Below are 288,358 nucleotides of genomic sequence, written 5' to 3'. Positions count from 1 at the left end.
CCAAAACATGTGGAAACCCTAGAAGAAGTATTGTCCACGTTTTTTGGCATAAGGGTTCCTTAAATAGTGAGGCTATTAGGGTTATCTAACAAGGAAACCCTAATTTGGATGCTTAAGCCCTAAGCAACCCATGGACTCCTTTCCTTAAAAGCCTTGGACGATTTCTAATGGGTGTCCCCATAGAATTCGTCCACTCCTTAATATAAGGCAATCCATAGCCCAAATTGCAATTATCTTATAATTACAATTCCAGTCCCTTAAGTTTAATTAATCTCTTTTAGTCACAAAACTAATTACCAATTAATTCTTAGCTAATATTAATTAAATAATATGCTTTCTCCTTTAATATATTATTCTCATAATATATTAATAAATCATATTTAATCCTATCAAGTTGCTTTGGTGAAGGCAACCCAAAAGGACCATGCACTATCGGGTCAAGTACATACCAAAATAGTTATGGACTTAGACACTAATCCAACAACTTGTCATGAGGCAGCACAAATGGTTGGACATGTTTAAGGATTATGACTGCGAGTTCCTTTACCATCCAAGTAAAATGAATGTGCTAGCGGATGCTTTGATCCGCAAGTCAGTTGGGTCTTTGGTTAGGGAGGTGTATATGAGGATATTCGTTGATTCTCTGCTTTTGGGATTGATCAAAGAGGCACAAGCAGGGGAAGTTCGGAAAGAAAACTAGAAAAAAGAGAGGAATAAGGGTGAGGTTGATAGGTTTGTCATGGATAGTCGAGGGTTATTGACCCGTTGTGGTCGGGTTTGGGTTCTAGTTTCTGGTGGGATCAGGTAGATTGTGCTAGAGGAGGCTCATAAGTCTCATTTTTCTTTACACCCGGGAGCCACCAAGATGTATCGGGATTTGAGATCTAGTTACTGGTCGTTGTGTGTGAAGAGGTAGATAGTCTGGTATGTAGAGAGGTGCTTGACCTACAGGATGATCAAGGCCAAGCATCAGAGGCCGCATGGTAAGCTTCAGCCTCTGGAGGTTTCTGAATCTTACCATGTGGAAGTGGGAACAGATCACCATGGATTTTATCACCACGTTGCTGAAGACGACCAAGGGTTTGGATGCTATATGGGTCATCATGTATCGATTGACCAATAGTGCCCACTTTTTGGCCTTCCGGGAGAGCTCTTCGGCCGAAAAGTTGGCCAATGTGTATGTTTGGGAGATCGTTGCTCTTCATGGGGTTCCGGTCTCCATTGTTTCAGAACGTGATGTTCGGTTCACTACCCATTTATGGCAGAATTTCCACGAGGAACTAGGCACGAGGTCACATTTTAGTATTGCATATCATCCGCAGACTGACGACCAGAGTGATCGAAATATTCAGACCCTTGAGGATAAGTTATGGGCCTGTGTTATTGATTTTAGTGGGAATTGGGGTTCCTACCTACCTCTTGTAGAGTTCTCCTACAACAATAGATATCACTTAAGAATTGTTGCCCTATCATTTGAGCTCTCGTATGGTCGGAGATCGCGTACCTTGATTTGTTGGGGAGAGGTTGGCCATAGGGTTTTGGGAAGGATCGAAGTGGTCCTTCAGACGACGAAGCTTATTTAGCAGATCAAATAGAGACTGCAAAACGCTCAAAGTCGACAGAAGAGCTATGCAGACCGGTGTCGATCAGAGTGGAAGTTTCCACGGTGATATGGTGCTCCTAAAGGTCTCACCCTGGAAGCGTGTAATATGCTTCAGGAAGAGGGGGAAATTCGGTCCCCGGTTTATTGGAACTTTTTGGGTGATTACCATGGTTAGAAAGGTAGCTTACAGGTTGGATTTGCCGAGCGAGTTCAGTCAGATCAACAAAACTTTCCATGTCTCTCAGTTGCAGAAGTGGGTGTTGGACAGCGAGGTAGTTGTTTTGTTGGATGATATTCAATTCGATGAGCGTCTGAACTATATTGAGAGACCGGCGGCTATTCTGGAAAGAAATATGAAGGTCCTACGCAATAAGGAGATACCTTTGGTAAAGGTACAGTGGCAGCATTGGAAAGGCTCCAAGTTGACCTGGGAGCCAGAGGCTGAGATGCTGGAGCATTATCCGAAGTTATTCGTTGTAGTTGACTTTGAGAACGAAGTCTAGATCAAGTGAGGGAGAATTGTAACATCCCGATGATAAGGTACTTCTAATTTTGACCCTATAATTGAATTATATTGCATTTTGGTCCCCAAGTCTAAGAAAGACTGCAATGAAGGCCCTAGTGGCATTTCCGTAATTTGGGTGTTAGGGGAGTACGCCATGCATATGTGTGTACGCTGAGCATACTAGGGTGCGCCCTAATATGTTGGACGTACATATGTACGTAGAGCGTACGTGCCAGGCATGGAAACCCAAAATTTTAGGTTTGGCTCATATTTAAACCCCATTATAGCCTTATTTCCCCTCACTTCATCAACCTCCATCCTCTTAGCACATTTTTGCAACCCTAATCCATCTTGTCAAGCATTTCTAAGCTTGAGTGTGTGTGGTTTGTGCTTTTGAAGAAGAAGGAAGGAAGGAGAGACCACCTTGGAAGAGTGAAACTCCTTAGATCTAGGACCACACCACCTTTTGACACCATTTTGAGGTATCAAGTTCTAAACTTGGTGAAGTTTCATTTAGAATTTATGTTGGAATGGTTTTTGGTCCTTTTTATCCCAAATGTGGAGATTCATGAACATAGCATGTTCTCGAACCATTAAGTTGTCCTTTCAAACCTTTGGAAGGATCTTGGGTCATAAAAATGGGTTCCAAATGGTTGGTTTTTTTCAATGCATCATTTAGAAGGTCTTAATGGATTAAGAAGTTGAGTTAAGAACTTAATCGACATGCAAAGTCATAAAGTTGGAAATTTATGACTCTTGATATTATTTTAGCCATGGATCTGAAAGATAGACATGAGAGCTTAAGCCATTAAGCTCTTATTGATGATTTTGGAAATCTATGAGTACGCCCCGCGTACCTGGAGTACACATCGCGTACGAGCTCAACCACCCTGATGGTGGTCAACGCTCGAGTACGCTCAGCGTATGTTTGGAGTACGCCCCGCGTACTCACTGTGTGTTGACTCGGCTGAGTTGACTCGACTGGGTTGACTCAATTGACTTAATTGATTTGACAAGTTTGAATTTGACTTTGACCAAGTTTAACCAAGTTTGAATTAAGGGTGTTTTGGGTATTTTAGTATTTTTATGATACTGATCATTTGGCTGGATAGCTGACAGTTAGAGTTGAGATTCGGAGTCGAGACCTCATCTACTTTTGTCCAGTCTGTTAGGTGAGTTTTCCTCACTGTACTTACGGGTCGAAGGCACCAAGGCCGGCCAATTGGATTAGAAATCCTGTTATGTGATAGTATGTTATCTTGTTGTAGTGACTTGTTAGATCGGTATCCTGGTATATAGGATGATGTTATGATTAGTGATTTGTATATCTGCTTGATTGTCTGTTGACTGGTTATATGTGTGTTTATCTGTTATGTGTGTGTCTGCATATTGTGTGTGGTTAGGTTGAAGCGGACCAGTGTAGACTAAAGGCCAAGAGATCTAGGGTGAACCAGATAGACTAAAGGCCTGAGAGATGTACTAGTCAGGACGAAGGCCCAGAGAACGATTCAGATAGGTTGAAGGCCCGGTGAGGCGTTCCAATCATGCTGAAGGTTCTATGAGGAGTCTAGATAGTCTGTAGGCCAGTACAGCATTCCAGTCAGGCTGAAGGCTCTGTATGCATGTTGTTTGTTATTTTGTTTATATGGTGATACTTTGAGGGAACTCACTAACCGTTGGCTTATAGTTTTTCGGTTGGTTTCAGGTACATCGGATGATCGCGGGAAGGTGAAGGCGTGACCGTACACATCCACTTGTTTATGGCTTATGATTTTGGGAGACTCTGACATTTGGAAATATTTTGAAAACTATGATTTGTATAATTTATGATTTTGGTTGATTTTAAAAGTTTAAATTTCGTGTGATTTTTATGGATGTTACATGGTAGGAAAGCTGATTTGAAGATTTGGAAGCCAAGGAAGATTGGATATCCGGTTGACAGAATTCATTCAGTGTTACCTAATCTTGGCGAAACATATTTCTTAAGAGTTCTTTTAAACAAAGTGAAAGGACCAAAATCATTTGAAGAAATTCACACAGTCAATGGTGAAATATATCCTTCCTTTAAAGATGCTTATTATGATCTAGGCCTCTTAGATGACGATAAAGAATACATTGATGCCATTAAGGAAGCAAGTCAATCTAGACCTGTTATTATCTAAAGTTCTTATTCGCTACAATGTTTTTTAGAGATACATAGCGAAACCAGATTCACCCTCTGGATCCGATCTGATCCAAAAACCGGATTTCGTCAAAACTGGTTTTAACTGAACCAAATCAATTACAAACCGGGGACCGGATTCAAACCGGTTTTAGTTTTCGGATACCAAATCGGATTTACCGTCAGATCGTAAACCGGTTTCTCGCCGAACCGAATCATAAACCGGTTTTTTGTTACCTTTAAAAGAAGGGAATTTTCAAAAAAAAAATTATATTTTTTAGAAAACGGTAATAAACGGCAATAATGCCAATTGTTTTGTCTTTTTTAACCCCCTTAACACATAAATAGATGGTATTTGCTAGATTTCAACCTACATATATTATCAGATATTCTTAACAATAAAAAATTGAGTTCAAGAATTCTACCGCCGCTGGTGGTCAAGAATTGGATGTATTGGTGGTGAAAATCTTACCAACTGGTCGAAATAAAGAAGTGTGAGAACATTTTTATACGTTGCTATTTTCGAATGGGAAGGAAAAATTAATGCAAGAAGTGCGAGTAGTAATCGGTAAAGATGGCAATAGTAATTTTAAGAGTCATGCAAGTAAAACTTGTCCGATTGTAAAATGTCAAGGCGATTTGGATCAACCGAATATTACTCCTCGCAGGGCGATTTTTATGTACAGCAATGATGATATTCGTCAAAGATTTTGCAAGTTATTGATTCAAGAAGGATTGCCTTTCAACCACTTCAACAACCCACGGTTGACATGGATTTTGCAAGAAAAAATGCAACCTTAATATCCGTAAGTAAGTCGCACTACTCTTAGACGTGATGTTATAAAGTATTAGTGTATAGCCAAAAAAAGATATGCAATTGAGATTTTTAAATATAAAAAACGGTGTTTCTTTAACGTGTGATGTTTGGTCCTCTACCGGAAGTTATCCCAAAAGTTATCTTGTCGTCACGACATTTTGGATAGACCCCTCTACTTGGGTAATGAACTAATGAGTTATTGGTTTTGAACTTTTTGTGCATCCTCATATGGGGGCACAATCATTTTCAATTTTAGTAAGCGTTATAGAGACTTATAATTTAAGCAAAAAAAATATTCTCTATTTCTTTTGACAATGTAAGTAACAATACCGTCGCCGCAAAAGATTAATTGCAAAATATAAACCTATTTTGGATGGCTCATTTTTTCAAACTCGATGTGTTTGTCATATAATTAATTTTGCGGTACAAAATAGTTTAAGAATGATAGATTCTACGATTGAAATTTTCCAAAATGTGTTAACAAGAATTTTTAGAAAAAATAAAGCGACAATGGAAAATATCAACATTTTGTACTTTCCATCAACGTAACTGTCCTCATGGGGATGTTGACACTAGATGGAGTTCAACATGCATGATGTTTGAAAGTTTGACACGTCAAAGAATCTCTTTGAAATTATTTTACGATACAATTTCAAAAGGAAAAAACCGGGTTTGAGATTTTGATTGGGACTTGATGGAAGAATTTGTAGACATGTTAAAAGTCTTTAAACAATCAATAATTTTTTTTTATCGGGAATGTATTATCATACAAGTCCTTTGTTACTAAATGAGTTATGGTTGACGTCCTCACAATTAGAACGTTTTGAACAAAGAAGTGAAATATTTCTTTTGGTTACGAAACCAATGAGCGCAAAATTAGTCAAAAATTTTAAAAAGATGCCACCACTTTTTATTTGCGCCGCGACTTTAAACTCTTGTATCAATGTTACGGCGTAGAGGATTTAGTTACCAAAATTTCCATCTCTTTAATTTTGCAAAAAGATGATTCTAACTACATTCGTAACCAAATCAATGATTTCAATAATATTTTTACTAATTTGTTTGACATTTATGCAAGAATATTTGGCGAAATGCCAAACTCTTTTACCGATGAATCCGACACTACTAGTGGTGCATCGGGTAGTAGTGGAGGTCGAACAAATTTTCATATCGACCTCTATAACTACCTTTTGGAGGAACAAAACAAACGAGCATGCACATTAACCCCTAGTAGTGAACTTGGAATTTATATGGGTTTAAACTTTTTAAAATTCATGAGTGTACCACAATTTAAAATCTTGGATCTTTTGGCTTGGTGGGGAGAAAAAGAAACACACTTTCCTATTCTCTTCTTCATGGCCCACGATTTGCTAACCGTCTAACCTTCCGTGGTAGCTTCAAAATCCACTTTTTCTTTTAGTGGTAGGGTTTTATCAAAGTTGAGAACGAATCTTACCTCGGTTGCGGTGGAGGTTTGGATTTGCTTGAAGGATTACATAGATTCGGTGGAACGTATACAACACTTGGCATCACTAGAAGGCCCACTAGCGGATAATGTTGAACTGGAGATAATGGAACAAGAATATGAACAAGGCTTATAACCGCCTCCATAACTAAACAAAGACGATGATGATAAAGAGAAGACGAAGATGAAGAAGATGGTATTGACGACACCCATATCTATTTACATGGCGGTTGAAGAACAATTTAGTGAAGGAGACAAGAAATAGAAGACCACAAAAATTGAAGACTATTTGGTAAAAATGTTATAACTCCACCTTATTATTATTATTAGTTAACTAGTTTGATATGTGATATCAAAACTCTTTATATTTCAATGTTTGATGTATGCTTTAAGTATTCTAATGAACCTATGTTGCATTTTGTGTTATATTTGAATGTTTAAAAATGTTTTTTTTCAAATTCAAATTCTGGATCAGATTCAAAACAAATCGGGTTAAACCGATTCGGATCAGGCATCTTCAAATCCGGTCAAAACCGGTTTGAAACCGGTTCGGATTAAGGTCAAAACGGATCGATTGTGACATCAACAAAACCGGATCAGATCGGATCCTATTTGGCCTTTATACATCTGTAATATTATTATCTAATAGCTTGTGTAGACTGGATTTTGTTTGGGAAAATACATGTGAATACTTGTTGGATGGAATTCTTTACACTCAACAACATAGATTAAAATCTCCAGGCATTATATTATTGTCTATTTACTTTCACCTAAATATTTTTGTTTTAATATACACAATTATTTTATAATACTAGAAAATGTATTTTTTAATCTATTGTAATTATTCTACCATTTTCTTACCGGTTTATACTTAATGAAGATCAAATGAAGAACCTGATTTATTTTGAGATTGAAAAATTTTACTTCATAACTATTCAAGTCTCAAAAATTATACAACGATGCCTTACCTTAATGTCGATTCTATGTAACACCCTGTTCCGAATCGTTACCCATTTGGGTGTGGGTGATGAAATGTTGATGTTCCGGGCATTCGGATTTGGGTTTGGAGCCAAGGGGTATTTTGGTAAATGGCAACGGGTTGTTATGGAAATTGGAATTCATGTTCTGAGAACTTTAAACCAAGTATGAGTTGATAATGGTGTTGATCTTCTCAATACCTTTTCATGGATATAAGGATGGTCGGAATCGGAGTTGTATCAAAGAAGTTGTGGCCTTCGGAATAAATTAGGGTTTGAGGGAAGACCCTAGTATGCTAGTATGTGGGGCGTACCAAGGGAGTATGTTGGGCGTACTCAAGCGAAGGGGACTACACCATGCGTAAGGGGGAGTACGTGTAGTGTACTGCGAGGCTGGGATCGGGGTGTGAGACCTCGTACCTAGTACGTTGGGCGTACGAGGGTTAGTTTGAAACCCTAATTGTTAGGGATGTACCAAATATAAGCTTAATCTTAGTCCCTTTGGTTCATTTCGAAGCTAGCCTCCACACCCTAAAAACCCTAAATCGACCTTGTAGCCTCTTGGTGGTGTTCTTGAGCTCTTGGAAGGCATTGGTGCTCATTTTTACCATTGGGAAAGAAAGAAGAGAAGTGTGAAGTTGTTTTGCTTGTTGGGAAAGCTTTGGATCCAGAATCATCATCTTGTGGGGAAGCTTTTTGATGTATCAAGTTCTCATCTTGGCTTGTGTATGATTAGATCTATTCATGGCTAGTTTGTTATCATTTTGGTCTCCTTTTTGGGTTTATGGATGAGTTAGGTTGCTTATGAGTTTATCCTTTCAGATCTAAGTTTGTTTTGGTATCCTGGAGCTTAAAGGTGCAAGCCTTATGTATATTGTGGAGTCATTCATGCATTAAGTTAACCATTAAGTCCCTTTTAAGCTTCAGAGCTTCTTTTAGCCATGTATGAACATAAAGTTGGCAACTTTACGTGGTATTCCAGCTCAAGGAGATCAGATCTGTGTTTTGGAAGCTTTTTCTTAATGGATTTAGTGAAAATCAAGTTTGGGATGAATAAGGGTGAGTACGATGGGCGTACAAGTAGGTACGCTTAGCGTACAATCCTTCAAGCGAGTAAGCTGTACATACATGTCTGTACGCCCCGCGTACTCGGTCTGAATGGGCTTGGTGTCTTTCGGCTATCTTTTGGGCTTGGTTGCTTGGGGATTTTTGTTGGACCATCTGAGAATATGTGTTTTGGATTAGGAAAAGTTAATGGGCTTTAAGGTAAGGCCCATGTAAGGGTTTAGGCCCAATTTCGAAAATTGGGCCATAAGTGGGCTTTGGATGGTTATTAGTTGTAGGCCTTTATGATTGGGAATTTTGGCTTTAGTCTTGGTCCAAACTAAGGGAAGGGTAAAATGGTATTTTTAACCCATATATGGACTATTGTATTTGGTTTGGAACCAAATTATTAATTGGGTGTTATTTTCTTGATAGCATGAGGATTCTTGCGGACCAGCAGCCAAAGATTTATTCATGGGTTCAGCTGTTGTGGTGAGTCTCCTCAGTGCTTAATGGGTCGAAGGATCCAATGCCGACCCATTTGGTTTATGTATTATAAGAAGACCAGGGGTGCCCCTTGTCATTTTCATGAAAGACTAGGAAGTGGCTCCTAGCAGATCTTTATGCAAGACCCGAGTTTGGACTCTGGCAGTTAAATAGATAAGTAGATGTAGATTAAAATGCTAGCTGTCTTTGTGATGCTTGCATGGAAGACAATTAGGTGGCTCCTAGCACTTGTCTGTAAGACCCATCGTTTTGGTCCCCAACTTGGCAAGGAAAGACCATGATACGTCTTGTGGCATAATAGCTAGACTATGGTTGGCACATAGCACCTCCTATTGAATGTGGGATATGCATGTGACGTTTGGATCGTATGTTATGTATGGTATGCGGTATTTGGGGAACTCACTAAGCTTTGTTCTTACAATTTGTGGTTTATGGTTTCAGGTACTTCCGGTTCGAAAGGGAAGGGATCGGCTTGATTGTTGCGCAAACACCCATGTTTTCTGCAACTCGTGATTTTGGGAATGTACTATGATAATTGTTTTTATTAGAAATACTTTTAAATGTTTGAATAGAGGATAAATGGGTGTTTTGATTGTATTAAAAAAAAATTATATTTTGATTTTCGAGACGTTACAAGCTAGTATCATAGCCTTGGTTTGAGGGATTCGGGCATACTCTTGGGTATGTATGGACTCAAACTGAGGGTTTGGAGAAAATTTTCATAAAATAAATGTTTATTAAAAGGGGTTTCTAATCAAGGAAAGGGGTGTGATGCGTGCAATCGGCCGAGCACAAGTAAGTGGTTCCCAAAATACCAACACATGTTTATTATGATATGTGATAGGATTATAAGAAATGTATGCTAGATTAGGGCTAAGGATCTACTCAAGATTTTATTATGGAAGAGATGCCTTTATATGCCTAATTGTATGAGCGTTTAGAGTGCATGCTTGTTTGGTTTCTAGATAGGTGGATAGAATGGCCTGATTAGTGTATGTTGCTTGCTTTGTGCTTTGTAGGACTCTTAGTGATGTGAATTGGCTGCTAAGTGAATATGCTAAGTCACATGTGGCACAAGTTAAATAATCTAAGAGTGATGGATTTGACCCTATTACGCATCTCTTGTTTGAGTCCATCCGTTCTAGGGTTGAGTCTTTTACTCGAAGGATTATCTGATCTCTGTTGCATGTGACTATATTCATGAGGTAGATAGTTGACATTGGTGGGAATCTTTTAGTAACTAAGGGTTGGGTGAGGTCGGGAACCTAGGAAAACCTAGGATATGCTTCAGTGGGTTTGGTGACACTGTTTAGTGAATTTTTGGTGCATCAGGTTGGGTAGGTGACTTAGAGGATTTAGGATGATCCTTGAGGAAAGTATGGATAGGTATGGAAGGTAGTATTGGGCCCGTACTACTCAAAGTGCAGGATCCATACTCGAATCGGGGGGAGGAATCTCGGGTATGTTCTGATCATTTGCATGTTGTATTTCAGTTTGTTGATGAGCACTCAAGAAGGAGGTTCTGGTTCTGGTTCCGGCTCAGGTGCAAGTATTGAGCCGATTAGCGAGAAGATGTGGGAGTTCATCTCATTGGAGATTACCTGCGGTATTTTGGAGTAGACTGCTGTGATATTTGATTCGGTCAAGGAGGGGATTCTAGAGATTCTGGATGAGCTCTTAGGTGCGTTTCGTATTGAGGTTATGGCTATCATTTGAGCTCTCACTCTTTCTTTCTGTGTGTTTCGTGCTTGTGGAGCTCACACGTTCTCTGGGGAGAAGGACCCCATTTCCAGTAGGATATGGGTAACGGATATGGTTAACGTGTTCAGGACGCGTTTCTACCCCAAGGAGGCGAAGGTCAAATATGCTTCCTACCTTTGAAGGACAAGGCATGTGATTGGTGGGAGGAGGTAGGATGTGACGTCGGTGATGATGCAGTTGATTCCATGTCATGGGATGATTTTTCGACCAGGTTCCAAGCTGAGTTTGCACCGGTGATTGAGGTGCAACATTTGACATGAGAGTTTCAGGATCTCTGCCAAACAACTGAGACTATGGAGGAGATCAATGCCAAGTTCCGGGAGAGGGATTTTTTTTGGTTCTGCGGTATGCAGTAGATGAGGAAATGAAGAAGGTGAGGTATTATGATATGTTGCAGGATGATATCAGGGAGTTTGTGAATATTTCAGGGTGCAAGACCCTAAATGATATGATTTCTAGATCCCAAGAACGGGAGATCGATTTGGATCACATAGGGAAGAGGGGGCCAGATCAGGTGCAGGTAGTGGAGGGTCCTGGGAAGAGACCCAAGACTTCAGATCAACGATTGATGGGCTAGTAGGGCCAGAGTCAGGGCATCACGTGTGAGAAACTACATGATGGGGTTTGTCATTCTAGGGGTATGAGATGCTACAAGTGTGGCAGGGTTGGTCATGTCAACAGGGATTGCCCTCAGGGGGCAAGCCTGTTATGCTTTCACTACAACCAGGTGGGCCACAAAAATGCCGACTGTCCGATGTTGATGGGAGGAGCAGTGATTGCACCTGCTTCGGCTACTTTGAGATATACCGATGGACATGAGGGTAGGGTCGGAGCCCCAACAGAGAGGATTTAGATATTATAGTGCCAGACAGGGGAGGTCAGGACTCCAATAGGCATCATTGTGGGTATGTTATCTTTTTCTTTCTTTTTGGTTATTATCAGTATTTATGATGTTTGGAAATTTTTGTATTGGTTTGGGTAAGCGTCATTTGTGATTTAATTCCCGGTCATTGAATGAGTTGTATCATTAAGAATGGTTATATGTCGTTTGCATGCCATGAATGATTGTTGGGTCAGAAGGGGGTTTCATCTTGTTGAGCGGTTTTCAGTATGTTCGGTTGTTATTGTGGTTCTTAGTCGAGATCGGCTCAGGGGTATCGTGTGGAAGGTTTATGGTCGGGTTTGTGACAACCCAAGTTGTTCCGTTACGTTTCCCCATTACCGTTAACGGAATATTCCACTGTATAAAAGTTCCGTTAATTAGAGGGCGTCAATTTAATAAACATTCCAATTGTTTACATTTAACATGCCGTTAAGTCGTGATAAAAAGAAATAAAAACACATAACATACATTTCCATTTAATTGGAAAAAGTTAGTTTTTATTATCACAACCACTAAATCGGGTGCGACCAAAAGCCCCGTTTAACGGCAGTATTGGGTAAAATTTCACTGAGCCCCGACTCGGAAACCTATATAAAGGTGAGTGGAGTCCATTAGAGACTTTTTACACTCTCTCTCTCTATATACTCTCTCACTAGACCCGTTTTCGCCCCAAATTCGCAACCAAACGCTTCCAAACTGTAAGTCCGCTTACCCTAGCTTAATCTAAACATATGGATTTGTGTTTATAGCTAAAAATCCGGACTTAGAAGCTGTTAGAATGGAGTTTACGGCCTAAGCCCCTCCTTAGGCCGTAAACCCCTTAAACAAGGCCAAAATGACCCAAACTTGTCTCTAATGGCTTGGAAATAAATAGAGGAATTAGCCTAGGAGTGTTTGCACATTTAAAACATTCATTTTGGGGCATAAAAGAGAGTTTACGGCCCAAGCACTTGCTTAGGCCGTAAACACCTCTGAACCTTGTCTAAATGTCCCAAATACACTCCAAAATCACCCTAGGGCTTAACACATAAATTAGGGGCTTATCCTTTTGGGTTTAGAACACTTAAACATAAAGAATGAGGGTGTGAAATGGAGTTTACGGCCCAGACTCTTGCCAAGGCCGTAAACACCTCACTAACATGCAAAGGTGCCCCTAACACACTCCTAAAACACCCTTAGACTTCATACATAATTTAGGGACTTAGTATTTGGGTTTTTGATCAATTAAACTCAATAAAATGAAGGAGTAAAAGGAGTTTACAGCCCATACATGTGTCAAGGCCGTAAACACCCTTAAACATGCTCAAAACATTGATTTAATCCCCCAAAATGGCATCATACTTCATTATAAATTACTAGCAAGGCAATAAGGGCTTGAAACTTCACCAAACTAAAGGGATGAGAGTTTACAGCCGTAAACTCCCTTAGGAGTTTCCCTAGGCCGTAAACTCCAATATAATGCCCTTAGGAGCCTTAAACCCACTCACGCCTTTTTGGAAAAGTACTTAGAACAATCCCATGAACAAGTAGAAGCCTTAAAACACACTAGATACCCTCACCATGAGTTTACGGCCGTAAACTCATGGTGAGATGTCCCTGGGCCGTAAACACAACTTTGGGAGTTTACTCTCGGATAATAAACTCCATTCCTTAGCCATACACACCTTTAGACGCTACCCGGGACACCCAAACACTTAACCAAAGTGTTTTCCGCTCCTGTGAGCGCGTATATTTGTTTAATTAGTATTAAATATACTAATTGTATGTGAACATATGTTATCATATGTTAAATAGGTCATTATGTGTCTTCAAGTCCTTGCGTGACACCGAACGCCCAAACGACACCTTCGTCGGACCTACTTACACCAGGTGAGTTCATACCCCTGAATGAACCTTTTAAATGTTTTTACATGTTTTATAGGGGGGGAATACAAGTTAGACATGCCAGTTATCATATCAATCACATGTGATTGATAACCCGCATGCACAAGATTTTACCACTGTACGCTGTTTTACTGAATAGGACACTATAATGGTTTTCAATTGTTTCAAAACTCTTACTTATACTGTTTTATCTAAATTCATTCTAAAATGGTTTATCAAAGATTTTCTAAGATTTTCAAACATATTTTACAAAAGAATACAAATTGTGATTTTCTCCGGATATAAAGGTTTTTCATCAAAGTTTCCCTTTTTCGACGTATACTTTTACTTGTTAAGTACTGCTGCTTCGCTTATACTTATTTTATACTCCTACTCTGTAACGCTTTCACTTATACTTGAAGTCACTTATACCTGATGGACGCTTATACTTATTCACAGTCTTACTTAGTGATACGATTCTATTTCGCTTATACTTGATATCGACTCTACTTCACTTATACTCGATAGGCGCTCTTACTTCACTTATAGTCGTCTCTACTTCGTGATACGCTTATACTTGATCGACACTCCTACTTCACTTGTGACCATTTCTACTTCACTTGTTCGGCACTCATACTTCACTTGCGACCGCTCCTACTTCACTTATTAGACACTGCTACTTCACAAGAATCACTTCTACTTGATACACACTCAGTCGTAGTTAGATATATGTCTGTGCTTATATAGGTACATATAAGTAATGATTGAAAGACTTAGGAAGGCTCGTCCGCCCTATTTCCTTTTCTTCGTTGAGATGTGGTCTGGTGGGATCGGATGGCGGTCTGAAGGTCGTTTGAATCATTAGTTATATATTATGTATATGAGTAGGGACATATAGGAATTCTCTAGTCAGTTCAGTTAAGAGTCTCTACCTCTAGTCTACACTTACATTAGAAACCCACTAGTTGGAAGTCTTTACCCACTATTTGGGATGCATCTTCAGGACACGGCCTTCTCCGTCGTCTAGTTGGTAACCAGAGTCTCATGTAGGGAGAGCGGACATTGTGTGTATAGATCTATACGGGATTGACAACCCCGCACCCACACTGCTAGCTACAGTCCCAGCCTACCAAGCCAACGGGTGACAAATGTCACATTATAGACACTTGTAGGGCGTCTGGTACTCTAGTCAGTATGGTTACGAGTATCCCGGGTTACCTTATAATTCATTGGCTTTAAGGTAACGGTATTTCGCCAGCAATTTACACTGTATGCTAGTAATTCATTTTCAGAGTCACACTGTTTTGACCTTACAAGACGTATCTTTCATTTGATATTGTCTGGGGTCTGTCTCCTCTATTTTGACCTTACAAGACGTATCTCTCATATGATGCTGTCTAGGAATGGCAATGGGGCGGGTTCGGGGCGGGGCATGGATTCCCAAACCCGCCCCGATAACTTTCGGGTATCTTATCGGGGCGCCCCATTGGGTTTCGGGTTTCCCCGTCGGGTTTTGGGTATCTTATCGGGTTTACAACAATTGATAACGAAATCTTTATTCTCTTTTAGGGTACCCCAATGTCTTATAAAATATACATGTTCTAGCAACTCCTTTAAATTAAAAACATGATGCATCACTTTAATAAAATAAATTGGACGTTATATTAAAAATTATTTGATTTAAGTTTTGTTTAATACGTCAAAACACATAAAAATGATCATTAACACCAGATTGTTAATAACTAAAAAAATTGTCCACAATAAGTATTTTATATTTGAACGCGTACAATTAACAGCAAAATTTTTTGGACATTATGTATATATATATATATATATATATATATATATATATATATATATATATAATCGGGGCGGGGCGGGTCGGGGCGAGGATAACCCACTCCCTGCCCCGAACCCGATAAAAAACCCGATAACGACCCGTTACCCGACCCGAAATGATCGGGTTTCGGGTTTCCCCATCGGGTTCGGGGTCTGTATTCACTAAATTCACTATATTCACGGTATTCACTGTTTTAGACCTTGCGAGACGTATCTTTCTTTTGATATTGTCTGCGGTCGGTATTCACTGTTTTGGACCTTACCAGTTGTACCTTTCATTTGGTACCTTCTAGGGTCTGTGTCTCTATTTGTTAGACTGAACCAGGCATGTCATTCGTTCGATACTCTCTTGGAGTCTATGATTCCTGGCCTTAGTCAGCAGTCCTCACTGCTGAGGCATATGTTATTCCCTAATGTCATTTGCTTTCCTCGATAATCAAATTCAGTATTTTGATAATGATAGCAATTTAGGGAAAATAACTTTTTACCACATAACACTGACCAGTCTTGGTAGAAGGCTGCTTTTATTAAAGAAAATATAGGATTTTCTGGAAAGGACTCTAATGCACTGAAATCTCTTAAACTAATACTTTTATTAAAGTTATTTGAATGAAAACGTCACTAAATGCTTATGAACTCACCAGCATTTGTAAAAATGCTGATACTCGCTTTTCAAATAACTTGTATTCTCAGGTTAGCATTAGACAGGTACATCTCGGAGCTGTTGATGAAGATAGCTTAGTATCATGTTGTATTTATTCTATTACTTGTATTACTTTGATGTATTAATGTAACCATGTAAAACTATTACTATTAATGCAATGTTTTGTTGTACTTTGATTACTATAATGCATGTGTTGTGATACTTGACATGACGTCATCCACCCCAAAACGTTTCCGCCGTTCCGGTTTTGGGGTGTGACAGATTGGTATCAGAGCATTGTTTATAGTGAGCTAAGTATATCAATTCATAAAAGATATACAACCTATAAACACAAAGGGATAAAACACTCTGATCAAGAATTATACTTTAAAATATAACCATATTTTATCAAAGTATAATAACATCCAGAATCTAAACACTCGAACACAAGTATCACAAGAACAACAAGAATAAAAGTCTTCGGATGTTGAGCATTATCGTTAAACCTGGGCAGTTATGTAATCGTAAGCTGGGATAAATGTAACCTGATCAACTACATTTATCCGAGATGCGATGAACGTGTGCTTGGGAGTGATAGTGGTGTACAACAGGTCTGAAACTTACCAACTAGGATTGCTAGAGCCAAACATAAATTTAAAATACTATAGGAGTATTTTAGAACGCTAAAAGATTCACACTAATCCCAGAATCATAATCCAAAGATAAGAATCAAACAAGAATTAAAATACCATAGGGGTATTTTAGAATCCATAAACAACCTTGCGTGAATAACTAAAAAGATCCTTATTGATATACCTACAACTACAGAGGGTGTACTCCCAAGGTTATATATAATAACGATCCCATAGGCTAAGAATGCGTGGTTTCGCTCTACTTCCTTTTCCTTGTTTGGATGTGGATTCCGAGTAGTATCACATATTCGATGGCCTATCGGATCTAAGTTATATATGATTTGTATACCCTGTGTAATCGTAGCAGGACTCGATATGGATCATACAATGAAATGTTAATAATCTCTTAGGATTCTTTAGACATTTCCATTCTCGCACGAACCCTGTAGAAAACCCTACCCACTTCAGTGCTCGGCAGATGAGTTGATACAGACCCATAGAAGGTTCATTGAGAAGATTTCCTGTTCAGAAATAAATGAACTGGTTCGAGACTATTGAATTCACCAGGTGCCTATATTCTTTTAGGGACATCGGTGAGAGATTCGCCTAAACTTCGGAGATTCCCAGTCATCCATCATGAAGTGGTGACACCCATAGCTGGAATCAGAAGGAAGGCGGAGTAGAAATTCAATATGTCTTCACTAGAAAAGAACCCTAGGTAACTACCCGAAGGAAACCAATGCCGATTCCCGTCAAAGATACGAGGCAGACCGAGGGAGCCAGTACATGGAACCCGGAAATTTTCTTTTCCTCGTGTTCGTCACACTAATAAACCCTTAAAATAATACAATCTAGTGAACTAGTGGTTACACTACTCACTCTATGTGTTAGGTAAATCGTCGTTTCCCGTTGCCAGATACACGATTAGGGCGGCTTCCCGCATCTCTATTGAGAGAATTTAGTCATTTGCCCTTGTGAGCCTTTCTTTCCGCAGTTTTGTTCCGAACCGTTCTCAAATCTCTCCAGGCCGGAGAGTGAAACCTTTCCCAGTATAAAGGTAACTTGGTAGGAACGACTCGCATCTTATGGCCTTTTTCTGATACTCATACGCCCACTTCGATTACCAGGACTACATCATAGGGATGTAGGTCGACACTCAGACAACCAGTACCCGAGGCACGGGAAAAACTTATGCCTAATACGTTCAGGACAGAAATGTCCAGGGTTAACCATCGTCTCTCATTACCTTGTATTCCTTTCCGTGTAGGAAAACCATGCCACCGAAGAAGCGTAACCAATCCACAAGCAAGAAACCTACCTTCTTATTCGATGAAGCTACGTTCCAAGTTGCAGTCTCAGTAGCCGTAGCAGCTATCATGGCTCACCTGAATGCTAACACCGCCAATGTTAGCAAGGGCCCTGTCGGGAATTCCAATCCTGGCGATGGACAGCAGCAACCAACACTTCCATACTCAGCCACCCAAGAACCTCACTCAAAGGCACTAAAGAGAAAACTCAAGATTGAGGAGGGAAGTACCTCGGCTCAAGGGCCTTCCGAAGGGCAACGAGCTGAGACAGCCTATACCCCTGTCAATCCTTCCCTCCCGACTCCAAGAAGACCATACCTAGGAGACCTTCCCCACTGCAACAAGTGTAGCTATCATCATCATGGTGTCTACCGAGAGCTCTATTGTGCTAGGTGCCACATGTTGGGGCATACTGCTCGCTTTTGCAGAACCCCGGTTGAGTTCATTACATCAACCACCAATGTGGCGACCCGTACAGTTTGCCACCTATGTGGTAAAATGGGACACTTCAAGAAGGACTGCCCAACTGAAGGGAAAGACAAAGACAAAGAAGGAGCCTGACACTACTGCTTAGGGAGAAGCGGCAAGGAACTCGTTAGATTTTGGTACGTCTCTCGATCTCGGATAACTAAACTAAGAACAATAAAAGACTAATTCAAATGTAAATTCTTCCCAGTAAGGCGAAAGTCGCTGCACTGTTATAAAATTTAAAATTCATTAGGTAAAACTATAATGGCTAAACATATATGTTACGGCCATGTATATTTAAGATGGACAGACCTAGAGTGAGCGAATGCCGCCTCATTTCCTGTTCCTCGTTTGGTTGTGGATTTAGGGCGGGGTCGCTCAGTCAACAGTCCTCCCCACCTTAAATATACATGACTAGTATATGTTAGGCGATTATAGGAATGCCTTGTGAGAATCCGTTCATGAAAAGGTACTCTATTCGGAAACACTTAGAACTCTATAGTTCCGCGTTGACTCTATCGGTCCAGGTATCCGCGGTAGTGATATATAGGATGAAACTCGAGACGCCTAGAACTTGTGTGCCTGTTCGGCACATGACTCTATCGATCTTCACTTTATATCATGTCGGAGTGTGCCAACTTCGACGACTCTATTGATCACGGTTTGACTTCGTGCAACCATATGTACATCCTTAGTGCTGTGTAAAAAGAACTTTCTCCATAGCCATGTCGGCAAATAAAGGTTCTTCCGAACCTGAACATAACACAAATAATCAAACCTAATGCGATCCGTCAATCGTCTCTCTTATCTCAAACCTTCCGAAGTACCCAAGAAAAGGTACCGTGCGCCGTTGACCGACCCCCCATAGTCAGATGAACACCAAAGAGAACGACACTGCAGATACTCCAGAAGAAGACAACCATCCGAAGCGTACTTCATAGTTTCCCCAAAAAGACCCTTCGCACCTCGCACGTCAGCTTCGTAAGCATAGAGATCAGAACTCATGAGACTGACCACTATAACTAGGTATATGCGTAAAGGTGGCATATAATTGAGATTAAAAAGATTTAAGGTGTGTGTTTCCTCCCTATTCCCTGTTCCTCGTTGGGTTGTGGGTTTGGGGTGGAGTCGCACAGCTGAACATCCTGCCGACCTCAATTGTATACTGCCTGCATACACCCGGTATTTGTGGTTAGACGAAGCATGAGCTCTACCACGAACCTCTTTGCAAGACACTTTCACTCTATTCCATAACATAGGAGCCAGAGTCAAGAGAATCATTGCGGGTTAAACTAGTAAAGTTTCGAGTGATGAGACCCTATACCCACTAGATTTGACCTAGACCGAGAAAACTCAGAACCTTCGGAAGAGTAGTTGCGGTAGATGTTCGCACTACTTAGGCACCTCGTCCACCCAGTTATAGACAAGTGGTGCTTATCATCCTCCACCCTCTCGCATGGAGGAAATCGGCGTCGCCCTGTAGACGATGAAATACACTTTCCGAAGTGAACACTAGGATACTGAGAACCACAGGATAACCTTCACAGCCAAGAAGACTTGGTCAAGAGTGAAAGTAGTTGCGTTAAGCCTCATACCCTGATCCCGAAGAGGTTATAGACTTGACACCAGTCCTGGTGTTAGTTGAAGGGTTATGCAGGAGCATACACTTTCCACGCTAGAATAAACCACATTCTTAGAGATTCATTAGACTATTAGGTGTTCCACGAATACTATCTCACGCAGAGATAGTAAAACCACCTCCCGAGATAGTCCAACACTCGTCTGGTGAAACCTTATATTCCCGACCTCCAGGGTTTCCGCATCTCAAGCTTCGTTAGTGCAGGTCCATTTTGCACAAGCTTGAGATAGACACTCTACAGCGAACCGATAACCATAGTCACACAACCCACTCGGCGATCTAGAAAGTCTCTATCAGCCAGTTGACAGAAAATACGAAACCAAAGACCACTCGAGATTCTTAAGAACCAACCTGAAGGACTACACGCACAATACGAGTGAGAACGTTAGGAACTTTGGAATGGCAATCACGCCAGTGATGATCTTGCCATAGAAGTACACTATGTTTTGAGTACTGAAAAGCCCTACCATTCCGAGAGCTTAGGACCATATGAGAATTCTCATGGAGGTTTGGTCCAACCCTATTCAGGCCGCTACTACCTTCGGATATACCGCAAAATTCACACCCGGTCGATCCACTTCTTAGACTTGATATGTGATTTCCCGACAACACTCTTCGTGCCTCACTCATCTTGATAGAATCCGTTGAGAACCCTAACCTTGTTGATACATCAGTTGGAATCCACTAGCTACACGAGACGGAATCCGTATCCCGTACGTGAAGGTCTGTCGGAATGACAAACACAGACTAGAGTTCACTTGGGAATGCGAGGACAACCGTGTAGGAAGTACTCTCTTACCTCTACTTGGCCATTCATACCTACTTCCTTGCCTAGACCTGAATTTCGGGACGAAATTCCCTCTAACGGGGGGATGATGTGACAACCCAAGTTGTTCCGTTACGTGTCCCCGTTACCGTTAACGGAGTATTCCACTGTATAAAAGTTCCGTTAATTAGAGGGCGTCAATTTAATAAACATTCCAATTGTTTACATTTAACATGCCATTAAGCCGTGATAAAAAGAAATAAAAACACATAACATACATTTACATTTAATTGGAAAAAGTTAGTTTTTATTATCACAACCACTAAATCGGGTGCAACCAAAAGCCCCGTTTAACGGCAGTATAGGGTAAAATTTCACTGAGCCCCGACTCGGAAACCTATATAAAGGTGAGTGGAGTCCATTAGAGACTTTTTACACACTCTCTCTATACTCTCTCACTAGACCCGTTTTCGCCCCAAATTCGCAACCAAACGCTTCCAAATTGTAAGTCCGCTTACCCTAGCTTAATCTAAACATATGGATTTGTGTTTATAGCTAAAAATCCGGACTTAGAAGCTGTTAGAATGGAGTTTACGGCCTAAGCCCCTCCTTAGGCCGTAAACCCCTTAAACAAGGCCAAAATGACCCAAACTTGTCTCTAATGGCTTGGAAATAAATAGAGGAATTAGCCTAGGAGTGTTTGCACATTTAAAACATTCATTTTGGGGCATAAAAGAGAGTTTACGGCCCAAGCACTTGCTTAGGCCGTAAACACCTCTGAACCTTGTCTAAATGTCCCAAATACACTCCAAAATCACCCTAGGGCTTAACACATAAATTAGGGGCTTATCCTTTTGGGTTTAGAACACTTAAACATAAAGAATGAGGGTGTGAAATGGAGTTTACGGCCCAGACTCTTGCCAAGGCCGTAAACACCTCACTAACATGAAAAAGTGCCCCTAACACACTCCTAAAACACCCTTAGACTTCATACATAATTTAGGGACTTAGTATTTGGGGTTTGGATCAATTAAACACAATAAAATGAAGGAGTAAAAGGAGTTTACGGCCCAGACATGTGTCAAGGCCGTAAACACCCTTAAACATGCTCAAAACATTGATTTAATCCCCCAAAATGGCATCATACTTCATTATAAATTACTAGCAAGGCAATAAGGGCTTGAAACTTCACCAAACTAAAGGGATGAGAGTTTATGGCCATAAACTCCCTTAGGAGTTTTCCCTAGGCCGTAAACTCCAATATAATGCCCTTAGGAGCCTTAAACCCACTCATGCCTTTTTGGAAAAGTACTTAGAATAATCCCATGAACAAGTAGAAGCCTTATAACACACTAGATACCCTCACCATGAGTTTACGGCCGTAAACTCATGGTGAGATGTCCCTGGGCCGTAAACACAACTTTGGGAGTTTACTCTCGGATAATAAACTTCATTCCTTAGCCATACAGACCGTTAGACGCTACCCGGGACACCCAAACACTTAACCAAAGTGTTTTCCGCTCCTGTGAGCGCGTATATTTGTTTAATTAGTATTAAATATACTAATTGTATGTGAACATATGTTATCTTATGTTAAATAGGTCATTATGTGTGTTCAAGTCCTTGCGTGACACCGAACGCCCAAACGGCACCTTCGTCGGACCTACTTACACCAGGTGAGTTCAAACCCCTGAATGAATCTTTTAAATGTTTTTACATGTTTTATAGGGGGGGAATACAAGTTAAACATGCCAGTTATCATATCAATCACAAGTGATTGATAACCCGCATGCACAAAATTTTACCACTGTACGCTGTTTTACTGAGTAGGACACTATAATGGTTTTCAATTGTTTCAAAACTCTTACTTATACTGTTTTATCTAAATTCATTCTAAAATGGTTTATGAAAGATTTTCTAAGATTTTCAAACATATTTTACAAAAGAATACAAATTGTGATTTTCTCCGGATATAAAGGTTTTTCATCAAAGTTTCCCTTTTTCGACGTATACTTTTACTTGTTAAATACTGCTGCTTCGCTTATACTTATTTTATACTCCTACTCTGTAACGCTTTCACTTATACTTGAAGTCACTTATACCTGATGGACGCTTATACTTATTCACACTCTTACTTAGTGATACGATTCTATTTCGCTTATACTTGATATCGACTCTACTTCACTTATACTCGATAGGCGCTCTTACTTCACTTATAGTCGTCTCTACTTTGTGATACGCTTATACTTGATCGACACTCCTACTTCACTTGTGACCGTTTCTACTTCACTTGTTCGACACTCATACTTCACTTGCGACCGCTCCTACTTCACTTATTAGACACTGCTACTTCACAAGAATTACTTCTACTTGATACACACTCAGTCATAGTTAGATATATGCCTGTGCTTATATAGGTACATATAAGTAATGATTGAAAGACTTAGGAAGGCTCGTCCGCCCTATTTCCTTTTCTTCGTTGAGATGTGGTCTGGTGGGATCGGATGGCCGTCCGAAGGTCGTTTGAATCATTAGTTATATATTATGTATATGAGTAGGGACATATAGGAATTCTCTAGTCAGTTCAGTTAAGAGTCTCTACCTCTAGTCTACACTTACATTAGAAACCCACTAGTTGGAAGTCTCTACCCACTATTTGGGATGCATCTTCAGGACACCGCCTTCTCCGTCGTCTAGTTGGTAACCAGAGTCTCCTGTAGGGAGAGCGGACATTGTGTGTATAGATCTATACGGGATTGACAACCCCGCACCCACACTGCTAGCTATAGTCCCGGCCTACCAAGCCAACGGGTGACAAATGTCACATTATAGACGCTTGTAGGGCGTCTGGTACTCTAGTCAGTATGGTTACGAGTATCCTGGGTTACCTTATAATTCATTGGCTTTAAGGTAACGGTATTTCGCCAGCAATTTACACTGTATGCTGGTAATTCATTTTCAGAGTCACACTGTTTTGACCTTACAAGACGTATCTTTCATTTGATACTGTCTGGGGTCTGTCTCCTCTGTTTTGACCTTACAAGACGTATCTCTCATATGATGCTGTCTGGGGTCTATATTCATTGTATTCATTGAATTCACTATATTCACGGTATTCACTGTTTTAGACCTTGCTAGACGTATCTTTCTTTTGATATTGTCTGCGGTTGGTATTCACTGTTTTGGACCTTACCAGTTGTACCTTTCATTTGGTACCTTCTGGGGTCTGTGTCTCTATTTGTTAGACTGAACCAGGCATGTCGTTCGTTCGATACTCTCTTGGAGTCTATGATTCCTGGCCTTAGTCAGCAGTCCTCACTGCTGAGGCATATGTTATTCCCTGATGTCATTTGCTTTCCTCGATAATCAAATTCAGTATTTTGATAATGATAGCAATTTAGGGAAAATAACTTTTTACCACATAACACTGACCAGTCTTGCTAGAAGGCTGCTTTTATTAAAGAAAATATAGGATTTTCTGGAAAGGACTCTAATACACTGAAATCTCTTAAACTACTACTTTTATTAAAGTTATTTGAATGAAAACGTCACTAAATGCTTATGAACTCACCAGCATTTGTAAAAATGTTGATACTCGCTTTTCAAATAACTTGTATTCTCAGGTTAGCATTAGACAGGTACATCTCGGAGCTGTTGATGAAGATAGCTTGGTATCATGTTGTATTTATTCTATTACTTGTATTACTTTGATGTATTAATGTAACCATGTAAAACTATTACTATTAATGCAATGTTTTGTTGTACTTTGATTACTATAATGCATGTGTTGTGATACTTGACATGACGTCATCCACCCCAAAACGTTTCCGCCGTTCCGGTTTTGGGGTGTGACAGGGTTCAACGAGTTAGTTCTCTGATATCGTCAGGGTTCCGTGGTATTAGCTTTTATGCTTGGTTGTCCACTGGGAGTGCCAAGGGAAGCGGTCTATTGCTAAAGTTTTGGGTGCTGTCATCAGTTCAGTTATGTCGGGATTTCAGGGAGTGTTCATCTGGTCTTCAAGGGGTTGTGCAGTTTTTGGGTTTGGCTTGTATTAGAGCATTAGCATGGGTATGTGCAGGTTGTCGGCGGTAAGATGGATTGGAAATCCTTCAAATCTTATGGGTTGGAAGAGGTTTGTTAAATCAAGTGGGGGAGAACTGTCCGGATATTCGGGAGTGGAATAAGGTGTGAAACTAGGATGAGTTTCACTTCCCCGTCGGGGAGGACGGCGGCTTGAGTGGTCGTCTGGGTTGAGGATTGTGCGAGTTAGGAGTTTGTGAAACATACCAATAGTTGGTTAGCGCCTTCTTGGTAATGGATAGTAGGCTTTTGGTGGACCCAGGTTGGGGATTCCAGTCATGACTCGAGTTCAGTTTGGGTGCATGGTTGAGTGCATGTTCGAATCTAGATGTCTTCGGATTGATAGATGAGCGGTAAGGCCATAGGCGGTGGTAAAGGAAGTTAGTGTGGAAGTGTTGTAAGACTGTGGGGTGGCCCGTAGCATTCAGTTGTTGGTAGTTAGAGTAGAGTGTTGTAAGACTACGGGGTGACCTGTAGCATTCACTAGTTGGCAGTTAGAGTAAAGTGTTGTAAAACTGCGGGGTGGCACGTAGCATTCACTAGCTGGAAGTTAGTGTGGGAGTGTTGTAACACTCTGGGGTAGTCCGTAGCATTAAATGGTTCCTGTGCAGCGGTGAGGTTATGGCAAATCCATGATTGGTCGCGGGTTCGTCCAAAGGATTCGACCAGGAGGGTCCGTTCGTAAGACTGTGGGAGGGCCACAACATGCTTGGAATTAGGAAGTGGTAGGTCGTTGGAGACTGGATATGATATAAGACTAAAGTTGGTCGCGTAGCATTCACTTTTAACATTGGATTTGGAGGCGAGACGGTTTAGGCAATTGTTTCCAGCAGAGATTTTCTTTCAATAGATGCGTGGGGAGAATGTGTGTGTGTGTCATTTAACTCGGCAACCGGGCAAGAGTCCGGTGTTTCAGATAGTTGGTACACAAGTTGGGAGCAAGGAGGTCTTAGATGCTTTTGGAAAGCAGCTAGGGGCAACAAGATGAGTCGGGGTGGTTTCAGTGATTTGGGATTTGTGTGTGGAGTCGCTTGTTATTCGGGGCATATGCTAAGTCACTTGCAGTTGGATTAAATAATCTTAGAGTGGTTGATTTGACCCTGTTGTGCAGCTCTTGTTTGAGTCTAACCGTTGCAAGGATGGATCTTCTACTCGAAGGATTATCTGAGCCTTCTGTTAAGTATAGGTGTTCTGCGACAGTATATGGGCAGTGATTTTGGGTTCCCTATGGAAGCCTCAAAGGTTGGAAGTGTTTTGTTTTGTATGGAATTTAATGTGGAAATGGCATGGTAGTGGTTCAGTGTGGGCAGTCTGTCGGGGAGTCTAACCAATTTTAGATTTCGGGTTTCGGGAAAGGTTGAAGTGGTTTTCTGCAAGGGTTTAAGGTTCATTCTTCTTTGGGTTAGGTGAGTGATGTTAGGGTTGGTTTCGGTTGCCTTGGGAAGGGTGTGGTATTCTCAGGATTGTGGTTGTGTTGCTCGGGATGTTGGCATGTTGGGAAAGGTAAGGGCTTATTTCGAGGACAAAATATAATTTAAGTGAGGGAGAGTTGTAATACCCTGTTCCGCATCGTTACCTATTTGGGTGTGGGTGATGAAATGCAGATGTTTCGTGTGTTCGGATTTGGGTTTTGGAGCCAAGGGTTATTTTGGTAAATGGCAGTGGGCTGTTATGGAAATTGGATTTTGTGTTCGGGGAACTTTAAGTCAAGTATGAGTAGATAATTGTGTTGGGCTTCTCGATACCTTTTCATGGATATAAGGATGGTCGGAATCGGAGTTGTATCAAAGAAGTTGCGGCCTCCAAATTGTCACACCCCAAAACCGAGAACGGCAGAATACGTTCTGGGGTGGAGGACGTCATGTACAGTATCATAACAATTGCATAATAGTAAAAACAAGCGACAACAACCATTGCATTCATATAGTAAGTTTAATTACAAGTGTGTTCTGTATAGTTTAATAGACACCAAAAGTATAATAAAAATAAAAGATGGGTCTTGTATATGCTCCATCTTCTCCAAAAGCTGCACCAGTACCTGTCTATCTTTGACCTGAGGATACAAGTTATTTTGAAAACGAGTATCATCATAAAGCTGGTGAGTTCATAAGAATTTAGTGTCGTTGTCTGTGTAAAAGTGTTTACAAACATGTAATATAAAAACTAAAATTTATGTTTGTGAGTAGTAGAAATCCCTAGAAAATCCTATATTTTCCAGAAATGTACATTTGTAAGTTAAATCCTTTGAGTGTGTATAGTATTATTATTGAAACCTTCAGTTATAAAAATGAAGTAATAATCTCATTTAAGTAACATAGATGAGAAAAAGTTATGCCAACTGACTGTAGTAGTGTTGCAAACTTCAATTAGTAATAGATAATTATTTACTTCGGGATATTATCTTAGACTTTAAGTCTTGGTGTGTTAATTTAGATATGGGTGTAACCCTTCATGTAACCAATTGTATGATAATAGAGAGCCCGATGACCTTCCCGGTCACACGTAGTGTAGTGATGTAGTGCCACCCCTGGGCCTAGTCGGCTCGGACTGTAGTTAACAGTCGGGATGTAATAGCATTCGTCTTGTATAGATCTATACATGTAGTGTTGCTTTCCTTCCGGGAAGCCCTGGTCACATGGTGTAAGCGCGGTAGAGTGCCTTATAGAGGGATAGTATGTTATACTCTGGATTAGTGTCTTCTCTTGTGTTATAGTATAGTAGACTTTCAGTATAGTACATAGAGTGTTCTCTTATACGTATATTAACTTGTAATTGTAGCATTTATAGTGAGTATAGTAGTAATAGAGGTAACGAGCAGTAGTCTTAACTACACCTATTATAGTTAACTAGAGTGTGTGAATTCCTGCCTTTGATCGACAAAGGTATTGAATAAGATGAAGACTTTCATATCTAACACAAATATATATGATATATAACTAAGAAATCAACGACAGTCGGATGGATAACAGATACCCTAAGACCACATCAAACAAGAACAGGAAATAAGGCGGGCTATCAGTCCTAAGTCCTTCAAGTCTTACTTATATAAATATATTAGTGTAGATATATATTTTAAAAGAAAAGTGGTTTAAACACGGTTTGAAAATAGTTTAACAACAATTTAATCTTAAAAACGCATTTGATAATTATTTAAAACAGTTTTATTGGTATGTAGCTAAAAGTATAGAAAATCCCTTTTTGATGGTAGGTTATCAATCACATATGATTTGATAATAAAACTTGTTGCATTATACTTGTATCCCCCCCCCCCTAAAACATGTAAAAACATTTGAAAAAGTTCATTAAGGGGTATGAACTCACCTGCAATTGAGTAGATCGGGTGGAAGTGTCGGATGAGCGTTTGGTGTCAAATAAAGATTTGTACACCCTTTATGACCCTAGTAACATATGAAGACATATGTTTACAAGTAATTAGTGATTTAAACTCTAATTAAACACATATATACATCCTAATGTTAATAAAAGCTCTATGGTTGAGTGCTAGAAGGATAATGGGTTGCTAGGAAGGAGTTTTAGGCCTCACTATGGAGTTTACTCCTCACAAACCCACCTTTGGTGAGTTTACGGCTGGGAGACCACCTCCCCCATGAGTTTACGGCCGTAAACTCATGGGAGGAGTGTAATTGAGTGATTTCAATACTCTTGTGGTTCTAGAAAGGATTCCAAGGCAATATACAAGGCTATAGGGGTGTTTAAGGTTCCAAAAGAGCACTCCCTTGGAGTTTACGGGTCCTAGGACCACTCCTTGGGATTTTATGGTCGTTAGCCACATGGCTTAGGCCGTGAACTCTTGGACACCCTCCATTCTTCGATTTTGAGGTCCTTGGCTCATTCCTAACAATTTCTAGTGAAGGTATAAGGCTATTTAGGGGCTTAAAGGTTCATTTGGCATGGTTTATGGGAGTTTACGGTCTAAGCATATGCTTGGGCCGTAAACTCTTGTTTACCCTTCAAGTGATAGGATTTCGGTGTTCCAAGTCCGAAATTGCAAGTCCCTAAGTCATATCTAAGCCTAAATGTGGTTTGGGAGGGTTTTGAGGCTTGATTTGCATGTTTAGAGGGAGTTTACGGCCTAAGGATGTTCTTGGGACGTAAACCCTCTTTCAAGCCCTCAAACTTGTTGATTCATGAATCAAAAGGGGAGAATTCGGGCATGTTTGGCATCATTTTAGGGGTTTACGGCCTAAGGATGTTCTTAGGCCGTAAACTCCTTATCTATGGCCTTCTTGAATGATTTTTGAGCTATAATGACATGCAATGGGTTGTAGAACAAGTTAGGGTAAGGGAACTTATGTTTTGGAGGCTGAAACTTGCGGTTTTTGGAGAAAACGACCTTGAGGAGAGAGAGTAAAGAGAGAAAGAGTGTCTAGTGTGGTAAAAAGGTCCAAAGGAGTGTCCACTCTCCCTTATATAGGGCTTGAGTGTTGTACCCGGTATACAACTACCCGATACTGATGTTTAACGAGGTTTAAAGTTTTACCCGGTTGAATGGTCGTAATTAAAAATAAACTTTTTCCAACTAAATGGAAGGGTAATTCACGTGTTTTTATTTATTTCATTACGACGATAATAACATGAAATGAAAATTAAATAAAACATTTATTGATTTGTCTACCCCAAATTAACGGAATGTTTATAAAATAGGATATTCTATTAACGGAAACGGGTTATAACGATGGAATAAATTTTGGGTTGCCACACAAATGAAGTAGGGTTTAAGGGAAGACCCTAGTACGTAGGGCGTACTCAGGAAAAGGGGGCTACACCATGCATAAGGAGGAGTACGCGTAGCGTACTACGAGGCTGGGATCGGGGTGCGAGACCTCGTACGCTGGGCATACGAGGAGTACGCTAGACGTACGAGGATTAGTTTGAAACCTTAATTTTTAGGAATATACCCTACATAAGCTTAATGTTAGTCCCTTTAGTTCATTTGTAAGCTAGCCTCGATTCCCTAAAACCCCTAAATCAATGTTGCAGCCTCTTGGTGGTGTTCTTGAGCTATTGGAAGGCATTGGTGCTCATTTTTACCCTTGGGAAGGAAAGAAGAGAAGCTTGAAGTTGTTTTTCTTGGTGGGAGAGCTTTGGATCTAGAATCATCATCTTGTGGGGAAGCTTTTTGAGGTATCAAGTTTTCATCTTGGCTTCTGTATGATTAGCTCTTCATAGCTAGTTTATTATGATTTTGGTCTCCTTTTTGGGGTTATGGATGAGTTAGGTTGGTTATGGGTTTATCCTTTCAGATCTGAGTTTGTTTTGATATCCTTGAGTATAAAGGTGAAAGATTTATGTGTATTATGGAGTCATGCATGCACTAATTCAACCATTAAGTCCCTTTTAAGCTTAAGAGCTTCTTTTAGCCATGCATGAACGTATAGTTGCCAACTTTACATGGTATTCCAGCTCAAGGAGGTCAAATTTGTGTTTCAGAAGCTTTGTCTTAATGGATTTAGTGAAAATCAAGTTTGGGTTGAATAAGGGTGAGTACGCTAGGTGTACAAGTAGGTATGCTTAGCATACAAGCCTTCAACCGAGTACGTTGCACATACACGCCTGTACGCCCCACGTACTCAGTCTGAATGTGCTTGGTGTGTTTAGGCTTCGTTTTGGGCTATTTTTTGGGCTTTGTTGCTTGAGGATTTTTGTTGGACCATCTGAGAATATGTGTTTTTTATTAGAAAAAGTGAATGGGCTTTAGGGTAAGGCCCATGTGAGGGTTTGGGCCCAATTTTGAAAATTGGGCCATAAGTGGGCTTTCGATGGTTATTGGTTATGGGCCTTTATGGTTGGGAATTTGGGCTTTAGTCTTGGTTCAAACTAGGGGAGGGGTAAAATGGTCTTTTTACCCCATATATGGACTATTGGATTTGGTTTGGAACCCAATTGTTAATTGGGTGTTATTTGTTTGATAGCGCGAGGATTCTAGCGAATCAGCAGCCAAATATTTATTTGTTGGTTTAGGTGTCGAGGTAAGTCTCCTCATTGTTCTATAGGTCGAAGGCACCAATGCGGGCCCATTTGATTTATGTATTATTGGAAGATCAGAGGGTGACCCTTGGCATTTGCGTGAAAGACCATGAGGTGGCTCCTGGCAGATCTGTATACAAGACCATAGTTTAGACTCTAGCAGTTAAGTAGATAAGTAGATGTAGATTAAATGCAAGTTATCTTTATGATGCTTACATGGAAGACCAGGAGGTGGCTCGTGGCACTTGTCTATAAGACCCATGGTTTTGGTCCTCGACTTGGTAGTAAAGACCATTTTACGGCTCGTGGCATAATGGCAAGACTATGGTTGGCACATAGCACCTCCTATTGACTGTTGGATATGCATGTCATGTTTGGCTCGTATGTTATGTATGTGGTATTTGGGGAATTCACTAAGCTTTATGCTTACAGTTTATGTTATGTATGGGTGTTTTGATTATATTAAAAAAATGAATTTTATATTGTGATTTCCGGGACGTTACATTCTAAATCTTAGGGGTGAGCGCGGTGCGGTTCGGTGCGGTTATTAGACAAAACCTCACCACTAACCGCAAATGTGGTTAATCCATTTTCAAAACCGCTTGGTGCGGTTATTTTTGCGGTGCGGTTTTGTTTTTTCTGTGTTGCGGTTATTAACCGCATGGATTTGGTGCGGTTATTTTGTGTGATTTTTAACCACAGTTTATAGCTCAAAAAGTTTTAAGAGTTCAAATATATTACTTGTAATAATAAAAAAAAAATCATAATGTATAAGACACTTAACTTAAATCACAAACAATTAATATTTTAAAAATGTCAAATCAATAGTAATTAACAATAGATTTCTTAAAATTGTCTAATTCATCATTTTTCAAAGCTAAACATAACAAAAAACCATACTTTTGTCTTCTAGTATTTTATTCATTTTTCATCCATGAAACTTGTCTTATTTTTAATATTTAATATATTAATAATTAATTAAAAAAAACTTGTATATAATATATGTAGTGCGGTGCGGTTTTTTTGCGGTTATTGAAAACTAATAACCGCACCACACCGCAAATTTGCGGTTTTTGAAAAACAGGAAGCCTCACCATCGGTTTTTATTGCAGTTGCGGTTTTTGCGGTTTACTTTAGTTGCGGTGCGGTTTTTGCTCATCCCTACTAAATCTTCTTCAAACAATCGTCCTATCACTTAGGAGCTAGATTATGGTATACCAAATTTAAAGAACAAGTTTGATCAGGTATCTATTGCATTAACATATGAACAATGACATATTTTTGATGATATCATCACTGCAAATAGAATAATAAATGAGGTGTTTTCTTTGTCTACAGTTTTGGTGGAACATGTAAAACCTATATTTGGAAGACATTATCTTTTGCAGTTAGATGTAATGCTGAAATTATTTTAAATGTTGCTTCAAGTGGGACTGATTCTTTATTATTAAATGAAGACTGGACGACACACTCACAATTTATAATTCATTTGGTTCTTTATTGAGGATTATGTTTGTTCCATAACACCAAATGGTGAACTCGTCAGTTTATTATAAAAAAAAAAACTCATTGATCATTTGGAATGAAGCACCCATGATTCACAAACATGCGTTTGAAGCTTTAGATCTAACTTTGAAAGATATATTTAAATGTCATAATCCTAGAAACTCAAATTTGCCATTTAGAGTAAAGGTGATTGTTTTTAGAGGAGATTTCACACAAATTCTACCTATTATCCTAAGTGGTAGTAGACAAGGCATTGTTAACGCTTCTGTAAGTTCATCATACTTATGGTAACAATGCAAAGTCCATTAACTAACCAAAACCATGAGGCTAGCTATCGGAAGCGATACATCTGCTGTTCAACAAACAATATGTTTTGCAAAATGGCTTTGGATATAGGAGAAGGCAAACTTGGTGGTTCTAACGATGACGAAGCAAATATTGATATTCCACGTGATCTTCTCATTAATGATCCGTGTGATCCTATAGGTTCATTAATTGAGTTTCTATATCCTTCAATTCTTGAATATTCCAACATTCTAGGATATTTTCAAGAAAGAGAAATACTTGCTCCAAAAAATGAAGTTGTCAGAAAAATAAATGATCGATTGCTATCATTATTTCCATGAGATGAAATCCAATATTTAAGTTCAGATAAACTATGCCGATATGAGTTTTTCATGATCAATTTGATGTCAATTTATACTCACCTGATGTTTTAAATGGTCTTAAAGTCTTATGTCTGCCTAATCATAAGTTAGTTTAGAAAGTCAGGGTTCCAGTTATGTTACTGAGAAACATTGATAAGAAAAATGACTTATATAATGACACTAGACTACATATGATATCTTTGGCAAGATGTGTTATTGAGACAATTATCATATCTGGAAGTAAATATTGGAAATCAGACCTTTATTTCAAGAATGTCGTTGACATCATCTAAAAAAATCTCATTCAAATCCAAAGAAGACAATTTTAATTAATCGTTTGTTTTGCAATGATAATTAATAAGAGCCAAAGACAGTTCTTATCTAAGGTTGGTTTGTTTCTCAAACATCCGATTTTTACACATGATCAATTGTATGTTGCCTTATCTCGAGTTCAAAGTAGATAATGATTAACATTGTTAATTGTAGATAAGGATGATAGACTTACAAATAAACTTTGTAATGTCGTGTATAAAGAAGCTTTTAGAAATTTGTAAATAATTTGTAGAATTTTATTTATTATAACATCTTTTATTATTATTGTAATAAAACTTTATTGTTAACTTTTATTTTTAATTTGTTATATTTTTTCAAATATATTTATTTTAAAAATTTAGTTTTCCAATTCGTCATATACCAATTTTCATTTACTTTACTTGCGGTTGTTTTATTTTTATAATAAATTTAATATTTCATTATATACTATCATTATTATTTTCATTAATTCATAAATAAAAAAATGTCTTATATATCTTGAAAAATAATTTCATATATTTATTTGGATAACCGATTATAAATCTACGCAACTAAGAAAACATATATTTCTTAATTAATAATTTATTATAAAAATTTAATTAATTTTATAACCATAATGATTTCTATAGGTTATAACCTAATAATCATTATATTTTAATATTTCAAAAAAAATGACACTTTGATAACACCGTAATATTTACACAAATCAACTCCTATAATACTCTTCAATCTATATAGCAAGATTATATTTTGTTATTTAAAAAACTGATGTTGCACATGTACAAAATTAAATATATATATATATATATATATATATATATATATATATATATATATATATATATATATTTATTGAGCTTATACATAGAAATATATTAACTTAACCCTTTGTAGTGAAACAAGACGTTAATGGTGTGTTTGGCAAAAATAACTGTTAGCTTGTAGCGGTTAGTAGGTAGCTGATAGCGGGTAGCGGATAATGTGTAGCGGGTAGCTGGTAGCGGGAAACTGTAGCTTTTATTTGTTATATGAGTGTTTGGCAAAAGTAGGTGAAAGCTTTTGAAATATATAAAATTACATAAAATGATAACTGTTTAAAAATAAATAAATATATAAATAATTTTTAAGGGTAATTATGAAAATTGATTTCAAAAGCTCAATACCGTTTTGTTAAACGCTACATAAAATAACTTTTAGATTTAAATCGTTTTGTTTAAACTAAAATCTGAAAGCTCGTATTCGTAAACAAAGCTTTTTGTATAAAGTTTAATACACTTTCAAAAATTTGATACCAAACGCGTCTAAATAAGTACTGCTTTTGATGTGAGTGGTCGATTGATCATGTCATGGATCGGTCCCGAAAAAAAAGACCATACAGAGCCCAAGAATTGAGCCCAACGATATGAATATACACTAGAACTTTCCATCAAAGTTGACAGTTTGCAACCAAAAAAAAAAAAGAAAAAAAATCCCAGGCAGGAAATGGCGAACATACTACGACGTGGTTTCGGAGGTGCCCGGTGCCGGTGGGATCATGGATCGGTGGTTGCCGCCGTGCTGGGGAGGAGATCTTGCATGTCTGACGCTTTGGTGGAAGTCAAACCCGGTGAAGTTGGAATCATCTCCGGCATCCCTGAAGAACAGCTTCGGCGAAGGGTCTGTTCGTTATCACCTTCTTTTTAATTATTAGAATTGCACTCTATTCATCATACCTTTTTACTCAGAACATGTTTACCTGTAGATGTAGGCATCATATACTTGCTACTCATTGCTCAATTGAGAGTTATGTGATTGATATAATCATAAATCGAAAATCCGTGAAGATTTATTCCATTTGAGGCCTTAGTAGAGCAAAATCACATCAACGTAGAACTATTTGCGACAGATATTTTGTACTTTTCAAAATTTGGAAGGGATTTTTTGTCGGTTTAGGCAGTTGTTTGTCAAATTGGTATTGCATCCTGATTAGTATTCCTCATTCTCATCTAACAGTTAAATCCACAGATTTTTTTATGTGAAATTGGGATTTCTATCAAATATAAAGATCTAATTTTAGTAAAAACCTTCTGTTAATCTTAAGATCTGCCTCAAACTTCCCTAAACTGCTTGAACTTTTTAATTATGCCTTTCAGGTCTTGATTTATTCACCTGCGCGAACTGCATCTCAACAAGGCTCTGGCAAAGTCGGAAAGTGGAAAATCAATTTTTTATCAACACAGAAGTATGTATTTAAGAATATGGATATCTCTCCTATTCTAATTCACCTATAATTCTTGATATATGACTTTAATTAAACCCTAAACCCTATTTTAGGTGGGAGAATCCATTAATGGGGTGGACATCGACTGGAGATCCGTATGCTAATGTTGGTGAAGCGGGACTCAGTTTTGAAAGTGAAGAGGCTGCCAAGGCATTTGCAGAGAAGCATGGCTGGGAATATGTGGTATATATATATATATATATATATATATATATATATATATATATATATATATATATATATATATATATATGCTCTTACCTTTCTTCTTTTATTCAAAACAGAAAAATATAAAAGTATAATTGGTTGATAAATGTAACAAATAGCAATTTGCTTTTGTTGATATGTTTACTTTGAAAAATCCATCCAATTATAGCAATGTCAATTTTAATGTCCTAATAAGAAGAAATTAGGAAATACAATGTTATATGGTTGGCTTTTTATAAATAGTAAGAAATAAATTAAAGGAAAACAAAATGCTACAATGAAAAAATAAATAGATGTATGTTGCTATTACTATTTATTGCTTTTAAATTGTACTAAATCTGTGAAAATTTGACATTCTTAAGAGAAAATGAACATACAATGCTGACATATCTTGTATCGTTTATACAGGTCAAGAAGCATCACACTCCCATAATCAAGGTGATATTGCAAAATCAATTTGTTTTTTAAAATTATGATTAGTTAAATTGTTATACATAAATTTCCAAAACGTTTTTTGCTTTTAGATGTTGGTAAGTTGAAAAAGTAACATGTTTTTTAATGTTTCAAGAATTTCGACTTCAAAGAAAAGCCCAAAAACCAAAAATAGGTTTTTAGCTAGAAATCATTTTTTTATGGCATCATGGCTGCTTATTTTTTTCTACTGTTTATATCTGAAAATAACCATAGATTGGATGATAGCTGACTTCTTTTTCAATCCTCTCTCTCTCACTGCAGGCTAAAGCATATGCAGACAATTTCAAATGGAAAGGACCACCAAAAATCAACCAAAATTAGAACTCCTCATATTTCTAGCTAGTACTTTCAGGCTTCGTGAAATAAAAAACTAACGACAAAAATAAAAGCTGTACCCTTTTTGATGTAACAAAAAAGTATTTATCATCATCCTCTAATATAATTATAATTATAATATATAATATATATATATATCTACTTTTTATAATCTAATATAATATACACCCTACATAGATACTGTCCTTTGACTTTGACTATATCAAGTCTCTTTCAGACTCCGAAGCTTTGAGTTTGAACCTCCATGCGAATGCGTAGTCCTTTGATTCGCATGTTAACCTCTTCGCATCACCAAAAGCATTCACCAAATTCTTCTTCCCATTCACTCCCCATTCGATCCTCGCCCAACACGAGAACCCACTTGACGAAATTGAAATTGGATTCCGACCATCGGAATCTTTCAAATTAAGCACCACCTCGCCGCAGATGCTCTTGCATGTATCACCGCCGCCGGCGCCGGTCATGATGGACTCGAGCCACGGGCACTCCGGTTGCCCTACCATTTTCTTGTAGGCTGAATTCACTAGTCGGACTTTGTGTTTGGAGTCGGAGACGAAGGCTGGTAACACCTCTGATTCCAACTCTTTCTCGACTTCCTCTGCTTTTTTTACTCCAGTCGACGGAGACGGAAACCCGGTGTTGTTTTTTATGGTTTTGATACTGACGGTGGAGGAGATAAGTCGGATTGGCTTTGGGGAGATGATATTTGTGGTGGGGTTTTGTAATTGTGCGAGGAGGTCTTTCTCTTCTGGGATTTCCGCCGCCGTGTTGAGGTCGATGACATTTGGTCGCTGCATGTTGTGGTGGTGGTGGGGTGAAGAACAAGGGAGAAGAGGGAGGGTGACGAGGGTGGGGTGGGAGGTCGGAAAATTCGGAATCGAAGCAAACCCTTGAATTGATAAACTTCTGGGGGTGGTCGGTGCAGGAGCAAGCCCTTGGAGGAGAGTCCTAGGTCTTTTGAAAGCAGGCGGCGGCGGTGGTCCAAGCGACGTCCGCCCTCTCTTCCTGGTTCTCGTCGGCCTTGACTGCAAATGAGGCCAGATGTTTCTCAGGTAAGGCGACTGCCGGATGGTCGGAGACATTGCCGTCGGCGATGAGGAGGACCCAGGACCTGAACCAGAACCAGAACCAGATCCCGATCCCGATCCCTCCGCCTCACATCCACCAGCACCGCCGCCATTCGGCCTTGGTGCTATTGGCCGGTATCTGGCCATGATTTGGGCGGTTTTGGCGGTGGAGTTGTAAGGATTCAATGTCTGCAACATTTTTTTTTTCCGGTGGGTTTGATTTTGGAGTTTTGAGTTTTGATTTGGTTGGTGAGGATGTGAAGGAATGAATGGGGGGTTTGTTTTCTTTAAGGGTGAAGGTAGGCCAATAGGATTAAGGCAACATAAATAAAAGGGAAAAGGAGAAGGTGACACTTGGAAATGTAATGTGGGTACGTGTTTTCTAAAACTTACACATGCCTTCATGCTCTCACTCTTACTCTTCATTCCTTCGGTTACATAAATTACACTCTCATCGCATCCATCCAACCAGATTAAAACACGACCACTTTAATGTTTCTTCATTAACTCCGTACATGCATTTTGTCAATACTTTCAAAAAAAAGAAATCTAACTTTTTACTAATTTGTTTTAACATTTGTATATCCATCTTGGATATAATCTCATACGAATTTTGATTGTCAAAAGACAAACACAAGACAAGTAAAATCATAAAATAAATAGATAATGAAATGTGATTTAGTTTTTGGTGTTTGAAGAAACCAAAAATTAAAAAAGAACCAAAATGGAAGGCCCAAATAAACATTGTTTATGGTAAAATAAATTAGTTATTTGAAATGTGATTTATATTTCCACTTTCCATTCCAATTGTCATAATCCTATTGTAAATTAAAACGAATGAAACTGTAAACATGAATGAGAGTATAAACATTTGTTGCATAGTAAATTAATTAGTTTAGAATGCAAATGTATTTTATAGGTGATATCCTTGACTAATTTGTTGATGATTGAAGCAAACATCGAAAGATTGAGAAAGAAAATTGAATGATGGAACAAATTGGTTTTCGTGGGTAATAGAAATTAATTATTTTATTTATTTATTTTAAATTGGGTTTTGGTTTTAGACAAAAATATTGAAATGAAATGGGTTCACTGATACTCGAGAGGATAGAACAAACAAACTGAGAAACTTGTCAAAAGAATTCGGTTAAAACTATATGTTGCGTAGGGCAGCTAGAACTAATATAAGTTGTACACATAAGTAAGAATGTGGAGTTCATTTCCTATGTTTTCTCTTCGTATGTTAAATTGCGAAGTTTCATGGTTGCCCGAAGATGTGACCAACACGACAACTTAAGAATATGCACAATAAAAACATTGATAATAATGCATTGGCTTATTGAATTACACACAAAGTACAATCCAAGTTTTATCCTGGAGGTAACTACACTGTAAGTCTCATTAGAAAGAAAAGAACAAATATTGGGTCCACAACAAATGCGTTCGTCTTTTAACTGGAGTAAAGATGCGTCAGGTAAAGTAAATTGCTTCATCTGGCGTGCAAAACAAGACAAAATCTCTTCGGTAGTTGCTTTATTATCAAAATGAGTTGTTGTAAACTCATCGTATTGTAGTGCATGCATTAGGGGGAGGAGAATGCAAACCATATTTTGGTGCAGTGTCCGTTTGCCCCAGTGATTAGAGAGAAATTGTTCTAATGATGCTGAATACAACATACATCATATAACTCGATCAATGAATTATTGAATTTCGTGGAGTCATGGGGTGGTAGTTTGAAAAAACGTAATCGGTTCCTCACAATATGCTATGGATTACTATGGAATGTATGGAAATACCGTAACGATTGTGTATTCAAAGCAATGTTTATCAATCCTACAACCGGGATGGAGCTTATCAAATCGATGCTGTATTTCTGGATCAAATTTCCCCTTTCGATAATTTGTAGCATTGTACCTGTTCTGTTTTTTGTTTTGTTTTGTTTTTTTTTTTTGTTTTGTTTTTTTTTCTTTGTTTTTCTCTTTAGTACTCTCGTTGTATTGTTATGTTCGGTCCTCTTCTAGTTTCTAGCTAGTTTGGGGGACGTTTTATTAATATATTTGTTGTTAAAAAAAAAACGAAATAATTAAAGTATGGACTAATTTATTAGTTCCTCGATAATAAGACGCTACTTAATTAGAGACCAAAAGTCGATGGATTTAATATGTAATTAATGATATAGTTTGGATAGTTACCATATATTAATTAATATTTATCATATTATTTGAATTTCAAATAATTACTAATCAAGGGAACAATACAAATAACCCCCCCCCCCCCCCCCCCCCCCCCCTGCTCCATTGTTCACACGTCACCAAAAGAATAGATACTTAGAGAAACAAAGAGCAAACTCCATTTCTGGTTATCTTGCAAATTCAACAATCATATCGTTGTTTCTATTTTGTGTTAGACAACAACCTTAGTGTGGATTTAGTGTGCTTAACTTATGAGCGTGGACTAGTACCTACAAGAAGACTGATTGATATTTTGGTGTGCATGCATAATAGAGGAAATCTATTTTGGGTTCGAGAAGATCATCCACTAAGCGTTGATGTTTATAGTAAATATTTCTATGGCCATTTTGTTGCAAGTTATTTGATGTACATAGATTTGTGATGATATATATATATATATATATATATATATCTATATATATATATATATATATATATATATATATATATCTATATATATATATATATATATATATATATATATATATATATATATATAGTTTTGTTGCTATGTTCTGTTTTAAACTATCACCATAATTCAATAGTGGTTTCAAAGCCACCTACGTATACATGTTTCTTACGCTATGAAAATGTTGTTTTTAGAAACGTAGATATGATCTTGTACACATAGTTAAGATCTTGTACACACGTATAGATGTTTCTTACACTATAAAGAATTTGTGTATATAAAATATACACACTGATTTCTAGGTTTTTAAACAAAAAATGATTTTGTTCAATGAGTTTGAATTTTGTTTATTTTGTTTTCCGGTATATTTAGATTCACTTGTATTTCCAGCTAGGGCAAGCCCCTCGGATCCCGCTAGGGGCGCTTGTTGGGTTTAATAGTATTGTGTCAAATGTATGCATAGTTTACTTTATTCCGGTTTGGGCCTGTCAATTCTTGGATCCACTTTGCAGTTCAGACTATATATAGTGCATGCATGTCACATTAGGGTTAACGTTTTTCAACCCTAATTTCCGTTTGTATGCTCTTATAGAGAAGTTCTTGAGAACTCTTCTAGAGTCGATTAATCAAAGCATTAGGCACACTTTTGATCTTTGCTTTCTTGTCATTTAATTCACATTCTTTATTATAGAATCTATCGATCGTATTTATTGTTCTCATAGTGTTGCCCTTAGACCCCGCCAAAGGGGGCAGTGCCCTTTTGGAAACCCGGACCCAGGAGTGCTGCCCCCGGACCCCCGACTTGTCGTCGAACCGCCTTCTAATTCGATCTTATACATGCGGGCATTTTGCACAAACCCTACATATATTAGAGTACAAATTATGAAGCCTCATAGCTCACATGTTAGTTCCAATTACATAAAATTACATGGTGACACTAAAATCACCAACAATCAGAAAGTGTTGCCTTTGGATTTTGTTGCAACATTAACATTGGGGTTTCTTCGATTTTTGATGCAAAAATTTTAAAACATTGTTGTAGTAGTAATATCTAGGGATGAGATTTAAAACCGGAAAACCAGACCGAAATCGAAATCAGACCGGAACTGAAATATATAAAATCGGTTATGGTTCCGGGTTTAAAGAATAACTTTATTTGGGTTTCGGGTAATCCGGGTTTGGGTCCATCGGGTCTGGGTAAACCGGGTTTAAGAACTGAAACCGGTGTTAGGAACCGGAACGACTTTTAGAGGCCGAAACCGGTTTCTGTGAAAAGTTTAAAACATACACATCTCATTCGTTCCAAATTGGATTGACATGCCGTTTTTTCCAATGTGTAGTTTAGACTTGGTACAAGACTTTAGACTATAAAATTGTCCATTTTAGTTTTAGATTCATTGACTTACACTCCTCCAAAATCAAGATATCAAAGCTGGAAATTTTTAGTTTTTTTTAACTTTTTTGTATTCTATGAAAATTTTAAAACATACATATCTAATTTGTTTGAAGTCGGATTGACATGTGTTTTTTCCAACTTGTAGTTTAGAGTTTGTACATGAGTTTAGACTATAATTTTGTCATTTTTCATTTAATACTCAATGAATTAAAGTCCCTAGAAGTCGGGATATAAAAACTGAAAATTTTCAAATTTTCAACTATTTGTTTTTGTACTTTGTATTTTGTGAAAATGTTAAAACATCTATATCTCATTCGTTTAAAGTCAAATTAACATACTGTTTTTTCTAGAGTACAATGTAGAGTTTATATATGATTTTAGACTATAATTTTGTCAATTTTAGGTTCATATTCAATGAGTTATAGCCCCCAAAGTCGAGATATCAAAGCTGAAAATTTTTAGTTTTTCAGCTTTTTGTTTTCTGTGAAAATTTTAAAACATGCATATCTAATTCGTTTGAAATCGGATTGACATGCAACTTTTTCCAACTTGTAACTTATAGTTTGTAGATGAGTTTAGACTATAATTTTGTCATTTTTGGTTTTGGTACTCAATAAATTACAGTCCCTCGAAGTCGGGCAATCAAAGTTGAAGGTTTTCAACTTTTTAACTATTTGTTTTTGTACTTTGTATTCTGTGAAAATGATAAAATATGCACATCTCATTCGCTTAAAGTCAGATTGACATACGATTTTTTCCAGAGTATATTTTAGAGTTTGTACATGATTTTAGACTATAACTTTGTCAATTTTGGGTTCATATTTAACAACTTGCAGTCCCATTAAATCGAGATATAAATATGAACATTTTCAAAGTTCAACCCACTAAGTAGCAAGTAATTACCAAAAAAAATCTGGTTTTTTCGGGATTTCTAGTTCTAAACCCACTTTACTCGATTCCACCCTACCCACTTTGATGTTTTCGGGTTTTCCGGTTCTAGACCCACTTAACCTGGTACCGTACCTAGAATCGAACCGGAACCGTTTCTTATATACCAGTCCAGTTTTCGGTCCTACAAAATCATGTTACTGGTTCCTGGTTTTCCCATTTCGGGTCCATCCGGGCTGGGTTTCGACCCACTTTCATCCCTAACACTATCCAAGGTAAAATTATTTTCTATAGTGTTACATTTTATAATTTTTTTTTTTTTATATTTAACATATAAACTTGATTGGAAAGTTTATCATATAAGTGTAGGTTACTCTTCTGAATCAATAAATATAGTTGCATGATAAGATTAAAAATTTTACATCATCAACAATGATAGGTTTTTAGTATTCTTACATGATAGGCATACCCCCCGGAGCTCGAATAAGAGGTGAAGTTATGAAAGAATCTTTCATTTGATGAATATATATATATATATATATATATATATATATATATATATATATCTTATTATTGTCTTCAGGTATACAACTACAACTTCTAGCCTAGGTATCCAAATTGTAACATCTCGATGATAAGGTACTTTTAATTTTAACCCTATAATTTAATTGTGTTGCATTTTGGTCCATAAGCTCAAGAAATTGTGCAAAAAGGGCCCTAGTAGCATTTTCGTAAATTAGCCTTGGGGGAGTACGCCATGCGTATGCCAGTACGCTAAGCGTACTGGGGCACGCCCTAGTACGCGGGGTGTACTTTCCAAATATGGAAACCCTAATTTATAGGGTTTAGCTCATATGTAAACCCTATTATAGCCTCATTTCCCTTCACCTCATCAGCCACCATTCTCTTAAAACGTACTTGCAACCCTAATTTGCCTTGTGAAGCTATTCCAAGCCTAAGAGTGTGTGTTTTTGTGCTTTGAAGAAGAAGGAAGGGAGTAAAGCTCACCTTGGAGGAGTGAAGCACTTTGGATTCGGGATTTGTACCTCATTCACAACCTTTTGAAGGTATAAAGCTTGCAACTTCATCCCTCCATAATATAGATCTAGAAATGGGTGTTTTAATGATGTTTTTTGGTCCCAAAATGTTAGATCTTGAGCATGGCGTGTTCTTGATTCCTTAAGTGTATTTTTAGATGTTAGATGGAGTCCTAATGGTTGGGTTTTGGTCCCATGCATATCATTGAGAGTCTTAAGGCATTAAAATGTTGGGTTTCCATGGATTAAGCACGTATTGAGCATGTAAGGTCATAAATTAGAAACTTTCTGACTCATAATTACGTTTTGACCTTAGATATGCATTTAGACGTGTTAAGTTGTTATATTAAGCACTTAATGGCAAAAAGAAGAAGACTAGGTTTATGTTGAGCGTACATGGGAGTATGTCGAACTTACGCGATCAACGGCCCTGATATGGTCAATGGAGGAATACGCCCATCATATGTCTAGAGTACGCCCCGCGTACTTACTCTGAGTTGAATCGGGTGGGTTGACTCGCTTGACTAAGTTGATTTGACTAGTTTGACTCTGACTTTGACCAAGTTTGACCTTAAGGGTATTTTAGGATTTTGATTGAGATTGGTTATTTTGTTGGAATAGGTGTCGGTTAGAGCTGAGATTTGGAGTCGAGACCTTATCAGCTTTTGTCTAGTCTGCGAGGTGAGTTTTCCTCACTGTACTTACGGGTCGAAGGCACCAAGGCCGGCTCATTGGTTTTATATGATGCTATATACTGATATGTTGGGTATGGAATAGATATGCATGCTTATGCTAGTTAGCGATATGCTAGTCTGGTAGCTCTGTAGGATTACCTGTGTTTCTGTCTGCATGATTATCTATATATATGTTGTTATATGTTATATGTCGATATATTGTGGTGGGTTGAGGTTGTACTGCTTCGTGTGGTAGCCAACAAACCTTAGAGAATTCCGGATATAAGCTGAGGGCCAGGTAGGGCATGCCAGACTCATACTTAGGGCTTAGGAGCATTCCAGATACGAGATGAAGGACTAGGTGGTATGACAGACTCACACTGAGGGCTTGATGGTATTTTAGTCCGATGACTGATTTGGTTAGGGAGCAAGCCACACCTAAGCTGTGAGCCCGAGGGCAAGCCAGGCTTATGTTGTAGGCTCAGGGGTAATCCAGTCTTTTACTTGTAGACCCAGTACACGTTGTTATTATACATGTTATCTGTTTATGTGTTGGTACTTTGGGGGAAACTCACTAAGGTTGGATTACAATTTTAATTTGTGTTTTTTGGTACTTTGGATGAGTGTGGGAAGGCGAAGGCGTGACTGCATTCAAATCATATCTTGATGGCTTTTGTTCAACCATGCATGACTTATTGTTTATAATATGAAGTTAGGAAGTTAGAGGTTGGTTTTGGGCTTCTTTGAGCCATGAAAAGGCATCAAGTTGTCCACTTTATCAGTTAAGACGTTCCTTAGGTTGAGATCCCTGAGTTGGACAGAAAGTCTTTAAGCATTAAGAGCTTAATAGCAATTTTTGGGCAGCTGACAAGTACGTTGGGCATACCCTCTAGGTACGCACGACATAACAGGTTTAGCCTATGTCTCCTTTCGGTGAATGTTCAGTATGCTGGGTGTATGCATGGTGTACGCATGACGTACTCACCTGAAGCCTATTTGGTCCATTTTAGGCCTTGGGCCATGGTTTGTTGGGTCCAAATTGGGAAGGGTAAAAAGGTCTTTTACCCTTTATAAGAGATATTAGTATTTTGACCTTTATTTATGGGTTGTTACCATGAATAGTAATTAGGGTTTGTTTGAATGTTTTCAGTGTGAGGAATCGTTGTAGCAGCACCTTGCATGTGTGATTGTTTATCATCAAATTAAGGTGAGTCTTCTCACAGTGCTTGTGGGTCGAAGTCACCAATGCTAGCCCACTAAATTTGTTATGTAGGTTGTTAGTTGTCTTTGTGTGAGTACTAGAATTAATGTGCAAGGACAAGGTTTGAAAACTCAAACCCTAAGTTAATCTTTAAGATCAATATCTGCTCTTAATTAATGGTTTCAGTCGAGTCTGGTAATACCATTCAAGACTTGAATGAAATATTCAACAAAGTACTCAATATTAAATGAAGTAAACTAGGAGTGTAATCAATGTAAAGACATTTAATGAACAAGAAGAATGTTGTGAAAGATCTTGACTTGAGAGAGAAGTGAAAGAGAATTAAAGAGAATTTTAGCTATCTTTGGAGTAATAATACTTGTATTTCTTATCATTCAAATCACTTGTTAAATAGAGTAAGGAGGAACATCGTACAAACTTGGAAACATTCCTAGGACTGGTTAATAATCAGTCACTGACAATTGATTATCTAAAAGATACAAAAAGGAAAAGTCTTATGAAACATTACATCACTAATAAGATAAGAAACATTAAATGTTTGAAAAGAAAACTAATCTCGGATCTTCACTGCATCTTGTAATGATCTCCATCTCGTACTCCATCTCTATCTTAGATTTCATCAATCTCGAACTCTGCTGACTTCGGATATTTATTACTTGTGATTGCTAGAAGTTCACTTTTTATGTTCCAACAATCTCACCTTAAGTGAACTTAGCAATCAGGTTAGCTTAGTTGGCTTCTTATTGGATGAACACATGAGCTCTATATAGCTAATTTCGGACTTCTAGATACCCTTGAAGTTGGCTAATAAAATTTGTAACGACCATAAAAATTCAACCAATTTTAACTTTTAAAAAACAACCCATTTTCTCAATGTTATTACAAAAAGGTTTTCAATACAATTTTTATTAGAGTCTTCCCATAATCACATCATAAAAGGTAATCATGAGGAACGGTACGATCACGCCTTTGCCTTGCCACGGTCTCCTGAAGAACCTGAAAAAAACATTAAACCACAATTGTAAGCCCGAAAGCTTAGTGAGATACCCCCAAAATACCAACCACATATACCATACATGCATAACATGCCATATCATATCAGAACACAGAACAGCCATGCACTTCGGGTCTACTGTCTGACTGGTCTGCCACACCGGCCAACAGTCCACCTGGTCCACCCTCTGAGTCTAGCCATATACATCGAGTCTGCAGTGTGATTGGTCCGCCCGTACCGGGCCTTCAATCCACCTGGTCCACTCTCTGAGTCTACAGTATGACTGGTCCGCCCGCACCGGGCCTTCAGTCGGCCTGGTCCACTTTCCGAGCCTCGGCACGTCTGGTCCATCCTCTAAGGGCCTACAGCCTATCCGGACCGCTCGCTGGGCCTTCGGGACAACTGGTTCGCCCTAGGTATCTTGGCCTATAGCACAAAGCAGGACCCGCCTCAACCCAACCCCAGTCCAAACAACCATGTGCACATAAACATACAATCATATGACAATTCACAGTCAACAAGCCGATCTAGCAGATCACCTAACATATCATCATCCTAACCAGGATACCGACCTAACCGGTCACTAGCATAGCATCATCCTACATAACAGGATACCGACCTTAACCAGGTCTCTAACATATACCATCCTAGATACCAGGATGCAAACATATCAAAGCAATAACATAACAACAATACCCAGATCTCAATCCGATAAAGGGCCGGCCTTGGTGCCTTAGACCTTGTTGATATAGTGAGGATAACTCACCTTGCCACTGCCGAAACTCTGAACTGAAGAAGCAGATTCTCGAATCACCGACTCACCGAAAATCCTGAACTAGCCAACATAGCACAAATAATCATTAGGCTAAGCACAATACCCTTCCAAGGGTAAATTGACCATTTTACCCTTAACTCAATCCAGCCCAACACTAGGTAAGCTCTTAAGCCCACTGATGGCCCAAAGACCAAAAGTCCGAAGCAAAGCCCACTATTGGCCCAATTTACTAAATTGGGCCCACCACACCAAATGGGCCTAGACCCATGGTCCATAACAAGTAATGGGTCCACAATACTTCATCCATAATGTCCAGTCACGGCCCAAAATTCAGCAGGCCAATAACAGCCCAATCCCTAAGGCCCAAAATGAAAAACCCAACAGAGGGAGTACGCTGGGCGTACCCTCCTTGGTACGCTGGGCGGACATGTTGATTTGCGATTGGGGATTGAGGCACTGACCCACTACGCGGGGCGTTCTCCTCTGTTACGCGGGGCATAACTTCGCTGCCCATTAAGTCCTCATAACTTCTTAATGGCTTAAGCTCTTAAGCCCCAACTTCAGATCCTTAGGCCAAATATGCCTAAGATTCATAAAGTCTCAAACTTTATCACTTTGGACGTCCATAAAGCTCTTAATCCATTAAGACCTACTTATCTCACACATGGAGCAACCACAGCCCTTGGGACCTCATTTTTCTCACTCAAGACCTCTCCAGAGGTCTGAAAGGATAGATAATCTCGACCAACTCAAAACATGCATCAAGATGAGGACTTTTGGGACAAGAATGATGTCAAAACTTCACAACACTTAGATCTATGCAATATAAATGACAAGCAAGAAGCTTTATACCTCAGATAGGCTCCAAAGGATGATATCTTTCCAGATCTATAAGCTCCAGCCACTCAAGTCCTTTTTTGACAGCTTCCTCTTTCTTCTTCTAGCCTCTCCTTTGCCAAAATAAGCTTTCTAAGGCCAAACACACCCAACAATGGAGGTGGAACGGCTATCTAGGGTTTTGGAGGTTAAGAGAGAGATTATGGAGGCTAGGGTATGAACCAACATGTTCCTTATATAGTGGCTGACCCTAATTTTAGGGTTTTAAAACTCTGAGAGTACGCTGGGCGTACTCGACCCTGCACCCGCGTCCATTTATACACTTACTCTAGGCGTAACCCAGCCTACGTTGGGCGTACTCGGCGTGCCCCAACTTTCATATTTGGCCCTCTCTTCCACTTTTCCCACAAAAGGACCAAAATTACCCTTCCTCTTAAATCCCGGGGACTCACAAATAAGTACTTTTAGGAACGGGGCGTTACAAACTTGGTCTTCACATGCTCCGGGGCTTCTAACTTGGCTGCATTTGAGATAAACATTTGGAGAACTCTTGAGGGAACGAGATGCTTGTCTAGGACTTGGAAGAAGTCCTTTTTGTTTGTCTTCTTCTGCAAGTTGACGTATGCCAACACAGGTTCATCAATTGGCCCTTTGGCCCAAAATTTCAGTTTCAGACAACTTGTAGTCAATCTTTGCCAAGAACTTTTCAGTTCCGAAGAAATAAACAAGTTCGAAGTCACATCTACAAAACCCAACAACATAATCCTTGAGATAGTTCATTGCATCATTGTAGGAAATAATGCTCATTTGACTGTCTTGACGAGTTCAGAAATGAGAATCAATAGTCAAGACGTCATTTGGATTAACGGAGTGGAATTCGGTGTTCGTGATGGTGAGTTGTGTTGGCTTGTTCCGATAGATGTAGTAGCTTTGCAACAGACAGTCTAAGTCAAATTTCGTTAAGAATTTTCTTTCGAACCCATATGTCTTTGTAATCCTCTTCCGAGACCAAACTTCTTTTTGGGGACGTGCGTTCAAGGAGTAGAATGTCTTCAATCTTTCTCTTTCGGTTCTGATGATCATTTGAGGATCATCTTCTGGGTGGAGAGGAGCAAACTTGATGTAGAACTTGCCACAGGGAGAGATAGGGAGATAAAGATGGTCTGAGTCTTGGGTTGTTAGATCATAACGCATGAATAGAATAATGTCCAAATCATGAATTATTCCTTCACGAAAAAGTGGGGGGCAAAGCACTAGCATTGGATTGGGGTTATCTTTGAGAGCTTAAATCTAAATGCTCTCTTCAAGGGCCTGATCTATTTGTGCTTGAGACCAACCATCGAACTTTTTGGGGGCCTGTTTAAAGTTGTGGAATGCTGAGATAGGCTTTTTGCCTTTGTATTGTTGTTTGTTCAGAACAGAGATGACATGCTACATATTCTCATCGATGGTGAGCTCTAGAGGTGGAGGAATCAGAGGCTCTTCTGGAATTTTTTCAGGTTTCCAAAATGGAGAACCTTCATCAATTGGAGCTATTTTTAGTTAGGTAATTGGGGTCAATATCGACTGGGTAGCTCGGAATGCATCAGTTATGAGCTTAGTCTTTGCGTTATCCATTTCACGGCTTCTTTGTAAAACATCAGCCAAGGATGATGGCCATGAAACAACAAACCATATCCTTTGTTCTTCCTCAGAAAGAACTTTCGCCGGAAATTTTCTCGGAGCTTGAATTCCTACCACAACATTTGTGATGTACTTCACATCATCATCATGATCATCAGATGGAATACCTGTGGAAATAATTTGAACAAATTCATCTTGGATTTTGAACTCCGAGGCAGGCTTCCAAGAGATAATATGATCTCTTTTTCTTGGTCCTTTTCCGCCTCTTACATTAGATGGCCCGACAACCGAGGCAAGTACAGCTGAGCTTTGAAATTCCAAGATCCTATCAAACACCTATTGGAAACAGGTGTTCGTCTGCAAAGTGAAGGCATCATAGGCTTCAGCGGTTGGAGCATGAGCTTTCAAGTGATTGAATAAAGTGGAAAGAATTGAAAGCATTTCATCAAACTTGTGGTTCGGAACGTCCACTATATTCCAGCAGGCTCGGAGGAGTTTGTTGAGGACTTATTGCATGATGAGATTCATTTCATCTTTCTTTTTAATCTCTTTCTCCATCCTATGAATTTGATTTTCATGCCTGACATTGGTTTGTTTTATCAGCTCATTGGTGGCGCTGATCATGTCATCATGAACCTTGAGCATGGTAGTAACTGTGTCAAGGTAGTGGTCTAGACTCGAGTTGTATTTTTGCACAACCTCCTCAATGGTGTGCTTGAGTCGGAGGGAGATGAGTTGATCCATCTGTTCTACCCTTTCGACATCCGAGGGCCCTGGTTTCTTGACTTCGGATAGGGAGAGAAGAATGACATCAAGCTTAGTGTCAAGACTAGATACTTTGCCATCAATTTTAGAATCAAGATGGGCAACTGACTTGTCTAAGGATTCCACTTTAGAGACTGTAGCAAACACGTTGTCTCGGAGTTCCAACAAGGAAAATGGATTAGCATAATTTCCAACTGGGTATCTAGTGTCCGAGGTGGAACTCTCAGACTTAGCTTTATCACTCTCTTGATTGATTGGAGGTTCGGAAGGGCCATGATTGTTGGCAGTGGCTGTTTGATTATCCTAGGGAGGATTCATTTCTGTTTCACCTCCAAGTGTGTGTTGTACTTGATCATGAACTTAAATCTATTCATCAACCAGATCTGATGAAGATGATGAAAGACCAAAGTCATAGATGGTCCTTGATGATGGCTTCTATAGAGTGTGAAAAGAAGAGAAGACTCGAGGAGCAACAATGGAGACTCTGTCATCATCCAACAAGAATTTAGACGAATGTTAGTCATCAAGATCTGGTTGTAATGCATCAAGGAGGGGAGACTTCAGAATGTTGTCTTGATGGGTCTCTCCTGATGCAAATTCTTGATTGCTGACATCATCAGATGGAGGAACAAAAGGTTTGTTGCTCTAATATCTTGATTTCTCATAGAGATGAGAGTTGATTCAACTTGTTCGAGTGAGCTCTGGATGCCGTGTGTGAGCCCTGCTAACAACGTCTAACCAATTGGGATCGTAAATACCTGTCATTCTTTACCTGATCCAGGTATCAGAACAGTTGTGGCTTCCGAGGTTGGAGACTACTCCAACTTCAGAAATCTTAGGATCCAAGACATGGGTCTCAAATCGTGCTTGTGTAGAAGAAGAAGGAGGGATATCTGAAATGACTTGTAGGTGTGCTCCAGGGGGGTGTAAGGAACTTTGTTTAACACTAACATCACCTTGTTGGGAAGGTGAGAGTGGATTATGTGGAGACTCCCCATGAGTGTGTGCAGGTGGTTTTGAAACTCTGAAGGGTACTTCGGAAGAGTGGACAGGTCGAGTGAGAGGATGACCAAAGTCATTCAAAATGTCTTTGATAGATTCCTTTTGAGAGGAAGTATCGACTTTAGCTCTCTCTTTGGATTTTGGTTTAGAGGGAGAAGTCTTTCACTTGGCTACCTTCTTTTTCTTTCCACCAGTCGAGACTGGCTTGGCCACATCCGAGGTGGGCCCAGTAGAGACTTGGGTAGACTGTGTAGGGCTGTAGACAGTCAAGTTCTCTAGATGATATTTCAAATGAAGGGACTCGGATGGTAGAGTAGCCAACATATGTTGTGGCAATCTACGTGTAGGTCTGAAAGATGCTTGGTCTGGAAGGCGATAAGTTTTAATAAATTTCAAGGTCAGAAATACCTCTTTTGGAATGGCGTCAACAGGAATTGGTTGTCACCTCTCTCGGTAGAGTTATTGAATGGTAAGAGCCCAGAATCTCAGACTTAAAATCTCTTGAGGCTATCTCTTCACAGCAAACTTCCAAAAGTCTTGCCACAAGACTTTAGTTAGGTCAACCGCATTTGTCTTCCCAAAGTAGATGCTACAGAAGACGTAAATCCAATCTTTGCTTATAGTGTCTGTTCCTCCATGTTTGCCTGAGAGACCTCGAAGGATGAGGTGCATGAGTACTGTCCAAAGGCCAGGAACAACTGATTTCTTGAACTTTTTCTCCTTGAACTCTTCTACATACCCAATGTGGTTAAGGAACATCTGAAACTCTTCAGACGATGGTTGTTGAATGGTAAAACCCTTAGGGTTTTATGGAATCAAAATAGTTTTTAGAAACGTCTGTTTTGAGACAGGAACATTGTGATCTCCAGGTATTCGGATTTCTAGAACTCCATCTTTAATCTTGATTCTGTCAAATGCGGTGCGAAGGAGACGAAGTGGAATTGGTGGATCGGGGATTTTTCTGAGAGGAATGGTGATGGGATGACGGGGTATGAAATCGATCATAACCCGGATGGACTCATCATAGTTCATGGGATCCAGAGAAAGCAGTTGTGTGGTATCACGGAAAAAGGTTCAGTCGAAATGGATGAAGCAGAACCCTTGGAGGATTTCTTCTTAGGAGCAGTTTTGGAGATCTTATGGGCATTTTGGGAGGCAGCCATAGTTACAGGTTTTGAGAGCTCAAAGAACAGTTTTTACAAAGATAAAGTGATGAAGATGATGAGTGCGTAAAAGGTATCAAGTGGATTTTGTGAGCCTTTTATAGTTTGAAAAGAAAGTGGGCCGAGTTTAAAAAAGGTGTAATGATTATACCCTGTTTTGGAAATGGATCACATTAAATTTGTTGCCACATCTGGTATGAGTTGACCGACAAGGACGAAAGAATACAACGACAAGATGTGCAAAATGGAAACCGCCGTTTGATTTGAAAATATGGTTACTTTATTGAGACATGTGCAAAAAGTGCGATTTTCAAGAATTAAAGGATAATCATCATTAAAAAAAATAACCAATTGAGTTATTAAGAGAAATGTTTCAAAAAAAAAATAATAATGACAAAACCTTTAGAACTTCTTTTCAAGAAAGTGATCTCGGAGCAAGAAAGTTCTGAGATGAATTGTCAAAGTGATCTTGGAGCAAGAAAGTTCCGAGATGAATTGTCATAAGATGCTTCTGAGATGAAAATGAAAATACTTGTACATGATATAGAGTTCGAGATTGCACAGACTTAGATTGAATATCAGAGGTAAAAGGTAAGAAGATCTTAGAGGACATATTTTAAACATATTTTGTGATTCCGAGACATGAAGGAACATATCTCGGACAGATAAGAGGCAGATAAACATTACCGTTTCAGACTTGAATTCTGAGATGAACTTCTTAACACACTATTGAAATAGGTTCCAAGATGAGTTCAACCAAAATACCAATGTGACTATATTGGTCATGAACTTAAAAAGACGAGGTAAGCTAAAAAAGTTAAGACTAAAAGAAATGGTTAGACAAAACGACATGTAAGGTGATCTTATTTATTCCGAGATGAAAAACAATTTGATAAGTTATAAAACAAACGTGAAGATCGATTAGATCTTTGTAACAGGTATTGCAATGAACACAAAACAATAAATAAGACAAGAGTGGATCAAAATATGTCGAATGATTAGATCAAACAATCCTCAGTAGAGCTCGACTAAGAACTTCCGCTGTAGAGGATTTAGGGTTACAAGAACGATAATAAACTTCTGAATTAAGCTTTGATCAATCTATTCTATCGTTTTCCTAAGATGCATGCAAACACCTATATTTATAATAAACCCTACTAAACTCACGGATGGACAAGCCCATACCGGAGATACAAAAATAGACTAGCTAACGAGCCCAATAGACGCAACATATTACAAAACATGACCCAACAATCTCCCCCTTTGCGTCAAATTGGAGCGAGACTACTTCTTCTTCTTGCTTGGGAGAGCAGCGGAAACTTTCTTCGTAGTATCAAACAGACGAGAGATTAGCGCGAGAATAGTCTGTCTGAACCGAATGTACCATTGAATCATGTCATCGAAGTACTTGACATCATCCGCTGTGTTTTGCTTGCATCTGTGGATGATCCCCAAAACATGCTCTAAGCAAGCAGTGGTGTAGAGGTGTTGTCAGCCAAGGCAAAAAGACATTTCTGTCCTTCGTTCCTGGTGAACATGACCGAATTCCTTCTCGAGTCAATTTTACCCATCTGCATTTGGTTAAGATCACTGGCAGAGCCAACAGGAGATATTGTTGGTTTCTTCTTAAATACGCTCGCTATCTCCTGATCCATCAGTGCAACTTCCATGATGTAGCACACGAGCATCCTCTTGAAATGGTCGATGATCGGACCGTATTCAGCTTCGTTTTTGAGTAGGATGTTGTGCAAGATTATCCAATCATAGGGATTAAGGTTGGGAAGATCTGCAGGGGAAATGGCATGTTCGGTTTTGGCAGATCCCCGAAGTACCTTGAACCGAATGTTGATGAAGTTCCCTTCACTGTACGGCTTCAAGACCCGAACGTTTACAATTTTCTGAGCGCTCCAAGTCTGATACTGAGGTTAGGCGGCCTTCAGATAAAAATTGATCAAGTCCCGATCAACCTGTGGATGAGGATGAGGGAAATCTGAAACGTTGGAGAAGGCGTGAAAGATGAACGCCTTTCGGGTCAGTGACATGTCGAACTGTGAGTCGACAGTGTTAGAACAATCAAGAGAGATTACAGGTTCCAGCCACAAGATACTCGGTGTGTCAATGGCTTCCTTTATCATCCTCTCGAGAGTCCAGGCAGGAAAAAGAGTTTTCCTACTCTCAAGAAGGTCGTAGGCTTCCTTCTGTTTTCTTTCTGCTTCTTCAGCCTCTCTAGCCACACGAGCACTGATATCAGTCTCATCGTTTCAACTTTTTTGCTTCAACAATTCAGCAATTGTTTCTTTATCTTCATCTTCATCCTCCTCAGCAATCTTCTTGCCTTTATCTTTCACACCAGAACCGGAGGCTTGGCCTACTGGAGGAGGTTCGGTTGTGTGAGTTGCCTTTGAGGTAGGAGGTGGTTGAGACATTGATTCCTTCTCTCCCCCTTGTTTCGGAATGGACACGAAATCAAGTAGCCCTTCAATTTTTCTGAGCAGGGAAAGGGCGGGAGCGAGCTTCTCTGCAAGGTCACGCCTCACAGTGTAGTTTAGAATGGGATCATGTGCCTCGAGGATGTTGGAGATTGCAGAGTGGACATCTGAAACACACGACTTTATCACCTCCCTTTCGGACCGAAGAGAGTCAATCTCCTGTTGAGAGTTGGAGAGTTGAACACTCTTGACCTTCAGAGCGGTGGTCTTCCTGGCTAGAACATCAATAAGAGAGTTCTCGGCAGCCAAATCTTCTTGTAGCTTCGAGAGACGCTCGTCAATGGTTGTGCGAAAGGCTGAGTTGTCATCTGAAAGCGTTTGACGAAAAGAAGCGAACGAATTCAACTCAGTGGAGACTGACGTTGCCAGCTGATGGACAAATTGGTTCCAACATAGTCTTGGCAGCATTCACACTCTCCTGTAAAGACTTTAACAGGGAAGAGGCATCAGAAAATAGTTTATCGACTTTTTTGGTCGCAGCCTGACAGGCTTTTGTTGAGGCGTCGATGGCGGAGGTTGCAGAAGCAATGGAATCTTGCTGAGCTTTGGAGAAAGCGTCCATAATCTTCTGAACTGCATCTTCATAAAGGGATGACTGAGAAGTGGAAGAGGAGGCGATGAGCAAGTCAATCTTGTCATGGAGCTCCTTGAGATGTCGCTTGGTTACAGGAGCGTCGTCATCATCATCACTCTGCACTTGAAACGGACTATAGTAGACCGAGTCAAACATCATATCCTCCCCGCCAAGGAGTGGTTCTTCTCCCTCTGAAGCATGACCTGGAGAAGGTGGTGGTGGTGAAGCTGGTGGTGCAGTAGTATGGGTAGGTTCGGGTGTTGGTGTAGGTTCAGGTGATTTTGTGGTTTCAAGTGCTGGAGTGGTTTCGGGTGCATCAGTATGAACCCCCGTATCAGATACGTTGGCTCTAACATCTGCAGTGGATGTTGTGGTTGCGTCGGTGAATATTGGTGGTGGTATTGGGATGGAAGTGGGTGGTATTGAAGTAGTGGAAGTTATGGGGGGAATATAAATAGGAATGGTTTTAGGTGGAGAGTGAATTGGAGAAGTAGATGCACGAACTTCTGGGGTAGGAGATCTGGGTGGAGTGTTGCCACATGGAGAGTCGTCAGAATCTAAACTCTCACCCTCATACTCTCTTGAGGAGGAAGCGATAATCAGCTTTCACTTCAGCTGAGTTTTTCTTCTCTTTTGCTGCGGAGATTGAGCAGCCTTGGTGGGTTTCCTCTTCTTTGGAGACGGGCCTTTTGCTCCTTTTGCCACCTGTTTCCCCTTATCAGCCTTCTTGCCTCTTGGAGCAGGCTTGTCGGCGTCATGTATGGACTTCAACATCTCCGGAGTAAGATCCCTCGGACCAGAACGCCTGAATTCCTTGTATGTCCTGATAATCCGACTATCAGCAGGAACATCACCATACATAGTTTCCGGAATAGAACCGTTGAATGGAAACTTTGAAGCGTCCGACACAATGATCTTCGTGGTATGGAAGGTACCAATCGAAGACATTGGAGCACCAGCGACAATGGGGACGTGGTACTAGTCCATCACCCATTTCGTGATAAGAGTCCAGAACCTAGCGTACGAAATCTCGGAATGTCAGGAGGTAGAGGAGAGACTCTGGATGAGTTGTTGCCATAGAACAAACCCATAATCCATGTTGATTCCATTATAGATCCCATACATGATGGAGAGAAATAAACGACTGGCACCATCAGATCCAACACTTCTTTCAGATAACCCCTTGAATAGAACAGTGAACATCCCATTCCATTGTGGAGGTAGGCACGACTTCTTGAACTTCGTGACCGTAGTAAGCACCTCCGTATAACCCATGTTATAGAACATGTTGAACAAGTGACCCATTGGAATCGTTTCAGGGTTAACCCTCGTTGAATCAGGTTCAAACCCTAACAGCGAGCAAAACCTTTGCTTTGAAATTGACGCCTTGTGCTCAAAGACATCAAAAAAGATTCTGTCAACGACCTTGTCGTAGTGAGCAGTCGCAAAGATTTGTGACAAGAAATCCATCGGAACAGATTCAGCTCTTGTAAGTGCAGGAGCGATCGGAGAAAACTTCAAACACTCGATGATGGGGAACATGAAGGCGTCGTAAGCATGAGGAGTTAAATCGATGATTAGGCTTTGTTGTGGGCGAATGGGCAATATGTGGGATGTTGCGTGAACAGAAGATGAATCTGCCATTGCTTGAAGAAAGTGGAGAAGATGATGAACACGGAAGGATTAAGGAATTTTTGCTCTCTAGGAATTTTAATTGCAGTAAAGAGGTAAATGAAGGATTATGTTGCCTTTGATATTGGGATTTAAGGAGAGAGAAAGATCTTCCCAAATCTTCGATTGAAAATTGAAGGGTTTTTCGGAGTTGACTGATGTGTGACAGTTGGGGTTGCCGATGATCACGCATGAGAGAGAATGTCAGACCCCTAATAACATGCCTTCCCATCAGGCGCCATTTGGAGACGAAATGGTTGAGATTCACACGCGCCCCTCTTGCGCCGTTTGGAGATGAGACGGTTTCGATTCGCACGCTTTCCCTTTTCGCGCCGTTTGAAATCAAATCGATTAGACTCCCGCCTGAGTCAGCACGTCGTCATCTTATCTCTTTAAATTGTAACGACATCTTTTGAAAAATGCTCCCACGTGGATTAAAATCAACCACAACCTTTAATCAACCGCCAATCCAAGTAAAATGCCTTGTAATTAATAGAACCTGAATTTAGGAAAATCAAAGATTTTCGTGCTTAGGGTGTAAAAGAAAAGAAATAAAGAAATATTTTTGGGAAAATATGTGATGTCAATAAAGACACGAAACAAATGATCCCGGGCACGGATCTCTTCCTTCAAAGTCAAGAGAGACCTTAAAGTGTTTGTGTGGTTTCCCGTTGAATAACGATCAAACACTTATTAAGAAGTGTTGAAAGACTTCTTTTAACTAGGCTTATTAGGGTGGCTTTGGTTTCGATTCAAAATTCCTAATCTTGATATAAGATAGAAAGTGAACGAAGTACTTGTGAGACCGGTGTAGTCTATTGAACAAGTTGGTTGGAGATAATTTAATTTGGCTAGGAAATATATATATATATATATATATATATATATATATATATATAATCTCAACAAAAATTTAAAACTGGATCCCAAGGGAAGAAATGTTATTGGTTTTAACAATTTCATAGGAATCACACAAAAGAAAAATTTGAGATTTCATGAAGGTACGTCCGTCAATTCATTAGTGAAAACTAGAGCAAATTAATTGTTCACCGTCAATTCGTATTGGGTATTTAATTTTTGGGTTTCACTTAGCTCGTAGTGGCATGAAACTAAGATCATGAACACAGTAATTGTGTAACCATAAACCTCAGTGGTAATTTCTGAGAGTCTCAAGGGTTACGTTTGTGAAACGAATGTGATGGAGAAATGTAATGTAGATGGTGTAAGAAATCAAAGTACCTCTGCTGTGAAAAATAGGACCAAGAAGAAAACTCTTATCTCATGTGAGAAGAGAGTTAGGTAGCTCATGATTAGAATAAATGTGATAGCCTAATTGGGAAGACAAGGTTTGTGTATACCAAGTCATTAAGGCTATTATTCAGAATCAAGTGAGGCTTCGGACACATACAACATCATGCTTCTAGGGACACTTAGCTAATTCAACAATTTCCCCATAAACGAACACACAAATAAAATTAAAGCCAAAAAGAAAATAAAGAACAAGTATTTTTGGAGTTTTTGAATTTATATAAAAAAATATTTTTGGAATTTTTGATAATAAAAAGAATAAAAAAAAATAAGACATAAAAAAAATACAGAGAAAAAAAATTGGAACCAAACCCGAGCGTTCGGTTTATTTCGGTTGTGAAAAACTTTGGAACCGAACCCGAGCGTTCGGTCTGTTTCGGGTGAGAAAAATTTTGGAACCGAACCCGAATGTTCGGTATATTTCGGTTGCCAAAGAAAATAGGTTTTAAAAAGAGACAATAACTTTGACAATAAGATAAATGTATTTGGAATAATTATACATAAGATCTACAACCAAGAAAACTACCTTTGATTGATGAGCGAAAAGCAGAATATTCAACCGAACCCGAGCGTTCGGTTCATTTCGGTACATTAGTACAAGACCCAAACCTGAACGTTCGGTCTATTTCGCTTCTTACTTTTGAGTTTGAGAGGTAATTTTTGGTACTGACTCCGATTCCATCATACCTAGCCCTTGTAGAATTTTGTTGAACGACGCTTCAGGAAGAGCTTTGGTGAAGATGTCAGCCAGTTGATCAGTGGTTCGAACAAAATGAATTTTGATGTTCCCATCTTCCACATGATCCTTAATGAAGTGATACCTCAGTGTTATGTGCTTAGTCTTGGAGTGTTGCACTGGGTTATGACAGATCCTAATTGCGCTTTCAGAGTCACAATATAGTGGGATCTTTTTCATATTGAGTCCATAGTCCCGGAGTTGACTTTGGATCCAAATCACTTGAGAAGTACAGGAGGCAGCTGCAATGTATTCTGCTTCAGCTATAGACAAAGACACACAAGTTTGTTTCTTTGATTGCCAGCTAACTAACTTCCCGTCAAGGAATTGGCAGCCTCCCGTGGTGCTTTTCCTGTCTAGTCCACAACCTCCAAGGTCTGCATCTGAGTAGGCTTGAACGAAGAAGCCTGAGTTGGATGGATACCATAGGCCTAAAGAGGTAGTTCGCTTGAGATAACGGAGTATGTTCTTCATTGCAAGCATATGAGGTTCACGTGGATTTGCCTGAAATCTAGCACAGTAACAGACAGAGAACATTATATCAGGCCTGCTAGCAGTAAGATACATCAGAGAACCGATCATCTGGCAATATAGCGTAATATCTACTGCTGGCTTATCCAAGGATGGATTGAGCTTGGTGTCGAACGCCATTGGAACTTTAACCTTTGAATCTCCCATCATGCCAAATTTTGCAAGGAGAGTCTTCGTGTAAGCTTCCTGATTAATAAAGATGCCTTCGGGTCCCTGTCTAATATTTAAACCAAGGAAAAAGTTAATTGGACCCATGGAGCTCATTTCAAATTTAGTTTCCATCAGCTTTCTGAATTCAGCCGTTAAGCTAGGATTCGTTGAGCCAAAGATGATATCATCCACATAAATTTGAACAATCATAAGGTGGTTACCTTCCTTCTTACGAAAGAAGGTTGGGTCAACCGAACCTTGTTTGAATTTGGACATCTTTAAAAACTTGGTTAACGTTTCATACCAGGCTCTCGGAGCTTGTTTCAGTCCATATATAGCTTTGTCCAAAATGTAACAGTGATTGGGGTACCTTTCATTGACGAATCCAGGAGGTTGCTCCACGTACACCGTTTCTTCAAGTTCTCCATTTAGAAATGCGCACTTGACATCCATTTGGTAGACTTCAAAGTTTTTGTGTGCAACATAGGCAAGAAATAATCTAATGGATTCCAGCCTAGCTACAGGAGAAAAAGTTTCTTCATAGTCGATTCCTTCCTCCTGACAATATCCTTTCACCACCAGACGTGCTTTGTTTCGAATCACGTTGCCTTCCTTGTCCATCTTATTTCTGAAGACCCATTTGAGACCAACAACTGAGGCATCTTGAGGAGTTGGAATGAGGCGCCAAACTTTATTCCTTTCGAATTCATTCAGTTCGTCTTGCATAGCTTGAACCCAATCGGAGTGATCAAGAGCAGTGTTAACTGTCTTTGGTTCAACTTTTGAGACGAAGTAGTTAAACATACAAAATTCTACTTTTGAAAATAAGGAAGTTTGTTTTGCCTTTAGTTGTGATCGGGTCAGAACCTTTTCAGAGACATTACCGACAACCTGAGAAACAGGATGATCTCTGGTCCATTTGACAAGAGGAGGGTAATTTGGATCATAAGATGGATCCAATTCAGCGTTTACCATCTCTTATAGTTCAGATTGACTGTCATTGTCATAAAGCATATCGGCATTCTCCCCCTCGACAAATAAGCTTTCAGGTGTGTCTTGAGTTTCCAGAGCTACAGGGGTTTCGGGTGGTGTCGAGCGTTCGGGTGTTGACGCACCTTCGGGTGTTGTAGCACTTTCGGGTGTTGTAGTGTGTTCGGGAGCAGCTTGAGAACTATTCTCCCCCTCAACATGTGAGCCCGACTGTGGTGATGAAGAATATGGATCCTCCCCCTCAACTGAAGCATCGTGCTGTGGAGGTTCATTGGAACTTGATCCTCCTTCATTCATTTGATTGGCAGCATCTTCGATGAGTTGCTTCAGATGATCTACTTTGTTGTCTGTCTCACTGACATCCGAGAGAGTAGCCTTCTCTGGTTCATTGAATAACTCGACAAACTTTTCAAATAGGTTTGCGATCGAGGCTGTGACTTGGCCTGTTTGAGAAAAGATTTCTCCAACTGTGTCTTCGTTGGCCTTTAGCTTTTTGACATAGCTATCATCAAAAGTCACATAATAAGTCTCTTCTATTTTCCTCGAGCGCTTGTTTAATACCCTGTACGCTTTAGAAGTTAGAGAATAACCCAGAAATATCCCTTCATCGGCTTTGATATCGAACTTGTTACGATGTTCTTTAGAATTGAAGATGAAGCACCGTGAGCCGAATACATGGAAAAATTTGACATTTGGCTTCCTGTTGTTGATGATCTCATAAGGAGTGAGAGTGAATCGCTTATTGAGATATGACCTGTTCTGCGTAAAACAAGCTGCAACAATAGCATCAGCCCAAAAATATAAAGGTAAAAATGCAAAACTTAGCATGGTTCGGGCCGCCTCACACAAAGATCGGTTTCGTCTTTCGACAATCCCGTTTTGTTGAGGGGTGTAGGGAGCTGAGAAGTTGTGACTGGTTCCTTTGTCGGCTAAGAATTCTTCGAATTCTTTATTTTTGAACTCCAGACCATTATTGCTCCTGATATTACGAACGACTTTCTTCAGCTGTACTTCAACCTGCTTGATAAACATCTTTAGCTTGAGAGTCGCTTCAAATTTGTGCTTCAGAGAGAACACCCATGTAAAACGCGAAAAGTCATCAATGATGACAAGAATATACTTGCTACCGCCGATGCTTTCGATAGATGATGGACCACACAAATCAACGTGAATTAACTCTAGTGGTTCAACAACTTTAGTGTTTACAACTGATGGGTGACTTTGACGACTCTGCTTCCCCATTTCACATGCAACATAGAAATGTTCTCGATCGTACTTGAGCAATGGAAGACCTCGAACATGACCTCTAGTGACAAGTTTGTTGATATCTTTAAAGTTGAGATGAGAAAGTCTTCGGTGCCACAGCCAGCTTTCATCAGATTGTGCTTTGGATAACAGGCAGATAGCTGAATTCCCTTTGATGGGTTTGAGGTTCATGGGAAACATTTTGCCTTTGCGCTCCGATTTGAGAATTACTCTTTTCGTTTTCTTTTCAATTATTTCCGAACCCTCATCATCGAATGAGACTTTGAGACCAGTACCTCCAACAAGCTGAGATACACTGATGAGGTTGTGCTCTAGTCCTTCAACGTATGCGACCTTCCTAATCGTAAAATCACCATTTGTTATCATTCCATAGCCTTTTATTGTGCCGAATGAGTTGTTCCCGAACTTGACATTTCCACCGTTTGAAAGAGACCGAAATTCCCTTAGCTCTTCCTTCCTTCCTGTCATGTGACGCGAGCAGCCACTGTCAATATACCATGCTTCGTCAAACTGCTCGTCACTGATAACCTGCAAAAATTAAGCAAATTTAGGAACCCAAAGTTTCTTGGGTCCACGTGAGCCTTTCACAGGAACATGAATAGTAAGAGAGATGTCAACAAGATATGTTCTTTTTATTAACGTTGTTTCCTCTTTCTTTTTAATGGTGAAAACCTTAATTTTATTGGGATTTGTTGCTTTTGGTTTGGATTCCGGTTTAGGTATTTGGACTTTGGGATGATTTTGATTTGTATCGACTGATGAAACCTTCGATTTTCCTTTCAGATCTGTTGAGGATTTAGGTTTTTGAGTGCGAAGAGAGTTGAATTTAGAATGTGGTTGAGAGGAATTAGAAGAATTAGAAGAAGTAGAACGAGAGAATTTAGACTGAGAGGTTTTCTTGGCTTGAGGTTCTAAGTGACCCTTTTGTTTTTGATCATTAGTGGGACCGAACCTAGAACTTTGGTTGCTTTTGCTCTCAGAACCGAACTTATGCTTTCGGTAGCTTGTGTTTTCTGAACCGAACCTTTGCCTTCGGTTGTCATAATTTTCAGAACTGAATGTATCCTTTCGGTTGTTATGACTTGCTTGCGATCTAGCAGCACTTTTCTCTGACTTTGAATTTCTGTCATGATAAGAGAAATGGGCATTTTGAGATTGCCAAAACTATTTTCGTTGAGAGAGATTCTTCTTGTATCTTTGATTCCTTTGCTGCTTTTGATTTTTCACCTGCTTCGGCTGACGATGGATATTCGCTTTTTGTTTTTGCTTTCTATCAGCTGGTTCATTTTGAACTGATAATGTTTCGCTTGAAGGACTGACTTCTTTTGCAGAAACTTCTTTTTCTTCAGGAGCATCTTTTGTATCGCTAGTACTTGGCACGTCGAAGCTATCAGGTTTGTTCAATGGCTCTGGCACATATCTGCCTTTGGTTTTCCATGACGTCCTTTCTGATAGACCAATGGTTTCGTCAGCATTGTCAATAGGAGCGGACCAGAAGAACTCATCACAACCATCAACATTATCTTCGTTTACAATGGCTGTGAGTTCGGCTGTCTGATGTTCGGTTACACTTGGGACCTTATACACCTGATTTGGAGTGGTTCTTACCTTTTGGTATACTACAACCTTTTCTTCAAGGATCGGGGACTTTTGTTGTGACAGTCGAGCAAACTCCACAAAATTTTCTGAAATAAGATTCTTGTGGTTTTTGGGTTCGGTCTTGACAAACTCTGAATAGTCAACTACATCCTCTACAGAAATTTCACTCATATCATCGTCCTCATTAAGCTCAGGTGCATTTTCAACATCAATTTTATTTTCTGAGCTCAAGTTGGCACTCAATGAGTCAAACTTTTGTATGGTTTCGGTCCTTAGTTTTAGTTTATCATTTTCATCCAAAAGTTTTTTCAGCATGTCCTTATGGTCCTTGGACTTTATGAAAGATTCGATTTTGTCTAGACCATACATATATGTCGGATTTACATCCTCAGACGAAACTACACTTTCACAATTATATGCTTCAGCGTCGATTTCATCCTCCTTAAACTCAAGGAAGGGCAAAATCATGCGATGAATTTTCTGCCCTATTTCACAGTTCAAATGAAGTTGAGTGATATTAGTGTAAAGACGCTTAGCAATTAAACAAAAGACATTTCTCTGTGTTAAAATTTTTAAATTGTCTCTTTGTAAATAAATGTTTTCGTCCTTGGATTTGATTAACTCCGACTCCTTTCGCTCGATCCACATCCTCCGTTCCTCACTCTTTGAAGACACCCTGCTTATTTGGTCAGTTAGGTTAGAATTGGTGACCCGTGTTTGAGTTAAACTGCTGTCTAGATGAGAGATTCTTGAATTTACATTTTTTAATTCTTTTTCATCTGAACTTTGTGGGACTTCGAATGAAACAAAAATGGATTGTACCTTCTTGATTAATTCATCAAGCTCGTTAAACTGCACGCTGAGAGGTTTTGCTGTGAAGCACAAGTCCTTTCGCTCCTTTGTGTCTTCATTCGCACCGTCTGTGTTGTATCCCCTCATTTGAGATACATCCGACACCATCAAGCACTTTCCACTGCTTCCTTCATCTTTCGCAACATAAGCCTTTCCATGAGATGGCTTCCTTACTTCATCATCCTCAGAGTCGGTTGACCAGACCTCCATGCCACCGAACTCATCATCTGCTACCGAACCCTGCACAATTAAAGCATTCATTGAAGGGGTAGTGACAACTTTCTTTTTCTTGATCTCTTCCAGCTTTTTCATTAACATAGCTTCTTCATCTTTCTCCTCATCCTTTTCTGCCATTTTCTTGAGGACAAAATCTTTGGCATAATGGTTCTTTCCTCCACAATAGTAGCAGTTCACACCCGAATCTCCTTCAGCTTTCAGTTCCTTCTTTGGTTCTTCTGCCTTCGGTTCTTCCCTGACCTTTTCAGAACTATAACTTCCTTGCCAATTTCGGTTCTTATTGGTAGGAAACCTTTTCTTGATGAACCTCTTCGGGTTTGACACCATCATTGCATAGTCTTTAGAGGTAAGGTCATAATCCTCTAAGTTAAGGTCTTCATCTTCCATCACACCTTTGCTTTTGGACAGAAGGGCCAATGATCCCAAGCTTGAAACCACATTTTTCTCCTGCAAGACAATCTTTTCTTGGGATTTCAAAATCCCTACCAGCTTTGCCAATGAGTAAGATTTGAATTGCTCATGTGCTTTAACAGTGGACACAACCGCTCTCCACTCAGATCTAAGACCGTTTAAAAACGTAACCTTTTGTTCAATCAACTTCCTTTCAATATCATGTTTAATCATCTTACTAAGAAGATGATTGAAGCGATCGAACGTCTGAGTTACAGTTTCTTCAGGACTTTGCTTGAATTCACCAAACTTGGACAAAAGTAAGGTTTGAATGGAATGCTTGAGATCTTCATTTGTGGAATATAACTCTCGCAGCCCATCCCATATTTCTTTAGCAGTGTTGCACGAACTCACTAGCCTGAAAGTATCAGATTGAAGAGCGAATCTGATTAGTCTCAATGCTTTGATATTGCACTGAAATTTATCTTTTTCGTCTTGAGCAATATCTTTTACGTCATTCAATAGATCATTGTACTCTTTCTGAGTTTTAATGATTCTTGATGTTGCTGAATGAGCGAATGGTCCAGACACGACTGCTTCCTAAATAAGATATCCGTTTTCCTCAGATCCAACGACATAATCTTCAAAGTGATGTGCCCAGACTTCGTAATCCTGGGTGTAAAGGATGGGAATCTTCGTCGTTGATCCAATGCTGTTTGAGATGTTAATGGGATTTGACTGAGACTCATCCATGCTTGATCAAATAACCTGTTTAAAAGATCAGATGTAATATATTAAATTAGGGCAACACGAATAAATGCTGAGTTACGTCAATTATGGGATGACGGCTTAATAAATATTAGTTAATGCGGAATAACCCTAATCACAACCTTTTTCACAGAAAATATGTGTATGAATTACACAGCCTCTTGCTTTGATACCAATTGATAAGTTATAAAACAAACATGAAGATCGATTAGATCTTTGTAACAGGTATTGCGATGAACACAAAACAATAAATAAGACAAGAGTGGATCAAAATATGTCGAATGATTAGATCAGACAATCCTCAGCAGAGCTCGACTATTCCGCTGTAGAGGATTTAGGGTTACAAGAACGATAATAAACTTCTAAATTAAGCTCTTATCAATCTATTCTATCATTTTCCTAAGATGCATGCAAGCACCTATATTTATAATAAACCCTACTAAACTCATGGATGGACAGGCCCATACCGGAGATAGAAAAATAGACTAGCTAACGAGCCCAATAGACGCAACATATTACAAAACATGACCCAACACAATTTGACTTTGGAATTATTTCACTTCGTGATGGTATCATCAGAGAGTGCAAGCCTCTTGAAAGAATTGAGGATCGGGCAACATCATACCCATTTTGTTCAGAAAACCATTGAATTTTGTTTTGTCTAATGCCTTAGTAAACACATCAGCAATTTCATCGTTAGATGTAACCAAAATAAGTTCAATGTTTCCTTTTAAGACATGATCTTAAATGAAATGGTACCGTATATTAGTGTGCTTCGTCATGGAGTGCAGAATTGGATTATATAAAATCGTAAGGGCACTTTGAGAATAACAATAGATTGGAATTTGTTGGAACTGGTAACCATAATGCAAAAGCTATGATTTCATCTATAGAAATTGAGAGGTGCAACTAGCAGCAACAATGTATTTCGCTTTGGCTGTTCAAAGTGCAATGCAGTTCTATTTCATAGATGACCAACTAATTAATCTTCCACCCAAAAACTGACAACCACCATAGGTGTTTTTTTTGTCCAGTTAAAGACCACCATCATTCGAATCAGAATATGTTGTAGGAGGAAACTCTTATTTGCTGGGTATCTGATTCTGATATTCTTTGTACCTTTGAGGTATCAAAATATTTTCTTGACCGCCAAGAGATGAGACATCTTTGGATTGACCTAAAATCTGGCACACAAACATGTAGAAAACTGTTGGATTAGTGTCTCAGTCCATAACTATTTTGGTATGTACTTGACCCGATGGTGCATGGTCCTTTTGGGTTGCCTTCACCAAAGCAACTTGATAGGATGAATTATGGAGAGAAAGGATTAATTATGATTTATTAATATATTATGAGAATAATATATTAAAGGAGAAATCATATTGTTTAATTAATATTAGTCAATAATTAATTAGGAATTAATTTTGTGGCTAAAAGACATTAATTAAACTTAAGGGACTAGAACTGTCAATTATATGATAGTTGAATATTGAGCTAATGGACTCCATATTAGAGGGGTGGACGAATTCTATGGGGAAACCCATTAGAAATTGTCCTAGGCCTTTAAGGAAGCAGTCTGTGGGTCGCTTAGGGCCGAAGCAGTCAAATTAGGGTTTCCTTGTTTGATAACCCTAATAGCCTCACTATTTAAAGGACCCTTGAGACTCAAAAACGTGGTGAACTAATTGATTAGGGTTTCCAACCATTTTTGGGTGTCTCCTCTCTCCTTATTCTTCATTCTCTTGCTCTTGGTGTTTGTGAACCATTAGAGGAGTGACACTTGTGACTTTAAGCTTTTTGAAGTCATTACAAGGAGGATTTGAGATTGTTATTACTACATAACAATGAAGGTAAGATCTAAAAACCCTCTCACATGTTAATATGATTAATTGTATGCTAGAACTAGGTTTTAAAGTCTTGGATGAATTGCATGTACAATAGAGATACCTAGATACAAGCATTAGGGTTTGCATGAGCACATAGGATGTTCTTATGGTTAAAACCCATTAGTGGTATCAGAGCCTTGATTGGTTTCTATTCTATTGATGCCTTGTTTATTTTTTAAAGCTGTAAAATCGATTTTTGGCCCCCTGTCTGATGAACTCGGCGAGTTCCAATGTGGACTCGGCGAGTCCATAGAAGAACTCGGCGAGTTCGAGCGTCAGAAGGAGGTAGTTTCGGGATTTCTTGCTGTTTTACTTGACGATACTTGCCTTAACTATTTTGGGTCATTAAAATCCGATTTTAAACATATATTTGAGTATATCCTTGACCAAACAAAAGATAATTACCAATTGATTAGATAATAACTTCCTTATATGCTTAAAGATTGATTATTTGTATTAATTGGGTAACTTATCTTGTAAGAAATTAAAATTAGGTCAAATATAGATAATGACCAAATTAATTGTTTAATTTGTATTATTTGTTATTTGATCTTTATGTTGTGAAAAAGTTTCAATTATCTACCTTTTAGGTTTTACAGTTTAAATTTGAACTTAAAGGTTTTGTTTTGAAATTTAAATAGTTAAAACCCTATTGTTTTGAAATGTTTCAAAACTTGCCCTCAAGTTTTGGAATTTAAAAGTTGATTAATAGTTTAATTTAGAAATGTTAAATTCTAAAACCCTAGTATTGTTTTGAAAAGTTCATATCACACCCTTATGGTTTTATTAATTAACGTGTATAATTATTAAATTAGACCACCTAGTATTTTAAAAGTGTAAAATACACCGTATACTATATATATCATTAAAAGTCTAATATTATATATGTATGAGTAAAGTGTCAAGTCTTACCGTTAGTAGGCCTCATTCACGAAGCTGGTCTATAAGGGGTGTTTAAGGAAATTGCCTATAAAATGGCGATTGAATGGGTATTCACTCTTACCCACCGCACTTTTGACTAGTGGAGGGTCGTTAGCCGAACGGGTAGGATAGGAAAGAAACCTTCCATTATAAGTATAATGAAGTACAAAAGTAACTAAATGATTTTATAAAATTCTCAATCTTAGTTACTTTAGGCAAAAGTGAATTGATGCAATTCCTTGAAATTGCACTTTGTGCCCTTGCGAAGACGTTAGTGGAGCATGTGTGGTTAATCGGCACACTAAATGATTCTAAGCAAAGGTATCAAAGGGTGACTCAATGTTTGCCATAGTTCGGTGGAGCGTGTGTGGTTAACCGGCACATCAAATAGATGACTGTAACATGTGGGGGCACCATGTAAGTTTGCATGGTTATTCACACCCGCTTTGTGAGTCACAAACTAGAGGGGCATATCGAGATTTAAACATGCCTTTGAAAAGTTCAATGAATCTCAAAAAAAATCTAGGAATTTTCAATAGATTTAAAACTTAAATTTCTTTTTCGTTTTTCATGGTGGAAATTAGTGAATCGTCATTCACTTACCTTCAAATATTCTGCAACTAGATTACGACATCCCTTTTCTAGGTTGTAGAGTATTGTGTTGGGTCCTAGCATTAATATCTCTTTTGGATGATTTATTAAGGACTCAATCAATCAACTAACTTGAATTTAATTTTTCTCCCATTTTGTAGATGTCAAAGTATGACAGCTATGGTCTTCCCAAATCCCGTGGAACAAGCTTTTCACATGAAGATGATATTCCACGATTCGATCCAGGAACACAAGATCATGCTTCACTTCCTCCAGCTCCTCCTATTATTCTCCCTAGCCCACAAGTTCAAAAGATTGAAAAGTTCAAACTCACTCAAGCCCTTTTAGCAAGTAAACATGAAGAAGGAAAGTCAGTGTGTGCACACATCCTAGAGATGAAGTCACACATTGATAGATTAAGAATGTTGGGATCTGTTGTGTGTGAGGAGCTGGCTGTTGACTGGGTTCTTCAGTCACTTCCTAACTCATATAGTAAGTTCGTAAGAGAGTACTATATGATGAACCACGACGTAACCCTCATTGATCTCACCTATATGCTTATTGCTGCTGAATCAGCAATGATTTGGCACACTGGAAAAGCAAAGTTGGTTGGTGGATCGGCCTTCCAGACCTCTATGGATATAGGCAATGGAAACAAAAGGCATGCCATGATCGAAAAGTTTGATCATAAGAGAAAGGAAAAGTCAGAAGTAGTTCCGTGTGTTGTTCCAAAAGAGTCAATTTGCTTTTATTGCCAAGAGAAGGGGCATTGGAGACGAAGCTACCCTATTTACTTAAGAGATCTAAGAGATGGGAGAGTCAAAACGTATGGCTCTGCTTTAGGTAAAATCCATTAACTAACTCTCTTAAGTTCCTATGCTAGATTCTTAATACATGATATGATAAGATTACATTTTGATGTCTTGTAGGATTGAAGAAAAGAGAGGAAGCTTAACGGAAGAAGTGAGCGGAATCTAATCGTGAAGAAATGGATTTCGATCGCATTACTTGAAGATTAGAATCTTGAGCTACTACTTGGAGTTAGAATAAGATTGCTATGAAATATGTATTAACATAGTTTTTCAATTGAATTGCATTGTAAGGATAGATTTTTTCCGCAGTAAAATAAATTTTGATTTTTATATTATTTATTTATCCTTGCAATGGCGTGTATGAAAAATTGATGTTTGAAAGTTTCTATTATTAGCAATAATGGATTTGATTCTTAATTATGTTATTTGTGGAAAGGTCAAGAATTTACCAAATAGGGAAAGTTTCTCATCGCGCAAGTTTCAATTGGGTAGAAACTTGGAATCATACAACAAGTATTGCATGATGAATGAGAAGTTTCATATTTGGAAATTAGACTAATTCGTTGACAAAGTGTCAAGTGAAGGACTAGGAGATCAAGTACACAAGGTTGTGTGTTGATCAAGTCCACCACAAGAGTAACAAAGATATTCGTCATGATTTACTAAAGGTTTAGAGTATATGATTATACTTATAAGATTAAGTGTAATTCCGAGTTGATTTGAAAGAGTTTAAATCAATAGCAGAACGAATAAGAAGAATCAAGTAGGCAGAAAAATAAAAGTTTCTCTATTCTAAGAAGAAGGGAGAGTACCTTTATTATGTTTTATGATAGGTCTTAATTATTAAGAACCATATCTGAATTGATCCTCTAAGTGAGTCTTAGTGCAATTGTATGTCTGAGAAGAGGAATCAAGAATTGAAGAAATGGTTAAATCAAGAAGTCAATCATACTTCGTTCCAAAACCAAGTCTTAGAGTTAAGATTGTGACAATGAGTGACAAGTCTTAAGAAGGTTTATAACATTCATCAAATGTGGAATTTGAAAAATGGTTTTCTTATTACTGCACATTTGAAATTGGAAAGTTGTGATGTCTTAGGTAAGACAATGACCAACTAGGACCAATTTTGTGAAGTGTCTTGTCTTGATAAAAGCTACACTAACTCTTGAATATTTGTTTGTCAAGAAATGTTTATTGAAAAAAGAATCTTATATGTCAAGGAGTCAGTGGGAGTCTTAATGGTCTCGAAAAGTTTCAAGAACTAATCAAGAATAAACCTTACCAATCATCACTAGCACACGAGTTGAGGTTTACAACCTATTGTGTTGACACTATCTTGTTTTTGTGCGGTTCCAATTGAGTTAATTATGCATGTGAGTTCTATGAGTTCTCATTTGAACGCATAAAAGGCAAGCACTTTGATCAATGAAAAGTACATTGATAGGAAAGCGTGAGCTACTTAACTAATTGGAAGACATGGTGGGCAGCCGTGTTACCATAAGGCAAGAGATCAAGATTGAGAAGGTTCGGTCCATATGAATTTGGATTTGTCGCAACTTTGGTTTTGACGAATTCGCATGGATAGGAACACATACACCATTAAAATCTAAGTGTCATAAGATTTCCTCCTTCATGAAGAGGACTATGAGGAAATGCTTTCACTAAGAGAGATTTTAAGAAGATAGTGATTGTGAAATTGTATTCTCGAATTCGATTATGATTACGGTATCCCTTTCCATGATTCGAATTGTGAGATTTGGCAGTTAGTCTGAATTGTTTGGACACACATATGAGCTATCTAAGGCAAAGGTGTATAAGTCTGAAAAACTTAGATAAAGGATTATCAAAACATTAGGTATTAGAAATATGAACTTAAGAAATTCAATAAGTATTGTTTTCTGAAAGTTAAGCTATTTTCTAAATACATGTCAAGGCTAGTGGGAGCATAAGTGTTATGCTTATATGGTAATAATCATCATGATAGTGGGAGCATAAATGTTGTGCTTGTATGATTATTAAGGCAAGTATTGCAAGTTAGCAATATTAATTATAGAAAACAAGAGTTATACTTTACAAAGTCGTAAGGGTTGAATAGTTGTTTTGCTATAATTAAGGGAGAGAATATTATGCTTCATTTCAAATCTAAAGGCTTAGGTTGTGGAATGTTAATAAATTTAGTCAAGAGTACATAGTGCGTTCTCAAAATTTTGATTATGATTGTGAGAATGTGACACATAAAATATTATGGCAAAAGATTGATATAGTATCGTATCTTTATGTAAGACATTATGCATTGTATCCCACACGCTTCGGGTAAAGGATCGATTGCAGATGCTATAATATTTGACCATTCTTAAATTTTCCAAATGTCTAGCGCATTTAGAGGGAAAAAGGACAAGAATCGGTTTTGACTAAGATAATTAAACAACTATCAAAGGACGATCCAAAGTTCGCTGAGGATTGGTCGCTTGTGAGTAGTTGGAAGTATGGTATTGGATGGACCATATCGACATTATTATGAATAGATAAGATTCTATTAAGAATGAGTTGTTATATGGCAAATATGGAAATGTTTCCATATTGGGAGTTGGATATTGAGAATCTATATCTAGATTAGAAACTTTTATGCAAGAAGGATGTTCAAACGAATGTACTTTGAGTGAGAGACATCATATCTATAGAATTGTTTCTGATAGAGATTAGTCAAGTCTTGATGATTTTGAGCTATGAGTTTACGAAAGAATCATTGCATAAAATGTTAGAATCTAGCATAAGTAATAAGAAGTTGATATTCTTATATTTATGATAAGGATTGGGAATTGTGAAATGAGTATGATTGGAAATGTGTTCATTTGATCTATTTCACAAAGTAAGGACTGAGGTAAACATTGTGTGCATGCTGAGAGAATGGGACAAGTGTAGTAATAATTTAAGTGAGAAGTTGATTACCCGAAACAACAAATATTGAGTAATCAATATGGTGATTAAATAAAATGTTTTATTTATACCCAAAGTTTGTGGCCATATGGGATTAGTATTATTCTTGTGTTTCACTTTGCATGTTTTGACTTCCTGAATAATTAAATTGGTTCAGAACAATCAAATTATTCGAACGGACCACAGTCGTTCATATGTTGGAAGTAGGTATGAATGAAGACTGTCGTGAATTGGTGTGTGGATTGTCTAAAGTGTATTAGACATAAGCAAATGTTTGCTGTAACGTTCATGAGTGCTTATGAATATGATATGAGCATTGGATTAAACCCACGATCACTTGGATCACTTCATGGATTTTATCACGAGCGATTGGTGAGACGATAACATCTTATATTCTTGAAACTGAGATGTGAGAGTTGGATCTTGCGAGTCGGTTACACATTGATAATATGTAAATGCACTAGTAACTTGGTGTCATAAAACATATTATTGTGTGTGATTTGGTAAGTGAGTGCAAGCAAACATTGAATCAAAGTTTATCGGTTCCTTTTATCCAAAGTGGGATAAAAACGATATCTGTGGGCCCCTCGATGATTTAGTGATGACATCCTAAGCGCTTGGCCAAGCCGGGACTAATTTGATGTGTTTAATTGTAGTCTGTTGTCAGTCATCATAAATCGGAAATCGGGAAACAACACATAGATGAGAGAATGATTTAAATCCATTTCTCAGTCTATACGATATCTAGAATGGAGGAATATATGATCCCTTATCTAAAGGACGTGTATCTGATAAGATCAGAGTTGACAGCGGATTTAGAAAGCTACGATTGTAGATCAGGATCTGAAGTCATACGCAGAATAGTTATTAGACTTATCCAAGTGGGAGACTGTTGGATTAGTGTCTAAGTCCATAACTATTTTGGTATGTACTTGACCCGATGGTGCATGGTCCTTCTGGGTTGCCTTCACCAAAGCAACTTGATAGGATGAATTATGGAGAGAAAGGATTAATTATGATTTATTAATATATTATGAGAATAATATATTAAAGGAGAAATCATAGTTTTTAATTAATATTAGTCAATAATTAATTAGGAATTAATTTTGTGGCTAAAAGACATTAATTAAACTTAAGGGACTAGAACTGTCAATTATATGACAGTTGAATATTGAGCTAATGGACTCCATATTAGAGGGGTGGACGAATTCTGTGGGGAAACCCATTAGAAATCGTCCTAGGCCTTTATGGAAGGAGTCTATGGGTCGCTTAGGGCCTAAGCAGTCAAATTAGGGTTTCCTTGTTTGATAACCCTAATAGCCTCACTATTTAAAGGACCCTTGAGACTCAAAAACGTGGTGAACTAATTGATTAGGGTTTCCAGCCGTTTTTGGGTGTCTCCTCTCTCCTTATTCTTCATTCTCTTGCTCTTGGTGTTTGTGAACCATTAGAGGAGTGACACTTGTGACTTTAAGCTTTCTAAAGTCATTACAAGGAGGATTTGAGATTGTTATTACTACATAACAATGAAGGTAAGATCTAAAAACCCTCTCACATGTTAATATGATTAATTGTATGCTAGGACTAGGGTTTAAAGTCTTGGATGAATTGCATGTACAATAGAGAAACCTAGATCCAAGCATTAGGTTTGCATGAGCACATAGGATGTTCTTATGGTTAAAACCCATCAAAAACATGATGTCCAAACGACTTGTTGTTAGGTAGATTAGCGATCCAATCATTCCTCTATACTTCTTTTCATCAACAGAAACACCTGATGGGTCCAAAAAGATCTTATGTCCAAAACCCATAGGTACCATTGTAGAGGCACAAGTGTCCATTGAGTATTTCTTGAGGAGCTCAGAAATGTATTTCTCTTGGTGAATAAAGATTCCTCTATTGGTTTGTTTTACTTGGAGACCAAGGAAGAAACTTAGTTCATGATTCATGCTCATTTGGAATCGACTAATCATTAACTTGGTAAAATCAACAACCATTGATGGATCCGTGGATAAAAAAATAATATCGTACACATAGATTTGAACAAGCAAGAGATGTTTTCCATTTGATCTTCAGAACACGGTAGGATCGATAATTCCTCTTTGAAAACCAGAACGCTTGAGAAAGTCAGTGAGAGTCTGGTACCAAACACGAGGAGCTTGCTTGAGGCCTTAAACAACTTTTCGGAGTTTGTAGCAATAATTTAGATAAGAGGGATTGACAAAACCGGGAAGCTGTTGAAGATACACTTCAATATCCAGTTCACCATTAAGAAAATCACTTTTGACGTCCATTTGGTAAACTTTAAAGCCTTTGTGATCTGCATAAGCAAGAAAGATTCTGATGGGTTCAAGATAGGCAACATGAGCAAAGGTATCTTCATAATCAAGTCCTTCAATCGGTATGAATCCTTTGGCAACCAATCTTGCTTTGTTTTGAACGAGAACTCTATCATCATCTAGCTTGTTTCGGAACACCCATCTCGTACCAACAATGGGATGATCCTGAGGAGGTGGGATGAGAGTCCACACTTCATTTTGGTCAAAATTTTCCAATTCTTCTTGCATGGCTTAAATCCAGTCAACATGTTCTAGTACTTCCTTAATGGATTCTGGTTCAATTATTGAGATAAATGCCGAAAAAGGACATTTATTTTGGATGTTGGTGGCAGAACGAGTTTGAATACCAGTGTTTGGATTTCCATTAACTTGGTATAGAGGATGATACTTGGTCTAGATGTGTAGTCTCGGAAGCTCTTGTGCATTAGATGATCCAACATTAACAATAGGGCTATGTTTCTCCCCATGAACAACTTAGATTGGAGGATGATGCCCCCCTGAACTTCTGAAACAGAGATATCAATGTCATTTTCGTCTGGAAAGTCAAGGAAGTTGGCGTTTCCGTCGTTGTCCAGAATAAGATTGAAATAAGAAAATTGATCTGTTGTATCATGGAATCCTTCAAAATTTGATTCAAGAGAGGGAAGAACATTCTCCCTCTCAACCTGAGAAAGTTGAATTGGTTCGGAATCAAGTAGAGGAAATGTGGGTGTTGGATCGGAAACATTTTGGAGCTATAGTTCATGAGGATTGTATTGATCGATATTCCAAATCAAAAGCTATTTCAGATGGTCCGAATAGGGTTTCAAAATCGACTTCATGAATTATTTGAGGATTCGTACATCCTGGCAATGGAGCATCCTCCATGATATGGGTTGTGACATGGATATTGCCAAAATTCCGAACATAGTTGTCATCGAAGGTGACATCAAGGATTTATTCAAGAACATGAGTTCGATGATTCAAAACTCGATAAGCTTTTGATTTTTCTGAGTATCCAAGAAAAATTGCTTCATCGGTATTCAGATGAAATTTTGTGAGCTAATCATGATTGTTTTGATAAAGCATCGATAGCCAAGGACATGTAGAAAAGAGATACTCGGCCTACGATCATTCATGGCTTCTTATGGTGTCATATTGAGGCGTCTATTGATGATGCTTTGATTATGAGTGAAGCAAGTAATGGACACAACTTCAACCCAAAGATAGAGTGGAAGGTTTGCAAAGTTAAGCATCGATGGAGCAGCTTCAACGAGGGTTATGTTTCTTCATTCAAACACACCATTTTGTTGAGGAGTGTAAGGACTTGAGAAATTGTGGTCAATACCTTTCTCGGATAGGAATTTCTCAAAGGTGACATTGGTAAACTCCGAACCATTATCACTTCGGACTCTTCAAACAGGCAGTTTTACAAGAACTTCAATTCCTTTGATGAAATTAATAATTTCAGAGGCGGTTTGTGAATTAAGACCGAGGAAAACCACCTAGGTGAACCTTGTAAAATCATCCATAATCACAAGAATGTATTTCTTGTGATGTAGACTTTCTTAGTGGAGGGTCCACACAAATCTATATGAAGCAGTTCCAATGGTTCGGAGATTGATTTCTCGATGATGATAGGATGAACTTTCTTCGATTGCTTCCCACATTCACATGCAACACAAAGATGATTGTTTTCAAACTTGAGGAGAGGCAGACCTCTGACCATTTCACTAGAAACAAGATCATTCATATATCGAAAGTTTAGATTAGCAAGCCTTCGATGCCATAACCAACTGCCATCAAGAACTGCCTTTGATAGTAGACAGAGTTGAGGTTTGCTGATGATCATTATGATGTCAAGAGGATACATGTTCTTTTTGCGATTTGACTTGATCAGACATTCTTTCCGGTCTTCGGTCATAACATAGCTATGTTTCTTGTAGAATTCAACTTGACGATTTGCATTTGTAAGTTGAGCCACGCTAACTAGGTTATGCTTGAAGTCAGCTATGTATTCCATGTTTGATATAGAGAAGTTTCCATTGGTGAGGATGCCATAACCTAAAATCTTAGAGTTGGATTTGTTGCCATACGTCACATAGCCATCATTTGGTGAGAGTTTGAGATCATGCAGAAAAGCTTTCTGCCCCGTCATGTGCATGGAACAAGCACTATCAATATACCTTATTGTATCTTGTTCCGAAGCATAGAGTGCCTGCAAAAGTTAGTGAATTTTGGAGTTTTTAGGCTCCGAGTTAAGTTTTGGGACTTGGGCACAGGCTTTGGACTTGGATTGTTATTTTGAGCAACAGATGTTTTGGAGGGCTTGTTCTGAGATCCTTTGGGAAAGAAGCAAAATCACAAAGTCTTTTCATTGATCTAGAAATCATATTCAACAACAGGGTGTTTCGGAACAACTTTTCTCATACCAATAATTTTTGGAGCTATAAGAATCACAACGTTACTTGGAGTTGCAATTTCTTTTTCAACACTTTTAGCTCTCCACTCAAATTTTTGTTTTGAATTATTTGAAAATTTTTGAATGTCAATGTTTTTTTGCAAATCGTTCTTTGTTTACTTATTTTGATGTTACATTTGGTTTTGAAAGCTGTTGAGGTTTAAAAATCATACCATTATATTTAGCAATGAACACTATGGAAAATGTCTGAGAAGAGTTAGTATTAGCAAGATGAGTATCAACAAACTTTTTTGGAGTAGGACTGACAACTTTGGTTTGAACTACTGAACTAGGAGGAATGGATGGCCTTTTGAGAATCTTAATAGGCGCAAATGTGTTATGGTTTCTAGGGATTGTACTGGCAGTCAAATATACTTTCTTATTGGAATTCTCAATGAACATGGAGCGTCTTGTCTTGACCTAATTTTCTTTTTGAGTGCATTTTTTGGCTTCTATCATACGATTGACGATATCTTTTTCTATTTAATGAAGGTTTCTTCCTGGAGTCAGATGATGACTTGGAAGTTTGGCCAGCACATGGGTTGTTAAACTTGGGTTTGATTGGCACTAAGGTGGTTTTTGAAATCACTTGAGAATTTGAAACACAAGAATCAGATGAGTATTCTACTATGATTTCTTCTTCAACATTACTATTAAAAGATGCCCGGAAAAAATCTGATATATTCGAGTAAGATCCAGTTGTCTCCGGAATAATTTCCTCAATAACATAATTGTGAGGAGGACTGTGGTTTGAAATTTGAACAACAGTTTTAGGAATGCTAGAAGAAATTTCTGAGGTTTGATTTAGCTCCAGGGGTATCAGAGGCGGAAGAGGCGTGGGATTCGGAATTTTGACAACTATTGGTTGAAACTCAGGAATCAGGGATGAGAATCAGTTCGTAATCTCAGGAATGGGTGACAATGGTGAGATGGGGGTATCTGAATGTTTGCAGTTCAGAATGTCTCCCATAAAAGTTAGATTTTGTAACTCCTTCAATGGACAAGCTATAGGTTTCAGAAACTCGCTTCCGAGACAAGGTACTTTAGACCAAGGATGACAAAAATTATGAGTCATCCGTTTATTTGCTTCAAGAATATCTATGACATTATGGAAAGCATCTATTTTTGCATTGAGACATTTGTTATCAGAAATTAAAACATTTCTTTCAGAATAAGTGATTTCGCATTTGTCCTTAAGAATGATACATTCATCTTTTGACATTACAAGTTCATGTTCTAAATATTGTATCTTAAGCTTCTTATCCTTGAAACATAATCTAAGACGACTTAATTCACTCTCCATCTTCTCACTCAGTTCAATCGCAGACTCATGGGCTTTATAAATGATGTTCATATCTTATTTGATATGGGTTAGATATGGTTCAGAAAGAGATAAATCAAAATTATTATCAATCATCATAGATTTTACATGTTGAACGATCCTTCTGCCCGGTGGGTCGTTGGTTGCCATGTAGCAGTAGTTCGGTTCAACATCATCATAATCTTCCTCTAATGCATATGAATAGTAGCCTTCATCCCATTTGATTGTTTGTCTTGCCATAAGAAACATGTTTCTACCAGTACTCACATCATCTTCATCTCCAGATTGACCAGTATCCTTCCGTATCTCTCGACATAGTGATAGTGAATGCTTTCTCACTAGCAGCCATCTCTTGAGCTCGACGTGCATAGTATGTAGAGTCCTTGATCTTGGGTTTTTGTGATGTTTCAGCCAAGCAGTCTTGGGCATAGTGATTTGCATGACCACACTTGTGACAAATGATCTTTGGTTTTTATGAGTTCAGAGTCTCATGAGATTCCAATGTATGATTTGGTGTAGAGATGTTGGGTTTATAAGCAGGTGGATTTTCTAAAGGTTTAGGAAATGGTTAGGGATTACTTTGATGAGGATCTTGGAGATGGTTGTGATATGGTTTGTGAGTGGGATTGAAAGGACGCTTATATTTCATGGAAAGTAATGCAAACTCATTTTGAAAGCTAAGTTCAGAGTCCATTGCTTCAGGGTCGAGGTCTTCATCAAACTGATAGTTTGAACTAGCAGGAGCAAGTAAAGCAGGTGGAGAGGGTTTAATAGGTGGGATAGTTGGGATATCAACTTTGAACACGTCTGAAATATAGGGGTTCGAGATATGAGGATCGAAACAACTAACAAGAGTAAAAGGACCTCTTGAGAGTTATCCTAAAGTTTGTGCAACATTTGATTCATGACCTTGAAGTTTGTCAAATACTTTGTAAAGCTTTAACTTCTTCAGAGATCCATTGCTCTGAAGACACGATTTCACATTTCCCCATCCTTTACCAAGACTATTGATGAACTTGAGATTGTATTCTAGTGGAGTTCGGACAATCCCATGAGTTGTCATGTTGTTGACGACTATTCGATATCTATTAGTGGTTGAGGAAACTGATTCACCAGGAGTTGTGGTGAAAGTATCGAACTCGTTGACGATGGAAGTCAAACGCTTATCCTTCTTGTTTTCTGATCCCTCGAAAAGGTCTTGGAGTGTGTCCCAAATTTCTTTAGCATATTTGCACAACTTAATATGCTCAATGAGAGAAGGAGGAACATCGGACAACATTTCGGAAAATGCAATTTGATCTGCATGTAGTTTTTCGATGTCTTTAGCAGTGAGAGGTGCTTGATGTTGTTCTTCCTGTCCCATGAGAGTTGCAGCAGCATCTCTCACATTTTGTCTTACTGTAACATGTGGAACTTCTTTTACGAATCTCTAGCTAGCTTCACCTTTTTCCTTACCAAGTACGAACCTTTTCATTCTGACTTTCCAGTGATCATACTCTTAAACAAATAGCAATGGGGCATGAGAAACGTAACCCATGATATTTGCTATTTGCATTGAATACATCTTTTGAATATACAGAACAACCATTGAAGTTATGATATTATAGCATAACCAAGTAATTTCAAATCAACTATATTATGTTCTTATGGATTCAAAGGACAACCACTCAAGATCTGATAGCAATTGTGAGTACTAGAAGTAATACACAAGGACAAGGTTTGAAAACTCAAACCTTGAGTTTATCTTTAAGATCAATGTCTTCTATTAATTAATGGTTTCAGTCTATTTTGGTAATACCATTCAAGACTTAAATGAAATATTCAACAAAGTACTCAATATTAAATGAAGTAAATTAGGAGTATAATCAATGTAAAGACATTTAATGAACAAGAAGAATGTTGTGAAAGATCTTGACTTGAGAGAAAAGTGAAAGAGAATTAAAGATAATTTTGGCTATCTTTGGGGTAATAATACTTGTATTTCTTGTCATTCAAATCACTCCTTAAATAGACTAAGGAGGAACATCGTACAAACTTGGAAACATTCCTACGACTGGTTAATAATTAGTCCCTTACAACAGATTATCTAAAAGATACAAAAAGGAAAAGTCCTATGAAACGCTACATCACTAATAAGACAAGAAACATTAAATGTTTGAACAAACAACTAATATTGGATCTTCACTGTATCCCGTAATGTTCTCTATCTCGTACTCCATATCTATCTCGGACTTCATCAATCTCGGACTCTACTGACTTCGGATCTTTATTAATTGTGATTGCTAGAGGTTCACTTTTCATGTTTCTACACTTTGTGACTCTTGCATGTTTGTATGATTGGATTGAAATAAACCCTAGGTATGGGCCCATTATTGTATGATTAGGTTGAAATAAACCCTAGGGTTGGACCCATGAGGATGTGATGGGTTGAAAGTGAACCTAGGGCTAGGCCCATGATTGTATATTTGGTTAGAATATACCCAGGGCTAGGCCTAGTTATATGTTTGGTATGTGTTATTTTGGGGATCTCACTAAGCTTTGTGCTTATGGTTAAAGTTTATGTTTTAAGTACTTTCGGTTCTAAGGGGAAGAGGTCGACTTGATTGCATGTTATCCACCGGTGTTCTGTCTTTTGTGACTTTATTGTATACTATGATGATTTGACACTATTTTATTATTGGATGACTTTGGTAATTAAATGAATGGATTGTTGTTTTGTGGGATTTTAATTGATTAAAAATAAAAATTTTACTTAGTATTTTTTGGACGTTACAAGTTGGTATCAGAGCCCATGTTTGAAGGATTCGGGCACACTACCAGGTGTATATCAACTCAAACTAAGAAATTGGTAATCTTCTAAAAGAAAGTGAATTTTATAAAATGATTTTTATAAAGAAGAAGGGGGTCTGATGCGTGCAATCAACTGAGCTCAAGTAAGTGATTACTAGAATACCCATCCATATGTTATGATATATGTTAAGAGAAATGCATGCTAGATTAGGGCTAAAGATATGCTCAGGATTGTATGATAGAATGCTATGTGAGATGCCTTTATATGCCTATTGCTTGAGCTTTTAGAATTACATGCTAGAATGGAGTTCATATGTTAGATAGAATGGCCTGATTAGGTGATGCACTAGTTTAGATTTCTCGATGCCTTAATGATGATTGCTTTGTGTGGCAACCCGAAATTTCTATTCTGTACAACATGTGAAGTCAATAGAAGTCAGAACAGTTACTGTTAATTTTTAGACTTTTTGGAATAAGTTTGAGTATTTCAGGATTAACACTTTAGGATATATCAGGAGAGAGGATGCCCTAGGGTTTATTGTGCAACAATAAAGTCCCGACACATCAAAGTTTAGAGTTTACGACCTAAACAAGGAGTTTACAGCCGTAAACCCTAAAGGAAAGTGGTATAAAGGTAACACTTAGTTATTTTTACCAATTTTCCAACTTTCATGATCCAAATCTCAAACTCTCTCAAGTATCATCCAAGTTTTCTTCAAGATCTTCAACCTAGTAAGTGTTTCTAGCCCTTTCAAGTTAGTATATCACTTAATCTAGTGATTTAACACACTTCTATCCATGAAATCTTTCCAAAAGGTTGAATCTTCAAGTTTCACCAAGAACACCAAGAACACACACTAGTGTTCTTGGCCTTTTGGTACCTTTCAAGATTCTAAATAGTAAGTACTCCTACCCTAGTGTATTGTAAAGCTTGTTACACTTTTATATATCAAGAAAACATCCAAGAAACAGCAAGATCAAGGTGTTTACGGTCCAAGATGTTCTTGGACCGTCAACCCAAAATGGTGCCAAAATGTCCCTAGCCCTTTACTAAGACTTGGTAACTTGCATAGAGCCATTCCTTGATGTGTTAAAGACTTGAAAACATCAAAAGACCAAAACCCATAGGGGTTTACTACCGTAAACCCAAAGGGAAATGGTCCAGGGACCGTAAACTCCATTTAGGAGTGAAATGGTGTCGTAAACACTTCCATAGGTTTAAGCATGAAGAGGGGATACTTATAATGGCTTGTAGAACTTCAACACAACCAATGGTCAAAAGAACATGAGTTTACGACCATAAATTCATGTGTTTACGGCCTTAAACCCATGGGTTTATGGTCACAAAACCGTAAACTCCAAGGGAGTTAACCCTTGAACCCCAAACACGATAACAAGGTCCTATAACACTTAGATGCAATCCTTATGACTTGTAGCATTTATATAAGGTGTTTTACATGTCCTAGGATGTCTTAACATTGTCAATTAGTAGTTTAAAGACTAATTGGATACATATATGTTAACTAGGATCATTGAGTGAATACAAGTCTTCAATTGACACCTAGCATCCTACCTTATCTGTTCATCCAAACCACCACCTACATGCGAGTTCATACCCCTTAATCAATGTTTTAAATGATTTTAAATGCTTTAATGGGGGGGGGGGGGGATACAAGTAGAAAACAATATGTTATAGAATCAATCATGTGATTTATAACTGTGTTTTCAACCAACTGATTTCACATACTTCAAAATGTGATACATGAAATGGTTTTCTGTCTTAAAATACTTTGCTATCAAATGAATTACTTTTGAAATGTTTTATAAAATGACATCAAGTCATTGTTATTTATTGTTCAAAACTCTTAAATGTTTTACAAAACCTCTTTCATCTTCTTGATCAAAACAATATCTATACACTTATGTTCATATATATATATATATATATATATATATATATATATATATATATATATGTATGTATGTATGTATGTATTGATATGAGAGCATTCATTCTTTGCTCAGTTCCCACACTCATGGGTAGCAAGGGTGTATAAACCTTCTAGGACATCTATTACATTCCAGTATATTATAGGGATAGTTTAGGGGATACAAAAAATTATTCCTATTACAAGGAATTTCACCGATGTCAGTTCATTCATGAGTCTATACTAAATGCTATATGAAGAGATACACTTACATGGATCCTCTTACATGGATAGACTTACATGGATACTTGTACCTAGATACTATATGATGAGATACTATTACATATTATACGTGTAGATTAGATCTTTCTATCCTAGTAGAAAAGGATACTATACGGGACTAACCATTCCTACCCCTGCTGTTAGCTATAGAGGACAATGCACATCTACGGATGCCTACGGTTAATGCTATTCGACATTTACTATGTCGTGTTTATCCTAGTACCAAAGGATAATACTTAAATGAGTATATTTTCCTTATTACTTTTATTTTGTGATATGCTCACATAAACGATGAGGTAGACTATATATTGTTAATAGTAGTCATTCTAGGGAAAAACCATCTTTGTTACATTCAAAACATTCAGGTCTTGGTAGAAGACTACTTTTATACTAGTAGGAAATATGGGTTTTTCTAGGGTTTTCACACTTATATCAAATGACTCGTTCAAATATTTACATAGCATTCATAACAGCTTTCCAAATCAGAGTAATGACACTTAAATACTTATGAATTCACCAGCTTTATGCTGATCTACACTTTCACAATAACTTGTATTCTTAGGTCACCAGTAGACAGGTACGATGACCAAGTTTTGAGAAGACGGAGCACAAACAAGACTCGTGTTTTATTTTGATTACATATTTTGGTGTCATATTACTATGAAAGAACACACATGTATTAAAACTTTACTTTTAATGCAATGGATGATGTTGTTGCTTGTTTACTACTTTGCACTGTTATGATACTTCACATGACGTCCTCCACCTCTGAACGTTTCTGCTGTTCTTGGTTTTGGGGTGTGACAGCTTGGTATCAGAGCTTTGTTTATAGTGAATTAAGTATATCAACCCATAAAAGATATACTAACTATAAATACATTGAGATTAAAAGACTCTGACTAAGAGTTTATACTTTTAAATAATAAAATATTTAAGTAAGTATACGTGTTTGCATTCATACTAAAATCAGTGTCTCAATGACAAGAAAAAAAGTATTACAATTGTTGAATATCACAAGTAAGCTTGGGGATGTATGGTCAGTCCTGGGAATGCCATAGCCTAATCAACTATGCTGGTCCGGGAAGTGATTAGCGTATGGCCAAGAATGGTTGTGATGTGGCAACAAGTCTAAAAACTTACCAACACAACCACAAAGAAATACCATAGGGGTATTTGGTCTTACTGTAGTTACTTATCTGAGAACTAAATAGATTTTTATTAATATGTCAATAGTCGTTTAGTGGGTACACTAAAGTTATATGTACTAGGATGTCATAGACTTAGAATCTATGAAATCTTTGCCTTATGTCATGTCCTCGTTGGGTTGGGGGCTTAGGGTTAGGGTCACTTATTCGAAGGTCTATCCTATCCTAACTACATATAACTGGTATGCACTAAAAAAGTATTGAAGCAACTGATAAAGATCATCTTATAATTATCTTAGTTAGTTCGTCTATTTAGTTATTTCTTATATCCCTTTTCTCGTGTAGATATCATGGCTGGATTCTATCCTCACGGCGACCCGTACTTCCCAAACCATGGCAACGCTGGATGGCAAGAGGAAGAACCAGAAGATGATCACCCAATCCCTTTGGATGATCACCATGCTGTGGGCTTTTATGATAGTTTTGACTCGGAGCCTGAAGTCAACAGCCTACCTCCAGCTGCTCAAAACCCAAACCTGAACCCCCGTACCGCATTTCAAGGACCCACACCTCTGTGGGCCACAAACTTGAATAGCTGGAGTCAGGAACAGGGTCAACCTATCCCCTACAATGGAGATAAAGCTTCTACAACCTCACTGAGGGAGGTTCTGCTGACAGGGTCCTACCCATCATGGTTCGTAGGATTTCTCGGAACACGATACTGGGTCAATCAACTATCAATCAAGTCGTGGAGATTGATGCCAACTCTGGCGTTAACACAGTCCACATTCACCAACTAGAGTCTGATCATGAAAGGACTCTAGTCCGCAATGCAGCTCTGCAGAGAGAACTTGCTGAAACCCAAGCTAAAGTTAGGGAACGCCTACTATCGGGATCAAGAACTCATGCTAGCAGTTCTCGTCACCGATAGAATCTCATCGACTCATCTTTTGGATATAACTTAGTTTATGTAAAAAATTTGGTCTAATTTCCTATCCTTATAAATCTTAGACCCGTTAGGTCTTGATCTAGTCATAGTTCTGTCAAAATTTTCCTATCATGGTTGATGTAAGGCCTACTTCTAGGCCATTCTTCCCAAACTTGTTACATTTGTAATTCCAATATTATTGACAAATATCTAATCATATGGAAATTATTATCCAAATGCTATCATCTTCATTCAAACATATTATTCCTTGTGTTGTTGGACTATGGAGAGTTACTCCATGAGTCACTCTCATTATTCATTTATTCTTATCCATGTTGTCATCCTTTAAAAGGTATAGTTAAAAGATGCCGCCTCGCAGAAATCCTAGGCGTAACCCTAATAACGAAACACCGATACCATCACCTCCTCCACCACCTCAAGCACCTCCTCCTTTTAACACTGCCATGTTCCAAGCAGCCTTCACGGCAGCAGTAGCAGCTGCCGTGTCAGCCATCAATACTCATGTCCCTAGTGGATCGGGAATAGGTGCACATCCTTCAACCACGACGAGAGCCATGGCCATCCCAGGGAATGCACCTACAAGGACTTTACAAATGCTAAACCCTGAAACTTCAATGGAACTGGTGGGGTTATGTTCTTAAGGCAGTGGATTGAAAAGACTGAAGCAGTCTTTGAGATCTGTGTCTGCCCGGAGGGCAACAAGGTCAAGTTTGCTACTTGTACCTTTTCTGACAGAGCGTTAACTTGGTGGAATGGCCATGTTAAGTCTCTGACTATTGTGATGGAAAACTCTCTCAGCTGGGAAAACTTGAAGGCCATGCTGATGAGAGAGTATTGTCCTCGAGGGGAAATTCAAAAACTCGAGCAGGAACTCTGGGGTCTAGAAATTGTTGGTTCCGACATATCAACCTATACGAATAGATTCTGTGATCTGGCAATTCTATGCCCTGATATGGTTGCTCTGGAGAGCAAAAGAATAGAGAGATACATCTGGGGACTGTCATCCCAGATCCAGTCAAGTGTGTTAGCATCTAGGCCTGTTACTTTTGACAATGCCAAAGAGCTGGCACAATCTCTCATAGATCACGGGAAACACCAGAACCCAACAATCCTTACACCCAGGCCACAAAAGGACAACAACAACAAGAAGAAAAAGGTGTTGAACAAGAGGAAAAGTGGGGCTTCGCAAGAAACCTCAAAGAAACAACAACTTGTGGAAATCAATGCTGCCACGGTAACCCCTGTTGTCCCTAAAAAACCCCTTACCAGCAAAAACTTATGCTGGAAATCTTCCGAGGTGCAACAAATGCAACATCCATCACCATGGACCTTGCAAGGAAATGCAGTGCTCTAACTGCAACAGAAAGGGGCATACAGCCCGTTTTTGCAAAATTCCAGCAAAGCCGACCGCCCAAGTTCCTAACGCCGGTGTGGGCCAAGCTTGCTACGGTTGTGGCGAGGGTGGCCACTACAAGAGGAACTGCCCTAAGGAGGGGATGGCTGGCGGAGTAGGAAGAGTTATGGCCATAGGCCACGAGGAAGCCGTAGCTAATCCTACGATAGTTACTGGTACATTTCTCCTCGATAACTCAAATGCTTGCACACTTTTCGACAGTGGAGCAGAGAAAAGTTTCGTAATTCATAAATTTGTACACCTACTTAAACAAAAAGCATGTGCATTAGATAAATCATTCACGGTAGAAATGGAAAACGGGAAAACGAAAAGTACTAATTGCATATACGTAGGTTGTACTGTAACTTTAGACGGTGATACTTTCAAGATAGACCTCATACCAGTCCCAATTAAATGTTTTGACGTTATTATCGGCATGGATTGGTTGAGTCTTCTTCGCACCGACATCATGTGCTTTGAAAAAGCAGTTCGTCTTAAGTGTAACATCCTGAATTCACAGGTATATTATTTTATTTAATTATTTTGGAATTTGTGGAGGAACTCAGCGAGTTGGAGCCAAGACTCGCCGAGTAGGGTCGCGGATGTTCATCCTGGTTCACGTCTGGACTTGGCGAGTTCACGCTAATTAATGAAACCCTAATCCCTTGCGTTTGTAGCCTATTTAACGGCACTTATAGCCTCCCATTGCGGCTACCAGTCCCTTAAGAGAACCCTAAGTGAGCTAAATCGTTGTGAGGGAGAAGAAGTCACTTTTGATCCTTGTACCTTTGGTTTAGCAAGAAGAAGGTGACAAGAGCAAAGAGGAGGCGTGATTCAAGCAGTTCCGAAGTTTAGAGACTTCATTTTGAGGTAATAGTTCGAACCTCCTTCAGTTTTGGTGTTGATCTTTAGAGTTATGGTTTTCTAACCCCTTTGGAGAGTGATTATGTGGAGCAAATGGTCCCTCTTCGAGTTTGTGCCTTGGATCTGGACTCAAAGAGGTCCAGAGACCTTAACCCTTGGAGTTTTATGGATCAGTTTGGGGTTATTTGACTTAGGTTTCCATTTTTGGGACTAAACCTCCTTTTGATGCCTTGTTGTGGTTGTACAAGCATCAAGTTTCGAACTTTACGTGACATTCATGCTTGGGGAGGCCAGATCTGACCTCAGGAGGTCAATAGAGTTTGTGCATGGCATGAACTCGCCGAGGTGTTCTTGAGACTCAGCGAGTAGGGCTAGGGTTTCACGTAAATTGTTTAGTGAGTAGACTTGCCGAGTTGGGGGATGACTCAGTGAGTCAGGAGGGAGTTAGAGGACTGGAGTTCAAGGCGATACTCGCCGAGTTGTTCTTGAGACTCAGCGAGTTGAGTCGGGGTGGCCCCGCGATTCATGACTGGGATGACTCGTCGAGTATAGGGAGGGACTCGACGTGTCAAGCGGGACAAAGAGTTAAAGGACATATGAGAACTCACCGAGTCACCAGGGTGCACTCTACGAGTAGGGTCAAAGTGGGACCGTTGAATTTTGTTGACTTTTAGGGTTGGATCATCAATGGAGTCCTTGTGACAAGAGGGGAGGGTAAAATAGTCTTTTAGCTTTCTGAAGGTGCCAATGGCAGGTTGAGTGTAGTCTCGAGAGTTATATTTATAAGAGTATTTATTTAATGTGAATAGGCGGAGGCTAGGCAATATTTTCCATCGAGTCAGAGATTTACCGAGACGCCTGAGGTGAGTCTTCTCACTGTACTTTACCTAGTGTGGTAACCGAGTTATGTGACAGAGTACTATAGAGTTATATGCCAGTGTATTTGCTTGTCATTTATGTGTTGTGATTTATTGTGATATGTGATATGCATGATTCAGAGTTACAGAGATGGGACTTTCGGGTCCCTAGAGTTAGGGCCAGAGGGCCCACATAGAGTTGGGGATGGAGGGCCCCACTGAGACACATTGACCAGAGGGTCGACAGATTTACAGCCTCGAGTGGCTATTATGTGTTTGATTGGTATTTTGGGGAACCCACTAAGCTTATGCTTACAGTGTTATGTGTTATGTGTTTCAGGTACCAATGATGACCGCAGGAAGGTGCCGGCTTGATTCATACACATGCACACCGGAGTTTATATGTTTTTGATCCTGGGGTTTTGTATTGAGATAATGTTGATACAATGTTTCGAAAAATGAATGTGAATGATAGTTTATGTTTTTTTAAAAAGTGAAAAAATTGTTTAAAATTTTACGGTGTTACAAGTTGGTATCAGAGCCTTGGTTTGAGGGATTCGGGTGCACCTTCGGGCGGATCTGAACTCAAACCAAGGATTTGAGAAAATTTTGATAATAAAATAAGTTTTCAAAAGAAGAACTTACGAGACAAACAGAGCAGAGTCGTGTGTACGAACAGCCAGCGCCCGAACGGTGATTTCCCAAAATACCATTATTATAAGTGTTATAAGATATGATGTGATATGTTATATGATGAGCTATGCTATGCATGCTAGAGTAGACTAGGTATTCTTATTAGGACTAGAGTGGCCTGATATGTGATGCATGAGTCTAGGAGTCTTGCTGCTAGGAATACTTCAGAGTGTTTAGGTAGCAGTGAGGAGGTTGTAAGAGATCTGCTAGCGAGTATCATATGATTACAGAGAGTAGAGTACTTGTGATTTGGGATTCTGGGATGAGGACTCGGGGTGGATGCTGATGCGGTGATGCCTTCATTTTGAGGTAATTGTTCGAACCTCCTTCAGTTTTGGTGTTGATCTTTAGAGTTAGGGTTTTCTAACCCCTTTGGAGAGTGATTATGTGGAGAAAATGGTCCCTCTTCGAGTTTGTGCCTTGGATCTGGACTCAGAGAGGTCCAGAGACATTAACCCTTGGAGCTTTATGGATCATTTTGGGGTTATTGGACTTAGGTTGCCATTTTTGGGACTAAACCTCCTTTTGATGCCTTGTTGTGGTTGTACAAGCATCAAGTTTCGAACTTTACGTGACATTCATGCTTGGGGAGACCAGATCTATGGTTTGGGGAAACAGATCTGACCTCAGGAGGTCAATAGAGTTTGTGCATGGCATGAACTCGCTGAGTTGTTCTTGTGACTCAGCGAGTAGGGCTAGGGTTTCACGTAAATTGTTTAGTGAGTAGACTTTCCGAGTTGGGGGATGACTCAGTGAGTCAGGAGGGAGTTAGAGGACTGGAGTTCAAGGCGATACTCGCCGAGTTGTTCTTGAGACTCGACGAGTTGAGTCGGGGTGGCCCCGCGATTCATGACTGGGATGACTCGTCGAGTATAGCGAGGGACTCGGCGTGTCAAGCGGGACAAAGAGTTAAAGGACATATGAGAACTCACCGAGTCACCAGGGTGCACTCTACGAGTAGGGTCAAAGTGGGACCGTTGAATTTTGTTGACTTTTAGGGTTGGGTCATCAATGGAGTCCTTGTGACAAGAGGGGAGGGTAAAATAGTCTTTTACCTTTCTGAAGGTGCCAATGGCTGGTTGAGTGTAGTCTCGAGAGTTATATTTATAAGAGTATTTATTTAATGTGAATAGGCGGAGGCTAGGCAATATTTTCCATCGAGTCAGAGATTTACCGAGACGCCTGAGGTGAGTCTTCTCACTGTACTTTACCTAGTGTGGTAACCGAGTTATGTGACAGAGTACTATAGAGTTATATGCCAGTGTATTTTCATGTCATTTATGTGTTGTGATTTATTGTGATATGTGATATGCATGATTCAGAGTTACAGAGATGGGACTTTCAGGTCCCTAGAGTTAGGGCCAGAGGGCCCACAGAGAGTTGGGGATGGAGGGCCCCACTGAGACACATTGACCAGAGGGTCGACAGATTTACAGCCTCGAGTGGCTATTATGTGTTTGATTGGTATTTTGGGGAACCCACTAAGCTTATGCTTACAGTGTTATGTGTTATGTGTTTCAGGTACCAATGATGACCGCAGGAAGGTGCCGGCTTGATTCATACACATGCACACCGGAGTTTATATGTTTTTGATCTTGGGGTTTTGTATTGAGATAATGTTGATACAATGTTTCGAAAAATGAATGTGAATGATATTTTTTGTTTTTTTAAAAAGTGAAAAAATTGTTTAAAATTTTACGGTGTTACAAGTTGGTATCAGAGCCTTGGTTTGAGGGATTCGGGTGCACCTTCGGGTGGATCTGAACTCAAACCAAGGATTTGAGAAAATTTTGATAATAAAATAAGTTTTCAAAAGAAGAACTTACGAGACAAACAGAGCAGAGTCGTGTGTACGAACAGCCAGCGCCCGAACGGTGATTTCCCAAAATACCATTATTATAAGTGTTATAAGATATGATGTGATATGTTATATGATGAGCTATGCTATGCATGCTAGAGTAGACTAGGTATTCTTATTAGGACTAGAGTGGCCTGATATGTGATGCATGAGTCTAGGAGTCTTGCTGCTAGGAATACTTCAGAGTGTTTAGGTAGCAGTGAGGAGGTTGTGAGAGATCTGCTAGCGAGTATCATATGATTAGAGAGAGTAGAGTACTTGTGATTTGGGACTCTGGGATGAGGACTCGGGGTGGATGCTGATGCGGTGATGCCTTCATTTTGAGGTAATTGTTCGAACCACCTTCAGTTTTGGTGTTGATCTTTAGAGTTAGGGTTTTCTAACCCCTTTGGAGAGTGATTATGTGGAGAAAATGGTCCCTCTTTGAGTTTGTGCCTTGGATCTGGACTCAGAGAGGTCCAGAGACATTAACCCTTGGAGCTTTATGGATCATTTTGGGGTTATTGGACTTAGGTTGCCATTTTTGGGACTAAACCTCCTTTTGATGCCTTGTTGTGGTTGTACAAGCATCAAGTTTCGAACTTTACGTGACATTCATGCTTGGGGAGGCCAGATCTATGGTTTGGGGAAACAGATCTGACCTCAGGAGGTCAATAGAGTTTGTGCATGGCATGAACTCGCCGAGTTGTTCTTGTGACTCAGCGAGTAGGGCTAGGGTTTCACGTAAATTGTTTAGTGAGTAGACTTTCCGAGTTGGGGGATGACTCAGTGATTTACCGAGTAGGGTTTCACGTTCTTGTGACTCAGCGAGTAGGGCTAGGCAATATTTTCCATCGAGTCAGAGATTTACCGACACACCTGAGGTGAGTCTTCTCACTGTACTTTACCTAGTGTGGTAACAGAGTTATGTGACAGAGTACTATAGAGTTATATGCCAGTGTATTTGCATGTCATTTATGTGTTGTGATTTATTGTGATATGTGATATGAATGATTCAGAGTTACAGAGATGGGACTTTCGGGTCCCTAGAGTTAGGGCCAGAGGGCCCACAGAGAGTTGGGGCTGGAGGGCCCCACTGAGACACATTGACTAGAGGGTCGACCGATTTACAGCCTCGAGTAGCTATTATGTGTTTGAGTGGTATTTTAGGGAACCCACTAAGCTTATGCTTACAGTTTATGTGTTTCAGGTACCAGTGATGACTGCGAGAAGGCGCCGACTTGATTCGTACACATGCACACCGGAGTTTATATGTTTTTGATCTTGGGGTTTTGTATTGACATAATGTTGATACAATGTTTCGAAAAATGAATGTGAATGATATTTTATGTTTTTTTAAAAAGTGAAAAAGTTGTTTAAATTTTTACGGTGTTACATTAACCTTCCTAACAACGAAACCTTAGTTATCTATGGCGACAAACCTAGTACGAGCCTTCACATCATTTCGTGCGTCCAAGCCCAGAAGTGCTTATGAAAGGAATATCATGCATTCCTCGCACACATCGTCAATACGAGTTAAGAAGAAAAAGACATTCAGAACATCCCTGAGGTACGTGACTTTCCCGACGTCTTTCCAGAAGAACTCCCAGGATTACCACCACAATGCCAAGTTGAGCTCAGAATCGACTTAGTGCCAGGGGTTACTCCCGTAGCCAAATCTCCTTATCGTATGGCACCGGCAGAGATGCAGTTACTTTCCAGTCAACTTAACGAACTTCTCAAGAAGGGATTCATAAGGCCAAGATTCTCACCATGGGGAGCACCGGTCTTGTTCGTCAAGAAGAAAGATGGATCGTTTCTCATGTGCATTGACTACAGGGAACTCAACAAGCTTACCATTAAGAATCGTTATCCCTTACCCCGCATTGACGACTTATTTGATCAACTTCAAGGAGCCAACTACTTCTTGAAGATAGATCTATGATCCGGATATCACCAACTACGAGTGTTAGAGGAGGATGTTGTGACAACCCGAAATTTCCATTCTGTACAAACAATATCACTTCAATAGAAGTTATAACAGTCATAGTCAATTTTCAGACTTTTTCGTATAAGTTTGAATAATTCGAGATTTGCACTTCAGTAAATATCAAGAGTGAGGATGCATCTTGGTTTTGTGCAACACTGTTATTCCAACACTCTGTTATATTAGAGGTCATTTCACAAATAAAATATTTTCTGTCGAAAATATCTCAGGACTATAAATAGATTTCTGAACTAAATTCATTCATTATTCACATTTCCAACTAGAGAAAAGCCATTTTCTCTCTCACGGATCTTCGGGTTTTCATCCCAAATCGTGAGTACACTTCTCTAGTTGTTGTATAATGCTTATTATATGCTTAATAACATAGATTACATGTCAAATATGTGAGATTCGGGAGTTTACCGCCCAAGAATGTTCTTGGGGAGTAAACTCCAAAATGAAGCTTAAAGGCTATCTAGTCCCATTTCCTTGATAAGTAACTAACTTAGGCTAGTATGTATGTATATTTGAGGCTAGAAAACAATCAAAAACACCAAGCTTAGGGTGTTCACGGCCCAAGAACTTCTTGGACCGTGAACTCCAAATTCAAAGGGCCAAAATGTGCCCTAATCACTCCTAAAGCTTTAGACTTTAACCCCCATTTAATCCTAGCTAATTTATGGACTTTAAAACATCAAAAGCACCCCTTAAAGGGAGTTTATGGCCAAGAGAATACTCATAGGACGTAAACACCAAATAAGGGCACCAAAGTGTGCCTAGGGTTCTCATTAGCCTTAAACAAATGCCTAGAAATTATCCTACTTGTGCTTGGGATTTGAAAGAATAAAAACACCCATCGCATGAGAGTTTACGGCCGTAAACTCTAAGGGAATTGGACTTGGGGCCGTAAACTCCTCAAAGGAGTATTTCTATGAACTAAACTACCCAAAGAACTAAGCCACCAAGTAGAACTCTAGAAATCACACAACACTTCAAAACACCAAAAACCACCAAGTTGGGAGTTCACGGCCGTAAACTCAAGGGTTTACGACTGTAAACTCAAGGGTTTACGACCGTAAACTCAAGGGTTTACGACCGTAAACTCCTTGTGTGGAGTTTATTGAATGTTAAACACATATATATGGCCCTTTGGTACATTAAACCCCTTTAGCCTTGTCCCACAACAACTTAGATGAAACCATTAGGACCTATAACACTTATACAAAGTGTTTACATGTTCCCGAGTGTCCCAACTAAATTTATTAGTTATTATTTGGCTAATTAGTTATATATATGTTCAAAATATGATAACTAGGCTCGTGCGTGTGAACAAGTCTCCGTTTGCCACCTACCACAGTATCCGACACTTCAATCCAATCCACTAACCACAAGTGAGTTCATACCCCTTTAATTAACCTTTGAAATACTTTTAAATGCTTTAAATACTTTTATGGGGGGGGGGATACAAGTTAAATACTTATAGTTATTACATCAATCACATGTGATTAATAACTAGAAAACCAATGATTTTATCACTGTTCAAACTGTTTATCAAACTGCTTTACTTCAAAATGTTTTACAAACTCTTTTACTTATCAAATACTTTTATTTAAACTTTGTTATACTTCTTATAAATTGCATGCCCATATATGTATAGATATATAAGCAATGTTTAAAGGGCTTAGGAAGGTCGTCCGCCCTATTTCCTTTTTCTCGATTTGGATGTGGTCTGGTGGGATTTCGGGTAGCCGTCCGAAGGTCGTTTCAATATTAATTATATATCAAGTGTACATATATAGACATAAAAGTACTTCAATATTCATGCGTATTAATTACATCATTAGTAAGTTACCATCGGGGTAACATAGGATCATACTACTACAATTTCTAGATCAATGAGTCAGTTCATTCATGAGTCAATAATTATTACTATGAGAACATATACATTACATTACTATGAGTACATATACAACTATACTAGAAAGATAACATTACAACGATACTAGAACAAGTAACAATCACATTACATATACATGAATACGTTAACAATTGTGATCCACTATATCGGAGCATGCCTTAAATGTCATGGCCCGAGTTGTAGCCAGAATTCTCTTGGAGGGAGAGCGTGATTTTGCGTATAGATCTATACTGGAATGACTATCCTACACCTTGCTGCTAGCTACAGCCGGACCTGCAGGTCTGCGGGTGCCAAACGTGATTCCGTTATTACGACCATTTGTATGTCATTGTTACCAGTCGATAGTATGGTGCAATTAATCACATGATACCTTAATATAAATCCGGTTTAAGGTAGTTAGTACAACAGTAGTTCCTATAATACAACACTACAGTACTACAATAATTTACCCATTACATGTATTTAGTGATTATTTCACTTAAACATTAATGTACAAACTATATTTTGTTAGATGATAGTTATACTTGGGAAATTACACACTTTTACAACAAACGAGCATACAAAACAGTTAAGCCTTGGTAGAAGGCTACTTTAATAGAAAATATAGGTTTTTCTGAGAAATTCAAACTTTTACAAACACTTGCAAACTTTTACATACATTTTACAAACTTACATTTGAGACATGTTCAAACGTTTTGATAACAAATATCGACACTAAATACTTATGAACTCACCAGCTTAATGCTGATAAACTCTTTCAAAATAACTTGTATTCTCAGGTCATCAGTAGATAGGTACCGAGGCCAGCTTTTGAGAAGATGGAGCGCATCCAAGACTCATCTTATTATTTTGATTTACATTATTTTTGGTGTCTATAATTTTACAGAACACGCTTGTATTAAAATTATATATTTAATGCAATGGATGATGTTGTTTGCTTATTTACTTTTACTGTATTGTGATACTTTACATGACGTCCTCCGGCCCAGAACGTTTCCGCCGTTCTTGATTTTGGGGTGTGACAGATGTTCCCAAGACAGCCTTCCGAACTCGTTATGGGCACTACGAATTCGTAGTGATGTCGTTCGGATTAAAAAACACGCCCGCGGTATTCATGGATTTAATGAATAGGGTGTGTCGTCCTTACTTGGATAAGTTCGTCATCGTCTTCATCGATGACATACTCATCTACTCTCGAAGTAAGGAAGAGCATAGTCAACATCTCCGCAGAGTCTTAGAAACATTACGATCGGAGAAGCTCTATGCGAAGTTCTCTAAGTGCGAATTTTGGATTCGATGAGTCGAATTCTTGGACCACGTTGTTAGCGAAGAGGGAATACACATGGACCTTCTAAAATCAAGGCCATTGAGAACTGGTCAACACCAAAGACACCTACAGAAATTCGTCAATTTCTAGGTCTCGTTAGCTACTATCGCAGGTTCATTTAGAACTTCTCCCGCATAGCGAAACCTCTTACAACATTGGCCCAGAAAGGCATGGCTTTTGACTGGGAAGAGAAAAAGGAGAGAGCGTTTCAAACGCTCAAGCGAGCCTTATGCACCGCACCAATACTATCCCTCCCCGAAGGGATAGAAGACTTCGTTGTCTATTGCAATGCGTCAAATCAAGGACTCGGATGTGTTCTGATGCAGCGAGGTAAGGTCATCGCCTATGCCTCGAGATAGCTGAAGACGCATGATGTTAACTACAACACCCATGATATTGAACTAGGAGAAGTTGTGTTTGCTCTGAAGATCTGGAGACACTACCTGTATGGTACAAAAAGCACGATCTTTACAGACCACAAAAGTCTACAACATATTTTCGACCAGAAGGAGCTCAACATGAGACAACGACGGTGGGTCGAGCTACTCAGTGATTACGAATGCAAAATTCTTTATCATCCAGGTAAAGCCAATGTAGTAGCCGACGCCCTAAGTCGGAAAGAATACTCTGGTCATAGAGTCAAATCTTTGACTCTAACTATCCATTCACACTTGTCCATGCAAATTAAGGAGGCTCAGCTCGACACTATGAAACCAGAAAATATGGCAGGTGAATCCCTGAGAGGGATGGATAAGAATTTAGAAGTCCAGTGTGGCGGAGCCTTATACCTCATGGATCGGATCTGGACACCGAAACACACTGGCTTTAGAGACTTGGTCATGACCGAAGCGCATAACACTCATTATTCCGTCCACCCGGGTTTAGATAAGATGTATCTGGATCATAAAAAGTTATACTGGTGGCCTAACATGAAAGGAGATATTGCTACCTTCGTAAGTAAATGCCTTACTTGCGCGAAGGTAAAGGTCGAATACCAGAAACCCTCCGGGCTTTTGCAGCAACCAGAAATACCAGAATGGAAGTGGGAGCGGATCACTATGGACTTCATAACCAAGTTGCCCAAGACAACGGGTGGGCTTGATTCCATATGGGTCATCGTCGACAGATTGACCAAGTTTGCACACTTCCTACATATCAAAGAAACTGACAAAATGGAGAAACTTACGAGAACCTACATTAGGGAGATTGTACGACTGCATGGTGTTCCCTTATCCATTATCTTAGACAGAGATAGTAGATTCACTTCTAGGTTCTAGCAGTCGTTACAAAGTTCCCTAGGAACTAGGCTGGACATGAGTATAGCCTACCATCCACAGACCGACGTACAAAGCGAGAGAACTATCCAAACCTTAGAAGATATGTTGCGAGCCTGTGTGATTGAATTTGGGAAAGCTTGGGATACTCATTTACCCCTTGTCGAATTTTCCTACAACAACAATTATCACACGAGTATAAAGGCAGCTCCTTTCGAAGCCCTCTATGGTCGAAAGTGCAGATCCCCTCTGTGCTCGGCTGAGGTGGGTGATACCCAGTTAGCTAAAGGAAGAGTTCCTGAAAGCACTCTCACGGGTCCGGAGATCATTCGGGAAACGATAGAGAAGATCGTTCAGATTCGTGAACGATTAAAAGCCTCTAGAGACCGACAGAAAAGGTACGCTGACAAGCGAAGGAAACCGTCGGAATTCCAGGTGGGCGACCGCGTTCTGTTGAAGGTCTCACCCTGGAAGGGCTTGATACACTTTGGAAAGCGTGGAAAGCTCAATCCAAGATACATAGAGCCTTTCGATATTCTTGTCCGTATCGGCCCAGTAGCTTACAAACTCAATCTACCGCGCGAACTCAATAACGTACACTCTACTTTCCACGTCTTGAACTTTAAAAAGTGTCTGTCCGACGAGACTCTTGTAATCCCACTCGACAAGATAGAGATCAACGAGAGCCTCAACTTTGTGGAAGAACTTGTAGAGATCATGGACCGAGAGGTCAAGCAAACAAAGCAGAGCTGTATCCCGATAGTGAAGGTTCACTAGAACGCCAAGCGGGGACCTGAATTCACTTGGGAACGAGTGGATTAAATGAAACTGAAATATCCTCATCTTTTTGCTTATTTATTTGTAACTACTTATTTGGTTCAATTCTAATTTCGGGACAGAATTCTTTCTAATGGGGGGATGATGTGACAACCCGAAATTTCTATTCTATACAGCATGTCAAGTCAATAGAAGTCAGAACAGTTACTGTTAATTTTCAGACTTTTTGGAATAAGTTTGAGTATTTAAGGATTAACACTTTAGGAGATATCAGGAGAGATGATGCCCTAGGGTTTATTGTGCAACAATAAAGTCCCAACACATCAAAAGTTTAGAGTTTACAGCCTAAACAAGGAGATTATGGCCGTAAACCCTAAAGGAAAGTTGTATAATGTTAACACTTAGTTATTTTTACCATTTTTCCAACTTTCAAGATCCAAATCTCAAACTCTGTCAAGTATCATCCAAGTTTTCTTCAAGATCTTCACTCTAGTAAGTTTTTCTAGCCCTTTCAAGTTAGTATATCACTTAATCTAGTGATTTAACACACTTCTATCCATGAAATCTTTCCAAAAGGTTGAATCTTCAAGTTTCACCAAGAACACCAAGAACACACACTAGTGTTCTTGGCCTTTTGGTACCTTTCAAGCTTCTAAATAGTAAGTACTCCTACCCTAGTGTATTGTAAAGCTTGTTACACTTTCATATATCAAGAAAACATCCAAGAAACACGAAGATCAAGGTGTTTACGGTCCAAGATGTTCTTGGACCGTAAACCCAAAATTGTGCCAAAATGTCCCTAGCCATTTACTAAGCCTTGGTAACTTGCATAGATCCATTCCTTGATGTGTTACAGACTTGAAAACATCAAAAGACCAAAACCCATAGGGGTTTACTACCATAAACCCAATGGGAAATGGTCCAGGGACCGTAAACTCCATTTAGGAGTGAAATGGTGCCCTAAACACTTCCATAGGCTTAAGCATGAAGAGGGGATACTTCTAATGGCTTGTAGAGCTTCAAAACAACAAATGGTCAAAAGAACATGAGTTTACGGCCGTAAAATCATGTGTTTATGACCGTAAACCCATGGGGTTATGGTCACAAAACCGTAAACTCCAAGGGACTTTACCCTTGAACCCCAAACACAATACCAAGGTCCTATAGCACTTAGATGCAATCCTTATGGCTTGTGGCACTTATATAAGGTGTTTTACATGTCCTATGATGTCTTAACATTGTCAATTAGTAGTTTAAAGACTAATTCGATACATATATGTGTTATTATATGTTAACTAGGATCATTAAGTGTATACAAGTCTTCACTTGACACCTAGCATCCTACCTTATCCGTTCATCCAAACCACCAACTACAAGTGAGTTCCTACCCCTTAATCAATGTTTTAAATGTTTTAAACGCTTTAATGGGGGGGGGGGGGGGGGAATACAAGTAGAAAACAGTATGTTATAGAATCAATCACATGTGATTTATAACTGTGTTTTCAACCAACTGATTTCACATACTTCAAAATGGGATACATGAAATGGTTTTCTGTCTTAAAATACTTTGTTATCAAATGAATTACTTTTGAAATGTTTTATAAAATGATATCAAGTCATTGTTATTTATTGTTCAAAACACTTAAATGTTTTACAAAACCTCTTTCATCTTTTTGATCAAAACAATATCTATACACTTATGTTCATATATATATATATATATATATATATATATATATATATATATGTATGTATTGATATGAGAGCATTCATTCTTTGTTCAGTTCCCACACTCTTGGGTAGCAAGGGTGTATAAACCTTCTTGGACATCTATTACATTCCAGTAAACTATTATAGGGATAGTTTAGGGGATACAAAACATTATTCCTATTACAAAGAATTTCACCGAAGTCAGTTCATTCATGAGTCTATAATAAATGATATATGAAGAGATACACTTAGATGGATCCTCTTACATGGATACACTTACATGGATAGTTGTACCTAGATACTATATGATGAGATACTATTACATATTATACGTGTAGATTAGATAATTCTATCCTAGTACAAAAGGATACTATACGGGACTAACCATTCCTACCCCTGATGTTAGCTACAGAGGACAATGCACATCTACGGATGCCTACGGTTAATACTATTCAGCATTTACTATGTCGTGTTTATCCTAGTACCAAAGGATAATACTTAAATGATTATGTTTTCCCTATTACTTTTATTTTGTGATATGTTCACATAAACGATGAGGTAGACTATATATTGTTAATAGTAGTCATTCTAGGGAAAAACCATCTTTATTAATTTCAAAACATTCAGGTCTTGGTAGAAGACTACTTTTATACTAGTTGGAAATATGGGTTTTTCTAGGGTTTTCACACTTATATCAAATGATTCATTCAAAGATTTACATAGCATTCATAACAACTTTCCAAATCAGAGTAATGACACTTAAATACATATGAATTCACCAGCTTTATGCTGATCTACACTTTCAAAATAACTTGTATTCTCAGGTCACCAGTAGACAGGTACGATGACTAGGTTTTGAGAAGACGAAGCACAGACAAGACTCGTCCTTTATTTTGATTACATATTTTAGTGTCTTATTACTATGAAAGAGCACACATGTATTAAAACTTTACTCTTAATGCAATGGATGATGTTGTTGCTTGTTTACTACTTTGCACTGTTATGATACTTCACATGACGTCCTCCACCCCTGAACGTTTCTGCCGTTCTTGGTTTTGGGGTGTGACACTTTGTGCTTTGAGGTGGTCATATTGATGTGATTTAATTATTACACGCGTATGTTAAGTTGCTTGTTGTAGAGGTTAAATAATCTTAAAATGATTGATTTGGCCTTATTACACATCTCTCGTCCGAGTCTAACCGTTGGAAGGATGAGTATTTTAGTCGAAGGATTATCTAAGCTTTGTTACATGCAATTGTATTCATGAAGTAGTTAGTTGAAATTAGTAGGGAATCTTCAGTAGTTGATGGTAGGATAGGGTGAGGAACCTACGATAGTCTAGGAAGTGTTTTAGTGGGTTTGGATGCGCTGTTTAGCGAGTATTTGGAATACGAATTTGAGTAGGTGACTTAGAGGATCCGTGATGATTCTTGAGAAAACTATGGATAGGTGTGGAAGGTAGTATTAGGCCCGTACTAATGAAAGCACAAGATCCATACTCGAATCGAGGAATGTCACGAGCATTATAAGAAGCCAGTAGAGAGTTGATGTGTAGATTTCTGATTAGTGGGTAAAGTTTGATGGATTAATGGTTACATTTTGGTTATAAGATGACAGTTTAGGGGGTATGAAGCTCACCTAGGGTGTGGTTTCGGTTTTTAGGAAGGAAAACTGAGAAAAACTCGGCCCTAGCAACCTTTCTTGGAAGATCTCGAACTTGGATGCTTCTAAGGTGCTAAATCATAAGTTTGAATGAATTAAGAGATGATTCTTGAATGGAATGAAATAGCTAGCTTATGGATCTAAGCAACGTCTTACCTTAGATGATGATTTTTATGTAAGAATCCCTTGAACACCTCTTAGATCTCGAAAATATGGAGAGGGAATAAGAGAGTTTCTTGAGAGAATTGTGAGTGAAATTTGTTTGTGTGTGTTCTTGGATTTGGCTGAGAGCAAGAGAGAGAGGATGCATGCATAAGTGTGGTTTAGGGGAAACGTACTGGTAACAACAGTGGGATCCTGAATCGCCTCCCCCTGACCCATGGTCAGCACCCTTCCTGTTCCTCCATTTCCGGGATTGTTGTTGTTAGGGCAATTTCGACGGAAATGCCCAGTCCTTCCACACCCATAGCAGGTGTGGCTAGGTCCTGAATTGTTGTCACCAGTGTTGGTGTTGTTGTTTTTGCGGTTGTTGTTGTTGTTGTTGCTTCCCTGTTGTTGATTCTGAGGAGGGTAAGTCCTACAGTACCTTGCCGTGTGCCCCTTCCGATTGCAACTGGTGCACTGCATCTCCCTGCATTCTCCATTGTGATGGAGACCGCACTTGTTGCACTTGGGAAGATTACCGGAATAAGGTCTAGGAGCACTTGGAGCAGCAGAGGCTGGAGCATGTGGTGTGGGCGGAACTTGTGCAGTTGCAGCATTAACCGCCACTGTTAGCTGCTTCTTGGAAGATTCGGAGCCTAGAAGCCCTTCCTCTTGATGTTCTTCCTCTTCTTGCTATCATTTTTCTTCTTAGATTCGGTCTCCGCTGCCTTCTCACCCTTCTTATTGATGTGGTCATATAGCTTCTTGGCCAATCTCGTAGCACTGTCAAAATTTTCGGGATTTGCAGCTATCACGTTTCCTTGGATCGGGGAGGTTAGTCCCCAGATGAATCGCTCGATCTTCTTTCCTTCTGAGGTGATCATGCCAGGGCATAACAGAGACAGTTCGCTAAATCTTGATATGTAGGCATCTATATCAGCGTTCCGGACAGTGAGGTTCCACAACTCTTGTTCCATTTTCTGAATTTCACCACGAGGGTAGTATTCGGCCATCATCATTTCTTTCATTTCTGCCCATGGCATGGAATTGGCTACGGGGAGTGTCATGGCTTCCACGTGTCCGTTCCACCAAGTGAGCGCTTGGTCAACAAAAGTGCATGCAGCAAACTTCACCTTCATCTCTTCAGGGCAATCGCATATCTCGAACACCAATTCCACCTTCTCGATCCATTGTTTCAAGGTGATCATTCCTCCAGTGCCGTTAATGGTTCGTGGTTTGGCGTTTGTGAAGTCTTTGTAGGAACATGTTTTGATGGGTCCTTGATTCATTCCGTTGTTCGAACTCCCGGCCCTTGTCCGTTGACTCCTCCATTGTTCCCTTGGTGAATTTGTGCCATTGTTGCGGTGACCGCAACAGATACAGCTGCCTGGAATGCAGTTGAGTCAACTTCGGGTAGGGTTGGTCCAGGGTTTCCACGAGTGGGTCGTCGAGGCATCTTTTTGCCAAGTAACAGAAAGATGTCGAGTATTTGTGCTTTTTGTGAGAGCGTGATCGTATCAGCTAAGTGTGTGGCACTAACTTAGGTACTTTCACAATTTGGCACACAATTATGGATTTGTACACATAGCAGATTACAACATCAATGTAAAACGCATAAAAGTTTACTAAAATTTATTCGCATTTGAAACATGAAAATTTTGCTCGAAAGAGCATACATAAGTGATATTAGTTCGACAGCATAATGGCTCTATGAGTAGTGTAGTCACTTAAACATAGAGTCGGGGTACATAGCATAGATCCTAATGGCCTAGTAAGATAAGTCCATCCCTAATCGCGGTGAGCTGTGCCCGAGGGTGGTGCTGAGAAAGTGGACGCTCCCTGAAGACGAGCCACCTGTCATTCTGTGTCCTGGAGTCGAGACTCCCACCTCACCTGCCTCATATGGAACTCTCGAAGAACGTCTCGTGTCTCCTGCTCTACACACTCGACCCTAGTCCACATCTGGCGTACCTGGTCAGCGGTGCTCTGAGCGGGGTCGACGGTGTTCCGTAACCGTCTCACCATAACCGGAAGGGCTTGATCGGCCGGTCCTCCATCTCTCAGGTCAAAGAACTTGCCTGACATGCCGAACGGGGGTCGCTGTCCCTGCTGTCTGCTCCACCTCCAAAGATCAATACTCCAGGGGGTGCAGGACTAGTGGGGCCCACCCGGTAAGCGGGCACCCTAATCGGGTAAGGGGGGTTGATGACTTCGGACTCCGCGTCCGAATCACCCCCTTCACTGTCGCCCGGTTCATCCTTAAAGCTTCCTTCATCTTCTTCCTCCTCCTGTTCTTCTTCTGGTTCGGCAGGCTCGCCCTCGACTTCTGCCTCCGGTTCCCCGTCAGATTCCTCCTCGGGGTCTTCCTCAGGCTCTTCTTCAAGCTCATCGTCTAACCATCCGTTATTTCCCTGGTTAGGGAAGTAAGGATCTCTGGGGTGATGGAAACCAGCCATGCTGTCTGCGAGAGTGTGTAAATATGCTAATATTATTCCTAGGACGCTACAACTATTGTATAGACTAAACGAATATTCTCTTCTTGGTGATAAAGGGGTATGTTTTTAGGTTCCCTAGCTATCATGATCTTCTCAGGACGTGTGATAGTTATACTTTGGAGGGAATGTAGTGGATCAGGCTACATCCACTCCTTGATATGACTAGAACAGTTCTGGATTAACCGAGATACTAGCATTATCTTGATTGGTTCGGTATTATGTTCTTGTTCCTAATATAAGCAAGGGTGTTTTTATTCTTATGTTTTACTTGTTTTGTTCAGAGTTGTGTTGGTCCCTCTTTTGGTTTATAGTTGCATATCAATGTGGGGTTAGATATGCTAGTTCACTATAAAGAGAGCTCTGATACCAACCTGTCACACCCCCAAACCAGACGGCGAAAACGTGCGAGGGCTATTGTGACTTAATTGAATACCATCACAATGATTATACATGAATCATAACAGCATTCATCTCCATGCATTGAAATATTACAACTGATATTGTTTACATTCAGTACATTGTTTTAAACATCATAAACCGTTCGATAATAAATCTAAGCAAAACACCATGACATCACTTGGCACTTATTCCTCGGTTTACCTGTTACCTGAGAATACAAGTATTTTGGAAAAAACGTCAACATATGAAATGTTGGTGAGTTCATAAGTAATGTTGTGAAAAATAATTTTTGTGAAGTTTGAAAAACCCAGAAAATCCGATATTTTATGAAAAGAGTATTGTTCATAAAAAGTGTAAACATGTATAATTGTTGAACTTTGTATACATGACATAGGTAAAAGTGTTAAACTTCCTGGGAAAACCCGATGTTTTCCCAATACATAAAATTACGTGTCTTATTTATTGTTATACCGATACAACGATTGTTTTTGATTACCCTGGTGACATTGGATTAATTATGGGTTGTGAGTTGTTATAATCACGCATTAACGAAAATGACTAGTTTATAACTACCAATTACAAACGATCCTTTAGGCGTCGTCCGTACTACTCACTTAATCCAACCACCCTGACTTCTCTTGATTTACGCCACGAATCTGTCTACTCGATATTACCTAGGTGACATTGGAATAATTATGGGTTGTGACTTGTTATAATCACGCATTAATGAAAATGACTAGTTTATAACTACCAATTACAAACGATCCTTTAGGCGTCGTCCGTACTACTCACTTAATCCAACCACTCTGACTTCTCATAGCCCCACAACCGAGGAGAAAGGAGGGTACAAAGCCCCCTTTATTTCCATAAGTTGTTCAAGGCTATTGGGAATGCGAAAGGCACTTGGCCCGACTGGCATTTGACTTCTCGACTTTGCTAGCAGTACCAATGGACCCTTGGGGTCCAACAGCACAATATAGCTATTGAAAGTCCTTTTACATGGAATTAGGTCATAGAAGGCCCAATAACATGTAAGCGCGTTCCCTTCGGGCCCAAAGATCATGTTATTGGGCTAGCAAGGCCCAACAAGCACGATTTGAAATTTTCAATCCCAAAGATTGAATATTGACTCCTCGTAGATCTCGTGTGTTTATTGAAGTAATATTGTTTATTGATTTTTGTCTTGTTATTGATTCGAGACCGAATCAATTCGTTTGGTAACGATATTGGTGTTGAAAGTGTATTTGTTGTTACGTTTTGCCGGTAGTCGTGAATCTCGTATTTTGTCTTAAGGGATTTATTTGTTTAAAAGTAAGATTTTACCTTTTCTCGACCCTTCTTGGATAAAATTTACACTTTTAGTCCTTTATATAAAAGAATTTCCATTTTAGTCCTTAAACCATTTTTCTTGACACTTTAGTACCATAACTTATTGAAAAGACATTTTCAGCCCAAAGTTACTTTGTAAACAACTTAAGTCCTTCAAAAATGAAGTTTTCTCGGTTGGAACCCCCATTTTCGCAACTTTTACAGTTTTGGCCCAAAATGGAAAAGTTTTGCATTTTTGATCCCTTTTGAATTTGAAAAACATTTTTGACCTTTGAAATGGTTTTAATACACTTGAAATCCCCTGTTTTACAGAAAGTGGCATTTCCAGCCCCTCAAATTGAAAAATCTCGCAATTTGAAGCTTATTGGGCCGAAAAGCCCATTTTAGCCCATTAGGTTCAAAATTTCCATTTTAAGCCCCTCAAAAATGTTGATATTCATAAATATTGTTATAGAAACTGTTTGGACCCTTTTTAACCTCCAAAAATTAAAATTTTTCATTTTGGGCCCTTAGTTTTGTATTTTTGACAATTTAAGCCCAAAAATGGGTTTTATGTCCAAATATGATCATCCTAACCAAATGAACTATTTTTCTTGACTTGATTAGTGTAAAATAATTTAAGTTCTGTTTATTTCATTCCTCATGTTATAGATCTTGGTTTTTGGATACTTTTTGGATAACATATTCATCACAACACATGATATTACATACAAACATGCATCAAATCACACATAGCATACATTTACTCATAGATCTATACATTTGCTTGTATTCTCCCCCATAAAAACTCATAAAAACCGAAAGAAAGGGGGTATGAAGCTCACCTTGGGTGTGGTTTCGGTTTTTGGGAAGGAAAAATGAAAAAAATTCGGCGCTAGCAACCTTTCTTGGAAGATCTCGAACTTGGATGCTTCTAAGGTGCTAAATCATAAGTTTGAATGAATTAAGAGATGATTCTTGAATGGAATGAAATAGCTAGTTTATGTATCTAAGCAACGTCTTACCTTAGATGATGATTTTTATGTAAGAATCCCTTGAACACCTCTAAGATCTCAAAAATATGGAGAGGGAATAAGAGAGTTTCTTGAGAGAATTGTGAGTGAAATGTGTGTGTGTGTGTGCTTGGATTTGGCCGAGAGCAACAGAGAGAGGATGCATGCATAAGTGTGGTTTAAGGGAAACGTACCGGTAACAACAGTGGGATCCTGAATCGCCTCCCCCTGACCCATGGTCAGCACCCTTCCTGTTCCTCAATTTCCGGGATTGTTGTTGTTAGGGCAATTTCGACGGAAATGCCCAGTCCTTCCACACCCATAGCAGGTGTGGCTAGGTCCTGCATTGTTGTCGCCAGTGTTGGTGTTGTTGTTGTTGCGGTTGTTGTTGTTGTTGTTGCTTCCCTGTTGTTGATTCTGAGGAGGGTAAGTCCTGGAGTACCTTGCCGTGTGCCCCTTCCGATTGCAACTGGTGCACTGCATCTCCCTGCATTCTCCATTGTGATGGAGACCGCACTTGTTGCACTTGGGAAGATTACCGGAATAAGGTCTAGGAGCACTTGGAGCAGCTGAGGCTGGAGCATGTGGTGTGGGCGGAACTGTTGGGTTTTGAGCAATCTAACACTTCCTAAGTGTGCATGCAACCCTAATAAACCTTGGATCTATATTTGTGTAAATACATGCAAAATAATAATTTTCCAAGGTTTATACCCTATCTAACATGGCATGGGGAACTTTTAAACATAAAAGAGTTAGAAGAGATTACATACCTTTTTGATGAGATAGATTCTTTGTAGTTTGAGGGCGAAGCACCATTAGTGTGAATGCCTCAAATGGAATCACAAATCACCACAAACTCTTGGAAAACTTTGAGAGAGTATACACACTTCCAAATTTCGGCCACACACAAGCACACACACTAGTTTACTAGTTTCCATTTCATGCATCATAAGCATGCTTATATAGTGTGCATGGTTAGGGTGAAACCCTAATAACCCATGTCTTTTCCTTTCCAAGGATCCATGGGTTAAAAGCTCCATGGATCATCCATGGACTTCCATATAAGCCTAGCCCATTAACAAATGAGTATTAGCCCACACTATATAAAACCAATAGCCCATAATCTAATTAGTCTTCCTTTTAATCTCTAAATTAATTCATAATTAATTTAAGACTAAGACTAATTAAATAACATAAGTTCATATTAATATATTATAACTTATAATATATTAATAAACATATGTGTATAACTCTCATAAAATTATCCATAAATAGTTCGGATGAAATGCAACCCAAATGGACCATGCCGGGTCGGGTCAAGTATATACCAAATAAGTTATGGACTTAGACACCTTATCCAACAGACTCCCACTCGGATAATTTTAATAACTGTATTTGCCTATATAACTTCAGGAACCAACCAGCAATAGTAGCTCTCGAAAACTCCGTTGAACTATGAAGCGCCATTTTAAGACAAGTGATCATATAATCCTCTGTTCTCATGATATCAGCCGGACAAACACATGGAACTATGTCTTGCTTATTGTCTGGCAGTTGTTTCTCGATTTCCGATTTGTTTGACAAAGAACTTCACTGAACACATCGGTTTAGTTCTGACCGGGCCCGGTACATGGGTCAGCACAAAATCATCGAGGGGCCCAGATATCGCTTCTATTTCTAGAAGGAACATATAAACTTCGACTCATATGCTTGTTCTACTACTTGTTGAATTGTACACAAAGGCACGTTTTATAACATCAAGTTACTGATGTGTTTACGTGCAATCAATGCACAACCAACTCATAGGTAACAACTCATATCTCTAGGTTTGAAGATTTATATGATATTATCGTCTCACGATCACTCGAGATAAATTCCATGAAGTGATACAAGTGAGCGTGGGTTTATACCAATACTCATAACTTATGAGTACTCATGAATGTTGCAGCAACCATTGCCATGTCTAAACACCTTTAGCCGTCTACAAACCCAATTCATGAAAATCTTGATTCATACCTACTTCCGACGTATGATCGATTGTGGAGGTTTGAATAAATTAATTATTCTGGAAGTCAAAACATGCAAAACTGAAACAATATTAAATAATTGACAATGACAGTAACACTTTACTCATAAATAAATGACAAATTTTATTCATCATCAAACGTCGATTACATTTTACAAGCTTCAGGAAAACTATCTAATCTGTAAAACTAATATCGTCCCTCAGCCCGATGCGCCTCGCATGCTGAAAATGCTTAACCCTCGTCAGTCCCTTCGTAAGGGGATCTGCAGGATTCTCATCCGACGATATCCTCCTTGTCACGAGGAGTCCTTCTTCAATCTTGTGTCTTATGAAGTGATATTTTTTGTCAATGTGTCGGGATCAGCCATGATCTCTTGGTTCCTTGGCTAAGGCAACCGCACTATTGTTGTCACAGAATATCTCCATAGGTTCCTTAATAGCTGGTACAACTCCAAGGTCTCCGATGAAGTTCTTTAGCCATATCGCCTCCTTCGCTGCTTCACTCGCTGCTATATACTCTGATTCACAAGTCGAATCAGCCACCGTCTCCTGCTTGGAACTCTTCCAAGAAATTGCCCCTCTATTTAAGGTAAAGATCCAGCCCGACTGAGAGCGGAAGTTATCCCTATCAGTCTGAAAACTAGCATCACTATACCCTAATACTCTCAAGTCATCACTCCCACCAAGGGTAAGGATCCAATCCTTAGTCCTCCGCAGGTACTTGAGAATGTTCTTTATCGTGGTCCAATGAGCCTTGCCAGGGTTCCCCTGATACCTGCTGACCATGCTCAAAGCAAAGGCCACATCAGGGCGGGTACAAGTCATAGCATACATGATCGAGCCAACAGCGGAAGCATACGGTAGTTGGCTCATCTCAGCTATCTCTGCCTCTGTACTCGGACTCTGAGTCTTACTCAGTTTGGCATCGCTTTGGATTGGTAAATCTCCTTTCTTGGAATTCTCCATGTTGAACCTTTTCAACACTTTATCCAAGTAGGTACTCTGACTAAGTCCAATTAGTCTTTTACTCCTTTCTCTTAATATCCTTATCCCTAGGATATAGGCATCCTCCCCTAGGTCCTTCATAGCACAACACTTCCCAAGCCAAGACTTAACCTCCTGCAAGGTTGGGATGTCATTTCCTATAAGTAGTATGTCATCCACATACAGTACCAAGAAGCTAACTATACTCCCACTAGCTCTGACATACACGCAAGACTCATCTTCACTTCTCGAGAAACCAAACTCTTTGACCTTCTCATCAAAACAAATATTCCAGCTACGAGATGCTTGTTTTAATCCATAAATGGATTTCTTAAGCTTGCATACTCTATTTGGGTACTCTGCACTGACAAAACCCTCTGGATGATTCATGTACACATCCTCAGCCAAGTTTCCATTAAGGAAAGCGGTTTTGACATCCATTTGCCATATTTCATAATCATGAAATGCGGAAATGGCTAGCATAACCATAATAGACTTAATCTTTTCTACCAGTGAGAAGGTTTCAGCATAATCAATACCTTGAGTTTGAGTAAAACCCTTTGCAACCAGTCGAGCCTTATAAGTATGCACTTTTCCTTCCATGTCGGTCTTCTTCTTGAAGATCCATTTGCACCCGACTATTTTATGGCCTGGTACATTGTCAACTAAGTTCCAAACTTGATTGTTAAACATGGATTGCATCTCGCTGTCCATAGCCTCCTTCCATTTAGCAGACTCCGGGCCTGCCATGGCTTCCTTAACACTGCTAGGTTCATCCAAATTTACCAGTGTACTATCACTGATAAACGTATCACCTTCCGTAGTAATATGAAAACCATAATAAAACGAAGGTGTGTTTCTAACCCGTGTGGAACGCCTTGGAGGTACATATATGTCAGCTTGCTCAACAGGAGTTTCCTCCCCAGGTTGATTGCTAGTGTCTGAGGTTCCTTCACCAATTGCTTCTTGAATTTCCTCAAGATCAATTTGCCTCCCACGGTCTCCTTGGCTTATAAATTCTCTCTCACGAAAGATCCCTCTTCTCGCTACAAAGACCACATTCTCACTAGGTCTGTAAAAGAGGTAACCGAAGGATTTCTGTGGGTAGCCGATGAAAATACACCTTTCACTTCGGGGTTCGAGCTTATCATGAGTCTCACGCCTCACGAAAGCCTTGCAACCCCAAATCTTGATGTGGTCTAAATTGGGAACCTTCCCAGTCCACATCTCATGAGGTGTTTTGACCTTCTTTGTAGGGAGTAAATTAAGGATATGGGGGGCAGTCTCTAAGGCATACCCCCAAATAGAGATTGGTAATAAAACTCGACTCATCATAGAGCGAACCATGTCCAACAAGGTTCGATTACGCCTCTCAGCTACACCATTCAGCTGTGGTGTCCTGGGAGGAGTCAATTGTGAGACAATCCTACACTCCTTAAGATAGTCAAGGAACTCGGTACTAAGATACTCACCACCTCGATCGGATCGAAGCATCTTAATGTTCCTGCCCAATTGATTTTCTACTTCCTGTTTGAATTCCTTAAACCTTTCAAAGGTTTCTGACTTATGTTTGATTAAGTAGACATACCCATATCTACTAAAATCATCCATAAAAGTCACATAATACCGATTAGCATCCCTTGTGGCGGTTTTGAATGGCCCACATACATCAGTATGTATTAGGTCCAATAAACCCTCACCCCTTTCACAAGTTCCAGTGAAGGGTGATTTTGTCATCTTTCCAAGTAGACAAGATTCACAACTATCATCCGATTTAAGGTCGAATGATTCCAAGACTCCATTATTTTTGAGTTGGCCTATGCGTTTCTTGTTTACATGTCCAAGACGACAATGCCACAATGATGCTTTATCTAGGCTAGTAGAAGAATCAATATACAACACATTATTTCCTAAGTTGTCTACAATCGACACAGTTTCATACACACCATCACAAGGTAACGCTTTAAAATAAAACACATTATTAAAGAAAGCATTAATACCACCACATTCATTATCAAACGAAAAGGTAAAACCTTGTTTGTACAAAGCATGAAAAGAAATAATATTCCTCGCCATATCAGATGAGTACACACATTTATTCAAATCTAATTTTAACCCATTATTAAGCAACAAAGTATAAACTCCAATCTTGGAAACAGGTGAAGCCTTCCTATTCCCCATGATTAAGTTTATCTTCCCGTGCTCCACATCCTTACTTCTTCTTAGGCCCTGCAAATCAGAACATATGTGAATACCACATCCTGTATCAAGCACCTAAGAGTTAGAATATGTTGAGTAATTAGACAATATAGTGTAAATACCTGCACGGGTGGGTTTCACTTTCCCATCCTTTAGATCTTACAAGTACTTAGGGCAGTTTCGCTTCCAGTGTGCCTTTTCATGGCAATAAAAGCATTCAGCATCCTTGGGAATGGCAGAAGGAGTGATAGAACCGCTCTTGGTCTTCGATGAGGAGCCTTCAAGAGACTTTCCCTTGGTACCCTTCGAAGGGTGCTTCCTCTTTTTCCCTTTGCCTTGCCCGATAGCCAAAACAGGGGTAGATGTTGGAGTAGGAGTAGTAGAGGTAACAACCGCCTTGCCCTTAAGACCGGATTCAGCGGTCTTCAAGAGTCCTTGAAGCTTGCTGAGGGTAACTTCCTCCTTGTTCATATGATATGTCATACGAAAATGATCATAACAAGAAGTTAAGGAGTGCAAAATGATTTCAATTGCCAACTCCTCAGGGATGTTTACATTCAGCTTCAGCAAACGGTCCACATACCTTTGCATCTTTTGCATGTGAGCCGTGATGGAATCACCGTCCTTCATGCGGGTAGTTATTATGGAGGATATTATTTCATACCGCTCCTGACGAGCACTCTGATGGTACCTTTCCACCAGGTCTTGGTGCATCTCAAAAGGGTAGAAATCTTCATATGACTTTTGGAGCTCGGCTGTCATCGTGGCCATCATGATACATGCCACCTTAGTAGCATCTCTCTCATGAGTCCTGAATTCAGCGATCTCCTCAGGAGTAGCAGTAGACTCATTAAGTTCTTTTAACTCCTTATCGAGGACATATTCCTTGTCCTCATAACGAGTAACCATCCTGATGTTCCTAATCCAATCCATGAAGTTGGAACCATCAAAGATGACCCTCCCACAAAGATTCATGAGAGAGAAAGAACCAGTTGGGTTAGAGCCCGAAGCATTAGTGTTGGAAGACATCTGAAAGAAGAAAGCAAGTTTAGATTAGATATATAGAATCCTTAATAAGACACCCAAATGTAATATTAAGGCTAGGACCCAATCACAATATATTATACTTAGAAGAGGGATGCCGTAATCTAAGTAATAATATATTTGAAAGGTAGGTGAATGACGATTCACCAATTTCCACCATGAAAAACAAAATGTATTATTAGGTTTTAATTGGATTTGAAATTCCTAGATTCTTTTGAGATTCATTGAACTTTTCAATGGCATGTTTCAATCTCGATTGTGCCCTTCAAGTTTTGTGACTGGGATGCCGAGGATCACAAAACAAGGTGTGAACAACCATGCTAATTCACTTGGTACCCTTAATATTATCACCAAATCAATGTGCCGGTTAACCACACATGCTCCATTGATCTATGAAAAACATTAATTCACCCTTCGTGATCCTTACTAGTCCAAGTTAGTGTGCCGGTTAACCACACACGCTCCACCAACGACTTGGTAAGGTACAAAGTGTGAATTTCATGGACAAGCACCATGTTCACATTTTTCCTAAAATAACTAAGATTGGGAATTAAAAGTTTTAGTTACTTTATAATAATCATTATACTTTTAATGAGGATTTAAAGTCATTGTCCTACCGGTTTGGCTAACGACCCTCCACCAGTCAAGCAAGCGGTGGGTGAGAGTGGACACCCATTAAGTCGCCATTTTATAGGCAACAACCTTATACCCACCTTATAGACCGGCTTCGTGAATGAGGCCTACTAACGGTAGAACGACTTATTCTTATACATATATATATATATATATATATATATATATAATGATTAACCATTAATGTTATAAATAGTATAAGGGTTGAATTTTAACTATTAAAACTCTAAGGGTTGGAATTAAAGTTTTTTAAAGTGTGTTAAACTTTACAAATTCCAAAACTTGAGGGCAAGTTTTGTAACTATCCAAAACTTTTCATTTCATAACTTATGAATTAAAGTTTCATAAAAATGAAGACTCTTCATTTTCATGTAACTTATGTGTTTAAATGTGTGTGTTAAAGAAAGTGACCTTTGGATATCCATAACTTGAGGACAAATTATGGACTCCATTAAAACACATAAATGATCAAGAATTAATTCTAAACAATTCAGCAAATAATTCCTATCATCTTCTAAATTCATAAGAACATGAACATGATCATCAAAATTTCAAGAATTATATGAACACATAAAAATCATGGAATTTTGATATATGCTATTGTAAATGGATTAGAACAACCATTACACCAACTAAAACAAGTTGTAAAACACCAAAACAGTTTAGGGTAATGTTTCTAGTCCATTTCCAGCAGCTAAAGTCGAAAATCTGCACTCTGTCGCTCCTACTCGTCGAGTGCATGAACCTAATCGGTGAGTAGGTTGAAGATACACATGGACTCGGCGAGTCCCCCCATGGACTCGGCGAGTTCATCAGGCAGACAACAAGTTTTTAGACTTTTTCAACTATCTTGCATCAAGTATCAAACAAGCAAGCCTAGGCTCTGATACCACTATTGTGTTTTGAGCAATCTAACACTTCCTAAGTATGCATGCAACCCTAATAAACCTTGGATCTATGTTTGTCTAAATACATGCAAAATAATAATTTTCCAAGGTTTATACCCTATCTAACATGGCATGGGGAACTTTTAAACATAAAAGAGTTAGAAGAGATTACATACCTTTTTGATGAGATAGATTTTTTGGAGTTTGAGGGCCAAGCACCAATAGTGTGGATGCCTCAAATGGAATCACAAATCACCACAAACTCTTGGAAAACTTTGAGAGAGTATACACACTTCCAAATTTCGGCCACACACAAGCACACACTAGTTTACTAGTTTCCATTTCATGCATCATAAGCATGCTTATATAGTGTGCATGATTAGGGTGAAACCCTAATAACCCATGTCTTTTCCTTTCCAAGGATCCATGGGTTAAAAGCTCCATGGATCATCCATGGACTTCCATATAAGCCTAGGCCATTAACAAATGAGTATTAGCCCACACTATATAAAACCAATAGCCCATAATCTAATCAGTCTTCCTTTTAATCTCTAAATTAATTCATAATTAATTTAAGACTAAGACTAATTAAATAACATAACTTCATATTAATATATTATAACTTCTAATATATTAATAAACATATGTGTATAACTCTCATAAAATTATCCATAAATAGTTCGGATAAAATGCAACCCAAATGGACTATGCCGGGTCGGGTCAAGTATATACCAATTAAGTTATGGACTTAGACACCTTATCCAACAGGAACTTGCGCAGTTGCAGCATTAACCGCCACTGTTTGCTGCTTCTTGGAAGATTCGGAGCCTTGACGCCCCTTTATCTTGATGTTCTTCCTCTTCTTGCTATCATTTTCCTTCTTAGCTTCAGTCTCCGCTGGCTTCTCACCCTTCTTGTTGTTGTGGTCATACAGCTTCTTGGCCAATCTCTTAGCACTATCAACAGTTTCAGGATTTGCAGCTATCACGTTTCCTTGGATCGGGCAGGTTAGTCTCCAGATGAATCGCTCGATCTTCTTTCCTTCTGAGGTGATCATGCCAGGGCATAACAGAGACAGTTCGCTAAATCTTGGTATGTAGGCATCTATATCAGCGTTCCGGACAGTGAGGTTCCACAACTCTTGTTCCATTTTCTGAATTTCAACACGAGGGCAGTATTCGGCCATCATCATTTCTTTCATTTCTGCCCATGGGATGGAGTTGGCTATGGGGAGTGTCATGGCTTCCACGTGTCCGTTCCACCAAGTGAGCACTTGGTCAACAAAAGTGCATGCAGCAAACTTCACCTTCATCTCTTCAGGGCAATCGCATATCTCGAACACCAATTCCACCTTCTCGATCCATCGTTTCAGGGTGATCATTCCTCCAGTGTCGTTAAAGGTTCGTGGTTTGGCGTTTGTGGAGTCTTTGTAGGAACATGTTTTGATGGGTCCTTGATTCATTCCGTTGTTCGAACTCCCGGCCCCTTGTCCGTTGACTCCTCCATTGTTCCCTTGGTGAATTTGTGCCATTGCTACGGTGACCGCAACAGATACAGCTGGCTGGAATGCATTTAAGTCAACTTCGGGTGGGCTTGGTCCAGGGTTTCCGCGAGTGGGTCACCAAGGCATTTTTCTGCCAAGTAACAGAAAGATGTTGAGTATCTGTGCTTTTTGTGAGAGCTTGATCCTATGAGCTAAGTGTGTGGCACTAACTTAGGTACTTTTACAATTTGGCACACAATCATGGATTTGTACACATAGCAGATTACAACATCAATGTAAAACACATAAAAGTTTACTAAAATTTGTTCACATTTGATACATGAAAATTTTGCTCGGAAGAGCATACGTAAGTGATATTAGTTCGACAACATAACGACTCTATGAGTAGTGTAGTCACTTAAACATAGAGTCGGGGTACATAGCATAGATCCTAATGGCCTAGTAAGATAAGTCCATCCCTAATCGCGGTGAGCTGTGCCCGGGGGTGGTGCTGAGGAAGTGGATGCTCCCTGAAGACGAGCCACCTGTCGTTCTGCGTCCTAGAGTTGAGACTCCCACCTCACCTGCCTCATATGGAACTCTCGAAAAACGTCTCGTGTCTCCTACTCTGCACGCTCGACCCTAGTCCACATCTGGTGTACCTGGTCGGTGCTGCTCTGAGGAAGGTCGCCGGTGTTCCGTAACTGTCTCACCATGACCGGAAGTGCTCGATCGGCCGGTCCTCCGTCTCTCAGGTCAAAGAACTTGCGTGACATGGCGAATGGGGGTCGCTGTCCCTGCTGTCTGCTCCACCTCTAAAGTTCAATACCCTAGGGGGGTGTAGGACCAGTGGGGCCCACCCGGTAAGCGGGCACCCTAATCGGGTAAGGGGGGTTGATGAATTCGGACTCCGCGTCCGAATCACCCCCTTCACTGTCGCCAGGTTCCTCCTCAAAGCTTCCTTCATCTTCTTCCTCCTCCTGTTCTTCTTCTAGTTTGGCAGGCTCGCCCTCGACTTCTGCCTCCGGTTCCCCGTTAGATTCCTCCTCGGGGTCTTCCTTAGGCTCTTCTTCAAGCTCTTCGTCTAACCATCCGTAATTTCCCTGGTTAGGAAAGTAAGGATCTCTGGGGTGATGGAAACTAGCCATGCTGTCTGCGAGAGTGCGTAAATATGCTAATATTATTCCTAGGATGCTAAAACTATTGGATAGACTAAACGGATATTCTCTTCTTGGTGATAAAGGGGTATGTTTTTAGGTTCCCTAGCTATCACGATCTTCTCAGGACGTGTGATAGTTATACCTTGGAGGGAATGTAGTTGATCAGGCTACATCCACTCTTTGATATGACTAGAACAGTTCTGGATTAACCGAGATACTAGCATTATCTTGTTTGGTTCGGTATTATGTTCTTGTTCCTATTATAAGCAAGGGTGTTTTTATTCTTATGTTTTACTTGTTTTGTTCAGAGTTTTGTTAGTCCCTCTTTTGGTTTATAGTTGCATGTCAATGTGTGGTTAGATATGCTAGTTCACTATAAACAGAGCTTTGATACCAACCTGTCACACCCCCGAACCAGACGGCGGAAACGTCCGGGGGTTATTGTGACTTAATTGAATACCATCACAACGATTATACATGAATCATAACATCATTCATCTCCATGCATTGAAATATTACAACTGATATTGTTTACATTCAGTACATTGTTTTAAACATCATAAACCGTTCGATAATAAATCTAAGCAAAACACCATGACATCACTTGGTACTTGTTCCTCGGTTTACCTTTTAACTGAGAATACAAGTATTTTGGAAAAAACGTCAACATATGAAATGTTGGTGAGTTCATAAGTAATGTTGTGAAAAATGATTTTTGTGAAGTTTGAAAAACCCAGAAAATCCGATATTTTATGAAAAGAGTATTGTTCATAAAAAGTGTGAAGATCCGTAAGTATGCTTGTCGATTTTTGTAAACATGTATAATTGTTGAACTTTGTATACATCACATAGGTAAAAGTGTTGAACTTCCTGGGAAAACCCGATGTTTTCCCAATACATAAAATTACGTGTCTTATTTATTGTTATGCCGATACGACGATTGTTTTTTATTACCCTGGTGACATTGGATTAATTATGGGTTGTGAGTTGTTATAATCACGCATTAATGAAAATGACTAGTTTATAACTACCAATTACAAACGAACCTTTAGGCGTTGTTCGTACTACTCACTTAATCCAACCACCCTGACTTCTCTTGATTTACGCCACAAATCTGTCTACTCGATATTACCTAGGTGACATTGGATTAATTATGCGTTGTGACTTGTTATAATCACGCATTAATGACAATGACTAGTTTATAACTACCAATTACAAACGATCCTTTAGGCGTCGTCCATACTACTCACTTAATCCAACCACTCTGACTTCTCATAGCCCCACAACCGAGGAGAAAGGAGGGTACGAAGCCCCCTTTATTTCCATAAGTTGTTCAAGTGTATCGGGAATGCGAAAGGCACTTGGCCCGACTCGCATTTGACTTCTCGACTTCGCTAGCAGTACCAATGGACCCTTGTAGTCCAACAGCACAATAGAGCTATTGAAAGTTCTTTTACATGGAATTAGGTCATAGAAGGCCCAATAACATGTAAGCGCGTTCCCTTCGGGCCCAAAGATCATGTTATTGGGCTAGCAAGGCCCAACAAGCACGATTTGAAACTTTCAATCCCAAAGTTTGAATATTGACTCCTCGTAGATCTCGGGTGTTTATTGAAGTAATATTGTTTATTGATTTTTGTCTTGTTATTGATTCGAGACCGAATCAATTCGTTTGGTAACGATATTGGTGTTGAAAGTGTATTTGTTGTTACGTTTCGCCGGTAGTCGTGAATCTCGTATTTTGTCTTAAGGGATTTATTTGTTTAAACGTAAGATTTTACCTTTTCACGACCCTTCTTGGATAAAATTTACACTTTTAGTCCTTTATATAAAAGAATTTCCATTTTAGTCCTTAAACCATTTTTCTTGACACTTTAGTACCATAACTTATTGAAAAGACATTTTCAGCCCAAAGTTACTTTGTAAATAACTTAAGTCCTTCAAAAATGAAGTTTTCTCGGTTGGAACCCCCATTTTCGCAACTTTTACAGTTTTGGCCCAAAATGGAAAAGTTTTGCATTTTTGATCCCTTTTGAATTTGAAAAACATTTTTGACATTTGAAATGGTTTTAATACACTTGAAATCCCCTGTTTTACAGAAAGTGGCATTTCCAGCCCCGCAAATTGAAAAATCTCGCAATTTGAAGCTTATTGGGCCGAAAAGCCCATTTTAGCCCATTAGGTTCAAAATTTCCATTTTAAGCCCCTCAAAAATGTTGATATTCAGAAATATCATTATAGAAACTGTTTGGACCCTTTTAACCTCCAGAAATTATAATTTGTCATTTTGGGCCCTTAGTTTTGTATTTTTGACAATTTAAGCCCAAAAATGGGTTTTATGTCCAAATATGATCATCCTAACCAAATGAACTATATTTCTTGACTTGATTAGTGTAAAATAATTTAATTTATGTTTATTTCATTCATCATGTTATAGATCTTGGTTTTTAGATACTTTTTGGATAACATATTCATCACAACACATGATATTACACACAAACATGCATCAAATCACACATAGCATACATTTACTCATAGATCTACACATTTGCTTGTATTCTCCCCCATAAAAACTCATAAACACCGAAAGAAAGGGGGTATGAAGCTCACCTTGGGTGTGGTTTCGGTTTTTGGGAAGGAAAAATGAAAAAAATTCGGCCCTAGCAACCTTTCTTGGAAGATCTCGAACTTGGATGCTTCTAAGGTGCTAAATCATAAGTTTGAATGAATTAAGAGATGATTCTTGAATGGAATGAAATAGCTAGCTTATGTATCTAAGCAACGTCTTACCTTAGATGATGATTTTTATGTAAGAATCCCTTGAACACCTCTTAGATCTAAAAAATATGGAAAGGGAATAAGAGAGTTTCTTGAGAGAATTGTGAGTGAAATGTGTGTATGTGTGTGCTCTGATTTGGCCGAGAGCAAGAGAGAGAGGATGCATGCATAAGTGTGGTTTAAGGGAAATGTACCGGTAACAACTGTGGGATCCTGAATCGCCTCCCCCTCACCCATGGTCAGCACCCTTCCTGTTCCTCAATTTACGGGATTGTTGTTGTTAGGGCAATTTCGACGGAAATGCCCAGTCCTTCCACACCCATAGCAGGTGTGGCTAGGTCCTGCATTGTTGTTTCCAGTGTTGGTGTTGTTGTTGTTGCGGTTGTTGTTGTTGTTGTTGCTTCCCTGTTGTTGATTCTGAGGAGGGTAAATCCTGCAGTACCTTGCCGTGTGCCCCTTCCGATTGCAACTGGTGCACTGCATCTCCCTGCATTCTCCATTGTGATGGAGACCGCACTTGGGAAGATTACCGGAATAAGGTCTAGGAGCACTTGGAGCAGCTGAGGCTGGAGCATGTGGTTTGGGCGGAACTTGCGCAGTTGCAGCATGAACCGCCACTGTTTGCTGCTTCTTGGAAGATTCGGAGCCTTGACGCCCCTTTCTCTTGATGTTCTTCCTATTCTTGCTATCATTTTCCTTCTTAGCTTCAGTCTCCGCTGGGTTCTCACGCTTCTTGTTGTTGTGGTCATACAGCTTCTTGGCCAATCTCTTAGCACTATCAAAAGTTTCGAGATTTGCGGCTATCATGTTTCCTTGGATCGGGGAGGTTAGTCCCCAGATGAATCGCTCGACCTTCTTTCCTTCTGAGGTGATCATGCCAGGGCATAACAGAGACAATTCTCTAAATCTTGATACGTAGGCGTCTATATCAGCGTTCCGGACAGTGAGGTTCCACAACTCTTGTTCCATTTTCTGAATTTCACCACGAGGGCAGTATTCGGCCATCATCATTTCTTTCATTTCTGCCCATGGCATGGAATTGGCTATGGGGCGTGTCATGGCTTCCACGTGTCCGTCCCACCAAGTGTGCGCTTGGTCAAAAAAAGTGCATGCAGCAAACTTCATCTTCATCTCTTCAGGGCAATCGCATATCTCGAACACCAATTCCACCTTCTCGATCTATCGTTTCAGGGTGATCATTCCTCCAGTGCCGTTAAAGGTTCATGGTTTGGCGTTTGTGGAGTCTTTGTAGGAACTTGTTTTGATGGGTCCTTGATTCATTTCGTTGTTCGAACTCCCGGCCCCTTGTCCGTTGACTCCTCCATTGTTCCCTTGGTGAATTTGTGTCATTGCTGCTGTGACCGCAACAGATACAGCTGCCTGGAATGCAGTTAAGTCAACTTCGGGTGGGTTTGGTCCAGGGTTTCCGCGAGTGGGTCACCAAGGCATCTTTGTGCCAAGTAACAGAAAGATGTTGAGTATTTGTGCTTTTCGTGAGAGCTTGATCCTATGAGCTAAGTGTGTGGCACTAACTTAGGTACTTTCACAATTTGGCACACAATCATGGATTTGTGCACATAGCAGATTACAACATCAATGTAAAACACATAAAAGTTTACTAAAATTTATTCACATTTGATACATGAAAATTTTGCTCAGAAGAGCATACATAAGTGATATTAGTTCGACAACATAACGACTCTATGAGTAGTGTAGTCCCTTAAACATAGTGTCGGGGTACATAGCATAGATCCTAATGGCCTAGTAAGATAAGTCCATCCCTAATCGCGGTGAGCTGTGCCCGGGGGTGGTGCTGAAGTAGTGGATGCTCCCTAAAGACGAGCCACCTGTCGTTCTGCGTCCTAGAGTCGAGACTCCCACCTCACCTACCTCATATGGAACTCTCGAAGAACGTCTCATGTCTCCTACTCTGCACGCTCGACCCTAGTCCACATCTGGCTTACTTGGTCGGCGGTGCTCTGAGCGAGGTCGCCGGTGTTCCGTAACTGTCTCACCATGACCGGAAGGGCTCGATCGGCCGGTCCTCCATCTCTCAGGTCAAAGAACTTGCGTGACATGCCGAATGGGGGTCGCTGTCCCTACTGTCTTTTCCACCTCTAAAGTTCAATACCCCAGGGGGGTGTAGGACCAGTAGGGCCCACCCGGTAAGCGGGCAACCTAATCGGGTAAGGGGGGTTGATGAATTCGGACTCCGCGTCCGAATCACCCCCTTCACTGTCGCCAGGTTCCTCCTCAATTCTTCCTTCATCTTCTTCCTCCTCCAGTTCTTCTTCTAGTTCGGCAAGCTCGCCCTCGACTTCTGCCTCCGGTTCCCCGTCAGATTCCTCCTCGGGGTCTTCCTTAGGCTCTTCTTCAAGCTCTTCGTCTAACCATCCGTAATTTCCCTGGTTAGGGAAGTAAGGATCTCTGGGTAATGGAAATTAGCCATGCTGTCTGCGAGAGTGTGTAAATATGCTAATATTATTCCTAGGACGCTACAACTATTGGATAGACTAAACAGATATTCTCTTCTTGGTGATAAAGGGGTATGTTTTTAGGTTCCCTAGCTATCACGATCTTCTCAGGACGTGTGATAGTTATACCTTGGAGGGAATGTAGTTGATCAGGCTACATCTACTCCTTGATATGACTAGAACAGTTCTGGATTAACCGAGATACTAGCATTATCTTGTTTGGTTCGGTATTATGTTCTTGTTCCTAATATAAGCAAGGGTATTTTTACTCTTATGTTTTACTTGTTTTGTTCAGAGTTTTGTTAGTCCCTCTTTTGGTTTATAGTTGCATATCAATGTGTGGTTAGATATGCTAGTTCACTATAAATAGAGCTCTGATACCAACCTGTCACACCACCGAACCAGACGGCGGAAACGTCCGAGGGTTATTGTGACTTAATTGAATACCATCACAACGATTATACATGAATCATAACATCATTCATCTCCATGCATTGAAATATTACAACTGATATTGTTTACATTCAGTACATTGTTTTAAACATCATAAACCATTCGATAATAAATCTAAGCAAAACACCATGACATCACTTGGTACTTGTTCCTCGGTTTACCTGTTACCTGAGAATACAAGTCTTTTGGAAAAAACGTCAACATATGAAATGTTGGTGAGTTCATAAGTAATGTTGTGAAAAATGATTTTTGAGAAGTTTGAAAAACCCAGAAAATCCGATATTTTATGAAAAGAGTATTGTTAATAAAAAGTGTGAAGATCCGTAAGTATGCTTGTCGATTTTTGTAAACATGTATAATTGTTGAACTTTGTATACATCACATAGGTAAAAGTGTTGAACTTCCTGGTAAAACCCGATGTTTTCCCAATACATAAAATTATGTGTCTTATTTATTGTTATACCGATACCACGATTGTTTTTGATTACCCTGGTGACATTGGATTAATTATGGGTTGTGAGTTGTTATAATCACGCAATAATGAAAATGACTATTTTATAACTACCAATTACAAACGATCCTTTAGTCGTCGTCCGTACTACTCACTTAATCCAACCACCCTGACTTCTCTTGATTTACGCCACAAATTTGTCTACTCGATATTACCTAGGTGACATTGGATTAATTATGGATTGTGACTTGTTATAATCATGCATTAATGAAAATGACTAGTTTATAACTACCAATTACAAACGATCCTTTAGGCGTCGTCCAAACTACTCACTTAATCCAACCACTCTGACTTCTCATAGCCCCACAACCGAGGAGAAAGGAGGGTACGAAGCCCCCTTTATTTCCATAAGTTGTTCAAGGCTATCGGGAATGCGAAAGGCACTTGGGCCGACTCGCATTTGACTTCTCGACTTTGCTAGCAGTACCAATGGACCCTTGGGGTCCAACAGCACAATAGAGCTATTGAAAGTCCTTTTACATGGAATTAGGTCATAAAAGGCCCAATAACATGTAAGCGCGTTCCCTTCGGGCCCAAAGATCATGTTATTGGGCTAGCAAGGCCCAACAAGCACGATTTGAAACTTTCAATCCCAAAGATTGAATATTGACTCCTTGTAGATCTCGCGAGTTTATTGAAGTAATATTGTTTATTGATTTTTGTCTTGTTATTGATTCGAGACCGAATCAATTCGTTTGGTAACGATATTGGTGTTGAAAGTGTATTTGTTGTTACGTTTCGCCGGTAGTCGTGAATCTCGTATTTTGTCTTAAGGGATTTATTTGTTTAAACGTAAGATTTTACCTTTTCACGACCCTTCTTGGATAAAATTTACACTTTTAGTCCTTTATATAAAAGAATTTCCATTTTAGTCCTTAAACCATTTTTCTTGACACTTTAGTACCATAACTTATTGAAAAGACATTTTCAGCCAAAAGTTACTTTGTAAACAACTTATGTCCTTCAAAAATGAAGTTTTCTCGGTTGGAAACCCCATTTTCACAACTTTTACAGTTTTGGCCCAAAATGGAAAAGTTTTGCATTTTTGATCCCTTTTGAATTTGAAAAACATTTTTGACCTTTGAAATGGTTTTAATACACTTGAAATCCCCTGTTTTACAGAAAGTGGCATTTCCAGCCCCTCAAATTGAAAAATCTCGCAATTTGAAGCTTATTATGCCGAAAAGCCCATTTTAGCCCATTAGGTTCAAAATTTCCATTTTAAGCCCCTCAAAAATGTTGATATTCAGAAATATCGTTATAGAAACTGTTTGGACCCTTTTAACCACCAGAAATTATAATTTGTCATTTTGGGCCCTTAGTTTTGTATTTTTGACAATTTAAGCCCAAAAATGGGTTTTATGTCCAAATATGATCATCCTAACCAAATGAACTATTTTTCTTGACTTGATTAGTGTAAAATAATTTAAGTTATGTTTATTTCATTCCTCATGTTATAGATCTTGGTTTTTAGATACTTTTTGGATAACATATACATCACAACACATGATATTACACACAAACATGCATCAAATCACACATAGCATACATTTACTCATAGATCTACACATTTGCCTGTATTCTCCCCCATAAAAACTCATAAAAACCGAAAGAAAGGGGGTATGAAGCTCACCTTGGGTGTGGTTTCGGTTTTTGGGATGGAAAAATGAAAAAAATTCGGCCCTAGCAACCTTTCTTGGAAGATCTCGAACTTGGATGCTTCTAAGGTGCTAAATCATAAGTTTGAATGAATTAAGAGATGATTCTTGAATGGAATGAAATAGCTAGCTTATGTATCTAAGCAACGTCTTACCTTAGATGATGATTTTTATGTAAGAATCCCTTGAACACCTCTTAGATCTCAAAAATATGGAGAGGGAATAAGAGAGTTTCTTGAGAGAATTGTGAGTGAAATGTGTGTGTGTGTGTGCTTGGATTTGGCCGAGAGCAAGAGAGAGAGGATGCATGCATAAGTGTGGTTTAGGGGAAACGTAGCGGTAACAACAGTGGGATCCTGAATCGCGTCCCCCTGACCCATGGTCAGCACCCTTCCTGTTCCTCCATTTCCGGGATTGTTGTTGTTACGGCAATTTCGACGGAAATGCCCAGTCCTTCCACAGCCATAGCAGGTGTGGCTAGGTCCTGCATTGTTGTCGCCAGTGTTGGTGTTGTTGTTGTTACGGTTGTTGCTGTTGTTGTTACTTCCCTATTGTTGATTCTGAGGAGGGTAAGTCCTGCGGTACCTTGCCGTGTGCCCCTTCCGATTGCAACTGGTGCACTGCATCTCCCTGCATTCTCCATTGTGATGGAGACCGCACTTGTTGCACTTGGGAAGATTACCGGAATAAGGTCTAGGAGCACTTGGAGCAGCTGAGGCTGGAGCATGTGGTGTGGGCGGAACTTGCGCAGTTGCAGCATTAACCGCCACTGTTTGCTGCTTCTTGGAAGATTCGGAGCCTTGACGCCCCTTCCTCTTGATGTTCTTCCTCTTCTTGCTATCATTTTCCTTCTTAGCTTCAGCCTCCGCTGGCTTCTCACCCTTCTTGTTGTTGTGGTCATACAACTTCTTGGCCAATCTCTTAGCACTATCAAAAGTTTCGAGATTTGCAGCTATCATGTTTCCTTGGATCGGAGAGGTTAGTACCCAAATGAATCGCTCGATCTTCTTTCCTTCTGAGGTGATCATGCCAGGGCATAACAGAGACAGTTTGCTAAATCTTGATATGTAGGCGTCTATATCAGCGTTCCGGACAGTGAGGTTCCACAACTCTTGTTCTATTTTCTGAATTTCACCACGAGGGCAGTATTCGGCCATCATCATTTCATTCATTTCTGCCCATGGCATGGAATTGGCCATGGGGAGTGTCATGGCTTCCACGTGTCCGTTCCACCAAGTGTGCGCTTGGTCAACAAAAGTGCATGCAGCAAACTTCACCTTCATCTCTTCAGGGCAATCGCATATCTCGAACACCAGTTCCACCTTCTTGATCCATCGTTTCAGGGTGATCATTCCTCCAGTGCCGTTAAACGTTCGTGGTTTGGCGTTTGTGGAGTCTTTGTAGGAACATGTTTTGATGGGTCCTTGATTCATTCTGTTGTTTGAACTCCCGACCCCTTTTCCGTTGACTCCTCCATTGTTCCCTTGGTGAATTTGTGCCATTGCTGCGGTGACCGCAACAGATACAGCTGCCTGGAATGCAGTTAAGTCAACTTCGGGTGGGTTTGGTCCAGGGTTTCCACGAGTGGGTCACCAAGGCATCTTTCTGCCAAGTAACAGAAAGATGTTGAGTATTTTTGCTTTTTGTGAGAGCTTGATCCTATGAGCTAAGTGTGTGGCACTAACTTAGGTACTTTCACAATTTGGCACACACTCATGGATTTGTGCACATAGCAGATTACAACATCAATGTAAAACACATAAAAGATTACTAAAATTTATTCACATTTGATACATGAAAATTTTGCTCAGAAGAGCATAGATAAGTGATATTAGTTCGACAGCATAACGACTCTATGAGTAGTGTAGTCCCTTAAACATAGTGTCGGGGTACATAGCATAGATCCTAATGGCCTAGTAAGATAAGTCCATCCCTAATCACGGTGAGCTGTGCCCGGGGGTGGTGCTGAAGAAGTGGATGCTCCCTGAGGACGAGCCACCTGTCGTTCTGCGTCCTGGAGTTGAGACACCCACCTCACCTGCCTCATATGGAACTCTCGAAGAACGTCTCGTGTCTCCTACTCTGCACGCTCGACCCTAGTCCACATCTGGCGTACCTGGTCGGCGGTGCTCTGAGCGAGGTTGTCGGTGTTCCGTAACTGTCTCACCATGACCGGAAGGGCTCGATCGGCCGGTCCTCCGTCTCTCAGGTCAAAGAACTTGCGTGACATGCCGAATGGGGGTCGCTGTCCCTACTGTCTTTTCCACCTCTAAAGTTCAATACCCCAGGGGGGTGTAGGACCAGTGGGGCCCACCCGGTAAGCGGGCACCCTAATCGGGTAAGGGGGGTTGATGAATTCGAACTCCGCGTCCGAATCACCCCCTTCACTGTCGCCAGGTTCCTCCTCAAAGCTTCCTTCATCTTCTTCCTCCTCCTGTTCTTCTTCTAGTTCGGCAGGCTCGCCCTCGACTTCTGCCTCCGGTTCCCTGTCAGATTCCTCCTCGGGGTCTTCCTTAGGCTCTTCTTCAAGCTCTTCGTCTAACCATCCGTAATTTCACCTGTTAGGGAAGTAATGATCTCTGGGGTAATGGAAGTCAGCCATGCTGTCTGCGAGAGTGTGTAAATATGCTAATATTATTCCTAGGACGCTACAACTATTGGATAGACTAAATAGATATTCTCTTCTTGGTGATAAAGGGGTATGTTTTTAGGTTCCCTAGCTATCACGATCTTCTCAGGACGTGTGATAGTTATACCTTGCAGGGAATGTAGTTGATCAGGCTACATCCACTCCTTGATATGACTAGAACAGTTCTGGATTAACCGAGATACTAGCATTATCTTGTTTGGTTCGGTATTATGTTCTTGTTCCTAATATAAGCAAGGGTGTTTTTATTCTTATGTTTTACTTGTTTTGTTTAGAGTTATGTTAGTCCCTCTTTTGGTTTATAGTTGAATATCAATGTGTCGTTAGATATGCTAGTTCACTATAAACTGAGCTCTGATACGAACCTGTCACACCCTCGAACCAGACGGCGGAAACGTTCGAGGGTTATTGTGACTTAATTGAGTACCATCACAACGATTATACATGAATCATAACATCATTCATCTCCATGCATTGAAATATTACAACTGATATTGTTTACATTCAGTACATTGTTTTAAACATCATAAACCGTTCGATAATAAATCTAAGCAAAACACCATGACATCACTTGGTACTTGTTCCTCGGTTTACCTGTTACCTGAGAATACAAGTATTTTGGAAAAAAACGTCAACATATGAAATGTTGGTGAGTTCATAAGTAATGTTGTGAAAAATGATTTTTCTGAAGTTTGAAAAACCCAGAAAATCCGATATTTTATGAAAAGAGTATTGTTCATAAAAAGTGTGAAGATCCGTAAGTATGCTTGTCGATTTTTGTAAACATGTATAATTGTTGAACTTTGTATACATCACATAGGTAAAAGTGTTGAACTTCCTGGGAAAACCCGATGTTTTCCCAATACATAAAATTACGTGTCTTATTTATTGTTATACCGATACCACGATTGTTTTTGATTACCCTGGTGACATTGGATTAATTATGGGTTGTGAGTTGTTATAATCACGCATTAATGAAAATGACTAGTTTATAACTACCAATTACAAACGATCCTTTAGGCGTCGTCCGTACTACTCACTTAATCCAACCACCCTGACTTCTCTTGATTTACGCCACAAATCTGTCTACTCGATATTACCTAGGTGACATTGGATTAATTATGGGTTGTGACTTGTTATAATCACGCATTAATGAAAATAACTAGTTTATAACTACCAATTACAAACGATCCTTTAGGCGTCGTCCATACTACTCACTTAATCCAACCACTCTGACTTCTCATAGCCCCACAACCGAGGAGAAAGGAGGGTACGAAGCCCTCTTTATTTCCATAAGTTGTTCAAGGCTATCGGGAATGCGAAAGGCACTTGGCCCGACTCGCATTTGACTTCTCTACTTCGCTAGCAGTACCAATGGACCCTTGGGGTCCAACATCACAATAGAGCTATTGAAAGTCCTTTTACATGGAATTAGGTCATAGAAGGCCCAATAACATGTAAGCGCGTTCCCTTCGGGCCCAAAGATCATGTTATTGGGCTAGCAAGGCCCAACAAGCACGATTTGAAACTTTCAATCCCAAAGATTGAATATTGACTCCTCGTAGATCTCGCGTGTTTATTGAAGTAATATCGTTTATTGATTTTTGTCGTGTTATTGATTCGAGACCGAATCAATTCGTTTGGTAACGATATTGGTGTTGAAAGTGTATTTGGTGTTACGTTTCACCGGTATTCGTGAATCTCGTATTTTTTCTTAAGGGATTTATTTGTTTAAACGTAAGATTTTACCTTTTCACCACCCTTCTTGGATAAAATTTACACTTTTAGTCCTTTATATAAAAGAATTTTCATTTTAGTCCTTAAACCATTTTTCTTGACACTTTAGTACCATAACTTATTGAAAAGACATTTTCAGCCCAAAGTTACTTTGTAAACAACTTAAGTCCTTCAAAAATGAAGTTTTCTCGGTTGGAACCCCAATTTTCGCAACTTTTACAGTTTTGGCCCAAAATGGAAAAGTTTTGCATTTTTGATCCCTTTTGAATTTGAAAAACATTTTTGACCTTTGAAATGGTTTTAATACACTTGAAATCCCCTGTTCTACAGAAAGTGGTGTTGCCAGCCCCTCAAATTGAAAAATCTCGCAATTTGAAGCTTATTGGGCCGAAAAGCCCATTTTAGCCCATTAGGTTCAAAATTTCCACTTTAAGACCCTCAAAAATGTTGATATTCAGAAATATCATTATAGAAACAGTTTGGACCCTTTTAACCTCCAGAAATTATAATTTGTCATTTTGGGCCCTTAGTTTTGTATTTTTGACAATTTAAGCCCAAAAATGGGTTTTATGTCGAAATATGATCATCCTAACCAAATGAACTATTTTTATTGACTTGATTAGTGTAAAATAATTTAAGTTATGTTTATTTCATTCATCATGTTATAGATCTTGGTTTTTAGATACTTTTTGGATAACATATTCATCACAACACATGATATTACACACAAACATGCATCAAATCACACATAGCATACATTTACTCATAGATCTACACATTTACTTATATTCTCCCCCATAAAAAGTCATAAAAACCAAAAGAAAGGGGGTATGAAGCTCACCTTGGGTTTGGTTTCGGTTTTTGGGAAGGAAAAATGAAAAAAATTCGGCCCTAGCAACCTTTCTTGGAAGATCTCGAACTTGGATGCTTCTAAGGTGATAAATCATAAGTTTGAATGAATTAAGAGATGATTCTTGAATGGAATGAAATAGCTAGCTTATGTATCTAAGCAACGTCTTACCTATGATGATGATTTTTATGTAAGAATCCCTTGAACACCTCTTAGATCTCAGAAATATGGAGAGGGAATAAGAGAGTTTCTTGAGAGAATTATGAGTGAAATGTGTGTGTGTGTGTGTGCTTGGATTTGGCCGAGAGCAAGAGAGAGAGGATGCATGCATAAGTGTGGTTTAGGGGAAACGTACCGGTAACAACAGTGGGATCCTGAATCGCCTCCCCCTGACCCATGGTCAGCACCCTTCCTGTTCCTCAATTTCCGGGATTGTTGTTGTTAGGGAAATTTCGACGGAAATGCCCAGTCCTTCCACACCCATAGCAGGTGTGGCTAGGTCCTGCATTGTTGTCTCCAGTGTTGGTGTTGTTGTTGTTGCGGTTCATGTTGTTGTTGTTGCTTCCCTGTTGTTGATTCTGAGGAGGGTAAGTCCTGCAGTACCTTGCCGTGTGCCCCTTCCGATTGCAACTGGTGCACTGCATCTCCCTGCATTCTCCATTGTGATGGAGACCGCACTTGTTGCACTTGGGAAGATTACCGGAATAAGGTCTAGGAGCACTTGGAGCAGCTGAGGCTGGAGCATGTGGTTTGGGCTGTAACAACCCGGATTTCCAGGTATCTTTATTGATTTGATTATTCTGTGTTTTGAGAGGGGACTCGGCGAGTTGGAGCCCAGACTCGCCGAGTAGGGTCGCGATTTTTGGACGCGGGATTCGTCTGGACTCGGCGAGTCCAGGATATGGACTCGGCGAGTCTGCGCTGTTTAATGAAACCCTAATTTCCCGGTCCTAAGCCCTATTTAAAGGACCTTATGGCCCTCATTTGCGGCCACCTTGAACCCTAAGAGCCCCCATTCGTCTATGAGCCCTTGTGAGTGTATTTGGAGGCCATTTGTTCACCATTTTGTGTGATATTGCAAGAAAGGAGGGAGAGGATCAATCTTGAGGAGTTGGGGAGCGTGGATCTGTTGCTAATTCATCAAGGGAGTCTTCTTGAGGTAACTTTCAGAGCCAAACTTCGTGTTTTGTGTTGATGTGTCAAATCTAGGGTTTCTTCTTGTATTTCTTGGCTTAAATTGGAAGTATGAAAGGTTCCATGGATATATGGAACCTAGATCTGGGCTTTAGCAGGTCCAGGAGACCCCATATGACTAGCTTTATGTCCATCCTTTTGAGTTAGAAGCTAGGGTGGTCATATTAGACGTTGTTTCCCCAAAATAAGCCTTGTACGCATTGCATGGCAACCAAGACTGAGACTTTACGTGACAAATAAGCTTGGGAAGGCCAGATCTATGAATGGATGGAACGGATCTGACCGCTAAGGCCAGTTTTAGCTGGTGCATGGCATGGACTCGCCGAGTCTGATGAACAGACTCGACGAGTCGCTTGAAGATTGTCCTTGAGGACACCCAGTGTGTAGTCCTGACCGAGTTATGGGCGACTCAGTGAGTCGCAGAGAGTTGGAAAGGTTTTGGCAGATGGTCGAGTCAAGCTGGGACTCGCCGAGTTGTTCTTGAAACTCGGCGAGTTGAGTCGGGGTGGCCCCGCGACTCTCCCAGGTGGAACTCGTCGAGTCAGGGGAAGCACTCGACGAGTTAGAAGGGAATCCTATGGAGTCGGCGGATACGTCTAGACTCGCCGAGTTGCCCTTGTGCACTCGCCGAGTCCGGTCAAGTTGACCGTTGACCGTTGACCAGAGTTGACCTATGTTTGACTTCTTAGGGATAGTCAAACTTAGTAGATAAAAGTGTTAATAAGAGATGTATGATGTTATAGGGAGATTGTAGCTCGGCAGATCGAGCACGAGTGACTTCGGGATTTGCTAGCTTTTGATATTCGCGAGGTGAGTCTTCTCACTATACTTTACGTTGAGTAGGTAATCAGAGATATATGTTAGTGTATGTATGATATGTGTATGCTATGTGTTATACTGCATTATTTCTATGTGAATTATGCGGTGCATGTTACAGAGTTGGAACCGGAAGGTTCCTAGAGTTAGAACCTGAGGGTTCACATAGTTGGGTGCACGGACCCATAGAGTTATAGCCTCGAGTGGCTAATATGTGTTTTTATGTGTGGTATTTTGGGGAACTCACTAAGCTTCATGCTTACAGTGTTAGTGTTGTGGTTTCAGGTACTAGCGATGACCGTGGGAAGGCGCCGGCTTGATCTGTACACACGCAGGGGACTTTGATATATTTATGTGATCTTGGGATTTGTATGATACAGATTAGAATTTGAAACTTAATGTTTTTATGAAATTAAATGGGAAATGTTCTTTTTATATTGCGAAAAATTATTTTGAAATTCACGGTGTTACAAGTTGGTATCAGAGCCTTGGTTTGAGGGATTCGAATACACCTTCGGGCGTATTTGAACTCAAACTGAGGATTTGAGATATATTTTCAAAAAGAGTAAAGGATTTTTGAAAAACGAAGAGCAAGAGATGTGTGTACGATCAGTCAGCACCCGAACGGTGATTTCCCAAAATACCTTTATATATTATGTATGATGTATTCGCATGCTAGAGTAGGCTAGGTATTGCTATTAGGACTAGAGTGGCCTGATTTGTGATGCCTTAGCCTAGGGAGAGGTGAGCTGCTATGAGATGCTTGAGAGTGAGTAGGTAGCGGCGAGAGACTTATGAGAGATTTATTAGAGAGTGGTCTACGCATGATAGAGTACTTGAGACCTGGGATCCGAAGAGGAGGACTTGGAATGTATTCTGGTGCGGTGCGGACAGTAGTATTGGGCCCGTACAACTGGAAGCACCGGAGCGGTGTGCAGCCCAAGTAAGAATCTTCGGAATGCCAAGAATCAAGGAAGAAAGAGTTGACGAGTGTGAGCATACTCGTGGGAATTCTAATTTATCGTATGTTGTATTTCAGAGGTAGATCATGGTGAGGACACGTTTGATGCCCGAGAGCAGCGGTACCAGTGAGGAGGAGATCCGCCGGATCATTCAGGAGGAGGTGGCTGCGGCCATCAGGGCAGAGATACCGGAGATGTTTGGGTCTATAAAGACCACATTGATCGAGACGTTTGATGAGCGTTATGCCGCTCTTTCTGAGGCTGCTGCTGCAGCGGCTACCGCAGCGATTGATGCTGCGAGGCTGCAGGGTGGGGATGCGTTGCTGTTCCGTGAGTTCAGCGACACAAAACCACCAGAGTGTGATGGTACTCAGGACCCAGTGGCAGCTATGAGGTGGGTATCTGATATTGAGGGGTGTTTCTTCACTTGCTCGTCTGCTGAGCATTTGAAGGTTCGGTTCGCGCTGAACCAGCTTCGCTTGGGAGCGAAGGACTGGTGGAAGTTTGTGACGGCGCACTATATGCCTGCTGAGCTTTCTGCGGTGACCTGGGAGAGGTTCACCACCATGTTTCGGGATGAGTACGTTCCTCAGGTGGAGAGGGAGCGTTTAGCTCAGGAGTTTCTGACCCTCATGCAGGGTACTGAGTCTGTTACAGCGATCACGAGGATGTTCCACGAGAGGGCGATGTTCTGCCCTGAGCACGTGTCCACTGAGCAGGCACGTATGAGCCGCTACTTGAGCATCTTGAGGCGGGATATTCGGGAGTTTGCTGCGAACTCCTCGTACCGGACATTTGCCGAGCTTCAGGTAAATGCCCGGAAGAGGGAGATCGATCTTGAGACTCAGGCCAGGAAGGAGGCGGAGTCTCAGGGGAGGGATCGGCGACCGGCATAGTCGCAGCCGGCCGCCAAGCGGGCTAAGCCTGCTGAACCCAGACCAGGGAGCCAGAAGGGCCGCACTTGCGGAAAGTGCGGCAAGGGTCATGACAGAGTTTGCCGAGCAGGGTCTTGCTACAAATTTGGCAAGGAGGGGCACATGGCCAAGGACTGCCCCAAGGGGTTTGCGGTGTGTTTTCACTGCAACCAGACCGGACACCGGAAGGCCGAGTGTCCGCAGTTGCGCGGAGCATCTCAGGGGTCTGCTCCTGCCGCCATCAGAGCTACAGAGAGTCGGCCTGTGAAGGTCGAGGCGCCGAGAGCTCGAGGGAGAGCCTTGCAGCTGACTGCGGAGGAGGTCCGCGCTGCGCCCGATGTTGTGGCCGGTATGTTTCCTTTCATGTATTTATTTTTGATGATGAGATATTATGCTTATATTGTATTATGCGTAGGTACCTTCCTTGTGAACTCTGTACCTGCTTTAGTGTTATTTGACTCGGGTGCGAGTCGGTCTTTTGTATCTTTGGCCTTTAGTCAGCATATCAGTGTTAGTCGTGAGGCATTGAGTCGGCCTCTGAGAGTTTCCATAGCTGATGATAGAGTGATTTATGCCACGGAGGTTTTCCGGGGATGTGTGTTAGAGATTTTCGGGGTTGAGTTTCCGATTGATCTGATTCCTATTGCGATGGGTGATGTCTGTGTCATTGTGGGCATGGACTGGTTGAGCCGATTCGGCGCAGTCATCGACTGCGAGCGTCAGCTGGTGACTATACGAGACCCTAATGGGGGGATTCTTTCGGTGTACGGCGAGGGTACCCGTTCGGGATCAGCTTTTTGTTCGGCCGCTAGGGCGAGGCAGTGTCTACAGCAGGGCTGTAAGGGTTTTGTGGCGTATGTGATGGATACGCGGGAGGTTTCCGAGAGACCGAGATCAGTTGAGGAGGTCCCAGTGGTGCGTGAGTTTCCGGATGTTTTTCCCGAGGAGCTGCCGGGAGTACCTCCTGTGAGGTAAGTAGAGTTTGGTATCGATCTGGTTCCGGGGGCCGCGCCTATCGCTAAGGTGCCATATCATCTTGCACCTCCAGAGATGCAAGAGTTGTCCTCGCAGCTTCAGGAGTTGCTGGGGAAGTGATTCATTCGGCCGAGCAGCTCGCCGTGGGGAGCACCTATTCTGTTCGTCAGGAAGAGGGATGGTTCACACCGGATGTGCATTGATTACCGGGAGTTGAACAAGTTGACGGTCAAGAACCGTTACCCGTTGCCGAGGATCGATGATTTATTCGATCAGTTGCAAGGAGCATCTTGGTTTTCCAAGATCGATCTGAGGTCGGGGTACCATCAGGTGAGAGTGCGGGATGAGGACGTCCAGAAGACAGCGTTTAGGACGCGATATGGGCATTATGAGTTTGTGGTGATGCCTTTCGGGCTCACCAATGCCCCGGCTGTGTTCATGGATCTCATGAACAGGGTATGCAGGCCGATGTTGGATCGGTCAGTGATTGTATTTATCGATGATATTCTAGTGTATTCGAGATCTAGAGAGCAGCATGAGGAGCATTTGAGGGAGGTCCTTGATGTATTGAGATCGGAGAAGCTTTATGCAAAGTTCTCCAAATGTGATTTCTGGCTGCGGGAGGTCCAGTTCCTAGGACATCTCGTTAACCAGGAAGGGATTCTGGTCGATCCGGCCAAGGTCGAGGCAGTGATGAGCTGGGAGGTGCCGAGGTCACCATCGGAGATCAGGAGCTTCCTTGGGTTGGCAGGGTATTATCGGAGATTTATTAAGGACTTCTCCAAGATCGCAGTGCCGCTCACCAGATTGACCCGGAAGGGTGTCGCATTCTCATGGGGTCCCGAGCAGCAGACCTCCTTTGAGACACTTCGCCAAAGGTTGTGCGAAGCCCCGGTAATAGCTCTCCCGGAAGGGATGGAGGATTTTGTAGTTTATTGTGATGCATCGATTTTGGGGCTAGGTGCAGTATTGATGTAGAGGGCTCATGTGATAGCTTATGCGTCGAGGCAGCTGAAGCCTCATGAGGCGAGATATCCCACGCATGACTTAGAGTTGGGGGCAGTAGTGTTCGCTCTCAAGATTTGGCGTCACTACTTGTATGGGGTTCGATGTACGATATACACGTACCATAAGAGCTTGAAGTATTTGATGGATCAGCCCAACCTAAATATTCGTCAGAGGAGGTGGTTGGATGTGGTCAAGGATTATGATTGTGAGATCCTGTACCACCCAGGCAAGGCTAACGTCGTAGCCGATGCGTTGAGCCGCAGGGCGGAGAGCACTCCACTGCGAGATCTATGTTTGAGATTAACTGTGATAGCTCCAGTATTGGATGCTATTCGTGGGGCACAGGCCGAGGATGTGCGACCAGAGATGCAGAAGAGAGAGCGGGTCGTTGGTTTGATTTCAGAGTTCGTTACGGATGGACGAGGGCTTATGACGTTTCAGGGGGCGGATTTGGGTACCGTTCGTGGGTGGTACGCGTATTACTTTGATGGAAGAGGCTCATCGGTCGAAGTTTTTGATCCATCCGGGGGCTACGAAGATGTATTTGGATTTGAGGAAAGAGTATTGGTGGCCCTGTATGAAGAGGGATGTCGCATGGTTCGTTGAGAGGTGCTTGACCTGCCGCAGGGTTAAGGCCGAGCACCAGAGACCGCATGGCAAGTTGCAGCCATTGGAGGTTCCCGAATGGAAGTGGGAACAGATCACTATGGATTTCATCACCAAATTGCTGAGGACTGCCAGAGGAGTTGATGCAATTTGGGTGATTGTGGATAGGTTGACGAAGAGCGCTCACTTCCTTGCCATCAGTGAGAGTTCTTCAGCGGAGAAGTTGGCGGAGTTATATGTGAGAGAAGTGGTATCTCGGCATGGGGTGCCGATCTCGATTGTTTCGGACCGTGATGTGTGTTTCACTTCCAGAGTCTGGAAGAAATTTCATGAGGAGTTGGGTACTAGATTGCATTTTAGTACCGCATATCATCCCCAGTCCGACGGTCAGAGTGAGCGGACGATTCAGACACTTGAGGACATGCTTCGAGCATGTGTGTTGGATTTCGGGGGTAGCTGGGATGCGTATTTACCCTTGGCAGAGTTTTCCTACAACAACAGCCATCATTCGAGCATTGGTATGCCACCCTTTGAGTTGTTGTATGGTAGGAGGTGTCGGACCCCCATCTGCTGGGGAGAGGTTGGACAGAGAGTGATGGGCAGTACAGAGATCGTGCTTCAGACGACAGAGCAGATTCAGCAGGTCAGACAGAGGTTATTGACCGCCCAGAGTCGACAGAAGAGTTATGCAGACAGACGCCGGTCCGAGCTTGAGTTTCAGGTCGGCGACTTCGTTCTCCTGAAGGTCTCTCCTTGGAAAGGAGTGATTCGATTCAGGAAGAGGGGCAAGTTGGGGCCCCGGTACATTGGGCCTTTTCGTGTGGTTGCAAGGGTAGGCCGGGTAGCCTATCGTTTGGAGTTGCCAGCCGAGTTGGGACAGATCTACGACACTTTTCATGTGTCGCAATTGAGGAAGTGTATAGCCGATGAGTCGGCAGTGGTTCCATTAGAGGATATTCATGTGGATGCGAGTCTGAATTATGCTGAGAGGCCTGTGGCCATCAGGGATCGGAAGATCAAGGTCCTGAGAAACAAGGAGGTACCTCTGGTGTTAGTTCACTGGCAACACCGGAAGGGATCGGAGATGACCTGGGAGTCGGAGCGCGAGATGCGGGAGCAGCATCCGGAGCTATTTTCAGAGCGAGACTTCGAAGGCGAAGTCTAGTTCCAGTGTGGGAGAGTTGTAACAGCCCGGATTTCCAGGTATCTTTATTGATTTGATTATTCTGTGTTTTGAGAGGGGACTCGGCGAGTTGGAGCCCAGACTCGCCGAGTAGGGTCGCGATTTTTGGACACGGGATTCGTTTGGACTCGGTGAGTCCAGGATATGGACTCGGCGAGTCTGCGTTGTTTAATGAAACCCTAATTTCCCGGTCCTAAGCCCTATTTAAAGGACCTTATGGCCCTCATTTGCGGCCACCTTGAACCCTAAGAGCCCCCATTCGTCTATGAGCCCTTGTGAGTGTATTTGGAGGCCATTTGTTCACCATTTTGTGTGATATTGCAAGAAAGGAGGGAGAGGATCAATCTTGAGGAGTTGGGGAGCGTGGATCTGTTGCTAATTCATCAAGGGAGTCTTCTTGAGGTAACTTTCAGAGCCAAACTTCGTGTTTTGTGTTGATGTGTCAAATCTAGGGTTTCTTCTTGTATTTCTTGGCTTAAATTGGAAGTCTGAAAGGTTCCATGGAGATATGGAACCTAGATCTGGGCTTTAGCAGGTCCAGGAGACCCCATATGACTAGCTTTATGTCCATCCTTTTGAGTTAGAAGCTAGGGTAGTCATATTAGAGGTTGTTTCCCCAAAATAAGCCTTGTACGCATTGCATGGCAACCAAGACTGAGACTTTACGTGACAAATAAGCTTGGGAAGGCCAGATCTATGAATGGATGGAACGGATCTGACCGCTAAGGCTAGTTTTAGCTGGTGCATGGCATGGACTCGCCGAGTCTGATGAACAGACTCGACGAGTCGCTTGAAGATTGTCCTTGAGGACACCCAGTGTGTAGTCCTGACCGAGTTATGGGCGACTCAGTGAGTCGCAGAGAGTTGGAAAGGTTTTGGCAGATGGTCGAGTCAAGCTGGGACTCGCCGAGTTGTTCTTGAAACTCGGCGAGTTGAGTCGGGGTGGCCCCGCGACTCTCCCAGGTGGAACTCGTCGAGTCAGGGGAAGCACTCGACGAGTTAGAAGGGAATCCTATGGAGTCGGCGGATACGTCTAGACTCGCCGAGTTGCCCTTGTGCACTCGCCGAGTCCGGTCAAGTTGACCGTTGACCGTTGACCAGAGTTGACCTATGTTTGACTTCTTAGGGATAGTCAAACTTATTAGATAAAAGTGTTAATAAGAGATGTATGATGTTATAGGGAGATTGTAGCTCGGCAGATCGAGCACGAGTGACTTCGGGATTTGCTAGCTTTTGATATTCGCGAGGTGAGTCTTCTCACTATACTTTACCTTGAGTAGGTAATCAGAGATATGTGTTAGTGTATGTATGATATGTGTATGCTATGTGTTATACTGCATTATTTCTATGTGAATTATGCGGTGCATGTTACAGAGTTGGAACCGGAAGGTTCCTAGAGTTAGAACCTGAGGGTTCACAGAGTTGGGTGCACGGACCCATAGAGTTATAGCCTCGAGTGGCTAATATGTGTTTTTATGTGTGGTATTTTGGGGAACTCACTAAGCTTCATGCTTACAGTGTTAGTGTTGTGGTTTCAGGTACTAGCGATGACCGTGGGAAGGCGCCGGCTTGATCTGTACACACGCAGGGGACTTTGATATATTTATGTGATCTTGGGATTTGTATGATACAGATTAGAATTTGAAACTTAATGTTTTTATGAAATTAAATGGGAAATGTTCTTTTTATATTGCGAAAAATTATTTTGAAATTCACGGTGTTACAAGTTGGTATCAGAGCCTTGGTTTGAGGGATTCGAATACACCTTCGGGCGTATTTGAACTCAAACTGAGGATTTGAGATATATTTTCAAAAAGAGTAAAGGATTTTTGAAAAACGAAGAGCAAGAGATGTGTGTACGATCAGTCAGCGCCCGAACGGTGATTTCCCAAAATACCTTTATATATTATGTATGATGTATTTGCATGCTAGAGTAGGCTAGGTATTGCTATTAGGACTAGAGTGGCCTGATTTGTGATGCCTTAGCCTAGGGAGAGGTGAGCTGCTATGACATGCTTGAGAGTGAGTAGGTAGCGGCGAGAGACTTATGAGAGATTTATTAGAGAGTGGTCTACGCATGATAGAGTACTTGAGACCTGGGATCCAAAGAGGAGGACTTGGAATGTATTCTGGTGCGGTGCGGACAGTAGTATTGGGCCCGTACTACTGGAAGCACCGGAGCGGTGTGCAGCCCAAGTAAGAATCTTTGGAATGCCAAGAATCAAGGAAGAAAGAGTTGACGAGTGTGAGCATACTCGTGGGGATTCTAATTTATCGTATGTTGTATTTCAGAGGTAGATCATGGTGAGGACACGTTTGATGCCCGAGAGCAGCGGTACCAGTGAGGAGGAGATCCGCCGGATCATTCAGGAGGAGGTGGCTGCGGCCATCAGGGCAGAGATACCGGAGATGTTTGGGTCTATAAAGACCACATTGATCGAGACGTTTGATGAGCGTTATGCCGCTCTTTCTGAGGCTGCTGCTGCAGCGGCTACCGCAGCGATTGCTGCTGCGAGGCCACAGGGTGGGGATGCGTTGCTGTTCCGTGAGTTCAGCAACACAAAACCACCAGAGTTTGATGGTACTCAGGACCCAGTGGCAGCTATGAGGTGGGTATCTGATATTGAGGGGTGTTTCTTCACTTGCTTGTCTCCTGAGCATTTGAAGGTTCGGTTCGCGCTGAACCAGCTTCGCTTGGGAGCGAAGGACTGGTGGAAGTTTGTGATGGCGCACTATACGCCTGCTGAGCTTTCTGCGGTGACCTGGGAGAGGTTCACCACCATGTTTCGGGATGAGTACGTTCCTCAGGTGGAGAGGGAGCGTTTAGCTCAGGAGTTTCTGACCCTCAAGCAGGGTACTGAGTCTGTTACAGCGATCACGCGGATGTTCCACGAGAGGGCGATGTTCTGCCCTGAGCACGTGTCCACTGAGCAGGCACGTATGAGCCGCTACTTGAGCATCTTGAGGCGGGATATTCGGGAGTTCGCTGCGAACTCCTCGTACCGGACATTTGTCGAGCTTCAGGCAAATGCCCGGAAGAGGGAGATCGAGCTTGAGACTCAGGCCAGGGAGGAGGGGGAGTCTCAGGGGAGGGATCGGCGACCGGCACAGTCGCAGCCGGCCGTCAAGCGGGCCAAGCCTGCTGAACACAGACCAGGGAGCCAGAAGGGCCGCACTTGCGGAAAGTGCGGCAAGGGTCATGACGGAGTTTGGCGAGCAGGGTCTTGCTGCAAATGTGGCAAGGAGGGGCACATGGCCAAGGACTGCCCCAAGGGGTTTGCGGTGTGTTTTCACTGCAACCAGACCGGACACCGGAAGGCCGAGTGTCCGCAGTTGCGCGGAGCATCTCAGGGGTCTGCTCCTGCCGCCATCAGAGCTACAGAGAGTCGGCCTGTGAAGGTCGAGGCGCCAAGAGCTCGAGGGAGAGCCTTCCAGCTGACTGCGGAGGAGGTCCGCGCTGCGCCCGATGTTGTGGCCGGTATGTTTCCTTTCATGTATTTATTTTTGATGATGAGATATTATGCTTATATTGTATTATGCGTAGGTACCTTCCTTGTGAACTCTGTACCTGCTTTAGTGTTATTTGACTCGGGTGCGAGTCGGTCTTTTGTATCTTTGGCCTTTAGTCAGCATATCAGTGTTAGTCGTGAGGCATTGAGTCGGCCTCTGAGAGTTTCCATAGCTGATGATAGAGTGATTTGTGCCACGGAGGTTTTCCGGGGATGTGTGTTAGAGATTTTCGGGGTTGAGTTTCCGATTGATCTGATTCCTATTGCGATGGGTGATGTCTGTGTCATTGTGGGCATGGATTGGTTGAGCCGATTCGGTGCAGTCATCGACTGCGAGCGTCAGCTGGTGACTATACGAGACCCTAATGGGGGGATTCTTTCGGTGTACGACGAGGGTACCCATTCGGGATCAGCTTTTTGTTCGGCCGCTAGGGCGAGGCAGTGTCTACAGCAGGGCTGTAAGGGTTTTGTGGCGTATGTGATGGATACGCGGGAGGTTTCCGAGAGACCGAGATCAGTTGAGGAGGTCCCAGTGGTGCGTGAGTTTCCGGACGTTTTTCCCGAGGAGCTGCCGGGAGTACCTCCTGTGAGGCAAGTAGAGTTTGGTATCGATCTGGTTCCGAGGGTCGCGCTTATCGCTAAGGTGCCATATCGTCTTGCACCTCCAGAGATGCAAGAGTTGTCCTCGCAGCTTCAGGAGTTGTTGGGGAAGGGATTCATTCGGCCGAGCAGCTGGCCGTGGGGAGCACCTATTCTGTTCGTCAGGAAGAGGGATGGTTCACACCGGATGTGCATTGATTGTCGGGAGTTGAACAAGTTGACGATCAAGAACCGTTACCCGTTGCCGAGGATCGATGATTTATTCGATCAGTTGCAGGGAGCATCTTGGTTTTCCAAAATCGATCTGAGGTCGGGGTACCATCAGGTGAGAGTGCGGGATGAGGACGTCCAGAAGACAGCGTTTAGGACGCGATATGGGCATTATGAGTTTGTGGTGATGCCTTTCGGGCTCACCAATGCCCCGGCTGTGTTCATGGATCTCATGAACAGGGTATGCAGGCCGATGTTGGATCGGTCAGTGATTGTATTTATCGATGATATTCTAGTGTATTCGAGATCTAGAGAGCAGCATGAGGAGCATTTGAGGGAGGTCCTTGATGTATTGAGATCGGAGAAGCTTTATGCAAAGTTCTCCAAATGTGATTTCTGGCTGCGGGAGGTCCAGTTCCTAGGACATCTCGTTAACCAGGAAGGGATTCTGGTCGATCCGGCCAAGGTCGAGGCAGTGATGAGCTGGGAGGTGCCGAGGTCACCATCGGAGATCAGGAGCTTCCTTGGGTTGGCAGGGTATTATCGGAGATTTATTAAGGACTTCTCCAAGATCGCAGTGCCGCTCACCAGATTGACCCGGAAGGGTGTCGCATTCTCATGGGGTCCCGAGCAGCAGACCTCCTTTGAGACACTTCGCCAAAGGTTGTGCGAAGCCCCGGTAATAGCTCTCCCGGAAGGGATGGAGGATTTTGTAGTTTATTGTGATGCATCGATTTTGGGGCTAGGTGCAGTATTGATGTAGAGGGTTCATGTGATAGCTTATGCGTCGAGGCAGCTGAAGCCTCATGAGGCGAGATATCCCACGCATGACTTAGAGTTGGGGGCAGTAGTGTTCGCTCTCAAGATTTGGCGTCACTACTTGTATGGGGTTCGATGTACGATATACACGTACCATAAGAGCTTGAAGTATTTGATGGATCAGCCCAACCTAAATATTCGTCAGAGGAGGTGGTTGGATGTGGTCAAGGATTATGATTGTGAGATCCTGTACCACCCAGGCAAGGCTAACGTCGTAGCCGATGCGTTGAGCCGCAGGGCGGAGAGCACTCCACTGCGAGATCTATGTTTGAGATTAACTGTGATAGCTCCAGTATTGGATGCTATTCGTGGGGCACAGGCCGAGGATGTGCGACCAGAGATGCAGAAGGGAGAGCGGGTCGTTGGTTTTATTTCAGAGTTCGTTACGGATGGACGAGGGCTTATGACGTTTCAGGGGGCGGATTTGGGTACCGTTCGTGGGTGGTACGCGTATTACTTTGATGGAAGAGGCTCATCGGTCGAAGTTTTTGATCCATCCGGGGGCTACGAAGATGTATTTGGATTTGAGGAAAGAGTATTGGTGGCCCTGTATGAAGAGGGATGTCGCATGGTTCGTTGAGAGGTGCTTGACCTGCCGCAGGGTTAAGGCCGAGCACCAGAGACCGCATGGCAAGTTGCAGCCATTGGAGGTTCCCGAATGGAAGTGGGAACAGATCACTATGGATTTCATCACCAAATTGCTGAGGACTGCCAGAGGAGTTGATGCAATTTGGGTGATTGTGGATAGGTTGACGAAGAGCGCTCACTTCCTTGCCATCAGTGAGAGTTCTTCAGCGGAGAAGTTGGCGGAGTTATATGTGAGAGAAGTGGTATCTCGGCATGGGGTGCCGATCTCGATTGTTTCGGACCGTGATGTGTGTTTCACTTCCAGAGTCTGGAAGAAATTTCATGAGGAGTTGGGTACTAGATTGCATTTTAGTACCGCATATCATCCCCAGTCCGACGGTCAGAGTGAGCGGACGATTCAGACACTTGAGGACATGCTTCGAGCATGTGTGTTGGATTTCGGGGGTAGCTGGGATGCGTATTTACCCTTGGCAGAGTTTTCCTACAACAACAGCCATCATTCGAGCATTGGTATGCCACCCTTTGAGTTGTTGTATGGTAGGAGGTGTCGGACCCCCATCTGCTGGGGAGAGGTTGGACAGAGAGTGATGGGCAGTACAGAGATCGTGCTTCAGACGACAGAGCAGATTCAGCAGGTCAGACAGAGGTTATTGACCGCCCAGAGTCGACAGAAGAGTTATGCAGACAGACGCCGGTCCGAGCTTGAGTTTCAGGTCGGCGACTTCGTTCTCCTGAAGGTCTCTCCTTGGAAAGGAGTGATTCGATTCAGGAAGAGGGGCAAGTTGGGGCCCCGGTACATTGGGCCTTTTCGTGTGGTTGCAAGGGTAGGCCGGGTAGCCTATCGTTTGGAGTTGCCAGCCGAGTTGGGACAGATCTACGACACTTTTCATGTGTCGCAATTGAGGAAGTGTATAGCCGATGAGTCGGCAGTGGTTCCATTAGAGGATATTCATGTGGATGCGAGTCTGAATTATGCTGAGAGGCCTGTGGCCATCAGGGATCGGAAGATCAAGGTCCTGAGAAACAAGGAGGTACCTCTGGTGTTAGTTCACTGGCAACACCGGAAGGGATCGGAGATGACCTGGGAGTCGGAGCGCGAGATGCGGGAGCAGCATCCGGAGCTATTTTCAGAGCGAGACTTCGAAGGCGAAGTCTAGTTCCAGTGTGGGAGAGTTGTAACAGCCCGGATTTCCAGGTATCTTTATTGATTTGATTATTCTGTGTTTTGAGAGGGGACTCGGCGAGTTGGAGCCCAGACTCGCCGAGTAGGGTCGCGATTTTTGGACACGGGATTCGTTTGGACTCGGTGAGTCCAGGATATGGACTCGGCGAGTCTGCGTTGTTTAATGAAACCCTAATTTCCCGGTCCTAAGCCCTATTTAAAGGACCTTATGGCCCTCATTTGCGGCCACCTTGAACCCTAAGAGCCCCCATTCGTCTATGAGCCCTTGTGAGTGTATTTGGAGGCCATTTGTTCACCATTTTGTGTGATATTGCAAGAAAGGAGGGAGAGGATCAATCTTGAGGAGTTGGGGAGCGTGGATCTGTTGCTAATTCATCAAGGGAGTCTTCTTGAGGTAACTTTCAGAGCCAAACTTCGTGTTTTGTGTTGATGTGTCAAATCTAGGGTTTCTTCTTGTATTTCTTGGCTTAAATTGGAAGTATGAAAGGTTCCATGGAGATATGGAACCTAGATCTGGGCTTTAGCAGGTCCAGGAGACCCCATATGACTAGCTTTATGTCCATCCTTTTGAGTTAGAAGCTAGGGTAGTCATATTAGAGGTTGTTTCCCCAAAATAAGCCTTGTACGCATTGCATGGCAACCAAGACTGAGACTTTACGTGACAAATAAGCTTGGGAAGGCCAGATCTATGAATGGATGGAACGGATCTGACCGCTAAGGCTAGTTTTAGCTGGTGCATGGCATGGACTCGCCGAGTCTGATGAACAGACTCGACGAGTCGCTTGAAGATTGTCCTTGAGGACACCCAGTGTGTAGTCCTGACCGAGTTATGGGCGACTCAGTGAGTCGCAGAGAGTTGGAAAGGTTTTGGCAGATGGTCGAGTCAAGCTGGGACTCGCCGAGTTGTTCTTGAAACTCGGCGAGTTGAGTCGGGGTGGCCCCGCGACTCTCCCAGGTGGAACTCGTCGAGTCAGGGGAAGCACTCGACGAGTTAGAAGGGAATCCTATGGAGTTGGCGGATACGTCTAGACTCGCCGAGTTGCCCTTGTGCACTCGCCGAGTCCGGTCAAGTTGACCGTTGACCGTTGACCAGAGTTGACCTATGTTTGACTTCTTAGGGATAGTCAAACTTATTAGATAAAAGTGTTAATAAGAGATGTATGATGTTATAGGGAGATTGTAGCTCGGCAGATCGAGCACGAGTGACTTCGGGATTTGCTAGCTTTTGATATTCGCGAGGTGAGTCTTCTCACTATACTTTACCTTGAGTAGGTAATCAGAGATATGTGTTAGTGTATGTATGATATGTGTATGCTATGTGTTATACTGCATTATTTCTATGTGAATTATGCGGTGCATGTTACAGAGTTGGAACCGGAAGGTTCCTAGAGTTAGAACCTGAGGGTTCACAGAGTTGGGTGCACGGACCCATAGAGTTATAGCCTCGAGTGGCTAATATGTGTTTTTATGTGTGGTATTTTGGGGAACTCACTAAGCTTCATGCTTACAGTGTTAGTGTTGTGGTTTCAGGTACTAGCGATGACCGTGGGAAGGCGCCGGCTTGATCTGTACACACGCAGGGGACTTTGATATATTTATGTGATCTTGGGATTTGTATGATACAGATTAGAATTTGAAACTTAATGTTTTTATGAAATTAAATGGGAAATGTTCTTTTTATATTGCGAAAAATTATTTTGAAATTCACGGTGTTACAAGTTGGTATCAGAGCCTTGGTTTGAGGGATTCGAATACACCTTCGGGCGTACTTGAACTCAAACTGAGGATTTGAGATATATTTTCAAAAAGAGTAAAGGATTTTTGAAAAACGAAGAGCAAGAGATGTGTGTACGATCAGTCAGCGCCCGAACGGTGATTTCCCAAAATACCTTTATATATTATGTATGATGTATTTGCATGCTAGAGTAGGCTAGGTATTGCTATTAGGACTAGAGTGGCCTGATTTGTGATGCCTTAGCCTAGGGAGAGGTGAGCTGCTATGACATGCTTGAGAGTGAGTAGGTAGCGGCGAGAGACTTATGAGAGATTTATTAGAGAGTGGTCTACGCATGATAGAGTACTTGAGACCTGGGATCCAAAGAGGAGGACTTGGAATGTATTCTGGTGCGGTGCGGACAGTAGTATTGGGCCCGTACTACTGGAAGCACCGGAGCGGTGTGCAGCCCAAGTAAGAATCTTTGGAATGCCAAGAATGAAGGAAGAAAGAGTTGACGAGTGTGAGCATACTCGTGGGGATTCTAATTTATCGTATGTTGTATTTCAGAGGTAGATCATGGTGAGGACACGTTTGATGCCCGAGAGCAGCGGTACCAGTGAGGAGGAGATCCGCCGGATCATTCAGGAGGAGGTGGCTGCGGCCATCAGGGCAGAGATACCGGAGATGTTTGGGTCTATAAAGACCACATTGATCGAGACGTTTGATGAGCGTTATGCCGCTCTTTCTGAGGCTGCTGCTGCAGCGGCTACCGCAGCGATTGCTGCTGCGAGGCCACAGGGTGGGGATGCGTTGCTGTTCCGTGAGTTCAGCAACACAAAACCACCAGAGTTTGATGGTACTCAGGACCCAGTGGCAGCTATGAGGTGGGTATCTGATATTGAGGGGTGTTTCTTCACTTGCTTGTCTCCTGAGCATTTGAAGGTTCGGTTCGCGCTGAACCAGCTTCGCTTGGGAGCGAAGGACTGGTGGAAGTTTGTGATGGCGCACTATACGCCTGCTGAGCTTTCTGCGGTGACCTGGGAGAGGTTCACCACCATGTTTCGGGATGAGTACGTTCCTCAGGTGGAGAGGGAGCGTTTAGCTCAGGAGTTTCTGACCCTCAAGCAGGGTACTGAGTCTGTTACAGCGATCACGCGGATGTTCCACGAGAGGGCGATGTTCTGCCCTGAGCACGTGTCCACTGAGCAGGCACGTATGAGCCGCTACTTGAGCATCTTGAGGCGGGATATTCGGGAGTTCGCTGCGAACTCCTCGTACCGGACATTTGTCGAGCTTCAGGCAAATGCCCGGAAGAGGGAGATCGAGCTTGAGACTCAGGCCAGGGAGGAGGGGGAGTCTCAGGGGAGGGATCGGCGACCGGCACAGTCGCAGCCGGCCGTCAAGCGGGCCAAGCCTGCTGAACACAGACCAGGGAGCCAGAAGGGCCGTACTTGCGGAAAGTGCGGCAAGGGTCATGACGGAGTTTGGCGAGCAGGGTCTTGCTGCAAATGTGGCAAGGAGGGGCACATGGCCAAGGACTGCCCCAAGGGGTTTGCGGTGTGTTTTCACTGCAACCAGACCGGACACCGGAAGGCCGAGTGTCCGCAGTTGCGCGGAGCATCTCAGGGGTCTGCTCCTGCCGCCATCAGAGCTACAGAGAGTCGGCCTGTGAAGGTCGAGGCGCCAAGAGCTCGAGGGAGAGCCTTCCAGCTGACTGCGGAGGAGGTCCGCGCTGCGCCCGATGTTGTGGCCGGTATGTTTCCTTTCATGTATTTATTTTTGATGATGAGATATTATGCTTATATTGTATTATGCGTAGGTACCTTCCTTGTGAACTCTGTACCTGCTTTAGTGTTATTTGACTCGGGTGCGAGTCGGTCTTTTGTATCTTTGGCCTTTAGTCAGCATATCAGTGTTAGTCGTGAGGCATTGAGTCGGCCTCTGAGAGTTTCCATAGCTGATGATAGAGTGATTTGTGCCACGGAGGTTTTCCGGGGATGTGTGTTAGAGATTTTCGGGGTTGAGTTTCCGATTGATCTGATTCCTATTGCGATGGGTGATGTCTGTGTCATTGTGGGCATGGATTGGTTGAGCCGATTCGGTGCAGTCATCGACTGCGAGCGTCAGCTGGTGACTATACGAGACCCTAATGAGGGGATTCTTTCGGTGTACGACGAGGGTACCCATTCGGGATCAGCTTTTTGTTCGGCCGCTAGGGCGAGGCAGTGTCTACAGCAGGGCTGTAAGGGTTTTGTGGCGTATGTGATGGATACGCGGGAGGTTTCCGAGAGACCGAGATCAGTTGAGGAGGTCCCAGTGGTGCGTGAGTTTCCGGACGTTTTTCCCGAGGAGCTGCCGGGAGTACCTCCTGTGAGGCAAGTAGAGTTTGGTATCGATCTGGTTCCGAGGGTCGCGCTTATCGCTAAGGTGCCATATCGTCTTGCACCTCCAGAGATGCAAGAGTTGTCCTCGCAGCTTCAGGAGTTGTTGGGGAAGGGATTCATTCGGCCGAGCAGCTGGCCGTGGGGAGCACCTATTCTGTTCGTCAGGAAGAGGGATGGTTCACACCGGATGTGCATTGATTGTCGGGAGTTGAACAAGTTGACGATCAAGAACCGTTACCCGTTGCCGAGGATCGATGATTTATTCGATCAGTTGCAGGGAGCATCTTGGTTTTCCAAAATCGATCTGAGGTCGGGGTACCATCAGGTGAGAGTGCGGGATGAGGACGTCCAGAAGACAGCGTTTAGGACGCGATATGGGCATTATGAGTTTGTGGTGATGCCTTTCGGGCTCACCAATGCCCCGGCTGTGTTCATGGATCTCATGAACAGGGTATGCAGGCCGATGTTGGATCGGTCAGTGATTGTATTTATCGATGATATTCTAGTGTATTCGAGATCTAGAGAGCAGCATGAGGAGCATTTGAGGGAGGTCCTTGATGTATTGAGATCGGAGAAGCTTTATGCAAAGTTCTCCAAATGTGATTTCTGGCTGCGGGAGGTCCAGTTCCTAGGACATCTCGTTAACCAGGAAGGGATTCTGGTCGATCCGGCCAAGGTCGAGGCAGTGATGAGCTGGGAGGTGCCGAGGTCACCATCGGAGATCAGGAGCTTCCTTGGGTTGGCAGGGTATTATCGGAGATTTATTAAGGACTTCTCCAAGATCGCAGTGCCGCTCACCAGATTGACCCGGAAGGGTGTCGCATTCTCATGGGGTCCCGAGCAGCAGACCTCCTTTGAGACACTTCGCCAAAGGTTGTGCGAAGCCCCGGTAATAGCTCTCCCGGAAGGGATGGAGGATTTTGTAGTTTATTGTGATGCATCGATTTTGGGGCTAGGTGCAGTATTGATGTAGAGGGTTCATGTGATAGCTTATGCGTCGAGGCAGCTGAAGCCTCATGAGGCGAGATATCCCACGCATGACTTAGAGTTGGGGGCAGTAGTGTTCGCTCTCAAGATTTGGCGTCACTACTTGTATGGGGTTCGATGTACGATATACACGTACCATAAGAGCTTGAAGTATTTGATGGATCAGCCCAACCTAAATATTCGTCAGAGGAGGTGGTTGGATGTGGTCAAGGATTATGATTGTGAGATCCTGTACCACCCAGGCAAGGCTAACGTCGTAGCCGATGCGTTGAGCCGCAGGGCGGAGAGCACTCCACTGCGAGATCTATGTTTGAGATTAACTGTGATAGCTCCAGTATTGGATGCTATTCGTGGGGCACAGGCCGAGGATGTGCGACCAGAGATGCAGAAGAGAGAGCGGGTCGTTGGTTTGATTTCAGAGTTCGTTACGGATGGACGAGGGCTTATGACGTTTCAGGGGGCGGATTTGGGTACCGTTCGTGGGTGGTACGCGTATTACTTTGATGGAAGAGGCTCATCGGTCGAAATTTTTTGATCCATCCGGGGGCTACGAAGATGTATTTGGATTTGAGGAAAGAGTATTGGTGGCCCTGTATGAAGAGGGATGTCGCATGGTTCGTTGAGAGGTGCTTGACCTGCCGCAGGGTTAAGGCCGAGCACCAGAGACCGCATGGCAAGTTGCAGCCATTGGAGGTTCCCGAATGGAAGTGGGAACAGATCACTATGGATTTCATCACCAAATTGCCGAGGACTGCCAGAGGAGTTGATGCAATTTGGGTGATTGTGGATAGGTTGACGAAGAGCGCTCACTTCCTTGCCATCAGTGAGAGTTCTTCAGCGGAGAAGTTGGCGAAGTTATATGTGAGAGAAGTGGTATCTCGGCATGGGGTGCCGATCTCGATTGTTTCGGACCGTGATGTGCGTTTCACTTCCAGATTCTGGAAGAAATTTCATGAGGAGTTGGGTACTAGATTGCATTTTAGTACCGCATACATCCCCAGTCAGACGGTCAGAGTGAGCGGACGATTCAGACACTTGAGGACATGCTTCGAGCATGTGTGTTGGATTTCGGGGGTAGCTGGGATGCGTATTTACCCTTGGCAGAGTTTTCCTACAACAACAGCCATCATTCGAGCATTGGTATGCCACCCTTTGAGTTGTTGTATGGTAGGAGGTGTCAGACCCCCATCTGCTGGGGAGAGGTTGGACAGAGAGTGATGGGCAGTACAGAGATCGTGCTTCAGATGACAGAGTAGATTCAGCAGGTCAGACAGAGGTTATTGACCGCCCAGAGTCGACAGAAGAGTTATGCAGACAGACGCCGGTCCGAGCTTGAGTTTCAGGTCGGCGACTTCGTTCTCCTGAAGGTCTCTCCTTGGAAAGGAGTGATTCGATTCAGGAAGAGGGGCAAGTTGGGGCCCCGGTACATTGGGCCTTTTCACATGGTTGCAAGGGTTGGCCGGGTAGCCTATCGTTTGGAGTTGCCAGCCGAGTTGGGACAGATCCACGACACTTTTCACGTGTCGCAATTGAGGAAGTGTATAGCCGATGAGTCGGCAGTGGTTCCATTAGAGGATATTCATGTGGATGCGAGTCTGAATTATGTTGAGAGGCCTGTGGCCATCAGGGATCGGAAGATCAAGGTCCTGAGAAACAAGGAGGTACCTCTGTTGTTAGTTCAGTGGCAACACCGGAAGGGATCGGAGATGACCTGGGAGTCGGAGCACGAGATGCGGGAGCAGCATCCGGAGCTATTTTCAGAGCGAGACTTCGAGGGCGAAGTCTAGTTCTAGTGGGGGAGAGTTGTAACAGCCCGGATTTCCAGGTATCTTTATTGATTTGATTATTCTGTGTTTTGAGAGGGGACTCGGCGAGTTGGAGCCCAGACTCGCCGAGTAGGGTCGCGATTTTTGGACGCGGGATTCGTCTGGACTCGGCGAGTCCAGGATATGGACTCGACGAGTCTGCGCTGTTTAATGAAACCCTAATTTCCCGGTCCTAAGCCCTATTTAAAGAAATTATGGCCCTCATTTGCGGCCACCTTGAACCCTAAGAGCCCCTATTTGTCTGTGAGCCCTTGTGAGTGTATTTGGAGGCCATTTGTTCACCATTTTGTGTGATATTGCAAGAAAGGAGGGAGAGGATCAATCTTGAGGAGTTGGGGAGCGTGGATCTGTTGCTAATTCATCAAGGGAGTCTTCTTGAGGTAACTTTCAGAGCCAAACTTCGTGTTTTGTGTTGATGTGTCAAATCTAGGGTTTCTTCTTGTATTTCTTGGCTTAAATTGGAAGTATGAAAGGTTCCATGGAGATATGGAACCTAGATCTGGGCTTTAGCAGGTCCAGGAGACCCCATATGACTAGCTTTATGTCCATCCTTTTGAGTTAGAAGCTAGGGTGGTCATATTAGAGGTTGTTTCCCCAAAATAAGCCTTGTACGCATTGCATGGCAACCAAGACTGAGACTTTACGTGACAAATAAGCTTGGGAAGGCCAGATCTATGAATGGATGGAACGGATCTGACCGCTAAGGCCAGTTTTAGCTGGTGCATGGCATGGACTCGCCGAGTCTGATGAACAGACTCGATGAGTCGCTTGAAGATTGTCCTTGAGGACACCCAGTGTGTAGTCCTGACCGAGTTATGGGCGAATCAGTGAGTCACAGAGAGTTGGAAAGGTTTTGGCAGATGGTCGAGTCAAGCTGGGACTCGCCGAGTTGTTCTTGAAATTCAGCAAGTTGAGTCGGGGTGGCCCCGCGACTCTCCCAGGTGGAACTCGTCGAGTCAGGGGAAGCACTCGACGAGTTAGAAGGGAATCCTATGGAGTCGGCGGATTCGTCTAGACTCGCCGAGTTGCCCTTGTGCACTCGCCGAGTCCGGTCAAGTTGACCGTTGACCGTTGACCAGAGTTGACCTATGTTTGACTTCTTAGGGATAGTCAAACTTAGTAGATAAAAGTGTTAATAAGAGATGTATGATGTTATAGGGAGATTGTAGCTCGGCGGATCGAGCACGAGTGACTTCGGGATTTGCTAGCTTTTGATATTCGCAAGGTGAGTCTTCTCACTATACTTTACCTTGAGTAGGTAATCAGAGATATGTGTTAGTGTATGTATGATATGTGTGTGCTATGTGTTATACTACATTATTTCTATGTGAATTATGCGGTGCATGTTATAGAGTTGGAACCGGAAGGTTCCTAGAGTTAGAACCTGAGGGTTCACAGAGTTGGGTGCATGGACCCATAGAGTTATAGCCTCGAGTGGCTAATATGTGTTTTTATGTGTGGTATTTTCGGGAACTCACTAAGCTTCATGCTTACAGTGTTAGTGTTGTGGTTTCAGGTACTAGCGATGACCGTGGGAAGGCGCCGACTTGATCTGTACACACGCAGGGGACTTTGATATGTTTATGTGATCTTGGGATTTGTATGATACAGATTGGAATTTGAAAGTTAATGTTTTTATGAAATTAAATGGGAAATGTTCTTTTTATATTGCGAAAAATTATTTTGAAATTCACGGTGTTACATGGGCGGAAGTTGCGCAGTTGCAGCATTAACCGCCACTGTTTGCTGCTTCTTGGAAGATTCGGAGCCTTGACGCCCCTTTCTCTTGATGTTCTTCCTCTTCTTGCTATCATTTTCCTTCTTAGCTTCAGTCTCCGCTGGCTTCTCACCCTTCTTGTTCTTGTGGTCATACAACTTCTTGGCCAATCTCTTAGCACTATCAAAAGTTTCGAGATTTGCAGCTATCATGTTTCCTTGGATCGGGGAGGTTAGTCCCCAGATGAATCGCTCGACCTTCTTTCCTTCTGAGGTGATCATGCCAGGGCATAACAGAGACAGTTCGCTAAATCTTGATATGTAGGCGTCTATATCTGCATTCCGGACAGTCAGGTTCCACAACTCTTGTTCCATTTTCTGAATTTCACCACGAGGGCAGTATTCGGCCATCATCATTTCTTTCATTTCTGCCCATGGCATGGAATTGGCTATGGGGAGTGTCATGGCTTCCACGTGTCCGTTCCACCAAGTGTGCGCTTGGTCAACAAAAGTGCATGCAACAAACTTCACCTTCATCTCTTCAGGGCAATCGCATATCTCGAACACCAATTCCACCTTCTCGATCCATCGTTTCAGGGTGATCATTCCTCCAGTGCCGTTAAAGGTTCGTGGTTTGGCGTTTGTGGAGTCTTTGTAGGAACATGTTTTGATGGGTCCTTGATTCATTCCGTTGTTCGAACTCCCGGCCCCTTGTCCGTTGACTCCTCCATTGTTCCCTTGGTGAATTTGTGCCATTGCTACGGTGACCGCAACAGATACAGCTGCCTGGAATGCAGTTAAGTCAACTTCGGGTGGGTTTGGTCCAGGGTTTCCGCGAGTGGGTCACCAAGGCATCTTTCTGCCAAGTAACAGAAAGATGTTGAGTATTTGTGCTTTTTGTGAGAGCTTGATCCTATGAGCTAAGTGTGTGGCACTAACTTAGGTACTTTCACAATTTGGCACACAATCATGGATTTGTACACATAGCAGATTACAACATCAATGTAAAACACATAAAAGTTTACCAAAATTTATTCACATTTGATACATGAAAATTTTGCTCAAAAGAGCATACATAAGTGATATTAGTTCGACAGCATAACGACTCTATGAGTAGTGTAGTCACTTAAACATAGTGTCGGGGTACATAGCATAGATCCTAATGGCCTAGTAAGATAAGTCTATCCCTAATCGCGGTGAGTTGTGCCCGGGGGTGGTGCTGAAGAAGTGGATGCTCCCTGAAGACGAGCCACCTGTCGTTCTGTGTCCTGGAGTCGAGACTCCCACCTCACCTGCCTCATATGGAACTCTCGAAGAATGTCTCGTGTCTCCTACTCTGCACGCTCGACCCTAGTCCACATCTGGCGTACCTGGTCGGCGGTGCTCTGAGCGAGGTCGCCGGTGTTCCGTAACTGTCTCACCATGACCGGAAGGGCTTGATCGGCCGGTCCTCTGTCTCTCAGGTCAAAGAACTTGCGTGACATGACGAATGGGGGTCGCTGTCCCTACTGTCTTTTCCACCTCTAAAGTTCAATACCCCAGGGGGTGTAGGACCAGTGGGGCCCACCCGGTAAGCGGGCACCCTAATCGGGTAAGGGGTGTTGATGAATTCGGACTCCGCGTCCGAATCACCCCCTTCACTGTCGCCAGGTTCCTCCTCAAAGCTTCCTTCATCTTCTTCCTCCTCCTGTTCTTCTTGTAGTTCGGCAGGCTCGCCCTCGACTTCTGCTTCCGGTTCCCCGTCAGATTCCTCCTCGGGGTCTTCCTTAGGCACTTCTTCAAGCTCTTCGTCTAACCATCCGTAATTTCACTGGTTAGGGAAGTAAGGATCTCTGGGGTAATGGAAATCAGCCATGCTGTCTGCGAGAGTGTGTAAATATGCTAATATTATTCCTAGGACGCTACAACTATTGGATAGACTAAACAGATATTCTCTTCTTGGTGATAAAGGGGTATGTATTTAGGTTCCCTAGCTATCACGATCTTCTCAGGATGTGTGATAGTTATACCTTGGAGGGAATGTAGTTGATCAGGCTACATCCACTCCTTGATATGACTAGAACAGTTCTGGATTAACCGAGATACTAGCATTATCTTGTTTGGTTCGGTATTATGTTCTTGTTCCTAATATAAGCAAGGGTGTTTTTATTCTTATGTTTTACTTGTTTTGTTTAGAGTTGTGTTAGTCCCTCTTTTGGTTTATAGTTGCATATCAATGTGTGGTTAGATATGCTAGTTCACTATAAACAGAGCTCTGATACCAACCTGTCACACCCCTGAACCAGATGGCGGAAACGTCCGAGGGTTATTGTGACTTAATTGAATACCATCACAACGATTATACATGAATCATAACATCATTCATCTCCATGCATTGAAATATTACAACTGATATTGTTTAAATTCAGTACATTGTTTTAAACATCATAAACCGTTCGATAATAAATCTAAGCAAAACACCATGACATCACTTGGTACTTTCTCCTCGGTTTACCTGTTACCTGAGAATACAAGTATTTTGGAAAAAACGTCAACATATGAAATGTTGGTGAGTTCATAAGTAATGTTGTGAAAAATGATTTTTGTGAAGTTTGAAAAACCCAGAAAATCCAATATTTTATGAAAAGAGTATTGTTCATAAAAAGTGTGAAGATCCGTAAGTATGCTTGTCGATTTTTGTAAACATGTATAATTGTTGAACTTTGTATACATCACATAGGTAAAAGTGCTGAACTTCCTGGGAAAACCCGATGTTTTCCCAATACATAAAATTACGTGTCTTATTTATTGTTATACCGATACGACGATTGTTTTTGATTACCCTGGTGACATTGGATTAATTATGGGTTGTGAGTTGTTATAATCACGCATTAATGAAAATGACTAGTTTATAAATACCAATTACAAACGAACCTTTAGGCGTCGTCCGTACTACTCACTTAATCCAACCACCCTGACTTCTCTTGATTTACGCCACAAATCTTTCTACTCGATATTACCTAGGTGACATTGGATTAATTATGGGTTGTGACTTGTTATAATCACGCATTAATGAAAATGACTAGTTTATAACTACCAATTACAAACGATCCTTTAAGCGTCGTCCATACTACTCACTTAATCCAACCACTCTGACTTCTCATAGCCCCACAACCGAGGAGAAAGGAGGGTACGAAGCCCCCTTTATTTCCATAAGTTGTTCAAGGCTATCGGGAATGCGAAAGGCACTTGGCCCGACTCGCATTTGACTTCTCGACTTCGCTAGCAGTACCAATGGACCCTTGGGGTCCAACAGCACAATAGAGCTATTGAAAGTCCTTTTACATGGAATTAGGTCATAGAAGGCCCAATAACATGTAAGCGCGTTCCCTTCGGGCCCAAAGATCATGTTATTGGGCTAGCAAGGCCCAACAAGCACGATTTGAAACTTTCAATCCCAAAGACTGAATATTGACTCCTCGTAGATCTCGCGTGTTTATTGAAGTAATATTGTTTATTGATTTTTGTCTTGTTATTGATTCGAGACCGAATCAATTCGTTTGGTAACGATATTGGTGTTGAAAGTGTATTTGTTGTTACGTTTCGCCGGTAGTCGTGAATCTCGTATTTTTTTCTTAAGGGATTTATTTGTTTAAACGTAAGATTTTACCTTTTCACGACCCTTCTTGGATAAAATTTACACTTTTAGTCCTTTATATAAAAGAATTTCCATTTTAGTCCTTAAACCATTTTTCTTGACACTTTAGTACCATAACTTATTGAAAAGACATTTTCAGCCCAAAGTTACTTTGTAAACAACTTAAGTCCTTCAAAAATGAAGTTTTCTCGGTTGGAAACCCCATTTTCACAACTTTTACAGTTTTGGCCCAAAATGGAAAAGTTTTGCATTTTTGATCCCTTTTAAATTTGAAAAACATTTTTGACCTTTGAAATGGTTTTAATACACTTGAAATCCCCTGTTTTATAGAAAGTGGCATTTCCAGCCCCTCAAATTGAAAAATCTCGCAATTTGAAGCTTATTGGGCCGAAAAGCCCATTTTAGCCCATTAGGTTCAAAATTTCCATTTTAAGCCCCTCAAAAATGTTGATATTCAGAAATATCGTTATAGAAACTATTTGGACCCTTTTAACCTCTAGAAATTATAATTTGTCATTTTGGGCCCTTAGTTTTGTATTTTTGACAATTTAAGCCCAAAAATGGGTTTTATGTCCAAATATGATCATCCTAACCAAATGAACTATTTTTCTTGACTTGATTAGTGTAAAATAATTTAAGTTATGTTTTTTTCATTCCTCATGTTATAGATCTTGGTTTTTAGATACTTTTTGGATAACATTTTCATCACAACACATGATATTACACACAAACATGCATCAAATCACACATAGCATACATTTACTCATAGATCTACACATTTGCTTGTATTCTCCCCCATAAAAACTCATAAAAATCGAAGGAAAGGGGGTATGAAGCTCACCTTGGGTGTGGTTTCGGTTTTTGGGAAGGAAAAATGAAAAAAATTCGGCTCTAGCAACCTTTCTTGGAAGATCTCGAACTTGGATGCTTCTAAGGTGCTAAATCATAAGTTTGAATGAATTAAGAGATGATTCTTGAATGGAATGAAATTGCTAGCTTATGTATCTAAGCAACATCTTACCTTAGATGATGATTTTTATGTAAGAATCCCTTGAACACCTCTTAGATCTCAAAAATATGGAGAGGGAATAAGAGAGTTTCTTGAGAGAATTGTGAGTGAAATGTGTGTGTGTGTGTGTGCTTGGATTTGGCCGAGAGCAAGAGAGAGAGAGGATGCATGCATAAGTGTGGTTTAGGGGAAACATACCGGTAACAACAGTGGGATCCTGAATCGCCTCCCCCTGACCCATGGTCAGCACCCTTCCTGTTCCTCCATTTCCGGGATTGTTGTTGTTAGGGCAATTTCGATGGAAATGCCCAGTCCTTCCACAGCCATAGCAGGTGTGGCTAGGTCCTGCATTGTTGTCGCCAGTGTTGGTGTTGTTGTTGTTGTTGCGGTTGTTGTTGTTGTTGTTGTTGCTTCCCTGTTGTTGATTCTGAGGAGGGTAAGTCTTGTAGTACCTTGCCGTGTGCCCCTTCCGATTGCAACTGGTGCGCTGCATCTCCCTGCATTCTCCATTGTGATGGAGACCATACTTGTTGCACTTGCGAAGATTACCGGAATAAGGTCTACGAGCACTTGGAGCAGCTGAGGCTGGAGCATGTGGTGTGGGCGGAACTTGCGCAGTTGCAGCATTAGCCGCCACTGTTTGCTGCTTCTTGGAAGATTCGGAGCCTTGACGCCCCTTTCTCTTGATGTTCTTCCTCTTCTTGCTATCATTTTCCTTCTTAGCTTCAGTCTCCGCTGGCTTCTCACCCTTCTTGTTGTTGTGGTCATACAACTTCTTGGCCAATCTCTTAGCACTATCAAAAGTTTCGAGATTTGCAGCTATCATGTTTCCTTGGATCAGGGAGGTTAGTCCCCAGATGAATCGCTCGATCTTCTTTCCTTCTGAGGTGATCATGCCAGGGCATAACAGAGACAGTTTGCTAAATCATGATATGTAGGCGTCTATATCAGCGTTCCGGACAATGAGGTTCCACAACTCTTGTTCCATTTTCTGAATTTCACCACGAGGGCAGTATTCGGCCATCATCAATTCTTTCATTTCTGCCCATGGCATGGAATTGGCTATGGGGAGTGTCATGGCTTCCACGTGTCCGTTCCACCAAGTGAGCGCTTGGTCAACAAAAGTGCATGCAGCAAACTTCACCTTCATCTCTTCTGGGCAATCGCATATCTCGAACACCAATTCCACCTTCTCGATCCATCGTTTCAGGGTGATCATTCCTCCAGTGCCGTTAAAGGTTCATGGTTTGGCGTTTGTGGAGTCTTTGTAGGAACATGTTTTGATGGGTCCTTGATTCATTCCTTTGTTCGAACTCCCAGCCCCTTGTCCGTTGACTCCTCCATTGTTCCCTTGGTGAATTTGTGCCATTGCTGCGGTGACCGCAACAAATACAGCTTCCTGGAATGCAGTTAAGTCAACTTCGGGTGGGTTTGGTCCAGGGTTTCCGCAAGTGGGTCATCAAGGCATCTTTCTGCCATGTAACAGAAAGATGGTGAGTATCTGTGCTTTTTGTGAGAGCTTGATCCTATGAGCTAAGTGTGTGGCACTAACTTAGGTACTTTCACAATTTGGCACACAATCATGGATTTGTACACATAGCAGATTACAACATCAATGTAAAACACATAAAAGTTTACTAAAATTTATTCACATTTGATACATGAAAATTTTGCTCGGAAGAGCATACATAAGTGATATTAGTTCGACAGGATAACGACTCTATGAGTAGTCTAGTCATTTAAACATAGAGTCGGGGTACAAAGCATTAATCCTAATGGCCTAGTAAGATAAGTCCATCCCTAATCGCGGTGAGCTGTGCCCGGGGGTGGTGCTGAGGAAGTGGATGCTCCCTGAAGACGAGCCACCTGTCGTTCTGCATCCTGGAGTCAAGACTCGCACTTCACCTGCCTCATATGGAACTCTCGAAGAATGTCTCGTGTCTCTTACTCTGCACGCTCGACCCTAGTCCACATCTGGCGTACCTGGTCGGCGGTGCTCTGAGCGAGGTCGCCGGTGTTCCGTAACCGTCTCACCATGACCGGAAGGGCTCGATCGGCCGGTCCTCCGTCTCTCAGGTCAAAGAACTTGCGTGACATGTCGAATGGGGGTCGTTATCCCTGTTTTCTGCTCCACCTCTAAAGAAGAATACCCCAGGAGGGTGTAGGACCAGTGGGGCCCACCCGATAAGCGGGCACCCTAATCGGGTAAGGTGGGTTGATGAATTCGGACTCCGCGTCTGAATCACCCCCTTCACTCTCGCCGGGTTCCTCCTCAAAGCTTCCTTCATCTTCTTCCTCCTCCTGTTCTTCTTCTGGTTCGGCAGGCTCGCCCTCGACTTCTGCCTCCGGTTCCCCGTCAGATGCCTCCTCGGGGTCTTCCTCAGGCTCTTTTTCAAACTCTTCGTCTAAGCATCCGTTATTTCCCTGGTTAGGGAAGTAAGGATCTCTGGGGTGATGGAAACCAACCATGCTGTCTGCGAGAGTGTGTAAATATGCTAATATTATTCCTAAGACGCTACAACTATTGGATAGACTAAACGTATATTCTCTTCTTGGTGATAAAGGGGTATGTTTTTAGGTTCCCTAGCTATCACGATCTTCTCAGGACGTGTGATAGTTATACCTTGGAGGGAATGTAGTTGATCAGGCTACATCCACTCCTTGATATGACTAGAACAGTTCTGGATTAACCGAGATACTAGCATTATCTTGTTTGGTTCGGTATTATGTTCTTGTTCCTAATATAAGCAAGGGTGTTTTTATTCTTATGTTTTACTTGTTTTGTTCAGAGTTGTGTTAGTCCCTCTTTTGGTTTATAGTTGCATATCAATGTGTGGTTAGATATGCTAGTTCACTATAAACAGAGCTCTGATACCAACCTGTCACACCCCCGAACCAGACGGAGGAAACGTCCGAGGGTTATTGTGACTTAATTGAATACCATCACAACGATTATACATGAATCATAACATCATTCATCTCCATGCATTGAAATATTACAACTGATATTGTTTACATTCAGTAGATTGTTTTAAACATCATAAACCGTTCGATAATAAATCTAAGCAAAACACCATGACATCACTTGGTACTTGTTCCTCGGTTTACCTGTTACCTGAGAATACAAGTATTTTGGAAAAAACGTCAACATATGAAATGTTGGTGAGTTCATAAGTAATGTTGTGAAAAATGATTTTTGTGAAGTTTGAAAAACCCAGAAAATCCAATATTTTATGAAAAGAGTATTGTTCATAAAAAGTGTGAAGATCCGTAAGTATGCTTGTCGATTTTTGTAAACATGTATAATTGTTGAACTTTGTATACATCACATCGGTAAAAGTGTTGAACTTCCTGGGAAAACGCGATGTTTTCCCAATACATAAAATTACGTGTCTTATTTATTGTTATACCGATACGACGATTGTTTTTTATTACCCTGGTGACATTGGATTAATTATGGGTTGTGAGTTGTTATAATCATGCATTAATGAAAATGACTAGTTTATAACTACCAATTACAAATGATCCTTTACGCGTCGTCCGTACTACTCACTTAATCCAACCACCCTGACTTCTCTTGATTTACGCCACGAATCTGTCTACTCGATATTACCTAGGTGACATTAGATTAATTATGGGTTGTGACTTGTTATAATCACGCATTAATGAAAATGACTAGTTTATAACTACCAATTACAAACGATCCTTTAGGCGTCGTCCATACTACTAACTTAATCCAACCACTCCGACTTCTCATAGCCCCACAACCGAGGAGAAAGGAGGGTACGAAGCCCCCTTTATTTGCATAAGTTGTTCAAGGCTATCGGGAATGCGAAAGGCACTTGGCCCGACTCGCATTTGACTTCTCGACTTCGCTAGCAGTACCAATGGACCCTTGGGGCCCAACAGCACAATAGAGCTATTGAAAGTCCTTTTAGATGGAATTAGGTCATAGAAGGCCCAATAACATGTAAGCGCGTTCCCTTCGGGCCCAAAGATTATGTTATTAGGCTAGCAAGGCCCAACAAGCATGATTTAAAACTTTCAAGCCCAAAGATTGAATATTGACTCCTCGTAGATCTCGCGTGTTTATTGAAGTACTATTGTTTATTGATTTTTGTCTTGTTAGTGATTCGAGACCGAATCAATTCGTTTGGTAACGATATTGGTGTTGAAAGTGTATTTGTTGTTATGTTTCACCGGTAGTTGTGGATCTCGTATTTTGTCTTAAGGGATTTATTTGTGTAAAAGTAAGATTTTACCTTTTCACGACCCTTCTTGGATAAAATTTACACTTTTAGTCCTTTATATAAAAGAATTTCCATTTTAGTCCTTAAATCATTTTTCTTGACACTTTAGTACCATAACTTATTGAAAAGACATTTTCTGCCCAAAGTTACTTTGTAAACAGCTTAAGTCCTTCAAAAATGAAGTTTTCTTGGTTGGAACCCCTATTTTCGCAACTTTTATAGTTTTGGCCCAAAATGGAAAAGTTTTGCATTTTTGATCCCTTTTGAATTTGAAAAACATTTTTGACCTTTGAAATGGTTTTAATACACTTGAAATCCCCTGTTTTTTAGAAAGTGGCATTTCCAGCCCCTCAAATTGAAAAAATCTCGCAATTTGAAGCTTCTTGGGCCAAAAAGCCCATTTTAGCCCATTAGGTTCAAAATTTCCATTTTAAGCCCCTCAAAAATGTTGATATTTAGAAATATTGTTATAGAAACTGTTAGGACCCTTTTTAACCTCCAGAAATTATAAGTTGTCATTTTCGGCCCTTAGTTTTGTATTTTTGACAATTTAAGCCCAAATATGGCTTTTATGTCCAAATATGATCATCCTTACCAAATGAACTATTTTTCTTGACTTGATTAGTGTAAAATGGTTTAAGTTATGTTTATTCATTCCTCATGTTATAGATTTCAGTTTTTAGATACTTTTTGGATAACATATACATCACAACACATGATATTACACACAAACATGTATCAAATCACACATAGCATACATTTACTCATAGATCTACACATTTGCTTGTATTCTCCCCCATAAAAACTCATAAAAACCGAAAGAAAGGGGGTATGAAGCTCACCTTGGGTGTGGTTTTGGTTTTTGGGATGGAAAAATGAAAAAAAATTCAGCCCTAGCAACCTTTCTTGGAAGATCTCGAACTTGGATGCTTCTAAGGTGCTAAATCATAAGTTTGAATGAATTAAGAGATGATTCTTGAATGGAATGAAATAGCTAGCTTATGTATCTAAGCAACGTCTTACCTTAGATGATGATTTTTATGTAAGAATCCCTTGAACACCTCTTAGATCTCAAAAATATGGAGAGGGAATAAGAGAGTTTCTTGAGAGAATTATGAGTGAAATGTGTGTGTGTGTGTGTTCTTGGATTTGGCCGAGAGCAAGAGAGAGAGGAGAGAAGATTAATTTTGAAGTGAGTTGCATGAAAACATGAGATGAAATGGATGTTTGAAGTGTAATAACCTAGATATCTTCCATACAAAGATGAGGTGTCATGCAAGAAATAAACTTCTTCTTCTCTTTTTGGGCTTGGGCCGAGAATTAGAGAGGAAAAAGAAATGAATTTGGGCCTTGTATGCCTAAGCCTTTTTCATGGTTATGTTAAGTGATGTTTGATCCAAATAATTATAAATGTGATTCTTATGACCTATTAGGGCTAAATTAGGTTAATTATGGCCCAATATGGTTCATTTATTTAATTTATTTCATTCTAGGCCCAATATGGCCCAAAATATTGAAATAAATGGAAGTGGGTCCAATTAGAGCCCATTTAAGAGTTCTAAGCCCAAGATGGTCAAATTGGAAGCTTATTGGTCCATTGGGCCCAATAAGGAAGTCCTAGTCCAAAATGGACTTAAAGAAGAACTTCTAGGGTTTCCAATTGCTTATTGACTACATGAATTGCTTGTATGAGGTGTTTGATTGAAATTCTGTTGTCATAGAGTATGCATCATACTTGCTCTCATGTCTTTGATTCATAATTTGGCTTAAGTGTTGTAGTTACAAGGCTCAAAAATTTCTAGTTGTGACACTACCCTCTAGGTATGCACGGTGTAACGGGTTTAGCCTACGTCCCCTATCGGTGAATGCTTAGTATGTTGGATGTATGCATGGTGTATTCATGACATATTCACCTGAAGCCCATTTGGTATATTTTTGGGCCTTGGGCTAGTTTGGGCCTTATGTCATAGTTATTTGTGTCCAGAGTGGGAAAGGTAAAAAGGTCTTTTACCCTTTGTGAAAGAGATTAGCATTTGGACATTTATTTGTGGATTATTAACCTAAATAGTAATTAGGGTTGGTTTGAATGTGTTTAGTGTCAGGAGCCGTTCTCGCTGCAGCTTGTGTGTGTGATTGTTTATCATCGAATTGAGGTGAGTCTTCTCAATATACTTATGGGTTGAAGGCACCAAATACGGCCAACTAAATTGTTTATTTATGATGCTAGCTATCATTGTGACTCTTTCATGTTTGTATGATTGGGTTGAAGTAAACCCCAGGGCTATGCCTATTATTGTATGATTCGGTTGAAATAAAGCCTGGGGTTGAGCCCATGAGTAGGTGATGGGCTGAAACAGATGCAGGGCTAGGCCTATGATTGTATATTGGGTTGAAATATTCTCTAGGGATAGGCCAGTTGTATGTTTAGTATGTGTTATTTTGGGGAACTCACTAAGCTTTATGCTTACGATTTAAGTTTATGTTTTAAGTACTTTCGGTTCCAAGGGGAAGAGGTCGACAGGTTTGCATGGCATCCATCGGCGTTCCGTCTTTTGAGATTTTATGTACTCTAATGATTTGACACTATTTTATTGTTGGATGATGTAACAACCCGATATTTCAACTCTTTGTAATGACCTAAAAAGTCAAGTATTGTAACCACCTTGGAGTTTATAAAATTAACTTTGATAATAAAATGCCCAAACAGTATCTATTTAAATTCCTATTATGTTTAATATCATTAAATTAGGATCGTACGTAAAATGGATGCCCAAATCCGGCTTCGTTTATTGAAGTTAAGATTTTTCCAAGTTCGGCTTAGCAGCAGACAGCTAAAAACTCGAATCGGAGTTCGAGCGAATTTCAGCCGGAATGACCTAAATGAGAATCCAGGGTCTCGACAATGGTATTTCTGCGGTAAAAAGTCTGGCAAAACCCGACGTCAGATAAAGAAGTTATGAATATTTAAAGAAATTCCTTAATCACGTCATTTTAATAAATAAATAATAAAAATAATTTCATAATTTGCCAAAAGAGTCTAAACGAAAGTTGTAGAGGATAGCCTCACCTACGCGTGGATATAAGGACCATCGAAAACGGAGTTCGTGTGAAGAAGATATGATTTTTTGAAGTTTATTAAATAAATTATATATAAAAATAAATCAAAAATCCGGTAATATCCGAGGGAGGAGTCAGCGTCCTCATCCGAGGTACGCGCTGCGTAACCCAGTACGCCCCGCGTACCCGAGGGCCTTGGTCTCGGTCCGTCCACGTCGCCCCTATGCGAGCCTGTGCAAATCCGTGCCATCCGAGCTCCGGGGCAGTCGAGGACTCGCTCATGCATGACGCATGGGTACGCGCTGCATACGCCCGTAAGCCCCGTGTACCGAGGCCTCTCAGCCCCTATAAAAGGGATGCGAGGGTCTCCGGAAAATTTGCTCATTTCTTCTCATTTCTCTTGCGTTTTGCCTCGTTTTCCATGCCCGCACTACCCCGAAGCCCTGATCATTTTGCTCAAGTCTAGATGGTCGATTTTTCTCCCGAGATTCCCGAGAATCCCGAGAAAAAAAATCCATTTCCCGAGACGAAACTCTGCCCGGTTTTCCATCTTGCTATCTTCGAACTTCCAAGTGAGTTCATACTCCCTTCAAACACACTTTAAATATATTTTAAATGCTTTTATACTCTTTTAGGGGGGGGGGGGAATACAAGTAAACATACGGTTATTATCGTGGATTTCATACAATTTCGCTTACTCGTTTTTATCAGATGAATCACTTGTGATTTAGTACTACTATGTGAAGACTCTTGTCATACTTTGCATGCACTAGACTTATACAGAGTATTTAGTAATTCCAAAGTATCCTTCGTTGCTAAACCGTTTTATACATTCAAAGAACTTATGATTTATGCTTTGTCAAACATTGTGAAAAAGGATAAACTTTGCATACAAAACTACTACTTTAATACACAGTTAGTTGAGAATCCGTGAGACGTGTACATCTTCAAATCATACCTTTTTGTTAAAAGGTACCGCTTCAAGTCCTGTCTATAGCCAGAGTCTCCCGTCCGGAGAACGTGTCAAATGTGTAAAGATCCATACGGGAAGTCATGATCCCGCGCCCTGACTGTTAGCTACAGTCCTTCCTTTGGGGTGATAGTTTTTCATAACGTTACGACGCCTGAAGAACGTCGCTACAGGCATATTATGTTTAGTATGGTTATAAAACTCATCGGATACACAACTATTATAGTACTTCTGATTGATGAACGAGTAGCTATTAAAACTATTCTTTATCTAACGAACTGAAATCTTCTGATAGGTTTATTATATAAATCTATGTTTAAAATCTTCTAAAGCATGTGGATTGCTTCCAATTTTTAGTCTTGGACATTAAACAAACTATTACTTTAGGAAAATATGGGATTTTCCTGTATACAAACCAAACAACTATTAGGAAAATAAGGGATTTTCTTGGTTCAACTAGCTACATTTTTCAACACAAATACTCTCATGCATTTCATACTTTTATAAGAAAATAAGGGATTTTCTTGGAAAATATACACTCATTTTGGAATGGCATTCAATATTTCTAAATCACTTATGAACTCACCAACTTAATTGTTGACACTTTTTCTTTGAAATATCTTGTATTCTCAGGGAACCGTTAAGCAGGTTTGGAATTCAACTTTTGGGGATTAACGCGCTGGCGTTAATTACTTCTTTTGAAAGATGTTTATGCATTTATCTTTTGAGCATGTAATGAATACAATGATGTAAACATTTTTAAAACCTTTATATATGTATGGTGGTGTGTACTTTCCTTTCTATGAACTGTTATGATACTGAATATGATGTCCTCCGCCCCCGAATGTTTCCGCCGTTCTGGTTTGGGGGTGTGACAGATTGGTATCAGAGCATTGTTTATAGTGAATTAAGTATGTCAAAACCATTTTGGTATACAGCTATAAACACAACTGGGCAAAAACACTCTGAGTAAGAGACATACTTTTAAAATTAAATTTATTTAGTTTTTGTAAAGTAGGCATGCATTCATTTCATATTAATAACATGGTCAGTATCATAATTAAAACAATATAGAAGTATTATAAATATGTTGTGCAGTGCAGGTATGCCTTGGGACATGTAATCGGAACTGGGAAGAATATAGCCTGATCAACTATATTTGTCCAAGAGCCGACTAACGTATGCCAAGGAGTGTCTACAATGGACAACAAATTTAAAACTTACCGAAAGCACATCATTACATAATACTAAGGGAGTTTTTGTGCTGTCGTCAACCATTAAACTTAAGGGTAAATTTCATGTACTCTAGCTTATAGTAAATTCTTAACCCTATTCTCGTACAGACTCAATGGTTGGATTCCACCACCCCAATGACCCCTACTACCCCAACCAAGGTAATGGAGGATGGATCGAGGAAGATCCCGAAGAAGACGAAGAGCCGATAGAATTGGATGTGGGAGATGGCTCTGGTACGGATTCGGAGCCAGAAGTTATCAATCCACCGATCCTACAATCTCCCGTCCACGTGAGGAACTTCCAAGGACCCACTCCTGTGTGGGGAAGTCACCTCCGCCATTGGAGCCGACAACAAAGCTTACGCCCTCCTTACGCCATGTGCCGAGACTTCTATGATGTCAGAGGCGGGGGATCAGCAGACCGAGCACTTCCAGTCATGGTTGGCAAACTAGCCAACCAGTGCTACGAATCCGGAGTTCAAGCCAACCGGATCCGCGAGGTCAATGTGGAAGTGCAAGTGCACACTTCCGACATCCGCCGTTTGGACAAGTTGCAAGGGTATGGCCTAGACCGCACTAATGCTATCCAAGAACAAATGAATGCAGCAATCACAGCAATAGCAGAGATAAGGGAACGACAAGTCGCGTTTGATAGGCGCCTCATGGAGTCAAAGCAGTCTGACACAGAGTCAAGCTCCAAGCGCAAACCACACCGCAAGTAGTACTTGCCCGATTCTCAAATTTTGTTATAAATTAGGAATTCGGATAAAAGTATTATTTTCTTTAAAATTTTCTGTAATCGGAGACCTTTAGAAAGGTCAAAAACTTTTGCCTAAGACTCAGATGTAACACAACTATATGTTTAATATATATAGGGCATATCTCTTTCTTGTTTTAATTATGTGTAGTCCGTTCATAGTACATCTATTCAAACGATATTTGTGAATCAAGCTCAAAGCCCTGTGTTGGCCAAACCAAATTCTTAAATGATTAAGGAGAGTTAAATCATTATAATTCAACTCTGAACTACCAAAACTTATAAATCTTTCATTTTCTTTTTGGCAGCGCGACCCCTCCTCGCCCAAACCTAAGACCCAGACCGGGCAAGGCAGCACCTCCACCACCAACTTATGATCCAGCCATGGTCCAGGCTGCTATCACAGCAGCAGTAACTGCAGCCCTATCGCAAATAAATTCCAACGGAAATGGAGGGGCAGGAAGCAGCACGAATCATTCCAATCATGGCACTAGTCGTGGTCAAGTAAGAGAATGGACTTACAAGGAGTTCTCTAACGCTAAGCCAAAAACTTTTAATGGAATTGGGGGAGTCATTGCACTAATGCAATGGCTCGAAAAGACCGAAACGGTCTTCGAGATTTGCTCATGCCAAGAAACATGCAAAGTCAAGTTTGCTGCTTGCACCTTCATTGACCGAGCCCTCACCTGGTGGAAAAGCCATGTCAATTCTGTGACTCTCACTGTCGCCAACGCCATGAGTTGGGAAGATCTGAAGGTTCTACTACTGGAAGAATACTGCCCAAGGGGCGAGATACAGAAACTTGAGCAAGAGCTTTGGAATCTGAAGATGACTGGGGCTGATCTAGTCGCCTACACAGCTAGGTTCAGTGACCTCGCTGCATTGTGCCCTACCATGGTCAACCCAGAATCAAAGAAGGTCGAAAGGTACATTTGGGGGTTGTCACCCCAGATTCAAGGGCATGTCCTAGCTTCCAACCCTATTACCTACAACAGCGCTAAACACCTGGCTCAGCGACTTATCGACCACGGAGTAAAACAGGGTACCATTGCAGCTACCGCCAATTAATCTAAGGAGGCACAGGGCCAGGGAAGGCCTTGGAACAAAAGAAGGGGGCAAACCATACAGGAGAACCCCAAGAAACAACAAGTGGTAGCGACCCACGCTATTACTGTACCTACCACCACTGCTCCCACAAGTTCATACAATGGAAAACTTCCGAAATGTAACCAGTGCAACTTCCACCACCACGGTCTCTGCCGTAACCTTCAATGCACCAGGTGCAATAAGAAGGGTCATACAGCCCGCTATTGCAAAGAGCCAACCCAACAATCCGCCCCCACTGCGAATACCGGAGTAAGCCGTGCCTGCTTTGAGTGCGGAGACACGGGGCACTACCGCAGGGACTGCCCGAAGGCAAACAACAAGAATATCGGCGGAAGGGGCCGAGTTTTCGCAATGGGGCAAGATGAAGCCGTTGCGGACCCTACTGTTGTTACGGGTATGTTTCTTCTCGATAACTCGTATGCATGCATTTTGTTTGATAGTGGAGCGGAAAGGAGCTTTGTGAGTCACAACTTTAAAGGCATGCTAAAACCAATACCACAATCATTAAGTGAACCATTCATAGTAGAAATGGCCAACGGGAAAACCGAAGGCACTAAGGAGATATACTTAAACTGCACCCTAACTCTAAACGATAATCCCTTTTCATTCAGCCTCATGCCAGTCTCGATTAATAGTTTTGATGTCATCATTGGCATGGATTGGCTGAGTTCACATCATGCAGACATTTTATGTTACGATAAGGCCGTTCGCCTTAATCTGCCAACCGGAGAAACTTTCATTGTCTTGGGCGACAAACCCAGTACCAATCTTCGTATCATCTCAAGTATCCAAGCACAGAAGTGCCTACGCAAGGAGTGTCACGCGTTTCTGGCACATGTTGTAGATGTGAAACGCGAAGTCCAAGACGTCAGGGATGTGCCCGACGTATGCGATTATCCCGACGTTTTTCCTGAGGACCTTCCAGGAATACCACCCGCAAGACAAGTTGAGTTCAGAATCGATCTGGTTCCCGGAGCTACCCTAGTAGCCAAAGCACCCTATCGATTAGCCCCAGCAGAGATGCAGGAGCTATCCAGCCAACTGAATGAACTACTTGGAAAAGGATTCATCAGGCTGAGCTTCTCGCCATGGGGAGCACCCGTGTTGTTCGTGAAAAAGAAGGATGGATCGTTCAGGATGTGCATCGACTACCGAGAACTCAACAAACTTACCATCCAGAACCGATACCCCTACCCCGAATCGACGACTTATTCGATCAACTCCAAGGAGCCAACTACTTCTCCAAGATCGATCTGAGGTCGGGATATCACCAGTTGCGAGTCCTAGAGAGTGATGTTCCCAAGACGGCCTTCCGAACGAGATACGGACATTACGAGTTCGAAGTGATGGCGTTCGGACTAACCAATGCCCCGGCCGTATTCATGGATCTAATGAATCGGGTATGTCGTCCATTCTTGGATAAATTTGTGATAGTATTCATAGACGACATACTCATTTATTCAAAGAATAAAGAAGAACATAGTCAACACCTTAGACAAGTCTTAGAGACGTTACAGACTGAGAGACTTTATGCAAAATTCTCAAAATGTGAGTTTTGGATTAGAAAGGTGGACTTCCTCGGTCACGTGGTCAGCAAAGAAGGAATCCACGTGGACCCCTCAAAAATCAAGGCTATCGAAAACTGGTCTGCACCAACTACACCAAGCGAAATTCGCCAGTTTCTAGGTCTTGCTGGTTATTATCGAAGGTTCATCCATAATTTCTCCAGCATCGCAAAGCCTCTTACCGCTTTAACCCAGAAAGGTGTGACCTACAACTGGGGAGAAAAGCAAGATGCTGCATTTCAGACTTTGAAACAAGCCCTTTGCAGTGCACCTATCCTTTCTCTTCTAGAGGGGACCAAAGATTTTGTGGTGTATTGCGACGCTTCGAAGCAAGGGCTGGGATGTGTGTTAATGCAGAGGGGAAAGGTTATTGCATATGCCTCACGATAACTGAAAACGCATGAGGTCAATTACACCACTCATGACTTAGAACTTGGAGCGGTGGTCTTCGCTCTTAAAATCTGGAGGCACTATTTATACGGTACCAAGTGCACTATCTTTACAGACCACAAGAGCCTCTAACACATCTTCGACCAGAAGGAGTTAAACATGAGACAACGACGTTGGGTCGAATTGCTCAACGACTACGAATGTGAGATTCGCTATCATCCGGGAAAGGCGAACGTCGTGGCCGATGCCCTTAGTCGAAAGGAATACTCTGGCCGAAGAGTGAAGTCATTAGCCATGTCGATCCATTCGCACCTGTCAGCGCAAGTCAAGGAAGCTCAAATAGAGGCCTTGAAACCCGAAAACGTGACAGGTGAGACCCTTAGGGGAATGGACAAGAACTTAGAAATCAAGAGTGACGGAGCACGCTACCTCATGAACCGGATCTGGACACCCAAGTTTGGTGGATTCAGAGAGGTAGTTATGAGCGAAGCACACAGGACTCCATACTCCGTACACCAAGGTCAGACAAGATGTATCTAGATCTCAAGCAACTCTACTGGTGGCCAAACATGAAAGCGGAGATTGCTACCTATGTGAGCAAGTGTTTGACTTGCGCCAAAATAAAAATAGAACACCAGAAACCCCCAGGTCTACTCCAACAACCTGAAATACCTGAGCGGAAATGGGAGCAGATTTCCATGGACTTCATAACCAAACTGCCCAAAACTCAGAGTGCCAAGATACTATTTGGGTAATCGTCGACAGATTAACCAAGTCAGCCCATTTCTTACCGATCAAGGAAACTGATAGGATGGAAAAACTATCAAGAACCTACATCCGGGAGATCGTATGACTTCATGGATTACCAATGTCCATCATCTCAGATAGAGACAGCAGATTCACTTCCAGATTCTGGCAATCACTGCAAAAATCCATGGGAACAAGGTCGGATATAAGTACAGCATACCACCCACAAACTGACGGATAGAGTGAGAGGACGATCCAAACCTTGGAAGACATGTTGCGAGCATGTGTAATCGAATTTGGTAAGGCATGGGATGCTCACTTACCATTGGTCGAGTTCTCTTATCACAATAGTTACCATACTAGTATCAAGACTGCTCCATTTGAAGCCCTTTACGGCCGTAAGTGCAGATCACCCCTGTGCTGGACGGAAGTGGGCGACACACAATTGGAAAAAGGGCTAGTCCCTAAGAGCACCCTCACTGGTCCGGAGATCATCAGAGAAACGACTGAAAAGATCGTACAAATACGAGAACGACTGAAGTCCTCAAGAGATAGGCAAAAGAGTTATGCCGACAAAAGATGTAAGCCCTTGGAATTCCAGATTGGCGACCGTGTTCTACTGAAGGTCTCACCCTGGAAGGGCATGATACGCTTTGGAAAGCGTGGAAAGCTAAATCCTAGGTGCATTGGACCCTTCGAAATCATTTCAAGAGCTGGCCCAGTGGCCTACAAACTCCAACTTCCAATCGAAATTAACAAAGTACTTCTAGTATTCCACGTATCGAACCTGGAAAAGTGTTTGTCCGACGAAACACTTGTAATACCACTCGAGGAAATCGAACTAAATGAAAATCTTAACTTTGTGGAAGAACCCATCGAGATCATGGATAGGGAAGTTAAACGAACTAAACAGAGTCGCATTCCAATAGTTAAGATTCGATGGAATTCTAAGAGAGGACCCGAGTTCACATGGGAACGGGAAGACCAAATGCAACAGAAGTATCCGCACCTCTTCCCCAGCCCCTAAGACTTCTCTTTTGTATTAAAATTTCGGGACGAAATTCCCTCTAACGGGGGGATGATGTAACAACCCGATATTTCAACTCTTTGTAATGACCTAAAAAGTTAAGCATTGTAACCACCTTGGAGTTTATAAAATTAACTTTGATAATAAAATACCCAAAAAGTATCTATTTAAATTCCTACTATGTTTAATATCATTAAACCGGGATCGTACGTAAAATGGATGCCCAAATCCGGCTTCGTTTATTGAAGTTAAGATTTTTCCAAGTTCGGCTTAGCAGCACACAGCTAAAAACTCGAATCGGAGATCGAGCGATTTTCGGCCGGAATGACCTAAACGAGAATCAAGGGTCTCGACAATGGTATTTCAGCAGTAAAAAGTCTGGCAAAAACCGACGTCAGATAAAGAAGTTATGAATTTTTAAAGAAATTCCTTAATCACGTCATTTTAATAAATAAATAATAAAAATAATTTCATAATTTGCCAACGGAGTCTAAACGAAAGTTGTAGAGCATAGTCTCACCTACGCGTGGATATAAAGACAATCGAAATCGAAGTTCGTATGAGGAAGATATGATTTTTTGAAGTTTATTAAATAAATTATATATAAAAATAAATCAAAAATCCACGTACCCGATGGCCTTGGTCTCGGTCCGTCCACGTCGCCCCTATGCGAGCCTGTGCAAATCCGTCCCATCCGAGCTCCGGGGCAGTCGAGGACTCGCTCATGCATGACGCATGGGTACGCGCTGCGTACGCCCGTACACCCCGTGTACCGAGGCCTCTCAGCCCCTATAAAAGGGATGCGAGGGTGTCCGGAAAATTTGCTCATTTCTTCTCATTTCTCTTGCGTTTTGCCTCGTTTTCCATGCCCGCACTACCCCGAAGCCCTGATCATTTTTCTCAAGTCTCGAAGGTCGATTTTTCTCCCGAGAATCCCGAGAAAAAAAAATCCATTTCCCGAGACGAAACTCTGCCCGGTTTTCCATCTCGCTATCTTCAAACTTCCAAGTGAGTTCATACTCCCTTCAAACACACTTTAAATATATTTTAAATGCTTTTATACTCTTTTAGGGGGGGGGGGGAATACAAGTAAACATACGGTTATTATCGTGGATTTCATACAATTTCGCTTACTCGTTTTTATAAAATGAATCACTTGTGATTTAGTACTACTATGTGAAGACTCTGGTCATACTTTGCATGCACTAGACTTATACATAGTATTTAGTAATTCCAAAGTATCCTTCGTTGCTAAACCATTTTATACATTCAAAGAACTTATGATTTATGCTTTGTCAAACATTGTGAAAAAGGATAAACTTTGCATACAAAACTACTACTTTAATACAGACTTAGTTGAGAATCCGTGAGTCGTGTACATCTTCAAATCATACCTTTTTGCTAAAAGGTACCGCTTCAAGTCATGTCTATAACCAGAGTCTCCCGTCCGGAGAACGTGTCAAATGTGTATAGATCTATACGGGAAGTCATGATCCCACGCCCTGACTGTTAGCTACAGTCATTCCTTTGGGGTGACAGTTTGTTATAACGCTACGACGCCTGAAGAACGTCGCTACAGGCATATTATGTTTAGTATGGTTATAAAACTCATCGGATACACAACTATTATAGTACTTCTGATTGATGAACGAGTAGCTATTAAAACTATTCTTTATCAAACGAACTGAAATCTTCTGATAGGTTTATTATATAAATCTATGTTTAAAATCTTCTAAAGCATGTGGATTGCTTCCAATTTTTAGTCTTGGACATTAAACAAACTATTACTTTAGGAAAATATGGAATTTTCCTGTATACAAACCAAAAAACTATTAGGAAAATAAGGGATTTTCTTGGTTCAACTAGCTATATTTTTCAACACAAATACTCTCATGCATTTCATACTTTTATAAGAAAATAAGGGATTTCTTGGAAAATATACACTCATTTTGGAATGGCATTCAATATTTCTAAATCACTTATGAACTCACCAACTTAATTGTTGACACTTTTTCTTTGAAATATCTTGTATTCTTAGGGAACCATTAAGCAGGTTTTGAATTCAACTTTTGGGGATTAACGCGCTGGCGTTAATTACTTCTTTTGAAAGATGTTTATGCATTTATCTTTTGAGCATGTAATGAATACAATGATGTAAACATTTTTAAAACATTTATATATGTATGGTGGTGTGTACTTTCCTTTCTATGAACTGTTATGATACTAAATATGACATCCTCCGCCCCCGAACGTTTCTGCCGTTCTGGTTTAGGGGTGTGACAGATGATTTTGGTAATTAAATGAATGGATGGTTGTTTTTTTGGCTTTTAACTAAACAAAAAGAAAATTTTTACGTAGTATTTTTGGGACGTTCCATCTAGTGAGATCATTCATGTTATCATAGTGTATACCAATGGCAGTAAAAAATCTAGGCCATAAAGGAATACATTCTAGGAAACTTTTAAGCCATTCATCTTCTTCAGTAGCTTTGTCTAAAGCAACAAAATCTGCTTCCGTTGTAGAACAGGTATTCACAGTTTGCTTAATTGATTTCCAAGATTTAGCAACTCCACCAAGAATAAAGGCATAACCACTTGTGGAATTTGCTTAGAATTATTGGAAATCCAATTTGCATCACAATATCCTTCATGAACATGATGATACCTTGTATAATGCAATGCATAATTCATTGTATGCTTTAAATATCTACGCAATTTATGATAAACAATCATACACACAATCTTCTCATGTATATTTCATTGTATGCTTTAAATATCTAAGCAATCCGAAACTAATGTTTTGTCAAAATTCTCATGCTATTTATTTGTAGCCTATTTTAGTCCATACAACTATTTGACCAACTTACAAACATTGTTTTCTTGAACCTTAACCACAAACCCTTCAGGCTGATTCACACACACACACACACACACACACACACATATATATATATATATATATATATATATATATATATATATATTCATCTAGTTTAAAGTAACGCCCCAAAAATATAGATAAAATTTTCATTTTAAGAATCATAAGTCCACACATTAGGTGTCTCAAAATTATCACAATCCAGTGTATTAAAATCATCAGAGTAAAATACTAATTAATGCGGAATCATGAAGGGGATGCAGTGCGATCAAACTGATTCCTAGCTTTTTAAAGAGTAAAATGGTAATCAATACGAAATCATGAAGGGGATGCAGTGCGATCAAACTGATCCCTAGCTTTTTAAACATAAACCAGAAGCACAAAGATTTGTGAGTTCCCCAAAATACCACATACCACACAAATGGGCCAAGACCCAACATACATAAACAGGTCCAACCCAACATAATCATGGGCCCAGCCCAACATACGTGATAATAGGCCAAGCCAAAATGTATAAAAATGGTCCCAGTCCAACATAGTTGATAATGGGCCCAACCCAACATGTATAATAATGGGTCCAACCAAGCATACAAATGGGCCCCATCCAACATAAATAATAATGGGTCCAACCCAACATAAACAATAATGGGCCCAACCCAACATAAACATGGAAGAGTCATAGTGACTACTAGCACAATCCAATAGGTTGGCATTGGTTCCTTCAAACCATGAGTACAGTAACAAGACTCACCTCGATCGGAAACAGATAGATCTTGTAACATCCTGATGATGAGGTATTTCCAATTTTAACCCTAAGTATGATGATTATTTGTATTTTTTCCCTTGTGTCTGAGAAGTGTTGCAAAATGGCCCACATTGGCATTTTTGTAATTTTTGGGCATGGGGCACGTATGCTCGACATACATATCGTACATTGGGCATGCATGGCAGGATTAGGGTTTGGGCCCTATTTAAACATCTTTAGGTCTCAAGCCTCCTTCCCTTCATCAGTCTGTTGCCCCATTTCGATCCTATAGAAAACTGCAGTCCCTTTTGAGGTCGTTTTGAGCTTGGTGTGTGTTTTGGTAAACTTGAAGGAGGAAGGAAGAAGATGAGATCACCCTATAAGTGTGGAGCACCTTGGATCCAAAATCACATCATATTTGGACACTCTTTGAAGGTGAAAAACTCTAAAATTGATAAAGCTATGCTTAGATCTAGTTTAGCCTTGAAGTTTGTCCCCTTTTGGTCACATTAGTTTGGTATTTTGAGTATGAGCTACTCCAATCCATTTAAGGTATCCTTTCAGATGTTGTGAAGTGTTTAGAAGCATAAAAATGTGGTCTTCATCATTATTACACTACCATGCATGAGTTTGGTTGTCTTAATGGGTTAAGAGGTTAGGGTTTTTGGTATTTAGCACTTAATGGCCATGCGTGGTCATAAAAATGGAAACTTTATGGTCAAGGACGACATTCAGGGCATGGATCTGTAATTTGGACGTAAGGGCTTAAGTATTAAGAACTTGATGAGTTGAGAAAGAATCGAGGCACATACGCTGGGTGTACTAAGTGGTACGTTGCGCGTATGCAGTCAAACCCGCGCTTCTGGTCAACGTCCGAGTACGCCCCGCGTACCAGCTGAGTACTCCCACCATACTTAGCTGTGTTGAATCGGTTGAATTTTTGACTTTGACCAAGTGTTACCTAAGGTTAATTTAGGTATTTTGAGTGGTATATGAGATTAGTCGTTATTTGGTGTTTAGGTGACCAGTTGAGCTAACATTCAGAGTTGCATTTTGTTTGTCGATCATTTCAGACTGAGAGGTGTGTTTTTCTCATTGTACTCATGGGTTGAAGGCACCAATGTTGGCCCACTAGATTGTGTATCATGATCTATAGGATATTGATATTTTATAGTGCTTGGTTAGATCGGTATCTTGGTAAATAGGATGTAGTATGCGGTAGTAGTATGTAGAGCTGCATGTTTGTCTGATAACTGGTTTTATGTTTATCGGTTCCTGGATATATGTATTATGTTATGTATATGTTGACATAATATGGTTGGGTTGACATTGTACTACTTTGTGCGGTAGCCAACAAATGCAGGGGATAGCCATACATAAGTTGCAGGCCCTGAGGGAAAGCTAGACTTATGATGTGGGTTCGGGAGCAAGCTAGATATGAGTTGTGGGCCCGATAAGAAAGCCAGACTCATACTATGTGATCAGGGGTAATCTAGTTTGTTAGTTTTGGACATAGTATATGTTGTTATATGTTTGTGTGTTGGTACTTTGGGGTAACTCAGTAAGCTTTGGCTTACAGTTTTAGTTATTGTTTTAGGTACTTCTGATGATCGCGGGAAAGGGAATGCATGATCATGCACATATTCGTGTTTTTATGACATTGGGTCTTGGTAAAACTCTAATTGTGATTATTCTAAAAACAATGATTTTGTAAACACCTTATGATTAAAATGGGTTGTTTTCGAAAATTTTAAATTTCTATTACTTTTGGGATGTTACAAGTTGCTATCAGAGCCTTGGTTTGAGAGAATCGGATGAGCATTCATGTGAATCCAGTCTTAAACTAGGGGAACTACAAAAGTTTTAAAAATTGTTTTTCAATTTTTTTTTCAAATGTAACCAAGGAAGGATATGATGTGTACGATCAGCCAGAGCAAGAAAGTATACCACAAGTTATCGCATTATTAATTGATATGATATTTATGATAGGACATCATGCTAGCGGTAGGCTAGGGATATTCAAGAACTACATGATAGGATTGCTTGATGTATGATGCCAGATTGCCTAGGGTTACTTCTTGTATGGAATTGACATCATTACTGTAGTTACTTAGTTTGTGCATCATAGTCATATATAAATAAGATTTTATAGCCTGAGAATGTTTGGTTTAGCCTTAATTCCTATGCTTGTATGACAAAGGGATTAGGGTAGAATCAACTATTCGACTGTCTATAGGGTCTAGTGTTATGTATGATTAGCATACACAAGTGCTGCAAGGGTGGTAGAAGTTTCATGGATGAGTAGGTGTGTGAGCAGCCAGCCAGATGAGGAGCATTTAGCCACTCTCAAGAGAGTGAGGACAGGTTGTATGCGTATCCTGGTTGTTGTATCGGTTTATCGCAGTTGTGACGATCCTTGAGAAACATACGGGTAGGTATGGAATGTAGTATAGGCCCACACTACTGAAAGCACAAGTGTTGTACGCATAGCAAGGAAGTCACAAAACCCAAGGGTGTAATGTTATATCATGATTATAGCTATGTTTATTGTGGAATTTATGATATATTCTAGTATATTTTCAGTATGGTGCTTAAGAGAGGATCTGGTTCTGGGTCATGAGCAGGTGGCTAGGATAGGTCGGGTTTGACTGATGATTAGATTCAAGAGATCATCACCACTGAGGTGGTTGTTTCTGTTTAGAGGTCTATGTCGGAGATGTCTAGGTTTATAAAGACTGTTATGATTGAGCTCTTCGATGATCGTTATACTGCACTTTCTAAGGATGTTGTTGTTGTAGCTACCATGACTGTTGTTGCTGCGGGGATTCAATGGGATTGAATTTTCTAGTACCGGCTTTCGACAATATGAAGCCCCAGTGTTCGATGGAGTTTAGGACCCGATTGTGGTGATGAGACGGTCGTCTGATGTGGAGGCGTGTTTCTTCACATGCTCTCGCCCTACTAACCAGAAGGTCAAGTGTGCTCAGAACCTTCTCCGGTCAGGGGCTAAGGATTGGTGGAGATTAGTGCCTGACTCTTGCACTCCTGATCAGAAGGCTTCTACGACTTGGGAGTAGTTCTCTAAGATGTTCCGCACGAGATATGTTCTATTGGTGGAGAAAGAGAGGTTGGCACAAGAGTATCTGGATCTGAGGTAGGCGACTAAGATCAGCAAGATGTTTACTAAGAGATCTCTTCTCTGCCCTGAGTTTGTTGCTTCTGAGCAGGCTCAGGTGACTCGATACTTGAGCATGCTCAAAACCAATATTCAATAGTTCGTGTCCACCCAACGTTATGGTACCCTCGATGAGCTTCAGGAGGCCTCAAAGAGGCGGGAGATAGAGATAGAGATCTAGTTTAGGGAGCTGAGGTAGACTCCTATTCAGTTATAACCTGTAGCTAACAGTTCAAGCCCGATGATTCAAGATCTAGGCGATAAAGGGGCTACACTTGTGGAAAGTGTGGTAAGGTTCATGATAGTGCTTTCCGATCTTCATCTGGATTCCACAAATGTGGCAATGAGGGGCATTATGCTAATGATTATCGTTAACTTGTCCCAATACCGACTACCCGGATTTGTTACCACAGTGAGCAGGTTGGCCATATGAAGCCCAACTGTCCCTTGCTAGTTGCGAGGCTGGTGCAGACTTTAACAACGGCTAAATTGAGGATCATTGATGGACGACAAGGTAGGGAGGAGCCACCGAGGGGTAATGGTTGTGCTTTCCAGCTCACTGCAGTGGATGCCAGACCAGCACCGAATGTCGTTATTGGTATGTTTCTATTTATTATTCTGTTAGTTTTTTATGGTATGCTTATGTTTACGATTCTGTTAGGTACCTTTTTAGTTAATTCCTTACCTGCTCTTGTGCTTTTCTACTCGGGTGCGAGTCAGTCCTTTGTATCTTTGTCTTTTAGTAGAGGTTTTGATATGACTAACTCTTGGGGAGCTGGAGTGTTTGTTACGGGTTTCTATCACCAACCGACAAGGGATATCTACATCGAGCATGTACCGGGTTATGTTATAGAGATTTTTAGAGTGCCTTTTCAGATTGATATGATTCATATTCCAATGGTGGATGTGAGCATGATAGTAGGGATGGATTGGCTGAGCATGTTTAGGGATATGATTAACTACGTGGGTCAGTGGATGGTAGTTTAAGCTTCAAACGGGGGAGAACTGGTTATTTTTGGAGAGGGTACTAGGATTGGGTCAGCCTGTTTTTTATGCTGCTACGGCTCGGTATTATATTCATCATTGTTGTATGGGCTATCTTGTGAATGTGGTTGTTGTTTGATCTAGGAAGCAAGCTTTAGTTTCGGATGTGCCTGTTGTTAGTTTGCAGATGTGTTGCTGGAGGAGTTACCCGTCGTGCCTCCCGAAAGGCAAGTTGAGTTCAGGATCAATTTGGTTCCAGGTGCGGACCTGATTGCCAAAGCGTTCTACTATTTGGCACTACATGAGATGCAGGAGATGTCGTCTCATCTTCTGGAGCTGTTTGGCAAGCAGTTTATTAGACCGAGCAGTTCGTCGTGGGTAGCATCGATTTTGTTCGTCAAGAAGGAGGATGGTTCACAACAGATGTGCATTGATTACTAGGAGTTGAACAAGTTAATGGTGAAGTATCGTTATCCCATTCCGTGGATTGATGACCAATTCGATCAGTTACAGGGTGCATCTTGGTTCTTCAAGATCGATATGAGGTCAAGGTATCATCAGATGAGGGTTATACATGAAGACGTGAAGAATACTGTGTTTCGGACTCGTTATGTTCATTATGAGTTCATGGTGATGCCATTTGGGCTCACCAGTGCACATGTGGAATTTATGGATTTGATGAATCTGATATGCAGGACGATGCTCAATTGATCAATTATTCTATTCATTGATTATATCTTGGTGTATTCCAAGATCAGGGAGCTGCACGAGGAGCACCTGCAAGAGCTCTTAGGAATTTTAAGGTAAGAAAAGATGTATGCCAAGTTCTCGAAGTGTGAGTTTTGGTTACGAGAGGTCCATTTCTTGTGGCATCTCATTAACCAAGATGAGATTTTGGTCGATCCAGCTAAGATCGAGGTTGTGATGCAGTGGGAGGTTATGAAGTCTCCTTTGGAGACCAGGAGTTTCTTGGGTTTAGTAGGATATTATTAGAGATTTATTTAGGACTTCTCCATGATTGTTGTATCTATCACTCGACTAACGAGGAAGGGCATGGATTTCTGTGTTGGATATAGTGTCTAAGCCCATAACTATATTTGGTATACACTTGACCCGACCCGGCATGCTCCATTTGGGTTGCACTTCACCCGAACAATTTATGGATAATATTTGAGAATAGTACAAGTTATGATTTATTAATATATTATAAGTTCTAATATATTAATATAAGATCATATTATTTAATTAGTAGTGATCTATAATTAATCTAGGATTAATTTAGTGATCAAAGATATTACTAATTAAATATGGGCTTCTATATTTATATAGTGTAGGCTTATGCTTATTTGGAATGGGCTAGGCTTGGATGGAGAAGTCCATGGATACTCCATGGAGCTTTAACCCATGGATCTCATGGAAATGAAGAGACATGGGTATTAGGGTTTACATGGATGTAACCCTAATCCACCACACTATATAAAGGAGGCTTTGGCTCTTGAAATCAAGCTAGTGAACACTAGTTGACACATGTTGAGGTGAGGGCCGATTTCAAGAGAAGTGTGACTATTCTCTCAAAGTTCCATGTTTGTGGTGATTTGTGACTTTCATTTGAGGCATCCACATTATTGGTGCTAGGCTCTAAAACTCCAAGGAATCAACTACAACTACAAGGTAAGTGTTTCTACTAGCTTTATTTGATTCAAGTTCCCCATGCCATGCTAGTTAGGATATAAGCCTTGGAAAAATAATTATTTGCATGTATCTTAGACAAACATAGATCCAAGGTTTAGTAGGGTTGCATGTACACTTAGGAAGTGTTAGAATGCTCAAAACCCATTAGTGGTATCAGAGCCTAGGTCTGTTTCTTTAATACTTGTGATTAAAAGTTGGAAAAAGTCGAAAAACTTGCTGTCTGACGAATGGACTCGGCGAGTCCATGGGGGGACTCGTCGAGTTCACTTGTATCTTCAACCTACTCGGAGAGTAGGTTCATGCACTCGGCGAGTAGGGTCGACAGAGTGCACATTTTCGACTTTAGTTGCTGGAAATGGATTGGAAACATTACCCTAAACTGTTTTGGTACTTGAAAACTTGTTTTAGCCGGTGTAATGTTTTTGCTAATTCATTTACAACAACTAGTTATCAAAATTACAAAGTTTAATGTGATTTTGATTCTTGAAAGTGTTCATATTCATGTTCTTGTTCTTATGAAGTTTAGATGATCATAGGAATTATTTGTAACCTATGTGGTAGTTTAATTCTTGATCATAATGTGTTTTAATGGAGTCCATAACTTGTTCTCAAGTTATGGAAATCCAAAAGTCTCTTGGATTGAAAACCATTAAAAGAACACAAGAGTTAGAAAAATGAAGAGTCTTCATTTTTCTATTAAACTCATAAGTTACAAGATACGAAAAGTTTTGAAAGTTTACAAAAACTTGCCCTCAAGTTTTGGAACAAGTAAAGTTAAGTTAAAACTTTAGTTCCAACCCTTAGAATTTTAAAAGTTAAAATTCAACCCTTATACTTATATTATTATGATTTAATAATTATATATATATATATATATATATATATATGTATAAGAACAAAGTCGTCTTACCGCTAGTACGCCTCATTCACGAAGCCGGTCTATAAGATGGGTATAAGGTTGTTGCCTATAAAATGGTGACTTAATGGGTGTCCACTCTCACCCACCGCTTGCTTGACTGGTGGAGGGTCGTTAGCCGAACGGGTAAGACATGGACTTATAAATTCTCATTCAAAGTATGATGAATATTATAAAGTAACTAAATGTTTTATTAAATTCCCAATCTTAGTTACTTTAGGAAAAATGTGAATAAGGTGCTAATCCATGAAATTACACTTTACACTTTGTTTAAGTCATTAGTGGAGCGTGTGTGGTTAACCGGCACAATAACTTGGACTTAACAAGGTAGGTAAAGGGTGACTTAAAGGTTTATTATAGTATCGATAGAGCGTGTGTGGTTTACCGGCACATCGATTGAGTGATAAACTTTAAAGGGTACCAAGTGATTTGCATGGTTACTTCACACTTCATTTTGTGATCCTCGGCATCCCAGTCACAAAACCTGGAGGGCACACTCGAGATTGAAACATGCCTTTGAAAAGTTCATTGAATCTCAAAGAATCTAGGAATTTCTAAGAACCAATAAAAAACCTAATACTTAAATATTTCGGTTTTCGTGGTGGAAATTGGTGAATCGTCATTCACCTACCTTTCAAATATGGTATAGCTTAGATTACGGCATACCTCTTCTAAGTTATATTATATTGTGATTGGATCCTAGCCTTAATATTACATTTGGGTGTTTTATTAAGGACTCTCTTATATTTAAACTAATCTTGTTCTCTTCTTTTTAGATGTCTTCAAACAATGCTGCTTCTGGCTCTAATCCTAATGGCTCCTTTACCCTTATGAACTTGTGTGGGAAAGTCACCTTTGATGGATCCAACTTCAATGAGTGGATCAGAAACATCAGGATGATTACCCGCTACGAGGACAAAGAATATGTCCTTGACAAGGAGCTTAAGGAGATTGATAAGACCACTGCAACTCCTCAGGAGATCGCTGAATTTCGGGCACATGAAAGGGATGCTACGAAAGTGGCTTGCATCATGATGGCCACGATGACAGCGGAACTCCAAAAGTCTTTTGAGGATTTCTACCCTTATGAAATGCACCAAGATTTGATGGAAAGATACCATCAAAGTGCAAGACAAGAGAGGTATGAAATCATCTGCTCCATGATAACAACCATGATGAAGGACGGGGAATCCGTCACGAGCCACATGCAGAAAATGCAAAGGTATGTGGATCGTTTGCTGAAGCTTAATGTGAACTTCCCTGAGGATCTTGCAATAGATATCATTTTGCACTCCTTACCATCGTACTATGATCAATTCTGCATGACATATCACATGAATAAGGAAGAGGTCACACTCAGCAAACTTCAGGGACTTATCAAGACCGTAGAATCAGGTCTTAAGGGGAAGTCGGTTGCTATCACTCCTACTCCGAACTCAACTCTGGTTTTGGCAATTGGGAAAAATCGATGGTGGAAGAGAAAGAGATCCTCGAAGGGTACCAAGGCTCGGACCCTTGATGGCTCTTCTTCAAGTGGAACCAAGAAAGGTTTCGTCACTCCTTCTTTTGACCCAAAAGAGGCTGAATGCTTCTATTGTCATGAAAAATCTCATTGGAAGCGGAACTGCCCAAAGTACCAGCAGGATGTGAAGGATGGGAAAGTCAAACCCAACCATGCAGGTACGTACACTATCATTTCTAATAACTCACCCCATTCTAAGTCTTGGGTCCTTGATACCGGTTGTGGTATTCATATTTGTTGTGACTTGCAGGGACTAAGAAGAAGTGAGAATGTGGAGCAAGGAAGAATAAACTTGATCATGAGGAATAGGAAAGCTTTACCTGTTACCAAGATTGGAGTTTATACTTTATTGCTAAGTAGTGGGTTTAATTTAGATTTGAATAAGTGTTGTTATTCGCCAGGAATGGCAAGAAATATTATTTCCTTTCATGCTTTGTACAAACAAGGGTTTACCTTTTCATTTAATAATGAAGTTGGTTCCATAGATGTTTTCTATAATAATGTTTTTTATTTTAAAGCATTACCTTGTGATGGTGTGTATGAAGCTGTATCTGTTGTAGATAACTTAGGAAATAATGTTTTGTGTATTGATTCTACTAATAATAATAACTTGGATAAAGCATCATTATGGCATTGTCGTCTTGGACATATAAGCAAGAAACGCATAGGCCAACTCCAAAAGGATGGAGTCTTGGAGTCGTTTGACCTAAAGTCAGATGATGGTTGCGAATCATGCTTACTTGGAAAAATGACAAAGTCACCCTTCACAGGCTCCTGTGAGAGGGGTGAAGGTTTGTTGGACCTTATACACACGGATGTGTGTGGACCATTCAAACATGCCACAAGGGATGCTAATCGTTATTATTTGACTTTTACTGATGATTACAGTAGATATGGATATGTCTACTTAATCAAGCATAAGTCAGAGACTTTCGAGAGGTTTAAGGAATTTAAACAGGAAGTCGAGAATCAATTGGGCAGGAACATTAAGATGCTTCGATCCGATCGAGGAGGTGAGTATCTTAGTTCAGAGTTCCTCGACTATCTTAGGGAATGTGGGATTGTCTCACAATTGACACCTCCCAGGACACCACAGTTGAATGGTGTGGCTGAGAGGCGTAATCGAACCTTGTTGGATATGGTTCGTTCCATGATGAGTCGAGCTACGCTACCAATCTCATTCTGGGGGTATGCCTTAGAGACTGCCGCCCATATTCTTAATCTTGTCCCTACAAAGAAAGTTGCCAAAACTCCTCACGAGATGTGGACTGGCAAAGTACCTAAGCTAGACCACATCAAGATTTGGAGTTGTGAGGCTTTCGTGAGACGCGAGACTCATGATAAGCTCGAACCTCGAAGCGAGAGGTGTATTTTCATCGGCTACCCACAGCAATCCTTTGGTTACCTCTTCTACAGACCTAGTGACAATGTGGTCTTTGTAGCAAGAAGAGGAGTCTTTCGAGAGAGAGAATTTATAAGCCAAAGAGACAGTGGGAGGCAAATTGATCTTGAAGAAATTCAAGAATCAAGCGGTGAAGGAACTTCAAACACTTGCCCTCAACTTGAGGAGGAAACTCCTGTTGAGCCAGTTGATGAGCCTGTACCTATGAGGCGTTCCACGAGAGTTAGGAATGCACCTGAGCATTACTATGGTTTCCATATTACTGCGGAAGGTGAGACACTTATTAGTGATGAGACACTAGTAGGTCTGGAAGAACCTAACAGCTACATGGAAGCCATGGCAGGCCCTGAGGCTGCTAAATGGAAAGAGGCCATGGATAGCGAGATACAATCCATGTATGACAATCAAGTTTGGAACTTGGTTGAGAATGTACCTGGTCGTAAGACTGTAGGGTGCAAGTGGGTCTTCAAGAAGAAGACCAACATGGATGGTAAAGTACACACTTATAAGGCGAGACTGGTTGCAAAGGGCTTCTCTCAAATTCCTGGAGTGGACTATGATGAGACCTTTTCTCCAGTAGCCAAGATTAAGTCTATTCGGGTTCTGTTAGCCATAGCTGCATTTCATGACTATGAAATATGGCAAATGGATGTCAAAACCGCTTTCCTTAATGGAAAGTTGGCTGAAGATGTTTACATGAGTCAGCCAGAGGGTTTTGTCAGCAACGAGTACCCTAATAGAGTGTGTAAACTCGAGAAATCCATTTATGGATTGAAACAGGCACCTCGCAGGTGGAATCTTTGCTTTGATGAGAAAGTCAAGGAATTTGGCTTTTCGAGGAGTGAAGATGAATCTTGCGTCTATATCAAGGCTAGTGGGAGCATAGTCAGTTTTTTGGTACTGTATGTGGATGACATATTACTCATAGGAAATGACATCCCAACCCTGCAGGAAGTAAAGTCCTGGATTGGGAAGTGTTTCGCTATGAAGGACCTTGGTGAAGCTGCCTATATCCTAGGGATAAAGATTTTGAAAAACAGGAGTAAAAGACTAATTGGACTTAGTCAAAGTACCTACTTGGACAAAGTGTTGAAAAGATTCAACATACATAACTCCAAGAAAGGTGAGTTACCCATTCAGTGTAACGCTAGATTGAGTAAGACACAAAGCCCTAGTACTGAGGCTGAGATAGCAGAAATGAATCGATTTCCTTATGCTTCAGCTGTAGGATCGATCATGTATGCTATGATGTGTACTCGACCTGATGTAGCCTTTGCTTTGAGCATGGTTAGCAGGTATCAAGCGAACCCTGGAAAGGAACACTGGACTGCGGTAAAAAATATCCGCAAGTACCTGCGAAGGACTAAGGACTGGGTCCTTACCTTCGGTGGGAGTGATGACTTGAGAGTTATAGGGTATAGTGATGCTAGTTTCCAGACTGATAGGGATAATTTCCGCTCTCAGTCAGGCTGGGTCTTTACCCTAAACGGAGGAGCAATTTCTTGGAAGAGTTCCAAGCAGGAGACAGTGGCTGATTCCACTTGTGAATCAGAGTATATAGCAGCAAGCGAGGCAGCAAAGGAGGCGATATGGCTAAAGAACTTCATCAGAGACCTTGGAGTTGTTCCAGCTATAAAAGAGCCAATGGAGATTTTCTGTGACAGCAATAGTGCGGTTGCCTTAGCCAAGGAACCAAGGGATCACGGGAGATCCAGACACATCGACAGAAAATACCATTTTATCAGACATCGAATTGAAGAAGGACTCCTCATGGCGAAGAGGGTATCATCAGATGAGAACCCGGCAGATCCCCTCACGAAGGGACTGAGTAGGGTTAAGCATCTCCAGCATGCTCGGAGCATAGGGCTGAAGGATGATATAAGTTTTAGTAGTTAGATAACCCAGAAATTTGTAAAGTGTAATTGACATTTGATGATGAATAAAAGGTGTTTTATTTATGAGTAAAGTGTTGCTATCTCTTGTCGATCTTTTACTATATTTCTTTTGCATGTTTTGACTTCCAGAATAATTATGTTTGGTATATCATATTATTCAAACCTCCACAGTCGGTCATATGTCAGAAGTAGGTATGAATCAAGACTGTCATGATTGGTTGCAGAGGTCTAAGGTGTTGGACATGGCTACAACAATCATGAGTGCTCATAAGTTCTGAGCATTGGACTCAACCCACGCTCACTGGAATCACTTCATGGAATTTTATCTCGAGTGATCGTGAGACGGTAATATCATATAAGTCTTCAAACCTAGAGATATGATTTGTTACTTACGAGTTGGTTATGCATTGATTGTACATAAACGCATTGGTAACTCGTTGTTATAAAACGTGCCTTTGTGTGTAATTCAATGAGTGGTAGAACAAACATATGAGTCGAAGTTTATCTGTTCCTTCTTGGATTAGAAGCTGATATCTGGGCCCCTCGATGATTTTGTTTTGACCTATGTACCGGGCCCGGTCAGAACTAAATTGATGTGTTCAGTTGAGTTCTATGTCAAACAAATCGGAAATCGGGAAACAAATGCTGGACAATAAGCAAGACAATGTTCCATGTGTTTGTCCGGCTGATATCTAGAACAGAGGATTATATGATCACTTATCTAAATGGCGCGTTCTAGTTCAACAGAGTTTAAAGAGCTACGATTGCGGATCGGTTCCTGAAGTTATACTTGCAAATATAGTTACTAGACTTATCCAAGTGGGAGACTGTTGGATATAGTGTCTAAGCCCATAACTATATTTGGTATATACTTGACCCGACCCGGCATGGTCCATTTGGGTTGCACTTCACCCGAACAATTTATGGATAATATTTGAGAATAGTACAAGTTATGATTTATTAATATATTATAAGTTCTAATATATTAATATAAGATCATATTATTTAATTAGTAGTGATCTATAATTAATCTAGGATTAATTTAGTGATCAAAGATATTACTAATTAAATATGGGCATCTATATTTATATAGTGTGGGCTTATGCTTATTTGGAATGGGCTAGGCTTGGATGGAGAAGTCCATGGATACTCCATGGAGCTTTAACCCATGGATCTCATGGAAATGAAGAGACATGGGTATTAGGGTTTACATGGATGTAACCCTAATCCACCACACTATATAAAGGAGGCTTTGGCTCTTGAAATCAAGCTAGTGAACACTAGTTGACACATGTTGAGGTGAGGGCCGATTTCAAGAGAAGTGTCACTATTCTCTCAAAGTTCCAAGTTTGTGGTGATTTGTGACTTTCATTTGAGGCATCCACATTATTGGTGCTAGGCTCTAAAACTCCAAGGAATCAACTACAACTACAAGGTAAGTGTTTCTACTAGCTTTATTTGATTCAAGTTCCCCATGCCATGCTAGTTAGGATATAAGCCTTGGAAAAATAATTATTTGCATGTATCTTAGACAAACATAGATCCAAGGTTTATTAGGGTTGCATGTACACTTAGGAAGTGTTAGAATGCTCAAAACCCATCATTCTGCTGGGGCCCTGACCATCAGGTGGCATTCGAGACTTTGAGGCGGAAGTTATGTGAGGCCCTAGTGTTGTCCCTCCCTGAGGTTGTTGAGGATTTTTTGATGCATCCATCAATGGTTTAGGTGCAGTGCTTGTGCAGCTTGGGAGAATTATTTCTTATGCCACTATGCAGTTGAAGTCCCATAAGGGTCAGTATCTGACATATGATTTGGAGCTAGGGCGGTAGTGTTTTCCCTCAAGATTTGGCGACATTATATGTATGGGGTTTGTTGTACCATCTACACGGACCAAAAGAGTTTGTGATATCTCATGGCTCAGCCGGTATTTATTATGAGACAACGTAGGTGGTTTAACATGGTCAATGATTATGACTATGAGATTCTGTATCACCCCTGGAAAGTGAATGTGGTCTCTAATTCTTTGAGCCGCAAGACAGCTAGCTCTGCTATTGAGGGTATGTGTATGAGGATATCGATTGATTCTACACTTCTTGAATTAATTAGGGAGGATCCAGCTGAGGGAGTCAAGAAGGAGAATTGGAAATAGGAGACCCTCAGGGGTGAGATTGATAGGTTTGCTACTAACAATCGTGGATTAGTGACCTATATGGATGAGTTTTGGTGCCAGATTTTGGGGAGATCAGGTAGACTGTGCTGGAGAAGGCACACAAGTCCAAGTTTTCGATACACTCCATAGACACCAAGATGTATCGATATTTAAGGCTAAGTTATTGGTGTTCGTGTATGAACAGAGAGAGATCCTGGTATGTCGACAGGTGCTTAACATGTCATATGGTCAAGGTTGAGGACCAAAGTCCGCATCAAAAGTTGCAGGCAATGGAGATTCCCATGTGTAAATGGGAACATATTACTCTGGATTTCTTCACCAAGTTACCTTGGACAACTATGGGATTCGACACGATATGGGTTATCATGGACTGTTTGACCAAAAGTGGAAATTTTGTAGCCATTCAGGAGAGTTCTTCGACCAGGAAATTGGCCGATTTATATATGTGTGAGATTGTTTCACAACATGGTATTCCAGTCTCCATTGTATCCGATCGAGATGTTCGGGTTATATATCATTTTTGGCATAAGTTCCATGAGGATCTGGGTACGTGGTTGCATCTTAGCATTGCTTATCATCCATAAACTGACGGTTAGAGTGAGTGGACCATTCAGACACTCTATGATATGTTGTGAGCCTATGTCATAGATTTTGGTGGGAGTTGCGACTGCTACCTTCGCTTAGTGGAGTTTTTGTACAACAACAAATATCACTCCAGTATTGGTGCGCTGCCTTTCGAGCTTCTTTATAGGAGGAAGTGTCGTACCCCTGTTTGTTAGGGAAAGGTCAGTCATAGAGTCATGGGAAGGACTAAGGTGGTCATTCAGACGACAGAGATCATTCAGCAGATTAGGCAGAGACTTCAAACAACTCAAAGCCGACAAAAGAGATATGTAGACAAGTGTCGATCTGAGTTAGAGTTCCAGATCGGGGACATGGTCTTGCTGAAGGTATCACCCTGGAAGGGTGTAATACGCTTCAAGAAGAGGGGCAAGTTGGGCCCCTATATATTTGGGCATTTCGGGAGGTAGTCAGGGTTGACAAGGTAGCATACAGATTGGATTTTCCTGAGGAGCTTAGCCAGATCCACAACACCTTCCATGTGCCTCAAGTTTAGAAGTATGTGGCTAATGATTCAATGCTTGTTCCTTTGGATGATGTTCAAGTGGATCGCCTGAATTACATTGAAAGCCCAACAGCGATCTTGGATCGGAAGTCAAAGGCTCTAAAAAACAAGGTGGTGATTTTGGTCAAGGTTTAGTGGCAGCATCAGAAGGGTTCCGAATGGACGTGGGAACCTGAGGCAGAGACGCAGGAGCATTACCCAGAGTTATTCACATCAATGGACTCCAAGAACGAAGTCAAGTTCAAGTGGGGGACAATTGTAACATCCTTATGATTAGGTATTTCCAATTCTAACCTTAAGTATGAAGATTATTTTCACTTTTGCCCTTTTGTGTGAGAAGTGTTGCAAAATGGCACATAATGACATTTTTGTAATTTTTAGGCATAGGGAACGTACTCTTGGCATACATATCATATGCTAGGTGTATGTATCAGGATCCCAAACCCTAATTTTTAGGGTTTGGACCCTATTTAAACATCTTTATGTCCCAAGCCTCCTTCCCTTTATCCGCCTCTAGCCGTATTTCGATCCTCGAGCAAACCCTAGTCCATCATGGAGGCCATTTTGAGCTTGGTGTGTGTGTTTCGGTGAGCTTGAAGGAGGAAGGAACAAGATGAGATCACCCTAGAAGTGTGGAGCACCTTGGATCTAGAATCACATCACCTTTGGACACTCTTTGAAGGTAAAAAGATCTAAACTTGATAAAGCAATTCTTAGATCCATTTAAGCCATGAAGTTTGTGCCCTTTTGGTCCCAGTAGTTTGGTATTTTGAGTCTGAGCTACTTCAATCCATTTAAGTTGTCCTTTCAGATGTTTTGAAGTGTTTAGAAGCATAAAAATGTGGTCTTGGTCATTATTACTCTAGGTCATTATTGCCCTACCATGCATGAGTTTGGTTGTCTTAATGGGTTAAGAGGTTAGGGTTTTTGGTATTTAACACTTAATGGCCATGCAAGACCATAACGTTGGAAACTTTATCTCCAAGGACTACATTTGGGGTCCGGATTTATAATATAGACATAAGGGTTTAAGTATTAAGCACTTAATGAGTTGAGAAAGAATCCAAGTGTGTAAGCTGGGCGTACCAAGTGTTACGCTATACGTACGCAGTCAAATACTCACATTTGATCAACGTCTGAGTATGACCCATGTACCAGTTGAGTACGCCTAGCGTACTCTGTTGCATTTACTCAATTGACTTTTTTTATTTGAAAAAGTTAGGGTATTTTGGGTATTTTGAGAGGTATTTAAGATTGGTCATTATTTGGTGTTTAGGTGACCAGTTCAACTCACATTAAGAGCTGCGTTTTGAATGGCAGTCACTTCAGACTTAGAGGTGAGTTTTCCTTATGTTACTTGTGGGCAGAAGGCACCAATTCCGACCCACTACCTTGTGTATCTTTGTCTATAGGATGTTGGTATGTTATAGTGATCTGTTAGATCGGTTTCCTGGTAAACAGGATGTAGTATGCAGTAGTAGTATGTAGACCTGCTTGTTTGTGTGATAATTGCTTATATATTTATCTGTTCCTGGATATATGTATTATGTTATGTATATGTCGACATAGTATGGTTGGGCTGAGGTTATACTGCTTTGTGCGGTAGTCAACAAACCCGAGAGCAAGTCAGACATAAGTTGTGGGCCTCAAGGGCAAGTCAGACTAATAATGTGGGCTCGAGAGTAAGCTATATATGAGTTGTGGTCCCGATAGGCAAGCCAGAATCATATTATGGGATTAGGGTAATCTAGTCTATTAGTTTTGGACCCAGTATATGTTGTTATATGTTTTTGTGTTGGTGCTTTGGGTAACTTGCTAAGCTTTGACTTACAGTTTCAGTTTATTGTTTCAGGTACTTCAGATGATCGTGGGAAAGTAAATGCATGATCGTGCATATCTTAGTGTTTTTATGACATTGGGTCTTGGGAAAACTCTAATTATGATTATATTCTGAAAAAAAAAATTGATTTTGTAAACACCTTATGATTAAAATGGGTTGTTTTTGAAAATTTTAAACTTCTATGATTTTTAGGATGTTACAGATCTTACACACGAGTTGTTGATGCTAAAGACTCTCTCACTAAGCATATCCTAAACTAAACCCTAATTATGCAGTAAGGTAATACATTGCTTAACAAGTCCAAAAGGCAATGCAAATCCATATCTGGGCAAAATACCATTTTTCCCTTTTAAATCCTTAACCCCTCATAGTTGAGCAAAGGTCAAACTGGTCAAAACATCAACGGTCAACATCCAGTTGACTTGCTACACGCGTACCAAATCTAAGAGCTGCGTAGTGGTATGCCATGCTTACTTAGTGTATGCCTTGCATACCACACTATTAAGCTAATTCTATTTTTAGTTGTAAATCCATAAATACCAACCATTTATATATGTACTCCTAATAAACATCTAGAGTGATAAAGTTCCTAACTTCATGCATTTGCATGGCTTAAAAGAGAAAATACCAAATCCCAAGTCTGAAACACACTCTAATGCCCAAATACTCATGCATGATAGGATGTGAATGACCAAACTCCCATTTTTATCACTCTACAAGCTCAGAAATGCTAGGAAATTCAACTCATGAGGTTTGGAGTATCTCATTCTCAATATATCCAAGATCAAGGGACAAAACGCTCACAAAAACCATACCAAGATAGATTTATCTAATGAGTCATCATGGTTAAAGCTTTATACCTCACGGAGGATGTTGAAGAAGAGTGGATTTTGGATCTACAAGATTTGGACTCCCCAAGAACACCTTCAATGACCTCCTTTTTCTCAAATCGCATAAGGAACACTCACATGCTTCAAAATCCTCACAAGATGGCTAGGGTTTTCAGTTGTATGCTGAAGAGGGTGGAGGACGATGATAAGAAGGACCTCAAGGGGTTAGAGTCCTTAAATAGGGATCACAACCCCGAAATTAGTGTTTTTAATATGTGCAATTACGCCCTTCATACCATAAGCTACACCCTGAATAGCTTACTGAAAGCGTGCCACTCAAAAGCCATGACGCCCTGCCCACTTAGAGTATGCCCTACATAGTGCCAAACTCCATTTTCTTGCTCAACTTCAATCAGTCATAACTTCTCCATTTCAACTCCATTTTCAACATTCTTTATATGGAAGAAAAGGTATTGAAGAGCCCCACAATTCTATCTAACTACTTTTGACTTAAAACAAACTGAACTATAATGCTTAATTCATGAAAGTTGTCAAAAACATCACTTTTCCCATTTTACCCTTTGACTCCAAAATGTAAACCAAGGGCTTGGATCACATAACCAATATTATGAACATCCAATAAGGTCTAAACCTTGTTACCTTGAAGCCCAAGGCCTTTTCTTGATCCATTTATTGTCCAAAATCCTGAAATAAGAACTTCTTGAAACATGATGTTACCACTCTCCCCTACTTAGACTAGATTTCATCCTCGAAATCCGTTTGGATTAAGATATCTAAAACAAAGCCAACATATTCCATAAGCTCCCTATAACCATTTAGAAATCAAGGCATCTTATAAAGAAACTTGAGAGACCACTAGGATCCCCACAATTGCCAACAAACAACCAAATAACTTGAGAATACTCAACCGCAACAACTATCTTTCTCTCCCTAATTGTATATCCCAACTTCCAAGGAAACTGCTGAAAACATCCTGATCGTGAATTTCACCCAATCCAAATTTCGGAAATTATGCCTAAAAACCTTAAATACACACTTGACTTCCTGACAAGTCATCACCAATCTACTACTCCCACGAGTATAATGATGGTCAATCCAAGAATCTCATGTTGCATCCAAATTCTTCATCAACTCATTTGTATATCCACCTGACAAAACACTCGATACATTTACAACGAACTCCAAAACTCGAGATTTCAGAACTGATACCCAATATTTGTAACCAACTACCAATAGACATCCCACAAGCAAATGGGGTTCATAATGCAAACTTTTAGCAAGAGACTTCTGATGCACATTTAATACCCCTAATAAACTTTTGTTGCCCACATGATCCAAACCAGCTGGTCACTGAGTCTCCCGACTCCTAACAATGCACTAACATCCAAACCTACCAATAAGACTAATGATCTGAGACCTAAGAGTCTCAATAAAATAACTACCATGTCCCACCCATATGAATCATACAACCACTGGTTCAGGATACATTGTAACCACTAAAACGATAAGCTCACGATACTATGCTAATCTTGTCGACATTCCATCAATGTCTTGAAGACTCACAAACAACACCACATGGGCCTAAACATACAAAATCATCAACCCACCGACTTGCAAGAACCCAATCAAGATCCATCTCAATACTAACCAAACACCACATGATCCATACCTTCTACAACACACAATTCCTTTCACAGAACAGGTTGCTACCAACACAAAATCAGACAAAAATATGGTCACACACAACTAGAGAATGAGATAGGATGGTGTACTTTTGTTCCAATTCAAAAGCTATAACCCAACTAAGAACCATGCCTATAATTCAAACCAAATGCTACTTTGCTATCTAATTCAGTCAACATACACCCCTCACAACAATATCTAATGAACTTACCACAATATACACCCTCAAGAGAACCTATACCCAACCCTGTATATACTACATTCCTTTTTCCTCACAACTTTACCCAAAAGGTGAAGTACCAGTAGATCTAACAAAATGAGGAACCTCAATCATTAACAGAAACATCCTTATAAATGAATGAAACAAGGTCCTACCCATTGACTGAAACTGAATAGATTACACCAATACATAACTAGCTCGATGAAATTTCCAAAGTTATCTAGAAATGCGGCTAAAACCTTATCGAATCAATTAAAATACCTATCATGTTGACATGAAATGCCAAAATATGATTCTGCAATGATCCAAAGCCACACCTGAAAAACTAAACAATACTGCTTCAACGTCCGAATTCCCAATGACTAAGGACAATTGCAAAAACCATGCCCACTATCAATAATACTTCCATAAACAATAATTAGGAGAACCCATACCCAGAAACAAAAAGGTACAATGTATAGATTTTGATGATAGGTTGACACATCTATTGAAATTCCGATGAGATGGCTTGAAACTTTCGAAGATCCTCAGCTATTGACAATGAAAAAAATGACAAAATATTGAGAATGCGTAGAAAACTAATCCACTGATCCAATACGCTATGGAACAAAACCCATGTGGAATTAAAAACACCCAACTCTAAAGTTGATTTACCGATCAACAACTGCGCATCGTAGACCATCGATAGCAATTTATACAATGAGCTAACAAATTCATCAACAACCGTCACACAACTTGAGAAACCCAAACACGTCTTGATTTATTCATCAGCATCCCAAAAGGAATCACTGGCTACAATGAGCTCCTTATCTAACATCTTCCTGCCGCAAAGACAACTCATGCATTCTTAAGCACATACATCTTATGGCAACTTGATCTACACCACCGACTTGACCAAATCTTGAACCAAAGTCTTGCATACCTGAACCGTAGATCCCTAAGACTTATTCTTAATAAACCATAAAATCTAATAGATAGATGATCTTCCAAGCAGAATACCCAATTCTCCCTTACTTAGGGTTCGAACTACCACCACATGGTATTACAACACAAGCTAAAACTCAAGCCTTCTTAACCAGATACATACCATCCATGAAACTTAAAGACCAAACATAATCAACAAGATTCCAAATCTCAGATGGAGACCTCAGAAACTTCCCAATCAGAACTGCCTCTAATATCAAGAATCCCTAGCTGATGCATATGCAATAATTGTCACAGTCAATTCATAGAACCGATCCTTTATCTAGAAACAAATGGATTACCATGCACCTTGCCTATAAATCCCTATCAAACAATTCATCGTGAGCATTATTCATAAATACAAGAAGAATAACGTTCTTACTCTGGATACATCATAGATAAGAAAAGTTGTCATTCCCAATTCATCTCGCTTGATGACCTAAAACAATCAACTTGCCCTGACCTAACTCAATTCAAAGAAAGTAGACCCTTGATCTCATCTCAAGGGAACCATTCCCCTTGTGCATTCCCACACTTCCGTACTTGCCACCAAAAACAACAACGATGTAGTCTCATGATGGGTCTACATCCCAACTATGAAAATCTCATGTCTGCCCTCTCTTTCCTCCGAACAAGAAAAGCTTGAAAAACATAAACCCCATCGTAGATAGTGAGATCCTAATCCATCTTCCAATCACTCAACCTCCGGATGCAATCCTTGATCCGATCATCACAATTGCTTCCTTCATGACTCAATTGACACTACCCTGTGCAAGACACTAGATACCTCAAAATCAGGTAACTCACCTCGGTTTGCACCAATTAAACGCAAACTGACTTGGCCACTATGGCCCAAACAATTAACTAGACCTATACTCATCCTAAATAACAATAAGCGATAAACAGATAAGGACGAAAATACACTACAGTGAATCATGGTGCCAAAACATACAATCTAACCACCATCAGCTCCTTAGGATCCTCAAAATCCACCTCGATTCTATTATGAATCCTGTTCTTTAAGTAATATCGTTCTAATACTACCTTCCACACCTATCTGTACTTTCCTCAAGAATCGTTCAAGATCCTCTAAGTAACTACTCATGTCTATTACCATCCGATTAAATCACATATACTCGCTCTAAAAAAAGACACACCACTAAAAAGCACACCAATTCCTCTAAGGCACTTCCTAGGCTCTCCTAGGATTCCCACCTAACCTTGCCATCAGCTACTGAATAACTCCTGCTAATACCAGATAACTACATTATGAATACAATTACGTGCAACAAAACTTAAATAATCTTTCGAATAAAAGACCCAAACCTAAAACGGTTAGCCTCAAACGAGAGCTGGGAAATAGGGAAAAATAAATCATTCTAGAATTATTTAATGTCTGCAACATGTAACCTAACATGTTCATTTAAAAGTTATCTCACACAGTATGTGTCCCACAAAGCACAAAGTGTAACATCGTTATTTTAGGCCAAAATTTTTCATTTTATTTTAACACCGTTTTAACGGAAAATCTCAATGGAAGAATTTATTTAATTAATTTTAAAATGTTTCAAACCACAATGTTACTTCAAAATTCAAAACGTTAATACAAATTGACTAGAATGTAGGGGAAGCAAAATTTAAAGTAAATAATCAAAAACATGTCCAAGACTCGTATCAATTATAAAAATCTGATACCCATTAGCAAACCTCTCACCAATCCAAGCACCTAAGCTACAAGTACTGATCACATGGCACAAAGTAAAAGAAACAAGTTTCAGGTCCTACCGAGTGAGTTAATAAATGTTGCATACAGTCAAAGGAGCATAATCATGTACATCATAGGTCATCATAAGCATCACATATAGGAAACAACATCTCATATCAACAAAGTCATCACAATTTAGTAAAACATCTCAAATCTATAAAGACACCACATAATAACAAAGGCGTCGCATATCAACACAAGCATCACCAACCGTCACAACATCATATATCAACAAAGGAATTAGATTTCAATAAAGGAATCATGTATCAGCAAAGGCATCTCATATCAACACAACATCATATATCAAAAAAGGCATCACATAGCAACACAACATCAAATATCAATAAAGGCATCACATATCAACAAAAGTGTAACAACCGACTTCCGTAACAGGTGTTATTTTATGAAATATAAATATTATGAGTTGAGTAAATGAGATAAAGCCTTGAGTTGCTAAATTTTTAGAAATAATATTTATAAAAAGATAATTAAAAAATGTTGTATAGCTTGTTGAGAAGATTTCGTGAAAAAAAAAGATCATAATAAACGGAGTCTGTACGAGGAAGTTATGATTATTTGAAGATTTGATGAAAGTATGCTGCTATATATAGAAAGTCAACGAAAATCAAGTCAACGGTCAAACCTTCGACTCTCATGATGTGAGGAAGGTTGTCCCACGACGTGAGCAACATGAATCGACAAAAACACATGTCGAAAGAGCATGACACATTGCATAAACCAGTCTAAACACTTCTCACGTTGTGAGAGGTATATGCTCACGGCATGAGCATCCCCAGAGTATAAATGTGAGTGTTTTGAGTCATTTTGGAGTATTTTGGCGTGCGTGAGGAGAGATGATGCTCAGGAGCCATTCTCGGGATTCTATACTAGAGATGTTATGATGGCGTACGGGTGAGACAAAGTTGAGTTGCAGGATACAGTGAGGTATCTTTTACCCGATAAATTATACTTATGATATATGATTATTGTTAGATGTATTAGACACATGTAATGGTTACGGGTATTTGTGATATGGAGCTATTATGAACCTGTTGGTAAGACTAGTAAGAAATGTCGAATCAAGAAAGTGACCATCTTAAACTTATCAATCTGAAGTCTGCTCCTCTACCGCAACCTCTTTTGAAGATATCATCTGCAACCTTCTCATCCGCAATGAAATCTACCTTCTGATCCGCAATGAAGAATTAGTTACTTTTTCTGACTTGTTATTTTACAATGTATTATCCACTGAAATTTTCATACTCACTATAAGTCATAAGTTTATTAGTTGTTTATCCACAATGTAGCTTTTTTAGACTCTAAAAAGAGAGTCCTCAACTTCATGAATTAAAAACATCTCTACATCTGAATTTCTCTATCTCTGAATTCTTATCTTTTACTATATAAGATCTATCTAAACTCTTAACTCTCATATCTCCTTCGGAGCAAGTCTTTGTGACTTCTTTCACTTTAAGCTGATCACGTGAACTAACTTGGTTTGAATGCAAACCTTGTTAAGAATTAGCTTAGTGTTTACTTGATATATAACTTGTTGTCATTTACATTTCCTTTATTTTCTGCACTTACTTTTCCGCATCTAACTATCTAAAAACTCTAACTTTTTATTATTATTGAGCTTTATGATCTTTGAGATAAACTTATTTCCGCAATATATAACTTGTACTAACGTTTATTCAAGTGTTTCTCAAAAATTTTTCTCTCAACAATTGGTATCAGAGCGAAAGTGGTTGATTTTTAAGGAAAACTCTGATTTTGAAAAGCCTTCTATACCACTAAAGCTCATTTGTCAAAAAAAAACGAAAAGGAAATGGAACAAGCTTTATCACTCAACGTTTCCAACAGCGTTGGAGGTTCAAATAGAGCCCCAATACTTGTTGCAACTGAATATTATCACTGGTCTCAAAGGATGGAGAGGTATCTGAAAAGACTTGGAAGAGATGTGTGGAGATTTGTGGAAGAAGGACCTCATGTTCCTATTCTAACTTCTGTTCAAGCTGATCGTGCTCAAGCTAGACTTGGTGGAGGTCAAGTTGTCATGAATTGTCCCACTAAAGAAGATCTTGACAAAATGGAAAGTGATGTTGTTGCCTTTTATGAAATCTCATGTGGAGTGGCCCCATATAACTTTGACATCGTTATCAACTACAAATCAGCCAAAGAAATCTGAGATGTTCTAAAAAACTTGTATGAAGGTTTAAAGCAAGCTCATGTCAAGAAAATCACCACTGCCCTCAACAAGCTCAATAATTTCAAAGCTCATCCAGGTGAAAGTAATGAAGACTCATTCAAAAGATTTAACCTTATCATCACCAAGTTGTCAAATGCTAGCACCGTCCGAAGTAATCATGAAATAAACCTTCAGTTTCTAATTGGTTTGGGTAAGCACTGGACTACAGCCAAGATGATAGTCCAAGGAAATAGGAAGATTCATACACTATCTCTCTTCAAGTTATATGGCGAGCTTCAGGAACAAGAATCAACTGTGCTAAAAGACTGTGCAGACTTCGGAGGTCCACTTGCTCTCATAGCTCAAACCCCACAAAAAAAACTACCTAATCATATGAAACTTATCCTCTTTCGTATGACAACCTACCACAGTCTTACGAAGCCGATATAAAATATTATGATGAGGAAGAATTCCAAAATGCAACTGCACTTGTTAGCCAACAATTCAATAGGCTACCTCCAACTTATTTTCGTAAAAATCAACAGTTTACCAAACCACCCCTCAACCGTAACTACAATCTGTAAAACAAACATTCTTGATATCCCAAAAACCCTTACCGGTCTCCGCAACCACAAAACACTCATCAACCACAAAACACTCATCAACCCAAAGAGGCACCGCAGTCCGTCAAGTCAACTGACTCCGGTACCTCAACCGAATACAAAAGTGATGTTATCATTTTTCACAAATGCAACAAAGAAAATCATTTTGCTAAATATTGTAAAGCCAATGTGGTGAAAGATAAAGCATTCTATTTGAGAATGGCTCAGGAGATGGATGAGAAAGAAAGGGTAAGGGCATACATAGCCCAAGTAAAGATGGATCATCAAGTGTGGTCTTCCGGTGATGACGATGAAAATCATAACATCAAAGGCAAAGAAAAATATGTATCGTGGAACTGCTGATGAAGATGGACCAACAAATCTGGAGAAAAACTACTACTTCATGGCGAAAGATGGAACTATAAGCATCATCGAACAGGTAAAACTCATGATCTAATCTAATAACTACAACATGCATGATTGTCAACCCTTCTTGGACAAAATTAATGACACTTGTGCTACTGTCCTCAGACTATAACAAGGCATTAGATGAGAAGAACATAGCGTCCAAAGAAATGTTTCATGTGAGAGGATGAATAGAAGATAAGAGACTTAAAGTTGCCATGTCAGAAAAGGACTTAGTGTTAGAAAAAGATGTTAGGATGTTGTGTGAAACACAGTTAGGGATAGCCTTGAATCAAAGGGATTTAGCCCAAAATGAAAATGTACGTTTGAATCTTTTAATCGAAAAGTTGTTTAATGAAAGTGAGGCTATTGAAAATATTGTGGACAATGGGACTACCGATAAAACATATAATTGGGGATGGTCTAATGAGTTTTCAACCGCAAATGACTCATCACCTCGATTTAACCAAGACTGTCCATATGTCCCTCCAGATTGAGAATTTCGGTTCCCTGTCGATGACAAAACATTCCTCGAAGACATTACATTTCACTTCGGTAGGCTTCATGAATCGATTAAGAATTATGTTATTGAGGAAATTGTCGCATAATCCTCAGATCTCATACCAGTCACTAACATAAATTGTTTCAACTCTCAATCTTCCTCTGATGTTGACGAAGAAAATGTTTTGGAAGGACCAGACATAGTAAATGATTGTCCATCGTTAGCTTCCATAAAGTGTACTAACAAAAAACCATCTTTGACTTATTCTGCAGTAGGCCAATCATCCTTACCGCAGACCGCAGTCACAAGTTCAGTGACCATTCAACCCATCCATCATGAATTACCAATTGAAAACTTTGAGTATGGGCAGTGTTCACAAAATTTTGAACTCTCTAGTTCAGATGATTCAAGCCCACGTATTTCAAAACAGTCAACAACTTTCAAATCGCAGTTGAATATTTCTGACTGCGGTTCTCCAAAAACTCACGCCAAATTGGCTTTCAAAGAACAACTCAAAAAACAGGATGGAAAATATAAAAAACATTTCAAACATCCCAAAGTGTCAAAACAAAAGAATTTGGAAAAACGCATCAATGACAAAAATCTTTTAAAAATCACTACAGTCAATGTGTTAGACAAAAAGGAGTGTACAGTAACAAAAACTTTTCAAAATTTTCCTGCAAAATGCCAAAAGAAAGTCACATCTTTTCAAAGGTATAGTTTTCGAAATTATTCCTTAAAAGATCCAAAATGGAAAGGACTTTTGCCAACTCCTATGTCTGAAAGGTCACCACAGTCACTCCTGGATTGGACAAAAGATTCAGAACACACCCTCCGGACCAATGTGCTAACCTGATGTCTGGATAAAACCTCTTTCTTCTTGACTTTTTCTTCTAAAAACATCGCGTCAAACCCAACCTCATAACATTCCTAATTTTACAAAGCACCCATGATTAGGTCTAAACACTGAATATAAACTTGTCCTTGTGCCTCGTATTCATGCATCTAGTCAGAAAAATTCTCGTTTATCTCTGGGCTCCAAACTTGATTTGGTGCCGAAACTAGCCCATTAATCTTGTAGGCAATGTGCAAGGAGGAGCAAGAAGAGGAGTGGTTAATTGATAGTGTCTACTCCTTCCACATGATTGGATGGTTAGAGTACCTTCACGATTTCAGGCCTATATGTAATGGTGGACATGTCACATTCGGTAACAATGCTAATGGTATCATCCGAGGTTATGGTGTTCTGACTACGGGTAACTTCTCAATTCAAAAGGTTGCGTATGTTGAAGGTCTCATGCATAATTTATCAGTGTGGGTCAATTGTGCAAAGCTGGCCACAGATTTGAGTTTGATAGTGAGTACTGCTACATTTTGACAAATGATAGAAGCACCTGTTTGATTAAGTCTAAACCCGAAGGCACAATATATCCTTTGGACGTTTCTTTAATCATTGGCAAACCGTAGTTATTTTTCCTATCCAAAGTTGTATCCATAGTTAGCTGGCTGTGGCACCGCAAGTTAGCTCATCTTAACATCCGGTATATCAACAACTTAGTCAACGAAGAACTTATCCGTGGTCTTCATATTCTAAATTACAATAATGATTCTCTCTGCCCAACATGTGAGTATAGAAAGAAAACAAAGGGAAGTCATCCCTTGGTGATCGATTCTTCAACAATGGAGCCGTTAGAATTACTTCATATCGACCTCTGCGGACCATCTACCGTACCTAATCTCCAATACAAGAAATGCATAATGGTTATAGTTAATGACTACACTCGTTTTACTTGGGTATTCTTCTTCAAACTCAAATTAGATACACCGAAGGTCCTGATTAATTTCATCAAAGAAATCGAGCTTTAGATCAATATTCTAGTAAGAAGAATCGGAAGTGACAACGGAGCCGAGTTCACTAATAAGCTCTTAAATAGTTTCTTGGTTTCAAAAGGCATTAGTCACTATTTTTCAGCTCCCTACACTATAACATCCCGGAATATCAAGAGTAGAGTTGAAGGGCTAAAAGTGTAGGTGTGCGAGGGCAACTCGGTGAGTCCACGAGTGGACTCGGCGAGTAGGGTCGCGAATCTAGTCGCTTGTTAAGTGACCGACTCAGAGAGTAGCATGGATGGACTCGGCGAGTTGGTGCTGAGTGGGCAAAACCCTAATTTCGGAGGTTGAGCCCTATATAAAGAACATAACACTTCTTCCCCAGCCTCTTTACCTTCCCTTTGAGTTCCAGAAACCCTAAATTCTTGTGAGCCTTCCTTGGTGAGAGATTAGACCCTTGGAGGAGGTAATCTTGGAAGGAAATTGAAGAGCAAGAAGAGTGGAGCAAGGGGCTTTGCAGAGAATTGGTTCATTCATCAGTGGGAGCCTTCATTTGAGGTAACAATCTTATGTTTGAGCTTTTGTGCATCTAGATCTATCATTTGTGGGGGTTTTGGGGCATAAATGAGGTCCATCTCAAGTTTGGTGTAAGATCTGAGGTTGCTACCTCAGATCTAGGTTGTTAATGATCCAGAAGCCATAAATGCTCAATTGTTGTTGGTGAAGTCCTTTTGTCCTAAACCCTAGCCCTAGAGTGTAAAATGTCTATATGTCTTTGGATTCACCTAAAGTTTGCCACTTTACGTGATGGATGGCTTGTAGAAGGGTAGATCTATGGTTTAGAGCTTCTGCATGGCTTGGAAAGCCTCTGTATGGTTTCAGATATAAGGGTACTCGGCGAGTCACAAGGGTGAAGATAGACTGAAACTCGACGAGTTGGAAGAACAACTCGGTGAGTTGGTTGAAGATAGGCAGGAACTCGGTGAGTTGCAAGAACAACTCGGCGAGTTGGTTGCAGATAGCCTTGGACTCGGCGAGTCTGTTCTTGGACTCGGCGAGTCTGGTTGTGAGGTCCTAACCTTTCTTTTGGTTGAGCTATGAATCAGTAAGTCAAGGGATGACTCGGTGAGTCGAGTGTGAAAGGACTCAGAGTTGTTAGACTCGGCGAGTCTCGGGGTGACTCGACGAGTTGAGTCGCGAATTGGGGAAAGTTCTGAGCATGGGGACTTAGCGAGTCATCAGTTTGACTCGGTGAGTAGAGTCAGTCAGGAGTTGACTTTGACTTTGAATTTGACCAAGGGTTGACCAGTTGACTTCCAGGGGCATTTTTGTAATTGTTGGATATTGTTTTGAGTTCAGTGTTGGTGTTGGCTAGTGGCGGAGATTGTGTCAGTGGTCGGAGCAGCTTGGGCTTATCTGTTCAGTCAGCAGTTGCGAGGTGAGTTATCCTCACTATATCAACAGGGTCTACGACACCAAGGCCGGCCCTTTATCGGATTGTGATCCGGGTATCGTTGTTATGTTATTGCTTTGCTATGTTGCATCCTGGTAGTTAGGATGTTATATGGTAGAGACCTGGTTAAGGTTGGAATCCTGGTATATAGGATGATGCTATGCTAGTGACCGGTTAGGTCGGTATCCTGGTTAGGATGATGTTATGCTATGTGATCTGTTAGATCGGTTTGATTTATTGTGATATGTTATATGATTGAATGTTTATGTGCACATGGTTGTTGGACTGACGTTGGGTTGAGGAGGGACCTGCTTTGTGCTATAGGCCAACATACCCAGGGCCGACCGGTTATCCCGAAGGCCCTGCGAGCGGTTCGGATAGGCTGTAGGCCCCAAGAGGGCGGGCCAGACGTGTCGAGGCGCGGAGAGTGGACCAGGCCGACTGATGGACCAGTGCGGGCGGACCAGTCATACTGTAGACTCAGAGAGTGGACCAGGTGGATTGAAGGCCCGGTGCGGGCGGACCAATCACACTGTAGACTCGATGTATGTGGTTAGACTCGGAGGGTGGACCAGGTGGAATAAAGGCCGGTGCGGCGGACCAGTCACACAGTAGACCCGAAGTGCATGGTTGTTTTGTGTTATGTTATGATATGGCATGTTATACGTGTATGGTATATGTGGTTGGTATTTTAGGGATATCTCACTAAGCTTTCGGGCTTACAATTGTGGTTTAATGTTTCAGGTTCTTCAGGAGACCGTGGCAAGGCAAAGGCGTGATCGTACCGCTCCTCATGATTATGTTTTGTGATGTGATTCTGGGAAGACTCTGAAATAATTGTATTGAAAACCTTTTTGTAATAATTTTATGAAATCGGGTTGTTTTTGAAAAGTTAAAATTGGTTGGAATTTTATGGTCGTTACATACACATCGCAACAAAATGGAGTTGTAGAGCGGAAAAATCGTACATTGGTTGAAGCTGCGTGATCAATGTTAAATTTTGCCAACCTTCCTCTATACTTCTGGACTAAAGCAGTGGCAACTACATGCTTTGTTCAAAACCAAAGCATCATTTGCAAGCGTCTAAACAAAACTCCTTATGAGGGCCTGAACAACCGCAAACCAAATGTTAGGTTCTTCCACATTTTTGGATGCATATGTTTTGTGATCAACAACAAAGATCACCTTAAAAAATTTTCACCCAAATCAGATAAGGCCATTTTTCTTGGCTACTCCACTAATAAAGTAGCCTATTGGGTTCTCATCAGACGCACAAGACTAATAGTTGAAAGCTTCGACCTTAAATTTGATGACAATTATGTCTGCAACACTGTTCCCTCAACTAAAACCAAATTCATCTTGGAGAGTGACATTCCAGCATTCTCGGGTCCTCTATACATAGTTCAAGTTAACTATGATGATATTTTTGAGCTTGTTGAAACGACACATCTTTCTGAAATCCTTGTGTCTTCAGTGGCTTAGCAACAACATGCTGAAGTATCTGGTCCATCTCTATCTAATGATTTGTCACTCAACACTTCCACCGTGTTGTTTAAGGGGGAAAGTTTAACTCTGCTTCAAACGACAACCATCGAGGTTCTAGTACTAAAAGATGCAGCTCCGGTACCTTCTCACAGAGTCCTAATCCAACTGAATGTTCCTTCAGACTCTGCTGATGAAGAAATTCAGAATACTGACACAAGATCAGATGAAAGGGTTATTAGTCATGCATCTTTCCAGGGGAACCACCTTCATTCCAGGGGGAACTCCCATCCGCAGTTCAGGGGGAACCTCATTTCATCATTGTAGCTCAAGCTCCAACAGTCCAAGATACTTCCGCGGGCTGCTCTCAAGTTGAGGGGAACTACCTTCTGTAGCCGAAGAATGTTCAGACATTAAAGATATTCCCTCTACTACAGCCACTAATCACCACAATCTCGTCTTCACATTTGGACGTAGGATCACCCACCTGACTAAATCATTGGTAATCCATCTGCAGGCGTACAAACTCGATCTTCTAGTTATCTAACAAACCACTTCCATTATGCAGTTGAGCCCCGTTCCATCAAGGAAGCTCTCATGGAGCCTAACTAGATCACTACAATGCAAGAAGAACTAGCTGAGTTTGAAAGAAACAAAGTGTGGAAGCTAGTACCGAAGCCAAAAGGACACACAATCATTGGTACTAGATGATTTTACAAGAACAAGCTTGACGAATCCAGTGCGGTAGTAAGGAAGATAGAAAGACTTGTTGCTAAGGGGTACAATCAATTAGAAGGCATTGACTATGACGAAACCTATGCCGCTGTAGCTCGAATGGAAGCCATATGCATCTTCTTGGTATGAGGCACACAGGAGCGTCAAGGTTCATCAAATGGATGTAAAAAGTGCCTTTCTCAATGGTGAACTGAAGGAGTAGGTTTACCTTCAACAACGTTCGGGCTTTGAATGTCAAGAATTTCCAAATCATTGTTACAAGCTTGAAAAGGCGGTCTACGGTCTCAAACAAGCTCCAAGGGCATGGTATGAAACCCTTTCAGAGTTTTTCGTCATGTCTGGATACAAAAGAGGTGTGATTTATCCCATGTTATTCAAAAGGGCAAATGGTAATCACTTATGCTGATCCAAATATATGTGGATGATACTATATTTGGTTCAACAGACGAAAATATGGTGGATGACTTCACAAAGCTCATGACCAACAAGTTTCAAATGAGCATGAATAGAGAGATCAATTTCTTTCTAGGTCTTCAAGTAAAGAAAGTCTCTCAACAGATTTTCATCCATCAAGAAAAATACACCTCGGAGCTACTGAAGAAATACTTAATGGACAATTGCTCCTCTGCCAAAGTTCCAAAGGCCTTTGGATACAAGATCTCTGTGGATCCTACCGGAGAGTCTGTTGATCACAAAACTTATCGAGGAATGATTAGGTCTTTGATGTACCTAACCGTAACTAGAGAGAATGTTGTCTTCGCCACAGGCTTATATGCTCGATACCAGGCCGACCATAAAGTATCACATCTGACCGCAGTCAAGCAAATCTTCAGATACCTTAAGGGTAGCAATGCTCTAGGCCTATGGTACCCAACACGAAATCATTTCAGCCTTCAAGCCTTCATCGATGCGGATCATGCCGGTTGTAGATTTGATCGAAAAGTACTTTCGGTGGTTGCCAGTTTCTAGGAGAAAGATTAGTCAGTTGCTCCTTAAGGAAACAAAATTGTGTGTCCTTGTCTACCGCAGAGGCAGAATATGTGGCCGCAGCCAGCTGCTGTTCTCAAGTTCTTTGGATGAAAACACATTTGATGGACTATAGGTACAGGATGCTGCGGGTACCAATTTATTGTGTCTTAGAGAGTGCCATTGCAATTTTTCACAATCTAATCCACCACTTAAAGATGAAGCACAATGAATTGCGGTACCATTTCATCGAAGATCACATACTTAAAGGTAACATCAGACTAATTTTTGTTCCCACACACGAGGAAATAGTTGACGTTTTCACAAAAGCACTTGATGCCACTAAACTGAATAGCTTTCTAGAAATGTTAGGAATGATGAATCCTGACCCTCAAATCCTCTTGAATTGATAGCTACCGCAGTCTTATGAAGAACCTGTTTATTTTCTTTTCAAAATTCTTGAAACTTTTTCTTCACGATGGTTCTAGAACAATATATACATCATGTGTGTACTGCAATCACATTTGAACTATATATTCTTCGGGTCCTTAATTCATGTGATTTCTAATTGTTTGATGAAGTGTTCTCTTAGCTCAAGCGACCACAACCATCCATGTCTCAACCACATTCTCACTTCATTGCCTTCCACTAGGGGTGCAAACGAGCCGAGCCTGGCCAGGCTCAGCTCGGGCTCGTTTAAGTTATATGAGGCTCGAGCTCGAGCTCGGCTCGATTCGAGCTTTCTTTTACTGAGCTCGACTCGAGCTCGTAAAGAGTTATACAAGCTCGGCTTGGGCTCGGGCTCAACTTGTTTTTATCAGACGTGCCTAAATAAGCTTAAGCTCGGCTCGAGCTCGTTAAAAATCTCGTTTACTAATACCCGAAATTCATAATTCCCCTAATATGTTTTTATTTTATTATATATATAGTAATAAATAATATTATATAAAGGCTTGTTTAGGCTCGCGAGCCTAATCGAGCTTTGTGACATAGGCTTGAGCTCGAGCTCGTTTAATAATAAGCCTAATATTAAGTTCGAGCTCGGCTCGGGCTCGTTTAAAATCGGTTTCGAGTCGAGCTTTTAACGATCCGATCTCGAGTAGCTCTCGAGTAGATTGGCTCGTTTTCACCCCTACCTTCCACCGCAGTCATCAGAATCCATCCGCATTCACATTAAATGATCACTTCATAAATTCCCTGAACTTTGTGTGCTATTTAATGTTCTTCATTTAATAAAAATTCTTCATTAAAAAAACATCCTTTTTGTAGCATAAAACATTTCAATTGCGTTCAAAATCACTTTTTTGTGTCAGTCCTATTTTGGGCAATAAAACAAATAAATAATTTTTCCCATAAAAAAAATCTTTAAAGAAATCTTTTTCCTTAATCTATCACATATCTTAGTGTGACAACTCGTAGTTTGCTCCATCGCCGTAATCCGTTTTCGTCCATAAAATTCATCTTTTTTGAATTGTTTCCGTTTAAGTTTTTAAATTAAGTCATTATTTTTTTGAGACTTCCATTATGACTTAATTGGTATCCAAACACGTTAGAAACTCATGAAAACATTCCAAATTATTAATTAGAAAATTATTAGTTACGACCATGTTGAGTTACGGCAAATTAATTGGGTACGACCAAAAGCTCCGTTTAACGTCGGTATCGAGTAGAATTTCGCCGGGCCATAAGCTCAACCCCTATATAAGGGATTGAGTGACATCATTTTGAAGCTTTTTCTCTCTCTTAAAACACTTTCTCTCACTACTCTCTCTCTAAAAACTCGAGTTTGATCCAAAAACCTCCTTTCAAGCTTCAATTTGGTAAGTAATCTATCATAGCTTGTTGTTAAGCTTTCTTATCATGCAAATCTATGTTTGAATCACCCAAAACACTCAAGAACATGTGTTTATGGTTTAAGAACCGTTCCAAAACCGTGAACACCCCTAAATAGGGTTTTGAAGCCCCAAAACCCTTCCAAATCACTCCTAGTGCTTAGATATGGCTTAGAAACTTGCATGCATGAGCTTAGGACCCCAAAATCTCACCAATTGAGGTATGGACATGAGTTTATGGCCCAAGAACATTCTTGGACCGTAAACCCTCATTCATGGACCATAAACACCTTTTTAAGGTGTTAAATTACTGTAACACCATAAATTTCAAAACAATTTTTCGCATTTTATAAAAACATAATTCATTTAATATTCATAAAAACATCAATGTTTGAAACTCAATTCATGCCATATAAAAATCCCAAGATCTCATAACATAAAAATCCCGTGTTTGTGTACTGATCAAGCCGACGCCTTCCTACGGTCATCACTAGTACCTGAAACAAATAACACCAAACACTGTAAGCACAAAGCTTAGTGAGTTCTCCAAAATACCATACATAACACATATTAGCCACTCGAGGCTATAACTCTGTAGGTCCGTGGACCCTACTCTGTGAACCCTCTGGTTCTAACTCTGTGAACCTTCCGGTTCCAACTCTATAAACATGCACAACATAAATCACATAGAAATAATTGTTGGATTAATGTCTAAGTCCATAACTATAATTGGTAAGACTTGACCCGACCCGGCATGGTCCATTTGGGTTGCATACCATCATGCACTTGGATAGACTATAATGAGAGAAATAAGACACTTATGGTTATTAATATATTATAAGTTCTAGTATATTAATAATAAGAATAATGAGATTATTTAATTAGTATTGATCAAGAATTAATCTAGGATTAATTGAGTGATCATAAGAAGACTAATTAAATATATGGGTTGATTGTGTAAATCATCCATACTTGTATAGTGGGCTAATGCTCCATGGATTATCTAGTTGGGCCAAAACCCATATGATGCTCCATGGATGCTCCATGGTGTATTTGAACCCATGGATCCAAGGAAATGGAAAGTCATGACAATTAGGATTTACCCTAATTGTATAACTATATAAGCATCTTATTATTGAGAAAAAATCGGCCACTAGAGAGACTAGTATTATTCTTGAAGAGGGCTAGCCGATTTCATGAGTTGTAGAATTCTCTCAAGCTATTCTAAGTGTTTTGGTGATTATGATTCCATTTGAGGTGTCACACTTGGGGCACTAGGCACTCAAGCTTCATGAAGACTTTCTACACCAAAGAGGTATGTATTCTATCTTGCTATAGTCATTGTTTTTGTATGCTAGATTAGGATAATACCTTGGATGTTCTTATTTGCATGTATAATAGAGAAAACATAGATCCAAGGTATTTAGGGTTGCATGTACACTTAGGAGTGTTATAATGCTCAAAACCCAACAATAATGCAGTACAACACATAACATACATATAGCATACAAATACTCTGTTACATAACTCTGATTACCTACTCAAGGTAAAGTATAGTGAGAAGACTCACCTCGCGTATCTCGATAACTCGCAAATCCCGGAAATCACTCGCGCTCGATCCCCCGAGCTATAATCCTCCTATAACACAATATATCTCTAATTAACACTTTAACAACTAAGGTGAACTAACCCTATCAAGTCAACATTGGTCAACTCTGGTCAATAGTCAATGGTCAACTTTGACCGGACTCGGCGAGTGCACTAGAGCGACTCGGCGAGTCTATACTTGCTCACTGACTCCCTCAGATCCTCTCTTGACACGTCGAGTACTTCCCTAACTCGACGAGTTCCACCTGGCATGAATCGTGGGGCCCCCATGACTCAACTCGTCGAGTCTCAAGAACAACTCGGCGAGTTCCGGCTTGACTCAGCCCCCTATTGGCTCTCCCTGACTCACTGGGTCATCCCCCAACCCAGCGAGTCTACTCGCTGAACAATTTACGTGAAACCCCAACCCTACTCACCGAGTCTCAAGAACAACTCAGTGAGTTCATGCCATGCACAAACTCTATTGACCTTCTGAGGTCAGATCTCCTTCCCCAAACCATAGATCTGGCCTTCCCAAGCATGAATGTCACGTAAAGTTCGAAACTTGATGCTTGTATAACCCCCACAAGGCATCAAAAGGAGATTTGGTCCCAAAAATGACAACCTAGGTCCAATAACTCCATAATAACCCAAAAAGCTCCAGGGGTTAAGGTCTCTGGACCTCTTTGAGTCCAGATCCAAGGCACAAACTCGAAGAGGGACCATTTGCTTCACATAATCACTCTCCAAAGGGGTTAGAAAACCCTAACTCTAAAGATCAACCCTAAAACTGAAGGAGGTTCGAACTATTACCTCAAAATGAAGCCTTTGGACTCTAGATCTACTGGAATCTCACCTCCTCCTTGCTCTTTCTACCTTCTTCTTGCTAAACAAGGAATACAAAGGCCCAAAAGTGACTTCCTCTCTCCCAAAATGAATTAGCTCTCTTAGGGTTCTCTCAAGGGACTGGTAGCCACAATGGGAGGCTATAAGTGCCCTTAAATAGGCTCCAAACCCGGGGAATTAGGGTTTCATTAAACAACATGGACTCTCCGAGTCCAGACGCGAACCCGTGCCCACAGCCGCGATCATACTCGGCGAGTTTGGGCTCCAACTCGCCGAGTCTCCTCAAAAATCACCAAAAATATAAAAATGAGTAATACCTGGGAATCCGGGCTGTTACAATTCTCCCCCACTAGAACTAGACTTCGCCCTCGAAGTCTCGCTCTTCAAATAACTTCGGATGCTGCTCACGCATCTCACGCTCCGGCTCCCAAGTCATCTCGGACCCCTTCCGATGCTGCCACTAAACAAAAACCAAGGGTACCTCCTTGTTGCTCAGAACCTTGATCTTCCGATCTCTGATTGCCACTGGTCTCTCAGCATAATTCAGGCTCGCATCCACCTGAATATCCTCTAATGGAACCACTGCCGACTCATCGACTATACACTTCCGCAATTGCGACACGTGGAAAGTGTCGTGAATCTGCCCCAACTCTACTGGCAATTCCAAACGATAGGCTACCCTGCCTACCCTCGCGACCACCCGGAATGGGCCAATATATCGGGCCCCAACTTGCCCGTCTTCCTGAATCGAATCACTCCTGTCCAAGGAGATACCTTCAGGAGCACAAAGTCGCCGACCTGAAACTCAAGCTCGGACCGGTGTCTGTTCGCATAACTCTTTTGACGACTCTGAGCAGTCAACAACCTCTGCCTGACCTGCTGGATCTGCTCTGTCGTCTGAAGCACGATCTCTATAATGCCCATCACACGCTGTCTGACCTCTCCCCAGCAAATGGGGGTCCGACACCTCCTCCCATACAACAACTCAAAGGGCGGCATACCAATGCTCGAATGATGGTTGTTGTTGTAGGAAAACTCTGCCAAGGGCAAGTACGAATCCCAACTCCCCCAGAAATCCAACACACATGCCCGGAGCATATCCTCGAGCGTCTGAATCGTCCGCTCACTCTGTCCGTCTGTCTGGGGGTGATATGTGGTACTAAAATGCAGCCTAGTACCCAACTCCTCATGAAACTTCTTCCAGAATCTGGAAGTGAAACGTACATCCCAGTCTGAGACAATCGAGATCGGCACCACATGCCGAGATACCACCTCCCTCACGTACATCTCTACTAACTTCTCTGCAGAGGAGCTGTCACTAATAGCAAGGAAGTGGGCGCTCTTCGTCAACCTGTCCACAATCACCCAAATTGCATCGACTCCCCTAGCAGTCCTTGGCAATTTGGAGATAAAATCCATGGTGATCTGTTCCCACATCCATTCGGGAACCTCCAACGGCTGCAACTTACCATGCGGTCTCTGGTGCTTGGCCTTAACCCTACGGCAGGTTAACCACGCAACATCCCTCTTCTTACAGGGCTACCAATACTCCATCCTCAGGTCCAAATACATCTTAGTGGCCCCAGGATGGATCGAGAATTTCGACCGATGAGCCTCCTCCATCAAAATGGTACGCGCCCCTCCCACAAACGGTACCCATATACGCCCCTGAAAAGTCATAAGCCCCCGACCATCGGTAACGAACTCCGATACCAACCCAACAACTCACTCCCTCTTCTGGTTTTCTGATCTCATGGCCTCAGTCTATGCTCTACGAATGGTGTCCAACACCGGAGCCATCACGGTCAATCGCAAACATACACCTCGCAATGGGGCGCTCTCCGCCCTGCGACTCAGGGCGACGGCTACCACATTAGCCTTGCCCGGATGGTACAGAATCTCACAATCATAATCCTTTACCACATCCAACCACCTCCTCTGCCGCATATTTAGGTTGGGCTGATCCATCAAATACTTCGGGCTCTTATGGTCCGTGTATATCGTACACCGAACCCCATACAGATAGTGACGCCAAATCTTGAGGGCGAACACCACTGCCCCCAACTCTAGATCATGGGTGGGATACCTCGTCTCATGAGGTTTCAGCTGCCTCGATTCGTATTCTATCACATGCCCTCTCTGCATCAGCACTGCTCCCAACCCCAAGATTGATGCATCACAGTGTACCACAAAGTCCTCCATCCCCTCCCGGAGGGCTAACACCGGGGCTTCGCATAACCTTTGGCGAAGCGTCTCAAAGGAGGCCTGCTGCTCGGGGCCCCATGAAAAAGTGACACCATTCCGGGTCAACCTGGTGAGTGGAACTGCGATCTTAGAGAAATTCTTGATAAATCTTCGATAATAACCTACCAACCCTAGGAAACTCCTGATCTCGGAGGGTGACCTCAGCACCTCCCAACCCATCACCACCTCAACTTTGGCCGGGTCGACCAATATCCCTTTCTGGTTAATGAGATGACCTAGGAACTGGACCTCTCGCAACCAGAAATCACACTTGGAGAATTTGGCATAAAGCCTCTCCAATCATAGAACTCCGAGGATCTCCCTCAAATGCTCATCATGCTGCTCTCTAGATCTCGAATATACCAAAATGTCGTCGATGAATACAATCACTGACCAATCCAGCATCGGCCTGCACACTCGGTTCATGAGATCCATGAACACTGTCGGGGCATTGGTGAGCCCGAAAGGCATCACCACAAACTTGTAATGCCCATAACGCGTCCTGAACGCTGTCTTCTGGATGTCCTCATCTCGCACCCTCACCTGATGATATCCCGACCTCAAATCGATCTTGGAGAACCATGATGCTCCCTGTAACTGATCGAACAAATCATCGATCCTCGGCAAGGGGTAACGGTTCTTGACCGTCAGCTTGTTCAACTCCCAGTAATCAATGCACATCCGGTGTGAACCATCCTTCTTCTTGACAAATAGGATAGGCGCTCCCGACGGCAAGCTGCTCGGCCAAATAAACCCCTTCCCCAGCACCTGAAGCTGCGAGGGTAACTCTTGCATCTCTGGAGGTGCAAGGCGATAAGGAACCTTAGCGATAGGGGCGGCCCTCGGAACCAAATCGATACTGAACTCCACTTGCCTCACAGGAGGCACACCCGGCAACTCCTATGGAAATACATCCGGGAACTCACGCACTATCGGAACCTCCTCAACTGACCTCGGCCTCTCGGAATCCACTCGCGTATCCATCACATACGCCACAAAACCCTTATAGCCCTGCTGAAGTCACTGCCTCACCCTAGCGGCCGAACAAAATGCTGACCCAGAACGTGTACCCTTGTCGTACACCATAAGAACTCCCCCACTAGGGTCTCGTATGGTCACCAGCTGTCGCTCGCAATGACACAGACATCTCCCATCACAATAGGAACAAAATCAATCGGGAAGTCAACCCCGAAAATCTCGAACACGCACCCCCATAGAACCTCTGTGGCATATATCACCCTCTCGTCAGCTATGGAAACTCTCAGAGGCCGACTCAACGCCTCACGACTAACACTGATATGCTGACTAAAAGCCAAAGATACAAAAGACCGACTCGCACCCGAGTCAAATAACACCAAGGCAGGTACAGAATTCACAAGAAAACTACCTATGCATAACATAATATAAGCATAATATCTCAACATCAAAATAAATACACGAAAGAATACATACCATCCACGACATCGGGCGCTGCGCAGACCTCCTCCGTGGTCAACTAAAAGGCTCTCCCTTGTGCCCTCGGCGCCTCGGCCTTCACTGGCCGACTCTCGGTAGCTCTGATGGTGGTAGGGGCAGATCCCTGAGGTGCTCCCTGAGCTGATCTCCGCAACTGCGGACACTCTACCTTCCGGTGTCCGGTTTGGTTGCAGTGAAAACACACTGCAAACCCCTTGCGGCAGTCATTGGCCATATGCCCCTCCTTGCTACACTTGTAGCAAGATCCAACTCTACATACTCCATCATGACCCTTGCCGCACTTTCCAGAAGTGTGGCCCTTCTGGCTCCCCGATTTGGGATCAGCGGGCTTGGCCCGCTTGGCTGCCGGCTGGGACTGTGCCGGTCGCCGATCCCTCCCCTGAGACTCCGCCTCCACCCTGGCCTGAGTCTCTAGCTCAATCTCCCTCTTCCGGGCATTTTCCTGAAGCTCGGCAAATGTCCGGTACGAGGAGTTCGCCACGAACTCCTGAATGTCTCGCCTCAAAATACTCAAATATCGACTCATACGTGCCTGCTCAGTGGACACGTGCTCAGGGCAGAACATCGCCCTCTCTTGGAACATCCTTGTAATCACCTTAACAGACTCAGTACCCTACTTGAGGGTCAGAAACTCCTGGACCAAACGCTCCCTCTCCACCTGGGGAACGTACTCATCTCGGAACATGGCAGTGAACCTCTGCCAGGTCACTGCCGCAAGCTCAGCAGGCGTAAAGTGCGCCGTCAAAAACTTCCACCATTCCTTCGCTCCCAAGCGAAGCTGGTTCAGTGCGAACCGAACTCTCAAATGCTCAGGAGAAGAGCAAGTGAAGAAACACCCCTCTATGTCAGAAATCCATCTCATAGCTGCCACCGGGTCCTAGGTCTCGTCAAACTCCGACGGTTTTGTGTTGCTGAACTCTCGGAACAGCAACGCATCACCACCCTGCGGCCTCGCGGAAGCAATAGCTACGGTGGCCGCTGCAACAGCAGCCTCAGAAAGAGCAACATAACGCTTGTCGAAAGTCTCAATCAACATGGTCTTAATCGACTCGAACATCTCTGGTATCTCTGCCCTAATGGATGCAGCCACCTCCTCATGGATGATCCGGTGGATCTCCTCATCATTGGCCCCACTGCTCTCAGGCATAAGACGTGTCCTCACCATCATCTACCTCTGAAATACAACATACGATAAATTAGAATCCATTCGAGCATACTCACACTCGACAACTCATTCCTCCTTGATCCTTGGCATTCCAAAGATTCTTACTTGGGCTGTACACAGCCCTGATGCTTTCAGTAGTACGGGCCCAATACTACTGTCCGCAACGTATCAGAATACACCCCAAGTCCTCATCATCGGATCCCAAGCTCCAAGTACTCTATTATGCATAATCCACTCTTTAATAGATCTCTCATAAGCCCCTCGTTGCTACCTACTCACTCTGAAGCATCTCATAGCAGCTCACCTCTCCCTAGGCTAAGGCATCACAAATCAGGCCACTCTAGTCCTAATAGGAACCTAGCCTACTCTAGCATGAGAATACATCATATCAATATCAATATCACATAACATGAGGGTATTTTGGGAAATCACCTTTCGGGCGCAGACTGATGGTACACACAACTCTGCTCTGCGTTTTTCCAAAAATCTTTTACTCTTTTTGAAAATACTTCTCAAATCCTCAGTTTGAGTTCAAATACACCCGAAGGTGTACTCGAATCCCTCAAACCAAGGCTCTGATACCAACTTGTAACACCGTAAGTTTCAAAACAATTTTTTGCATTATATAAAAATATAATTCATTTAATATTCATAAAAACATCAATGTTTGAAACTCAATCCATGCGATATAAAAATCTCAAGATCTCATAACATAAAAATCCCGTGTGTGTGTACTGATCAAGCCCGACGCCTTCCCACGGTCATCACTAGTACCTGAAACAAATAACACCAAACACTGTAAGCACAAAGCTTAGTGAGTTCCCCAAAATACCACACATAACACATATTAGCCACTCGAGGCTATAACTCTGTGGGTCCGTGGACCCTACTCTGTGAACCCTCTGGTTCTAACTCTGTGAACCTTCCGGTTCCAACTCTATAAACATGCACAACATAAATCACATAGAAATAGTGCAATACAACACATAACATACATATAACATACAAATACTCTGTCACATAACTCTGATTAACTACTCAAGGTAAAGTATAGTGAGAAGACTCACCTCACGTATCTTGATAACTCACAAATCCCAGAAATCACTCGCGCTCGATCCCCCGAGCTATAATCCTCCTATAACACAATATATCTCTAATTAACACTTTAACAATTAAGGTTAACTAACCCTATCAAGTCAACATTGGTCAACTCTGGTCAATGGTCAACGGTCAACTTTGACCGGATTCGGCAAGTGCACTAGAGCGACTCGGCGAGTCTATACATGCTCACTGATTCCCTCGGATCCTCTCTTGACACATCGAGTACTTCCCTCACTCGACGAGTTCCACCTGGCATGAATCGTGGCGCCACCATGACTCAACTTGCCGAGTCTCAAGAATAACTCGGCGAGTTCTGGCTTGACTCAGCCCCCTATTGACTCTCCCTGACTCACTGGGTCATCCCCCAACCCGGCGAGCGTACTCGCTGAACAATTTACGTGAAACCCCAAACCTACTCGCCGAGTCTCAAGAACAACTCAGCGAGTTCATGCCATGCACAAACTCTATTAACCTTCTGAGGTCAGATCTCCTTCCCTAAACCATAGATCCGGCCTTCCCAAGCATGAATGTCATGTAAAGTTCGAAACTTGATGCTTGTATAACCCCCACAAGGTATCAAAAGGAGATTTGGTCCCAAAAATGACAACCTAGGTCCAATAACTCCATAATAACCCAAAAAGCTCCAGGGGTTAAGGTCTCTGGATCTCTTTGAGTCCAGATCCAAGGCACAAACTCAAAGAGGGACCATTTGCTTCACATAATCAATCTCCAAAGGGGTTAGAAAACCCTAACTCTAAAGATCAACCCTAAAACTGAAGGAGGTTCGAACTATTACCTCAAAATGAAGCCTCTGGACTCTGGATCTGCTGGAATCTCACCTCCTCCTTGCTCTTGTGTCACACCCCCGAACCAGACGGCGGAAACGTCCGGGGGCTATTGTGACTCAATTGAATACCATCACAATGAATATACATGAATCATAACATCATTCATCGCCAACATTTGAATATTACAACTGATAGTGTTTACATCCATTACATTGTCTCAAAACATTACATTCTCAAAAGTAGATTGTTCGATACTAATTAACACACAGCAAAACATCATAGAGTACAATTCTTCCATCACTTTATCTATTACCTGAGAATACAAGTATTTTGAAAAACGTCAACATATGAAATGTTGGTGAGTTCATAAGTATGTTTGTGAAAATGATTTGTATAACTTTGAAAACCACCAGAAAATCCGATATTTTCTGAAAATAGTATAGCGTAAAAGAAAGTGTGAAGATCCGTGAGTATGCTTGTTTGTTTTCTATAGAAGTAAGCATACGATTTGCAAAACTCAGTGTGTAGTTCGTAGGTGTATGAGTTGAAAACCCTAGGAAAAACCGACGTCTTCCTATCACTTTGCTTTAATTAGTTTATGTGTTGTTATTTCGTTACGTTAGAGGTATTTGTTGAGCTCCGGAGGCATTGGGTGTATAGTGGGTTGTGAATTGTTGTAACATACGTTAATGAAAACGTCTAGTTGACAACCGTACAAGCAATCCCTTAGGCGTCGCTCGCACTTATTCACATAACCCAACCCTCCCGGACTTGTGTAGTCCCACGACCGAAGGGAAAAGGAGAAGGTGCGAAACCCTCGGTATTTCCCTACGTCGTTCAAGACCATTGCGAATGCGAAGGGCCCGAAGCCCAACTCGCAATCGTGAGTTCCCGACTTTACTAGTAGTACCGAAGGACCCTAGGGGACCAACAGCACGTTTGCCATTGAAAGTCCTTTTACACGAGGTTAAGTCGTATTGGACCCAACTACATGTAAGCAAGTATCCTTTGGGCCTAAAGATCATGTCATCGGGCTAGCTAGGCCAAACAAGCATGATTTGAAACTTTTGGGCCTAAGGAAGGTATGTCGACGTATAGAGTAGTTCCACGAGTGTATAGAGTTCCGAGAGTTCCATGTGTGTATTGAGCGTCGTAGTGTTTGTAGTTTTGGATTTGTTATCGATTCGAGACCGAATCAATTCGTTTGATAACGATTGTTGGTGATAATGTGTATTGTAATTCATCGAGATTCGTAGTGTCAGTCTTGGTTCACAACGAGTGTATTCAATTAACATTGAAAATTTTCAGTTTACAACCCCTCTTTATTTTGTAAATTTACTTTTTCACCCCTTTAAGTAAATTAATTTCCGGTTTAGTCCTTAAACCATTTTTCTTGGCATTTTAACATCAAAACTTAATGAAATTGATATTTTTCAGCACCTTTTTAATTGAAAACAGTTTTAGACCCTGAAAATACAATTTTTCTCGGTTGTAGCCCTTTATTTCGAAATTTTTACACTTTTGGCCCAAATTGGATAATTTTTGCAACTTTGGTCCTTTTTAACTATGGAAAGCATTTTTGACCTTTGAAAAGTATTTACAACACTAATAACCCACTGTTTTGAGGAAAAATAAGGTTCAGCCCCTCAAGTTTGGGAAATTTCGCATATTGGGCCCTATTAGGCCGAAAATGTCATTTTTAGCCCATTAAGCTTGAAATTTATGTTTTTAATCCTCCAAAAGAGTATATTTTCAGAAAATACATTATGGAAACTGTTTTGACTCATCTCACCCATCAGAATTCGAAATAATTCATTTTGGGCCCTTCAACTTTGTATTTTTAACATTTTATATCCAAAAATGATTTTTTAGCCCAAAGTATGTGTTGTTAAGCCACTTAGCTATTTTTCTTGGAACACTTTGCATGTAGAAATATATTTGATGCTAGTATCATTTAACATAAAGTATGTCTCGAATTTTAGGGGTTTACGGCTAGATCCAACATTATAACAAACAAAAACACACATATAAGCATAGAAATCATACAAGGCATACAAAACACATATAGATCTACACTTTCACTTGTATTCCCCCCCCCCCCCCCCCACAAAACTTATAAAACAGAAAAATAGGGGGTATGAAGCTCACCTTAGGGGGTTGTTTCGGTTCTTGAAGAAAAAATGGAAGAAAACTTGGTGATTTTCGGCCCTAGCACCCCTTGATGAAGATCTCGAGTTTATGGGGTTTTCTAGGAGTATGATCGCCAAAGAAACTTGTTTAGAATAAGAGATCTCATGTGAGAGGGGAGTTTTGAAGCTTAGATATGGAAAAACTTACCAAAGGATGATGATAACCTTGAAGAATCCTCTTGAAACACAAGAAAAATTTCGAGACTCTGAATGGATAGAAAGAGAGAAGTCTTGAGTGGTTTAGATAGATTTTTGTGAGATGTGTATGTGTGTGTAAACTCTTGGCCAAGGGAAGGGAAAGAGAGAAATGAGAAGTGAGTGAAGTGACATGTGCATGGAAACATGTGTTTCTGCATGGAGATCCATGAGAGAATAAGGAGGTGGCATTGAAAGTCAAACCTTCTTCATTTCTTCTTGGATTTGGGCCATGGGCCGAGAATTTAGAAGGAAAAGGAAAATTTTGGGCTGTTATGCCCTCTAGCCCATGTAGAAGTTAGGTTGGATGAGTTTTAACCTAAAAGAAATATAATATGATTTTTACCCTTTGGTGGACTAGTTTTGGTTATTCATGTTTCAAAACTCTTAATTTATTTCATTCTAGGCCCAATATGTCCCATAATGTTGAAATAAATTAATGTGGGTCCAATTAGAGCCCATTTAAGGGTTCTAAGCCCATGATAGTCAAATTGGAAGCTTATTGGTCCATAGAGTCCAATAAGGAAGTCCTAGTCCAAAATGGACCTAATCAAGAACTTCTAGGGTTTCCAACCCTTATTTGAGCATATGAGATATATTTGAATGAGAATAGAGTATAGTATTTACTTAGAGTATATGCTTTTACAATGGGTAATGTTTATGTGAGAAGAGAATTTCCTAGCTAAAAATGCTAGTTGTGACATCATCCCCCCGTTAGAGGGAATTTCGTCCCGAAATTCCTTCGAAAGATAGGTTCATGAATGAGAGAATAGGTACTCCATCTGATCTTCGCATTTCCCATGTGAATTTCGGTCCACGCTTAGCATTCCATCGAACCTTCACAATCGGAATGCGGCATTGTTTTGTACGCTTTATTTCTTATCCAATACATCGACTAGTTCTTCGACGCACAAGAGACTCTTGTTTATTTCGATTTCCTTGTAAAGGAATGATAAGAGTATCATCTGATATTCCTTTGATAAAACACGATTCCCGACTTGACACCCCAATGGCTTACGCCGCTTGTCAGAATAGCTCTTATGTCGGTCTCGCGATGTTTGGAGTCAAGCTTTGATTTGGATTATTTTCTCTGTTGTTTCGCAAATGGTTTCTGGTCTCATGAGAGTACTGGCGAGTGATATGCATTTATGACTATAAAGAGTTTCGAAACGAGCAATCTTGACGCTCATGCGATAACTGTTATTTTAGGGGAATCCAATCATGGGCAATCGGGTATCCCATGACTTGCTGAATTCGAGCACCTAGACTTATAGCATGAATTTGAGTGGTTGAATATTTTGTTTGCTTTGGATAGCGGTTGAGAGTAGCAAACAATGCTCATATTTAGCTATGTTCCCATAGCCTTCTGGAATGACTGTCAAAGTCTTGATGTAATCATGTTATCTCGGTCCGAGATGGTAGTTACTGATACTTCACAGAGTCTCATGATCTGTATTGGCAAGAAATGGGCAGATTGGGTTAACCTATCGACGATCACCCGGATAGCGCCCAACTCAACTCTTATAATAATAAGCTTTGTCTTTCGACTTCGAGGGTTTTATCCATCCCTGTAGTGCTTTCATTGCGATATTCTCCAGCTTTGATGCTTTCAAGGTTGGTCGTGGATGTTGACAGTGTTTTGTTCTTGCCTCGAGAGTAGATGAGTATGTTATTGATGAAAATAATGAAAAGGACGACTAGGAATGGTTGGGAAAACTCGGTTTGTAGGGTCCATGAATACCGTCAGAGCATTCGTTAGACCGAAGGGTATCACAATGAATTTGAAATGGTCGCGACGAGTTCGGAATGCAGTTTTGGAATGTCGCCTTCTCGGCCTTAGAGTTGATGATAACCGATTCTTAGATCTATTTTAAAGAAGTAACGAGCTCCTTGGAGCTGGCCAAATAGATCGTCAATCCGTGGAAGTAGGTATCGACTTTTAATAGGGAGATTATTCAATTTCCTAAAATCGATGTACCTTCGGAAGGATCTGTCTTCTTGAAAAACAAGACCGGAGCTCTCTAGGATGAGAAGCTTGGTCTAATGAATCCTTTGTGCAACAATTCTACTCAGTTGACAGGATAACTTGTGAATTTTTTTTGGCGGGAGTCAACCTATAGGGTGAATTGGCAATTGATGTGGTTCCCGATATGAGGTTGATTCGAAATTTGACCTGTCTCTCTGGGATATTCCCGAAAGTTCCTCGAGAAACACATTTGGAAAAAAAAATCACATGCTACTGGAATACCTTGTATGCCTACCTCTTCTTCGGTCTTGTCCACAACATGAGTGAGGTGAACGTAGTTCTTCTGGTGCAGGCACTTCTGCGCCTTGATGCACGAGATAGGAAGAGGATTGGCGCTAGGTTTATCACCATGGATTATTAGAGTTTTCGTGATTAGGAAGGTGAAGGCAAACGGCCTTCTCGCGACACATAGTATCGGCACGGTGGGGGCTTAACCCAACCATGACGATTATCACATTAAAACTCCTAATATTTATCGGCAAGAAATCTATTTGTAATGAATGGCTGTGTAGTGTTAAGGTGTACTCCACATAAGTACCCTAGGTTAAATCGGTTTTTCCCATTGGCCATGTCCATTGAAAAGGCTTAGCTTAGCTTTTGGGAATGTTGCTTTAGTAAGTGTTTGAATATGTTACTAATCGAAACTTCGCTCGGGTTTATCATTGAATAAGAGGTAAGCGAAAGAGTTGTCAAGTGGGAACGTACTAGTAACAACCGTTGGGTCTTGGATTGCTTTGCCTTGACCCCAGGTCAGGACCATTTCTGATCCTTTTTCACCTTGGTTGTTATTCTTGGGGCAACTACGCCTGAAGTGACCGGTTCCTCCTTACTCATAGTAGGTGTGGATGGTCTCATCATTGGTGTTGCTGTTAGGGTTGTTGCGATTGTTGTCGTTTTCATTAGGCTGACGCTTCCGGCATGGATAAGTTCTACAGAAATTGGGCGGTGTGATTCTTTCGGTTGCATTTGTCACAATGCATCCCCTGGCAGGCTCCATTATGATGGAATTTGCACTGGTTGCATTTGGAAGGATTCCAACATGTGGTCTCCTGGTTGTTGGTGTAATAGGGGTCATGGTCTAATGAACAGCAACAACATGTTGCTTCCTTGAGAACCCTTGAGTGGGATGTCCCTTTCTCTTACTTCCAGACCTCAGCTTCCTGCTCTTAAGCTTGGGGTTTGGAGTTCCTTGATAGGTCGTCACTTGTTGGTTTCCATGTTCGTTCCTTTGGCTGGAGTTGTCAATGCTATTCCTGCCTCCATTGGGGTTGTTTGCATTGATTTGTGCCATAGCAGCGGTTACTGCCGCCGTTACAGCAGCTTGAAATGTAGCAGGGTCCATCTGCAGGAGCGGTGTCTCACGAGTGCGCTTGTTATTCTTGCGAGATGGCATTTTTCCTACTGCTCGTTGATAATCTAGTTTGTAAGTAATGATCGTCATTCCTGGTTGTACTCTATAATACTTTGCATCTTGTTTTATAGTTCTTAATGCTTCCATCAACATCCCTATGATGTATTTACGGTAGTAGGTAGTCATGGATTTGGCACGACCGGCACGTCTATCCTTAGAGTATATAAGGTGTTTTCGTTTCGAGATTCCTTAAGTCTCTAGTGGTCTCGAGAGTTCGCTTGTGCATATAATTGAGTCCTTGCAGTAATATGAAATCAATATGGCACATAGTTGTTTCAGGGGTAAGTACCATCTTAGTACACGAAAGAGAGTCATGTCGGAAGTAGGGGGAACTAGAAAAGGCTGATCCTAATCGTGGCGGGAAGTGTCTAGTGGTGGTGCTGGTGAAGTGGACGCACCTCGGAGACGAGCTACTTGTTGCTCGGTATCTCGTAGGCGTACTTCCCAAACTAACTGTCTCGCTCGAGAGTCTCCATTCACTTCCCGTGTTTGCCTTTCATCCCTCTTAATAGCAAACCACATTTGTTTCGTTCGATTTGGGGTGTCCTGAGCTTGGTTATCAATACCTCGGGTGCGTCAGACCAAGGATGGGAGGGCCTGGTCAGCGGGTCCTTTATGGCCATTGGTTGGAGAGACCTTGGTTCCTGCCCTAGGGTGGTCGTATCCCCTACTGGTGACTCTATTTCCAAATTTCGTATGCCCAAGGGGGCATGGGGCCACTGGGGACCACACGATAAGTCGGTACTCTGGCTTTTCATGGATGGTTGATGACATCAGATTCTGCATCCGAGTCATCATCATTTCTGTCCTTGGGCTCTTCCTCCTCGAGGTCTACTATTGACTCAGCGGATTCACATGCGAGTTCTACTCCGTGTTCCTCTAGTGGTTCTTTCTCTGGGTCGAGCCACCCTACTATTCCTGACTAGGGAGATAGGGTTTCCTGACTAATGATACTTGTCTATAGCGTATTGCACGCAGGGCTATGAATACTAGAAACAAATAGCATACCAATTACTCCTATAATTCTACAACTATTGCATGGATTCAGTTGAGGTTCCCTTTTTGGAGATTAAGGGGTATGATTTTAGGTTCCTAGCTATCACGATTTCTTCACGACATGTGATGGTTGTACCTTGGAGGGAATGTAGTTGATCAGGTTACATCCGCCTGTTGATACAACTAAAAACAGTCCTGAATTAACTGATATACTAGCATTATCTTGTTTGGTTCGGTGTTAGGTTCTCGTTCCTAATACAAGCAAGGGTGTTTTATTGTTATGTTTTACTTGTTTTGTTCAGAGTTATGTTAGTCCCTCTTTTGGTTTATAGTTGCATATCAATGTATGGTTAGATATGCTAGTTCACTATAAACAGAGCTCTGATACCAACCTGTCACACCCCCGAACCAGACGGCGGAAATGTCCGGGGCCTGTTATGACTCAATTGAATACCATCACAATGAATATACATGAATCATAACATCATTCATCACCAACATTTGAATATTACAACTGATAGTGTTTACATCCATTACATTGTCTCAAAACATTACATTCTCAAAAGTAGATTGTTCGATACTAATTAACACACAGCAAAACATCATAGAGTACAATTCTTCCATCACTTTATCTGTTACCTGAGAATACAAGTATTTTGAAAAACGTCAACATATGAAATGTTGGTGAGTTCATAAGTATGTTTGTGAAAATGATTTGTATAACTTTGAAAACCACCAGAAAATCCGATATTTTCTGAAAATAGTATAGCGTAATAGAAAACCACCAGAAAATCCGATATGAAATGTTGGTGAGTTCATAAGTATGTTTGTGAAAATGATTTGTATAACTTTGAAAACCACCAGAAAATCCGATATTTTCTGAAAATAGTATAGCGTAAAAGAAAGTGTGAAGATCCGTGAGTATGCTTGTTTGTTTTCTATAGAAGTAAGCGTACGATTTGCAAAACTCAGTGTGTAGTTCATAGGTGTATGAGTTGAAAACCCTAGGAAAACCCGACGTTTTCCTATCACTTTGCTTTAATTAGTTTATGTGTTGTTATTTCGTTACGTTAGAGGTATCCGTTGAGCTCCGGAGGCATTGGGTGTACAGTGGGTTGTGAATTGTTGTAACGTACGTTAATGAAAACGTCCAGTTGACAACCGTACAAGCAATCCCTTAGGCGTCGCTCGCACTTATTCACATAACCCAACCCTCCCGGACTTGTGTAGTCCCACGACCGAAGGGAAAAGGAGAAGGTGCGAAACCCTCGGTATTTCCCTACGTCGTTCAAGACCATTGCGAATGCGAAGGGCCCGAAGCCCAACTCGCAATCGTGAGTTCCCGACTTTACTACCAGTACCGAAGGACCCTAGGGGACCAGCAACACGTTTTCCATTGAAAGTCCTTTTACACGAGGTTAAGTCGTATTGGACCCAACTACATGTAAGCAAATATCCTTTGGGCCTAAAGATCATGTCAACGGGCTAGCTAGGCCAAACAAGCATGATTTGAAACTTTTGGGCCTAAGGAAGGTACGTCGACGTATAGAGTAGTTCCACAAGTGTATAGAGTTCCGAGAGTTCCATGTGTGTATTGAGCGTCGTAGTGTTTGTAGTTTTGGATTTGTTATCGATTCGAGACCGAATCAATTCGTTTGATAACGATTGTTGGTGATATTGTGTATTGTAATTCATCGAGAGTCGTAGTGTCAGTCTTGGTTCACAACGAGTGTATTCAATTAACATTGAAAATTTTCAGTTTACAACCCCTCTTTATTTTGTAAATTTACTTTTTCACCCCTTTAAGTAAATTAATTTCCGGTTTAGTCCTTAAACCATTTTTCTTGGCATTTTAACATCAAAACTTAATGAAATTGATATTTTTCAGCACCTTTTTAATTGAAAACAGTTTTAGACCCTGAAAATACAATTTTTCTCGGTTGTAGCCCTTTATTTCGAAAATTTTACACTTTTGGCCCAAATTGGATAATTTTTGCAACTTTGGTCCTTTTTAACTATGGAAAGCATTTTTGACCTTTGAAAAGTATTTAGAACACTAATAACCCACTGTTTTGAGGAAAAATAAGGTTCAGCCCCTCAAGTTTGGGAAATTTCGCATATTGGGCCCTATTAGGCCGAAAATGTCATTTTTAGCCCATTAAGCTTGAAATTTATGTTTTTAATCCTCCAAAAGAGTATATTTTCAGAAAATACATTATGGAAACTGTTTTGACTCATCTCACCCATCAGAATTCGAAATAATTCATTTTGGGCCCTTCAACTTTGTATTTTTAACATTTTATGTCCAAAAATGATTTTTTAGCCCAAAGTATGTGTTGTTAAGCCACTTAGCTATTTTTCTTGGAACACTTTGCATGTAGAAATATATTTCATGCTAGTATCATTTAACATAAAGTATGTCTCGAATTTTAGGGGTTTACGGCTAGATCCAACATTATAACAAACAAAAACACACATATAAGCATAGAAATCATACAAGGCATACAAAACACATATAGATCTACACTTTCACTTGTATTCCCCCCCCCCCCACAAAACTTATAAAACAGAAAAATAAGGGGTATGAAGCTCACCTTAGGGGGTTGTTTCGGTTCTTGAAGAAAAAATGGAAGAAAACTTGGTGATTTTCGGCCCTAGCACCCCTTGATGAAGATCTCGAGTTTATGGGGTTTTCTAGGAGTATGATCGCCAAAGAAACTTGTTTAGAATAAGAGATCTCATGTGAGAGGGGAGTTTTGAAGCTTAGACATGGAAAAACTTACCAAAGGATGATTATAACCTTGAAGAATCCTCTTGAAACACAAGAAAAACTTCGAGACTTTGAATGGAGAGAAAGAGAGAAGTCTTGAGTGGTTTAGAGAGATTTTTTTGAGATGTGTGTGTGTGTGTAAACTCTCGGCCAAGGGAAGGGAAAGAGAGAAATGAGAAGTGAGTGAAGTGACATGTGCATGGAAACATGTGTTTGTGCATGGAGATCCATGAGAGAATAAGGAGGTGGCATTGAAAGTCAAACCTTCTTCATTTCTTCTTGGATTTGGGCCATGGGCCGAGAATTTAGAAGGAAAAGGAAAAATTTGGGCTTTTATGCCCTCTAGCCCATGTAGAAGTTAGGTTGGATGAGTTTTAACCTAAAAGAAATATAATATGATTTTTACCCTTTGTTGGACTAGTTTTGGTTATTCATGTTTCAAAACTCTTAATTTATTTCATTCTAGGCCCAATATGGCCCATAATGTTGAAATAAATTAATGTGGGTCCAATTAGAGCCCATTTAAGGGTTCTAAGCCCATGATAGTCAAATTGGAAGCTTACTGGTCCATAGAGTCCAATAAGGAAGTCCTAGTCCAAAATGGACCTAATCATGAGCTTCTAGGGTTTCCAACCCTTATTTGAGCATATGAGATATATTTGAATGAGAATAGAGTGTAGTATTTACTTAGAGTATATGCTTTTACAATGGATAATGTTTATGTGAGAAGAGAATTTCCTAGCTAAAAATGCTAGTTGTGACATCTTGCCACCTTCTTCTTGCTAAACAAGGAATACAAAGTCCCAAAAGTGACTTCCTCTCTCCCAAAACGAATTAGCTCTCTTAGGGTTCTCTCAAGGGACTGGTAGCCGCAATGGGAGGCTATAAGTGCCCTTAAATAGGCTCCAAACCCGGGGAATTAGGGTTTCATTAAATAGCATGGACTCGCCGAGTCCACTTTTGGACTCGCCGAGTCTAGCCGCGAACCCGTGCCCACAGCCGCGATCATAATCGGCGAGTTTGGGCTCCAACTCGCCGAGTCTCCTCATAAATCACCAAAAATATAAAAATGAATAATACCTGGGAATCCGGGCTGTTACAATTACCGTTAAACACTTCCAAAGGCTTCCATTAGCTTCCATGAGTGCATAGAACCTTATAATCCTTCAAGAGATGCACCAAAACATACTCAAATGAGTCAAACTTGAGTTTATGGCCCAAGAACATTCTTGGACCATAAACACCCCTTCTTAGACCATAAACGCCTCCAATGGGTGTTAAAGTGCCCTTAACACCTTGTACAGCTTAGAAATGGGTCTAGAACTTTGTATGCTTAACCTAGAACCACCAAAACCCATGTATCATGGACAAACATGAGTTGACGGTTGTAACCTCATGTGTTTAAGGTAGTAAAATCCCCAAGAACATCTTCATAAACCGTAAACTCCTTTTCCAAGGCCATTTCAAGTCCCGATCACTTCCTAAGCCATGAAATCAACCCTAGAGTCCTCCCTTGTGCATTGTTTGACCATTTAGCATCAAAGAACACACCACCCATGAGTTTACGGCCGTAAACTCAAGGGAATATGGTCAATTGGCCGAAAAATCCTCAAGGAGTTTACTCTTGAAGAGTAAACTCCAAATTTAGGCCCTACACGCCCTTAGATGCCACCCGGGTCACTCCGAACACTTGGAATGAAGCGTTTTCGCGTCTCGGAGTGTATATTCTCAATTCATTAGTAGTAAAAGGTCTAATTGGATACAAATATGTATCTCATCTTATTACATAGGAACCTCGCGCATTCTCAAGCCTCGAACTGACACATAGCGTCCAACCGACACACTTCCCGACTGGTGAGTTCATACCCCTACACCTTTTTCCGCGTTTTTCAATGTTTTCATGGGGGAATACAAGCAAAAATACAAGGATAGCTTGTACTCAAACTTATTATTTCATTTGAAATGTTTCATATTCCACATGCTTTTAACAATCAAAACCGTATTAACCAACAGTTTGACTTGCAGAGTTAGTTTTCAAATCTTATTATATATTGTTATAAGATATGTTTCCCACATGATTTTTCCACTTTATTATTGTTAAAAGCATTAGGTTAGTACATATGTTTTGTCCTAGGTAACACTCCACAGAGATACGCGAGTGGAGGATCAATGTTGTAACAAGATTATTTCGTACTATTACTTGTAAATTCGTTAATCTTAATAATTGGAGACACGTCCTCTGTAAACACTCCATAGAGATACGCGAGTGGAGGACCGCCCCCGTAACCAGAATCTCCTGGAGGGAGAGCATGAGTTGAGTGTATAGATCTATACGGGGCTGACTACCCCGCACCTGGCTGCTAGCTACAGCCGAACCGAAAGGTTCAATGGTGACGAAAGTCATAAATGGATAATGGACTACTTATTGCCATTTTTAGTCTATCGTATGGTTATGGAACTCGCAATTTAGATTATGGAGATTTACTTGTTGTAATAATGAACTTATTAAGCTAATAACTTTAAGAATTAGTTTACTTTCCACTCAATAGTTTTATATACGAGTTAAAACTATCATACATTTCAAGGATAACCATGCTTTCAGGAAACTTCACACAAACATTTGAAGTATGGTAGATACTTGTACATTACATTTGGATTCGATAACTGAACTTTACTTTTAGGAAAATAAGGGTTTTTCCTGGAATAATTGAACTGTCTAGACCATGTAACTAATTGATAACTCAACTTTACTTTTAAGGAAAATAAGGGTTTTTCCTGGGATAACAAACTGTACATAACCGGATTGTATAACAATCGGATAACTAAACTATACTTATAAGAAAATATGGGATTTTCTTGGATAACAAACTTTTTCGGAAAACCAAAGGAAACTTGTACATTTTCAGAAAACAAACCTCTTATGAACTCACCAGCTTTATGCTGATTTTTGAACTGCTTGTATTCTCAGGTCCACATTAGACAGGTACCCCGCGATCTTTTGGAAGTCGGAGCATATAGAAGACCTGTCTTAGCTTTTGTTCGTATGATACTTATATGTATAACACTTGTAACACTTTACTTTCAAACAAATGCAAGTTTCCTATGTAATGTAATGTTTTGTGTTTACTACGCTTACTATGTACATTGGTTGTGATATACATGACGTCCTCTGCCCCGGAACGTTTCCGCCATCGATTTCGGGGTGTGACAGATTGGTATCAGAGCCCTTGTTTATAGTGAACTAGTATACCAAACCTTACATGGTATAAGACAATAAACACTAAGGGGCCTAAGTGCTCTGAACTAAAAGTATACCTTAAAATAGAAGTATTTTCAAAATTATACAAGTATACCTAACCGTCGAAATCCGTAACTACAAGTAGAACAAAACATAAGTAAACGGGTGTTGTACGCTGCGGTTAAACCTGGGCAGTTATGTAGTCGTGTCTAGGATCAATATAGCATGGCCAACTATATTTATTCGAGACACAGCCAACATGTGCTTCGGAGTGACTGCAGTATGCGGCATGCCTAAAACTTACCCAATACCCAAACAACGAGCTGTCGTCCCAACGAATCATGAAATACTATGGGAGTATTTCTCGAGCCAAATCCGTTATAGAAATTCTCATCTCAGCGTTGTTCCTCAATCATTCTGTAGCGATAGTTTATCTGCTTTGATAACTCTTTCCTGCATTATCGCTTAATAGAACTCTATATCTGTCTTAATGAGATATCCCTTGTTCCATATCTCTTGATTCAATTCAGAGGACTTACCATCCTCTCTTTCCTGATCTTTTTAGATCAAGATGCCTCCAAGAAAGAGACCCAACTCAAAGAACAACAACAACCCTCCGCCACCACCTCCTCCCCAATTTGATCCCGTAATGTTCCAAGCAGCTGTTGCTTCTGCAGTGGCAGCCGCCATGTCTCAAATGAACCCCGGTGGTCCAGGAGGTGTCCCCAGCCCCAAAACCAAGAAAGTAGCCAGGGACACCGGAAGGAGTGTTCCTATAAGGACTTTATGAACGCGAAGCCCAAATGTTTCGATGGCACTGGAGGTGTCATTGCCTTAACCCGCTGGTTCGAGAAAATCGAATCTATTTTCGAAATCTGTGCCTACTCTGAATCGGATAAGGTGAAGTTTGCTGCCTACACGTTCACTGATAAAGCCCTAACTTGGTGGAACGGCCAATTCAAATCCCTAACCCTACCTGTAGCCAATGTCATGGGTTGGGAGGCCATGAAGGAACTTCTGCTTGCAGAGTACTGCCCTCGAGGCGAAATGCAGAAGCTAGAACACGAACTCTGGAACTTGAAGATGAAGGGTTCCAATATCGTCGCTTACACTTCAAGATTTGATGACTAAGTGCTACTCTGTCCGGGATTGGTTACCCCAGAGAGTAAGAAAATTGAGAGATTTATTTGGGGGTTGACCCAGCCAACCAAGGGAAATGTCTTGGTTGCAAAGCTAGACACCTACGACAACGCCAAATGCTTAGCACAAACCCTGATCGATCATAGCGAAGACTTAGAGGAAGCAACCACCACTCCTGAGCCGATAGAGAGGAGCGGTGAGAAAAGAAAGTTTTGGAGGAAGAAGAAGAATCAGCCTTCTCAGGAGTCCTCGAAGAAGCAGCAAACTGTAGCATTTCATGCTGTTACTATCCCTGTAGCTGTTGCTTCTGCAGTAGGATCCACAGCTCAAGCACCTACCAGTAGGTATGCTGGTAACCTTCCCTTATGCGACAAGTGTAAATACCACCATAACCTCGGCCCCTGTCGTGAACTGTCATGCTCCAACTGTGGTAAAAAGGGGCATAGGACTCGATTCTGCAAGGCGCCAGCCCAATCAACCAGCCAAGCTTTTGAAGCAGGTATCGGTCAGACCTGTTATGGTTGTGGTGAAGTTGGTCATTATAAAGGAAACTGCCCCAAAACAGCAACAACTGGCAACACCGGGAGAGTTCTAGCTGTTGGACAAGATGAGGCAGCCGCCGACCCCACCGTTGCCACAGGTATATTCCTCCTCGATAAATCTTATGCATGTAATCCTTTTCAATTCTAGTGTTGAAAGAAAATTTGTTAGTATTCATTCAAACACCTTCTTAAACTTAGTTCTTTGTTATTAACCGAAACCTTTACCGTCGAGATAGCTAACGGTGAGAAAGAGAACGTCAACGACATATCCATAGATTGTATCCATACTCTGGGCGACTATTCCTTTCCATTCGACCTAATGCCAAATTTTTCATGAAGAGCTTTGATATTATCATTGGCATGGATTGACTGAGTCCAATCATACTGATATTCTTGGTTTCGAAAAGGCCATCCGTCTCAATCTCTCCTCTGACCCGACTCTCAAGATTTACGGCGACAAACCTAATTTCAATTTTCGTATCGATCGAATTCATGGAGCCAACCCTGTATCTAAATCTTAGTACCGATTGCACCATCAGAAATACAGGGGCATTCCAATCAACTTAAGGGGCTACTTAGCGAAGGGTTCATCAGGCCAAGATCCTCACCCCGAGGAGCCCCGGTATTGCTATTCCTTTCGAATGTGTATCAAATACCGTTAGCTGAATAAGTTAACCATCACAAACCAATATCCTTTTCTTCGAATAGATGACCTCTTCGACTAATTTCAGAGAGCCAGCTAGTTCTCATAGATAGAGCTTAGGTCAAGGGACCATCAGCTACAAGTTCATAGGAATGATGTTTCCAAAACAGCATTCAGGAGTTGATATGGTCACTACGAAGATGTAGTGATGCCCTTCGGTCCAACCATTTTCTTTAGTCACGTAATAAGCGAAGAAGGCATGCTACATTTTGAAATGCGTAAAACATAACCCGAGGTACATAGAACTTTTCGAAATCCTCATTAGGATCGATCTATAGTCTACAAACTCCGACTACCCTCAAAACTTAGTAGCATCCATCCGGTATTCCACGTCTTTGTCCTTAAGAAGTGTCTACCCGATGAAACCCTAGTAATCCCTTTGATGAGACCGAAATCAATGAAAGTCTGAACCTCATGGTAGAACCAATCGAAATCATAGATCGAGAGATTCAACGTACGAAACAAAGTCGTATCCCGATAAGTGAAGGATCCGAATTCACGTGGGAGCGTGAAGATCCGAGGAAACAGAAGTATCCATATCTCGTTCCAAATCCTTGAATCATATGTAAAGTTTGAATTTTGGGACGAAATTCCCTCTAACAGGGGGATAATGTGACAACCTGAAGTTTGCTCCATCGCCGTAACTCGTTTTCGTCCATAAAATTCATCTTTTTCGAATTGTTTCCATTTAAGTTTTTAAATTAAGTCATTATTTTTTTGAGACTTCCATTATGACTTAATTGGTATCCAAACACGTTAGAAACTAATGAAAACATCCCAAATTATTATTTAGAAAATTATTAGTTACGACCATGTTGAGTTACGGCAAATTAATCGGGTACGACCAAAAGCTCCGTTTAACGTCGGTATCGAGTAGAATTTCTCAGGGCCATAAACTCAACCCCTATATAAGGGATTGAGTGACATCATTTTGAAGCTTTTTCTCTCTCTTAAAACACTTTCTCTCACTATTCTCTCTAAAAACTCGAGTTTGATCCAAAAACATCCTTTCAAGCTTCAATTTGGTAAGTAATCTATAATAGCTTGTTGTTAAGCTTTCTTATCATGCAAATCTATGTTTGAATCACCCAAAACACTCAAAAACATGTGTTTATTGTTGAAGAACCATTCCAAAACCGTGAACACCCCTAAATAGGGTTTTGAAGCCCCTAAACCCTTCCAAATCACTCCTAGTGGTTAGATATGGCTTAGAAACTTGCATGCATGAGCTTAGGACCCCAAAATCTCACCAATTGAGGTATGGACATGAGTTTACGGCCCAAGAACATTCTTGCACCGTAAACCTGATGGGTTTTGAGCATTCTAACACTTCCTAAGTGTACATGCAACCCTAATAACCTTGGTCTATGTTTGTCTAGTTATCATGCAAAGTTGATTTCCAAGGCTATGATCCTATCTAGCATACATGGGGAACAATTTTAACTTAAATAATAGATAGAACTACATACGTTGTTGTTATAAATGTTCCTTGAAACCTTGTGAGCCTATCACCCCAAGTGTGATGCCTCAAATGCTTCACACAACACCAAATGTTATGGAGTAAACTTGGAGAGAAAGTATAACACACTAAAATCAACCAAGCCCTCTTGTTTCACTAGTAGTGCCGATTTTGGGAGAACACATGAGCTTTATATAGTGTTGACACATCTAGGGTTACACCATGTAAACCCTAATGTCTCATGACTCTTCATTTCCATGACCCATGGGTTTGTAACTCCCATGGAGCATCCAATGGGTTTAACCCAACTTGATTATCCATGGAGCCTCTTAGCCCACTATATAAGTTATGGATGATTTACATAATCAACCCATATATTTAATTAGTTATCTTTTGATCACTTAATTAATTCTAAAATTAATTCTTGATCAAACTAATTAACTAATATTATTAATATATTAGAACTTATAATATATTAATAACAATGAGTGTTATTTCTCTCATTAAGTCTATCCAGTTGCATGGTGCCATGCAACCCAAATGGACCATGCCGGGTCGGGTCAAGTACATACCAGAAATAGTTATGGACTTAGACACCTTATCCAACAGTCTCCCGCTTGGATAAGTCTAATAACTATAACTACAAGTATGACTTCAGGAACCGATCGACAATCGTAGCTCTTTCAAGGTTTCTCGAAACTGATAAGATGACGGTATGCCATTTCAGATAAGGGATCATATAATCCTCTATTCTAGATATTAGCCGAACAAATACATGGAACATAGTCTTGCTTATTGCCCAACAGTTTGTTTCCCGATTTCTGATTTGTTCGACAAAGAACTTAATTGAACACATCAACTTATTTCTGACCGGGCCCGGTACGTGGGTCAAAACAAAATCATCGAGGGGCCCAGATATCAGCTTCTAATCCAATAAGGAACAGATAAACATTGACTCATATGCTTGTTCTACTACTTGTTAAATTACACACAAATGCACGTTTTATAACATCGAGTTACCAATGCGGTTTCGCACGTTCATTGTATAACTAACTCATAGTTAACAAGTCATATCTCTAGGTTTGAAGACTTATATAATATTACCGTCTCGCGATCACTCGAGATAAATTCCATGAAGTGATACCAGCGAGCATGGGTTGAATCCAATACTCAGAACTTATGAGCACTCATGAGTGTTGAGGCCATGTCCAACATCTTAGACATCTACAACCAACTCATGACAGTCTTACATCATATCTACTTCCAACATATGACTGACTGTGGATAATCTGAATAATATGTAAAACAACATAAATATTCTGGAAGTCAAAACATGCAAAAGAAATAATAGTAAATGATTGACAAAAGATAGTAACACTTTACTCATAAATAAACACAACTTTTATTCATCATCAAATGTTAATTACATTTTACAAATTTCAAAGTTATCTAACCACTAAGACTAATACCATCCTTCAGCCCTATGCTCCTAGCATGCTGGAGAGGTTTAAGCCTACCATGTCCCTTCGTGAGGGGATCTGCCGGGTTCTCATCCGATGATACCCTCTTTGCCACGAGAAGTCCTTCTTCTATACGATGTTTGATGAAATGATATTTTCTGTCAATGTGTCTGGATCTCCCATGATCCCTTGGTTCCTTTGCTAAGGCAACTGCACTTTCACTGTCACAGAAAATCTCTATAGGCTTCGATATATCTGGTACAACTCCAAGGTCTCCAATGAAGTTCTTTAGCCACATAGCCTCTTTTGCCACTTCGCTTGCCGCTATATACTCTGATTCGCAGGTTGAATCATCCACTGTCTCCTGCTTGGAACTTTTCCAAGAGATTGCTCCTCCGTTTAAGGTAAAGACCCAGCCCGACTGAGAGCGGATATTATCCCTATCAGTCTGGAAGCTAGCATCACTATACCCTACAACTCTCAAGTCATCACTCCCACCGAGGGTAAGGACCCAGTCCTTAGTCCTCCGTAGGTACTTGAGAATGTTCTTTACCGTTGTCTAGTGAGCCTTACCAGGATTCCCCTGATACCTGCTAACCATGCTTAAAGCAAAGGCTACATCAGGGCGAGTACAGGTCATAGCATACATGATCGAGCCTACTGCCGAAGCATAAGGTATCCGACTCATTTCTGCTATCTCATCCTCAGTACTCGGGCTCTGAGTCTTACTCGGTCTAGTGTTACTCTGGATGGGTAACTCTACTTTCTTGGAATCTTGCATGCTGAATCTCTTCAACACCATGTCCAAGTAGGTACTTTGACTAAGTCCAATTAGTCTTTTACTCCGGTTTCTCAAGATCCTTATCCCTAGAATATAGGCAGCTTCTCCTAGGTCCTTTATAGCAAAACACTTCCCAAGCGAGGACTTAAGTTCCTACAGAGTTGGGATATCATTTCCTATAAGTAGTATGTCATCCACATACAGTACCAAAAAGCTAACTATACTCCCACTAGCCTTAACATATACACAAGATTCGTCTTCACTCATAGAGAAGCCAAATTCCTTGGCTTTCTCATCAAAGCAAAGATTCCATCTGCGAGGTGCTTGCTTTAATCCATAGATGGATTTCTCAAGCTTACACACTCTATTAGGGTACTCAGTGCTGACAAAGCCCTCTGGCTGATTCATGTAAACATCCTCAGCCAACTTTCCGTTAAGGAAAGTGGTTTTAACATCCATTTGCCATATTTCATAGTCATGAAATGCAACTATGGCTAGCAATGCCCTAATAGACTTAATCTTTGCTACTGGTGAAAAGGTCTCATCATAATCAACTCCTGGAGTTTGACAAAAGCCCTTTGCAACCATTCGTACCTTATAAGTGTGTACATTACCATCCATGTTGGTCTTCTTCTTGAAGATCCATTTGCACCCTACAGTCATACGACCTGGTACATTCTCAACCAAGTCCCAGACCTGATTGTCATACATGGATTGTATCTCGCTATCCATTGCCTCTTTCCATTTAGCAGACTCAGGGCCTGCCATGGCTTCCACATAGTTGTTAGGTTCATCCAGACCTACTAGTGTCTCATCACTAATAAGGGTCTCACCTTCCACAGTAATATGGAAACCATAGTAATGCTCAGGTACATTCCTAACCCTTGTGGAACGCCTCAGAGGTACAACTGGAGGTATAATTGGATCAACAGGAGGTTCCTCCTCAAGTTGACTGCTAGGGTTTGAGGTTCCATCACCACTTGACACTTGACGTTCTTCAAGGTCAATTAGCCTCCCACTGTCTCCTTGGCTTATGAACTCTCTCTCTCAGAAGACAGCCCTCCTTCCTACAAAGACCACATTCTCATTAGGTCTGTAGAAGAGGTAACCAAAGGATTTTTGTGGGTAGCCGATGAAAATACACTTCTTGCTTCGAGGTTCGAGCTTGTCATGAGTCTCACGTCTCACGAAAGCCTCGCAACCCCAAACTTTGATGTGGGCTAGACTAGGAACTTTTCCAGTCCACATCTCGTGAGGTGTTTTGGCAACCTTCTTTGTAGGGACCAGATTAAGGATATGGGTGGCAGTATCTAAGGCATACCCCCAAAATAAGATTGGTAGCATAGCTCGACTCATCATGGAACGAACCATGTCCAACAAGGTTCGATTACGCCTCTCAGCTACACCATTCAACTGTGGTGTCCTGGGAGGTGTCAATTGTGAGACAATCCTACATTCCCTAAGATAGTCGAGGAACTCTGAACTAAGATACTCACCACCCCGATCGGATCAGAGCATCTTAATGTTCCTGCCCAATTGATTATCGACTTCCTGTTTAAATTCCTTAAACTTTTCGAAAGTCTCTGACTTATGCTTGATTAAGTAGACATATCCATATCTACTATAATCATCCATAAAAGTCACATAATAACGATTAGCATCCCTTGTGGCATGTTTGAAGGGTCCACACACATCCGTGTGTACAAGATCCAACAAACCTTCACCCCTCTCACACGAACCTGTGAAGGGTGACTTTGTCATTTTTCCAAGCAAGCATGATTCGCAACTATCATCGGACTTTAGGTCAAATGACTCCAAGACTCCATCCTTTTGGAGTTGGCATATGCGTTTCTTGCTTATATGCCCAAGACGACAATGCCATAATGATGCTTTATCCAAGTTATTAGAAGAATCAATACACAATACATTATTTCCTAAGTTATTTACAATAGACACAGCTTCATACACACGATCACAGGGTAATGCTTTAAAATAAAACACATTATTAAAGAAAGCATTTATTCCACCAGTTTCATTATCAAAAGAAAAGGTAAAACCTTGTTTATACAAAGCATGAAGGGAAATAACATTTCTTGCCATTTCTGGCGAGTAACAACATTTATTCAAATCTAAAGTAAAGCCACTACTAAGAAACAAAGTATAAACTCCAATCTTGGTGACAGGTGAAACTTTCCTATTCCCCATGATTATGTTTATCTTTCCGTGCTCCACATTCTCACTTCTTCTTAGTCCCTGCATTTCAGAACAAATATGAATACCGCAACCGATATCAAGGACCCAAGAGTTAGAATATAGTGAATTATTAGATGAGATAGTGTAAATACCTGCATGGCTGGGTTTAACTTTCCCATCCTTCAAATCTTGCTGGTACTTTGGGCAGTTACGCTTCCAGTGCGCCTTTTCGTGGCAATAGAAGCATTCAGCCTCTTTGGGATCAGAAGAAGGTGTAACGAAACCTTTCTTGGTTCCGCTAGAAGAGGAGCCATCAAGGGTCTTACCCTTGGTACCCTTCGAAGGGTTCTTTCTCTTCTTCCCTCTACCTTTCCCGATTGCTAGGACAGGTGCTGAGTTTGGAGTAGTAGCAAGAGTGGTCACAACCGACTTACCTTTAAGACCTGTTTCTGCGGTCTTTAGGAGTCCCTGAAGTTTGTTAAGTGTAAATTCCTCCTTATTCATGTGGTATGTCATGCGGAATTGATCATAACACGAAGGTAAGGAGTGCAAAATAATATCTATTGCTAACTCCTCAGGGAAGTTCACATTCAACTTCATCAATCGATCCACATACCTTTGCATTTTCTGCATGTGGCTTGTGATGGGTTCGCCATCTTTCATTCGGGTTGTGATCATAGAGGAGATGATTTCATATCACTCTTGACGAGCACTTTGATGGTAGCGATCCATCAAATCCTGGTGCATCTCAAAAGGATAGTAGTCCTCATAGGACTTTTGGAGCTCGACTGTCATGGTGGCCATCATGATACATGCCACTTTGGTAGCATCTCTTTCATGTGCCTCATATTCAGCAAACTCCTCAGGAGTTGCAGTTGGCTCAGGCACCTTGAGCTCCTTGTCAAGAACATATTCCTTGTTCTCATAACGAGTGACCATCCTGATGTTTCTGATCCAATCAGTAAAGTTAGATCCATCAAAGATGACTCTCCCACAAAGGTTCATGAGAGAGAAGGAGCCTGTAGGGTTTGAGCCAGGGGTAGCATTGTTGGAAGAAATCTGAAAAGAAGGAAAAGGTTTAGTTTAGATATTGGGATAGTCCTTAATAAAACACCCAAATGTAGAATTAAGGCTAGGATCCAATCACAATATATTATAACCTAGAAGAGGGATGCCGTAATCCAAGTTATAACATATTTGAAAGGTAGGTGAATGACGATTCACCAATTTCCACCATGAAAACAAAATATTAATTATTAGGTTTTATTTGGCTTTTAGAAATTCCTAGATTCTTTGAGATTCATTGAACTTTTCAATGGCATGTTTCAATCTCGAGTGTGCCCTTCATGTTTTGTGACTGGGATACCGAGGATCACAAAACAAGGTGTGAAGTAACCATGCAAATTACTTGGTACCCTTAATGTTTTTCACTTAATCGTAGTGCCGGTAAACCACACGCGCTCCTTCCGACCTCATGAAAAGCTTAACTCACCCTTTGCCTTCCTTGTTAAGTCCAAGTTAGTGTGCCGGTAAACCACACACGCTCCACCAACGACTTAGACAAGGTGCAAAGTGTATTTTCATGGATTAGCACCTTATTCACATTTTCCTAAAGTACCTAAGATTGGGAATTTATACAACATTTAGTTACTTTATAATAATCATTATACTTTTAATGAGAATTTATAAGTCCTTGTCTTACCCGTTCGGCTAACGACCCTCCACCAGTCAAGCAAGCGGTGGGTGAGAGTGGACACCCATTAAGTTGCCATTTTATAGGCAACAACCTTATACCCACCTTACAGACCCGCTTCGTGAATGAGGCGTACTAGCGGTAAAACGACTTTAATCTTATATATATATATATATATATATATATATATATATATATTATTAATAACTTTATAATATTATAAGTATAAGGGTAGAATTTTAACTTTTAAAAATCTAAGGGTTGGAACTAAAGTTTTAATCAAGACTTTACTTGTTCCAAAACTTGAGGGCAAGTTTTGTAAACTTTCAAAACTTTTCATTTCTTGTAACTTATGAGTTAAATTGAGTAATAAAAATGAAGTCTCTTCATTTTTATAAATCTTGTGTTCTTTTAATGGTTTTAATTCAAGTGTGACTCTTGGTTTTCCATAACTTGAGGACAAGTTATGGACTCCATTAAAACACATTATGATCAAGTATTAAACTACCAAGTAGCTTACAAGTAATTCCTATGATCATCTAAATTCATAAAATCAAGAACATGAACATTCATATCAAAGTTTCAAGACCATGTGAACACATATAATCATGAAAAATTGATATTTGTCATTGTAAATGGATTAGAACAAACATTACTCCATCTAAAACAAGTTTTATAACACCAAAACAGTTTAGGGTAATGTTTCTATTCCATTTCCAGCAGCAAAGGTCGAAAATCTGCACTCTGTCCCTCTTACTCGCTGAGTGCATGAACCTACTCAGCGAGTAGGTTGAAGATACACATGAACTCGGCGAGTCCCCCCATGGACTCGGCGAGTTCATCAGGCAGACAACAAGATTTTCGTCTATTTTCAACTCTTTAGCACAAATAACAAACAAACAAGCCTAGGCTTTGATACCACTGATGGGTTTTGAGCATTCTAACACTTCCTAAGTGTACATGCAACCCTAATAACCTTGGATCTATGTCTGTCTAATTATCATGCAAAGTTGATTTCCAAGGTTATGATCCTATCTAGCATACATGGGGAACAATTTTAACTTAAATAATAGATAGAACTACATACCTTGTTGTTGTAAATGTTCCTTGAAACCTTGTGAGCCTAGCACCCCAAGTGTGATGCCTCAAATGCTTCACACAACACCAAATGTTATGGAGTAAACTTGGAGAGAAAGTATAACACACTAAAATCGGCCAAGCCCTCTTGTTTCACTAGTAGTGCCGATTTTGGGAGAACACATGAGCTTTATATAGTGTTGACACATCTAGGGTTACACCATGTAAACCCTAATGTCTCATGACTCTTCATTTCCATGACCCATGGGTTTGTAACTCCCATGGAGCATCCAATGGGTTTAACCCAACTTGATTATCCATGAAGCCTCTTAGCCCACTATATAAGTTATGGATGATTTACATAATCAACCCATATATTTAATTAGTTATCTTTTGATCACTTAATTAATTCTAAAATTAATTCTTGATCAAACTAATTAACTAATATTATTAATATATTAGAACTTATAATATATTAATAACAATGAGTGTTATTTCTCTCATTAAGTCTATCCAGTTGCATGGTGCCATGCAACCCAAATGGACCATGCCGGGTCGGGTCAAGTACATACCAGAAATAGTTATGGACTTAGACACCTTATCCTACAAAACCGTCATTCATGGACCATAAACACCTTTTTAAGGTGTTAAATTGCCCTTAAACACCTCTAAAGGCTTCCATGAGCTTCCATGAGTGCATAGAACCTTATAATCCTTCAAGAGATGCACCAAAACATACTCAAATGGGTCAAACTTGAGTTTACGGCCCAAGAACATTCTTGGACCATAAACACCCCTTCTTAGACCATAAACTCCTCTAATGGGTGTTAAAGTGCCCTTAACACCTTGTATAGCTTAGAAATGGGTCTAAAACTTTGTATGCTTAACCTACAACAACCAAAACCCATGTATCATAGAAAAACATGAGTTTACGGTTGTAAACTCATGTGTTTAAGGTAGTAAACTCCCCAAGAACATCTTCATAAACTGTAAACTCCTTTTCCAAGGCCATTTCAAGTCCCGATCACTTCCTAAGCCATGAAATCAACCCTAGAGCCTTCCCCTGTGCATTGTTTGACCATTTAGCATCCAAGAACACACCACCCATGAGTTTACGTCCGTAAACTCATGGGTATATGGTCAATGGGCCGTAAACTCCTCAAGGAGTTTACTCTTGAAGAGTAAACTCCAAATTTAGGCCCTACACGCCCTTAGATGCTACCCGGGTCACTCCGAACACTTGGAATGAAGTGTTTTCGCGTCTTGGAGTGTATATTCATAATTAATTAGTAGTACAAGGTCTAATTGGATACAAATGTGTATCTCTTTATATTACATAGGAACCTCACGCATTCTTAAGCCCCGAATTGACACATAGCGTCCAACCGACACACTTCCTGACTGGTGAGTTCATACCCCTACACCTTTTTCCGCGTTTTTCAATGTTTTCAGGGGGGAATACAAGCAAAAGTACAACGATAGTTTGTACTCAAACTTATTATTTTATTTGAAATGTTTCATATTCCACATGATTTTTACAATCAAAACCGTATTAACCAACAGTTTGACTTGCAGAGTTAGTTTTCAAATCATATTATATATTGTTATAATATATGTTTCCCCCATGATTTTTCCACTTTATTATTGTTAAAAGCATTAGATTAGTACATTTGTTTTGTCCTCGGTAACACTCCACAAATATACACGAGTGGAGTATCAATGTTGTAACAAGATTATTTCGTACTATCACTTGTAAATTCATTAATCTTAATAATTAGAGACACGTGCTCTGTAAACACTCCACAGAGATACGCGAGTAGAGGACCGCCCCCGTAACCAGAATCTCCTAGAGGGAGAGCGTGACTTGAGTGTCTAGATCTATACGGGGCTGACTACCCCACACCTGGCTGCTAGCTACAGCTGAACCGAAAGGTTCAAGGGTGATGAAAGTCATAAATGGATAATGGACTACTTATTGCCATTTTTAGTCTATCGTATGGTTATGGAACTCGCAATTTAGATTACGGAGATTTACTTGTTGTAATAATGAACTTAGTAAGCTAATAACCTTAAGAATTAGTTTACTTTCCACCCAATAGTTTTATATACGTGTTAAAACTATCATACATTTCAAGGATAACTAGGCTTTCAGGAAACTTCACACAAACATTTGAAGTATGGTAGATACTTGTACATTACATTTGGATTCGATAACTGAACTTTACTTTTAGGAAAATAAGGGTTTTTCCTGGAATAACTAAGCTGTTCTTAACTAGACCATGTAACTAATGGATAACTCAACTTTACTTTTAAGGAAAATAAGGGTTTTTCCTGGGATAACAAAATGTACATAACCAGATCGTATAACAATCAGATAACTAAACTATACTTATAAGAAAATATGGGATTTTCTTGGATAACAAACTTTTTTGGAAAACCATAGGAAACTTGTACATTTTCAGAAAACAAACCTCTTATGAACTCACCAGCTTTATGCTGATTTTTGAACTGCTTGTATTCTTAGGTCCACATTAGATAGGTATCCTACGATCTTTTGGAAGTCGGAGCGTATAGAAGACCCGTCTTAGCTTTTGTCCATATGATACTTATATGTATATGTAGGGTTTCAAAGCACTCCATGGATGATGGCAATGGGCCCCTTTGATGAATTCTAGGTTAAAAGCCCAAGACTTGTCTTTTCCCTATAAATAGTCATGTATTATTCACAATTAGGGTTAAGAGAGGGAGGCAAAATGTAGCCGCCACGTGAGGTTTCTTATGTAGTGTTAGATTATTTAGTCTATGCTTTAAGTGTAATTTATTCCTCATATTTCAATAAATCGAGTGATCATTCGACATAATCTTCATTATTTGTGTTTGTTCTTATTTTCCGCATCTTGTTCATCAAATCACAATTAGGGTTTTAGTCCCAACAAGTGGTATCAGAGCGGTTCTTTGAAGATCTATTGATTTTTGAAGTATTGGTTCTTGATTTGATGATTTTCTACACAAGATTTTGAAGATTTTTTGGTGTTATGGTGGTATGGAATCAAAATTCTGTTAACGCTACTGTTCATGAAGATTTACAAAGTTCTTACTATTCTTCGTGGTAATATGATCCAATTCTCTTTTTAATTCATTATTTTCCGTTGGATCTAATATGATTTTTGATCACAATCTTTTGATTTAATAGATCTTTGTTTTACTCTAAGTCACATGTTCTTACTGTTCACCGCTTTTATTTGGATATGAAACTCAAATTTTCCAATCGATATTAAGTCCATTTTGTTACTATTCATCATTTTTTTCTTGGGTCCAAATCGATTTTGTCCATTTGTTCAATCTGTTACTGGGTGTATCAATTTTCGTTGACCTAAAGCTTTGACGATTGTTTCCTATTTTCTGTTCTTTAGTCCTCGTCACATCCTTTATTCACAGAATCGAATCCATGAATTAAAAAAAAAGTTATTATCAAGAATCGAAATCAAGCATTTTCTTTTCATCGATTATCGAATTCAAGTATTTCTCTCTTGACTGGTCGACTATTTGATTTTGAGGTTTTGTGTGTATCATCTTCTAATCGGAATGAATATCTTGTTGTGATGAAACCAATCTTGTGATCGGATTTGGAATGACGTATTTGATGCTCGGAATGAGTCGATGTGGAAGGAACTAGAACTGAATTTGATATTGTGACTTATATTTGCAATCAAAATCAAGCCTTTGATTTGGAAATGGTTATCTGCTTAAATGGCTTATTTGCAATACAATCAGAACAGCAAAATCGCCTCGTTGGAACAAAGATCGAATCTTGAATCATTTGTGGTATTAATCAAAATAGTTGGAATCTATCAGAACCTGCACAGAATCAGTCTTTGCAAATGGAAAATACATCCAACATTATCTTGATGCCATGTACGAAATTGCCAAGTCAAACCTATAAGTCATAATCGAAAGAATGATGAGTTACCTGTGAATGAATAAAATCAGAATCGTGACTACAATCGGGAGTGTAATCTGGGTAGTTGTGTGCTTATTCGCAATTGAAAGTCAAAGGCACATTCAGAAAAGTCAAAATTACCTTGAAAGCTCTTCCTGTGAACGTTCGCTTTGGGGTATAATCGACGAACCTGGAACGTTCGCTTTGGGGTTTCAAAGCACTCCATGGATGATGGCAATGGGCCCCTTTGATGAATTCTAGGTTAAAAGCCCAAGACTTGTCTTTTCCCTATAAATAGTCATGTATTATTCACAATTAGGGTTAAGAGAGGGAGGCAAAATGTAGCCGCCACGTGAGGTTTCTTATGTAGTGTTATATTCTTTAGTCTATGCTTTAAGTGTAATTTATTCCTCATATTTCAATAAATCGAGTGATCATTCGACATAATCCTCTTTATTTGTGTTTGTTCTTATTTTCCGCATCTTGTTCATCAAATCACAATTAGGGTTTTAATCCCAACAGTATAACACTTGTAACACTTAGCTCCCAAGTTGTCTAATGCATTTCAAATTCCCTTTTTAATTCAACGGATTAATGGCCCCTCGCTACACATTCCTCCAACGTGTGATAATGGGCCTAACAGTCATTAAATGCCCCTTTTTTCGAAAACACATATTTTCTTTTGATTTATTTTTATGTGTGGTTGATAATGGTTAAAACCCAAGGGCTTTACCATTAACAGCTGTATATAAGGTAAATTGAATAATATTTGAAATCTGGTACTATAATAGATTCTTTTCCCTCCCAAGAAAACTTTATGCTCTCTGAAACCTTACGGCGATCTTTCTCTCCTTCATCTTCTTGCTCTATGGTTTTTTATGCAAGTTCTAAAATCTTTTCAAAATGGTGAAATATGGAATCTCCAAAAAGCAATCCAAAGCTTCTGGGTCTGATCGATCAACTGGTGCTGATTCAACAATCAAAAATTAATCTCCTATGATAGCCTTTAGAAATTTCCAGGGGGTATTTGAAGATCATCCTTCATACAACGAGGCGATTCATTTGATGATCAAGTACCTGCCATCTCACCCACTGTTTGGCGCGTTCAAGTGTGCATTCCTCGCTTTTCGCCCAAAGACTAACCCTTAAGAAGTTTACTTGACCCTAATCGATGTTTCTTGGTGGACTTAACTAAAGCCAGGTTTCTGGAAGCAATTAACCTTTGAGCTCTTTCTTCAACCAAAATTTACTCATCAAACATCAACGACATCACTTCAACCCTATACCAGATGGGTTATCAGAAGAAACTGAAAGGAATTGGGGAATTCATGAAAAACCAACTCCCTGCGGTATGGCAATACGTCTGTCACTATGTCATCCAGAGTCTCTTTGGCAGAACCGGAGGCACAGACAACATGAGACTCAAACTGCTGGAACTTGTATGGAGCATCTTCATAGGTAATGTAGTAAACTACGACCAAATTGTCTAGGATGACTTCCTACAATATGTTCCCAAAGAAAATCCTCGAGAAGACCCAGTTGAACTCACTTTTGCACACTTCTGGTCTCTCTGCATCTTGGATCTTCACAAAGATGCGAAACTTGACATGGGTGTTGACGTCAATCTCTTCACTACCCGTGATTTAAAAAGGTACATACTCTCCAAAGATCAATCAATTTTTGGACCACTTACGCGATTACCTAGACACATCCTTTGTCAAACCCCAAAACCACGAACGGCGGAAACGTTCAGGGGTGGAGGACGTCATGTACAGTATCACAACAGTGTAATATAATAAACAAGCAACAACATCATCCATTGCATTATAAGTAAAGTTTTAATACATGTGTGTTCTTTCGTTGTAGTAAGACACCAAAAATATACAATCAAAATATAAAAGACGAGACTTGTCTGCTATGTCTTCTCAAAACCTGGCCTCCGTACCTGTCTACTGGTGACCTGAGAATACAAGTTATTTTGAAAGCGAGTATCAGCTTTAAAGCTGGTGAATTCATAAGTATATAAGTGTCATTGCCTTGTTTGTGAAAATCTGTTTTGAAAGCCATGTAAACCTTTAAATGAAAATGTTGAGGTAAGTATGAAATCCCTAGAAAAACCCTTATTTTCTATAAGTATGAAATGTAGTCTTCTACCAAGACCCGAATGTTCTATTTGTAAAATGATAGTTTTCCCTTTGTAATGACTAGTACTATGAGTGCTTAGTCTAACTCATCGTTTATGTGAATGTATCACCAAATAAAGTAAATAGGAAAATATACCCATGAAAGTATTACTCTTGGGTTACCCGGGGGTAACACTATGTTGCTGACGCGAAAGATATAACCTAATGAACATCCGAAGATTGTTCAATTTAACCTCTGTGGTGAACAGTAGATTCCAGGAATGGTTAGTCCCGTAACTGACTTTACATCGATGTAGTCGAAGTAAATGACCTAATGAAGATCCGAAGATCGTTCAATTAACCTCTGTGGCGAACAGTAGGTTCCAGGAATGGTTAGTCCCGTAACCGACTCTACCTTGCTTTAAGCGAAATAGATAACCTAATGGACATCCGAAGATTGTCCAATTAACCTCTGTAGCGAACAATAGGTTCCAGGAATGGTTAGTCCCGTAACTGACTCCCGTTGAACTGGGATGAGCAGGACGATTTACTGAAGGTACTAATAATTCATCCTAACGAACCGAAGTTCAGATATTCATGTAAGTATACACAAGTCGATGTATCTACGTAAAAGTATTCATGTAATGTGTTCATGTAAGCGTGTTCATATATCATGTAAGCACATGTAAAGGTACTCATGTATCAGGTAATGTACTAATAAAGACTCATAAATGAACTGACTCTTGTGTGATTCCTTGTAATAGAAGTAATGTTTGATATCTTCCCATTATCCCTATGATAATCTACTATAATATAACTAGTTGACCACGTAAGTTTACACACTCTTACTACTCCAGGGTGTGAGAAACTAAGTGAAAGATGCAAACTATAACATCAATACATATATAAGAATATAAGTGTATAAGCATAGTTTAGTTCAAGAATATAAAAATGGTTTTGTAAGACATCTTATGGGTTTTGAACAATAAATAACAATGAGTTGATGTCATTTGAATAAACTTTTCAAAAGTAAAACATTTGGTAACAATGTGCTTTTAGGATGTAAAACCATTTCATGCATCACATTTTGTAGCATGTGAATTCTGTTAAATGACAAACACAGTTATAAAATACATATCAATGATTTAATAACATGTTTGCTTCTACTTGTATTCCCCCCCCCCCCCATTAAACCATTTAAAATCATTTAAAACATTGATTAGGGGTATGAACTCACCTGTAGTTGGTGATTGGGATGAATTGGATGGTATCGGATTACTAGGTGTCAAGCGAGGACTTGTGCACACACTACGATCCTAATGAACATATAATCACACATATATGCACTCAATTAGACTCAAAAGGCTAATTGATAATGTTTAAAACATCCTAGACATAGTTAACACTTTATATAAGTGTTTTAAGCCGTAAGGACTTCATCTAAGCTATTGTGGGACAGGGTACTTGTGTTTAGGGTTTCCAAAGGACCCTATATGAGAGTTTACTCTCCATAAACCATCACACATGGAGTTTACGGTTGTAAACTCTTGAGTTTACGGCCGTAAACTCCCAAAAATGTGAGTTTGGTGTGTTTTGAAGTCCCAATTGCTTCCTAGAATTATTCTAACTTAGTGGCTATGTCCTTGGAAGGGTTTAAGGTCTAGAAGTACTCCAAATAGGAGTTTACGGCCTCAAGGACATTTCCCCTTGGAGTTTACGGCCGTAAACTCCCTTGGGGTGATTCCTTGGTGGCTTTCAAGCCTCTTGCACTTGTGGCATATGTTCTAGACTTTTATTCCTAGCATATGAAGGCATTAGGCACCACTTAGTGCCCTTTTCAGGAGTTTACGGCCCAAGAACCATGTCTTGGCCGTAAACTCACTTGTTTAAGGGATTTTGGTGTGGTTTGGTCCTTCCATTTAGTGGGTAAAATTTCTTGTAAAGGTCCAGGGCCTTAGGTGTCATGAAAACACCCTTTGTGATCATTTACATGGAGTTTACGGCCTAGGTGAGTTATGGGCCATAAACTCACTTTCATTTGTGTCATTTGATGTGTTTAAGACCTTAAGCTACTTGGGAAATAACCTAGATGCAAGCCTTAAAGTCCTTAAGTGCTCAAATCACCATTCAGGGCTAGGAAATGGAGTTTACGGCCTAAGAGAGTTCTGGGCCGTAAACTCCCAATCTTGGGTGGATTTGTGTGTGTTTTCATGTCCCTAACATGCATACCTAATGGTCTAAGGCCTTATCCTAGCACAAGTGTTGGTTTTGGCTTTGTTTCGGGAGTTTACCGCCCAAGAACACCTTGGGGAGTAAACTCCTAGATCTAATGATTTAGCCATCTAAATCATGTTATAAGCATCTAATATGTATTCTAACACTACTAGAAAGAGTTACTCACAATCTGGGATAAAAACCCGAAGATCTGTCAGAGAGAAAATGGCTTTTGTCTAGTTGGAGTTGTGAATAATGAATTAATTTAATTCAGAAAACTATTTATAGTCCTGAAATATTTTGACAGAAAATATTTTTATTCTGGAAATAGGACTGTAACATTATGAAACTTGAAATGTCCAAATTTCACAAATCCAGGAGCATCCACTCTCCTGATATCTCCTAAAGTGTAAACCCTAATGTACACAAACTTGTTCGGAAAAGTACGAAAATCATTGAAACTAGACTAGCTTCTATTAAATAGATAATGTTCGTACAAATGGAAATTTCGGGTTGTCACATCATCCCCCCGTTAGAAGGAATTTCGTCCCGAAATTAGAATGTAAGCAAATAAGAATTTACAAATAATTAAGTAAAAAGGTGAGGGTATTTCAGTTTCATCTAATCCTCACGTTCCCAAGTGAATTCTGGTCCACGCTTTGCGTTCCAGCGCACCTTCACTATCGGGATACGGCTCTGCTTTGTTTTCTTGACCTCTCGGTCCATGATCTCTACTGGTTCCTCCACGAAGTAGAGGCTCTCGTTGATCTCGATCTCGTCGAGTGGAATAACAAGAGTCTCGTTAGATAGGCACTTTTTCAAGTTTGACACGTGGAAGGTAGGATGTACGTTATTGAGTTCTTTCGGTAGATTGAGCTTGTAAGCCATTGGGGCCGATTCTTGCGAGAATCTTGAAAGGCCCTATGTATCTTGGATTGAGCTTTCCACGCTTTCCGAAGCGTATCAAGCCCTTCTAGGGTGAGACTTTCAGTAGGACTCGGTCGCCCACCTGGAACTCCAATGGTTTCCTACGCTTGTCGGCGTAGCTTTTCTGTCGGTCTCTAGAGGCTTTTAATCGTTCACGAATTTGAACGATCTTCTCTGTTGTTTCCCAAATGATTTCCGGACCCGTGAGAGTGCTTTCGGGAACTCGTCCATTAGCTAACTGGGTATCACCCACTTCAGCCCAACACAGAGGGGATCTGCACTTCCGGCCATAGAGGGCCTCGAATGGAGCTGCCTTTATGCTCGTGTGATAACTGTTGTTGTAGGAGTAAATGAGTATCCCAAGCTTTTCCAAAGTCAATCACACAGGCACGCAACATATCTTCTAGGGTTTGGATAGTTCTCTCACTTTGCCCATCGGTCTGTGGATGGTAGGCTGTACTCATGTCCAGCCTAGTTCCTAGGGAACTTTGTAATGACTACCAGAACCTCGAAGTGAATCTACTCTCTCGGTCTGAGATGATAGATAAAGGAACACCGTGCAGTCTTACAATCTCCCTAATGTAAGTTCTGGTAAGTTTCTCCATCTTGTCTGTTTCCTTGATCGGTAGGAAGTGTGCGGACTTGGTGAGTCTATCGACGATGACCCATATGGAATCAAGTCCACCCGTCGTCTTGGGCAACTTGGTTATGAAGTCCATAGTGATCCGCTCCCACTTCCATTCTGGTATCTCCAGTTGTTGTAGAAGACCGGAGGGTTTCTGGTATTCGACCTTGACCTTTGCGCAAGTAAGGCATTTACTCACGAAGGTAGCAATATCTGCTTTCATGTTAGGCCACCAGTATAACTTTTTAAGATCCAGATACATCTTATCTGAACCTGGGTGGACGGAATATCGAGTGTTGTGAGCTTCGGTGATGACCAAGTCTCTGAAGCCACCGTGTTTCGGTGTCCAGATCCTTCCATGAGGTATAAGGCTCCGCCACCCTTGACTTCCAAGTTCTTATCCATTCCTCTAAGGGATTCACCCGCCACGTTTTCAGGTTTCAAAGCGTCGAGCTGAGCCTCCTTTATTTGCGTGGACAAGTGTGAATGGATAGTTAGAGTCAAAGATTTGACTCTACAACCAGTATATTCTTTCCGACTTAGGGCGTCGGCTACTACATTGGCTTTACCCGGATGATAACAAATTTCGCACTTGTAATCACTAAGTAGCTCGACCCACCGTCGTTGTCTCATGTTGAGCTCTTTCTGGTCGAAAATGTGTTGCAGACTTTTATGGTCTGTAAAGATCGTGCTTTTGGTACCGTATAGGTAATGTCGCCATATCTTCAGAGCAAACACAACTGCTCCTAGTGTCTTCAGCTGTCTAGAGGCATAGGCGATGACTTTACCTCGCTGCATCAGAACACATCCGAGTCCTTGATTGGATGCATCGCAAAAGACAATAAAGTCTTCTATTCCTTCAGGAAGGGATAGTACCGGGGCGGTGCACAAGGCTCGCTTGAGCGTTTGGAATGCTCTTTCCTGTTTCTCCTCCCAGTCGAAGGCCACGCCTTTCTGGGTCAGAGTTGTAAGAGGTTTCGCTATACTGGAGAAGTTCTGAATGAACCTGCGATAGTAGCCAGCTAGACCTAGAAATTGACGAATTTTAGTAGGTGTCTTTGGTGCTGACCAGTTCTCGATGGCCTTAATTTTGGAAGGGTCCACGTGTATACCTTCTTCGCTAACCACATTGCCCAAAAATTCGACTCGCCGAATCCAAAATTCGCACTTCGAGAACTTTGCGTAGAGCTTCTCCGTTCGCACTGTTTCTAAGATTTTATGGAGATGTTGACCATGCTCCTCCTTACTTCGAGAGTAGATGAGTATGTCATCAATGAAGACGATGACGAACTGATCCAAGTAAGGACGACACATCCTATTCATCAGATCCATGAATACTGCAGGTGCGTTAGTTAATCCGAATGGCATCACTACAAACTCGTAGTGCCCATAACGAGTTCGGAAGGCTGTCTTGGGAACATCTTCCTCTAACACTCGTAGTTGGTGGTATCCGGATCGCAGATCTATCTTCGAGAAGTAGTTGGCTCCTTGAAGTTGATCAAACAAATCGTCAATGCAGGGTAAGGGATAACGATTTTTAATGGTAAGTTTGTTGAGTTCTCTATAGTCGATGCACATGCGAAACGATCCATCTTTCTTCTTGTCGAACAAGACCGGTGCTCCCCATGGTGAGAAGCTTGGTCGAATGAATCCCTTCTTGAGAAGTTCGTTAAGTTGACTGGAAAGTTCCTGCATTTCAGCCGGTGCAAGACGATAAGGAGATTTAGCTACTGGGGTAGCTCCTGGCACTAAGTCGATTCTGAACTCGACTTGGCGTTGTGGTGGTAAATCAGGAAGTTCTTCTGGGAATATGTCGGGAAAGTCGCGTACTTCTGGGATTTTCTGGATGTCTTTCAGTTCTTGACTGGTATCGACGACGTGTGCGAGAAATGCATGGTACTCCTTCCGCAAGCACTTCTGTGCTTGAATGCACGAAATGATGCGAAGGCTCGTACTAGGTTTGTCGCCGTAGATAATTAAGGTTTCGTTGTTAGAAGGTTAAGACGAACTGCTTTTTCGAAGCACATAATGTCGGCACGAAGAAGACTCAACCAATCCATACCAATGATAACGTCGAAACATTTAATTGTAACTGGCATAAGATCTATCTTGAAAGTATGGCTATCTAAAGTTAAGGTACAACCTACGTATATGCAGTTTGTACTCTCTGTTTTCCCGTTAGCCATTTCTACTGTGAATGAACTATCTAATGCACATGGTTTTTGTTTAAGCAGGTGTGCAAATTTGTGACTTACAAAACTTTTCTCGGCTCCACTATCGAAAAGTATGCAAGCATAAGAGTTATCGAGGAGGAACGTACCAGTAACTATCGTAGGATCAGCTACTGCTTCCTCGTGGCCTGGGGCCATAACTCTTCCTACTCCTCCAGCCCTTCCTGCTTTAGGGCAGTTCTTCTTGTAGTGGCCCACTTCACCACAACCGTAGCAAGCTTGGCCCATACCTGCATTAGGGGCCTGGGCGGCTTGAGCTGTTGGCGTCCTGCAGACACGGGCTGTATGCCCCTTCCTGTTGCAGTTAGAGCACTGCATCTCCTTGCAAGGTCCGTGGTGGTGGTAGTTGCACTTGGTGCACTTTGGAAGAGTTCCAACATAAGTTTTTGCTGGTAAGGGGTTCGCAGGGACTACAGGAGTTACTGTGGCAGCATTGATCGCCACAAGTTGTTGCTTATTGGAGGATCCTTGCGGAGCCCCTCTTTTCCTTTTATTCCACCCCTTCTTGTGGTAGTCGGGGTTGGTCTTCTGTGGTACAGGTGTAGGGATTGTTATGTTCTGAGGTTTTCGGTGATCGATGAGGGATTGTGCTAGTTCCTTGGCGCTATCAAAGGTAATAGGCCTGGAAGCGATCACACTTGACTGGATCTGGGGTGACAGTCCCCAGATATATCTCTCGATCTTTTTGCTCTGGAGAGCAACCATGTCGGGGCATAAGTTTGCCAAATCACAAAACCTATTTGTGTAGGTAGTGATGTCGGATCCAACCATTTGAAGACCCCAGAACTCTTGCTCGAGCTTGTGTGTTTCGCCTCGAGGACAGTATTCCTTCATCGGCATTTCTTTCAACTTTTCTCAGCCGATGGAAGACGCCACCACCAGAGTTAGATAGTTAACATGATTGTTCCACCATGTTAGTGCTCGGTCAGAGAAGGTACAAGCTGCAAACTTGACCTTGCTGCCCTCCTGGCAAGCACAGATTTCAAAGATGGATTCCATCTTTTCAATCCATTGTCTCAACACCATAACACCCCCAGTTCCATTGAAGCTGCGGGGTTTGGCGTTAGTAAAATCCTTGTAGGTGCATTCCCGAGGGTGTCCATGGCTTTCGCCGTGGTTCGAGGGTGGTGCACCTGTTCCTGATCCACTAGGGGCAGGAGCGTTGATTGCTGACACAGCAACTGCAACTGCTGCTGTGAAAGTTGCCTGGAACATAGTGGCATCAAAAGGATTCGGTGTTTGAAGAGGTACAAGTGGTGGTGGAGGTGGTGGTATTGGTGCTTCGTTGTTTGGGTTCCTCCTTGGATTCCTGCGTGGCGGCATCTTTAACTATACGTTTAAAAGATGACGACATGGATAAGAATAAATGATAAATGAATGTGTCTCATGGACTAAATCCCCATAGTCCAACAACAGAAAGAATAGCATGACTAAATGAAGAAGATAGCATTTGGATAATAATTTCCATAAGATTAGATATCTTTCAATAATACTGGAATTATAGATGTAACAAGTTCGGGAAAAATGGCCTAGAAGGAGGCCTTACATCAACCAAGATGGAAAATTTTGACAGAATTAAGATTAGATAAAGACCTAACAGGTCTAAGATTTATACAGACAGGAAATTAGACCAAAGTCTTACATAAACTAGGTTATATCCAAAAGATGAGATGACGATATTCTATCGGCGACGAGAACTACTAGCATGAGTCCTCGATCCCGACAGTAGACGTTTGATGTCCCTTATACGCCTGTCCGACCTTGCTTGTTGGGCTCGAAGTTCTCTAACTTCAGCTCGGGTTTCAGCAAGTTCCCTTTGCATATTTGCATTACGGACCAGAGTCCTTTCATGAGCAGACGCTAGTTGGCGAATGTGGACAGTGTTAACACCAGAGTTGGCATAAACTTCCAAGACTTGATTGATAGTCGCTTGAGCCATTATCGTGTTCCGAGAAATCCTCCGCACCATGATTGGTAGGACTCTATCAGCAGAACCTCCTTCAGTGAGGTTGTAGAAACTTCGGTCGCCATTGTAGGGAATGGGCTGACCTTGTTCCTGACTCCATTCAGTCAAGTTAATGGCCCACAAGGGTGTGGGTCCTTGAAACACAGGGCGAGGGTTCAGGTTTGGGTTTTGAGCAGCTGGGGGTAGGTTGTTGACTTCTGGCTCCGAGTCAGAACTATCGGAAAAGCCCTCAGCATGGTGATCATCCAAAGGGATTGGGTGATCATCTTCTGGCTCTGCCTCTAGCCAACCAGCATTGCCTTGGTTCGGGAAGTACGGATCGCCATGGTGAAATCCAGCCATTTTAATCTACACGAGAAAAGGGATATGAGAAATAGCTAAGATAGACGAACTACTACGATAATTACAGTAAGATCAAATACCCATATGGTATTCCTTTATGGTTGTGTTGCTAAGTTTTTAGACTTGTTGCCATATCACCACCATTCTTGGGCATATGCTAATCACTCCTCGGACCAACATAGTTGATCAGGCTATGCCATTCCCAAGACTAACTATATATCCCCAAGCTTACTTGTGATATTCAACAATCGTAATACTTTTGTTTTTGTCGTTGTGACACTGATTTTAGTATGAATACAGGCACGTATACTTACTTAAATATTTTATTATTTAAAAGTATAACTCTGAGACAGAGTGTTTTAATCCCATGTATTTATAGTTAGTATATCTTTTATGGGTTGATATACTTAATTCACTATAAACAATGCTCTGATACCAATCTATCACACCCCAAAACCACGAATGGCGGAAACTTTTAGGGGTGGAGGACGTCATGTACAGTATCACAACAGTGTAATATAATAAACAAGCAACAACATCATCCATTGCATTATAAGTAAAGTTTTAATGCATGTGTGTTCTTTCGTTGTAGTAAGACACCAAAAATATACAATCGAAATATAAAAGACGAGACTTGTCTGCTCCGTCTTGTCAAAACCTGGCCTCCGTACCTGTCTACTGGTGACCTGTGAATACAAGTTATTTTGAAAGCGAGTATCAGCTTTAAAGCTGGTGAATTCATAAGTATATAAGTGTCATTTCCTTGTTTGTGAAAATCTGTTTTGAAAGCCATGTAAACCTTTAAATGAAAATGTTGAGGTAAGTATGAAATCCCTAGAAAAACCCTTATTTTCTATAAGTATGAAATGTAGTCTTCTACCAAGACCCGAATGTTGTATTTGTAAAATGATAGTTTTCCCTGTGTAATGACTAGTACTATGAGTGCTTAGTCTAACTCATCGTTTATGTGAATGTATCACCAAAGAAAGTAAATAGGAAAATATACCCATGAAAGTATTACTCTTGGGTTACCCGGGGATAACACTATGTTGCTGACGCGAAAGATATAACCTAATGAACATCCGAAGATTGTTCAATTTAACCTCTATGGTGAACAGTAGATTCCAGGAATGGTTAGTCCCGTAACTGACTTTACATCAATGTAGTCGAAGTAAATGACCTAATGAACATCCGAAGATCGTTCAATTAACCTCTGTGGCGAACAGTAGGTTCCAGGAATGGTTAGTCCCGTAACCGACTCTACCTTGCTATAAGCAAAATAGATAACCTAATGGACATCCAAAGATTGTCCAATTAACCTCTGTAGCGAACAATAGGTTCCAGGAATGGTTAGTCCCGTAACTGACTCCCGTTGAACTGGGATGAGCAGGACGATTTACTGAAGGTACTAATAATTCATCCTAACGAACCGAAGTTCAGATATTCATGTAAGTATACACAGGTCGATGTATCTACGTAAAAGTATTCATGTAATGTGTTCATTTAAGCGTGTTCATGTAAGCGTGTTCATGTATCATGTAAGGACATGTAAAGGTACTCATGTATCAGGTAATGTACTTATAAAGACTCATAAATGAACTGACTCTTGTGTGATTCCTTGTAATAGAAGTAATGTTTGATATCTTCCCATTATCCCTATGATAATCTACTATAATATAACTAGTTGACCACGTAAGTTTACACGCTCTTACTACTCCAGGGTGTGAGAAACTAAGTGAAAGATGCAAACTATAACATCAATACATATATAAGAATATAAGTGTATAAGCATAGTTTAGTTCAAGAATATAAAAATGGTTTTGTAAGACATCTTATGGGTTTTGAACAATAAATAACAATGACTTGATGTCATTTGAATAAACTTTTCAAAAGTAAAACATTTGGTAACAATGTGCTTTTAGGATGTAAAACCATTTCATGCATCACATTTTGTAGCATGTGAATTCTGTTAAATGACAAACACAGTTATAAAATAGATATCAATGATTTAATAACCTGTTTGCTTCTACTTGTATCCCCCCCCCCCATTAAAGCATTTAAAAACATTTAAATCATTGATTAGGGGTATGAACTCACCTGTAGTTGGTGATTGGGATGAATTGGACGGTATCGGATTACTAGGTGTCAAGCGAGGACTTGTGCACACACTACGATCCTAATGAACATATAATCACACATATATGCACTCATTTAGACTCAAAAGGCTAATTGATAATGTTTAAAACATCCTAGATATAGTTAACACTTTATATAAGTGTTTTAAGCCATAAGGACTTCATCTAAGCTATTGTAGGACAGGGTACTTGTGTTTAGGGTTTCCAAAGGACCCTATATGAGAGTTTACTCTCCATAAACCATCACACATGGAGTTTACGGTTGTAAACTCTTGAGTTTACGGCCGTAAACTCCCAAACATGTGTGTTTGGTGTGTTTTCAAGTCCCAATTGCTTCCTAGTATTATTCTAACTTAGTGGCTATGTCCTTGGAAGGGTTTAAGGTTTAGAAGTACTCCAAATAGGAGTTTACGGCCTCAAGGACATTTCCCCTTGGAGTTTACGGCTGTAAACTCCCTTGGGGTGATTCATTGGTTGCTTTCAAGCCTCTTGCACTTGTGGGATATGTTCTAGACTTTTATTCCTAGCATATGAAGGCATTAGGCACCACTTAGTGCCCTTTTTAGGAGTTTATGGCCCAAGAACCATGTCTTGGCCGTAAACTCACTTGTTTAAGTGATTTTGGTGTGGTTTGGTCCTTCCATTTAGTGGGTACAATTTCTTGTAAAGGTCCAGGGCCTTAGGTGTAATGAAAACACCCTTTGTGATCATTTACATGGAGTTGACGGCCTAGGTGAGTTCTGGGCCGTAAACTCACTTTCATTTGTGTCATTTGATGTGTTTAAGACCTTAAGCTACTTGGGAAATAACCTAGATGCAAGCCTTAAAGTCCTTAAGTCCTCAAATCACCATTCAGGGCTAGGAAATGGAGTTTACGGCCTAAGAGAGTTCTGGGCCGTAAACTCCTAATCTTGGGTGGATTTGTGTGTGTTTTCATGTCCCTAACATGCATACCTAATGGTCTAAGGCCTTATCCTAGCACAAGTGTCAGTTTTGGCTTTGTTTCGGGAGTTTACCACCCAAGAACACCTTGGGGAGTAAACTCCCAGATCTAATGATTTAGCCATCTAAATCATGTTATAAGCATCTAATATGTATTCTAACACTACTAGAAAGAGTTACTCACAATCTGGGATAAAAACCCGAAGATCTGTCAGAGAGAAAATGGCTTTTCTCTAGTTGGAATTGTGAATAATGAATTAATTTAATTCAGAAAACTATTTATAGTCCTGAAATATTTTGACAGAAAATATTTTTATTCTGGAAATAGGACTGTAACATTATGAAACTTGAAATGTTCAAATTTCACAAATCCAGGAGCATCCACTCTCCTGATATCTCCTAAAGCGTAAACCCTAATATACACAAACTTGTTCGGAAAAGTACGAAAATCACTGAAACTGGACTAGCTTCTATTGAATAGATAATGTTCGTACAAATGGAAATTTCGGGTTGTCACATCCTTGAGTCTATTGGACTCAATTCTCTTGAATTCACTAATCATATTGAGGCTATGGATGGTATTAACCCATACCATTCCTCCCCACCTCATCTCAGTCAGGCTGCTGTCATTCCTACCAAATCCTAAGGTCCATCTGGTACCGTAATTCCTACTACAACCTCTGTCCCTCCTATTGAAAGACCCTCTAGTCATCGAAAACCCAAGTGCCTCAAAAAAATAGTCTTCTCTAAGAAGGCTCCCCGCAACATAGTCAGGAAGGGTGAAAATCCTTCGAAGAAAAGCAAAGACATGGTTGTTAAGTCCTCAACTAACACCCCTCCTTCTCCATATGAAACTCATGACGAACCTGTAAATGTTGACGAATCCACAAGTGATGAATCTGATGATCTTTTCAGACGGAAGAATATTTAGCTTACCCATAGCCATATCCAAATGCGTGACCGGACCAACACTATAGTCTCTCAAAAGACTTTGGTAGTCCTTGGAGCCCCCGTAAGCTTATTCGCATCTACCATCTCAAAGTACTTAGATGCATCAGGTGCATATGTTTTGCTTGAACATGGAGACAACACCCCAGTTGGATCCCAATAGGATTACATTGGTTTAAATCGCCCTAAGGTCTCCATGGCAGGTCACCTTCACTACTTTGAGCCAGAGGAGTTGCGCTCCATCCTTCTTTCAGTCACCCATACACTTCAAACACACAACCAACTGTAGAGAAATTCTTCCACCCTTGCCAGAACCGAACTGAGACCACACTTGACTACGGGTCAAGGAGACCAAGGAAGTTCGGGAAATCCTACTCCGCCACCATTACACTCAAGTGGTTTAGGCATGGTGAGCACAACCGTGCTAGTATCCACGAACCCGGGGTACACCCTAGTGCGTACACAAGGATTTGACGGTCAATATTCAAGTGATTCCAAGACTCAGTTTGAACCAAGCACTAAGTCTGAAATCAAGAAATATAAAGCTTTCCGCAGGGCGTTCCAAGAATGCAAGGCACAATAGACAAAGCAATAACAACAGAAGGAACAAGAGATTCAGATTGTAGCCAAATATTGGGCAGATGCTATCAACAATGCTAAGACTTCTCATGAACGTCTGAAGATTGAAGATTGGATGTCCAGAATGGAAGCTACAGTGCACCAAGCTTAGACTCTTCAAGGTGGTGCTGGTCCATCCCAGCCACCTAATGCTGAGAACCATGAATCCAATGGTGATGGCACCGCCATCGAGATTAGTTCAAGTCTGATGTTTAGACTTGATGATCTAGATATTGATGAAATCAATCAGCCTGCTCACTCAGATGACTTTGTGATGATCTTTGATGAAGAAGAAGAGTCAAGTGGCTCCCAACATTCCACCTCAAAGCACAAAAAGAAAAAGAAAAAGAAGAAGCTAGTTGTATGCCAAAAAGAATTTCCCTCCCTACAATCTAAGGTCGACCAGATTCTGGCCGCAGTTACAACTCAACAGCAACAGTCAGAAATTGTTGGACCGCAGTCCCTAGCAGAGCATGTGGAAAGGTTAGAAGCGAAAGAACGTCTAGCTGCGGAGAGAATCTCATTGAAGGTTGAGATTGGTATTCGAGCCCATGACAATGCTCGTACTGTGGATCACAAACAATTCCATTCAACTGCTGAAAATCTTATCCAAGAAGTGACAACAATCAAAGAAGAGATCAATTACACTCTTGACCGTCAAGCTACCAACTCTCAGAACCTTGTCCAAGAAATGCACAATGCATATGAATCCGCCCTGGCTATGCTTCAATCAACCATCAATAGCCTGAGACGTTCTCTCATGGCTAACTCCAGTGTAGACGAGATCTTGCGGTTAACCAAAGAGATTTACAAGTTGTTGTTGAATGGTAACGTTCTTTCCAATGCTCAAATCTTCGACCTGATCAAGTCTCAGTTTGATCAAACCTTTTCTAAGATTGACGGCCTCAGACAGTGGTTTGAGGAGCAAAAAAAATTTACTTCCACAAAAGGGGGACGTGAACACTCAGATCCTCAACAACATCAATCTACAACAACATATACTATTCCAAACTTTGGTACATCCCACTTTGGTACATCTCAGCAAAGGATCAAAACTCAGCAACCAACACCACAACCTTCTACACAACAGAAAACTACCATTCATTCTCCATTTAACCAACAAACTCCACCAACTACGGTTCCAAACAAGCCTCCAACTCCAGTACAATTTCATCACTCTCCACCGCAAAAACACTCACCATATCCAGAAGTTCATCATCCATCCCCTTGTCAAGAAACTCCACCGCAGTTCAAGAATCTGGAACCGAATATATCTTCCGAACACTCCAATGAATCTCCTGCCACTCTAAAAAAGGAAACAAGACTAGAGAGCTGCATATTTTGCTAAATAGATCTGGAGAGATCATGGCTCTGACATGACTATGTATGAAACCCTAATTAACTCCTAGGTTAATCCTACAAGAAGGTTGCTCGATGAAGACTATAGGGCAATCCTGACAAATGCATAACCACCTTCAGATGGATATTGGGATAACCCGATATCTCCCAATGCCAAATTCTTCACTGTCTTTGAACCCTTTGACTGTAGTCTTTTGGATGACCAAAGGCTGCCTCTTGAAGTTGAATGATTAAACAGATTCCACACCAAGCATGGATCTGCCTTTGAACGCATATGGTCTAACGATAGACCCTCCGCAGTCAAGAGTTACAAGATAAGGAGATTCATGAAGACAGAATTCATCCAGTACACACTGACAAGAAGAGGTGACGATTACATCAGGACACAAGCAGATTTTCCCTGCATGAACACTGAGGAAGTCTTTCTGATCGCTAGGGTGTTTCAGATCAAGTTGGAGAAACATCCGAAGATGAAAATTGCATATGAAAAGGCTTGTGAATACCTTAAGTCCACAGTGTGTGACTTCGCCAAGATTGATACAGAAATTCATCATGTTCTTGCTCAAAAATTCAATCTCCCAGGACTTGAACTGGCACTTGTCTTCACTGAAGGATATCAAGATCGATCCTTAGGAGTAACCAACTTCCCGAAACTAGGAGTTTTGTACAAGAGAGTCAACAACAATGTCGAATACTTCATTCCCATCACTGCTATGCACCGCTTTACCCGTACACAGCTTGAGGTCACCTTGACTTTAGTTCAGAGAACCAAGCATACAACAGATGAAGTAAAGTTCGAGATCACAAGGAGGATCACTTGGCTAGGTGAAGTAAGAAAGTTTTGGTGGTTGTTGAGCAAGTTTCTAAAGCTCAACAAGTGATGAAGGTGAATTTGAAGAGGTCACTTAGGGGAAAATGTTGAATCAAGAAAGTGACCCTTTTAAACTTATCAATCTGAAGTCTGCTCCTCTACCGCAACCTCTTTTGAAGATATCATCTACAACCTTCTCATGCGCAATGAAGTCTACCTTCTCATCCACAATGAAGAATTAGTTACATTTTCTGACTTGTTACTTTAAGATGTATTATCCAGTGAACTTTGCATAGTCACTATAAGTCAGAACTTTATTAGTTGTTTATCTGCAATGTAACTTTTTCAGACGCTATAAATAGAGTCCTCAACTTCATGAATTAAAAACATCTCTACATCTAAATTTCTGTATCACTGAATTCTTATCTCTTACTATCCAAGATCTTTCTGAACTTTCAACTCTCATATCTCCTTCGGAGCAAGTCTTTGTGACTTCTTTCACTTTAAGCTGATCACGTGAACTAACTTCTTTTTAATGCAAACCTTGTTAAGAATTTGCTTAGTGTTTACTTGATATATAACTTATTGTCATTTACATTTCTTTATTTTCTGCACTTACATTCCCGCATCTAACTATCTAACAACTCTAACTTCTTATTATTGTTGAGCATTATGATCCTTTGAGATAAACTTATTTCCGTAATATATAACTTGTACTAACGTTTGTTCAAGTGTTTCTCAAAAGTTTTTCTCTCAACAGGAAAATATCATGATTAGATATTGAGTTTGGTTGATAAGGTTTATAAACCCTATTCCCCGAGAAATACCCGATATGAGAGATTAAGCCACGGGCTTACAGGTTTAGCCTGTTATGATAATATTATGATATTTGGTTATTATTGTTACATGAGGTCACAGGGTATAATTATTAGTGAGTCTGGATAGGTTCTGAGGAACTTGTTATTTGATAAATAGGTGTTACCATGTGACGAGTTGATAGATAATGGAAAAGCAAAGCTAAGACTGGAATAAGTCTATCGACTAACCAGGTGAGTAACACTAGTCTAACATCCAGTGTTGTGATAATTGTGATGATTATTATATAACTAATTGTTAATTAGAATATAAATTGTTGATTGAGAGATTGAGAAAATGTTGAAAATTAGATTATTGATGAGAGATTGGATTATATTAACGAATCAATATATATATATATATATATATATATATATATATATATATATACATATTATGATTGGAAGATATAACACATTTGATATATTGGTCATTGAGTATGAGATTTAATATGAGTGAGAATATTAATTTTTGATTGTACAGTTATTTGAAAAGATTACTATTGAATAAATGAATCCTTTGATGAAATTATTACATATGTGACAATTATGTGGAGTATACATGATTTACATTGTTTATATGATTTATTTGATTATGTTTTAGTAGTTGTTATTCACTAAGCTGTGAGGCTTACGTTTTTGTGATAATCTATTTTGCAGGTAGATTTATTGTGACGCCCAGCTCGATCCTGTGCTTACTGCCAACATGATCCTTGTGATAACTTCTTGTATGACAGAGTGCCACTGTACACCATGATTATTTGTAGAACTTTTAAATGATTTTTGCTAAATTTGGGTGTACCTTGGTTGAATAAAAAATATGGGCGTTACAAAAAGCAACACACAATACGCATTAGTCTCTCACTATATCCTACCCCAAGGGAGCTACCGGATTCACTACTCGTGTTCCCGCATTGTCGAATGCTCTAAGTGGATCATGATTTCCACCCAAAACACCAACCCTAGACACCCCTTTCGCTACCTCAAATGTGCGAAAAAAAAAATATTTCACGATGTCATTCAGGATCAGTACCGGTGTTGCACAAACATAACACCCCCAACCCAACATGATGTTTGTACTAGTTCACAACCAAAGGATCACACCACTCCAGTCTACGAACAATCTGGTTGCAATGTGTGTATACCATGCATTGCAGTATCTTTTAGATAGACCAGGTGAGTTACAACACAATGGCTTAAGCTCTTTCCTATAAGTACTCTTTTCAACCTAATAGGCACCACTAAGTATTCAAATAAGGTTTAAGGAAAAGTATTATTCACTACCCAACCCACTATGCATCAGCCCACACAATTCAATAATTCATCATAATATGCATGCAATATCACATAATCTACCAATATTATAATATTCACAAAAGTTAGTAACAAGTCAAGAAAACATATTTAACTAGTTATATTTTCAACCAAATTCATGCTAATCCTAACATAAACATCACAATCATCAAAATAGTGTCACATAATCAATTTCAACCCTAAGCATGGCATCTAGCATACAAGCATATCAGACAAACACATAGATATACAACAACTGTCATATTTGACATAAAGTGTAGGAGTGAGCATAAGTGGGTACCCGCCTAATTTTGATGGAACCAGAACCAGAACAGCAACTGGAACTGGCAGTTCTTAAGATGCTGGAACTAGAACGGGCTATACCGGTTCTCTATATTTCTAAACCGGAACTAGTGGTTCTGGTTCCAATTCCGGGTACCCACTTTCAAAATATATTTTAATAAAAAAAACTAGATTTTAATAAAAACTTTTATTAGTTATTCAAAGCAATAATTGTTTTATTTGCTTTTAAAAAAAACCCAATTACTAATCTACCATATTACTCGACAGCGGTTTTGGTTCCAATTTCGGGTTCCCACTTTCAAAATATATTTTAATAAAAAACTAGATTTCAATGATAACTTTTTTTTAGTTATTGTAACACCATTCAAAATAGGTCAACAACAATCACATGTGATTATGTTAATCAAGTAATGTGATTATGTCAAACAAGTAATGTGACAAACTTACTTTCTAATTCATGGACAATTCTAATACAAATATGAACTTTCATACTTACCTTACAGTATAATCAAAGTACATGTCCATATGATTCTAAAAATATATAGAATGTCTAAATCTGACTTCGCGTGAAGAAATTATGATAAAATCTAACACTATAAATCTCTATAATTATAAGAACATAAGATATAGTGAGCGTTAGCTATAGGAATCTAAAAGAGAGTTGTAGTACTCGGAAATACCTACACGTGGATATAAAGAACATCAAAAATAGAGTTCGTATGCAAAATTTATGACCTTCCAAAGATGTAGCAGTATAAGAGCATGACACGTGGCAGAAACCCAAATCAGCCATGCTCCACGACGTGGAGATAAAGGTCACGACATGATTCTAATCTAGGACACTTCTCAAGGCTAGTATGCAGATGTAAAGTCTACTTAAGTGAGGTGTTGAAACTCCATGACGTGGACATAAAGGCTACAACGTTAAGTCGGTATCGTGACACCGTCCAAAGCTAGGACCCAAATGGCAAGTCTACTAGGTGATGAATCTAGGCTTTACGATGCGGAAATAAAGCCCATGACGTGGACCTATCTTGATCAACCTATAAATAAAAAGTTCGACCCTAACCATTCTTACACTAAATCTTTCTCTCTCTCTCTCTCTCTCTCTCTCTCTCTCTCTCTCTCTCTCTCTCTCTTTCTCTCTCTTGTTTGCTAAAGGCGTTCTGCATCCCGAGCCCGATGATCACGAACCGCTAACCATTTCTAGTTAGATTCTATAAAATCACGCTACTAGGGTGACTTTAACGGCCCCGCTATTTAATGTTTTCGGGGGAAAATGCATGTCAAATATTATATAAAAATTAATAGTATGTTATAGTATGTTCACATCAACACAGATAGTTATATTAATCGAGATATAGTTGGTTTGCATGATATATACCTAGAATATATCTGATATTTTCTAAGTCATACAACTATCTCAAACTTATGTGCGATATAGTTCCACATTTATACTCGGAAGTTCTATATACTAATTGTTAAGTATGTTGTTATTATTGGTTTTATGTTAAGATAAAACCTTGTATCTTATTAATATAGCCCTGAAGTTATATTCGAGAGTTCTATATATACTTGTTAAGTATGTTGTTATTAGTGGTTTTATGTTAGGATAAAACCTGGCTCCACCACCGAGAGTTCTATATATATAATTGTTAAGTATGTTGTTATTATTGTTTTTTCGAAGGACTGAGATCTAAAAACGTCTGCACAAATTCTTCACCACACATACATGGACCACCCACTTCTCACATCTGCGAGCTTTTAACCAAAAAAAAAAAAACGTCGACACCTCCTTGAACGAACCCATCTTCACCATCGGCGCCTCAACCCTCGCTCCACCACCGATCTCCCTGCCGCACTCCACCGGCGCTTTCCGCCGACCACAACGCGCCGATCAAAATGTTGGACTTCAGGATGCGCTAATTCTTCCTCTCGGCTGTCGGACCTGGTAGCTATCGAAGGTATGCTCTATTTCCTTTTTTTTCAAAGTTCACATGGAATGGGTGTTTATTCTTGTTGAAAAGTCTATAATCTTCTCAAATTTGTTGATTCCTTTTCCTTTCTTGCATAAGTTTTTTGTTGGATGTTGCTGAAATTGATGAAATCAAGTGCTAGAAATAAGAAATATTGTTGTGAATGTTGTAATTTCTTGATTCCTTTAGCTGAAATTGGTTGTTTATTCTTAAATTTGATGTTTATTCTTGCTGAAAAGTCTATAATCTTGTCAAATTTCTTGATTCCTTTTGCTGAAAATGGTTTTTTTTCTTAAATTTGATGTTAGATGTTGCTGAAATTGATGAAATCAAGTGCTGGAAATAAGAAATATTGTTGTGAATGTTGTAATTTCTTGATTTCTTTTGCTGAAATGGGTTGTTTATTCCTAAATTTGATGTTTATTCTTGTTGAAAAGTCTATAATCTAGTCAAATTTCTTGATTCCTTTTGCTGAAAATGGTTGTTTTTTCATAAATTTGATGTTAGATGTTGCTGAAATTGATGAAATCAAGTGTTGGAAATAATAAATATTGATGTGAATGTTGTAATTATTGTTGATTTGTGCTTAAAACTGTTGTTGAATAGTTGTCTATGTTACAACACCTTATGAAATCAATACCTTATGAAATCATATTTGTGAACTTGTGAATGCTACAATACATTATGAAATATTATTTGTCTATGATATATTGGTTATTAGAAATGACAGAAAAACAACAATGGACCAATGAGCATTTAAAATGCTTATAGGATACTTGTATTGAAGAAGTAGAGAGTGTTGGTAAAAAAGGATTGAGTTTGTAAAAAATTCATGGATAAGGCTTGGAAGAGTTCTTAAGGAAAAATTTGGTGCTGATTTGAGTAAAAAACAAATGAAAAACGCATATGACAATCTGAAAGCCAAATACACGGGATGAGTATATTTAAAAAATGAAACTGGTAATATATAAAATTCTCAAACAAACACTTTTAACTTAACAGCCGAGGAATGGGATGATTTTAAGGAGGTACATAAACATTAATATATAAATTAAACATTTATTTTTTAAGTTGCCAAATATTCTTATAATATTTTTTGTTACTAAATTTAATCTCTTAAAAATTCATTAAATCGGGAAAAATAAGAAATTTTCTTGGAAAATCTGGAAAACTATTCATGGAGTCTAGAAGATGCGAAAATTATAAAATATGGCTTTGGACATTCATAATTGTATTTTACTATTTATTTCTCTTTAAAAAATAAATTAGATATCAACAGAAACCAGCCTTAGAAATGCACGCAAGTTCATAAAAAGTCTGTACAGGTGAAAGGTGATATCCAAAATTTACCAAAAATTATTAACTAACAAAAGTATTTTATTTGAATTATTGATCTATTTACTTACAAAAAATAAAAATAATCGAGAAAAATGATTTACTTTCTGACAATTTCCAGATCATCTTGTTTTGTTGTCTAGATTCTTGGAAAAGTCGAATTTGAGCAGAAAAGAAGGTTTAGATATTTATTTGTGAATAAATCTTTTATGACATATTTGAAAGATTTTAACAACATACTTTGATCATCGAGCATCTAAGATTGAAGATCATCACATGCATGTTGGTTTTTGGGTGAAACACTACCACCATCATCATAAAAGTCCTGGTTATGAACATATGATTCATAATCCATCCATAGAATGGTCTACAAAATGGATTTTTGTAAGTTTGAGAGAGAGGAATAGAGAAAAGGAGTTAAGGAGTGTGAGAGAAAAAGTGTGTAAAGAAAAGTGAAGATGGACTGTGAGAATGGAAAAGAAATTGATTGGAAATGTAGGTTTTCAAGTAAGAGAGAGAGAGAGAGAGAGAGAGAGAGTGAGAGGACCAAATTTTTTAAGGTGAGAGGGGCTCCCTCTCTCTTTCAAATTTATAAAATTCAAATATTTTATATAAATATCAATTTTTTATAAAATATACACCTTAACCTAGTTTTTATTCATAAAACCTTGAGTTTTGACTGAAGAATTATGGGTAAATGTTAATGACTTCAATTTTATTTTCCTTGATTATATTTCCCTGGATTTAATTATTTTAAATTGATATTGTAAGGTTCATGATTATTTTATTATAATTTTTGAGGTTAACGTTTATAAAATTAGGTATTTAGGTTTTTTCGGAATTTGCTAAACTTTGAATATCAAAATAAGTTGAATCTTTGAGACTTCAAATTATTTTTTTGTTTCCGAACTCTTATTCAAGTTACAAATAATTTTCGTAATTTATTTTTATCGGTTTATTGGCATTCTATGTAGTGATTCCGAGATTCAAGCGGAATTAAGGAATCTAGTATACTAGTCCTAGTTTTCAACTTTGACTTAAGATACTATGAGACTCTGGTCTAATTTCTACTTCTATGTCAAGTGCATTAGGTGTGTATACGATTCATTAAAAGGTGTTCGAATCAAGGAATGACCTGAATTTGAATAGGTGTTACAGTTAAAGTAATTACAGAAGTCACATATCAATGTGAAATCTAAGTATATTATCCATCGTTTCCAAGTTTTTAGTAGGTTATAACATAGCTCCTAGTTACAAAGTCTAATATGTGTTGTGCCTATATGTGTAACTAAGTTTATTCAAATCTAGAACTGTCTCAAATTTTGACGGTTGTCACAGTCTCCCCTGGTTGTAAGAAGTTCGTCACGAAATTCAATTCGTGAAGTATTTGTAGCACCTGGTTCCTGGTATGTAAAATTTATCTAAGTACTTTGCATTTTTAGCATTAGACTCGGCGAGTTGTAGGCCCGACTCGCCGAGTAGAGCCAGGATATTGAACACGTTTAAGTTGGCGACTCGGCGAGTCCATATTCTGGACTCAGCGAGTCCCCGCTGTCTGATGAAACCCTAATTTCAAGGGTAGGTTTGCACCCTATTTAAACCATCATTTGCGCCCCCAAGCTCACCCCTTCTTCCTCAGAGCTCCCTACATTGTGCAAACCTCGTTCCTTGTGAGATTGAAGTGCTTTGGTGTGATTTCTTCAAGATTTTGAGAGAAAAAAGATAGTAGATCAAGATGAGAAGAAGGAGGCCAGACATCTTGGTGTTATTTCAGAGATTCCTTGAGGTATATCTCAGTTTCCTTCTGTTTTCATGCTAAGAGTCCCTTAGAGCTCAATTAAAGTCCTTCTTGAGCCATTTCCAAGCTTGATTATGAATTAGGGTTTGTGATAAGTTGATTAACCTTTAGATCTAGGCATGATTGAGCTCCAGGAGCTCGGATCTGCTGCCTTTATGGAGCCATTTTGCATGAAAGCCCTAGATCTACTCTTTTAGTGCATTTTGAGCCGTAAAACCTTCATTGGTGTTTATTTACACGTAAAGTTGAAAACTTTACGTGATAATCAAGCCCTAAGAACCCAGATCTATGTATGGCATGAGCTGGATTTAAGCAAAATCGAGTATATAGTAATTGCATGTGAAAGACTTGGCGAGTCGTTTATCGGACTCGGCGAGTCGAGTCGCGAGTCCCCGAGTTTTCCCCCTTTTCATGTTTACTTAGTGGAGTCGTGAGTCATGGGGGTGACTTAGTGATCAGAAGCCAGACTCACCCATGGAGGAACACGGTGAGTCAATGCCCTTACTCGGCGAGTCGAAGGCAATATTCTTGCCTCAAGAACAGACTCGGCGAGTTGTTCATACAACTCGGCGAGTCTCAGCATAGAGTGTTCTTCGGATGAAGATGAACTCGACGAGTTGTTCATACAACTCGGCAAGTAGGATGAAGGACTATTGGACATCAGTTAGAAGGAAAAACTCTTCGATTCAATGCCTAACTCGACGAGTAGACATGGGATAATGGTCAATCGAATGGATAGGGACTCGACGAGTTGGCGAACCAACACGGCGAGTTGGGTCAACTGGTAGTTGACTTTGACTTTGACTCTTGGCTTGGTTAGGGTGAATGGTCATTTTACCCTGAGGTCGGTTAGTAGTATTTGACTGAGTGTTTTGTGGGAATTATAGCCGAAGGATTTCCGGAGCAGCAGCCGCAGAAGGTAGTCAGTTTCCACTCAGATCAGTAGCTACTTTGAGGTGAGTTACCTTCCAGTAGCAGTGGGTCTACAGCCACAATGTTGGCCCACCAGTAGGAGTTGTATGTTAGATGATTGTCTCTGTGATATTCATCTAGGGTTGCTACTACATGTGATATGTTTATGTGCTAGTATGATATGATGCTATGTGCTAGTGACAGTAGGGGGAGATAGTCCCCAGATTACCGGTCGATAGGGCCGAAGGGGCGGTTAAGCCCATCCATGCTAGATAGATTATGTGATATGTGTTATGTGGTAGTAGTAGTAGGGGGTGAAATAGTCCCCAACATCCAGTCGAGAGGACCGATTGGGAGACCAGCACCCAGCTATGCTAGTCAGTATCTGGTCGAGAGGACCGAAGGGGAGACCAGCACCCAGCTATGCTAGTCTGTATCCGGTCGAGAGGACCGAAGGGGAGACCATCACCCAGGTTTGCTAGTCAGTATCCGGTCGAGAGGACTGAAGGGGTAGGTCGGGCACCCAGATATGCTTGACAATATATGTATGTTATGTTGTTATATGGTATGTGGTATAGTGGGGGAAGTCACTAAGATTCGTGCTTATGGTTTTCAGTTGTTGTTTCAGGTACCTCTTTAGTCAACGGGATGGAGCTGGCGCGGTAGCGGCTCATCACACACATGCTCTTTGTTTTCCGCACTATGAGATATTATGGGATTTGTACTCTGACATTATTATGTTTTACGTTATGGTTGACAGTCACGAGACGTGTTTTATTACCTGATATGATCATATGATATTTTGCTACCATCTTTTAAATTAAAAATGAAATTTTTTGGCCCGTATTTTGGGACGTTACAAGTTGGTATCAGAGCCCTGGTTTGAGGGATTCGGACACACCTTCGGGGGTGTCTGAACTCAAATCGAGGGATTAAAAGATTTTAAAGAAGAAAATGTTTTCTAAAAGGTTAAGTAAAGAGTTTTAAGAAGTAGCAAAGTGTGTGATGCGCACGACCGACCGAGCTCAAGTAAGTATTTCCCAAAGTACCCATACGAGCTTATGTTATGTTTATCAGTTTCAATAGAACAACATGCTAGAATAGGACTAAGGATCTAGGAGTGATGCCTTATGTTCCTGCGTTATGTGCTTAAGTGTTTGAAAATTGCATGCTAGAATTGAGTAGACAGCAGTAGGATAGCCTGTTTAGGTTATTCATGTTAGTAGGAGCTTAGCATTGTATGCTAGTTCAGTTTCTCTCTATAAGGACGGATTTGCTTGAGATTGTTCCCTTTGTCTGAATGTTGCTTGCTTCGTGCTTCATGGGATTCTGAGTGATGGGAGTTAGCCATTAGGTGAGTACATCACGTCACACGTGATCAGGGTTGAATAATCGTAGAGTGCTAGATTTGGGCCCTATTGCGCATCTTTTGTCTAAGTCTAACCATTGTAGGGACGAGTCTATTACTCGAAGGATAATCTAAGCTACGTCACATGTGATGGTATTCAGGTAATAGCTAATTGGCATTACAAGGAGGTCTTCAGCAGCTGAGGACTGGGTAGGGTGGAGTCAGAGATTTCCCTAGGGCAAGCCTAGGATGAGTGTAGCAATAGTGAAAGGGATCTGGTGGAGTCAAGGCAGTCCTTGAAGAAGGTACGGATAGATGTGGAAGGCAGCCCTTGAGTCGACCCCCATTATCTTCGGGTCGATCAAGGAAGGGATAGATGAGCTGATAGAGGATCGCCTCTGGGCATTCAGGAGCGACATGGCATCTGGCTAGCCGGGATCTCGTACACTGTCCTTTAAGGACCTCAGGGGCAGTGGTGCGCCAGATTTCCATGGGGCGAAGGACCCCATAGCTGCCAGACGATGGATTGCATACATTGAGTCTGCACAGTTGACTAGCTTCCGCCCTGAGGGGTCGAAGGTGAGATTTGCAGCAGGATGTTTGAGGGATCGAGCTAGGGATTGGTGGGAGTCTGTTGGTGACTCGTTGGGGGCCTCGGCTGTCGAGGCTATGACCTGGTCGGATTTTGTGACCAGGTTCAGGGTAGAGTTTGCGCCGGCTGTCGAGCTTCAGCAGCTGGCCGGGGAGTTCCTAGATATGAGATAGACGACGGAGACTGTGGCAGAGATCACCGCCAAGTTCTGGGAGAGGGCGTTGCTCGTGCCCCAGTACGCGGGTGATGAGGATATGAGGAGGACCCGCTATCATGGCATGCTACGAGCTGATATTCAGGAGCATGTCAGTTTTTCAGCATGCCCTACCCTGGATTCTATGATTGCCAGGGCAAGGGAGAGGGAGATAGATCTAGAGGACATCCGGAAGAGGAAGACGGAAGAGGGGCATGTTATGGGGGCTTCGGGGAAGAAGCCCAAAGGACCGGATGCGGAGCCGAAAGGCCAACAGGGGCGGGGCCGCTGCAGGAAATGCGGCAAGACGCACGAGGGAGCGTGCAAGTTGGGATCGTCAGGCTGATACAAGTGCGGCAAGTTAGGGCACTTCAGCAGGGATTGTACCGCCCTGCACCTATGATACAGACGTCTGAGTTTCTATGTTTCCACTACAACCAGAGGGGCCATAAGAAGGCCAATTGCCCCCAATTGACAGCATCAACGCCAGTTAAGGCGCCAGCTCCAGCTACCTTGCAGATTACTGATGGCCGGTAGGGCAAGGTGGAGGCTCCAGGGTGAGGAGCCGAGCATTTCAGCTGACTGCCGAGGAGGCACACGCCGCACCCGATGTGGTGACGGGTATGATTCTTTCCCTCTATTTTATTTTATATGATGTTATGTTATTGATATGTTCCCTGTGTTTATGCATTAGGATCGTTCCATGTGAACGGTATCCCAGTTCAGGTGTGATTTGACTCGGGTGCCACCCGGTCATTTGTTTCCCTTGCGCTTAGCAAGAGGTTTACTGAGTCTTCAGGCATGTTGGATTGCCCTTTAGAGGTAGAAATTTCCAATCAGGGATTGTGTTCTAAGGTTATTTGAGGAGTGCTATTTGTTGGATTTGGTTCCCATCCCATTGTGGGGGAACAAGGTGATTATAGGCATGGATTGGTTGAGCCCTAATGGGGCGGTGATAGATTGCGCACAACAGCTAGTACGGATCAGGACCCCAAGTGGGGGAGAGTTGGTGATCCCCGGAGAGAGGCCACAACGTGGGTCCACAGTATGTTTAGCAGTGAGAGAGAGGCGCTACCTTCAGCAGGGTTGCGCGAGATATGTCGTGTACGTTATGGATACCCGGGAGGCGGGTAAGGCGATGGTGAGCGAGGTTCCAGTTGTGCAAGACTACACTGATGTGTTCCCAGAGGAGCTTCCTGGAGTACCTCCAGAGTGCCAGGTAGAGTTCAGGATCGACCTAGTTCCTGGTGCGGCTCCGATAGCCAAGGCACCGTATCGGCGGGCTCCCCCTGAGATGCAGGAGTTGTCTACACAGCTGCAGGAGCTGTTAGACAAGGGGTTCATTCGACTGAGCAGTTCACCCTGGGGAGCCCCGATCCTGTTTGTGAATAAGAAGGACGGGTCGCATAGGATGTCTATAGATTACCGGGAGCTGAATAAGGTAACAGTGAAGAACCGTTACCCACTCCCGAGGATTGATGACCTCTTTGATCAGTTGTAGGGAGCATCTTGGTTCTCTAGGATCGATCTGTGTTCAGGTTATCATCAGATGAGGGTCAGAGAGGAGGATGTGTAGAAGACCACATTTTGGACGTGTTATGGCCATTAGGAGTTCGTGGTGATGCCGTTTGGACTCACCAATGCTCCTGCCGCGTTCATGGACCTCATGAACCGCATGTGCAGACCGATGTTGGATCGGTCTGTGATAGTTTTCATTGATGACATCTTGGTTTATTCCAAGATGCAGGAGGAGCACGAGGAGCACCTGAGAGAGGTTTTGGAGACCTTGAGGAGGGAGAGCTTGTACGCCAAGTTCTCCAAATGTGAGTTTTGTTTGCGCGAGGTGTAGTTTCTTAGGCACCTTGTCAACCAGAACGGGATTTCAGTAGACCCAGCCAAAGTGGAGGCCGTGATGAGATGGAAGGTTCCGAAGTCTCCATCCGATATTCGGAGTTTCCTGGGATTAGTGGGCTACTATCGGAGGTTTATTCAGGATTTCTCCAAGATAATCGTACCCCTGACACGGTTGACTAAGAAATCCGTAGTCTTTCGATGGGGGCCTGAGCAGCTGGCAGAGTTTGAAATACTGAGACAGAGGTTGTGCGAGGCGCCAATCTTAACCCTTCCCAAGGGCGTTGAGGATTTTGTGGTGTACTGTGATGAGTCCATTTCTGGGTTGGGCACGGTATTGATGCGGAGAGGGCATGTCATTGCCTACGCCTTGAGGCAGCTGAAACCTCACGAGGCGAACTACCCGACGCATGATTTAGAGTTGGGGGCGGTAGTCTTTGCCCTCAAGATTTGGCGACATTACCTCTACGGTGTTCGGTGTACCATTTACACGGACCAGAAGAGTTTGAGGTACCTCATGGATCAGTCGAACCAGAACATGAGACAGCGACAGTGGTTGGATGTGGTGAAGGATTATGATTGCAAGATCCTTTATCACCCCGGGAAAGCCAACGTAGTGGCCGATGTGCTTAGCCATAAGGCGGCACCAATCAGGGAGGTGTGTATGACGATGACGATGGTGACTCCGCTGTTAGAGCAGATTCAGAAAGCTCAGCGGGAGGATATGAAGGAGGAGCACCGGAAGAGCGAGCGGATAGTGGGTCAAGTCACCTCCTTCGATTATTATAGCCGAAGATTATTGACACTACACCATAGGGTGTGGGTGCCGTATCTTGGGGTCGTACGCCAGATTTTGATGGAGGAGGCGTACAAGTCTCGGTTCTCCATTCATCCAGGGGCAACGAAGATGTATAGGGATCTTCGTCTAGACTATTGGTGGCCCTGCATAGAAGCGGGACGTGGCTTGGTACGTCGAGCGGTGCTTGACCTGTAGGAAGGTCAAGGCCGAGCATCAGAGGCCACACGAAAAGATGCAGCTGTTGGATATCCCGTTATGGAAATGGGAGGATATTACGATGGATTTTATCACAAAGCTTCCCAGGACTGCGCTAGGGGTAGATTCGATATGGGTCATCGTGGATCGATTGACCAAGAGCGCCCATTTTATTCCTATCCAGGAGAGTATCTCGGCCGAAAAGTTGGCCGATATCTATATCAGGGAGATAGTGGCGCGGCACGGGGTGCCAGTGTCAGTGATATCAGACCGAGATGTGCGGTTCACTTCCAGGTTTTGGAAGAAGTTTCATGATGATTTGGGCACTCGTCTGCATTTTAGCACCGCTTTTCACCCGAAGACGGATGGTCAGAGCGAGCGGACCATCCAGACTTTGGAGGATATGTTGCGGGCATACGTGCTAGACTTCGGTGGTAGCTGGGATACGTATCTTCCCTTGGCCGAGTTCTTGTACAACAACAGCTACCATGCGAGTATTGACCGTCCTCCATTCGAGTTGTTGTATGGACTGAGGTGCAGGACCCCGATATGTTGGGGGGAAGTTGGCCAGAGGGTCATGGGGAGCACAAAGGTAGTGCTCAAGATGACCGAGAGGATCCAGCAGGTTCAAAGCAGGCTTCAGACTACGCAGAGTCGGCAAGAAAGTTATGCCGACAAGTGCCGATCAGACCAAGAGTTCCAGGTCGGGGATATGGTACTCGTGAAAGTGTCGCCTTGGAAGGGCGTCATTCGATTCAGGAAGCGGGGCAAGTTGGGCCTGAGATACATTGATCCGTTCAGGGTTGTAGCCCGGGTGGGCAAGGTGGCTTACAGGTTGGATCTGCCGGCCGAACTCAGTCAGATCCACAGCACCTTCCATGTCTCCCAGCTGCAGAAGTGCCTAGTGGATGATTCAGCGGTGGTGCCGTTAGAAGATATTCAGGTTGATGACAACCTGAATTACATTGAGCGCCCAATCGCAATCCTAGACCGGAAGTCGAAGGATCTGAGGAACAAGAGGGTGGAATTAGTGAAGGTGCAATGGCAGCACCAAAAGGGTTCGGAGTGGACTTGGGAGCCGGTGAAAGAAATGATGGAGCATTACCCCGAGCTGTTCCAGGATCGAGCAGCAGACTTCGAGGACGAAGTCCAAAATAAGTGGGGGAGATTTGTAGCACCGGGTTCCTGGTATGTAAATTTTATCTAAGTACTTTGCATTTTTAACAATGGACTCGGCGAGTTGTAGGCCCGACTCGCCGAGTAGAGCCGGGATATTTAACACGTTTAAGTTGGTGACTCGGCGAGTACATATTCTAGACTCGATGAATCCCCGCTATCTGATGAAACCCTAATTTCAAGGGTTTGCACCCTATTTAAACCATCACTTGCGCCCCCAAGCTCGCCCCCTTCTTCCTTAGAGCTTCCTATATCATCCGAACCTCGTTCCTAGTGAGATTGAAGTGCTTTGGTGTGATTTCTTGAAGATTTTGAGAGAAAAAGGAGAGTAGATCAAGAGGAGAAGAAGGAGGCCAGACATCTTGGTGTTATTTCAGAGATTCCTTGAGGTATAACTCAGTTTCCTTCTATTTTCATGCTAAGAGTCTCTTAGAGCTCCATTAAAGTCCTTCTTGAGCCATTTCCAAACTTGATTATGAATTAGGGTTTGTGATAAGTTGATTAACATTTAGATCTAGGCATGATTGAGCTCCAGGAGCTCGGATCTACTGCCTTTATGGAGCCATATTGCATGAAATCCCTAGATCTACTCTTTAAGTGCATTTTGAGCCCTAAAACCTTCATTGGTTTTTATTTACACGTAAAGTTGGAAACTTTACGTGATAATCAAGCCCTAAGAACCCAGATCTATGTATGGAATGAGCTGGATTCAAGTAAAATCGAGTATATAGTAATTACATGTGAAAGACTCGGCGAGTCGAGTCGCGAGTCCCCGAGTTTTCCCCCCTTTCGTATTTACTGAGTGGAGTCGTGAGTCATGGGGGGTGACTCAGTGAGTCAGAAGCTAGACTCACCCATGGAGGAACTCGGCGAGTCAATGCCCTGACTCGGCGAGTCGAAGGCAATCTTCTTGCCTCAAGAATAGACTCGACGAGTTGTTCATACAACTCGGCGAGTCTTAGCATAGAGTGTTCTTTGGATGAAGATGAACTCGACGAGTTGTTCATACAACTCGGCGAGTAGGATGAAGGACTATTGGACATCAGTTAGAAGGAAAAACTCTTCGAGTCAATGACTAACTCGACGAGTAGACATGGGATAATGGTCAATCGAATGGATAGGGACTCGACGAGTTGGCGAACCAACACGGCGAGTTGGTTCAACTGGTAGTTGACTTTGACTTTGACTCTTGGCTTGGTTAGGGGTGAATGGTCATTTTACCCTGAGGTCGGTTAGCAGTATTTGACTGAGTGTTTTGTGGGAATTATAGCCGGAGGATTTCCGGAGCAGCAGCCGCAGAAGGTAGTCAGTTTCCGCTCAGATCAGCAGCTACTTTGAGGTGAGTTACCTTCCAGTAGCAGTCGGTCTACGGCCACAATGTTGGCCCACCAATAGGAGTTGTATGTTAGATGATTGTCTCTATGATATTCATCTAGGGTTGCTTCTACATGTGATATGTTTATGTGCTAGTATGATATGATGCTATGTGCTAGTGACAGTAGGGGGAGATAGTCCCCAGATTACTGGTCGATAGGGCCAAAGGGTCGGTTAAGCCCAGCCATGCTAGATAGATTATGTTATATGTGTTATGTGGTAGTAGTAGTAGGTGTGCAATAGTCCCCAGCATCCGGTCTAGAGGACCGATGGGGAGACTAGCACCCAGCTACGCTAGTCAGTTTCCGGTCGAGAGGACCGAAGCGTAGACCAGCACCTAGCTATGCTAGTCAGTATCCGGTCGAGAGGACTGAAGGGGAGACCAGCACCCAGCTATGCTAGTCAGTATCTGGTCGAGAGGACCGAAGGAGAGACCAGCACCCAGGTATGCTAGTTAGTATCCGGTCGAGAGGACTGAAGGGGTAGGTCGGGCACCCAGATATGCTTGACAATATATGTATGTTATGTTGTTATATGGTATGTGGTATAGTGGGGGAACTCACTAAGATTCGTGCTTATGGTTTTCAGTTGTTGTTTCAGGTACCTCTTTAGTCAACGGGATGGAGCTGGCGCGGTAGCGGCTCATCACACACATGCTCTTTGTTTTCCGCACTATGAGATATTCTGGGACTTGTACTCTGACATTATTATGTTTTACGTTATGGTTGACAGTCACGAGACATGTTTTATTAGCTGATATGATCATACGATATTTTGCTACCATCTTTTAAATTAAAAATGAAAAGTTTTGGCCCGTATTTTGGGACGTTACAGTATTCTGTTAGAACTCAGACGAATACAATTATATAGTTAGAGAGGTGGTGACTTGGAGAGCTCTTTGATTGTTTTGGGTTAACTTCTCAATGGAAGAGCCCAATTCTTTAGCTATAATCAAATTAGTTTTTCTTTAATTCGAGTTCTACAGTTTAGAATGTGGGAAAGTAGGATCACGGAAACAATGATCCAACCATGGCGACCTAGTTGAAAAGATTATCTAGTTTGATACTATCTAACTTAAAATTGCATTATAAGATTTTCTAAAGCATCAACTGCATTGAGTTCTAGGTCCGCGTTAATTCGTAGGTCGCATTCTAAATTAGCGCTAAGTGTAAATTCACCACCTAATAAAGAAGAGATTACTGACTCTTTGCTTACTTTTGGGTTGGATATTAACTGTGGAAAAAGGTGTATTCCAAAATAAGAAGGGTAGCACGAATGAAAGAGAAACAATCAAGGGTAAGTTCCTAATGATACGTGCTATGGGTAAGCAACGAAGCTTTGGTACATCTTAAGTGTAAAGACTATTTAAGTGTTGTCTACAAAATAAATTACAAAATGATTAAGGATCTTTCAGGCTATAGTTACTATTACGGTTACTCTTAAAATAATAGAATCATAATTGAAGAATATAGTTAGAGAGTCATTGTTTCTAATGAACGCAGTGAAAGTTTATGATATATTTAATCATATTGTCTAGATAGCATTTTGAATGTTTAGAAATGATTATTAATCTCATTGTGTAACACCGTAAAAATTAAAACAATTTTTCGCATTTTCAAACACATTTTTACAAACTCATTCATTCATAAAATGTCATAATATCATGTCTTTGTTTCACAAAATATCTCCCAAGATCAAAATACATAAAATCCCATGTGTGTGTACGAATCAAGTCGGCGCCTTCCCACGGTCATCACTGGTACCTGAAACACATAAAACATAACACTGTAAGCATAAGCTTAGTGAGTTCCCCAAATTACCACTCAAACACATAATAGCCACTCGAGGTTGTAACTTTGTCGACCCTCTGGTAAATGTGTCTCAGTGGGGCCCTCCAACCCCAACTCTTTGTGGGCCCTCTGGCCCTAACTCTAAGGACCCAAAAGTCCCAACTTTGTAACTCTGAATCATGCATATCACATATCAAAATAAATCACGACACATAAATAACATGCAAATACACTGACATGTAGCTCTATAGTACTCTGTCACATAACTCTGTTACCACACTAGGTAAAGTACAGTGAGAAGACTCACCTCAGGCGTCTCGGTAAATCTCTGACTCGATGGAAAAATATTGCATAGCCTCCGCCTATTCACATAAATAAATACTCTTATAAATATAACTCTCGAGACTCGACTCAACCTGCCATTGGCACCTTCAGAAAGGTAAAAGACTATTTTACCCTCCCCTCTTGTCACAAGGACTCCATTGATGACCCAACCCTAAAAGTCAACAAAAGTCAATGGTCCCACTTTGACCCTACTCGCCGAGTGCACCCTAGTGACTCGGTGAGTTCTCACATGTCATTTAACTTCTTTTTCCCGCTTGACACGCCGAGTCCCTCCCTATACTCGACGAGTCATCCCAGTCATGAATCGCGGGGCCAGCCCGACTCAACTCGCCAAGTTTCAAGAACAACTCGTCGAGTATCGCTTTGAACTCCAGTCCTCTAACTCCCTCCTGACTCACTGAGTCATCCCCTAACTCGGCAAGTCTACTCACTGAACAATTTACATGAAACTTTAGCCCTACTTGCCGAGTCTCAAGAACAGCTCGGCGAGTTCATGCCATGCACAAACTCTACTGACCTCCTAAGGTCAGATCTGTTTCCCCAAACCATAGATCTGGCCTCCCCAAGCATGAATGTCACGTAAAGTTCGAAACTTGATGCATGTACAACCACAACAAGGCATCAAAAGGAGATTCAGTCCCAAAAATGGCAACCTAAGTCCAATAACCCCAAACTTATCCATAAAGCTCCAAGGGTTAAGGTCTCTGGACCTCTTTGAGTCCAGATCCAAGGCACAAACTCGAAGAGGGACCATTTTCTCCATATAATCACTCTCCAAAGGGGGTTAGAAAACCCTAAATCTAAAGATCAACACCAAAACTGAAGGAGGTTCGAACTATTACCTCAAAATGAAATCTCTGAACTCTAGAACTGCTTAGATCGCACCTCCTCTTTGCTCTTGTCACCTTCTTCTTGCTAAACCAAAGGTAAAAGGATCAAAAAGTGACTTCTTCTCCCTTACAACGATTTAGCTCACTTAGGGTTCTCTCAAGGGACTGGTAGCTGCAATGGAAGGCTATAAGTGCCCTTAAATAGGCTCCAAACCCGGGGGATTAGGGTTTCATTAAACAGCGTGGACTCGCGGAGTCCACTAATGGACTTGCCGAGTCCGGACATGAACCCGGATGAACATCCGCGACCCTACTCGGCGAGTCTTGGCTCCAACTCGCCGAGTTCCTCCATAAATTCAAAAATAATTAAATAAAATCATATACCTAGGAATTCAACATGTTACAATTCTCCCCCACTAGAATCAGACTTCGCCCTCGAAGTCTCACTCTGGAAACAACTCCGGATGCTGCTCACGCATCTCTCGCTCCGGCTCCAAAGTAAGCTCTGACCCTTTCCGGTGTTGCCACTGGACCTGCACCAGAGGCACCTCTTTGTTCCTTAGAACCTTGATCTTCCGATCCCCAATAGCCACCGGTCTCTCAACGTAGTTCAGGCCCACATCCACCTGAATATCCTCTAATGGCACCACTGCCGACTCATCGGCTATACACATTCACAGCTGCGATACATGGAAAGTGTCATGGATCTGATCTAGCTCTGCAGGTAGCTCCAGCCGGTAGGCTACCCTGCCTACCCTTGCGATCACCCGAAAAGGACCGATATATCGGGGCCCCAACTTGCCTCTCTTCCTGAATCAGATCACTCCTTTCCAAGGAGAGACCTTCAGGAGTACAAAGTCGCCGACCTGGAACTCGAGCTCGGACCGGCGCCTGTCTGCATAACTCTTCTGACGACTCTAGGCAGTCAATAACCTTTGCCTGACCTGCAGTATTGTGACAACCTGAAATTTCCATTCTGAACAAACCATTTGAAGCCAATAGAAGTAGAACAGTTAGAGTGAACACTCAGATTTCGAGTATAAGTTTGGCAGTTTTCAGGATTTACACTTAAGGAGATATTAGGAGAGTGGATGCACTAGGGTTTTGTACAACACTATTATTCCAATACTCTATGATATTAGAGTTCATTCTGGGAATAAAAATATTTTCTGCCAAAAATCCCAAGACAATATATAGAAAACTGAACCAAATAGTTCATTAGTTACATTTCCAATTAGCGAAAAGCCAAAATTCTCTCTCACGGATCTTCGGGTTTTTATCCCAAATTGTGAGTAACTCTTTCTAGTAGTGTTAGAAAGCTTTAAATGTGTTCATAACATAGATTTCATAGCTAAATCATTCGATTTAGGAGTTTACTCCCCAAGGTGTTCTTGGGCGGTACACTCCCGTAACCAAGCCTAGATTGTCCCCCGTGATAGACTACTGCCTTGGACTTGTATAGGAGTGTATTAGTGACATGAAATCAAGCAAGAATCACCCAAGTTTGGGAGTTCACATCCCAAGAGTATCTTAGGCCGTAAACTCCAAAAAGCATGCTCACAATGGTGCTTTTAAGGCACCTAAGGCTTAGACTTCATTTTAGACATGTACCCTAAAGTGTTTAAAGCCTAGAAAACATAAGGAATCACAAGTATTAAGGAGTTTACGGCCAAGACAAGTTCTTGGGCCGTAAACCCCTATAAAGGGGTCAAATGACACCCTAACTCCTCCCTTATGCCTAGAACCCAACATAGATCATAACCTTGAAATGTTAGAGACTTGAAAACACCATAAACACCCTCCCAAGGGAGTTTACGGCCGTAAACTCCAAGGGAATATGGTCCCAGGGCCGTAAACTCCTTAAAAGAGTTAATAGGAAGCCCAAACACTTGATTTAGCCTTGAAACAATTCACCACTAGAGTTGTAGTAATTCTATGCTTCGTCTAAGGACCTCATTGAGAGTTTACAGCCAGGAGTTTACTCCCCCTGGGCCGTAAACTCCAAAACATATGGTCATTAGACCTTAAACTCCCATTAGAGGCCTTGCACTCCTTTGTAGCAACCCATTAGCCTCCTAGCACTTGACCAAAAGTGTTTTCCTCGCGTTAAAATGTTTATACTTGTATAATTAGTGTTTTAATCACTAATTATTTATATACATATGTCTTCATATGTGATTAGGATCATTGTGTGTGTCTAAATTCTTCACTAGACATCAAGCACTTGTCCGATCCTTCCTTACGACAACAGTCCGTTCAATTCCAGTCACTTACTGTAGGTGAGTTTATACCCCTTAATCAATGTTTTATACTATTTTTAAATTTTTTATGGGGGGGGATACAAGTAGAATTATGCTAATTATTATATCAATCACATGTGATTAATAACCAGCATTCAAATGATTGGCTACTCCTTAGCCGTTTTACCAAACAGTTTCCTTCAAATGTTTTTCATAAACATTTTATATGTTTTTAAAACTCCTTATTACACTGTACATTTTACT

The 288,358-nt window shown here is 40.8% G+C and overlaps 2 protein-coding genes across 2 annotated transcripts; one reads left to right on the top strand and one right to left on the bottom strand.

Annotated features, from left to right (window-relative positions):
* The first annotated feature begins 34,841 nt into the window (after window positions 1-34,841).
* Window positions 34,842-36,784, top strand: LOC145076798 (NADH dehydrogenase [ubiquinone] iron-sulfur protein 4, mitochondrial-like). The gene is made up of 5 exons (XM_079022587.1): window positions 34,842-35,070; window positions 35,547-35,635; window positions 35,728-35,857; window positions 36,290-36,319; window positions 36,617-36,784. The coding sequence occupies exons 1-5, from the start codon at window positions 34,897-34,899 to the stop codon at window positions 36,674-36,676; spliced, it is 483 nt and encodes a 160-aa protein (XP_078878713.1). The 5' UTR covers window positions 34,842-34,896; the 3' UTR covers window positions 36,677-36,784.
* Window positions 36,756-38,146, bottom strand: LOC145076797 (uncharacterized). The gene has a single exon (XM_079022586.1). It carries the CDS (start codon window positions 37,954-37,956, stop codon window positions 36,889-36,891), a length of 1,068 nt encoding a protein of 355 aa, XP_078878712.1. The 5' UTR covers window positions 37,957-38,146; the 3' UTR covers window positions 36,756-36,888.
* Window positions 38,147-288,358: the final 250,212 nt, after the last annotated feature.

Source organism: Lactuca serriola, chromosome 9 (assembly GCF_051521515.1).
Source record: "Lactuca serriola cultivar US96UC23 chromosome 9, Lser_US96UC23_V15, whole genome shotgun sequence".
NCBI lineage: Eukaryota > Viridiplantae > Streptophyta > Magnoliopsida > Asterales > Asteraceae > Lactuca > Lactuca serriola.
Note: the sequence above shows the minus strand (reverse complement) of the source record. Positions and strands in the feature narration are given on the sequence as shown.

What these genes read in the sequence shown, in the direction of transcription:
- LOC145076798 (XM_079022587.1), top strand. Translation starts at nt 34,897, where the DNA reads ATGGCGAACATACTACGACGTGGTTTCGGAGGTGCCCGGTGCCGGTGG. An exon ending in AAGAACAGCTTCGGCGAAGG is followed by an intron (nt 35,071 to 35,546) that starts GTCTGTTCGTTA and finishes TATGCCTTTCAG; the next exon opens with GTCTTGATTTATTCACCTGC. An exon ending in AGCATGGCTGGGAATATGTG is followed by an intron (nt 35,858 to 36,289) that starts GTATATATATAT and finishes TCGTTTATACAG; the next exon opens with GTCAAGAAGCATCACACTCC.
- LOC145076797 (XM_079022586.1), bottom strand. Translation starts at nt 37,956, where the DNA reads ATGTTGCAGACATTGAATCCTTACAACTCCACCGCCAAAACCGCCCAA.